This window comes from Haliotis cracherodii, unplaced genomic scaffold, assembly GCF_022045235.1.
Source record: "Haliotis cracherodii isolate W230 unplaced genomic scaffold, xgHalCrac1.p SCAF_2, whole genome shotgun sequence".
Lineage (NCBI taxonomy): Eukaryota > Metazoa > Mollusca > Gastropoda > Lepetellida > Haliotidae > Haliotis > Haliotis cracherodii.
The window spans coordinates 72,079,843-72,334,120 of record NW_027266275.1 but is presented as its reverse complement, the minus strand read 5'-3'; the positions used below and the strand labels follow the sequence as shown (position 1 = coordinate 72,334,120).

The 254,278-nt window shown below is 42.3% G+C and overlaps 7 protein-coding genes and 1 pseudogene across 19 annotated transcripts; 4 read left to right on the top strand and 4 right to left on the bottom strand.

Annotated features, from left to right (window-relative positions):
* Positions 1-3,732: 3,732 nt before the first annotated feature.
* Positions 3,733-5,034, bottom strand: LOC139468480 (uncharacterized; annotated as a pseudogene).
* An 811-nt stretch (positions 5,035-5,845) lies between these two features.
* Positions 5,846-13,999, top strand: LOC139468477 (lysosomal acid lipase/cholesteryl ester hydrolase-like). Its single transcript, XM_071250460.1, has 9 exons — positions 5,846-5,852; positions 8,142-8,398; positions 9,148-9,268; positions 9,493-9,688; positions 9,786-10,029; positions 10,320-10,469; positions 11,137-11,208; positions 11,697-11,768; positions 12,657-13,999. The coding sequence occupies exons 2-9, from the start codon at positions 8,282-8,284 to the stop codon at positions 12,882-12,884; spliced, it is 1,200 nt and encodes a 399-aa protein (XP_071106561.1). The 5' UTR covers positions 5,846-5,852; positions 8,142-8,281; the 3' UTR covers positions 12,885-13,999.
* Positions 14,000-16,254: 2,255 nt separating this feature from the next.
* Positions 16,255-22,497, top strand: LOC139468479 (lysosomal acid lipase/cholesteryl ester hydrolase-like). The gene is made up of 8 exons (XM_071250462.1): positions 16,255-16,443; positions 17,349-17,469; positions 17,691-17,886; positions 17,984-18,227; positions 18,518-18,667; positions 19,022-19,093; positions 20,387-20,458; positions 21,697-22,497. The coding sequence occupies exons 1-8, from the start codon at positions 16,327-16,329 to the stop codon at positions 21,922-21,924; spliced, it is 1,200 nt and encodes a 399-aa protein (XP_071106563.1). The 5' UTR covers positions 16,255-16,326; the 3' UTR covers positions 21,925-22,497.
* Positions 22,498-24,578: 2,081 nt separating this feature from the next.
* On the top strand, positions 24,579-29,828 carry LOC139468476 (lysosomal acid lipase/cholesteryl ester hydrolase-like). The gene is made up of 8 exons (XM_071250458.1): positions 24,579-24,771; positions 25,523-25,643; positions 26,287-26,488; positions 26,638-26,881; positions 27,257-27,403; positions 28,043-28,114; positions 28,940-29,011; positions 29,516-29,828. The coding sequence occupies exons 1-8, from the start codon at positions 24,652-24,654 to the stop codon at positions 29,741-29,743; spliced, it is 1,206 nt and encodes a 401-aa protein (XP_071106559.1). The 5' UTR covers positions 24,579-24,651; the 3' UTR covers positions 29,744-29,828.
* A 90-nt stretch (positions 29,829-29,918) lies between these two features.
* LOC139468478 (lysosomal acid lipase/cholesteryl ester hydrolase-like) lies at positions 29,919-35,233 on the top strand. The gene is made up of 8 exons (XM_071250461.1): positions 29,919-30,669; positions 31,386-31,506; positions 31,862-32,057; positions 32,602-32,845; positions 33,339-33,488; positions 33,898-33,969; positions 34,534-34,605; positions 34,980-35,233. Exons 1-8 carry the CDS (start codon positions 30,556-30,558, stop codon positions 35,205-35,207), a joined length of 1,197 nt encoding a protein of 398 aa, XP_071106562.1. The 5' UTR covers positions 29,919-30,555; the 3' UTR covers positions 35,208-35,233.
* Positions 35,234-42,491: 7,258 nt separating this feature from the next.
* Positions 42,492-49,498, bottom strand: LOC139469595 (histone H2A.V). Its single transcript, XM_071251803.1, has 5 exons — positions 49,391-49,498; positions 49,177-49,254; positions 48,945-49,058; positions 44,491-44,620; positions 42,492-42,779 (listed from the first exon to the last, which is right to left on the bottom strand). Exons 1-5 carry the CDS (start codon positions 49,391-49,393, stop codon positions 42,718-42,720), a joined length of 387 nt encoding a protein of 128 aa, XP_071107904.1. The 5' UTR covers positions 49,394-49,498; the 3' UTR covers positions 42,492-42,717.
* Positions 49,499-65,114: 15,616 nt separating this feature from the next.
* LOC139469593 (DNA damage-inducible transcript 4-like protein) lies at positions 65,115-68,089 on the bottom strand. The gene is made up of 2 exons (XM_071251802.1): positions 67,740-68,089; positions 65,115-67,095 (listed from the first exon to the last, which is right to left on the bottom strand). Exons 1-2 carry the CDS (start codon positions 67,867-67,869, stop codon positions 66,626-66,628), a joined length of 600 nt encoding a protein of 199 aa, XP_071107903.1. The 5' UTR covers positions 67,870-68,089; the 3' UTR covers positions 65,115-66,625.
* Positions 68,090-79,689: 11,600 nt separating this feature from the next.
* LOC139468474 (collagen alpha-1(XXIII) chain-like) lies at positions 79,690-224,098 on the bottom strand. Of its 13 annotated transcripts, XM_071250446.1 has the most exons (28): positions 223,694-224,098; positions 223,396-223,465; positions 158,738-158,772; positions 144,401-144,436; positions 141,110-141,145; positions 138,125-138,160; positions 137,187-137,258; positions 136,153-136,197; positions 135,911-135,940; positions 133,690-133,788; positions 132,539-132,565; positions 130,948-130,983; positions 129,520-129,681; positions 119,496-119,621; positions 118,426-118,497; positions 116,547-116,636; positions 114,272-114,316; positions 113,261-113,293; positions 112,958-112,993; positions 111,589-111,624; positions 108,885-108,929; positions 106,058-106,129; positions 104,460-104,561; positions 102,881-102,916; positions 99,931-99,975; positions 94,654-94,740; positions 94,186-94,334; positions 79,690-83,722 (listed from the first exon to the last, which is right to left on the bottom strand). In XM_071250446.1, the coding sequence occupies exons 1-27, from the start codon at positions 223,946-223,948 to the stop codon at positions 94,191-94,193; spliced, it is 1,908 nt and encodes a 635-aa protein (XP_071106547.1). In that variant the 5' UTR covers positions 223,949-224,098; the 3' UTR covers positions 79,690-83,722; positions 94,186-94,190. The 13 variants fall into 13 exon arrangements, with proteins under 13 accessions (XP_071106547.1, XP_071106546.1, XP_071106558.1 ...); XM_071250445.1 differs by lacking the exons at positions 135,911-135,940; positions 136,153-136,197 and adding an exon at positions 135,217-135,291 and having other exon boundaries at positions 223,694-224,093; XM_071250457.1 differs by lacking the exons at positions 102,881-102,916; positions 135,911-135,940; positions 136,153-136,197; positions 144,401-144,436 and adding exons at positions 122,695-122,766; positions 135,217-135,291; positions 157,098-157,124 and having other exon boundaries at positions 223,694-224,090.
* Positions 224,099-254,278: the final 30,180 nt, after the last annotated feature.

Below are 254,278 nucleotides of genomic sequence, written 5' to 3'. Positions count from 1 at the left end.
GCAGAATACATGAAGAGGGGAGAGAACTCTGCCGTATGTCACTTTTATTTTTTTAAATCACATTTGGTAATATTCAAGCTACATGAGGGCATGCTGTCTGAACCAGATAACATCTCCCACTGTACAATGACAGGCAATCAGCCAAGTCACAGACCACTTGATCCAGGAGGCAAGAAACTGTTGCTGGCCACCAAACCTTCACCCAGACCTCCCATGGATAACAGTGAACACAGCATACCTTGTGGTCTTCCCACCACCTTTGCAGTGCAGAGTTGTCCCCCTTAGCTGTGCCAGGATCCTGAGTTAAGGTTGGAATTCATATTCACCCAACAAAGAAATTATGATGCTTGGTCTATCCCATTGGTTTCACTAAAATGGTGAGAGGTGACTTTGGGCTTTCCTTGCAGTTAAAGCAGGTACACTGAAAACACTGTTCACTGTGGCCTTAAACCCAGTATCCCTAACTGCAGAAAAGACATCTTCGATGGTAGAGCATTGAGATTTCCATGTGTGTCTCTTTGTTGGAAAATAGGCCTCTCATCTACCTACTACATCTGTCGACTTCACAAGGTTGAAAAACATATGTCCTGGGCTTTTACGAAAAACGAGACATGTGAAGATCCGGGTTACGATAGGTCTGCATGAACCCATCTTTGCCGTAAAAGGCGACTATGCTTGTAAGAGCGGAGTTTGGTCGGCCAGACTGACTGGCTTGATTCATGCATGTCATCGTATCCCAATTGGGGGGATCGAATGGTCCAGACTCTTCATATAGCTGTAATATTGCTGAGTAACACGCACGCACGCACGTACGCACGCACACAGAAATTAGAAAATAACATTACAGAAACACAAAAGGGTATGGGGTGATAATGGGTGGACAAGACAACGGAAGGACTATGTGTAAACTGACAATCAAAAGACCATGTTGGGTGTATTGTGAGGGTGCAAACAACCAAGACGGACGACAGGGGTGTGCAGTAAACAATGAACGTTTGAGAAGATTTCATCAGTAGTGGGTCATACCCCGAGGATCAGTCAAACAGTCGTTTATAGCACGTGCAAAGGTTCGAATTAATCTCCCAATAAAAATATGAGGGAGACTTGTCCACTTCTATTGCAGCGCCTGGCCTAGTTCAGCTAACGTAGCGGGTGGCCTTTGACGTCTGCGTACACGTCTCCCGATCATGTCGCAGACGTGCTCTATGCTGGAAAGGTCAGGACTCATGGCTGGCCATTGCATTCTGGTGATGTTTTGCTGCTGCGGTCACGAGGATTATCGACCTAAATGAGGACCAGCATGGCGCGCAAACGACACAACTATTGGCGCCAGTATATTGTCTCGGTAGTACTGTCCAGTGATCCTTTACATGGACTATATGCAGTGACGTTCTGGCGGCCATAGTGACCCCGCCCCACATCTATACAGACCGACGTCCACATCTGTCATGTTACCTCACGTTGACGTTCGTTAGGATGCCTCCAATCACGTCAACGCCTATCCAGAAAGACGAGGGGAAATCTGGAATCCCTTAAAACATTGCACGAGATCATCCACGATTCTCCCAGTTTCTATGCTCTAAACACCATTGGCTAGAATGAGTTGATTTGTTAACCGGGGTACAACACGTGGTCGCCGTGCAAGCGGACGGTTTCTTATCGTCTGTACAGTAACTTAAACTCTTGAGTGGCCTGGCGTGATTTGATTGGCTGTTTGGCTCGATTTCTTGAAAGATCCCGGATTTATGTTGTTGACCTAGGGTACCCTGTGCAAGGACGATCATTAATATTTTGTGTCTGCAGACACCCGTAGCAAAGGCACACTGAAAACACTGGCTACTTCTCGCTGAGTTCTACCAGGTTGAAGCTTTCCATTAGCCGTTCATCACGTTCTGGACACGTGAAGTTCCGGGGTAGAATAGGTCTTCAGCAACCCATGCTTGCCGTAATAGGCGACTATGCTTGTCGTAAAAGGCGACTATGCTTGATTTCTTATCGTCTGTACAGTAACTTAAACTCTTGAGTGGCCTGGCGTGATTTGATTGGCTGTTTGGCTCGATTTCTTGAAAGATCCAGGATTTATGTTGTTTACCTAGGGTGCCCTGTGCAGGGACGATCATTGCATTGCCTGGCCGTGTTCAGCTAACGTAGCGGGTGGCCTTTGACGTCTGCGTACACGTCTCCCGATCATGTCGCAGACGTGCTCTATGCGGGAAAGGTCAGGACTCATGGCTGGCCATTGCATTCTGGTGATGTTTTGCTGCTGCGGTCACGGTGGGCACGAGCGTTGTCGTCTTGAATATTGCAGCAATATCACGGCGTGGGACACCAGAAAAGGGCTTCACACATTGTACCCATGTCGGGAATCGAACCCGGGTCTTCGGCGTGACGAGCTAACGCTTTAACCACAAGGCTAGCCGACCGCCCTCGAGGCGCGGGTAAAGGGAGATAGCCATTTAAGACCGGCCTACTGTAAAACACTCGAACGCTTTCAGGCCATTTTCCCGAAATATTGGGTATACCCTCGCGTAACCTTGATTCGTGGATATAAGGAAAGTTCACCCAAATTCGTGGTTTAAATGTCCGATTTTGTTTAGTATACTCACTGATCATTTAATTCATCTATTAAACTATAAGAAAATGACGATGATTCCACTCGTGACTGAAAAGTTTGTTTACCGAACCCATTTGCATTCATCAGCCATTCATGTGCACACAAAATGTGACGTCACCTTGACTCGTGGATTACGTAGAAGATTATTGTATCGCTATGTACGAAAGCCCAGTACCGTAACTGTGTAATATTTTTTTATGAATTCGAATCTATACCTACCAGCATTTCTGTGTCGGCTCCAAAACGAATCTTGTCAATAAAGTTATGTACACTATTTACAGGTAAGTTTGTGTCAGTCCTACTCTTCCGATGGTTTGCATGGCAGACCATGGCAAGGGCAATAAAACGTGTCATGCGTCCGAAGCACGCGCACTGGACAACAATACTGTAAGTGCACCCAGTGGTTACAGTCATGATACATGCACTGCCCCCATTGTACGAAAAACAGTGATGTGCATTGGGCCAGTTCAGCGGGCTGAAAGTGATGACATTAAAAAACAAATGCCGACACACGCAACATGTTTCGTCATCGGATATTGGCGAATCCTCACTGTCATTGCCGTATAGTAGATTGATCGCACCGGATGGTCCCGCTGCTGGCTCGGTGGTACTTTTATGTTTCTTTTGAGATTGTTTAGCTGATGTATGTGGCTTTGCTGGTCGTTTCTTTGTTGGTACTGGCTGTTTAGAAGTTGAACTTTTAACATAATTTTTAACTTGAATTTCTATCTCTGGTTCAGTTATGGCTTTGCCGCTACCGATCTTGTGGATAGATCTACGTGGTTTTCTTTGCTTCTTCTGAACGACGGGAAGCTGGTCAACAAAGAATTGGGTTTGGTCAAAGTTAGTGACGAGATTTTCTTTCTCAACGTTAGGGTTGGAACGTGGGCTGTGTACGTCGTCAGTAGCTGGTACTTGCTGCGACTTGTCTTCAACGTGTGATGCGTGGATAAAAGCAGCTGGTTGGAATGCAGATTTATCAATCATATCTGGCGAAAAGGGATTGATTCCAGACTTTCTGAATGCCGACTGCAAGTGACCAGGCGTTAAAGCAGCAGAATATGCCCTGCAGGCTACGGAGGCGATGTTATATCTGTTGACTGCGGTACCATCAGACTTCAACAGCTTGTGACATTCGGCATTGTAGATTTTTGTAAACTGACCGAAACATCCCACGTCCATTGGCTGGAAAATATTGAGCCGGGAGGACAAACAACACAATATTGTGATCTTTTGCCCAGTCTATCAGAGACGGAGAAATGTGCGACTTGTGGCCATCGTACAGAAGAAGCAATAAAAGGTCTATTCGGCGTTGCTGGAGATGCATATCGAATGAAATGCCTGTCCAAGTAATCTTGGAATATATAACACCATTTGACCATCCCGATTCAGAAACAGTTCCTTCACTTCCCGCTGTACAGCCTTCGAGCAATTCACTGCGCATTCTAGCACCCGCAAATACAAAGAAAGGTGGAATAAATGTGCCCAGAGCGTTTCCACATCCCAAAAGTGTGACGACAGAAGATCTCTCCGAAGAAATCTCGTAGGCCACGGAATTTCTTGAGCCAACAATTTTCGGTGCGACATGGGACTGGTTGATTCCTTTCTCGTCAACGTTATAATTTGCTTCTGGTCTTGATTGGAAACCGTATTTGTCCATAATCATGGCAAGTTCATCAAAATATTTGTTGATGCATTGCTCTGAACTTGCTTCCGTGAGAGACTTGGCACTTCTAACTTTCAACTCCGGCCATCGCTCCAACAGACCAGATAACCACTTGACAGATAATGGATGGGACAGGTCACGTTTTCCTAACTGACAAGCAAAGTTAGACCCTAATTGGACAACCTCCTTCCTGGTATATCCGTATCCGATGGATGCCATGTATGTCACATGGTCAACAAGTCTAGTTTCCTGCTCCGCATAAAAAATTGGAGTTGCACCTGACTTGACAGTGTCAACATTGATCTTGCCTTTTATCCTGTCTCTCAGTGTTTGCTCGGGTACAGAGGAGTTTAATGCCGCTTTATGAACTGCAACTTTATTGTTTTTGACTTCCAAGTAAGCATGACTTCCAAGTAAGCATTATTCAAAGCTGTAGGCGAATAACTTTTGTATCCCTGTCGCGAAGGCGTCGGTGAACCCTATGAAAATGAAAAAAAAGCTATACGAGATGGCCCGAAAAGGTTTCCATAGATTTATAATTTTAACAGAGGGCAGCATCTCAAGTCACGTGACTTATGTTTATTGACATCTAGACAAGCAGGCGACGTGAGATGAGAAGGATGGTGCTTACGGTATATATTTTATTTGATGTTTTGTAAATATGAAATTTGGTATTAGTGATCTAGGGCTATTTATCTCAGTGTTGGACATTTGGTTTTTCTGTACTTACGTGTAATGCAGCGATTCGGAACATTTTGTCAGCAAGGCGTGGCAGTGTGTACATCAAAAGCACCGCTGTGTGACGTCATACGAGACTTAATTAACGAGATATCACGATAATTACCGCGATCCACGAATCAAGGTTATCCACGAAATTACGTAACGGTACCTATGGGATGAGAATTTCCATTGTATCCCCTTAATCAGAAAAGGTGAATGTTCGAGTGGATATCATGGTGTCTGGCCACTCTGACGTGTGTATGACACGGAAATAGAAGCTCCAAGCGCATGCCGGTTTCAGACACGGACTGTAAAATGCGGAAGATAAGGCGAAATCAACATAAAAGATACTAAAATACTTGTCCTGCAGCATGGATACGTGTGCTCTTTTGTGTCACTGTCGGCCCATTTTTTAAAATGCAAATCCAAAATACACGATAGATCTTCCCATTTTGAATATAGAACAAATATGGCGAATAACAATGAAATGTCTGAGCGAGAGAGATAAAGTAATGTTCGGACCCGGAAATTGAAAACGGAACTGAAAAATAGATATTTGCCCCTTCTATCATCAAACATTCATTACATTTGGAAGTATCGTATTCAGTGTTCAATACTAAGAAGTGATATACGCACGTCGTATAACTATGAAACTATACCGTGGGACATTGATTGTTTTTGTGAAGTTTCTTTTTCAACATTTCACTGATTATTGATGATGTATGTCAGAAGCGACTGTGTTGACAATGGTGGAGGTAGAAGGATGCGAGATCGAGAAATCGACTAGGAAAGCGAGACAATGTAAATTTTTACGTCAGGTTTCAGCTAAGGTGAAATCAAAAGTTCAAGCAGGTGGGTACCTTATTCCATCGGAATAAGATGTGAAAAATCGCCCAAAAATGGCAATTTGTTTGTAAACAAATCATCAGACGTACACACAGGTTAAGAACATCAGGGTGATGGTAGTACTGTCCAGTGATCCTTTACATGGACTATATGCAGTGACGTTCTGGCGGCCATAATGACCCCGCCCCACATCTATACAGACCAACGTCCACATCTGTCATGTTACCTTACGTTGACGTTCGTTAGGATGCCTCCAGACACGTCAAAGCCTATCCAGAAAGACGAGGGGAAATCTGGAATCCCTGAAAACATTGCACGAGACCATCTGCGATTCCCCCAGTTTCTATGCTCTAAGGTCGCCGTGCAAGCGGACGATTTCTTATCGTCTGTTCAGTAACTTAAACTCTTGAGGCCTGGCGTGATTTGATTGGCTGTTTGGCTCGATTTCTTGAAAGATCTCGGATTTATGTTGTTTACCTAGGGTACCCTGTGCAGGGACGATCATTAATATTTTGTCTGCAGACACCCGTAGCAAAGACACACTGAGATCACTGGCTACTTCTCGCTGAGTTCTACCAGTTTAAAGCTTTCCAATAGCCGTTCACCACGTTCTGACGACCCCTTCCCAATCTGATCACAAATACTGCATTAAAGCAAAAATAGAGAGCATACGAGTTGCTGTGGCTACTATAGGAAAAGTTACCCGTGAAGATCCGGGGTAGAATAGGTCCTCGGCAACCCATGCTTGCCGTTAGGCGTTAGGCGACTAACGGGATCGGGTGAACATGCTCGTTGACTTGGGTGATGCATGTCATCGATCTCAATTGTGTGGATCGATGCTCATGATTTCAATCACTGGATTGTCTGATCCAGACTCGATTATTTTACAGACCGTCGTCATATAACTTGAATATTGCTGTGTGCGGAAACAAACAAAAGAAGGAATAAAAGTCAACAAGACTAATGGCTCAGAGCGATTTAACGACCTTTCACTTTAGTGGCAATATCAAGAATGACCCTCTTCCCACGTTCACGGAGGAAATACTTGGTCCACGTGCATGGTTAGCGAAGCGTTCTATCTCGGGCAGTCATATTTCAAACACAATCTTTCTACTGACGACCGATCATAATGTTTCGATTTCAAGAACCCCTGATATTTTGTCTGAAACAAAAGTACTCAAAGACGGCGTTCAAGCACTCTACTCACTCTGTCTGAAAAAGAACAAGAAACACATCTCATTTCGCACAGAGGACAGCCAAAGCATCCATTTCTCACCTGCAGCTAAAGGGATATGAGGATATTCTATCCTAAATAATGAATTATGTATAATTATATAAAGCCAATATTTGGGCCGTAAAGGTAAATTTGGTTACCCGTCAACATATCACGTTAAGTTGTTGTACACCCAATACCACGCTTCCTGTAGAAGTAGGCCATTGGTATAATACACCTTTGACACCCTGGGCGGACGCGACAGTCCATATCGCCCTTGACCAAGGAGCTAACCATACGTAATACTGAGTTGTTAACTCACCGGACCAAAGCGTAAGCACTCAGCGATATTCCAGCTATATGACGGCGGTCTGTTAATAACAGAGTCTGGACCAGACAATCCAGTGGTTGACATTAGCCTACATCATGAGCATTGATGTACGCAATTGGGATACGATGACATGCATTAACCAGTCATTAACCAGAGTTAGAGAGCCTGGCCATCCGATCTCGTTAGTCGCCTCTTACAACAAGCATAGTCCCCTTTTACGGCAAGCATGGGTTGTTAAAGATCTTTTTTAACCTGGATCTTCACGGGTGATTATTACATGTATAGTATAACCATGCATAACCTGTGCCATTCTGTATATTACAGGATTAATATCCATACCATCATTATGTACATCGTACCACTGCACTGTACTGTGTGTGTGTGTGTGTGTGTGTGTGTGTGTGTGTGTGTGTGTGCGCGTGTATGTGTGTGTATGTGTGTGTGTGTGTACTATGTATACATGTACTGTGTACTACTGTTAACAGTTGCCAGAACATCTATAACAAAACGGCAAGGTAGGAGAGTGATCTTGTTTGGCCAACTGGAAATAAACATTTTAAAATTGCGGACAAGTTTGAAATAATCGTATAAATATTGTCAGATATTGACAAATGTTTCTTTACAGTCGCCCCTCAGCAGAAAAAAATATAATTTGATAGAACAATGTGTTTGAGAGTAAATCAATAAACAAAAATAATAATTTAACTCGGATTCCTATAGTATTTTGATTACCTGTTGCCGACCTCGGTAGAGAGCGGCACAGATAGGCGTGAGAAGGAACAACACAACAACCTTCTTCTTTTTGTGGGACAGCGGCCTGTAGTTGGACTGATATCAGGCGACACGTGTCGCCACAACTTGGACCTTACCAGACTCGGGAGGACATCCATCATGTTGCTAAGTCTCGTCACCCTGGCAACTGCCGTCGGGATCGTTTCCCCGCAGGATGTCCCAGTCACTGCACCGCACTTCCGGGTACCCGTCGACCCGGAGGTGTACATGGATGCTGTAAGTAAAAAAAACCAAACCTTTGTCCCAAAAGCTCAATCAGTGAAAGAAACATATATTTCATGGACATTCTATTGCAGTAAGGGAGGAAGGAGGGGAGGAGGAGAGAGACGAGTGGCCCAGTTGTTTGAGGCACCGCGCTTCGTTGTGCAGAGTTATGTCCCTTAGGTACACTATAAAGTTATTATTGTGGGTTTGAATCACAGCTTTGCCTCGACTTTGTTTCACCGCGCCTGTGGATTTGACCAAAATTGTAGACCTGCATCATTTCGGACTTTCCTCACTCATGAAGCTGACACGTCGCGACACAACGCAAATTCTGTTCATATCGTAACACCACCCAACTCACTGTATTACAGTAAGACGAGATACTGTACAGTACATGATGCCGAGTGGTTCTCGTCTGACGGGCTTTCCAGCACTTAAAGGGGAGTCCCTATGCATGCTGAACACTGCCGTCTACCTGAGGAGAGGGCCTTAACTGACTATACCGGACTTTCCTAGTCAGTTAACAGCCTTGCCTCGGGAACATGGAACACTATACATAATGTGAACGTTGTGTACATGACTATTATATAGAAGCAAAATTGAAACAAGAGGGGATGGGGGTTGGGAACAATTCGTCAGATGATACAATATACTTTTTAATGTCTAAAGGAAGCATATTTGTTACGTATACTTACTTACACCCTCTCGGGGACATAAAAACCTTTGTGTCTGTGACTGTTCGACTCCCTCGTTGTCCCCAGACGCAGCTGATCACCAGCAAGGGCTTCCCGTGTGAGAACCACTACGTCACTACAGAAGACGGATTCATCCTCAACATGCAGCGGATCCCTCACGGCAGGGGAGACAACTCGTCGGGGAAAGGTAACAGATGCGTCTTCATGTGCATTATAAAAACAACAATGCCACGGTGAATTTCGTCATTTCGTCGGTCCTTACGTAACAGGTAGATGTCTATAATTCATGCAAGGAATAAGTTGTTATCCTAAATTTATCGTGTGCAAAGGAACATGACCCCAGAACATCACCAGTACGTGACCAGGTGAATTGTCTCAACTTACTCAGGTCTGTTACTTTATTGTTTAAAGCCAAGCGCGCGGTGATGCTGCAACATGGCCTTCTGGGTAGCTCACCTAACTTTCTGGTGAACTTAGCCAACGAGAGCCTCGCTTTCATCCTGGCCGACGCTGGTGCAGACGTGTGGCTGGGCAACGTGCGCGGGAACACTTACTCTCGTGCCCACAAGACGCTGAAACCATCGGACAGGAAGTTCTGGGAATGGAGGTATATATACAGACGTACAAATATTGATAAAGTTAATGATCAAAGTCCACGCGATCCACTCAAGTAAGCTTACAACACACAATACTAATCTCCGCAGTTACGACGAGATGGCGAAGTACGACCTGCCCGCCATGTTTGACTACATCGTACAGACGACCGGGCAGCCCCAGGTCCACTATGTCGGACACTCTCAGGGGACACTCATCGGCTTAGCGGGCTTCAGTCAGAACAAGACTCTGGGTCAGCTGGTCAAGACCTTCATCGCCCTGGCTCCAGTGGCGACCGTCGGACACATCAAGAGTCCACTCAGACTTCTGGCGCCGTTCTCGAAGGAATTTAAGGCAAGCTTTACCCGAATGTGTTGGAAATACGAGTTGGTATTTCTGTGGTGGAAAAATATCTGTTCCCGAAAATGCTGGAAAAAATGTGTCCACAGGTTTTACAAAAATCATAAATAATCCTTTCACAAGAAATGCACAATATGCTGTGGGTCAACACGGAACTGTGTGGCTTATATGTGGCTTGTGTTTATATTTTATATTGTGTGTCTGACTGAAAAAGATATTCTGCCTCAAACGAAATCCCCGCCAAGACGTGATCGATGTTTTATATATTCCTGGTTTTGTTTCAGGAAGCCTTTGCTTTGTTAGGCCACGGCGAGTTGCTGCCGAGTAATAATCTGACCAAATGGCTGGCGAGAACCATGTGTAAAGATGTTCCTGTCCTCTGCGAGAATCTGTACTTTGTCCTGAATGGCTTCGACTACCGGTCATTCAATTCTGTACGTCTTTGTCTCCCTGGCTGTGTACTGATTCTGGGTGTCAAGGGTTACGCCATCCTCGGTATTCCTAGGTGTAATATCTTCATTCTATTGTGATAAATACAAATGACCCATTTGCCAGCAAATCTTCGTCTCGGAAGTGACGTCACCATCGTCATCTCCCAGATCACAACTTTTTGCAAGGAATCTCTCTTGGCAATGAACTTAAATTAACTACCAATCAAAGGGACTCAATGAACGAGAATTTGACATTGGTTACATTTGTGTCCTAGATGATAGATTAGGGTAAATTGGGACTTAAAGTACACTCGGGGGTATATATCATCAGGGTATGAAACTCCCCAAAATTTCAGCCAGACCACAGGACTGGCTAGCTGGCCAGCCATGACCAAAACCTGCCTGCCCACTATAATCATATGTTTCTCAGGATAAGCTAACGGGGTTTCTTTTTGGTTACATTTTATCATTAATCTTTACATGTGAATTAATGCTTATCATCGGGAAATATTTAGAATATTTTCATATATGAAATATAACCCGACCGTCGGGCAGGGGGATTTGAAAAACTGGCAGCCCGAGTTGAAATCAACCCGTCTCGGACGGTCGGGCAGGCAGGTATTTCGAACACTGATATCATGTAAATAATATCCCTGTATCGTGTTTACAGTCTCGAGTTCCCGTGTATATGGCGCACACACCCTCCGGAACCTCCACACAGAACATCTTGCACTTCGGACAGGTGAGCCATGAAGACGTGGACAGTTTAGACATGAAACCATGGTCAGTTGAGACATGAAGAGTGGGGTCGGGTAGCCTAGTGGTTAAAGCGTTCGCTCGTCACGCCGAAGACTCGGGTTCAATTCCCGACATTGGTACAATGTGTGAAGACCATTTCTGGTGTCCCCCGCCGTGATATAGGTGGAAAATTGCTAAACGCGGCGTAAAACCATACTCACTCACCCACTGAGACATGATGAGATGGTCAGGTGAGACATGAAGACGTGGTCAGGTGAGACATGAAGACAAGGTGAGTTGAGACATGGACATGAAGACATGGGCCGATGAGACACACACCTTTACGCCAATGTATAGACATGGACAGGTGAGACACTGGTCCACACCCATATATTGATTGACAGCTGAGACACTGGTCCTTTCATCGTATATAGACAGGTGAGACACTAAAACTGCAATCGTGCTTCAACAATCTCTCACTTTTCTTCACAGGGCGTCAACTCCGACAAGTTCCTGATGTTCGACTTCGGGTCCGCGGCTGCCAATACGGCGCACTACGGACAGGTGAGTGCAACCAATCAGGGCCCTGTCCCACAAAGCAATCTTAGCGCTAAGATGATTGTAACTCCCATACTTTAACATAGGCTTACGATAGTCGTAGCGCTCCGTCCTCAACCCCGCACCACACACGCGCCATCCGTGTCAAATCTCATGCATAGGCGGATCCACGGGGGGGGGGGGATTTACATCTGCTAAAGACTGTTCCATATTGTTATGCTTTGTCAAGTTTATTAAAATCTTAGAGAACAGTGTCTTCTGGGAAGTATATCGCACAATGTTCTCTACAGTCCTTTGTAAATATTATGTCTTCACAAAAGAAGTCATATTGAAAAGATATCTTTATTTGTCCATAAATCTCAAAATGTGAAGCATACTTAAATGTGTCATAAAGTACAACGTGCTTTCCTCTTTGAAAGCAATCGGTTTATAAGGATTAGCAATATCCTATATATGTACCAACATCATCTTTCACTGTTGTTATATTATTCTTGTATATGGCCAACTGGCTTCACGTACAGAAATAAAGAATTGAATACGGTTGTGATGAATAGCACGTGGTTTGATGCCAGTGTGTTACTACTATTATTATTTACTATAGTAAATTACAAATACGATGTGATTCTAGTTGATGAGGTGATTGGTAGGCTGATGGGATGAAATAACCTTGGCCTCAATCCATGTCAAGTTTCTATATGGACCCGTTATATCAGAGGCAGTGGGTTGGCCTAGTGGTTAAAGTGTTCGCTTGTCACACCGATGGCTCGGGTTCGATTCCCCATATTTGTGGTGTCCCCCACCGCGATATAGCTTGAATTGCCACGCCGCCTACAGACACTATCACATGACACAGATGCAGTCAAATACACTACAGGGCAATGACCTCTCTTCCAGGCCACGCCGCCTGCCTACCGCCCGGATGAGATGGACGTGCCCGTGGTGTTGTTTAGCGGAGGAAAAGACTTCCTGGCAGACCCGGATGATGTCACGTGGATCCGGTCTCAGCTGAAGCACATAGTGGGAGATCACGTGATCCCTCACTGGGAACATTTGGACTTCACTTTGGCTATGGACGCCCCGGTTCTCTGTTACGATAAAATTAAACGGATTGTTTTTGGTTGATCAAACCACATCTTAGACTTGGTTATTATGCCAGTTATTTCCCGGTATCTGTACTGTGGAGGTAGTGCCGTGTGGGGCGCAGGTCATAGACGATTGCCACTTCTAAGACCCACGATTTTTGGTTATGGTTCAGATAGATCAACGGTCATAATCAGGGCGGATTTGGGATTCGAACCCACAATACACCGTCCCCTATGCCGCCCTGAGTGACTGCATTCTTCCAGTGCTGTATTCTGTACATGGTGTACGACACTGACCATGCAGTACGGTCACCACTATCGGACAATGATAATGATGACGATACTTTATTTCCCGACAAGGTAATTTTATGTACACGTGACAATGTTAACAGATTAAACAAATGTGACTTCACATGTGACTGTTAATTGGGATAAAAGATCCAAGAGCTCTTTGTTTGTAACCGTGGCAATGAGTGTAGGTTCATGACTTAACAAGTGGTCTGGATCAGATAATTTTTTATGAGTAAGTTTAGAACACGTTTTTGATATGAAATGATCCGATTGTCAGAAGGTACTCTGGCAATACAGCTTGCTGATAAAACAATTTTGTTAAGACGTGATTTGTTATGAGGCTACAGCTCTATCCCAGCACGAAACATAAAATGTTAAAACAATTTCAACAAACCATAATTATTATTTTGACGTCAAAGAAGACAATTAACAAATGAAACACTTCACATTGCTCAAGCTGGTCAATTTGACCAGTAATGTCCTCACATTGGAATCCCTCAGTATCTATACTTGAATATACTCAAGCCCACGCCCGTTGTATTTTTAGTTAAAGAAATATATTTTTTTCACTTCTAACCTATATAATTATGAGTGTTTGGATTTGAACCAGATAAAATGATGTAACCTAGTGACACTCATGGATGAAGCTTTTCATGGGAATATACATGTACCCTGGTGCTTTACCATTAGAACCAGCAGACAGTTTGACGTTTTGTCTGTAACAATATTAGTATCCCTCTTAAAGGGTGTTGTCTGCCAATCTTTTTGAGATAAATTACCAGTAATTATCTGCCATCATTGTACATTATGTGCATAGAAATTGTATGTAGCAAATATCTTTTGTATAAAATATATACAATACTTTTCTGGTGTTGCTTTTTATATACAATACTTTTCTGGTGTTGCTTTTCATATTTCCTTGTAGGTCAATTGGCAGAATATATGAAGAGGGGAGAGAACTGTGGCGTATATCACTTTTGTTTTTTTACATAACATTGGGTAATATACAAGCTACATGAGGGCAGGCTGTCTAAGCCAGATAACATCTCCCACTGTACAATGACAGGCCATCAGCCAAGTCACAGACCACCTGATCCAGGAGGCAAGAAACTGTTGCTGGCCACCAACCCTTCACCCAGACCTCCTGGATAACAGTGAACACAGCATACCTTGTGGTCATCCCACCACCTTTGCAGTGCAGAGTTGTCCCCCTTAGCTGTACCAGAATCCTGAGTTAAGGTTGGAATTCATATTCACCCAACAAAGAAATTATGATGCTTGGTCTATCCCATTGGTTTCACTAAAATAGTGAGAGGTAACTTTGGGCTTTCCTTGCAATTAAAGCAGGTACACTGAAAACACTGTTCACTGTGGCCTCAGTACCCCCAACTCCCTGCAGTCAAGACATCTTCGATGGTAGAGCATTATTGAGGTTCCCATGTGTGTTCTTTGTTGGAAAATAGGCCTCTCATCTACCTACTACATCAGGGGCGGTGGGGTAGCCTAATGGTCAAAGCGTTCGCTCGTCACCCGAAGACCCAGGTTCGATTCCCGACATGGCTGGCTTGATTCATGCATGTCATCGTATCCCTATTGGGTGGATCGAATGGTCCAGACTCTTCATATAGCTGTTATATTGCTGAGTAACACGCACGCACACACAAATTAGAAAATAACATTACAGAAACACAAAAGAGTATGGGGTGATGATAATGGGTGGACAAGACAACGGAAGGACTATGTGTAAACTGACAATCAAAAGACCATGTTGGGTGTATTGTGAGGGTGCAAACAACCAAGACGGACGACAGGGGTGTGCAGTAAACAATGAACGTTTGAGAAGATTTCATCAGTAGTGGGTCATACCCCGAGGATTAGTCAAACAGTCGTTTATAGCACGTGCAATGGTCCGAATTAATCTCCCAATGAAAATATGAGGGAGACTTGTCCACTTCTATTGCAGCGCCTGGCCCAGTTCAGCTAACGTTGCGGGTGGCCTTTGACGTCTGCGTACACGTCTCCCGATCACGTCGCAGACGTGCTCTATGCTGGAAAGGTCAGGACTCATGGCTGGCCATTGCATTCTGGTGATGTTTTTCTGCTGCGGTCACGGTTGGCACGAGCGTTATCATCTTGAAAGACTAAATGTGGACCAGCATGGCGCGCAAACGACACAACTATTGGCGCCAGTATATTGTCTCGGTAGTACTGTCCAGTGAGCCTTTACATGGACATATCCAGTGACGTTCTGGCGGCCATAGTGACCCCGCCCCACATCTATACAGACCGACGTCCACATCTGTCATGTTACCTCACGTTGACGTTCGTTAGGATGCCTCCAATCACGTCAACGAAAGACGAGGGGAAATCTGGAATCCCTGAAAACATAGCACGAGATCATCCCCGATTCTCCCAGTTTCTATGCTCTAAGCACCATTGGCTAGAATGAGTTGATTTGTTAACCGGGGTACAACACGTGGTCGCCGTGCAAGCGGACGATTTCTTATCGTCTGTACAGTAACTTAAACTCTTGAGTGGCCTGGCGTGATTTGATTGGCTGTTTGGCTCGATTTCTTGAAAGAACCCGGATTTATGTTGTTGACCTAGGGTACCCTGTGCAGGGACGATCATTAATAGTTTGTGTCTGCAGACACCCGTAGCAAAGACACACTGAAAACACTGGCTACTTCTCGCTGAGTTCTACCAGGTTGAAGCTTTCCAATAGCCGTTCATCACGTTCTGGACCCGTGAAGGTCCGGGGTAGAATAGGTCTTCAGCAACCCATGCTTGCCGTAAAAGGCGACTAACGGGATCGGGGGTCAGGCTCGCTGACTTGGTTGATGCATGTCATCGATCCCAATTGCGTGGATCGATGTTCATGATGTCAATCACTGGATTGTCTGATCCAGACTCGATTATTTACAGAAGCATGTTTTTTTTTAAATAAATAAATTTATAGAGCAATGTGTTTGAGAGTAAATCAATAAACAAAAATAATAATTTACCTCGGATTCCTATAGTATGTTTATCACCTGTTGACGACCTCGGTAGAGAGCGGCACAGATAGGCGTGAGAAGGAACAACACAACAACCTTCTGCTTTTTGTGGGACAGCGGCCTGTAGTTGGACTGATATCAGGCGACACGTGTCGCCACAACTTGGACCTTACCAGACTCGGAAGGACATCCATCATGTTGCTAAGTCTCGTCACCTTGGCAACTGCCGTCGGGATTGTTTCCCCAAAGGATGTCCTAGTCACCGCATCGCACTTCCGGGTACCCGTCGACCCGGAGGTGTACATGGATGCTGTAAGTAAAAAAACCCCTTTGTCCCTAAAGCTCAATCAGTGAAAGAAACATATATTCATGAATATTCTATTGCAGCAAGGGAGGGAGGAGGGGAGGGGGAGGGAGGAGGAGAGAGACGAGTGGCCCAGTTGTTTGAGGCACCGCGCTTCGTTGTGTAGAGTTATGTCCCTTTGGTACACCATTAAGTAATTTGTGTGGGTTTGAATAACAAATTTGCCTTGAGTTTGTTTCACCGCGCCTGTTGATTTGACCAAAATTGTAAACTCTTAGACCTGCATCATTTCGGACTTTCCTCACTCATGAAGCTAACACGTCGTGACATAACTAAAATTCTGTTCATATCGTAACACCAGCCAACTCACTATATTACAGTAAGACGAGATACTGTACAGTACATGATGCCCTGTGGTTCTCGTCTGACAGGTTTTCCTGCACTTAAAGGGGAGTCCGTATGCATGCTGAACACTACCATCTACCCGGGGAAAGGGCCTTAACTGACTATAGTGGACTTTCCTAGTCAGAACATGGAACACTACATAATGTGAACGTTGTGTATAATTCTATTACAGTAAACTACGGTTATAACGAACTCAAAGGGACCACTTATTTTAGCTCGTTATAACCGTAGTTCGATATAAACATATATATGTATGAATACAACAAATGGCTGAGACTAAAAAATCAGTTCTTTATATCAGTCAGTTCGTTATAACCGTAGTTTACTGTATATAGAAGCAAAATTGAAACAAGAGGGGATGGGGGTTGGGAACAATTCGTCAGATGATACAATATACTTTTTAATGTCTAATGGAAGCATATTTGTTACGTATACTTACTTACACCCTCTCGGGGACATAAAAACCTTCTTTGTGTCTGTGACTGTCCGACTCCCTCGTTGTCCCCAGACGCAGCTGATCACCAGCAAGGGCTTCCCGTGTGAGAACCACTACGTCACTACAGAAGACGGATTCATCCTCAACATGCAGCGGATCCCTCACGGCAGGGGAGACAACTCGTCGGGGACAGGTAATAAATGAGTCTTCATGTGCATTATAAAAACAACAATGCCACGGGGAATATCATTGGGTCGGTCCTTAAGTAACATGAGATGTTTATAATTCATGCAAGGGAATAAGTTGTTATCCTAAATTTATCGTGTGCAAACGAATATGACCCCAGAACCTCACCTGTACGTGACCAGGTGAATTGTCTCAACTTACTCAGGTCTGTTACTTTATTGTTTAAAGCCAAGCGCGTGGTGATGTTGCAACATGGCCTTCTGGGTAGCTCACCTAACTTTCTGGTGAACCTCGCCAACGAGAGCCTCGCTTTCATCCTGGCCGACGCTGGTGCAGACGTGTGGCTGGGCAACGTGCGCGGGAACACTTACTCTCGTGCCCACAAGACGCTGAAACCATCGGACAGGAAGTTCTGGGAATGGAGGTATATATACAGACGTACAAATATTGATAAAGTTAATGATCAAAGTCCACGCGATCCACTCAAGTAAGCTTACAACACACAATACTAATCTCCGCAGTTACGATGAGATGGCGAAGTACGACCTGCCCGCCATGATTGACTACATCGTACAGACGACCGGGCAGCCCCAGGTCCACTATGTCGGACACTCTCAGGGGACACTCATCGGCTTCGCGGGCTTCAGTCAGAACAAGACTCTGGGTCAGCTGGTCAAGACCTTCATCGCCCTGGCTCCAGTGGCGACCGTCGGACACATCAAGAGCCCCATCAGACTTCTGGCGCCGTTCTCGAAGGAACTTAAGGCAAGCTTTACCTCAATGTGTTGGAAATACTAGATGGTATTTCTGTGGAGGAAAAATATCTGTTTCCGAAAATGCTGGAAATAATGTGTCCACAGGTTTTACAAAAATCATAAATAATCCTTTCGCAAGAAATGCACAATATGCTGTGGGTCAACATGGAATTGTGTGGCTTACATGTGGCTTGTGTTTACATTTTATATTGTGTGTCTGACTGAAAAAGATATTCTGCCTCAAACGAAATCCCCGCCAGGACGTGATCGATGTTTTATATATTCCTGGTTTTGTTTCAGGAAGGCTTTGCTTTGTTAGGCCATGGCGAGTTGCTGCCGAGTAAGAATCTGACCAAATGGCTGGCGAGAACCATGTGTAAAGATGCGTCTGTCCTCTGCGAGAATCTGTTCTTTGTCGTGAATGGCTTCGACTACCAGTCTCTCAATTCTGTACGTCTTTGTCTTCCTGGCAGTGTACTGATTCTGGGTGTCAAGGGTTACACCATCCTCGGTATTCCTAGGTGTAATATCTTCATTCTATTGTGATAAATACACTTGACCAATTTCGCCAGAAAATCTTCGTCTCGGAAGTGACGTCACCATCGTCATCTCCCAGATCACAACTTTGCAAGGAATCTCTCTTGGAAATGAGCTTAAATTAACTACCAATCAAAGGGACTCAATGAACGAGAATTTGACATTGGTAACATTTGTGTCCTAGATGATAGATTAGGGAAAATTGGGACTGAAAGTACACTCGGGGGTATATATCATGTAAATAATATCCTGGTATCGTGTTTACAGTCTCGAGTTCCCGTGTATATGGCGCACACACCCGCCGGAACCTCCACACAGAACATCTTGCACTTCGGACAGGTGAGCCATGAAGACGTAGTCAGGTTAGATATGAAACCATGGTCAGTTGAGACATGAAGACGTGGTCAAGCGAGACATGAAGACGTTGTCACGTGAGATATGCAGACGTGGTCACGCGAGACATGAAGACGTTGTCACGTGAGATATGCAGACGTGGTCAGTTGGGACATGAAGACATGGACAAGTGAGACATGATAGGATGGTCAGGTGAGATATGAAGACATGGACAAGTGAGACATGATAGGATGGTGAGGTGAGATATGAAGAGATGGACAAGTGAGACATGATAGGATGGTGAGGTGAGATATGAAGGCATGGATAAGTGAGACATGATAGGATGGTCAGGTGAGATATGAAGGCATGGACAAGTGAGACATGATAGGATGGTCAGGTGAGATATGAAGACATGGACAAGTGAGACATGATAGGATGGTCAGGTGAGATATGAAGACATGGACAAGTGAGACATGATAGGATGGTCAGGTGAGATATGAAGACATGGACAAGTGAGACATGATAGGATGGTCAGGTGAGATATGAAGACATGGACAAGTGAGACATGATAGGATGGTCAGTTGGGACATGAAGACATGGACAAGTGAGACATGATAGGATGGTCAGGTGAGATATGAAGACATGGACAAGTGAGACATGATAGGATGGTCAGTTGGGACATGAAGACATGGACAAGTGAGACATGATAGGATGGTCAGGTGAGATATGAAGACATGGACAAGTGAGACATGATAGGATGGTCAGGTGAGATATGAAGACATGGACAAGTGAGACATGATAGGATGGTCAGGTGAGATATGAAGACATGGACAAGTGAGACATGATAGGATGGTCAGGTGAGATATGAAGACATGGACAAGTGAGACATGATAGGATGGTGAGGTGAGATATGAAGACATGGACAAGTGAGACATGATAGGATGGTCAGGTGAGATATGAAGACATGGACAAGTGAGACAGGATAGGATGGTCAGGTGAGATATGAAGACATAGACAAGTGAGACATGATAGGATGGTCAGGTGAGATATGATGTGATGGCCAGGTGAGACATGAAGACAAGATGAGTTGAGACATGGTCAGGTTAGACATGAAGACATGGGCCGATGAGACACCCATCTTCAAGCCCATATATAGACATGGACAGGCGAGACACTAGCCTCACACCCATATATATATAGACACTGACAGCTTGGACACTGGTACTTTCACCGTATATAGACAGAAAAGAACACTAAAACTGCAATGGTGCTTCAACAATCTCTCACTTTTCTTCCCAGGGCGTCAACTCCGACAAGTTCCTGATGTTCGACTTCGGGTCCGCAGCTACCAATACGGCGCACTACGGACAGGTGAGTGCAGCCAATCAGGACGACTCTGTCCTCAACCCCGCACCACACACGCGCCATCTTGCGGCTGTCGACAGGTGTCTGTATACACCATCTGTCAAATCTCATGCATAGGCGGATCCAGAGAAGGGGGGACGCCCCCCTCTCTCCTTTTGAAAAACAAATGTAGTATGTTGTGGGTAGTAACATTATTAAAGAGGATTTTGATATTTTGGACCCCTTCCTTTTAAAAATGCCTGATCCGCCCCTTTCAATGCTTTTTTTTCTTCATTCAAGATCCAACTGAAACGATTAACGTGCGTGAGGTCACTTCTGTAGTTTTACACATTTGCAGCCGCTCCCAGTACCTGTGACTAGAGGTTTGAACCAGTGTAAGCCATATATGTAAGTGGCATTCACAAGTTGTAGTATCAATGAAAACAGGATTGACTATTGCCTTTATCAAACAAGTGTTCAACCACTTGGTAGAAGACAAGATTACAAACACATGGGTGAAGAGTAGGGGCGTAACATAAACATGTAACAATACGGTAATTAAAAGTCAGCCATTATGTTTCATATGTGATTTACATCTGCTAAAGACTGTTCCATTTTGTTATGATTTGTCAAGAACAGTATCCTCCTGGAAAGTATATCGCACAATGTTCTCTACAGTCCTTTGTAAATATTATGTCTTCACAAAAGAAGTCATATTGAAAAGTTATCTTTATTTGTCCATAAATCTCAAAATGTGAAGCATACTTAAATGTGTCGTAAAATACAACGTGCTTTCCTCTTTGAAAGCAATCGGTATATAAGGATTAGCAATATCCTATATATGTACCAACCTCATCTTTCACTGTTATATTATTCTTGTGTATAGCCTCACGTACAGAAATAAAGAATTGAATACGGTTGTGATGAATAGCACGTGGTTTGATGCCAGTGTGTTACTACTATTATTATTTACTATAGTAAATTACAAATACGATGTGATTCTAGTTGATGAGGTGATTGGTAGGCTGATGGGATGAAACAACCTCAATCCATGTCAAGTTTCTATAGGGGCCCGTTATATCAGAGTCAGTGGGTTGGCCTAGTGGTTAAAGTGTTCGCTTGTCACACCGATGGCTCGGGTTCGATTCCCCACATTTGTGGTGTCCCCCACCGCGATATTGCTTGAATTGCCACGCCGCCTACAGACATGATCACATGACACTGATGCAGTCAAATACACTACAGGGCAATGACCTCTCTTCCAGGCCACGCCACCTGCCTACCGCCCGGATGAGATGGACGTGCCCGTGGTGTTGTTTAGCGGAGGAAAAGACTTCCTGGCAGACCCGGATGATGTCACGTGGATCCGGTCTCAGTTGAAGAACATTGTGGGAGATCACGTGATCCCTCATTGGGAACATTTGGACTTCACTTTGGCTATGGACGCCCCGGTTCTCTGTTACGATGAAATTAAACGGATTGTTTTCAGTTGATCAAACCACATCTTAGACCCAAAGACAAAGAAAAGTCATGGCGAGTGTTGTTTTTTAATTTATTCACAGCCCCGAAGGACTAATAATTATCTGTGGTCAATAAGACATGACATTCTATATTTGTAATGAAGATTGCTGCCATGTCAGTTCAACACTAACAATGAGATATTCTGTTTAACGCCTTCTTGGTTATTATGCCAGTTATTTCCCGGTATCTGTACTGGGGAGGTAGTGCCGTGTGGGGCGCAGGTCATAGACGATTGCCACTTCTAAGACCCACGATTTTTGGTTATGGTTCAGATAGATCAACAGTCATAATCAGGGCGGATTTGGGATTCGAACCCACAATACACCGTCCCCCATGCCGCCCTGAGTGACTGCATTCTTCCAGTGCTGTATTCTGTCCATGGTGTACGGCACTGATCATGCAGTACGGTCACCACGAGGACAATGACGATACTTTATTTCCCGACAAGGGAATTTTATGTACACGTGACAATGTTAACAGATTAAACAAATGTGATTTCACACACACACACACACACACACACACACACACACACACACACACACACACACACAACCTAAAGGAGAGCCTTAAAGGGTAATGAACACAACATGGTTTAACAATTATTTGAAAGACGACTGTTAATTGGGATAAAAGATCTCCGAGCTCTTTGCTTTTAACCGTGGCAATGAGTGTAGGTTCATGACTTAACAAGTGGTCTGGATCAGATAATTTTTTATGAGTAACTTTAGAACACGTTTTTGATATAAAATGATGCGATTGTCTGAAGGCACTCCGGCAATATTGCTTGCTAATAAAACAATTTTGTCAAGACGTGATTTGGTATGAAGCTACATCTCTAACCCAGCACGAAAGGGAAAATGTTAAAACACTTTCAACAAACAACAATTATTATTTTGACGTCAAAGAAGACTATTAACAACTGAAACACTTCACTTTGCACAAGCAATCAATTTGACATGTAATGACCTCACATTGGAATCCCTCAGTATCTATATACTTGAATATACTGAAGCCCATGCCCGTTGTTTTTTTAGTTAAAGAAATATATATTTTTTCACTTATAACCTTTATAATTATGCGTTTTTGGATTTTAACCAGATAAAATGTTTACGAAACAGCTCGAAGAAACACAACCAACCCATATGACGTTGGTATTGCATGTTATAGTTTATTTTGTAAGAAAAAACGAATATTCGCAGAAATTGTTTCAAATGTTCTTTATAAAAGACCAGATATCCAATCCCGTATCCCAGCCGCTCTACGGTGCAGAGTTAGGAAAAACGCCACTTTTGATTGTTTTGATGAGATTTTACCATGCCACGCCTAAGTGAGAATGACAGATGGCGAGCCAATTCCGCGCAAACAGGAACACGATATGACGATGTTATCAATAGAACCTCGTCAGAGACCCGTCAACCAGACGCCCAGACATGGATTCGAACCATGATTGTCAACACAGGTTTCAGAAGTAAAATGTCGCATCCCGTACCATCCCTGGCAACAGAGGCGAATCTGTGGTACCAGTCCGGCGACATCTCGTATCTGTTATGTTCATTGCTTAACAAGTGGTGTGGATCAGATACAGAGTTTAGAACACATTTTTCATATAGAACCATGCGATTGTCAGAAAGTAATATTACTTGCTAATAAAACAATTTTGTTATGACGTGATTTGTCATGAAATTACAGCTCAATACCAACACGAAAGGGAAAACGTTAAAACACTTTCAACAAACCATAATGTGACGATGTTATCAACAGAACAGCCTCGTATGAGACCCGTCAACCAGACGCCAAGACATGGATTCGAACCATTCATCATCAACACAGGTTCCAGAAGTCAACTGGCAGCCCTAACCATGAACAGGGCGGTATCTGTGGAGACAGTCCGGCGACGTCTACGTATCTGTGGAGGCAGTCGTTGCAGGAACTCCGACATATCCTGCCTGAGATACGTGATGTCATTCCCCAGGCCTTTCGTCAACGTTTTGTGGCCTCAATGGGGCGAGGGTGCCAGGTCTGCATCAATGCACAAGGTAGACACTCTCGCTACTGACTGCTCATGACTGTGCCTCCGAACCCCGTCATATTTGCATATGGCAGCAGCGCTCTTCACATGGAATGTTGCTGGTTACCGCACTACACACATTGCTCTGTCAAAGCTATTAAATTCCATCCACGACATTAAATTACTTTGATCGATTGTCTCTGTATTCTGTTTGTCATAATAACGTTGCTTTTGAGTTTGTACATATTGACCCAATGTTAGGCTAGCATCAAAAGTAGATTGGCCCGAACATGGCCAAATCTGATAGTTTTATTGACATCATCACATCTTATCAGTTTACATACAACGCATAGAGGTCAACAACCCGAAAAATTTTAATGATAAAGACTAAATGAAACACAATCATATTTAAAGCCATCATATATCGATTTAATTAGGTAGGTTTTACCTGAGACAAGTGTTTATCTTAATTCATCATAAAGGTTTATTTACCTGCATGGTCAACTGGTTTTCTCTTATATTTTAGGATTTAGGAACTTGTTTTTTTAGCTGTCGACCTCTATGGCTATGCGTGATATAATAGACATGATAACGACAGCCGCAGCTGTTATGTGGACGACTTTATACATGTCAGTAGTTCGGTGCTAGAAGTGACAACATTCGGCGTCTTTTTTAACAAAAAACAGCCATGTCCATAGTGCTGATCGTTATTGTGTATCTGATACCCGTGCTGGGTGGGACAATGTCCACCCGCACCCAAGCGGAGGTACCCGGTCTGACAGCCGACCCTGAGATCTACATGAACACTGTAAGTCTTTTCTCAACTAGATTCGCTCACAAGTGCGCACGCACGAACGCACACATACATGCGGAATAAAAGGTGAGGTTTCTGAATATTTTTGTTTTTTTTGTGTGGGTAAGACTGAACAGTAAATTTCTTAAAAAAATATCCACGAACCCTAACTTGATTTGTTCTGTATAGAACTGCCGTCACGTGCAGGTAGAATAACCCGTGGGGATTTTGCGTTAGTGAGGTGAGGTGAAATTGGGTTTAACGTCGTGTCCAAGATTATTGCACTTATATAGCGACGTGCATGTACGTGTGTGTGTTTGTACTAGTCCGACTGATGCCGATTTATAGTGCTAGCTCACTGAGATACCATGTCGCAGTTTAACATGAATACCCTACTCAGACAGAGTATACTGACTCCGAGCCGACCAGTCCTTGTTTTAGCCCCTTAATGCCGAGCGCCAGACAGGGTAACAACAAGTACCATCTTTTAACGTCTTTTAGTATGACGCGGTCGGGGATCGAACCCCGGACCTTCCGCTCTCCGGGCGGACGCTCTACCACAAGACCACGGAGGCGGTCTTTTGCGTTAGTACTGATGCCCGGGACAGTGTACTCTTAATGGATCTTTAATAAAATGTCAGTTGTCAAGAATTGATAGCAGACTCGGGGAAAGTTTAAAGCGTATTTTATTATTGGTAGAACAAAAAGGTGGCGCCGCCGCCCGAGAAACATTTCCTTTCCTGTACGACTCCCTCGTTGTCCCCAGACGGAGCTGATCACCAGCAAGGGCTTCCCGTGTGAGAACCACTACGTCACTACAGAAGACGGATTCATCCTCAACATGCAGCGGATCCCTCACGGCAGGAGAGAGAACTACACGGGGGCAGGTAACCGATCCCTCTGTGTTGGGGACATGTACCAATGTATGTCTTAATGTACATTGTGTGGGCGAGCTGTGTTGACCGGCACCAAACTGAACAAAAGGCGACCCGTGGCGCCGCCACCCTTGAAGCCCAAAACCTAACAGAGAGCAATAGTTTCGGCTCATTTAGAGGATATTACATGACTATTTCGACCAGGGTTGCAACTGAAGCCATTATTTCACAGTATCCCGTATTGTGATGTGCGATTCAATCTCCGTGTTACCTTGGCCCTTCCTGCATCACCAAGCTGCCGCAGGCCATAGTGATATAATCCTCGTCATGGGTTTGTTTCCCTCCACACGCATTCACTCCTTGCCATTATTTGCCGGGGGTATATTTTCCGGGTGCTTTTTGTTCAATACATTGATGACTAATCAACAACAACAGACTATCGTCGGACTTCATGTCCATCCGAACTATACAATCTTATTGCTCCGTGAATAACGTGTGATTCTAGGTTCGTCAGCATCATACCGTGCACGTGGGTTTCAACAAACTGATAGAACTGAAATAGTTTTCCAAGCGGCGTTAACCCAAGTCTCTGACACACTCATGAATGAAATGAGTCTATAACTTCTGACTGAAAGCTTACTTTATTTCAAATTAGTTTCAGCCAAGCCAACTGTTCTGCTGCAACATGGCCTACTAGGAAGTTCGAACAACTTCGTTCTCAACCCGGCCAACGAGAGCCTCGCTTTCATCCTGGCCGACGCCGGCGCAGACGTGTGGCTGGGGAACGTGCGCGGCAACACTTACTCACGTTCTCACAAGACGCTGAAACCATCGGACAGGAAGTTCTGGGAATGGAGGTATATATATACACCATAGCATGTGGTGAAGCCAAAACTCTCCCCAATAAAGTCTTCACGTGTAGTTTTATGTATAGCTGTCCCAGTTTGGAACGACCATATCAAGAACAATAATCAGGAACATTTATATTTCTCTCCGGGTATTTCAGTTTCGACGAGATGGCGAAGTACGACCTGCCCGCCATGATTGACTACATCGTACAGACGACCGGGCAGCCCCAGGTCCACTATGTCGGACACTCTCAGGGGACACTCATCGGCTTCGCGGGCTTCAGCCAGAACAAGACTCTGGGTCAGCTGGTCAAGACCTTCATCGCCCTGGCCCCCGTGGCGACCGTCGGACACATCAAGAGTCCTCTCAGACTTCTGGCGCCATTTTCTAAAGGATTGAAGGTAATCCTGAATGAACGCATCTACCTATAAGATATTACATTAACGTGCCATTGTTATATTGGCATAGGATTCGGATTTCGGTGCAGATTCGCGTCCCTTGGCAGCCAGGATCCCGGGTTTGACGCGATTATGACCCGTGGTCTGTTAATACCAGACCCTTGCTCGTTTGTTTCACCAAAATTTAAAACGTCCACGGAAAAGCCAGATATATTTTGGGTGTGATATGACCCAAACTATCCACACGGTCCCCGAAATCTAGGGGTATGCATTTGTGTGACGTGTGAGGTTTATAATATGGATTGCCGACGTAAACTTTTCTCCAAGCTCCTGTGTGTTCCCTTATTTGTTTCCGTCAGTATATTCACCATGTTGCAGCTGTTTGATCTGTTCGGCCACGGCGAGTTTGAGCCCAGCACCAACTTGACAAAGTGGCTCGCGAAGGATGTCTGCAAGGGTCTACCCCTCCTCTGTGAGGACTTCTTCTTTGTCATCAGCGGCTTCGACTACGCGACGGTGAACAAGGTACGTCAGCTGGTTTCCAGTAGACACATGCACACAATTATGAAGCCATAATAAGTGGGATAGAACGATTTTACAGTTTTCAGAAGTATTCCAGCAGTATCAATGGTAACCAAGGATTGGCATTTTGTTCCCTTTATGAGAATCGACCCGCTTCTTCGAAGAGTTGGTTGGTTGGTTTGTTGTTTAACGCCGCGCTCAACAATATTCCAGCTATATGACGGCGGTCTGTAAATAATCGAGTCGCGACCAGACAATCCAGTGATTGATATCATGAGCATCGATCCACCCAATTGGGATCAATGACATGCATCAACCAAGTCAGCGAGCCTGACCACCCGATCCCGTTAGTCGCCTTTTACGACAAGCAAAGTCACCTTTTACGGCAAGTATTGGTTGCTGGAGACCGGAATCTTCACGGGTCTTCTTCGAAGTGACAAGCGAAGCACTACCTAACAGGCTACCGTGCAAATGTACCTACATACTGCTACTGGGAGCACTGTTACATCTTCCCGAGGCAAGGGCGTCGACTGACTTTAAAAGTCCAGTGGAAATTTGACGTTTATAGTCAGTTAACACCCTTGCCTCGAGAAGATGGCACTGTTATGCCTGTTTGACTTTCCGGCCTTGGTTGTGTTTCAGACTCGCGTCCCCGTGTACGTGGCCCATACACCCTCGGGCACCTCTGTGCAGAACATGATCCACTTTGGACAGGTAGGTGGCACACTTTGGACAGTTAGGAAGTACACCTTGGACAGGTAGGTGGTACACTTTGGACAGGTAGGAAGTACACCTTGGACAGGTAGGTGGTACACTTTGGACAGGTAGGTGGTACACTTTGACTAGGTAGGTGGTACACCTTGGACAGGTAGGTGGTACACCTTGGACAGGTAGGTGGTACACTTTGACTAGGTAGGTCGTACACCTTGGACAGGTAGGTGGTACACCTTGGACAGGTAGGTGGTACACTAGGGACAGGTAGGTCGTACACCTTGGACAGGTAGGTCGTACACCTTGGACAAGTAGGTGGTACACCTTGGACAGGTAGGTCGTACACCTTGGACAGGTAGGTGGTACACCTTGGACAGGTAGGTGGTACACTAAGGACAGGTAGGTGGTACACTTTGGACAGGTGGGTGGTACACTTTGGACAGGTAGGTGGTACACTTTGGACAGGTAGGTGGTACACTTTGGACAGGTGGGTTGTACACTTTGGACAGGCAGGCGGTACACTTTGTCTTTCCAGAACTATCATTAGTCAAGAATCCTTTTATTACCATGGCTGATGTGTGAAAAAATCTGTGATCGTTCTATCACCTTAAGTAAAGAAGATAAGTACTATCAGTTTCAAATGCATTATTGTTGAATAAAAGGGCAATTAATTTTTAGCAGCATTTAGGAAGAAGCTGCTATAGAAACGATTATTGTTGACGTTCATACATCACTGGTAGCATACAATGTCACAGATGCAATTGTCTAAAAATGTCAATATCGGATTCACAAAGGATCAATGACTAAGTTGCTATGGTTACTCCCCAGGAGGTCAACGGCGACCAGTTCGTGATGTACGACTTCGGCTCGGCCTCTGCTAACATGGCCCACTACGGACAGGTTGGTGTTAAATGAGTGAGTGAGTGAGTTGGGTTTAACGCACCTTGGAACAATATCTCCGTTATAAGGCGTTTCAACTTACTATTTTAGGAAAGCTCAAAGTGATGCAGGTATAGGAATTATAATGCTTTGTTGAATTCCAGAAGCACGTGAATATTATACCGACAAACCTAGAACACAGTCAGAGCAAGTGGGATTCGAACCCAAGATCATATGAATGGGTTGATGGCGTGTGTGTGTGTGTGTGGGGGGGGGGGGGGGGGGGGGGGGAGGAGGAGACATCGTGGTTCAGTGCGTAAAATCGCTTCATGTCATTAGAAATTAACACCTCTCCCCTCGGGGCCTTTCTCTACAAGGCCATTGTTTGGTAACCGTTGCAGTACCATAGCAACCGTTGGACAAGAGGCCGTCTGCGTCCACGTGTAGGATGTCGTCATTGGCTTGCCTTACCCTGCAGACACAGATGCAGTCACATACACTAAAGGGCAATGACCTCTCTTCCAGGCCACGCCACCTGCCTACCGCCCGGATGATATGGACGTGCCCGTGGTGTTGTTTAGCGGAGGAAAAGACTTCCTGGCAGACCCGGATGATGTCACGTGGATCCGGTCTCAGCTGAAGAACATTGTGGGAGATCACGTGATCCCTCACTGGGAACATTTGGACTTCATTTTCGCTCTTGACGCCCCATCTCTGTGTTATAATGAGATTAAAAGACTTGTATTCAGCTGAGACTTGCGCCACGACCACGTACAGCCCAAGTCCAGAGTGTTGTTCTAATCATGGATCAATCCATGCAATAAAATAGTACAGTATTTGTTCGGCTCGTCACAATCTTAAATTGTATCTGCTGGTCTAATGTCACATATCCTAAGCTTTTAACAGTTTGCAAGAAAGGATTACAACATAGAAATAGAATGAGACATTATACGTATTGTAATATACGTAATATACGTACACCTATATACGTCTTGTAAACACTTCCGCCCGTGGTGATTTCGGGTCAACACTGGTCAACACACGTGCATGTTTCAATGTCATGACATCTCTTCAAGGTCCCAATACAATAGTTAGTGGCGTCACGTGTACAACAATAGAAACTCTACTACAAGGGACATACCGTATTTATGTTAGCTTGTTTTTTGTCAGTGTTTGTATTTAAAGGAATATGTACGGAAAGCTGTGAAGATCCGGGGTAGACTAGGTGTTCAGCAACCATTGCTTGCCGTTAAAGGCGATTATGCTTGTCGTGAGAGGAGATTAACGGGATCGGTTGGTCAGGCTCGCTGACTTGTTTAATGCATGTCCTCGTATCCCAATTGCTTAAATTGGGGGCGGCGGGGTGCATTGGACAAGGATAATCACATTTTAAATATGCACCTACAAACTGTTTTTCATTTGTTTTTATTCTGTTAAATAGATCCGTGCCCTATTGTACGTGGGAAACAAACATATTTGCATAAGTTTCCTGATTTGATTTGACCTTGTCCTTGATCTAGGTCACTCCAGTATCGCACAGATTGCCGTGGTAATATACGTCCGTGATGTTGTTTGCTGTGACTCTCTCACTTCTAGTGGTTACGGGCGCCTCCCTCTTTCCCCCGGGGCACTCCCCTTCCCCCCAGCTGGCAGAGGACCCTGAGGTCGACATGAACGCCGTGAGTTTACACTGACTCATTCTCTACATATCCCCTCTTCGAGTAGATATACGCCTTACGGTCTGACCAGATTCGTCATTCTGAACGTATTCGTGATTTAATTAATATAATTGCATGTAAGAAATTTTATATTTGGGATAACACTTTCATGGTAAAGTACAGATTCTAGAAGGTTTTGGGGGTTGAGTCCCATCCGGGATTCTAACCAACACTGCCAGAGTGAGGCAGAGTGAGGAAACTCAGCGATCTAACCCATTCAGCCCCCGGGAATTCTTCAAAATGAAAGTCCGACAACTGGTTGTCTATTTCCCATATTTTGTGCACCCCTCTGACAAGTATAACTTGGCACGGCTCTCATGGCCGAATGGCATTGTGTATTCATGTTTCCATGTGTTTTAAGAAGGACTTTGTAGTTTGTCTGATTAAGCCCTAAGCCCTGGTGCCTGGTTATTTAGTATCCCTGTCTTGTGCCATCTATATATATAGAGCAGTGGCCTTAATAAAATATCTGTGTCGGTCGATCTCATTAAAATCCGATCTTATATTCAGATACTAAACCTCTCTCTGGGTGAAAGATTATTTCAATGACAGTTTGCCCTGATCGTATTAAGTTGCCAAATCCACATGGGAATGAGACCGCGATGGTCATGTGTGTCTATGTAACGAATTCTTCCAAGGTGTCATGAAGACCCAGAACTTTGATCTTTTGTGTCCAGACGGAGCTGATCACCAGCAAGGGCTTCCCGTGTGAGAACCACTACGTCACTACAGAAGACGGATTCATCCTCAACATGCAGCGGATCCCTCACGGCAGGGGAGACAACTCGTCGGGGACAGGTAACAGATGCGTCTTCACGTGCATTATAAAAACATCATGGCCTTGTCCTTAAGATACAGGTAGACATTGATAGTTCATCCTACATTTATCGTGTCAAGCTAAGTTTTTGGGGTGTAGTTTTGGGTGGAGCAGATAGCACAAGTACATCTTGATGTGTATGTGCATTAACTGCGCATTCAATATAGTACTAGTCATCGTAGCCATAGAATCTGGTATAATTGTGTACCTGTTTACCCTTCAAATGTATAACAACAGAGGGTGGGTGTGAGTTTGTTTATCCATGTTATGTTACACTTCCGTCAGAACCAATTTAACTGACATAATGCCCCAGAAGTTGAAATCTTGCTACTTCAGTCAGACCGGCGGTGATGCTACAGCATGGCCTTCTGGGAAGTGCCACCAACTACCTCGACAACCTCGCCAACGAGAGCCTCGCTTTCATCCTGGCCGACGCCGGCGCAGACGTGTGGCTGGGCAACGTCCGCGGGAACACTTACTCTCGTGCTCACAAGACGCTGAAACCATCGGACGAGAAGTTTTGGGCATGGAGGCATGTGTGGCACTTTTTTGTCAAACAAATACTCGCGTGAGCAACTCCAAATAGAGTTCATAGAGACCACCTACCTCGATGAACCCCTGCCGTCTGTGAGTCTTGTTTAACACGCTTAGAAGAGTATTTCAGTTATCACCGGCCTCTCACCTTGATGTGGGAGGAAAGCCCGAAGTGATGCAGGTCTAAGACGTTTACCACTTCGGCGCAACATACGAGCAAGAATGCATGTGGTGCTGACAAACCTAGAAACATTATCAGGGCGGGATTCGAACGCACGATCACATGTTTCTGGGGCACCTAGGGACAGCGATTTGCAGAGTTTAGCTTCCTGTGCCCTATGTCGACAATGAAAAAAACATCAAAACAAAACACATGTAGATTTATCTACATTAAAGTGCGACGTCTGTAGCCTTTTTTAGTAAAAAGTTCACGGTTTATAAGAAATTAATCCATTAGCTTATGGCTTTGAACGACCGTCTCAAGAACTCAGGGATAGTTTTCAACAATCAGGAACATTTGAATTTCTCTCCGGGTATTTCAGTTTCGACGAGATGGCGAAGTACGACCTGCCCGCCATGATTGACTACATCGTACAGACGACCGGGCAGCCCCAGGTCCACTATGTCGGACACTCTCAGGGGACACTCATCGGCTTCGCGGGCTTCAGTCAGAACAAGACTCTGGGTCAGCTGGTCAAGACCTTCATCGCCCTGGCCCCAGTGGCGACCGTCGGGCACATCAAGAGCCCCATCAGACTTCTGGCGCCGTTCTCGAAGGAACTCGGTGTAAGGTTTAAGCTATTTGTTGAAACATTTTGAAAATAATCCATGACATCCTGATTCTTTATCACTACTTGAGCAGGGCTGGAGGGTGGTTAGAAGCTGTTCACATCACTAAATATACCTAAACACACGTGACCCGTGAAGATCCGTGGTAGAATTGGGGTAGAACTCATGTTTGCCGTAAAAGGCGACTATGCTTGTCGTAAGAGGCGACTTACAAGATCGGGTGGTCAGGCTCGCTGACTTGGTTGTGCATCGTATCCCAATTGCGTGGATCGATGCATAAGATGACAATCACTGGATTGTCTGGTCCAGACTCTATTATTTACAGACCACCGTCATATAGCTGGAATAATGCTGAGCGTGAATACATATATAACATTCTCACCACAATACCATAAAACCTGCACGAAGGGACCCGAGTGCACCAAAGCAATAGCCGGAAGCACTCTGTAAATGTCCTATAATCATCACCTCTTCACTCTGGGTTTTGCAGGCTGCTATTGAGCTGTTCGGACATGGCGAGTTTCTACCCAGCATGGAGCTGACCACATGGTTTGCCGATGGCGTGTGTACCGATATCCCCCTCATCTGTGCGAATGTCTTGTTTGTGCTGGGAGGGTACGACTTCAAGGCGCTCAATATGGTACGTTAAGTTTTGAAAATGATATTATTCTTATAAAATATTGTCCCCGTCAAATATCCGTTCCAATATGTTGGCCGCAATTGACTGTTTGCATCAGTGTATCATAAACGTTAACATTAGTTTTTATTCATTGTCGTTGTATTCATTATATGAAATATATTCTACCCAACGTTTGAGATAAGTTGTACAATTTACAATTTTTATTGTGTCATGGTGTATAGAATGGATATATCTTTATCAATATATATTACATTAGTATCACGTTAATACGTGTCGCGTGTATACACGTGGTTAGCCCAGGAAATAGAGTTTTCCCGATCACGTTGAGCATCCTTTATGTCACATACGTTTTGTACACTGCGGGTAGCACCCCACTCACTCACTCACTCCGTGCCCCTTGTGTCTACAGTCCCGGGTCCCAGTCTACATAGCTCACAACCCCGCCGGCACGTCCGTACGGAACGTGATGCATTTCGCCCAGGTGAGCCAGACATATACACACAACTACAGCTACTACTAAACAACTACAACTACTACTAAACAACTACAGCTACTACTACACAACTGTTGACTGGGGTCAGTTTGGTTTCTTAGATATGCATCTTAAAGATAAAGGTATGAGGACTTATTGAGAAAGGTATGAGGACTTATAGAGAAGGCATCAGTAAAGCTTTCAAAACGGTTTGTGGTAGCCATGTAGAGGATATTTCCAAGTTTGACGCATCAGTGACAAGAATGATGTCCGATGTTATTCCCTATTTTGACTTGTACCATATGTTCCCGTGTTTGTTCAGGTGAACAATCACCTTGCCTTTGCATGTGTTTGTGACGGGTGCCACCGGTGGGGCAGGATACGCTCCCCTTCTCGCGAACACCTAGTATCCTCACTATTTGATGGTGATTCCTGAACACCTGCTCATGATATAGTCGGGACCGCACAATCGGCGCTGCTTTTGGCAGAGATTTCTTATGAGTATAGAAATACTTTTGTTGCTTTTATTCTGACAGCGGTCCTGTACATATGTATGTTTGTACTCCACCGCAGGGTGTCAATACGGACAAGTTCATGATGTTTGACTTCGGATCTGCGGCTGCCAACATGGAACATTATGGACAGGTGAATGAGTGAGTGAGTGAGTGAGTGGGAGCTTTATCGCCGCTTATATTAATATTCCCGTAACAAACAAGAAATAGGCTTCACATATTGTACCATAATGGGGAATCGAACCCGGGAATTCGGTGAGATGGGAGAACAAGTCGAAACGTGTCCAGACGGACCTGGTAACCTGGCTTACCTGTGGGTTCTTGAGATCCCCGTGTCTAAGTCGGGGAGTATATGGACAAGGGGGTGTTTAGCTGTGACACACCCAACTATCTTTATTTATCCCGTCGGCTCATGGTAATGAAGAAGTTTTTAGTTTGATGACTACTACGAAAATATCTTTCTTTGTAACTGTTGAATATCCTCTGGGTGACCTGGTCCTGTTTCAGTCGACCCCGCCCCTCTACCACCCAGAGCGGATGGAAGTTCCGGTCGTGTTGTTTAGTGGCGATAGGGACTTCCTGGCTGACCCGACTGACGTCGCGTGGCTCCGATCCCAGCTGAAGACAACTGTGGCAGATCACGTGATACCTCACTGGGAGCACCTGGACTTTATCTGGGCGGAGGACGCACCAACCCTTTGTTATAAGGAAATTCAACGACTCGTGTTCAATTAAAAGCAGAATGAGTTTTTATCAACTGACACGAACGCATGTCATATTTCCCACTGTTTTTGTGTGTGTTTGAGGAGTGAGTGAGTGAGTGAGAGGGAGCAATATTCCAACGATATCACGTCTAAGGAACCTCGATTCGTCATTTGTTTATTTGTTGTTTAACGCCGCTCTTGGAAATGTTCCAGCTATATCACGGTGGCCTGTACCTAATTTTGAGTCTGGACCAGACAATTTAGTGATTCACACAGGCATGGATCTACGCAGTTTGGATACGATGCCATGCATCAACCAAGTCAGTGACCTCAGGCCACAATTATATTCCTTCTTTGCTATCTACTGTAACGTGACCGCCCATCATAATTAATATCGGCCGTAGGCTGTTCTCCTGTCGCATGCTGACCAACCTACCACTTGTCACTTAAACCGCATAGTATCGACCTGGATCCACCATCTATAGATTTCGTGATAACCACTTTCAACAATGGTCACCGGACGTTTTGAGCCGAAACACACACAACGGCCTTGAGCTTGGGGTCAAATCATGGGAAGCTGTGAATAATAAAAATTTGCAACAAAAAAAAATGTCTAATCTTTCACGCTGCCACAAGTCACTCTAAAAACAGTGGCACAGATTGAACAGCCCATGTCAACAGGGCACAAAATTATCAGGTCTCAGGCGAGTTCGTGTTCTAGTCATGACTAGCATGGTTTGGCCCATGCTTGCCGTAAAAGGCGACTAACGGGATCGGTTGGTCAAGCTCGCTGACTTGGTTGATGTATGTCATCGATCTCAATTGCGGGTATCAATACTCATGATAGATTATTTTACAAACCGCCGCCATATAGCTGGAATATTGCGGAGTTAAACAACAAACAAAGAAACAAAGCATGGGTTGCTAAAGACCAATTCTAACCCGGATCTTCACAGGGCGACGCCACACTCTGGCGTGCTACCAGCTTCATTCCTACACGTGTGTGCTAATCACTCAACTCCATGCCAACTACTGGACGACGCATCTTTGATGCTGCTTTCAACCGATGTGAACAATGCATTCACTTTTTCGCCTTTGGGGTGACTAATTCAATTTGTCTGCACCATACAACCCGACACACCTACATAATAATCAGACAGTCCAAAGCAGCTATATTCTCTCTCTCTCTCTCTCTCTGTTTCTCTATATAAACCTCAGTGCTGTATAGTTTATTTCAATTGGCAAACAATAAAAATATTGGGCAAACTGACATAAAACAAATGTCATCATGAACATGTGTTGTTCCAAATGTGTAATGGATTTAAACAATAATGGAATGGATTTAAACAATAATTGATGGTTAGATAATTGATATGGGGGATACATTTTCCCGAATTAACCTGCATCGCTGAATTCTACTCCGTAAAGCCGTCCCAGTAAAACATGAAATTTATTTTCTCTTTATATAGCAAGGTGTGATTAGGTGAGGTGAAACGGGGATTAACGTCGCGTCCCAGATATTGCACTTATATAGCGACGTGCATGCATTTGTGAGTGTGTGTGTGTGTGTGTGTGTCTGCTTGTACTAGTCCGGACTGATGCCAATTTATAGTGCTAGCCCACTGAGATACCATGCCGCAGTTTAACATGAATACCCCACTCAGAGAGTATACTGACTCCGAGCCGACCAGTCCTTGTTTTAGCCCCTTAATGCCGAGCGCACAGGGTAACAAGAAGTACCATCTTTTAACGTCTTTTGCATGGTGTGACGCGGCCGGGGATCGAACCCCGGACCTTCTGTTCTCCGGGCGGAAGCCCTACTACTAGACCACGGAAGCAGTCAAAGGATGATAAATCTAATTCTCACATAAAGAACGTCCATGCCAGAATTCACCGAACTGTATACTTAGCCAGACGTGAACAGCTCTTGCTTATCATCGGAGTGGACTTAATCTATTGAGGATATTTATGGCTAAACTTGTGAAAATATGAACCCGACAAGGTTGGTGTGCAGTGTGAAGGTCATGGGGACAGACTGAGAGTAGTGCCGTCATGTGGGGACAGACTGAGAGTAGTGCCGTCATGTGGGGACAGACTGGGAGTAGTGCCGTCATGTGGGGACAGACTGGGAGTAGTGCCGTCATGTGGGGACAGACTGAGAGTAGTGCCGTCATGTGGGGACAGACTGAGAGTAGTGCCGTCATGTGGTGACAGACTGAGAGTAGTGCCGTCATGTGGCGACAGACTGAGAGTAGTGCCGTCATGTGGTGACAGACTGAGAGTAGTGCCGTCATGTGGGGACAGACTGGGAGTAGTGCCGTCATGTGGGGACAGACTGGGAGTAGTGCCGTCATGTGGGGACAGACTGGGAGTAGTGCCGTCATGTGGGGACAGACTGGGAGTAGTGCCGTCATGTGGGGACAGACTGGGAGTAGTGCCGTCATGTGGGGACAGACTGGGAGTAGTGCCGTCATGAAGTGGCGTTTTACTGGCGTGAAATATCGACTGTACACTTTCAAATACATATATACAACTCAAAAGAACACCCTTGTTTTTTATATGACTGTCATTGGTTGTGGGTATTGCAACGGTGTCGTCCCATCTTCCGGACGACTCATATGATTAGGGATCAATGATACGGTACGCCGATTTGCCGGTTAATGTCTGTATAACAGTGAGTAGTACACAGTTCCAGCCACGCTGCCTTTACTGTGAACTACAGACACACAATCCTTGATAATCACTGAACTCGAATTAGGATAGGTGAAATTGGCGTCTACAATTAAAATAGGTACAGTTGTTCAACTTGAATTCAAACGAATATATTGACTGAATTATTGCAGGATGTCACTTAGCAGCAGCAGATTCTTGAGACTTGTAGACATGCTAGTTAATTGCCAAAGGCAAACCGTGAACGCACTTCGAATTCACGAGAAGGCAGACACTTGGTCCATTCTGGATGTGATGATAGAGGGAAATGTACCAATGGATGGCGAGCGTTAGGTTAGGTTTTATAGCTAACGACGGACGCATTAAACCACATGTACCCCGAGTGCTCCTGCTACAATGAATGTATCCTAGCGACATGTTATAATCTCCCATTGTGAGCGAATTAAAGCAAATTCAAAATTGATAGTAACAGATGTTCGATTGAGCTGAGGTGAACTTGTGCTATGTCACGTGACTTTCATTGACTCGGAAAAGCGTGCGGCTTTTTTCTTCAAAGCTGGAGTTTAAGGATTTATTCTCCCGCTCAGAAATCCACATGCAGCCTGTCTTCTTCGTGGCGAGGTATTGCGATTTATTCTCCCGCTCAGAAATGTCTTTCCCTCCTGGACGGGATACATAGCATTTTATCAAGATCACGTGAGCCAATCAGATCTCATCATTCTGACATGGAAGTACGATAAAGTATTTTATCAAGACCACGTGAACAATCAGATTTCAACATTCTGACATAAAGGCGGTTGTAATCAGTCACGCGGGATTAACCATAACACAGATTAACCTTGTTTCTCCACGGCTTTAGGCGAATTGAGTTGTGGTCATTATGAGAGGGGAATGAACCGAGTGTTTATGCTTACTAGTGATGAAGTGAATCTCTCCCTTAATGGTCTTATAGATAAGTCTGACCTGGCAGTCGTTTTAATGTCACCTCTGAGTGTATCACAGCTCATGCAAATTACATATCCTTGAAATCACACTAATTTGTCGTCGACCAGAAAACCGAGTGATTGATATTGTGAATAACGATCCACGCCGTCGGCGTACGAGGACACGCACGCAGTCAACCCCCCGATCCATTAAGTCGCTGGTACGACCAGATTTCGTGAATCCTATTCTAACCCGGAATCCCACGGGGTCCGTCGTAAAGAATCAGCATCGTGTATGAGTGAGTTTCCCAACTAGCTATGCATTGCTTGTCCACTTGTGAAGATCCGGGTACAATAGGTCTTCAGCAGCCCATGCTTACCATAAAGGCGACTGTGCTTGTCGTAAGAGGCGACTATCGGGATTGGGTGGTCAGGCTAACTGACTTGGTTGATGCATGTCATCGTCTCCCAATACTTGAGTAGGTCTGTGGTGTGGTTAGTAGCTGTTCAAATTACTATATACAACAAACACATGGGAATTGGGGTAGAACTTATGTTTGCCGTAAACGTCGACTATGCTTGTCGTAAGAGGCGACTAACGAGATCGGGTGGTCAGGCTCGCTGACTTGGTTAATGCAAGTCATCGTATCCCAGTTGCGTGGATCGATGCTCATGATATCAATCACTGGATTGTCTGGTCCAGACTCGATTATTTACAGACCGCCGTCATATAGCTGGAATATACCTGAGTGCGGCGTTAAACAAAAAAACAACCAACCAACTTCATAGGATGTGAACCAGTGTCCATCTGGGCGAATAGTGTTCTTGCACCACGTGTTCATGTATGGAGACATTTATCAAAATGAGATCAGTGAATATCAGATCTTGTACTCTAATACGTCAAGCAGAGTGTAAATGATCTGACGTTAATGAGATGTCATTGGAAGTGACTCTGAAATGTGCTGATGAATCGGGTTCCTTTATCAGAAGACTTGACAATATTCATAAGACTAATTCCTCAAGGCGCGGAACTGTATACTTCTTTGTGACGTACTGGTTAGTGGAAATGCGATCAAGACAGAATCGTCACTGAATCAGTGTGTATGTGACCTTAATCTTCAAGATCAGCCAAGCGTACGAACGTCACTGGGGGTGCAGGATATCTATACATACATTTGCATAAAAAGACAAATGGCGTCTCACTCACGCTGAAAGAGAAATATTTTAAATCTACCTATTTAAGAAACAAAACAGAGTGCGATTTTGTCACCCATATTGTCTTTTTCTCACAGGTGCAAATGTCACCTGCGTTGGGGGTGGTCTCAAAATATTGCTGTTATTGTACTTTTTTAGATATGTGTTGACGGGAGTAGCAGTTGTTAGACATGTACTGCCTTATATTCGTTTGGGGAAACGTATGGGATAGTTAAAAGCTATGTAACGGGATTTTTTAATCAAGACGTATTTGTTGTTTTACAGATGATTCCTTTAGCCAACTTCTGACTCAGCCTATGACATATCTGAATCGGTACTATCACCCAAAGGTATAACTGGTGCAACAAGGCCGATCCCGCCGTCACGGTGACGGTACTGACGTTCTACTTCAAGAACATGATCTTCAGCCTTTGGTCATATCTCTGGGATGATTCTAGCAAAGGCTGCGTTGATCAACCCTTTGAGATGTGCGAGTTTCGAATGTTGTGTTATGTCTTGCCACGAACCCTTTACAGTTAAGTAAGCCCAGACAAGCTCAATAGCCGTGAGCTCACAATGTCCGCTTGGCGTACGTAAGACATATGACTGTGTTGTGCCACCAGGAGATACCTGTCTTGTACTTACTGGTCTCTTATTCTGGCGAATTTGCTCCATCAGCTGAACTTACGTTGCAGATGGTATGAAGTCGACATTACAAGATGTCCGCCTTCAGACTACTCATGGTTCTTGACCTTATGATAATTGGTGTTTTCCAAGGCACTGACACTGGAGCTTAGATTGGGCAGCAGTTGATGTTCCAACCAGTCTTTGTACACATCCCCATTCATTTCCTAATGATTACCGTCAGTTTGCTTTTTCGCCTTCAAAACTAGCTCACGGGTTGCGGCGTACAAAACAATGACACGATTACCTTCACCTGATGGTGCCATGGGTGCTTTTCGTCCATCTGACGGTAGCCACATGTAGTCGGTGGATCGATTATTTTTACCCAGGTTTCATCAATGTAAATGATCAGGAAGTCCTGACTGTGATAGTCATGATTGGTGCTGAGATAATGTGACCTCAGACGGAATGGAATATTTTCTCCTGAAAAAAAGCTCCGTCGTCGCCGAAATAATTAATGTAGTCCGAGAAAAAATAATCGTGTCTGTACTTTCCTCCCTAATTCTACTAAAAGTCTATCAGTTGTAGATTTGAGACGACCCCTCCCTTCTTTGCGTTAAAGCCTGGACTTGTTGGTATGAAAGCCCCAGGGCTTGTGCAGTTCGGTAATATACTGCACATATAAATGGTACCCCGCTATCTGTACCCATGTAGGGAATCGAACCCGGGTCTTCGGCGTGACAAGCGAACGCTTTAACCACTAGGCTACCCGACCGCCCTTAAGTGTAAAGAAAAGTAAAGTGTTTTTGTGTGTGGGGATTAGATGTTTTATGACGACTACATTATTATTACTAAAACTGAGTCGCATGCGCATATGTCTGGTCCGTTTAAGACTTCCCTCATTGGACTATTTTTTAGTTCCGAGTTTTTCTCGTGAAAACCTTTCGAGGACTCATTGTGACTGAAATGCTCAAACCACAGGTAGTTTGAATTGTGTGAAATACTCCATCTTGTTACAACGGGCAAAAAGCTTTTTTCTATCGTTTCCAGTTATACTGAATTGTCAACATCTGAAACAGAAAACATTGCAAGTTTCATTTTGTTGCTTTGAAACCTCATTTGTGCATCGTTCTGTATAGATATTGGATACACGATAAGGCCCTGCACACCATATACATGTAGGTGTTTAGTGGAGCAGTCCTTGCTGTACCTCACTTAAGACGTGAGGAAACGGACCTTCTACATAAGCTGTAATCCCGAAAATGCAGGGTTAGAAACTAACAGTTTTTGTCCGCCAGTCCTTTTCACATTTAGCAAACCCCTTAAAATGGGCAAATTTCTAGTCCTTAAAATACCTTTACTATTGGGCAGTTTGGTAAGGACTATAGGACTAGTGCCAATTTCTAACGCCGAAATGCATTACCCCATCTATGTGTTTTAGTCGTATCGGCAATATTTCTGCCATATCGTGAGTTTAGTTCTAACCCTGCTTAATGACCAAGTTCCATGGTCACTTTTTGATATTCCTCCACCATATCACAAATTATTTCATATCGTTCGCGATTCTGGGTTACAATAGATCCCCAACAATTTATGCTGAAAACAAATGGTCGAGTGGTCAGGCTAACTTCGTTGAATTTATGTCACTGTATTTTTCAACAGCGATTTTTCCTGGCCAGATCCTATTATTTACAGGTCAGTCACAGCTGGAATGCTGTGTTAAACCAGTGCGGTTCTGTTTCACATCCGAAATATCCTTAAGACATGGTTATTTGAAAACAAAAGAATGTCTGATCAAAAATTGATAAAAATCATGAAAATGTAGGTCCTGATGCTAATCATCTGATACAACTCCCTGCTAAATGTATGCACTGCAGTCACATTGGGATAACAGAACAAAATAGTTTGACATGTTAAACTTTAATGACGGACAAAACATGGAATACAAAGACATTTCAAACACGAGTAAATAAAAATTTGAATTCTACTATGATGAGATGAACATGATTGCTACAGTGGAGTGAAGGGTGAGATGAGGTGATGGTTATGCTACAGACTGCCGCAGTGACAGTGTTCCACTGCAGCAGTAGCTACACATGGCAATGTACAGGATAGAACACATCCTCCATCTTATGCTGCCTTCTGGGAGCCCTTCTTTCCGATCAGAGACTTGTGGATATGAGGGATGACACCTGCAACACAAACAGTGAAGAGTCAGAAATGTACAAAACTTACTTTCATCCACTAGTTATATAACTTTCAAAACAGATTTGTAGCGAGGCATCAACTCTGCCTGAAACTTGGTTTCCCACAATATTTAACCAACACAGCCATATCGAAAAAGACTGGTTTCAATCCACTTCCTGTATTACATCTTACACCATTGTTTTGAATGATTACCTCCCTTGCATATTGAATTTCATAGTCTTTCCAGAATAAATTAGCACAGTAGCCTATTAAGGCCCAAGCTTGGTCAAGCCGCATTTTGGGAGCCCCATCTCTAATTGTGAATAGAAACACTCCACCTTAACATTCCATAATTCTGAAATTGTGTTTTTCTAAATTGTTTCATACATTGTAATCAACAGACTTCCTTGTTTTAACGTTAGAGTTTAATTCAAGGTCTTGTGTACACCCTGATAAATGAAAACTTTAAAATCAAGCTCTTGCAAATAAATTGATTTTTAGAAACCTGTTTCACACATCCTTCACTAGATGTGAAATAACACTGCAGGGTTCCAGATTATTGTTTAGCCATTGAGCATCTATAGTTTCTTCAATATATTTTCACTCCCTTGGGTATTTTAAAACTAATGAACAACTCTTTTTATAACAAATCTGCCAAAAACTGTTTCAGGGGACTTGCAGTTAGCATATGTCCATGTGATGCCCCAAGTGTGTCCTGAATCAACATTAGCTCACGTGTCTAGCTACTGCAGGAGACATAGCACTTTTTCTCCTATTTATTCAATGCATTCGATCAGTAAAGGCATGTAGGTACCCGAGCTGAAAAGGCTTCAATAGTTAATTATACAGTACTGTTACATAAAGTAATAGTATGCAGTTTTTCACATTAGTAACTTAATAGTGATAGGTATTGCCCCTTGAACCTGTATTGCAATATATTGCGATACAAAGTCGTGTATTGCGATACACACCACAATATATTGCTAAAACCAAATGTTTTCAACTTCTGAGAAAAAAATCAAGAAATTCTTCTGTTTTAAGACTTGTTTTATGATATTTGGGTAAAAACAAACCTTTTTGACTAGAAAAGACAATTTATCATCATGGAGTTTTTCCAGGAGGAAAAAACTAATGGAAGTGTTATTATTTAGCACCAACTCATCTCAAAATCACTTCTCATCTCAAGTCAAAATGATATATTTCTGTGTGACTAGTCAAATGCAAACTGTGTAATAATTGTCTGTGTGTCAATCGACAAACAACAACATTTTCTTTGATTGTTTGATCTATTTTACACTTTTTCAACCCGAAATGCTGCCACACATTGGATTGACAAAGAGTATTTCTCACGACTTCCCAGTCACGATCTGCCATTTTGTTACCACGGATACGGCGAGATCTCGTAGCATATTGCATTGTTATATAGGAAGGGATGTAACTCTAACCGAACGTGACATCAGCTTTATCGATAGCCTTTGAAACAATGAATTAAACACAAATTTCAAATAGGTAATGATTTTTTTAAATGGCTGCAATTTATTGCGATATTGAAACTGTATCGCGATACATATTGGACACGAAGGCACATCGCGGTTAACCAGTATACCGTTTATACTGTGCACCTCTAATAATTAAAGGCGTCATGGTGACTTATTGTATTTTATGGAAATATGTAACCTAACTAGAGCTGACAATGACACCAAATAAAGTACTTACCACCACCAGCAATGGTTGCTTTGATTAATGAATCCAATTCTTCGTCTCCTCTGATGGCTAGCTGCAAATGGCGAGGTGTGATACGTTTTACTTTCAAATCCTTACTGGCATTGCCAGCCAACTCAAGTACCTGGAAGAAACAGAAAAACATTGTCAATTCTGAAGAAACCTGATAATGGGCAACACTGATCCAAGTTGGTCCTTTATTTTAATAGGGAGGTCACAATTCTGCTCAAAAGGTGACTAATAATAATAATCTAAAGCTTGGTGACAAATTATTTCCTTATATAACAATTACTGATCTTGTGATGACAAGCATGTTTCCAAATAAAACTGCACTCAGGGAGCTGTGTGTTTCTCCTGTTAAAGTTAAATACAGTCAAACACAGGGTAACATAAGGACAACAAAAATTGGAGGAAAAAAGATAACTATGTGATTCCATTTTTTTGTCAGATTGTCAATAAATTGCGGTATGGATCTGTCAAATTTGGAAAGTAGTCTAGGCACTGCAACAAATACACTATAAGGCAAATATGATATGTATCACGAATATAGGGTGACAAATACGAATATCTGTTTACAATAGCAAGTCAGCAGTTGACCAAGTTGACAGTGTTAATTGACAAAAGACCACACTACTGTCAATATAAGGGTGTTGTCTTTGAATAAATCTATGCATGTAATAAGTTCCTTAGATATTATTAGGTACCCTGTTGCTAAGATATATTTGGGTCCTAATAATTGATGTGTGTTAACAGACAATCAGCTGCTTAACCGAGGTGGAGTTGCATGGGTAGATGAACAACAACATACATGTTTGGTCTACCAAACATGATCTATGCCGAAGCCACCTCGACTCGCATGTTGCTTATCAGAGTTTGGAAGGATGAATATAGTAGTTGTTTAATATTCTAGTGTAAATTAAATCTATCAAAACAAACATATATTCCAAATAATTAAATTGTATTGTTTCTTGTTTAAGGCTGCACTTAATATTCCAGCTAAATGATGACGGTCTGTAAAAAAAGCAAGTCTGGGCCAGGCAAGCCATTGATATCACAAGCATCGATCACCAAATTTGGGATACGACGACATCGATCAACCAATTCAGCAAATCTGACCACCGGATCCTGTTAGTCGCCTCCTTAGACAAGCATAGTTGCCTTTTACGGTTAAGCATGGGTTGCTTAAATTGGTTTGTTGATTAACGCCTCACTCAGCAATATTCAAGCTATATGACTGGGTTCTGTAAATAATCGAGTCTGGACCAGACAATCCAGTGATTAACATTATGAGTATCAATCGATGCTATTGGGATTCACGAAGTGTATCAACCAAGTCTGACCATTCGATCCTGTTTGTTGCCTCTTACAACAAGCATGGGTTGCTGAAGACCTATTTTATCCCTGTATCTTCACAGGTCAGGGGTTGCTGACCCAAATAATTATAACCATAGTGTGGCACTTTGGACGATTTTTATTTATTGCCATATATTTTATATGTATGGAACAATTTTACTAGTCACTGCTGTGATTTTCCAGCCCTAAATGCATTTTGATTGCGAAACATAATGACATAAGATTTGTTTCAAGGCATCGACAGTGGTAATTTGGTTGCGGTTGCAGTCGGGGGACAATTTCACAAAAATTAATATAAACAATATTTAATGAAATCTTGAATAAAATTAATAAATAAATATATTACTAACTTGAGTCCAGATGCATAATGAACACATTAGTTGATTAATAGGATGAAATTGCATAATTCAGTTTGGATTTTTTGACTGGCACTTCTGGTGTTACATGCTCACGGTAATCAGTTGGTATTATGTCTGCATTTGGGGGGAAAACATTGCGTCAGTGTAAAACTTAAATTTATTAAAAATGTATGTCATGTAATTGCTTAGGTTGAAACATTTCAGTGACACTTTTTGTGAATCTAACAAGCAAAACATCACAACAATGTCGCTTATAGCTTATTGTTTTGATTGACAGTACCATAAGGGACCTTGCCCAACTGACACAAGTTACACTGCTGGTGGGCTTGCATAGATTCCATTTTGCATAGCATGCTTTGATTAGTAACTATTCATTTTTGCTCTCTGGGGCAAAAAAAGTATTTCATTTTTACAGCAAATTAATTATTGTTATCTATGCAAATTTGCTGTAACCGTTTTCACAGTCATTGGATAATTTACATCAGCGTGTACTATAATATGCCACTGAACTTGCCACTAGATCATGTTAGCCGAGACAGGATATGCATATATCTACTTGTTGCTACACCTTTCCTCACAATGGTACACGCCAATGCAGCGTTAGAAATTGGCACTAATCCTGTAGTCCTTGCCCAAACTGCCCAAGAGTTAAGATATAAGGACGAGTAGAAATTGCCATTTTTAAGAGTTTTGCTATATGTTAGCATATTCAGGACTGGTGGACTAAAACTGTCAGTTTCTATCGCTGCAATGGACGGACCTATACATAGTCCTACAGAATTAACTGCCAGGTGGCAACAACTGACATTTTGGCTTTACCGGCATATAGCTGCAATGCTGCCAAGTGTGGCATAAGACAACATAGTTGCTTTCACTACTTGGGCTTGTAAACAGTTCAGTTCTATCTGGAATTACACCCAATCCAATATTTGCTGTAGATCTGGGAAAATATCATCTTGACATGTCTTTTTTGGGTTATATACAGTACCCATATGATACCCCAATCTCAAGCACGTAAGCTGTGGAGAAGTTGTCAGACACCATATCAATCAATCTGATAAGCTAAAGTGGGAGAATGTAGGTGATGTAATCATTGAAGATTATCAGCCAATATGATATAATTTGGTACTGACAGAACAGAGAATGAAGAAGTTGATAATTCTGATAAAAGCAAGCAAGGGATTTAACTAGGATTCCAAACTATCCATGACATGCTAATTGCTAAGTGCAAGAAAGTAAAACTAAATATTTATGCCTCTCCCATTCTAACCGCCCTGTCAATGAATGACCAGGTACTTCTACAAAGCCACCCATAACAGTAGGTCGAGTATAATAACATGAAATGGGAAATTTTTCATTCCAATTAGGGAATCTTTACTCCCATTTGCAAGTTGACTTAGGGTCAACTATACCGAAACAATGCTTTTCACAGTATTAAAGAAGTTGTTATCCATCAAATTGTGTCTACCTCAATTATTGGCCATTGAGAGCAGGTCTAACTAAATCCATCTCCTAGGGTATTTGACATCAGGAAAATCACTGGATGAGGACAGCTATGTATATTCTGAACTATGTGGTAACAATTTGGGCTTTCATCGACATCAGCAGCAATGGTATTGTGTATGATGTTGTAGTACTTCATACACCAATCATAGTGTGGAATTAGCCCTCTCCTCTAATCACATCGCACTGTGATGTTATTCATACAAGAGTTGAATTTCATTCAATAATCATGGTGTATTTCAAACAACTGCAATGACATAATCAAATGTTGAAAATGTATTCCAAAATGAAATATACTGACTGTTCTACTTTACTTTGATATGCCATTATCCCATTATCCTTAAATTCACTGTTGCAATGGTCCTAATATCCTTCAAAGTGATTAAAATTACATACTTTAACAGCAGTCCATGACATAAGCCACTCCAAAAGCCAAGTTTACTAAAACTTCTTTCATTAAAGGAAGCTTTGTAAATAAAAGTCCATACCATGATACATTAGCACTGAGATAGAGAGAAAATAATGTCAAGGGACAAGTAAACTCGAAAGTTCCTGGCATATTGAATGTGAACACACAAAGTCTCTCCCCCCCCCCCCCCCCCAAAATAAAAATAAAAATAAATAATGACTTCTATATCTCATGATATCTAATGGATAATTACAGTCGACAGCGATTGTAAAACTGGTTATCAGATGCTGGACTCTATTCAAAACAATAAAAATCAAGTAAACCGATACTTTGTCACAGGGGGGATTCCGTCGAAAGACCTTAGCCCTAGATAAAGTGGCATCCAAATGCATATATGCATGATTGCCAACATGTTACTGCCTAATTTTAAAACCAATCAGGTCAGATATATGGCTCATTTAACATCGAACAGAAAACCGGAAATAACATTTCTAAACAATGACATACTAAGGCAGGTCACAAATATGGCGTATCCCGCCATTTTGTCACCCGCGAATTTTGATCTGTTGGTAAACGTTATGGGGAAATCACTGAGTTCCCATTAATTTTGTCCATAAACTTGGAAGGAGATGACAAAACATATCAAAATAAACTGAAAGAACATTGGAGATAACTTTTTGCACTATGCAAATGCGATAATTCAAACACAGATCGGGTCGGTTAAGAGAAACTTGCTCATCAGGTGAGCAATGTTTACAAACAAATGCAGGACATGCTAACACTTTCTGCAGAAATGTGCAAATATCCTCTGAGCTCCTACTTACTTCAGCGGTCAAGTATTCCAAAATAGCGGCACTATATACAGCAGCTGTGGCTCCAACACGACCGTGACTTGTCGTTCTGTTTTTCAAGTGTCTGTGAATACGACCGACTGGAAACTAGAAATGGAAAACTTTTGTTAGCAACTATCAGTACAGAACATTTCCTGGTGATCAAGTTCTGCATTTATGAACATATTTTACAAATGCACTGACAAAATCATTCAAATTCTCTTACCTGAAGTCCAGCTCTGGCAGATCGCGAGACGGCCTTAGCTTTCGCTTTACCGGAATCTTTTCCTGCTTTTCCTCCTGCCTGTAAACCGATTCAAAATTAAATTAAAATTGTAAAATATATCCGGATATGAAAATCAACACTCCCAGCAGTAGTATAGACTATACTTTACGCGTGGATGACAAATTTATCGGCCGATGCTACATGGATTACTTACCATTGTCGTTGATCAGTCCCTGATGAAATAACCGGCTGCTCTCTCGATCGTCCGCCAAAACACAGCGTCAGTTCAATGATAGCTGTCACGTGATATTCCCCGCCCAATAAGGTGCCCCCCAGCTTTTGCCCTGCGCCCCCCTACGGAGGCTTCGGGTACAAAGAAACTTCCGCGTCGGCATAAAATTTCAAATCATGGGTGTTTCTATATCATATACTTTGATATAAGTGTATGTTATAGAAGTATTGGAATGCCTTTGCGCAAAGATCTACTAGAGAAAAGGGCGACGCATATAATGGAACTGTTCCAGTGTGATGTAAGGGAAGTAACTCTAGCAGTGACACGCGTACTAACTGGTGTACGTAAGAAAGAAAGACGGAATCCCACATCGTATATTGATGTCTGTACAATATTTTTCGTAATCGTTTACAGACTAGAGATCTGTATGAGGAATGGAAACTATTGTTTTAAAAACATGTGTTCAAAGCTGTTTACAAATAAAAAGAAAAACCCCACAGTTGTTCATATAGCTGCTACGAAATATATTTGATAATATTAATCTTGCTTGTACAAATACAAAGAGTGGATATTGAATGTTAGAATGGTGAATATTTTTCATCGAAGTTGAGCAATTTTGTTCTGGAAGCAGGAGGGAATCGATACTATTTCCTACATAAAACACAAAAGTACTTCAACAATGCTTCATACCAAAAGATGGAATACAATGGCTGGATTTACTGTGGCGTGTTCCATTGAAAAATTGTGCCGGTATTTTATAATTACGATGCAAAAAATTACGGGATTGTGTCTTTAATTGTAGTTAGTGTGGCTATTCCATAGTCTATAGCTTTCTGTTGTTATTTGTTTATAGTTCACTCAGAAGTCTGAAAGACATGATTGACTAAACTGTAGCGCTGATGAACTATGTGAAATCTGACTCGAACCAAGAGACTGTACTTAATACACACAAGTAACGTGTTGTTTGGAAATAAAACTCTATCACATAAAGCAAATAGCAGAGTAACAGAATTTGTTCATGCATACTTAACACTCACAACACGATTTGAAAAGCCTTTAACATTCAGAAATAGGCATTGCGCCTGTTGACCAATCCATTATGAAGAAATAAAATACTGTTTCAACCACTAAATACATATACTGGAGCGAACCAAACTACAGAGAGAGAGAGAGAGAGAGAGAGAGAGAGAGAGAGAGACAGAGAGAGAGAGAGAGAGAGAGAGAGAGAGAGAGAGAGAGAGAGAGAGAGAGAGAGAGAGAGAGAGTTTATTTTGTTCGAAAGGTTGTACAATTATTTCGTAAACTCGTGTTGTGCTGTAGATGTATGTGCGCACGCATGTGTGTGTATGATTTTTTTTGTACAATAGTTCATGAAGTGCCACATGGGTAATCTGAAACGACATAGGCGCCCGTGTCCCTATCACGCTGTGTTCTGTGGTGGGTGGCACCAGATGGGCGTCTCAGTTATGGCCACGGCCCTGTTAGTGTGCCCACCCATCCGTGGTCGGTAATGGTGTTTAAGACAAAAGCAGGGACATACAGACACGTCATGTCTCTTGAAAGTGCACCCCAACCCTCTTCCTTTACGCACCCCCTCCCCCCAGGGAAAATCACACCTGTGTTGTGGACACAGCGAGAGGCCCCTGGAGCGCCATGAACTCGCCTTTGACCGGCTCCTTGTGACGTAATGGGGGGGGATGGAGATATAATTGGAGCCCCTGTGCATCCTGCTGTTCACAAGGAAGACCTTTTGTTCATATTATAAAGATGAAACAAATAATGTGATATTCCATTTATCGCAAATATGGCATTATAATACTTCGTTATATTGTTATCAAAACGACACCTTTCACCAAGAGAGAGGCTCTACCCCTCTACCCAGACAACAATAAATATATATATATATATATATATATATATATATATATATATATATATATATATATATATATATATATATAACCCTTTCGACCACATCACTAAATGGCCTGGCGGGGCCGTGCGCGAAATACGCATAATCTCGGAAAGCGCATATATACAGAAACCCAGCCACCTGAAACTACACACTCCATTTTTATCGACCGGTGTAGACATGAATTTAAAACGTTTAACACTTATACAATGCCTGGTGTCTGGTAGTGCGACATAATATTACCTTGCGACGGGGGATATATTGAATAACATTGGCGGGAGTAATTCGGCTATAAAGCCTTTCAGTTGGGTGCTCTTTGATGTCATCAGTCACGGAGGCTTCACGTTGACGATATACACCATTCGTCGGCTTTGATATAATGAGAGCCTCAATTGTTTGGTAGGCATTACTTGCAAACTGACAGATGACAAAGTAGACACAATTTATGGATAAAAAGTTCTGTATTTCTCTGTCATGGCGAGAGCCGTCTTCATCATATTCACGTCTGACTATTTAGCTGACAATCTAACCGACGCGGTATTACGAGGAGTTATCGGATAACCCGATTAACCAGTGTAGTATCTTTCATGGTGAATAATAGAGATACATGTATTGCACGCTGGGTAGTCGAGGGCATGAGTCAGGATGCACGTACCCGTCGTTACACGTAAAAATACAAAGTTAGTGACAGGCTTAGTGTTTTATAACATGCATTCAGCAGCATACATGAATTCCTTGAATTCAGGGTATGACGCGGTGTGGGTCGTAACGAGCTCCCCTTGCTTGAGCACCGCAGCAGTTAACACACCAACAGTACGGGGCGGATTGACTTACTTATATTTGGAGATTTAACGTGCGTTTTCCGAGATTATGCGTATTTCGCGGACGGCCCCGCCAGGCCATTTAGTGACGTGGTCGAAAGGGGTAGATCCGAAACGAGGGCAACCAGGGTGACTTTTAGGGTTGCTTAATTAATCATTTTCGGTGTAAATTTGGAATTTTGATATATAGCATACCAAAAGGAGAGGAGTTTGTGAGGAGTTCAATTTAGTGTGGCCTGTTTTGCTGTTTGAAGTTTGGTTATTGTCCTATCAATTCCTTTGGTTTGTCTTTGGTTATATTACAACAAATGTTATATTCGGGATAACACTTTCTGAGTAAAGTACAGACGGGACTCACCCCAAAAATGTACGAGAATCTGTACTACTGTACTATACTCAGAAAGTTTTATCCCAAATATAACATTTGTTACATTTGACTAATTTCTAAATGACATTGAGTGTTCACAGATATAATTCAGGTGACATGTTGAAAAGGAGTAATGGATAGAACTCTTATATTTCTTACCATTTTGCAATGGAACGGTCAGAGTCCCGTAGCTCATTGTGATAATCTGAAACAATTTAGTTTAGATAAATCCAAGCTTCCAGGTGTTACCTATGTCCAGGAGACATTCCTGTGGCTTGAGAGTAATTTAAAATATCAAAGGATACGCCAGTTTCCGACAGGATCGAGTCATGATCGATCCCAAAAACCATACAGTAGCGTTTGTCATACTGCTCTTCCTTGTGATCTGGTTGTGCTCAGAAAGAAACGTGACTTGTTTCAACGTGTCCGTTCGTGGGACACAACGCCGTAGTTGGCGTAACTATATTTCATGCATAAATATGTCTACTCCTTTATCTACTATTTGGTCCAGAATAAAAAGTATCAGCGGGACTCTGTATATAGTGGACTCAGCGGGGCGGTATTGTGACCAACTTTCAGAAGGTTAATGCTACAGCTGAACAATCTAGCACAGTTAGTAGCTCTGATAACTTCAAGAGGGATTTCAGAGAAGTCAAATAATCTTATGAAACCGCGTTTTACCTGACATTTCTGCGACTATGTTGGACTTTGATTTAAAAACCCTTTCTCATACTATAAAATTAAGGGTGCCGTATCGAAAACAAAACAATTCCTCTCCTGCATGGGACAGATGATTTACGTTATGAGGTGTTTAAGCACATGCCTGATTCTGCTCTTTTAATTATCCGAGATGTGCGTAATTCATGTTGGAGTTCTGGGACTATTCCTAAAGCCTGGATTCATGCCATCATTGCCTCAGTACCAAAACCAGGGGAGGACCGAACAATGGCTGCTTCATGTAGACCAATTTCACTAACTTCCAATATGTGAAATATCACGGAAAGATTAGTCACAAATCGATTAAGTTATTTCTTGAGAAGAATAGGCTTCTGCCAATAAAAGTCAGGCTTAGAAAGGGACGTTCATGTACAGACCATCATGTACGGCTCAAGACAGAATCACAAGAGCTTTATGCAATCAAGAGTTGTTGTGTCTTCCTTGATATTGAGCAAGCATATGATATGATCTAGAGTCAAGGACAGATTACAGAAGCTGGGAATAAAAGGCAACATGTTGACTCGCTTCTTTCTGAAAGGCCTATTGGAGTTCGCATTGGTCAGGAATGTTATCGAAATGGTACCCCACAAGGTAGTGTTATAAGCCCAGTACTTTTCAATATTATGATAAATGACTTTTTCACAGACTTTCCGTGAACTATAGATGCAACACAGTTTGCTGCTGATGGATCATTGTGGAGACGCTTTGGAATTGTCTTGTTTGTAACGGGGGCACGGGTGGCCCAGTCGTCTAAGGCGCCGCGATTCGCTGTGCAGAGTTGCGTCCCTTAGGCACGCCAGAAACCTATGATTGTGGGTTCGAATCCCGGTTCGCCCCGATTATGTTTCTAGGTTTTGTCAGCACCATACCCGTGCCCGTGGGTTTCACCGAAGTGGTAAACATCTGAGACCTGCATCACTTCGGGCTTTCCTCCCACATTAAGCTGACACGCCGTGATATAACTGGAATACTGTTAAAAGCGGCGTTAAACCAAACTCACTCACTCACTCTTGTTTGTAACCGAATCAATTCAGAAATGCTTACACCTCATTACTGTGTGGTGTTCTAACTGGGGTTGAAGGTTTCTTAGTCCACACCTGTTGCAATGATGACCAGACGTAAAATTCCTTCAAATATAGGGGCGGTCGGGTAGCCTAGTGGTTAAAGCGTTCGCTCGTCAAGCCAAAGACCCTGGTTCGATTCCCAACATGGATACAATATTGCTGGAATATGGCTAAAAGCGGAGTTAAACTATACTCACTCACTCCTTCGAATATAGAGCTAAGTTTTGATGACCACAAAATCGAACTTGTTCGTAAGTTTAATTCCTTGGCGTTTATTATGATCAGAGACTAGCGTGGGGTTCTCATATCTCATGTTGTGAACACATGTAATAAGGTTATAAATCTGCTGAAGTGACTTGCCAAATTGGGCAAATTGGGTGCTGATAAATCCTCAATGTTATTACTTTATAATGCATTAATACTATCAATTGACCGTGGCTGATATCTCTGCCTCCAAATGTCATCTTTCTAAACTTGGTGCATTTACGACTTGCCAAGCTTTGTTATGATCTGAATTCAATCATTAGCAAACGAATAAGTCCAGATATCATAAAAGCCGTATCTCAGGACTATATAACTGTATAACTTCAGGCACATGTTGACAGATGCCTCAAATGGTTTGGCCTTGGTACGTACTGCTGGGGCATACTGGATTTCGGATATCAAGTGTGTTCAGGCTAAATTGCCATCTCTCAGTAGTTGCTGCTTAACTTATGACTATTCTTCAAGCTCTAAGGTGGGTTAATGAATATGATCATGTTATATTTACTGACTCCGTGGTGGGTGTTGAAGCAATTGACATTGTTTATGAAATATTAAAGTTGGATACATTGTTGAACTTAAAGTATATTACGTGTGATATTGTGTGGATTCCAGCTCATGTAGGGCTGGATTGAAATGAGTTAGCAGACCAACTTGCTAAATCCTGTGGTAACCATATCACAATTCAGACCCCAACCAAACGATTTCGACTTCGATTCAGCAAAATACTTCACCACAAGCTCGCAACAGTTGTGGGATGCTGGGACTACTGGCCGACATATGAATTCAGTTTGTCCTTCTGTAAAAAAAAATAGTACAACTCGTCGACGAAAGAAACGTGAGGAAATCATACTTACAAGACGTCGTGGGTAAAACGCTTACCGCAGTGTCATTGACATGTTTTGTTTGTTTGTCTTTTGTTTAACGGCACAATCGACAATATTCCAGCTCTATGGCAGTCTGTAAATAATCGAGGCTAGACCAGACAATCCAGTGATTGATATCATGAGTACCGATCTACACTATTTGCAATGAATACGATGACATGCATCAACCAAGTCAGCGAGCCTGACCACCAGATCCCGATCCCTCTTACGACAAGCATAGGTTGCTGAAGACCTATTCTCTACCCGGATCTTCACGGGTGCCCCTGTATGTAAACACTGTGATGAAAATACTCCCGAGACCTTGAAGCATGATTTAATTGAAAGTCCTGGCCACAATCATGTCAGGATAACTTTCAGAAGTCCAGTGCTTTCAGAGAGACAGCTCATTTTCACGTGTTACACTCACTCACTTCTTGGTGGTTCAATTCAACGGACAATATTAGACGTTGTGATTGCATCAGGAAAATTTAATATATTGTGGAAATACAATGTATACACACATTGTGTAGTGACTTTTAGCCATTATAACAGTTCTCCTTTTATGTCTGATTTTTTTTAATGAGTTCTTACTTTTCAGAAATGAAATAGTTATTACCTGATGTTTTAATATATAAATTAGATCATGAAGCGGATGAGTTCATCATCTCATTTCAGTCACTCACTCTGTCCTTGTTTAAGACATTGGATATGTGTTGGGCTCAAATAGACCTTTAATGGCTCAAGTCGCCCCACAATCCAAATAGACCCCTGAAGCTCCGGGGTAAAATAGGTCTTCGGCAACCCATGCTTGCGACTGTGCTTGTCATAAGAGTCGACTAACGGGATCGGGGTGGTCAGGCTCGCTGACTTGGTTGTTGCATGTCATCGTATCCCAATTGCTTAGATCGATGCTCATGATGTCAATCACTAGATTGTCTGATCCAGACTCGATTATTTATAGACCGCCGTCATATAGCTGGAATATTGCTGAGTGCGTCGTTAAACAACAACAAACAAACAAATCATGAAACCCAAATACCATTCCATACCATTGCCGCGTTCATACAACTGAACATCTCCTGTTATACGACCGGCTACTGGTATATCTACAAAAGCAGAGTGAGTGAGTTGGGTTTAACGCCGCTTTTAACAGTATTCCAGTTATATCGCGGCGTGTCAGCTTAATGTGGGAGGAAAGCCCGAAGTGATGCAGGTCTCAGACGTTTACCACTTCGGTGAAACCCACGGGCACGGGTATGGTGCTGACAAACCTAGAAACATAATCGGGGCGAACCGGGACTCGAACCCACAAACATAGGTTTCTGGCGTGTCCAGGGGACGCAACTCTGCACAGCGAATCGCGGCGCCTTAGACGACTGGGCCACCCGTGCCCCCTAAGCAGAAACCATCTGGACTTTTCTTCATTTTATGGTGATATTAAGTCAAAGATCAAGACAGTGAGTGAGGTTGGTTTAACTCCGCTTTGAACATTATTTCCGTTCTATGAAGCCGTTTCAGCTCACTTGGGGAGGCCAGCCCCAGTTACGCTGTAGGTAGAGAACAGTTGTGGAGCCCAAGATCCCGTGTATGGAGCTCACACCAGGTATGGCGAATCTCCACTTCACAATCCTGCACACTTCGGGGAGGTCGTTCTACACAGCGAATGGACTCTTGGGTCATCCGTGTCCCATCAAAACAAGGGGATGGATATCCATCAAGGCAGACATAGCACCACTTCATTACAGGAACAACGGGAATACCTTAAACTGAACATTCCGACATAGTCATAAGACTTGTTAAAGAACAAAAAAACAAAAACAATCTGACATATTCTTTTTAACCAATAACCGTTCCACCTACTGATCAGCATTTAGTGAAAAAAATCTTAAAAAAGATTTGGTATAAAAACATTGTTGTAATTGATGCACCTAAAACATAAGTATGCACCATGCGGATAATACCGGCTCTGGCTGAGTTTTGTGAAATACCAGTATCGCAGAACAAATATCTATCGCGATGGTCAAGGGGAGATAAATATGCAAGTAATAATAAAAGAAGCGGTCGTAAAATAATACTTTAGCGTTCCCGCCAATACTTACAAACACTGGACAGAAAATCCATCTAAAAATATATTCCATGCGCATTCATTCATTATTCGACCTATGTACGACAAAAAAAGAGGAAGTCCGACAACTGGTAGTTTAGATTAGGTACTTTGTGTACCCATCTGAGTAAACTTGCACGGCTCCCATGGCCGAAAGCTATGAAAACACATGGTCTTTTAGAAAGTGGTAAGAAATGTTATATTTGGGATTACGCTTTCTTTGTAAAGTACAGATTCTAGTACTGTTTCGGTTGAGTCCCATCCGGAATTGAGTGTACATTTTCAGAGACTAAACGTCAATCTACAGGCACAGCCCTCAACACTTATTATTACACGTCCATGGAGCCACACATCTCATTAAAATCAGACCTCAGTTCTCACTACCGCTCTTAGCGAGAACTAAGATCTGATTTTAATGAGATTGGTATTGTATCGGCGTTATGTTTTCGTCAAAATCAAGCTAACTGGGCAAGAGTTGCTTGCTAGCCAACATAATGTGGCAGTTTAAGTTCATTAGCTCAAATCAAAATTTTTACCTGTTGTCTTTATCGGTATTTATTGCAACAGGTACGTTACGCAGATTAGATTATCTGCAACTTTCTTACTACTGACCTTGTCTATTGAGTGAAAAAGTGAATTCGTTCAGAAAATATACATAAATATGAAATTGACAACCAAACCAATGCATCGCTAACGAAATTACTGCAATTTTGAAAATATGCAGCATTTTTGATAATGTACGCGCGATAAGAAACAGATACGTTACCAAAGTTAATTGAAATTTCTGCTGCATGAACCGATTTCCAATTTCCTAAGCATGTTACTTTTTAACTGAACACTATGGAAGTGAGTTTTAGAATCTAAAACTACTCCGTTCATGAAAAACAGTCTTTCTGAAGATTATAACTGACAGATACGTGGAATGGTTATTTCTGCGACGTGAACGTCAAAACCTCATGTGAATGAACGATGCAGAAAAACACCCTATTGGAAGCTGTACGACATTAAAGGCTGACGTGGGGCTGTATTGCTGATGTGGGGCTGTATTGCTGACGTGGGGCTGCATTGCTGATGTGGGGCTGTATTGCTGATGTGGGGCTGTATTGCTGATGTGGGGCTGCATTGCTGACGTGGGGCTGTATTGCTGATGTGGGGCTGTATTGCTGATGTGGGGCTGCATTGCTGACGTGGGGCTGTATTGCTGACGTGGGGCTGTATTGCTGACGTGGGGCTGTATTGCTGATGTGGGGCTGTATTGCTGACGTGGGGCTGTATTGCTGACGTGGGGCTGTATTGCTGATGTGGGGCTGTATTGCTGACGTGGGGCTGTATTGCTGATGTGGGGCTGTATTGCTGATGTGGGGCTGTATAGCTGACGTGGGGCTGTATTGCTGACGTGGGGCTGTATTGCTGATGTGGAGCATTTTCAAAGCACGTGATATGAACATGGCAGGATAGACACACAATGCAATAATATTAATGACTGAAACATAATACATATCTTTACAAGATGTTTATCTACATACATATCTAGCTTAAGGTGACAATTTACTATATGTTTCGGGAATTCTCGTTTTGTAAAGCGGAGAAAAGCATGAAATAACACAAAATACATTTACGCTTGTCAGAGGGGTACACAAAGCACGTGATTCAACATTCGTGACGAACTCGTGTTATTCCGGGACAAGCCGAATATCTTCTTTCAGGTTACGGAAAGGGGCGAATGGTGACGAATGGTGATTCAGGGGTAGATTTTACAACAAATTTCTATGTAGCCAGCAGGGTTTGCTCGGTTTAAAAGTTACTGGCCCTTATCCAAACTAACTGGCCAACAACTCAAATGGTGGAGGCGCGAAGTGTCCGAACCTGAGGTCGCGTAGCCACCACTAGCAGGGCTCTGAAAATTTTAGAACTCCTCACCCCTGAAACGTTTTTTCCTACACTCTGAGAATAAATCTTGGCTTCCATTTGCCTTATTTCATGGTGATTTATGAGCATATAAAGACGTTGTTGTACACAACATTACAAAATGGCGGCCGGTTGTAATTTTACCGAGATAATCCAAATAAAAAAACAAAAAACATACACGGATAAGGGGTGAAATTTTGACTATCCAGATGGGCCATCAAGCCCAGCAGTTAGATCGACCCCTGCCAGTTGTCGGACTTTCATTTTTGTGGAAGCCTCGGTGGCTGAGTGGGTTAGATCGCGGACTTAGAATGCTGACGATTAGGTGCCTCACTCTGGCAATGTGGGTTCGAATCCCGGATGGGACTTAACTCTCTCCCCCCCCCCCCCCCCCCCCCCCCCCCAAAAAAAAAAAAAAAATTTAAAGGAAAGAAAGTGTTATCTAAAATATAACAACAGATCATTTTGTTGACACCGTGATTGTTTGGGTTTATGAACTTGCTGGTGAGATGACGTGTTCGCGACAGCAGTATTGGATCCACGTCATCCCCAACAGAACACATGGTAACGAGACGGAGACAGGATCGATGTACGTTAGATGGAGATGACAGCTGCTCATATTCCATTCCCCTATTGCTGCCTGGGAGGTGTTCAACACTGCGGAGGTGAGTGAAGCGTTATAAAATATCTCGGTTATACCCATGAGTGGGGATGAATATTGGAATAAATTCCATGGAAAGAAAATAGCAATTGAATCCCCACCAAACCAAACCCGTCAAGATTCCGGGGTAGAATAGATCTTCAGCAACCCAAGCTTGCCGTAAAAGGCGACTATGCTTGTCGTAAAAGGCGACTGACGGGATCGGGTGGTCAGGCTCGCTGACTTGGTTGATGCATGTCATCGATCCCAATTGCGTGGATCGATGCTCATGATATTAATCACTGGATTGTCTGGTCCAGACTCGATTATTTACAGACCGACGTCATAAAGCTCGAATATTGCTGAGTGCGGCGTTAAACAACAAATCAACCAACTAAACCCATGATATCGCATCAATGTTTGCCCAATATCAATGTTTGCTTATCAAATAGATTCAATAAAGTGAGCATTTTATTTTAAACAAAATATGTATTCATATGGACTTATATCAAGACAGCAGAAGTGTTCTCCAGGCGTATGAAAACTGACATTTGAGACTGCAGCTATATTAAGTAAAGTCAGTATTCTTCATCTATACGTTGACTCACATCTTTTGTTAAAATCTCAAATTATCATATAACGTTAATTAGAACACAAACATGCACATGATAATTTATGTTCAGATCATATATCGGTTTTATGTAAAGGCACAGAATTGGTCAGTGTTGAATTCACAATGTCATTTAGAAAGTTGTCAAATGTAACGAATGTTATATTTGGGATAACACTTTTTTTTATTAAAGTACAGATTCTCGTATGGGTGGAGTTCCGTCCGGGATTCGAATCCAGAGTGAGGCACCTAATCGCCAGCACACAAAGTAAGCTTTGAACTTAAATTTTCTTCCTTGGGAGTGCTATCATCTTCTGTGTTTGCTTTTTAAAATTTAATTAGATGAAACTAAACTGTATTATTTCAATGAACTATTTGATCGTCTGACCCTGTTCGAAATACCCTGACGTCGATTGATATAGGATAATCCTTTAATTCATGGCAATGTGAATAATCATAAAATACTCTGACATCAATAAACTTTCAAATACATTAAACTCAGGATAATTTGAGGAATATCTTTTGATAATAAAGTTGTTTGCATAAATTAAATAAATACTTCCTATACATGCATCGATGCCACCATTTGTTAATTGCATACAGACTAGTTAATTACAGAGGCGTCATGAAAAGTTAATCAAATAATTTTAATTAACTTGATTACAATATACAAGCAGTTTGAGTTATTGCCTTATCCTAACAATGTATTCAGTTGCATGTATGCTCTACGTGAACAGGAACAGCAACAAGGGAGGCAACTCTATCTGTTAAATACATGTAGCTGCAAAACAAAACGGCGGGTATTAGGATGCGGGTACTACTGTAACATTACGTAAGAAATGTTACTTCATGTATATCGTTAAATGACCATATGGCTTATGGCAATTACCTATTTCAATCCACTTAATACAGATATTCATGTCCACAGAGATCTCTGTTAACAGTAGGCTCTCTTAAAATAATTGCGCTGCCCGCAGGCATATATATATATACGCCTAACTTAGCAAATTTGTGATTATTTATATAGATGAAATTGGAATTTTCTGGATAATAAGTTTAACAAGCAAAAGATGAAAAAATATCCAGCTAATTTTCTTAAAATAAATAAAACACATAAAAGACGAGTAAGGAGTGGTGATGCAATTAACAGGTCTTAGTTTGATAGTTTGTAATGTTTAAGAATATTATTAAATGAAAAATATGTTTTAAGGTTATAGAATTTCATAAGTGATGTAATTAATAAACCCTAGTTTTGATAGTTTGTAATTTTTAAGAATATTCTTAAATAAAATATATATTTTAAGGTTATAGAAGTTCATAAGTGATGTAATTAACAAAACCTAGTTTTGATAGTTTGTAATTTTTAAGAATATTCTTAAATAAAATATATATTTTAAGGTAATAGAAGTTCATAAGTGATGTAATTAACAAAACCTAGTTTTGATAGTTTGTAATTTTTAAGAATATTCTTAAATAAAATATATATTTTAAGGTAATAGAAGTTCATATACAATGTTGGGCAAATATCAGCCTGCCAACTGTGACATGCGAACATTCAAAACCCTAATGGCTCTGCATTATTGTCAGGCCATTCATTGTTATCAGCTGAAGGAATTACTGTAACATGCAGTGCTAGGACTGGTATTGTTGTCCCTATGGCAACAGTTGGTATATACCCTGGTTTATAGATCTGTCAGTCCTTAAGTTGTAGAATAAAACTTGCATTTTAAGAACAGTCTTTTCTTCTCCCAGTCTTTTCTTTAATGAAATTAAAACATCATTCGGTAGAGGTAGAGTTGAATAGTCTACAGTTCTTTTCAAACTAGTGGTTTATATTAGTTATTTTTATTACATAACTAGATCTTCAGTAAAACAAAAAGCCCTTCCTAATGTTATCTTGTGTTGAGACAAGCAGACTCCCAGTAGGAGTGCTACTGACCATGTCATGCACATAAAATCATATCAGGATAAACAATATGCATATGGGCTGTTATACTACGCTCACAAGTGAGTGAGTGAGTATGGTTTTACGCCAGTTTGGGCAATATTTCAGTAATATCATTGCAGGGGACACCAGAAATGGGCTTCACACATTGTACATGGAATAAAACGCAGGTCTTTGGCGTGATTAACCACTATGCTACCCCACTGCTCATTGTTCTGAAAAGATCAAGACTATTATAAACCTGGCCACACCAAACTGAATACTTGTGCCTTTGACACCTGTCTGTTCCTTATGAATGTTCACAAAAGAAATCCTATCAAATCAATGATATTACATCAGTCGATGACATCTCCTAAGTAAAGTGAAGATACATGTATATAAATGGTCAATCTTTGAAAGCAATTTTACTTTTCTTTTTAGAATTTCCTCATTTTGGAAAATACAATCTGCAGAGGAACTAATTGATTTTCTGCATTCTTAATCCAATTTGTTGCTGCTAAACAGGGACTAAGCTTATCATCATTAGGAGCAAACCTGGTGGGTGTTGCACAATTTTATATAGAATCATTCAAATAAATGTAACGACAATATAATATGTCAGGATTCTTTTTATACTTATGTCATGCTGAAGTGAATTTTCATCAGTGATTGTGTCAGACAAATTCACTCTCTGTCAAGTCAAGCAAATGTCTCCTAAAACATGGTATGTGAACTATTTTTTGACAACCTTTCTAAAGCTGTCAATTTTCTAAAACTATACAACACAATCAGTATGGAATTCACTTTGAATAAAAAAGATATATTGTCCTTGTCACATCCACCCTTGTTACCATGTTGCCAACATTGTGACACACCACTCCGGAAGCTGTCACAGGCTTTGGTGCCCAATTCCCCCATTGAGTCCACCCACGCTTATATAGGTCCGTGGTCCACCAGCCTTGACCATTCCCGGCATCATTTTGAGTTGACTGTCTCCTCATTATTAAGGGCCAATATATTGAAAGAAACATGAGGCAGAATTTCATCTCCCCCCCCCCCCCCCCCCCAAACACACACGCCATCCTTGCATGCTTACAAATTTTATTAAATATATTTGATTTCTGAGTAAAAAGGTAAAAAGTAGGTGCCAGTCCCTACTAGCCAAATTCATTTGCTAAGTTTCATGGAGCATGTTGGCAACAGATGAAAATATACCTTAATTGAACTTGTTGCAAAAGATTCCAAAAGTAAAAATTCCAGAACATCACAGGCACCAGTCCTGCACTTATCTGATGTGCATGCCAAAGTTTATAATACATGTAAAGGTTCATCATAAGTTCATCTTTAGAAACCCTACCCTCATTTTAGCAAACTGAATGCACCATTTTCAAAACCCCAAAGAAGGGTCATAACTTTCTTGGTTGGTTTGTTGTTTTAGCGCAGCACTCAGCAATATTCCAGCTATATGACGACGGTCTGTAAATAATCAATCTGGACCAGACAACCCAGTGATTAATATCATGAGCATCTATCCATGCAATTGGGATCGATGACATGCATCAACCAAGTCAGCGAGCCTGACCAGCCGATCCCATTAAACGCCGCTTGTGACAAGCATAGTCGCCTATATTTTTTTAGTTATGGGTTTCAATTTTTTTCAACATATTTATCCATTACTGATGTATGAAAAATAACATCCTTGCATCCATAGCGGTTTCCCAAAGTCTTCCATACCTTGTCCCCATTGTAGACAGATAAAAGAACTGACAGAGCCAAACCTCTTGTTGGGGTCTGTCTTCCTGCAATATTTTAAGCAGCCCATAGGTCCCACAAGGTGAGGTGAGGCAAGATGGGGTTTAACGTCGCGTCCAAGATTATTACACTTGTATAGCGACGTGCATGCACATGTATCTGTGTGTGTGGGTGCTTGCACTTGTCCGGGCTGATGCCGATTTATAGTGCTAGCCCACTGAGATACCATGCGGCAGTTTAACATGAATACCCCACTCAGACACAGTATACTGACTCTGAGCCGAACCAGTCCTTGTTTTAGCCCTTTAATGACCAGCGCCAGACAGGGTAACAACAAGTACCATCTTTAAACGTCTTTTGGTATGATCTGGCCGGGGATCGAATCCTGGATATTCCTCTCCAGGCGGACGCTCTACCACTAGACCAAGGAGGTGGTCAGGTCCCACAAGGCCAGCATATGTTAACACAAATGTGGCTTCTGGCTAGTAAGTGCGCGAAGCAGATATCTGTGTGATGTTTAGTTTGTTGTCATCACACTCGGCAATATTCAAGCTATATGACAACTTTGGTCTTATCAGACAATGCTTTAAGAACAAAGCTTGTGGTTAAAGACACCTCATGCTAATATGATGTACATTGTACTTGTCTTCAGTTAATTCTAAACAAAAATGAAGAACTTAACCAGTGTACTAGTACTAAATGCCTCTCAAAGAAATAGTACTACTACAGTTATATAGAGAAATACAACACAAAACAAATAAAATTGATAACATTTAATGATAATGTAAGAAAATGCAAAAGTATGAAACATTCATCAGATATTGTAGAATTGTAATACCGTTGTAGGCTACTATTGTGTAATGCAAATACAAACACAATGAGGTCAATCTGCATACAGGATTATCACAACCTCGCAATCAATTATTGCACTCATTACATGATGGCAGTAACAGTAAGCTGTAAATGCTGATGTCATAAATTAAGAATAAAGTATTTAGCATAAACAAGAGCAGATCATATTGAAACACCACCCAGAAGTGTAAGCCAATAGGAGCACAGAGTGCCAAAGTAATACTTATAGAATGTCGCCATTTTAAGTAGAATTAATGTCAAATCACAAATCTCAGCCAACATTTATATCATCTTAATTTACAAGCATATTACCATCGACAGCAAAGTAAGTTATAAATGATGTTAAACCATTGAAAGGTATGAATAAAATATATTGTTGATTTTCTAAGTAAAAGGATTTTTTGTTCAAAATGATACCAACAATAAGAAACACATTTCATACAGCCACATATTACTTATGTTTCAGACATTGGATATTTCTTTGATGTCAGAGAATATCCTATTTTTTCTTGCTTGGTAAAATATTGGTAAACATTTCAATAAAATGTTGGAAAAAATTTAGCGCATTTTTTCCCCATTTTTCAGATAAAAGAAGGACAAGTTCTCTTCTACAGCAATACCATTTGAATTTGGACAAAATAGCACAGTAATGCAACTTTTAAAACACGAAAAATGAAACGAAATCTGATCTTTATTTTTTAACATCTATATTATTTAGACAAGAAATTAATGAAATTCTAAAAGTTTAGGATTTTGATTAAAAAGAAAGATTTGTTTAGAGAAAACCTGGATTTCATTTATTCATCTTATTTGATTGTCTGTTAATGACTTGTTTCTGATAGTGAATTAGCACTTATACAATTGTATGACATGTTGTCTTACATTTGGCAGCATAAAAAAATACAAGATTTTATGGATAGAGTATAACATTGTACTAAACAGACAAAGTATTTCTCTGCATGCTAACAAATACAGAAGAGCTTGTATACTATGTACAAGAGCCTCAATCTAAGTGCACTATCATACAGATCACTACAGTCATTCTGTGGTCTATTTGTCCTATTAGAAGAGTACAGGTAATTTGTACAGTTAAAAAAGAGAACTAACAAAATCTACAAAAATCAGTCAATGAATGCCATAGTGCCAACTTCTTCTATCACAGTCTTGGATTCAGTATATGAAAATCCTTTCATGACAGGAGCCCTGAAGATCTGCCCTCCCATCTGTGTGGTCATCTGATGATGGCTTTCAGTTTGAGTGTATCACACAGTCTTTATCACAACATACAGTCCACCTTTCATTCAGCACTCCAGTGTAAACAATGACTGGTACTCATGCACTCAAATGCATACTAAACTAGCTGCACAGTATGCCACATTCTCCACTGCCATGGATAGATCGATGCAAAAATTGCTGAATCTAATTGTTGCTCCGGTACAATTTGGTCTTCTCCAGTTGAAAACCTGAACATAAGATTTTGGGCAAGGACCTCCATCTGGAATTCTTGAAACAACCTTTAATCGTAACATACAGTTTCTGAATCATCACCCAACCTCTATTATCTTCCTTCAAGCTAAGGTGTAGCTCAAATGTAGCAACAGTTCTAGGGTCACAGTCAATCTTGGCTATTCTACGACATGAGTCCTTTCCTTCCAGATTGATGTATAGTAGGCACCCCCGAAGACCATAGGGTTCATCTTGTGACATCCGCACAACATCTTGAGATATCTTCGAGATCAACCCACATGGGAACAAGATCTCACATTGAAGTTTGCTTTCCCTGGCATGCCGCAAAGCATCTTCAATTTCGTTTTTCAACATCAAGCACTGATTATATTCAACATTGTCTTCAAATGTTCCATACTGATTCAGACCAGGGACGTGAGATTCTGAAGAAAAATTAATATTTTCAGATTAGTACATGTATTTCATAGACAAAAGATGCATATATTCAACAAAAATGGAAAATCTAGGTGATGTTAGATTTCTCATCTTGGAACACATTAAATGCTATGGGCTGACTCAATGGTGAATGGTTCATTTTTCATTTTGTTTAATCGCAATATCAGAGTAGCACAAAATTTGATCAGTCAGTATTAGAGTTCTGAAAGTAAGACAGAGCACTTTGGGTTCGTCATTTCCTTTATGAAAGAAATTGGAAATGTAGTTCAATCATTTTCTGAAATTCAGGTATTATTTGATACAGGTTAAATTGTTAATACTGGTTAAATATGACTCACTTTCACATGTGATTGTGACTGTAAGTTTTGTTTAGGATAATGAATAGGCTACAACGGAACATATGATATGATGACTAACATATTAATGAATGTTCAACTGAATGGAAATATTGATAATAAAAAACAAATGTGCTCTGTAAATATCAACATCTACAGGTAGTAAATCCACGGTGCAAGGTGATGTTATACATGATCATAAGGATGCTATTCGTCAACAATGACATGAATGACAAGGAATGTCGTCTGCTTCCGCTTGACAGCGATCAGAAAGTTTTGTCATACCGGCTACTTACCGAGGTGATCTTTATGTTTTTCGTGTTCGAAGTCTGTTTCGATAACCAATGCATAGTCTGAGTGCCTCTCTGTTTTCTCGGAGAGATTCCTGAAGAGGTCTTTGATCTTGTGGGCAACTTGATCGAACATCTTACTTGTATCGTACGAATGTTGAAGTGACACTGACAACTTGCGCAGGCTTGGCACACAAAGAAATCCAAGCGTAACAGCTGATCGGTATACTAACGTGGTTAATATCACATTCCAAAATGTCTTTTCCGGTTAACAACTGTTACAAACCATTTCAGTCTTGTATGCAACAAGCGTCTAACTCATTCCACTGTCCGTTCTCGATGAAGTCAGCGTCAAACTAAACCGGTGACAAATCAGCTGATTATATAGAATGCCCGGATGACTATTAGCATAATCCTCCCTTATTTGGAACGCGGAAAATCCCACACCTCCGCACAGCCACCAATCATAGAGCACGCACTGTTGCGAAGCCGGTTTGGGTCAGAGGTCGCAGGTTGTGATGAAAGGTCATGGACAACAAAACAAAGAAATCAGCTGTTTTTACCACTTAATCGTTCAGACTGATATATAAGTGCAAGACACACATATTTACTCGGTTGCTACATCAGTCATGCTAAGCGTTTAAAAAACTGTCCTTTTGAATTACAAATATCGCTGCAAAAACCAGAGAGGCCTTCTGTAAGCGTGCACTCGGGCAGGGCTTTGTTCGCCGGTTGACCGGAGCCTGTCAGAACAGCACGAAATAAGCATGTTTTGAAATCAGACTATATTACTCAAGTAAACCTTTGTTCTTTCACAAGTTCACCCTCAATTATGTAATGTCATATTATGAACAAGTTTTATATTCAATGTCACTCGACAATCTATTAATGTATTGCTGCTCTCAAACTGTTGATTTAGTACAAATTTACCTTTTTACACTTGATATCACATTTACATGAACTATTTAATTTCTGATGTGATAATTCTTACTGACACGTTTCAATCTATCACCAAGGCAACAAACACACAAGACAAATACTGACATGTCTGTAGGTAGGAGGAAGGAGCGTTCCAAGAAAAGGGAGGTGGGGTGGGAGAGAGCAACCCCATTGTTCAATATGTCATCTTAGGCACTATCGCTCTATGGCTGAAATAATGCCGATGCGACGATACATTTGAACTCACTCACTCTTAGGCACTGATTCAGAATCTTCACGAGAGAGAAGTAAAAAAGAGAAAACTAAAAAGCACAAAAATAAATGTATGTATATAAAAATTATATTTTATATAATATCGGTTTCGCAGCAAATACCTTATGTATAATTCTCCTAATGTGTTGATTAAACAAAAATTCGACGGAATAAGGTGGGCCTGCGTGTTTTTCTTAACAGTACTTCTTTCTAAAAGTTAGTTTTTTTTCTCTATTACTCAGTGACTCGACCTTCTGTTGCCAGATTCGGACAGCGTATATTGTACGGCCCGCGTGAGTACACCGGCGCTGATAATCACAGAAAACAAAACTTTACACAAATTTTATTTGCAATGTAACATCGACGGAAAGACATGTATATCCATCACCGGAGCTGCGTCCTCCCGATGCACCGTGTGGTACATGACATAGCCACCTAGCGGCGGCATCCTTAGTGTCACCACTGCATGCAGTCCCGCACTTAACTACGCATTACATTTATTTAAACAGCCTGGTATCAGCTGTGTACAGTTTTAGCCGATCTTAGCGGTAAACAAGTGTTTCGGGGTCGGGGCGACATAAGGGTGTGTGGACGTGCACGGCCACACAACGGAGACGTGTGGGACGGAGAGACTCGGGGCTAACGCAGTATCACGTACATATGGTCTTATGACGGACGCAAGTGTCAGTCCAGGAAGGATCTTATATTTCTTATCCAACACCGAAATCATGAACGCATGCATACAGCTAGACATTTATTATAATATATGCCTGTATTATACCATACCGTGATGTGTACATATAGACCTGACAAACTGCACGCGTATTATACCACTCCTGGATATATATATATATATATATATATATATATATATATATATATATATATATATATATATATATATATGTGACAGACTGCACGTATATGACACCACACATGGTTATATATAGATCTGACATACTGCACGTGCATTACACCACACCTGCATCTAATAGATCTGCATGCATACAAACTGCACGAATATTATATCCCACCTGCACGTTTATATACAGCTGACGGACATACAAACTACACATGTATTTTATCACACCTGCACGTTTCTGACAGACACACACACTCTTGTTTCAACCCATGTGCAGTGTACAGACTCCCGCATTTCATATCCAATCTGCATGAATATTGATATAGTAGGGATGATAACAATTTGAACGCATTCTACTGAAATATAACAGTTATCGTATCTGGAGAACGCCCGCCGTAGATATACGTGTGTCATGTGACTAGAGATTGAGAGATTTCAGGGTCAAGTGCAAACAACGATCCACGCGGCGACTTTGATCTCGTGTTGTCACATGTGGCGAGGAACTGTCGGTGTGCCACACCGGCCGGCGTTCAGTCGTCTGACCTTGAGTTACGTCACAAACAAGCCGGCATTGTTCACGGCGTGTATTCATGACTACGTAAGCATCGGGTCAGTACAACGACGGCAGGTATGGCGATTACCTCAGTGTGTGTAACGCGCTATTTAAATTACAGGTTGTCAGGATAATTATCTTTTCAATAAATATTTAGTCACAGTTTTGTGAGGGCAATTAGTAAGTATTCGCTAGCCCATGAATATCACATCTACGTTAGTGTAGACGGTCACTTAATTGGTTGATTGCAACGCGTATTTTAACTCACTCACTAATTGACTTCCCAGTCATTATTGAAGCAACGTGTTTCTTGATAACCGTTCTGATGTAGGATTCATATAAACAGCCGGAAAAGAAATGTATAGTCTTGAAAATTTAGATTTAATTAAAATATTACAAACGTTATCAAAACGTTGTTGAAACACTCCAAAAGATCTAAAACACAACTATGAATCCTGTATCAAATACAGCACCATCGAATAACCATTTCTTGTTTGTTTAAATTTTAGCCACCATCAAACCTGGGTGTATACTTTCTGTTCCAGACAGTTTATTATTATACGAACCGTGCACTTTGACACCAGCATAAATTAGCACTAAAAACTGTAATACTTCAATTAACAAATGGGGCGGTCGGGTAGCCAAGTGGTTAAAGCGTTAGCTCGTCACGCCGAAGACCCGGGTTCGATTCCCAACTTGGGTACAATGTGTGAAGCGCATTTCTGGTGTCCCCCGCCGTGATATTGCTGAAATATTGCTAAAAGCGGCGTAAAACCTCACTCACTCACTCACTCACTCAATTAACAAGTTAACTGTTGTGTTTATATATACTGGACAGGGTGCACTGAACACCGTTATACCGTTAAACGTTAAATCCGTTTGAAGATTTTCAAATGATACATGTTAATACAGAATGTTAATTACATCAGGGTCAAGTATGTACTCCAGTTTGCGCCAAAAGATCAGGCGGACCTGTGATATGCCAGGGCACCACGTGCTGGTGTATCACGTGTGACCGGCAGGTATTGGCCGTGAGCTGCATGGTGTCCCAGATTGTGATGGACTGATAGGGACAGGTAAACACGATGTTTGCTTACTTTTTAAAAAACACATAGTGTGATCGACAGGTGTACATTTCCCCGATTCACTGTACAATGTTGAGACAATATTCATGGTTATCGATAGTCGTTGTAATTTTTTTGGCTGAAGTTTGCCGGCCGAAATTTAACACTGATCCAAGCAAGCACACGATGGAATGCATGAAGGTGATTTGTATGTGTACTCACGGTTAATATAATTCGGGGGGTGGTTGGGTAGCCCAATGGTTGAAGCGTTCGCTCGTCACGCCGAAGACCCGGGTTCGATTCCCGACATGTGTACAATGTGTGCAGCAAATTTCTGGTGCCCCCCGCCGTGATACTGCTGGAAAATTGCTAAAGGCGGCGTAAAACCATACTCAGTCACTCACTCACTAAGATATTTCAGGTGAGTTTTGTAGGAACGACCGTACATGTATCATGTAATTTGCGTTGGTATTGTTATCATTGTGCGGTTTGAAAAGCAATAATAATAAGATAATCCCTTGTCCCGAGACCCACAAACTAAAGTTACCAAACTAATATTGGCTAATGTGGGGCTGCTTACTTTGTGGTCAGGACATGCAGCCCCCTGGCGAGCCTTTGGCGAGAATAAGTCATCGATTTGATAGGGTTAGGTTTGTTTGTTTAACGCCGCACTCACCAAAATACCAGCTGTATGACGGCGGTCTGAAAATAATCGAGTCTGGACCAGACAATACAGTGAGAACCAGACAATCCAGTGATTGACATCATGAGCATCGATACACGCAATTGGGATACTATGACATGTATCAACCAATTCAGCGAGCCTGACCACCCGATCCCGTTAGTCGCCTCTTACGACAAGCATAGTCGCCATTTACAGCAAGCCTGGGTTGCTGAAGATACGGAAACAGACGAGTGGAACAATATCTATATCATTTATTAATGTTAGTCGACATTTCTCTTAATGAGGTGAGGTGAAATGGCGTTTAGCGTTTAGCGTTTAGCGTCACGTTCAAGATAATGCTACCATTACACCAAAGTAGTTCTATCCCGTTCTACCCCGTTCTAAACAAAATACTAGAACGGGCTGTGATCACAGTAGAACGCGTAGTTTGTCATAAAATACGATGCTAGTTCATAAGCAGTCAATACGTCTGTCTCGTTCTTAGCCAGTCTGCAGTCCGTTTGTATCCAGTTCAGATCGTGTAAAAGTGCCCGTCCACCTCATCCCGACAACGTTTCGAAGCAGTTCGAGCACGTCCATAGCCGTTCTGAAGCCGTTCTTAACCTGTTCAACCTCGTTCTACCTCGTTCACAATACGTCCAAGCCAGTCCTAACTAATTCTTAACCCGACCAATTCGTTCGCAGTACGTCCTCATCTCGTCCCAAGTGCGTCAGTATTCGCGTCCTGGCCCGACTCCTATGGATACCGAGCGCGTTGTAGCCATTCTTCATTCAAGTTCAGGGCTCCGAGCTGTACACATCATGCCTCCAAAGAGAAATCGACCCGGTCGGTATGCACACGTACTGAAATTTATGTCCGACTGCACAACGTTGTAACACGTTCCTAGTAGGTTCGAAGTACGACAATACCGTTCGAAATATGTCAATTCCGCTCGTAATACGTCTTTCTCGTTTTAAGTACGTTGTAAATCCGACTAATTGCAGAACGGGATGGACGGGATAAAATTCTGAGCAGACTCAAAGTTCTCGAGCAACCTCCCCGTCCGAGCCCGTCCATGACGTTCGTAAACAGACTGTCAATAGTTGCTACTACGTCCACTACGTTCATACACAGTTGGAGCCCGTTCGACATTTTCACGAACGTATTGAGAACTAGTTTGGTGTGATGGGGGTATAAGCGACCTGCATTCATGAGTGTGTGTGTGTGTGTGTGTGTGTGTGTGTGTGTGTGTGTGTGTGCGGGCGCACTACCACTAGACCACGGAGGCGGTCCTCTGTTGATGAAGTAAATTTAGAAACAGTGATTGAGTGAACAGCCCGATGTACCATGTAGTGCCAAATGATATACAGCCACGTTTGTCTAAAGAATTGGTATTTAACTTGAAACAACAGCCTATTAAGCATCGAATCAGTTGATGGAGATTAAAAGTAATTCCTGATATAGGTGACCTCATTTGCATATTTATCGAATCGTGATATCATGTTTATCAGATTGGTTTATGTCGTCGATAACACGATCCTTTGTGTGATAAAGTGTTGTATTATTCTCAGTTAAGTAGTCCCAAATTGTTCTGTAAGTAGTGCAGTTGAATATATCCAAACACATACGCCTAATCACTCTCGATTACACAGTATAATATTGCTATTCCGTTATGAGTGATATATATTTCCACTGTATTATGATAATTATGATAATAATGGCGAAATAATATTCTGAATAATCGATGCCTAAAATTATGTTCATAGGTTGTTTTATGGTGAAACAAATGGCGATGTTGAGACATTTCCTGTACGAAATGAGCGAAACACTGCATGATATTTACAATCACTGACGTATCCAACATACCACGTAATTCTACATCAAGAATATACACACATATACACATGCATACTCATGATGTCAATCACTGGACTATATGACGGCGGTCTGTAAATAGTCGAGTCTGTACCAGAAAATCCTGTGATTGATATGAGCCTCGTTCTGCGCAACTGGGATACAATGACATGCATCATCCAAGTCAGCCAGCCTGACCAGCCGTTAGTCGCCTCACGAAAAGCGACACGCTCACGACATGCGTTGGTTGCTGAAGACCTATTCTACCCCGGATCTTCACGGGTCAGCTGTATTCGTTACAAGTCCACGTAGTACCACACACATTCATACAGCACAACTGATCAATACTTACGAAGTTGTGAGGATGTGTCTGTTTAACGCCGAACTCAGCAATACTCAAGCTAAATGACGAAAGCCTGTAAATAATCGAGTTTGGACCAGACAATCCGGTGGATGATAATGTGAGCAACGACCCACGCCGTGAGGGTACGAGGACGCGCCATGAAACAAGTCACCGATCCTGACCACCCGATCCATTAAGTCGCATCTCAGACCAACTGCTGGGGACCAACTGAAACCCGGAAATCCAACTCGAAGGGTGTCAGTGGGCATGTTATTTTATCACCGTATTATATGCTTCCATGACTAGGTGTCTTAACACATATATACTCACCCGTGGTCCAAAGGTAGAGGGTCTGCCCGGAGAGCGGAAGGTCCGGGGTTCGATCCCCGTCCGCGTCATACCATAAGACGTTAAAAGATGGCACTTGTTGTTACCCTGTCTGGCGCTCGGCATTGAAGGGCTAAAACAAGGACTGGTCGGCTCGGAGTCAGTATACTGTGTCTGAGTGGGGTATTCATGTCAAACTGCCGCATGGTATCTCAGTGGGCTAGCACTATATATCGGCATCAGTCTCATACACACACAGGTCGCTATATAAATGCAATAATCTTGGACGCGACGTTAAACCCAATTTCACCTCACCTCACATATATACTCACCACCAAAAGAAACGCGAACGTTTACGTTATGAAGTGATGTTTCCAATGTGTACCACGTAATAACAAAATTAACAATCCGTCAAGTATTACTACCGTGTCTTTATTCTTATCACGGGGCGGTCCGTGAAGATCCGGGGTTGAATAAGCCTTCAGCAACCCATGCTTGCCATAAAAAGCGACTATGCCTGTCGTATGAGTCGAGTGACGGGATCGGGTGGTCAGGCTCGTTGACTTGGTTGGTGCATGTCATCGATCCCAATTGCGTGGACCGATGCTCATGTTGTCAATCATTGGGTTGTCTGGTCCAGACACGATTATTTACAGACCGCCGTCATATAGCTGGAATATTGCTGAGTGCGGCATTAAGCAACAAACAAACAAACAAAATTATCACGGGGCGGTGGGGTAGCATAGTGGTTAAAGCGTTGGCTCGTCACGCCGAAGACCCGGGCTCGATTCCCGACATGGGTACAATGTGTGAAGCCCCTTTTCCCCCGCCGTGATGTTGCTGTAATATAGCTAAAAGCGGCGTAAAACCTCACTCACTCACTCACTCACTCACTTATTCTTATCACGATATGCTGAACGTGATTTCCAAACTTTACACGCTAAACTTACACGTGCATCTCGAGTCATGGTTGTATGACGTCACATGTGATGCGTTCATGAGCGTCGGTTCACACAACATAACAGTATGTTCGTTTGTGCGTCGAACCAATCTAATATCTCTTGAATATGAGTAATTCTTTATATATTAACCAACATGTATGGTATTCGCGGTCGGTGAGAAAATATGTGTCAGACATTTACAGTGTTATTTCACTTGGAAACTCATTAACGATGGCGGCTAGCTAAGTGGTCGTAAATACCTTAAAAACGTGCGAGTGAGTGAAAGCTGAATTTGACCGGTAAATGAAGGCTATCCATCTATCAGTTCATGAGTACACAGAGACAATGTTGCAGTTTAGCACAAGTCACTTTATGCAATATCTAATAATTTATACTTGTTATGGTCACCATGGATCAAAGTGAGTTTGGCCCGTGAAGATCCGGAGTAGAATAGGTCTTCAGCAACCCATGCTTGCCGTAAAAGGCGACTATGCTTGTCGTAAGAGGCGACTAACGGGATCGGTGGTCAGGCTCGCTGACTTGGTTGATGCAGGTCATCGATGCCAATTGCGTTGATCGATGCTCATGATGTCAATCACTGGATTGTCTGGTCCAGACTCGATTATTTACAGACCGTCGTCATAAAGCTGGAATGTTGCTGAGTTCGGCGTTAAACAACAAACAAACAGACAAACAGTGAATTTGGCTTTACGCGGGCTTTTAGCAATTTTCCCACAATATCCCGTCGGTGGATGAGGTTAGAATATTGGCGCTCAATAAATTTGACTATAATAGATGTTAAATGGTTCTTTGCGTACTACTTCCATGTGCATGTATACTTCATATAGAAGTTTATATGGGCATTATTTTATTAAATGGCTTGCTACAGTGCCCGTGAGTGATGGTGTGTCTGGGACCCCTGAAACAGATTGTCGGATTCCAATGTGCGACTTTCTATATGGTTTAACTAATGTTCGTCGTCTCTGATGTGTATCCGGCGGCAAGGGCATGAGCTCACCTAGCCTTGCTCAAAGGCTGTACTGAAAGAAAAGTCCATGGATGTACAGAAATTCCAGCAAGTCTAGATATGTGGTCAATACAGCCCAGTGGGGTGGAAGCTCTGAAAAATCTAGACATGCTTCATTTAGGGAACGAAAATATTATGGTCAGGGAACTGTTAGACAGACTAACTATACATGGGCCCACATAGCCTTGCTCCAAGGCTTTATTGAATAATAAGTCCATGGATGTGTAGTTTTTCTATCCTTATAATAGGCAAGTCTAGATAAGCGGACAGTACCTTTAAGGACTCCAGTATATTATGGGGACATCTTTTTCTAATTATTTACATAATCTAGAAATTATGATTTCAACTAATAGTTATTGCCTTAGAAATTTGTGCAAGTCTAGAGCTAACCCCGCCGTGACCCGCCTACAGGGAACACACGCCGACATATCAGCCGCCGGTATATATACCTATATATCACTCCTGCAATTAGCGGTGGCCGAACTTGACCTGTGGATGAACTTGCTGCAATGGGTTTTGTAGTAGATACACAAACTTAAAGGTGTTAATGTGATGTATAAGTTAAATAATAGCTTCATTGTTTAAAATGTCAACGACTAAGAAAGATGTGATGTTAAGTTGAAATCGGGGCATGAAATCATGCATATTGTGTCATCGATTGCCCGTTCAACGTTTCCACCAGAGACCACATGGTCAACTTCCACACAACGTGTGGGGTGTGGTGGGGTTTGGTGGGATAGGATGGGTTTGGGTGGGGTTGGGTTTGGTGTGGTGGGGGTTGGGGAGGGGTACATGGCTTCACAAGGCTGTCATGAACCGGACTCACGCGATTGTAGCGTTCGAACTCCCAGTTACCATGGTTAAAACTGCAGAATGTTTTGTTAACCAATCAAGAAACACACTACGAGGTGTATTGCACGATATATACCTAGCCCTCTGTGCTTGAATGTAACCTTACACATGGACATAGTCATACACCGACATTTTAAAGGCTGACATACACTGACAACGTTAGGCTGTCATACACCGACTGAGTTAGTCTGTCATAAACTGACCGAGTTAGTCTGTCGCACACTGACCAAGTTAGTCTCTCATACACTCACCAAGTTAATCTGTCAAACACTGACCAAGTTAGTCTGTCATACAATGACCGAGTTAGTCTGTCATACACTCAGCGAGTTAGTCTGTCATACAATGACCAAGTTAGTCTGTCATACAATGACCGAGTTAGTCTGTCATACACTGACAGAGTTAGTCTGTCATACACTGACCGAGTTAGTCTGTCATACACCGACTGAGTTAGTCTGTCATACACTGGCTGAGTTAGTCTGTCATACACCGACTGAGTTAGTCTGTCATACACTGAGTTAGTCCGTCATACACTGACCAAGTTAGTCTGTCATACATTGACCAGGTTAGTCTGTCATACACTGACTGAGTTTGTCATACACTGACTTAGTCTGTCATACTCCGACCGAGTTAGCCTGTCATACACCGACTGAGTTAGTCTGTCATACACCGACTGAGTTAGTCTGTCATACACTGACTGAGTTAGTCTGTCATTCACTGACTGAGTTTGTCATACACTGATCAGGTTAGTCTGTCATACACTGACTGAGTTAGTCTGTCATACACTGACTGAGTTAGTCTGTCATACACTGACCAGGTTAGTCTGTCATACACTGACTGAGTTAGTCTGTCATACACTGACCAGGTTAGTCTGTCATACAATGACCGAGTTAGTCTGTCATACACTGACCAGGTTAGTCTGTCATACACTGACTGAGTCTGTCATACACTGACTGAGTCTGTCATACACTGACTGAGTCTGTCATACACTGACCAGGTTAGTCTGTCATACACTGACTGAGTCTGTCATACACTGACTGAGTCTGTCATACACTGACTGAGTCTGTCATACACTGACCAGGTTAGTCTGTCATACACTGACTGAGTTAGTCTGTCATACACTGTCTGAGTCTGTCATACACTGACCAGGTTAGTCTGTCATACACTGACTGAGTTAGTCTGTCATACACTGACTGAGTCTGTCATACACTGACCAGGTTAGTCTGTCATACACTCACCGAGTTAGTCTGTCATACTCCGACCGAGTTACTCTGTCATTCAGGCAAGACCCATGCATCTTCCCTGCTTCCTGACCTTCACCTTGGTGTCAGCCATTCTGACACAGCCAGAGTGAAACAATCAAACCTCACATGGCCGCACTTCCGTTTTTAGGGTAATTCGAATATTTCAAATTCTTGTGACATTTCATTTTCTATTGTGATGCTTTTAACACCGCCACTGAATAACATTCATCCCCATAGTAGGTGTTTCATGAAATAATATGCCTCAATCCACCCCTCCCCTCCCTCACCCCAAGGATGTGTTCAGTAAACTGCATCAGCTTCTCATCTGTAAACTGATAATTGTCTGGAATAAATTTTATCGTCTCTGGTGTAGGTTCTAACACCGTGCAAGTGATGCATATAGTATATTGTTGACAAGCACATATACAGGTTTGTTTGTTTGTTTAACGCTGCACTCAGCAATATTCCAGCTATATGATGGCGGTCTGTAAATAATCGATTCGGACCAGACAATCGAGTGATTGATATAATGGGCATCGATCCACGCAATTGGGATACAATGAAATGCATCAACCAAGTCAACAAGCCTGACCACCCGATCCTGTAAGTCGCCTCTTACGATAAGCATAGTCGCCTTTTACGGCAGGTGTGGGTTAATGAAGACCTATTCTACCCCGGATCTTCACGGGTCCATATATACAGGTATGAGGCAGTGTTCATACAGCTGGGTAGATTGGGATGTAAGTAGTTACAATAGCGTGGAGAAGTCTGTCATGTACACTAGATGGGTGATATATGGTTGATAAGGGTGTTAGAACCTACACCGAAATGTCATTCCTAATGGTAATAAAGAAGTTGTTCATCCATATATCTTATCTTTACTTAGGTCTCCAACATCTAAATGCCTCTCAAAGAAGTTATCATAACCTCGTACACATTGCTACGAAATGTTGTCATTGGTTGTGTAACATTAACAGAGTCTCCCCATCAAAAGTTGAGCAGCATGTCTGCCTGTTGAATGAAGACAGAACTCTGGTGTAGGTTGATTGTTTTATTCATTAAATCTTCTGTAAACATACTGAGTTAATACATCAATTAGGCGGTTTACTGCAAGATATTACAACTGTTAAGAACAAAACAAATAAAATAGTCTTAGTTAATTGAGCTAAGTCATAAACATGTTCACGCAGATCTTGGATGGTTAGTCTATCGCTTGTTGGTCAGGATATTTCTCCATGAGAACCTCCAGCTGGACAGAAGGTGCAATGCTAGTGGATCATAAAGATTCAGTGAACATTCTGTCACAATATTGCAATGTTCTGGTTTACAAAAGTCTTTTGAGAAAAGGAGTATCAATGATATTTGCCAAACATGGATGGAAAACCATCCTGGTTACAATGAAACAAGCCGTAGATCTGACTTCATGACTTTCAAGAACAATTCAATAAACAAATAACATTTTCTACACTGTACAAGCAACAAGCCAATATGTACAAGTTCTACCCTACTCCCGGTAAACTGTCCTATTGTCTACCAGGCTCTCCCTCTACACTAGGCGTAGGCCAAAACGATTTCCTTAGATCAGCGAGATCTCAATGAGGGGGCTCTAATATTCAACCAAACAATCTAAATTTGAAGAATTGTTCATTCGACCAACACACCCTGAATAGAGGGTGATGTGAAAGATTATTACAACTAAGGGAGTTTGTGAGCCTAGAGATACTATTTGGGTCAAACTGATGGAATCTCAAGACTAAGGGAGAGTTCTTCCTTGGGACAGAATACTACTGGTTTGGAATCATATTGTTACACAGTTACATTCTAGGATGTCATTTTGCACAGAAACAATATGTTTTCTTGTTTTACAGATGTGCCCTAAATGTGTTAGAGTTTATAGAAATGACATGTTTATTTAAGGTAACTACCATCAAATCAGACCTCACAATAATTTATAATGTGTTGTTTTAAGTTCAAGTCTCCTGTTAACTGACGCAGATAACTGTAAAACAAGAAAACTGGTCTTGCCTTAATGTGTATCATATGTCTTAACCCTTTCAGTGCTGGGGTTAAAATGTTCTATATCTTAGGGCTCTACTGCACAGGCGGATTCAGAAGGGGGGTCCTGGGGGTTCGGAACCCCCCACCCCCTTTTGAAAACCAAATGTGGTATGTTATAGGCAGTAAAATTGACAGCTAGGATTTGATATTTTAGACCCTTCCCTTTTAAATATGCTGAATCCGCCTTTGTACTGTTTGACATCCTGAGCTTGCCCCGGGTTCTCACAGAGCTGGGTGGGTTCTAGCTGTGAGGGGAACAGGACCCTGGTGGGTGGGGGACTGACTCTGGTTATATGCCCTGTAGGTCCTCAAGGGACACTCGAAGCTATCCGATAAACTATAAACAGAGAAACTGCCATACATGACCAACAGTGTCACAGGCGTCGGGACCATCTTGTCCTGGTCTTTCAGGTCAAGATGGCCGACACATCCACCCTCACGGTTACAGGGGAAGAACTGGAATTCCCTCGTTAATTTTGTAATAGAGTAATGAATTAAGTTGCCCATTTAAACAATGAGTGCCGAATACAGGCAGCGGAGTTGTCTTCCCTGAGTTGTAAATGCTTGGTCGGGCAGAGCGAGATGGCAAATACCACTGTAGTCTGTTAAAGAACTCTATATTAATAGGACATACTATCATCCTAAATTCCAAATATTGTGAATAAAAACACAATCTCATACTGATAGCTTTATGATAAAAATGATACAGACTCGAAAAATCAATTTGCTTGAATAGCCTGTTATACAATAATCATTACAAGACATAAGCGTGTAAGCAAGCTCCTTGCCCTGCCTTAGAGCACATGCAGTGCAGGGAGTTCTGACACAGGGCTAACACACGAAGAGCCCCACTCGGAAGTAGACAACCAGTACATGAATATCACATGTCAACAAAACATGACCCTTGTAGAGTGCCCTACAAGACCATGTAGACATTGCTAATACACAAAGAAAAATTAAGCTGAATTACTGTTCATATTTGCTTTTTAACAGACAAAAGATCTATGAATGTCATTTTATACAGTAACGTTCGTAGATCTTAGATTCAGCACTGATTAATATTGTCTCATGGTAGTAGGAAGCTTTTTCATAACATTTTACACTAATATGGGTATCATACATTATTTTGTTACCATGGTTACTGCATGATATGTGTAAGATAACCATGATAACAGATGTGTTAGTACTACTGTGTCTGTGTATGCTGTAGACCTATACTACAAGATTGTTTAGGGTTATCTTCTGACTATAATGTATCAGTACTGACACTTTACAGGGCTAGACACTATTCCTGGGGAGACTTCCAAAACCAAACAAACAGCTTCGCATGTGTTACGACACTGAAAACAAGTCTAGATGAACAATTATAAAAAGATGGCAAAACTTCAACATAATCATGAAAGACCACTCGAAACAATTTCAGGCACGTCATTGATGATCAAAGTACGTCATTATGCTTGGTAAATGAATTTATTCACAAACTTCAAAAAGAGCCTAATGTGTCATCAGACTCACACAGAGCCTGATGAGGATGATGGGGTTTAGAAAAGATGCAACAAAAAGCACTGCCGAGGACAGTTGGCCATCGGTCGGCGTCATGGAGTTCACCTGGACTATTTTCATAAAGGGACAAATACTCAGCAAGAATGGTCACCAGACGCTGCCACTGTGAACAGAGGTTGTTGTACACAAAGTAGGATGGACACTCCATTCCTGATAATGGGATGAACATAAAATGAACACAAGTATATGTACAATCTCTCTGGCTGCAACGAACACAATAGACCCACTCTCGCTCGAACACTCGCACACACACACCCCATCCGCTCGCTGGCTGTAGCCATCTCCATCTATTCCTCGGACCAGTTCCACCATACAATCAAGTTTTACAAATAAATACCAATAAAATTTGCATCATTAATTTTGTTAACAAATAATTGTTACAAAATACATGTAGTAGGCCATCAATTGTTTCTACTAGACAACAAATAATTGAGTATTTCCATCACTCACAACAGCTACCTAATCCCAGTATCTTGTGGCAGACGACATTGTCCATGAGCAGACAACATTGTCCATGAGCAGACGGCAGTGTCCATAAGCAGACGACATTGACCATGAGCAGACGACATTGTCCATGACCAGACGACCTTGTCCATGAGCAGATGACATTGTCCATGACCAGACGACATTGTCCATGAGCAGGCGACATTGTCCATGAGCAGATTACATTTAACATGAACTATAGTAGTCCCAACTGGTTGACAGCAGGCTCAAAACACTCTATGATCCTTCTCACTGCATAATGCCACAAATCCTGTATTCTGAATATATCCAGTTGCTTGATCTTTACTTCTGCTGAATGACATCTGCTTTCTGAATGACGTTGGCTTTATGTCTGCTGTTTGCTTTCACAATGATGCCTGCTTCTTAATGATGACTGTTTTCTGAATGATGTCTGCTTTGTTTAATGACGTCTGCTTTCTGAATAGCATCTGCTTCTATATGCTGTCTGCTTTTGGAATGACGTCTGCTTCTAAACATTGAACACATCTGCTTTCTGAATAATGTCTGCTGGCTAACTGATGTATGTTTCTGATGTCTCAGGCCATTCCTGATGGCTTTCTCCATTGGTTAAAATCTGATTTTAAATGAGGTCTGCTGTTAGGTAAACATCTGTTGTAAGAATGACATCTGTTTGGCAACTATTCGATGCCAGGGTTGCCGTCTGCTGGGAGGATCGTGCCCTATGCTTGTAGATATGATGGAGGGAAGATGTAATGGTGACAGAAATATGAAGTGGCAAAAGATGCATGAATGCAGTAGTGTGTCTGTGTGTCTGAATATCTGTGGTACTGTGTTTAATCTTGGTGACAGTGATGTTGTGATGGCAGACAGGGAATCTTTCCCGCTGTCCGTCTCTGTGTCTCTAGGGGAATTCTGACTGATCATCTGGCTTGTCAAAGTATCCACATCCTGACAGTCATGCCCACCTACCTCGTGCCATGTCACTGAAACAGACAAATGGAACCGTCAGAAGTGGCTATAAAAACAACAAAAATAAGGTGCTAGTTTGATAAGTTTTATGGTTGAATGAATTGATTATTAGGGAACCTAACAATGCTTTAATACCAACTGTTGTACAATAACATCCACAGCTGTCTGCAAAACTCAAAATTATGTATTCAGATTTCCCCAATGATTATTAATATTCAGCCTAAATGTGAAACTAATGTCATGGTCCCTTTTAACAATCTTGTAGACAATCAACTCTCCATTGTGATAAAGATTATCATTTTGACTCAGCCTACTTGTTTATCTATGTGCTTCATCTATCTATATGCTATATGTCTTTATGTCTATGTGCCATATGTCTTTATGTCTATATGCCATATGTCTTTATGTCTATTTGCTATATGTCTTTATGTCTATATGCATATGTACATGTATGTTTTCCACTGTTGACGAGCATTTGGTCGCTGACATAAAAATATTTCAAGTTTTGGTTGACTTGTCTTTTAATACCGTATTTGACGTAATGAGCGCCCAGGGCACTCTCAAAATGAGAAAGAGGGGGTTCTTATTAAAATATTAATTTGGTGAAAAAAAGAGTTGAAAGATAAATTTTCGTGGTTTATGCTGACAGCCTGAAATGTTTATGTACGGCAGATATATTTTTCCAGAATTTAATTGCCCATAATTAATGGTGCATATAACACACGAGTGCGTATTACACGCAAATGAATAAGTCCTGTTTACATTGATCAATCAGAAGGGGTGCTAATTGGGATTGTTCACGTGCAAATATATTAGCAAATATCGCAGTGGGCGCTTATTATGTCGAAAATACGGTATAAAGTGCCGGTCAAAAGATGGGTAAAAGCAGGTCTCATATTTGTGGGAGATGGTCAATTTATTGCAGGATTTTACAATTCCATTGTCATGTGATTTCATGTACACATGATGAGTGAGTGAGTGAGTTATTATTTAACGTCACATAGGCAATATTTCAGCCATATCGTGACGAGGTACACATGATGAGTGAGTGTGTATGGCTTCAGGCCATTGTTTGTGCCCAGCCATGATATTGCTGGAATATTGCTAGAAGCTGAGTAGAACCATACTGCCTCACTCACGAAATACATGATGAAGTACACTATGGTGTATATTTGTTTATTTTAGTTCTCGTAACCTTTCCTCAGGGTCAAAGTTTCTAAGGGGGTAATTATAGATTCAAAATGTAACTTGATGTATAAGAGGCATTTAGAACTATATGAGTGTATGGATCAACTAATGACAATACTATGTATGACCAATACACTAACATAGTCAGAGAACTATTTTATTACACAATTCATTTCTCTTTAATTTCTTTTTAATACTGATTTACAGCTTTCTAGAATATTTTTTTTGATAATCTGGACTGGTTTTGATCAAATTAAATGAAGATATTCCAGTCAAGTTGCTACATGACAGTGGAGCAATTCTAGCCTAACTGTCACTTATCACTGTAAAGCACAACTTTTAATTAGAGGCATTATTCAATCAAAGCATGTTTGAAGTGTCCCCTGGGTCAGCCCAATCCCTATTGTCCCTGGCTTACCCCCAGGGCTTGGGGCTGGGGGAGGGTTACCCCCTAATGAAGTGTTGAGAGGGGATGTAAGGGGTCTGAGAGGGCCAATATTTGCAGAGTGTCTGATAAAGGGATCAGCCCTGCAGGCCAACAGGTGTCTGGTCAGCTCACAGGTCACTTGACCACAGCATGGACCTCACTGTTGGTGGAAAGTTACCATGGCTAGGGGCCATCTCAAACCCTCTCTGTCAATTTGTATCAAAACCAAGCTAGTAGAATAACATCTAGTCTCAGAAATGAACATATCTTATAGTTTTTAAATTATCTTGATAAAAATATAATAAAGAGCTGCCTAGAGATTCTCTTCATTTTCAGATACTGCAGTAATCTAGACTTGCCCACTAGTATAGACTTGCAGAGGCTTAAAGGGAATATATGTATGTCAAGTTCTTTATTATGAGGAACACAACGTTTTGGAGTATATGCTTACTCCTTCATCATGTGAGTGAGTATATACTCCGAAAAGTTGTGTTCCTCATAATAATGAACTTGACATACATATATTCTCTTCCTTACGTGAATCACTTCTAAATGCCTATCAAAGACCTTGCAGGGGCTTTATTGGATAAATTTGTTTCAGGGTCAATATGACAGACTTAGTCTGTCTTACAGACCCTGATACAAATATATATCAAATACAGCCCAGGCAAGTCTATAATGTTTGGCAAGTCTAGATCACTGCAGTATTTGAAAATGAAGAGGGCTCCTTTTTATTATATTTTTATTAAGATAACTGAACAACTGTTTTTTATGTACGATATGTTCATTTCAGTGACTAGATGTTAGTCTATGACAGACTATCAACCTAGCACCACAAGCTTGAGGAGGATGGGTTCACATGGAAGTGATACAGGTATTTGCTGTAAAATATGGTGGTTCTAGGGGATATACCGTATATTGCAGTTGATATCCTGCATGTGATACAGGGTTGCTGGCATTTATATATGGCCAATAAAAATATCCTGACACTTGCTAAAAGTGTATTGTAGCTATAACAGCACACCTTTACTGTTACAAATGCATTTGTGTTCATCTCATCAGTGGTACCCCACCCTACATACAGCTTGTCTATGGGCACGGGTGGCCCAGTCGTCTAAGGTGCCGCAATTCGCTGTGCAGAGTTGCGTCCCTTGGGCACGCCAGAAACCTATGATTGTGGGTTCGAATCCCGGTTCGCCCCGATTATGTTTCTAGGTTTGTCAGCACCATACCGTGCTCGTGGGTTTCACCGAAGTGGTAAACGTCTGAGACCTGCATCACTTCGGGCTTTCCTCCCACATTAAGCTGACACACCGTGATATAACTGGAATACTGTTAAAAGCGGCGTAAAACCCAACTCACTCACTCAATACAGCTTGTCTGTTTCCGATGCCTGCATGTTAAGACATGACTGGTTGGTAAGAGGCAACTAACGGGATTGGGTGGTCTGGCATCAGTTGATGCATGTCATCGTATCCCAATGGCCTAGATCGATGCTCATGGTGTCAATCACTGGATTGTCTGGTCCAGACTTGATTATTTACAGACCGCTGGAATATTGCTGGAATATTGCTGAGTGCAACAACCAACAAACAAAGCAAACTGACTGTATGAGCCCTTTCACCTCCCTCTGACTATTGAGATGGCCCCCCAAACAATGGTCAGTAGTGTATTGTGTTCAGCCAGCTGACCAGTGCCACATGGGTTTACACAGCATTAGGAGATAGAGGGTTTGTGGAGGGGGGGGGGAGGGAAAGAGGAAATAACCGCAGACTCAGCAAATTCATACCAAGCTGGCTGTAGGCCCTCGAGATGTACTCTGATTTCTGTCCACTTTGAATATCTATAAGCATATCTCATTAATAAATTCATTGATTTCATAACTGAGGTGTTGAAAGAAACTTTAAACACAAAATAGAAATTATAATAAATGGAGGGTGGGGTTGTGGGTGTTTGGGAGACAATACTGCAGACTCAGCAGGTTTATTCACTGCTGTCTGTAGGCCCCCTGAGCTCTGATATCAACTTTGAATATCTATAATAAGCAAATCTGATTGATATATTTATTGATGGTGTAACTGAGGTGTTGAAATAATCTTTGGACACCTGATTGAGATTAAAATACCAAATTAATTACCACCCCATCTCGTAAACATGTCAAGCTGGAGACTTCACAACACAACGGCACAAGTTATTCAATATGTAGAAACGAACAGTTTGACAGTTTTCACAACTTGACATTTTGATTTAGTCTCAGGGCAAACAATGTTACACAGTATTTCCTTATAACAAACAACCCAATAGCTTTGCAGAAGCTGTTCATGGCCGCCATCACGACTGACATATGCTGTTTCTGTGATGTGTGACACACAACTGTAGTCCGCTCATTAACAACCTAATTAACACCAAGCCATTAATTACAATCACTGCCCTGACAGGCGGCCCCAGGCAGTGTCAGCGCGGGGGGGACCCAGTCCCATATATTACCTCCCTCGTGTTGAGGAGTTGGCTGTTTGTGTGCACATTGAAAACAGATTAAATGGCAGGCAAACAAACACTACTTAATCATCTCCATTGGGATGAGCCGGACAAATCTAGAACATTAAATAAATGTTAAACTGTAACAATGGACATTGTTAAATGAAGGGGAATTGTGTTGCAATATAATTGTTGAAAAATGTTGATAAATAGGATTCAAAAGCCAGAAATCTTCTTGACTTTCCACTGCTAATGAGTAACTTTTCTCCATAAGAATCATACTACTCAAATGTTAAAGAACACCCGACTGGGTGTTCCTTAACTTCTTTTGAGCGGTATAGGTCCGATTTGATAAACATGTACTCTGAATACAAAAGGATGATAAGATGTATCAAAGCTTTTCAACATCATTTTGTACCCGGACCGTATCTTAGTGTGAACTGAATATGGAAATCTGGAGTCTTGACTCAGATGTGACTCAGAGTGGATATTTTTGTGTCCGTTCTTATTTTTTATGAGTATAGAATGCAAGAAAAAAACTCTGATTAAACCTCTGATAGTCTCCTTTTGTTTATCCTTCCCTTTAATAAACACTGAACATGTTTTCAAAATTATTCTTTCATTCATTGGAAATTATGCCAATGTAATTGAAATATCTGCACAGACATCGTTTCATTGGCAATACTGCCATTCTTGCAGGTCATTAGTCTAGATGATCCAGCTGCTAATATGGAAGAAAGAATACTGACATTTGTAGGCAGGTTACATTTCTTTAGATTCTTTGTTTTTCAAACTGAGCAAGTTGAAACATGACAAAATAACAAAAATTACCTGTTTGTTAATTTAACCTATTAAGGATATCTGATTACATATCACACATTTTTAGCTGTTTAAATAACTATCATGTTAAAGTGTTGTGTTTGTTGAATGGGGACATCTGTTGCATTTGTTGATTATTACCTATCATGACCCTCATCTGAAGGTGCTGGCGGAACGTGGGGCCAGACATGCCGATATCACGCACACCTGGGACCAGGGAGGGGGAGAGTCCCTTGATTGTTCTCTCTGATAGCTGGAACAATGCCGTTGTGTCATGGGACTACCATGTGACACCACCATTGCCTCTCTTCATGCTGGGCCAGGTGAGCCACTGTCACAGCTGGTCGGCCTCGGGCATCACTTACTGCCAGTGTGACCCCGGATTGGATGTGTGATCAGCGTGTCACTTGCCACACATCGCCAACACAGCGATCAGTGTGTGTCACTTGCCACACATCGCCAACACATCGATCAGTGTGTGTCACTTGCCACACATTGCCAACACAGTGATCAGTGTGTGTCACTTGCCACACATCGCCAACACAGCAATCAGTGTGTGTCACTTGCCACACATCGCCAACACAGCGATCAGTGTGTGTCACTTGCCACACATCGCCAACACAGCGATCAGTGTGTGTCACTTGCCACACATCGCCAACACAGCGATCAGTGTGTGTCACTTGCCACACATCGCCAACACAGCGATCAGTGTGTGTCACTTTCCACGCCTCCCCACCACAGCGATCAGTGTGTGTCACTTGCCACACATCGCCAACACAGCAATCAGTGTGTGTCACTTGCCACACATCGCCAACACAGCGATCAGTGTGTGTCACTTGCCACACATCGCCAACACAGCGATCAGTGTGTGTCACTTGCCACACATCGCCAACACAGCGATCAGTGTGTGTCACTTGCCACACATCGCCAACACAGCGATCAGTGTGTGTCACTTTCCACACATCGCCAACACAGCGATCAGTGTGTGTCACTTGCCACACATCGCCAACACAGCGATCAGTGTGTGTCACTTGCCACACATCGCCAACACAGTGATCAGTGTGTGTCACTTTCCACACATCGCCAACACAGCGATCAGTGTGTGTCACTTGCCACACATTGCCAACACAGCGATCAGTGTGTGTCACTTGCCAAACATTGCCAACACAGCGATCAGTGTGTGTCACTTGCCACACATCGCCAACACAGCGATCAGTGTGTGTCACTTGCCAAACATTGCCAACACAGCGATCAGTGTGTGTCACTTGCCACACATCGCCAACACAGCGACCAGTGTGTGTCACTTGCCAAACATCGCCAACATAGCGACCAGTATGTCACTTGCCAAACATCGCCAACAAAGCGACCAATGTGTCACTTGTCAAACATCGCCAACATAGCGACCAGTGTGTCACTTGCCAAACATTGCCAACATAGTGACCAGTATGTCACTTGCCAAACATCGCCAACATAGCGACCAATGTGTGTAACTAGCCACACATCAACAACATAGCGACCAGTGTGTCACTTGCCAAACATCGCCAACATAGTGACCAGTGTGTCACTTGCCGAACATCGCCAACATAGCGACCAGTGTGTCACTTGCCAAAAATCGTCAACATAGGGACCAGTGTGTCACTTGCCAAACATCACCAACTTAGTGACCAGTGTGTCACTTGCCAAACATCGCCAACAGAGCGACCAGTGTGTCACTAGCCACACATCGCTAACATAGCGACCAGTGTGTCACTTGCCAAACATCGCCAACATATTTTGGATTATTTCACTGCAGGCACAATTTCCTTTTATGATAGACTATAATGACACAAGGACAATATGCCATGATATGAGCTCATATGAAGCTTTGGTAGATGTGGACTCATAACACCAGGTGAGATAACACTAGGGCTGATGAGCACTAAGGGAATACTAGAGGAATATATTGTGTAGATGGGCTTCAACTAGCTGGCTGACATTTGAAGGTTAATGGCCGACCATTAATTCTAGAGAGGAGAACCTGTACATACTTCTGATGGCAAAACAAGGGTATTAATCTGTCAGGCTTGTATCTGCTCTCTCCAGAAAGTTGGTGGTCACTGACCATGTGATTAATCTGCCTGACCAGCTGATACAGTGGACATAGGGCAGCTGTATTGTCCAGCTGTAGTCTGGAGTCTCCAGCCGGGAGATAACGGAGATAAACACCGGGAGATATCAGTGATACATGCTTGAAGATACCGGGTACATTCCGTATAGAACAGTTAACATGGTAGTCGAGACATCACAGGGCCACTCGGCTGACGCTGATACTTGTACATTCGAACACCCATGATCACAATGTCACTCTCACCATATATTGGTTGAATTGTAGAAACCACCTAACAATGCTCATTGTGTGATGTCTGGCCAACGTCCATCCCAAGACTCGTGATACAGACGTGTCTATATTGTTTGTAGTCTCCACTGTACACTCAAACTGATGCATAGAGCATCTTCATAGTACTTCTGTAACTGTAACATGAGTGAGTGAGTGAGTTGGGTTTAACGCTGCTTTGAACAATATTCCAGTTATCACCGCGTGTCAGCTTGATGTGGGAGGAGAGCCCAAAGTGATGCAGGTCTAAGAGGTTTACCACTTTGGTTAAACCCAGAGCACGGGTATGGTGCCGACAAACCTTAAAACATAATTGGGGCGAACCCGGGATTCAAACCCACAATCTTAGGTTCCTGGGAGGCCTAAGGGATACAACTCTGCACAGTGAATTGTTGTGCCTAACACGACCAGGCAACTGTAACATGAAAGGGTGGGCTACAGAGTCACTGCTGTGACATCCAGAAAAGGCCTCATCAATGTTACTTCTTGTTGTCAAGTGAGTGAGTGAGTGAGTTCGGTTTAACACCGTTTTTACCAGTATTCAAGTTATATCGCGGCGTAATGCGGGAGGAAAGCCCCAAGTGATGTAGGTCTTAGACGGTTACCACTCTGGTAAAACCCACGAGCACGGGTGCTGACAAACCTAGAAACATAATTGGGGCGAACCGAGAATCGAACCCACAATTTCTGGCGTGCCCAAGGGAAGCAACTCTGCACAGCGAATCGTGGCGCCTTAGACGACTGGGCCATCCCTGCCCCCCTCTTGTTGTCAAGGCCAAAGTGAGTGAGTGACTTGGGTTTTATGTCATTTTTGTCAATATTGAAACAATATCATGTCGGAGAAACCAGAAACACCTTTAAACATTGTACCCATCTGGGAAAAGAGCCCAGACCTTTGGTGGAACAAGTGAAGGCTTTTATCACTAGACTGCTCCACTGTCCCTTAATGCGAAAGATGAATAAGTTCAAGTCACATAGACATTAAAACAAACGGTCAAGACAGTTTGGAGTTGTTTGTTTGTTTGTTTGTTTGTTGTCTAATGCCACACAATATAACAGCTCTATGGCTGCTGCCTATAAATAATCAAATCTGGATCAGACAAACCAGTGGTTGACATTGTGAGCATCGACACTCAATGAGCCTAGTCACTGAGCCTGACCACAGATCTGTCAGATTGTCTCTTATGACCACCACAGTTTACTAGAGCAAACTCTGAGCCCGGTTTGAAATTACTGTTGATTATTTACCTGAAACATTCTCTTGAACTTCTGATGTGTAGTGGTTTGACCGAAGCATACATATTAAACCTTCCTCCTTTTACAACATTCAGGATTGGCACATATATATATATAACAGAAAAAGACTTTGTGGCTCTAGGAGGAATTAATGCTTATTTCTGGTATTATATTGAGGTAATATTTTAAGGTTAACAGAGTAAGAAAACTCTCAGCCATATTCTGAACTCTTGTTGTCACCTCCATCAGCTATCAACAACTTATATTGACAATCAATTCATTACATCACAGCAATAAAAATAATATTTCTGGAAAGATGTAAGAGTCCTTCATGCAATATTTTTTGGATTAGGGTAACATGTTGGTAAGATATTACACCATGATGCAGTTCAGTATGATATAAAGGGAAGTAAGGTTATGTGATAGAGAGATATTTTTAAATTGTTCTCACATACTTGACTGATATATGTCATATTCCACATGCTCATTCCCCGGTGCCCAAGTGCACATGTACCCGTGTGCATCACTTGGTGCCCCAGGGCACATATACCTGTATCCCTGCCTTGATATATGTCATATTCCACATGTGCATCACTTGGTGCCCCAGGGCACATATACCTGTATCCCTGCCTTGATATATGTCATATTTAACATGTGCATCACTTGGTGCCCCAGGGCACATATACCTGTATCCCTGCCTTGATATATGTCATATTTAACATGTGCATCACTTAGTGCCCCAGGGCACATATACCTGATATGCCATGATATATGCATTATACCACATGCTTATCACTCGGTGCCCAAGTGCACATGTCCCATGCAGTGTGGTCAGATTCATACGGTGGCACCACAGATTACTGGCACAGTTAAAACAAAATGCGAAATAGTGCAGTGCCCCCCTCCCATGCAGTGCCTCATTGACAGGAGCAGATTAGAGTATACATGGAAATTCACATTCTAAGATAAAGGACTTCAAATATATATGTGTTAAGGTAGCTGATGCAGTAGATAGGCCTGTCAGTGGTCTTGCTAATGGTGTCTGATATCCTATCATGGTAAAACTGCAGGTATGTACACAGGATTCCGTGAGTTCTGTGTCTGTATTTATCGGGTATCCGAGTTTGCTGGGTCATCCATCTTCCCCAGGCAAGAGAGTTATCTTCCCCAAGCAAGAGAGTTATCTTCCCCAGGCAAGAGAGTTAACTGGCTATAAAAGTCCAGTTTCCACCCTTGCTGAACTTGGCTGGTATTATGGAGTTACATTTTGGCTGGGCTAATGAGTCTATGCATAGTCCAATCAAAATCGCACAATGAAATCCAAATCCGGTTCATTATCTGTTGTGCAGATTTTGATCGATTGCAGGATTTGAAAAGCATGTGCACCGCCAACTTGTTGTCAACAGATATTTTCCAAATCTTTTCATGTTTTTAATCAAGGTGCTCACGTGATTTGATGCTTTTTCGCGATGTAAGACCCGTTTTATCACAATATAGGTCTTGATTATCGATCAGATCATCCTGACTTTGTGCCGCCATTTTGTTTGAAGATTGGTAGATAGGAGACGCTTTGAAGGGACATAACTGGTAATAGCCAATGGTGGTGCTACGATCAAGCCCAGTAATTCCAGCCTAGTTCGGCAAGGGGGGAAACTGGACTTTTAATGTCAGTTAACTCTCTTGCCTCGGGAAGATGTGGTTGACATATCTTCTGAACCATAAGAACAAGCCCAAAATATATCATTTTTCATAAAAACCAATATGATTTTTATCCTCCTTCAATAAGTCTGAGGCAAGTCATATTACAGAGAGAAGGAAGCAGTGATTGACTGTTGAAATGATGTGGTTGGGCATGAATGTTTAACATAACCTGGCCTTACCCTGCATTTCTATAAGACAGCACAGAAGAGTGCACTTTGTAATCAATGCATATCATCCACACTGGAGCCCCATACCTGATCTACGGCCGCAAGATCTTGCGCTGCTTACGTCGGGATTTGTGCAGCGAGCGGGCACTCCTGGCCTCATAACTTGTGTCTCCGCAGCCTGTGATTGGAAGTCCATCTGGGCCTACCGGACACGGGGCATCCAGTCCAGGCAGCCCCTACAATGCATGCATGCATTCAAGGTCATAGTTCAAGGTCATAAGTGGTTAGATGTGTAAAATTACGAACAACATTCACATGCAGACAACAATGATGCCATCACGTCTTGAAGACGCAGGTGGAAGTCTTCATTGTTTTACCATCTGTTTATAGCAACCTTTCAGTGGGTCCACTGCCTGGAAGTCTTCATGCTATAAACAGATCTGATTTGTTCCGTTCGTAATTTAACACTTGGCATGACCATGTCATATATTTCATATCATTCCAGGAGTCTAGGGTGCAAGCATTAGGGCGGCAAGCAAAGAGGTCAAAGGTTACCTGGTTCGGTGGCATCCTCCAACCACACCCGGGCAGAGGGAGCCCGTCGGGACCGATGGGACAGGGAGCGTCTAGCCCGGGGCTGCCCTGCGCAGGGAGGAGAGTTAGTGCGGTTAGTTGCGAGACAGACAACATGGAGGCCACCACCTGGGTTATGTATATCGATATCGGGGCAGCAGCAACCATAGACGGTCAAGGTGGTGTATGTCATCAGGTCAAGGTCATACTGAGGTCATGACCTTGCCTGGCTTGATGGTGGACTGTGTGGGAGTACAAGGTGTAGATGTTCCATTGTGTTTCCGAAGGAGTGTGTGTGTGTGACAATGACAACATATAACAGCAATCAAATGGTGCAAGAAGTACAGTAACTGAAAGTTTAAAAAACTCTTTACCAGTGGAAAGGTTTAGAATTGAATAAAACTGTGTTTAGAAGATAAAGAACTTGTCGAAGGGTGTGCATTATCAAGGTGTTCCAATTGAAGGGTGTGCATCATCAAGGTGTGTCTGTTGAAGGGTGTGCATGATCAAGGTGTGTCTGTTGAAGGGTGTGCATCATCAAGGTGTGTCTGTTGAAGAAGGGTGTGCATTATCAAGGTGTGTGTGTTAAAGAAGGGTGTGCATTATCAAGGTGTGTCTGTTGAAGGGTGTGCATCATCAAGGTGTGTCTGTTGAAGGGTGTGCATCATCAAGGTGTGTCTGTAGAAGAAGGGTGTGCATCATCAAGGTGTGTCTGTTGAAGCAGGGTGTGCATCATCAAGGTGTGTGTGTTAAAGAAGGGTGTGCATTATCAAGGTGTGTCTGTTGAAGAAGGGTGTGCATCATCAAGGTGTGTCTGTTGAAGAAGGGTGTGCATTACCAAGGTGTGTGTGTTAAAGAAGGGTGTGCATTATCAAGGTGTCCATAGAAGAAGGGTGTGCATTATCAAGGTGTGTCTGTTGAAGCAGGGAGTGTTGTGTGTAATGTGTGTTGTATGTTGCATGGTGAGTGTTGTGTGGTGAGGTGTGGTGAGGTGAGGTGAGTGTTGTGTGTTTGCTGTGTGTTGAGTGGTGAGTTGAGTGTTGTGTGTGTGGTGCATGTTGTGTGAGTGGTGCATGTTGTGTGTGTTGAGTGCTGAGTGTTGAGTGTTGTGTTGAGTCTTTAGTGTTGTGTGTTGAGTGTTGTGTCTTTAGTGTTGTGTGTTGAGTGTTGTGTCTTTAGTGTTGTGTGTTGAGTCTTGTGTCTTTAGTGTTGTGTTTTGAGTGTTGTGTCTTTAGTGTTGTGTGTTGAGTCTTGTGTCTTTAGTGTTGTGTTTTGAGTGTTGTGTCTTTAGTGTTGTGTGTTGAGTGTTGTGTGTTGAGTCTTTAGTGTTGTGTGTTGAGTCTTTAGTGTTGTGTGTTGAGTGTTGTGTGTTGATGGTTGAGTGTTGTGCGTTGTGTGTTGAGGGTTGAGTGTTGAGTGTTGAGTGTTGAGTGTTGTGTGTGCTAAGTGTTGTGTGTTGAGTGTTGAGTGTTGAGTGTTGACTGTTTAGAGGTCTGCAGTATGTTGACATCTTGTAGGCAGGGGATGCTGCTTGGAGATGCAAGGAAAGCAAAAGCCGGGAGGTAGCCAGAAGCTCCCAAACAGGAAGACACAGATGCTGAAAGCGTGCTACAGTTCACATCAGATGTGGGTTTGGGTCTATCCCACTATCACAGTAGGAGCTTCCCAAACATCAGGAAAAGCACTGAGGAGGTACAGAGGCATATGGGTATACCTAGATTTCATTGGCTATAATTTCAGATTGAAAAAAAATCAAACAAGAACAAAATCAATAAATGACAATGAACTGATAAGAAAGAGTACAAGATCTGAAACAAAAGCCCTTACTTTCATGCAGGTGATGATAAACAACACTGATGTTGACCAGTAGTAATCTGGTCTGTGCCACACAACTGTCTGAGACAAATGTCATTGCAGACAGCAGCAGCGGGTGGAGGGCGAGATTGGTAGAAGGTCTGGAACTAGTTCCATCTTACAATCATACTGGTATGTAACTAACAACTTCCTTCTTACTTCAGCCACCACAGAGTAAGAGGCACTGGAAACATTGTAGCAAGTCCCCCAAAACAAGTGTGAGGTGACTTAGACGATTTGGCCAAGAGAATGAACACCGTATTCACAGCGTTCAAATAAATTAGTGATTTTCATGATAACATCCTTTTGGGCAAGTAAATGGTTGATTTGGCTTTTACGCTACTTTGAGTGAGTGAGTAAGTTTTGGTTTAACAATAATTTTAACAGTATTGCAGTTAAATCACAGCATGAATTTGGAGGACAGACTGAAGTGATGCTTCTTTGACATTTACTACTTTGATGATTGGAACCCAATATATATGTGGCATCATGCAGAGGGTGAAATGAAGCGGTGGGCAGTCCTGTTACTAACTGTGAATTGGAAGCTGGGGGGGGGGGGGGGGGGGGGGAGGAGAGGGTGTGTGTGTGTGTGTGTGTGTGTGTGTGTGTGTGTGTGTGTTGATTGCAGGAGCTTACATGAGAGGGGGGGGGGAATGGAGGTTGATGGAGGGGATCAGCTATATGGATGTATGCTGATCTGGTCCTCCTTGCATAACTCGGGAACATGAGTGCGAGCTCAGTGATAATCACTTGGAGTGTGAAGTAAAGAGGCTCACTGGGAAACAGGGCTTATCATGGCAACCATAGACACCCTGGTGCAGATGGACACAGTGTGACACATTCCTGTCTCTGCTCTACTAATTTATTACAACGCTCATGATAAGCTTTACAACACCAGTATAGGGCTCAATGCGGTGACCCTGGGCCTTGTTGCCGGGCAGCACCATCCATGGATGCCTACACCTCTCCATGGGATAAATAGGATATTCAATGTCTACACAAGCTCATTCAGGAGGATATGACAGTTATAATACCTCTGGAAGAAAAGGTGCTGACCAATCACATTCTTTTTGTTTGTTTGACGAAATGACTGAAACATATCCGCATGTAATCCCCAGGGGTTCCTCATCCTATTTCAGGGCAAAACAGGTCTCCATAATCATGGCTTGTTCTTTGACACAGGGTGGTTAGAATGCCGGCACAGCAAACGGACAAACCAACTGTGTCGAATCGGCTACCATGGACCCTTCATCAACCTCCGGTTTGTCTGGTCCAGACTAGATTTGGTCATGTGATGTAACTGTAATATTGTGGACTTCGTCAGCATATATTAGCCAGTCATGGCTACTCTTACTGCAGGTGCTTTCTGCACATGACAGAGGGAGTCAGTATAGTTTTTAGACAATTTAGCATAGCAGGGGACATCAGAAATGAACATCACACATTACACCCACATTGGGAAATGAACCCTGGAATTCAGTGTGGCAAGTGAAAGCATTAACCACTAGACTATCCCGTCGCTCCTTATCTATAGAGCCATGTCACAATGATGGCAACATGTTTACTGGATTTGAAGGTTGTCTACTCGTGACGCAATGTGAAACATTTGGAAGGGTCACAAGAATTAGCAAGGTGAAGGTTGGAAATTTTTAAACGTTATCGCCTGTGATCCAAGGGCAGACACTAATGTCAACATGTTGCTTGTCAGTCAGGACATCAGCTGGTACAATTGCTTGTTGATAATGAAAGTGCCAGAAGGTCGTGAGATGAAAGTCCTTTAGCAAGGAGAGAGTCAACATCGTGGGCTAGTTTATCACCTCTTAGTTATCTCCTGAGAGTAGATGATACCACTGTTTGTAATATGTGAGCTATATGGCTGCTGTACACACTCACGTACTCACTCATATACGACATTATCTAGTGCATGTGCAATGCTTTGTCTAGGATTTTCAAGGGTTCTGATGAAATGGGGAGAAGGGAGGAGTGGGGAGGGGAGGGGAGGGGAGGGGAGGGGAGGGGAGGGGAGGAGGGGAATAATAACTATCTGCATTGTGGAAGTCATTTTGGTGGATATTCCTTGATAGAGGTTGGCCACTATTTGAATTTGGCTATGTTTTTCTACTGAAGGGAACAAAGAAAAAAATGTATATATTCATGAACTGCACTTTAGCCACAATTAAACAATAACTACTTCTTCCTAAGTCTATTCTACCTGGTGCCGTGGCTAGTTGTGGCACGTACGGTAGTCTGTTGTTGGCACCGTCAGTGATCGGCACTGTTGATACTGTAAGGAGACTGTGCTACCCGTCACCAGCATATTAGTGGAGTGGGGTTAGTGGAAGAACGAGTTAAATGTCAGGCTTTTGACACCAGAGTCAGTTTGCCTTAAATGTATTATAGCCTAAGTATATTATTACTGATGGTCGGACAGACATGTGTCTGTGTCTTATGGGGCAGACAGACACATGTCTTTGTCTTATGGTCAGACAGACACATGTCTTTGTCTTATGGTCAGACAGACACATGTCTTTGTCTTATTGTCAGACAGACACATGTCTTTGTCTTATGGTCAGACAGACACATGTGTGTCTTATGGTCAGACAGACACATGTCTTTGTCTTATGGTCAGACAGACACATGTCTTTGTCTTATGGTCAGACAGACACATGTCTTTGTCTTATGGTCAGACAGACACATGTCTTTGTCTTATGGTCAGACAGACATGTGTCTGTGTCTCATGGTCAGACAGACACATGTCTTTGTCTTATGGTCAGACAGACACATGTCTGTGTCTTATGGTCAGACAGACACATGTCTGTGTCTTATGGTCAGACAGACACATGTCTTTGTCCTATGGTCAGACAGACACATGTCTTTGTCTTATGGTCAGACAGACACATGTCTTTGTCTTATGGTCAGACAGACACATGTCTTTGTCTTATGGTCAGAGAGACACATGTCTTTGTCTTATGGTCAGACAGACACATGTCTTTGTCTTATGGTTAGACAGACACGTCTTTTTCTTATGGTCAGACAGACACATGTCTTTGTCTTATGGTCGTACAGACACATGTCTTGTTTTATGGTCAGACAGACACATGTGTGTCCTATGGTCAGACAGACACATGTGTGTCCTATGGTCAGACAGACACATGTCTTTGTCTTATGGTCAGACAGACACATGTCTTTGTCTGATGGTCAGACAGACACATGTCTTTGTCTTATGGTCAGACAGACACATGTCCAGACATGTACAGGAGAGGTCCACCCATCTAACCAGTTCCACCAACCTGATCACCCTTCTCTCCCCGTGGTCCACGCTTGCCGCGGCGGCCACGACGGCCCTGAAACATGTAGACGAACACAGCATGCATCAATACCATGCAGAAACACAAACCAACAAACCTGTTCACCCTTCGGACCCCTCTTTCCGCGCCGACCACGTTTGCCCTGAAATACATCATCTCATGTTTGAAATAGTTGAAACATTAAATTTGTCTTGCAATCTTGAAAATTATGTTTGTAAGGTTGCCATCCATCTAAGTAGAATCAGTGACTAACAGCGACTGTAGTCACCCGTCCCACAATCCAGTCACCTGCACAAGCAGGACTAAATCAAGTCACCTTTACAGAAGGAAAGCCCAGTCTCATTAAAAGGTCGTTCTGACGTGACCCGTAATGGGATGTCCTCAGATCTTTGTTTAGCGGTAACGAAAACTAAGACCTGATTTTAATGAGGTTGAGGAAAGCCCAAGGAGATTCTGGCTACAAGAGTAAGGTGCATGATGTAGACAGGTGAATCTGGTGAACCCATGACCTGTGGATACTGGTGCAAGTAAGGGGCACAACTCTGTGCACAGCAGGTTGACCAGCAGTGTTGTGATGTTTTTGCATCATAATGCTTGACTAGTTGAATCGTCAAACGTCCAAGATGATGTCAAATGTTTTAGTGTCCATATCATCTTCCTGCAGCAAGGGAGTTAACTGACTAGAAAAATTAAGTTTCCAACCCTTGCCGAACTAGACTAGAATTTTGGAGTATATTGACTGTCCTACCAACAGACCTACCCTTATCTATGCATAGTCCAATCAAAATCGCATATCGATATCAACACCCAGTTCGTTAACTTACGTGCAGATTACTGACGATTGTAGGATTTACAAAACATTGATAGATATTTTTTTTAAACCTTTTCATACTTAAGTAATCTGATGCACTTCATGAGGTAAGAACCGTTTTATTACAATCAAGATCTTGATTATCAATCAGATTGTCTTGACTGGGTTCGCCATTTTGTGTGAAGAAAATGAAAGTAGTGATAGGTGGAATCTCACTGGTCAATAGGAGGGATGTAGAAAGGATATAATTCATAATAAACACTGGTGGCGCCATGAAATTACAGCCTAGTTCGGCAAGGGTGGACTTTGATAGTCAGTTAATTCCCTTGCCTTGGGAAAATGTGTCCATGAGCATTAAAAACATTCACAGTGAACAACAAGACAAAACATAATGAATGAAAGGGAAATAACAATGAAAGGGACAATTACTATGCAGAGACGTGCAGCACATGCAGGAGTAGAATGTGGAGTGAGTGTTGTTTAAGACCATTTTCAGCAGTACAACAGCTACAGATCATGCTGGCCTACAGTTCAATTCTGGACCACTCAAACCAGTGGCACCTCGCCATGATCCACCAAGCTGGGTGACAATCAACTGTATGGAGTGGCACCATAGCTTGGTCATGGGTAAATGAAGTGGTAGATTTTATGGTGCCTCTCTGATTGAAGTGTAGCACATATCTGCTTGAATACACCAGGAGTGAGTGAGTTGGGTTTAACGCCGCTTTTAACAGTATTCCAGTTATATCACGGCGTGTCAACTTAATGTGGGAGGAAAGCCCGAAGTGATGCAGGTCTAAGACGTTTACCACTTCAGTGAAACCCACGAGCATGGGTACAGTGCTAACCAACCTAGAAACATAATTGGGGCGAACAGGGATTCGAACCCACAATCATAGGTTTCTGGCATGACCAAGGGACGCAACTCTGCACAGCGAATCGCAGGGCCTTAGACAACTGGGCCACCCCAACCCCCGAATACACCAGGAAGGCTTGAAGAATGACAAGACAAATGAGAATAACTATATGCACATATAAACCCTATGGCCATGACTAACGATGTTGTCACCTCTGTTAGAAGTAGCTGCTTGTGAAATGGCTGTTCAGAGAACAACATGGTCAGTTTCAAGACCATGAAATTACGTGTTCCTAAATTATCTCTCTCCTGGTCTTTGGTACTCTTTGTGCCAAAGCTATTCTGTGTTTCACATGCCAGGACTCCACAAACACATGCTTGGAGACAGAATATACACAGGATGCAGTTACAGAGACACATTCTATATCTGATGGTATGAGAACGTGAGTGAGTTTGGCTTTATGCTGCTTTTAGCAATATTCCAGCAATATCACAGAGGGGACTCCAGAAATTGACTTAACACATTGTCCTTATGTCGGGAATCGAACCCGGGTCTTTGGCGTGACAAGCGAACACTAGGCTACTCGACCGCCCACGTTCTAAGGGGTTGCCATTCGAACAGTGTGCAGCATATGACATTCCCTACCCAATGCTAGCTTGCTTATGGGGTCAACAGCCTAGGGCATGTGGTCAAGGCGTTTTTTTAAGGCCACTGCATTGGCATGCAACTAGGGGCTGAGCATGTTCATATCAAACATGAGCAAAATAAGTAACAGCACCCTAATAAGCGTCCCTGAATGTGGCTTCTGTTGACTGGGGAGTATGTAGCAGGACATGGAGTCATCACCACATGACAGTCTTGCTTGATGGGGTATAAGGATCTATACCGAAAAGTCACCCTTACAGTAGAAGTTGTGTCTAATTGTGTCTACTTTGTCATCCGTCAACTTCTAAGTAATGGCTTTCAAACAATTCACCACTTGACATCCCAACCTTGTCAGCTTGTTCACCTCTATGGGCAGGTGGACAAGACGTCCGACCCCATACCAGAAGGTCTGTGGTTTGAATGCCATCATGGTACTCTGGGCATTCTGTATCAGTGTATAACAGTTATAAAGGAGGTGATGCAACATGCAGCATGCAGGGCAGATACTACAGCTCCCTGTCTCGGATCACATTCAGCCTCTGGCTGCAACAAGCAGCATTCAGCATCCAGTGACTGTGGTATCCCCTTGTCTGTCTATTTCTACCCAGATTAATGCATTATGAAGATGAGAGTTGTTGTAGAGCGTTCACAAGAGTGGACTGATTTGATAGGTATGTATCAACCCCAAGAGTGTGGTTGTCTTGAGGTCATGCAGCAGGAGTTATCCCCCTTACCTCTATGCCGGGCGGTCCTGGAAGTCCAGTCATGCCCTACAAGCAGTGTTGCTCACAATGTCAAACTTGAAATAGCCGTTACCATTAGCAACACATAATCATCATTTTATCATTTACTTGTCCGCTTGCTCGGGTTTAAGGATTGACCATCTGTCAATAATTAGTCTTCTAGTTTTACAAGAAATTTTGCACTTGACTTCTTATAATGGCCTAATGTGCTGTACCCTGATGCTGTTCAACACAACCTGTGGCCATCAGTATTTCTCTTTCGCTGTCGTCACCTAGTGGAATCACCTCCCTTAACAATTGAGACAGTTAAGTCTCCAAGCTTTTCACTCCTCAAGTCTCACCTAAACTCTCATCTGTTCCTGATTGCCTTTCAAAATTAACTTTTTTCACTGTTTTGTGTGTTTCAACCACACATGGTGCATGGAGTATTGTGTGAGAGGAGTTTATTATTAATATTATTATTATTATACAGGCGATGCTGCATGACATCAAATTTGATTTGTCTTTCAGGAGTAAAATCCGTGGGTTGTACATGTATGATGATAAACACCATATTTCTATAGACTATTACAATATGGGACACTTCTCCACAGAACGCAACACTCAACACCTATGACAACAGCTAAAGCTTAATGATGCATGTGCATGGCAGGTGCTTGCAGTGTGGAGGGGAAGTGATGGGAGTGGAGGAGCGTGAATGGGAGGGGGAGTACAACAGAGATAACTGGAAACTAAACATGTTTCAAACTAAATACCTGACTTGCACACATGAACTGTCTTTAATACCACTTAAATGTGAGCATGTTTACAGAGCTTTCTTCAAGCACGTAAGGACAGCCCAACACATCGAGGCTCGACTTAAACCTGTCTGTACATCACTCATCCCTGACCTCTTCTTGCAAATCAACAAGCAGGTCAAGTCATGTGACACTGACTATGGACCCCACTCACAGAACAGACCATTGTCCTGCAAGCAACTGTTGGTCGATAATAAGACCAATTTTCAAAATGCATGGTCATGTGACATGACATGAGAACAGTCAGGTCATGTGACATGAGAACAGTCAGGTCATGTGACATGAGAACAGTCAGGTCATGTGACATGAGAACAGTCAGGTCATGTGACATGAGAACAGTCATGTCATGTGACATGAGAACAGTCAGGTCATGTGACATCAAAGACAGTCAGGTCATGTGACAATATGAACAGTCAGGTCATGTGACAACAAGGACATTCAGATCATGTCTGTGAGTGAGTGAGTGAATGAATGAGGTTTAAAACCGCTTTGAACAGTATTATGTGACAACATGAACATTCAGGTCATGTGACAACATGAACATTCAGGTCATGTGACAACATGAACATTCAGGTCATGTGACAACATGAACATTCAGGTTATGTGACAACATGAACATTCAGGTCATGAGACAACATGAACATTCGGGTTATGTGACAATAACCTTGTAACCAGTTCAGTGCCACTGTAAATCCTGTTTATCAAAAATGTCACAAGAAAACAGAACGTCACATATGTGACAAACTGACTGACGATCGTCATGTGACACTCACCGCAATTCCCTTATCTCCCTTGTCTCCCTTCTCACACCGACAAGCTCCGTCTTCTCCCAGCACGATCCCAGACATTCCTGGTCCTGCCGGCCCTGGAGGACCCTATCAGAAACAGCAGACGTCAGCATCTCAAAACACACAGCCAGGAGGCACACATGCAAGCATGTCATTAACATCAACAGAAGCATCAATACTTTATCATTAATCAAGATACGGGTGAAATCAATCAATGTTATGCATAGCCTACTTTACACAAAATTATTAACTTCAATTATTTATAAACTTAAACTACATTACATTTGATGGAACTGAAAGAAATTTAATTTCATTGCAGAGCAGAAAATGGTTGTAAAAATCAGTGTGTGATGAAATCCTGTATCTCCAGTTGGTCCAGCAGCTGTCATCTCTCACAAGGAACCCACCTCCATCTTGACCAGTGTAAGGGAGGCAACTCCATTCATGCACTAGACAACTATCCCAAATCAGTATCATAATCCGTCCCTTCATAACATGCTGTTGGAGGAAACAAATATCTTCCTTGGTGTGAAAAATGCTCTTTCATTGTCAAAGAATACAAAACGAAAATTTCGCCATTCACAGTTTTGTCCTGAATGTGTCTCCCATGATGACTATTGGCTCGGGTTCCCATCATCGACACATACGTATAGAACACTGATATATATTGACGATAACAGAGAATCTAGAAACCAAGCATTAACAGAACAGAAAGAACTAAACAGCAGACTAACATTAAAGACGGGTTTAACCAAATGGAGGCAGCTTGAGCTGATGTGTCTACGCATCTACGCCAGCGCAGTTCACTCACAATGGCTTACACTGCAACAATCTCAAAGGCCGAACCCAGATTGACATCATCGTATAACATGATTAAAGAAGAAATACAAACAAAACAAAATAAGATTGATTTCCGGCTTGACATCAGTAGAATAGGAAGCAAATGCAATGCAGGGGACATAACTCTAAATGAACGCGTGACTGCTGCAAACATATGAAGTCGGCAGCCATGCTTTCATCAAGTGTTTCTCACATGCCAAGACACATCATTTCTTGTAAATGAAAGAGTTTATTATCAAGTCGAAGGTATGGAAACTTCAGCCCCCACAAACTCACAAACAAGGAGGACAATAATGTCATTCATGTCCGATATTCCCACTAATAAATAAATAAAAAGAAAAAAATTCCCTTTTCCATTCTTACTCACGAAGATCGTAAATAATATTCTTATAAAAACACCATGTTATATCAACAACATTGTTTTATTGACACCATGGTATATACACAATATTGTTATTAAGACACCATGGTATATAAACAATACTCTTATAAAGGCACTATGGTATATGAATAATATTGTTTTAAAAACACCAGGGTAAATCAACAATATTGATATAAAGACACCAAGGAATATAAATAACGGTGGTATCTATTTCAGCTGCCTATTGCTATGATGTAATATGGCGAAGGAAGAACTGAAGGATGCTGGGAAGCTGCAGAGGTGTGTGTGAAAGTAAGGCTTGCATGCAGCATGAACCACTAGCTACACATCGACGCATGCGGAAACCACAAGGACGACTCACTTTTGGGCCAGGTTTGCCCACAATGCCTGGTTTCCCTGACTCGCCCGGCGACCCTGCCGGCCCCTCGGCCCCCTGGGATACAAGGTGATTAACACAAGTGCAAGGCGGCAGTACAGAACATCCCAACAATATTCGACACAAACAGGCCTGGGTACGAGACTTACACTGGTCATACAGTTGACCATTGACTCAAACATGGTGACCACCTCACGTGGAATAATCATGCAGTTTTAAAAACAAATATTTTTTTGTCATTTTTGTGTGTAGAAATATTGAACTTCTGAGAAATGGCGGTGACAACGTCTAGCTATCCTGGGATGTAACTGCTACAGTTGGTGCAGTGTGCAGTGCGGTGACAACAACGACGGCTGTGACACAAAATGTAACAAATGTGCAGTGACAACACCGTGCTTTGCACACCACACACTTTACATGAGTTGTCTCCCTTTAATGCAACAATTATGCTGTCTGCCCTGTCACACGTCTGAAGTGGTTTGATCAAACTGTACAACTGGAGTAGACGGATGATATACCTTTGTAATATTGCAACCATTCGGGAAGCAACTGATATAATTACTTTTCACAAAACAAATGTTAAAATATATTATTCCACAGCAAAAGTTTCCAGGACAGTTGTCTGTACAAATAGATGGTTAGATCCAGGGATAATGCATTATTAACATTAACACATGTGGCTATTTTACAGGGGATTGCCCCCAATTGGGCATATTAAGTGTTACGTTATTACAGCACTATCACCATGGATGCTGCATGTAGTGTTTTACCGTTTTGACCGCGTATAAGCCGAATTTTGAGGACCAGAAAAAAGATTCTGTAGAAAGGGGTCGGCTTATCCACGGGATACACTTTCATGATAGTATTTTTCAGATCGTGATCTGTCAGAAACATCACCTGAATGACGGTCCGATAGATTACAACTTCCCGAAAGTTTGGAAGTTGCCACGACTAGAGCCATTATTGTTATAAATTATCAATAAAGTTATTATTATACACCAATGTTGTCATTATTAAAAAAATGTTATGCATGTTACTACTTCCGATAATAAGTTTTCAATTGAATGTTCAAAATTTATCGTTCTTTGTAAACACCACAATCTTTACATGTAACAATATATGTAATTTTCACAGCTATAATATATAATCCCCAGATAAAATCGCCAATAGCTATTACGTACGTATCATTTTCTTTCGTATTTCAAAGGTCAAATTAACACCTCAGCTTATCTACGGGGTCGGCTTATCCGCGGTCATATACGGTTAGCATCTATGCTAGACCTTACTCATTGGTGACATAGTCAACAAATAATATGACTACCACAAAAAATTTGCTATTCATCTAGTCCCCGTATGTTAACTTTGGATAACAAATTGTGATCCTGCTTGAATCTGCCCCAGGATTGTATAGGGTTGCACAAACCTCTCGCTCACTACCATACAAGGGAGATAATAACCATACAAGGGTGCTTACTACATAATGGTTTCAAATCAAACCCTTGTTCATGAAAAATGAGGTAATAACCATTGTTTACCACTGAAGGGAGGCAATAACCATTGTTTACTACATAATGGAAGTAATATCCATTATTTATCCCATAATTGAGATAATATCCATTGTTTAACCAATGATGGGGATAATATCCATTGTTTATCCAATGATGGAGATAATATCCATTGTTTATCCAATGATGGAGATAATATCCATTGTTTATCCAATGATGGAGATAACATCCATTGTTTATCCCATAATTGAGATAATGTCCATTGTTTATCCAATATTGGAGGTAATACACACTGTTTTTCCCACAAGGGGAGGTAACTAACATTTCTGAATAATGTATGAAATATGCATTGTTTATCCAATGATGGAAGCACAAACCAGTGATTATTACATGGGCAGTGACTAACCATTACTTCTGGACCAAAGAAGGTAATAATCATCTTTTAACACAATATAACAACATAACTGTTTATCACATAATGACAGTTTTTAGCTTACAAGGCAGGTACAAAGGATATTTACAATTGTTTTCAGTGATTACACCCCTTCTCATGTGTGACAGAAAGCAACCAGGTCAAAGGGAGATAACTCACTCACAATTTCACACTTGGTCAACTCTCCATGATGTCAGTGACACAAACACAGATAACTTTACACTTGGTACAAGGACAAATTTATGTCATGAAAAGATTGACATTGACTTAGTTTACAGTACCATTTCAAGCCACATATCTGTGTGATTTCTGACCACTTTTTGAATGCACTCTCAGATAATGGCTTGCAGGCTACTGGTCTTTCAACACAAATAAGTAAACGAGTCAGTTTCAAGGGGGAAGTCTTGTAAAATGTAAAATATTTTCTTAAATGTAAGCTCTGCATACCAAACGTCACAGAACCTTAAATTGTGAAAATCTGAAAGGTCATCACAAATTTTTGGTTCCATTACATTTTCTCCATTTCCTCATATCCAGATTTGTATGTGACTAAAAAAAGTTTGTGGTTTTGATAAATTTTGAATCCTAATAGATCACCATTGAAAACACTAGATAAAGGTCAAGGACATGACAGAGAGTTACCATGGTTACATCTCAAACATCCCTGATGAATATGTTCTTGTCACAAACAACACTGATGACTTGAGGACACCCTTGTAACCGAGGGTGTCCTCAGTTGCCATGGTGACAGGTCTGTAAGGACTGGAAGGTGAAGGTTGTCATGAGTTCCTCTGGCGGAACTCTGCTGTGTGCTACAGGTCTCACCACCATGTTACACATGCAGATGGACATGCAGACAGACACCAGTACTTACAGGAAGTCCTATAGAACCTGCATCCCCCTTCTGTCCTTGCTGTCCCTGTGGTGGTCAAATAGGTCAGTTTGAGTCACATGACAATGAGTCACAAGTCACATGACAGGTCACATGTCAGATAACAGGTCATGACATCCCAGATGATGGAAGAGAGTATTAAAATAGCATGCACCATAAACAGTATCTTCCTTTCATTGTCTGTTAATGAGTTGCAATTCAAAATGTACCAAAGATAATATTCTACTCCTTATCAAGAATGAAACAATGATCCATTATATCATCAATAAACAAACACTTGGTTGATCAGACCCATCAGGGCAATCAAGGCCCATCAAATCCACCAAGGCCCATCAGATCTATCAGGTTCATCAGATCCATCAGATTCATCAAGATCTATCAAGGCCCATCAGATCCATCAAGGTCCATCAGATCCATCAAGGTCCAACAGATCCATCAGATCTATCAGCTGAATCAAGGCCCATCAAATCCACCAAGGCCCATCAGATCTATCAGGTTCATCAGATCCATCAGATTCATCAAGATCTATCAAGGCCCATCAGATCCATCAATGTCCATCAGATCCATCAAGGTCCAACAGATCCATCAGATCTATCAAGGTCCATCAGATCTATCAGGTCCATCAGATCTATCAGATCCATCAAGGTCCATCAAAGCCCATCGGGTTGAGCATGCAAGGATGACAGGATGACAGGTAGGAGGAGACTGCTCCAAGGGAGTGACAGGAACAGCAGTAATGCATGACCATGCAGGCTGCTCAGCCATGTCAGGAGAGATGAAGCATGCTGATGGAGACGAGGATGTGGAGGAGGTAGACTACAGCATGGTGTTGGTAGGGGTAGGTTGTATGGAGCTCATCTTACAATGACAGGGTGGACAGGCGAACACCAACTTCAGCTACAGGGAAGTGGATACAGACAGGGTTGAGGAAGGGTGTGGTACTGGTAGCAGGAAGATTTGGGACAAGACTTGTTCCTGCCTGCTGCTGACAACACAGATGACCATGGCAGACAGGTTATCTGGTATTCTGCAGCATGTCTGAGGCTGGTGTTTTAGGTGGAGGAGAAGGTTCACAATGACTATAGACAGACAGGTGATCTGGTATTCTGCAGTGTGTCTAAGGCTGGTGTTTTAGGTGGAGGAGAAGGGTTCACAATGACTATAGACAGACAGGTGATCTGGTATTCTGCAGTGTGTCTAAGGATGGTGTTTTAGGTGGAGGAGAAGGTTCACAATGACTATAGACAGACAGGTGATCTGGTATTCTGCAGTGTGTCTAAGGCTGGTGTTTTAGGTGGAGGAGAAGGGTTCACAATGACTATAGACAGACAGGTGATCTGGTATTCTGCAGCGTGTCTAAGGCTGGTGTTTTAGGTGGAGGAGAAGGTTCACAATAACTATAGACAGACAGGTGATCTGGTATTCTGCAGTGTGTCTAAGGCTGGTGTTTAAGGTGGAGGAGAAGGTTCACAATGACTATAGACAGACAGGTGATCTGGTATTCTGCAGTGTGTCTAAGGCTGGTGTTTTAGGTGGAGGAGAAGGTTCACAATGACTATAGACAGACAGGTGATCTGGTATTCTGCAGTGTGTCTAAGGCTGGTGTTTTAGGTGGAGGAGAAGGGTTCACAATGACTATAGACAGACAGGTGATCTGGTATTCTGCAGTGTGTCTAAGGATGGTGTTTTAGGTGGAGGAGAAGGTTCACAATGACTATAGACAGAGCACTGTCAGCTACAGCGATATTTAGTGGCATATTCATGCTGATGTTAGGAGTAGGATCACTAGGAGTAGGATCACTAGGAGTAGATCGCAGCTAACTTTAGGAGTGGAGCGGGAGGCAGATGAACACTGGGAGAATAGGGGAATATCAACACACAGCGGGGTCGGGTCACAATACACATAGGGAGGGCGGGTCACAATACACACAGGGAGGGCGGGTCACAATACACACAGGGAGGGCGGGGCACAATACACACAGGGAGGGCGGGTCACAATACACACAGGGAGGGCGGGGCACAATACACACAGGGAGGGCGGGTCACAATACACACAGGGAGGGCGGGGCACAATACACACAGGGAGGGCGGGGCACAATACACACAGGGAGGGCGGGTCACAATACACACAGGGAGGGCGGGTCACAATACACACAGCGGGGTCGGGTCACAATACACACAGGGAGGGTGGGTCACAATACACACAGGGAGGGCGTGTCACAATACACACAGGGAGGGCGGGGCACAATACACACAGGGAGGGCGGGGCACAATACACACAGGGAGGGCGGGGCACAATACACACAGGGAGGGCGGGGCACAATACACACAGGGAGGGCGGGGCACAATACACACAGGGAGGGCGGGGCACAATACACACAGGGAGGGCGGGGCACAATACACACAGGGAGGGCGGGGCACAATACACACAGGGAGGGCGGGGCACAATACACACAGGGAGGGCGGGGCACAATACACACAGGGAGGGCGGGGCACAATACACACAGGGAGGGCGGGGCACAATACACACAGGGAGGGCGGGGCACAATACACACAGGGAGGGCGGGTCACAATACACACAGGGAGGGCGGGGCACAATACACACAGGGAGGGCGGGTCACAATACACACAGGGAGGGCGGGTCACAATACACACAGGGAGGGCGGGGCACAATACACACACTTACTGATTCGCCTTTTGGTCCCAGTGGTCCAATATCACCCTGACAATTGTAGAACAAATCAGATTTGATGAATGAGAGACATGTACGATGAGAGAAAGACAGAGAAATTCTAGGTATCATGAAAATGCCAGACACTATTACAGGTGTTGATGCATGCAAATATTGATGTTTACCCATCACAGACAAAACTATCCCAAATGAAGAACAGCATTCAGTTACATTCCCTGTGTCCTGAGACTACATGAGGAGGTATAGTCTTTAAGTACTAGAGGTGAAATGATACAGCAAGGCCATGATACAATATATATCACGATACCTAGGTCACGGTACGATACATATCACGATACCCATAATAATGTGGAAATTTCTTGACTATAAATGTTTCTAAGCAGGTTCCAAAGGAAAAGCTAGCTGGAGACATATGTTCATAGCGGTTATTAGTACTTGTGAACTTGACAACATTTAGAGAAATCTGACTGACAAAACCGCTGGGGTGGCGTCATTAAATGAATAGTAAGTAAATCATGTTAGCAAGTGTATCATCTTGTATCAATACAGAATAACACGTATCATGTATCATATCGTGACATGAAAACTCGAGACACATCAGTGCACAGATATCTTGTTTCACCCCTATTAAGAAACACACTGTAACTTCTACATTGACTTCTTTGGCAACTCTGTGTATCAAAGTCAGGCATTATGCAAAGACAAAGATGGCAGTAGCAGTGTCCCATGTGCATTCACGTATAGGCCGACACTGAGGGAAGAGAGAGATGTATTATCCAGTATGTCATATCACCATAGTTGATGTAACATATACCCCGGACCCATGCACCACCATAGTTTAGTTCGGAATCCAGTTAGACAGACATGCTAAAAATAACTGTCCAATCAAATTAGTGTTCTTCCATGATTGAAGTATTCGATGTTTGTTGTCTATGACTTAGACGTTGTCTCCTACCCTGATTTAATGTGACAGGAACAGCAGTAATGCAGGAAATGTTTTTTCCAGCTGAAGGTCAATTAATAACAGTCCTCTGATTGGATAAATATGTTATTGAAGGCTTGCACTTTATTTAATGTAGATCTATGCCTAACTATTGTCCGTTTTGATTGGTTGTCGATTCAAGTTCATGAACGAGAGACATTTTGTGCTGAGTTATTGATAACATTGTTGGTGATGGGGATGTCACTTCAAAACGAGGCTATGGTCGCGAATGGGTACAGGGTATTTGTCATTCTAGACAGGATGATCTTCACTACTCTAGATGTCTGTATCAAAGCACAGTTGCTGTTCTGTACTGGACCCAAGACGGGCTACTCTAGGTATGGACATGCTTGAGGTGATGGTAGGGGAACCCTAGATTACCTTAATACCTGGCGGCCCCTGCAGTCCCATTGGTCCCTGAAGGCAACAACATCTGTCATTGAACACACCACAATATACAGCAACACAGGCACTGGAAACTTTACACAGTCATAAGGGATTCATCATAAATATTATTTAAACTAAAGGATCAAAATCTATTGTAACAGATAGTGAACATTGGACAATGGTGGAAATAGACCTCCTTACATTGAAGTCATGAATGAACCATGCATTGACTACAGGAGGCAACTGCCCTGGTATGACCAGCTATGTTGACCAGCATGCATCCATGCAGTGTCTTACCATTGGTCCGGGGGGTCCAGGAGGGCCTGGAAGCTGCAACAGGAGGGCAGTGTCATCCAGGGGATTGTGGGCACACAATCTCATGAAAATCAGAGCTTAGTTTTCGCTTCGCTAAACAAAGATCTGAGGACATCCCATTACGGGTCACGTCAGAACCACCTTTCGCGAATTTTGACCGATGAATGAAATGACTGACAAGAAATCGACATTAGCCAATCAGAAGGCAGCTTTCTTGAGCTTTACTAGTTTCAAACTAGCGACTATGCTTCGAAACATATTTTGACGTATTCTCGATTAAAAAAATTAAAACTGATAAGAAGAACATTCTGGAATGGCTTATAAACGGCCTAGATTGTATGGATATAATCATAAAACACGTAACTGTCGTTCGGGATACCCTCTGTTAAATATTTCGTGGTTGCATGATTAGAAAACACATTCCGACTGTCACTTTCATGATTTGGTAAGCGATGCTCTGATTGGTTGGATGAAAGGTCGTTCTGACGTGACCCGTAATGGGATGTCCTCAGATCTTTGTTTAGCGGTAGCGAGAACTAAGATCTGATTTTAATGAGATTGGTGGGCACAGAATCAGGGGATACATTCAATGGACAGGGGACAGCCTCTGGGGACAGACTCGGAGGTAGTGGGTAGAGCAGGCTCAGGGGGCATGTTATAGATTCAAAAGGCATGGCGCAGATTCAAAGGGCAATTCAGAGCATTGCTCAGAAGGGACTTAAATCAGGAAGGAAGGCGGTTCAGGTCAGAGGTGACACAGGTCCATGTATTGAAGTGAATGCACCCACTCTGGCCAGAGCAATACCACAGCAACAGAACATAACAACAGATGTCTGTCAGGGGCCACCATCAGAGGTGGGTAAATGTAACAAGACTATTTCTTCCCCATTGGAAATAAAACATTTACTTGATAGATGGTAGTCTAATGTCACATTAACTCATACAAAGTCAGAGGTCACAGCATCATAAACAACACAAACTGCATGAACTTACCCCTTCACCGCTGCCAACAACGCCTTCAACCATTCCTGGTTCGCCCTAGGCCAGACAATATATCCGTTATAACATGGTGGCAAATATGGGTTATGTCTACTGACAGTTCCTTAACACCAGAATTATACTAACTGTGTCACTAATATATCTTTGTCTGATAGTTCACACTGTATCATCTGTATCCATTGACAAGGAAGGCGTACTTATGGAAACAATGGTAACAAAGTCTCTGACAACCAATACAAACGTGGAAAGCAATTAACTAGTATTATTTCATCCTTCCTCAAAGAGACCCTTTAAGACAGAATTATGTCCTTCCTGACTAGAGTGTTGTATCTACTAGCGGTGTATCTCTCAGTGTATCACCAGGATAATAATCAATATATGTACCAGTGTATCACCAGTATGATAATCAATATATGTACCAGTGTATCACCAGGATAATGATCAATATTTGTACCAGCGTATCACCAGGATAATATTCAAAATATGTACCAGTGTATCACCAGTATGATAATCAATATATGTACCAGTGTATCACCAGGATAATATTCAATATATGTGTGTACCAGTGTATCACCAGTATGATAATCAATATATGTACCAGTGTATCACCAGTATGATAATCAATATATGTACCAGTGTGTCACCAGTATAATATTGATCAATATATCAACTCAAGTGCAAGAATGATACCAATACAATATCAAATATAGCATCTAACATAAGCTACCAGTGTATCACCAGTATAGGACCAATATGCCTATGATTATGACACCAATAACCCACACAACAGAACCACAGAGACACATGCTGCATACTGCCAATACTTGTAGGTTTCCCTCCCCAAGTTCAACCAGTATCTGAGTCAAGTCATGCATGAAATCAATCTTTATGAAGAAGAAAGAAGAACATCCATGCTTGTCATTTTCCCAGCTATTTTCGCCTCTTGCTGATCCCACTACCTGATAATGTCATCATCGATGAAGTGCATAGCAACGGTTGGAGTTATACATGTAAAGAATTAGATTTTAACCTTGGGTCACCAGTACAAACATTGACATGCCTGTTTGTTCTACAGATCCTGAGTATAAGGCTAACTTATCACCATACTGTTAATGATGTCAGTGCATGTGGGCGCCAGTTATTGGTAAAGGGTAAAACTTCCCAAATGTGTCCAGTGTTACTGCCCCCTGCCAAATGACCCTTCCACCACCCCTAACCCCCCACCTCCAGTATATTCACCCTGATACATGTATATTAGTGAAATGGTCCTTCCACCACCCCCAGCCACTCCCCCCCCCTCCCCCGTGTATATTCACCCTGATATATTGGTCAAATGACCCTTCCACTACCTTTAACCCCCCAACTCCAGTATATTCACCCTGATACATGTATATTGGTGAAATGATGCTTCCACCACCCCCAGCCCCTCACCCCCCCCGGTATATTCACCCTGACATATTGGTCAAATGACCCTTCCACCCCCCACCCCCAGTATATTCACCCTGATATATTGGTGAAATGACCCTTGTCCCCCCCAACCCCAGCCACTCACCCCCGGTATATTCACCCTGATATAATTTCTCCAAAGCTGCTGCATTTGTCATTGTGTCACATACTTCCCCGAGATATTAGAATCATGTGCCCATGTAGGCGCAGTAGCTGGGAAAACAACACTGTCCCGGAAGGGAGCTACGATCTTACCCGTGTCCTTGGTGGTGGCATGGCATGTTAAAAACATATTAAATTAAAGTATTTCAAAGCATACACACATGTTTATATATGAGCACTTACTTCTAATGACCCCATGCTTCATGCAGGTTAGTTTTACCCTTACAACTCATCGCCGCACCGAGCAATGTCTCGACTGATTGGCTAGGATTAACAGCAAAACTAGACAGCCTTTTAATTGTCAAAGGCTCTGTGCAGAACAATCGATGGCAAGTACCTTTTCTACCATGTAAGCAACTTTGGTTATGGTTTCAAAAATGAACAGCAAGTGATATCATTAACTCCATGCAATGTAATCATTTTTAATGTTCTCGCACACTTAACTAATTAAATAACTGAATTTACACCCCGCAAATCTGGAATTTTCCTTACATTTTTTTCCTCACTTTGTATCATCTGAATTTACTAAATCCATGCAAATTTATATGTTATGTTTGTTATTGTTTGCCTTTACTATCCCTATGTCCAGTATTCACTGTAAACTTTGCCCCACGTCGGGTGTCATGCAGACAGCCATGCTAGATACAGTGATGTAACTTACAGGTGGGCCAGGCAGGCCAGGTGGTCCGATCATCCCAGGTAAACCGTTAGGTCCCTCCTCACCAGGGTCCCCCTTGAGTCCCGGCTCCCCCTACACCAGTCAGACAAACAGGTCAGTGCCAGCTCAGCGCCATCACGGTACTACACCGTTACAGTGTTACAGGAGATGTTACAGTGTAACACTGTGTCAGTGTGTCATAACAATGTAACACTTGGTTATCTAACACTGTTGCAATCCTCCAGTAAGCAATGTAGGAAAGTAGCAATGTAGCAGCACTGTAGGGGTATGGATTATAGGAGACTCCAGTGATCAAGGGAGATAATCTTCCAGTATTTGCAAGTCACCAGCATTTCTACAATGGTTCACTGTATAGTAAACAATGGAAATTTGGAATAACATTTTTTTCATTTTATGCTGCAAGATGTGACAAGTCTTAATTCGAATAATCTGTTTTTTCAACCATTCATGTCAATCCTCTCAATCATAAACATCCACAAACAAGGAAACCATCTTGTCTTGATTATGAGTCTTCCAAGAAACACAACAAACTATGCCTTAGCGATACAACAAGGAAGTGGTTAATATATCCAGTTATCTCCATCTGCAATGATTATAAGTACAATGTATATGTGTCTGATTACTATTGGTCAAGTATACAGTAAACAGAGTTATGCCCCTTGACATCTGGGTGCATCTCCATCTGTATCCTATTGATCACATGATGTGATGCTGTCCACGCCTTATGGATACGAATGTAACAACTCTAAAAGAAAGCAGACCTTCCAGGAATTGAGATTCAAGACATTATCAGGAGTAAAGACTCAAGGGTTCCAATGGAACCCCCATCTTTGACCTGTTTCCTCAATGTTGACTGAGGATTGAGTAGTTTTAAACTGTTTCAATAGCAATACTCCAGCAATTTCACACTGGGAGCACTGGAAATGGGTGAGATGCAATGTACTCATGTGTGGAATTGAAAACAGGCGTTCAGTTTGAAGAGTGAATACTTTAACCACTGAGCTACCTCACTATTTGCCAAGGAAGACATTGAGGATCTGCTTGACTGAATGTGAAAGAGTTGTGTCCCTTTGATAACTGGATCTGCTGGTCCTGTGTTTGATTCCAAAGATTCAGCTGATTAAGATCCTTGACCCCACAGCATTACATCAGTGATGTCTCCAACCTGCATCACTCAGGTGTTTCCTTCCACATCCCTCTGACACACCATGATATAACGGAAATACTGTCCAAATGGTGTTCTACCAAACTCACTCAGTTCTTAGTAGGTGCAGTGGGGTTTGGGGAAAATGTTATGAGGAAGTGAGAGTCTTACAATCTAATCATTCACAGTGACACACTGAGGGGTGGTATACTCTTTATAATAACCACTTACAACACACCTGTGACACACTGTGTGGTATAATCTCATATAACCACTTGCAACACTGTGACATAGCTAGGTATGACAGACAGAAGGGCTACAAGCTGCATCTATACTACGCTACACAAGTACTGTGGATGCATGCACATCAGCTTCTTCATACATGGCCGTATCTGAGACCTGACACTACAGTAGAATCACACGACTCATGGCATGACGTCATGTTCCTATGCCAATCACATGACAATAAACATTATATTTTGGGCAACAACCTAAAACCTAAAGATGAAGTAAAAGAAAAAATAATATATTGAGGTTTAAAGGTTTGATACAGAAAAAGATATTAATTGAATGTCTTGTTTGTATCAATTAACTTCTTTTTCAAAACTTAATTCATATACACACAGTATTGGACTTTTGGCCTCCTGCAGTACAAACAAATATCCATGGACACTGACGTGACAGGTTACAAGATTCAACATGACCGGGACAACTCACAGGTGGGCCAACGATTCCCTTTCCGCCATCGATTCCGTTCCGCCCCGGCATCCCAGCATCTCCTTTTACTCCCTGTTCCATGGACAATCAATGTTACTGCTCTGGTACATGAACAATCAACGTTACTGCTCAGAAGTGTTCAGGGACAATAAAAGCCACCAGGTTATTACTGGCTGAGGTCAGACCTCTTCATGGAGGTCACACTAGCCATGTTAATGGTTGATAAGATGAGAAGTGTTCATCATGGCCAGGAGCTGACTGAGACAATCTAGGATTCAACTAGAGACTGATGGACATTGAGAGAGGAGGAGCTTCATGCTGAAGGACTTCAGTTAAAGCAGTGCTTATTTCCAGTCATTCATGCTATCATTTTCACAAAAGTCACTATTCAGAATTAGGGCCTTTATAAAATTGGTTTCCTCATATTTAGTGCAAATCATCAATGGTGCCCGAAATGAAATATAAGAAACATTGGTTTTAGTCACTGAAAAATGAAAGAAAGATAAATCATTTCACATTTGGGAATTTTTGGTAATCCAAATACTTAAAGACTAATTACCAATCTTATTTAAAGACATTGCACAATCTTTCTGAAAGTGTCTTGATAATATTTTCGTGTTTTTTTCACATTGCAGGAACAGTTCCTACACATAAGATAGCTCCATTGTCCCTCTCTAACCTCCAGTAATCTACCACCAGCAGGCTACAGAACAAGAACCTGTCGTATATAGGACATGCTTCACTGGTTACTTACACACTTCATCAATATCTTCATGTACCTGGTACATCGTAGTCTACAAACTACTTGATCAGAGGTGAAGGAATTCATAGAAGACACAAGAATTGACACAAGTTGAACCGACAGAGAGCATGCAGAGGACATCAATGTGGTCGCCATGACAACATAGTTTGACACTGATTAGTGCAGTGCCTAAAACAGAGGAACAAGTAACCTAGGGGTTCTTGGTCTGACCCAATGGCAACTAAACAAAACAGTTGATACAGCAGAGTGGCGGATGGAGGAGAGGAGGTTGGACCAGCATCATGCAACACAATGTAACAATACCTACCTGTTGCCCTGGGAGACCGAATGAGCCCTTCTCACCCTGGGGGCCAAGGTCACCCGGTGGCCCCTGGGGGCCGGGGAAGCCAAACCTTCCCAGCATGCCCTTCTCCCCTCGATGTCCCCTCCTGCCCTGGAGGAGCAACACACACACAACACATCAACAATGAGGTGACCACCATAGCAGGGCGACAGTGCATAGTCGGAAGATAGGGAAAAAAAGCTTGTTGGCAGCAAGTGTTATTCATTTTACACTGTTATCATTATCGTACATGATTGCTATTGTTATCTTTCTATTCTGTTCTCAGATCAACTTCAGTTACTTTATAGTTCCAGTACAATAAGTTTTTGACTGATAAAATGGAATGTTTGTAAAACTTGCGTGAATCAATACGGTTCTACCATGCAAGAACACCAACATTCTCTAAATTAGCCTTGTCTTCAGTGAGTATTTACATGGACTATCAGTGCTATATGAGTTACTACTTCACCATCCTGCAGACACCAGTCATGCTGATTCATGTCCCCATGCTGTTATATAATTTATACAACATGTCTGCTGTGGTATACATACTCAGCACTGTTAGTACTTGCACCAACGGCCTAGATGTACTGGCACCAATGGTCTAATATAAAAACCACCAACTGTCTAGATGTCCTGGCACCAATGGCCTGGATGTACGCTACCAATGGTCTAAATGTCCTGGCACCAATGGTCTAGATGTCCTGGCACCAATGGCCTGAATGAATGACACCAATGGTCTAAATGTACTGGCACCAATGGCCTAATTGTATTGGCACCAATGGTCTGGATGTACGCCACCAATGGTCTAAATGTCCTGGCACCAATGGCCTGGATGTACGCCACCAATGGTCTAAATGTACTGGCACCAATGGCCTGGATGAATGACACCAATGGTCTAAATGTACTGGCACCAATGATCTAGATGTCCTGGCACCAATGGTCTAGTTGTAAAAGCACCAATGGTCTAGTATGTACTGGCACCAATGGTCTAGTATGTACTGGCACCAATGGTTTAGTATGTACTGGCATCAATGATCTAGATGTACTGGCACTAATGGTCTAGATATACTGGCACCAATGGTCTAGTATGTACTAGCTACAATTGTCTAGATATATCGGCACTAGCAGCCTAGGCAAACTGGCACCAATGATCTAGTTGTAATGGCACCAATGATCTAGTTGTAATGGCACCAATGATCTAGATGTCAGGGCACCAATGGCCTACATGTCCTGGAACCAATGGTCTAAATGTACTGGCACCTATGGTCTAGCTGTAATGGCACCAATGATCTAGATGTCCTGGCACCAATGGTTTAAATGTACTGGCACCAATGGTCTATTTGTAATAGCACCAATGATCTAGATGTCCTGGCTCCAATGGTCTCAATGTACTGGAACCAATGGTCTAGTTGTAATGGCACCAATGGTAATGTGATGATGCATTTACTATCAGCTGCAGGAGCTAGCCTAGAATATAATGATCCACATCACACGTCTAACAGCCTATCTATCAACATCATCAACTTCATTCCTTGTTAGTAACAAGACATTGTACCTGGTAAGTTACCCAGATCATGCTGATTAAAGACAGACATATCGTACAACCCATATACCAGGGTAGGTGCATAGCCCACTGTATGACCTAACAGTGATTAATGTGTTTATGTCACAAAGAATGCAGATGAAGATACGAGGCGTATACACCAGCAGGGATGGAGATGGAGAATAAGATTACAGTTGAGGAAGGGAACTCTCATAAAACAGAGATCTAAAAGTAGCTGGGTAAAGATCCTTCTCAAATAGACTTATATATATTTGTTTATTATTTGGTAAATACTATCAATACTGCTAGTCAATAATTAATTTTCTACAATCTATATTGTAATCTGCCTCAATACATCCATGATGGTGGCTATTATGGAGTGTTTTATCCCAGCTCCCATCAGTGACCATCAGCATCAATGGAATACTGGACCAGTGCATCACAACAAACAGTTTTAAGCAGGAGTCTGCTCAATGAATAGCTGCACTGACATCACTATTCTCAATAATGATTTAAGAAGTGACTGGATTAGGACTCCTTTCTATCAATATCGATACTCTGTAACCATAGATACTTCATGGCAATGTTTATACTTTCTTATTACATGGCTATCAGCAGAAGGGATATTCTACAGCAGTATGAATGATGTATAGAGATATAGATGCTTTTTTGGCAATCTGTTTACTTTCTAGCAATCTCTTAAGTGGAGTGTATTGTTTATAGCCACGGCTACTTTAGAGCTGTGACAAACAGTGTTTTATATATACATAAAAGTGATCTGTTTACATAATAGCAATATGAATATTTAATAAAGATCTGGAACTTTGATGTTATATGGATATTAACCTACAGAGACATAGATACTTTATGGAGATATGGGTACACAATAACAATATTGCTTATATCTGATAGTGATATGGATACTTTATGGAGATATGGGTACACAATAACAATATTGCTTATATCTGATAGTGATATGGATACTTCATGGAGATATGGGTACACACTAACAATATTGCTTATATCTAATAGTGATATGGATACTTCATGGAGATATGGGTACACACTAACAATATTGCTTATATCTAATAGTGATATGGATACTTCATGGAGATATGGGTACACACTAACAATATTGCTTATATCTAATAGTGATATGGATACTTCATGGAGATACGGGTACACACTAACAATATTGCTTATATCTAATAGTGATATGGATACTTCATGGAGATATGGATACACACTAACAATATTGCTTATATCTAATAGTGATATGGATACTTCACAGAGATATGGGTACACACCAGCAATATTGCTTACATCTGATAGTGATACGGTAGATGTAACGTTATATGGATATTAACAGTCTACATCAATATCAATACTTATAGAGATATGAAGCTTAATAGCAATATGACTAATATGTGATATTGATACTTTGAAGTGGGATAACCTACAGCGATACTTTGAGCCTGGAGCAGTATGTGAGCTACCGTGTTGCATCATGCTGACACTACGAAGACACACACAGTTTGTAGACGAAGAGGCGCACCTCCGAGATGGATGACATGCAACTGAAGAGAGAAGTGAGGCATGCACACCTACACGACACGTGCAGACAGAGGTGGTATTTACCCGTTTCCCCCGCTTTCCCCTATCCCCTTTTGCCCCAAGGGGGCCTGGGGCGCCTGGAAGACCGATCTGACCCTATGGAGAGAACACACATCATCAACCACTTCACTTTAACACAAACTACTGTCAACACCTCAGTGGTAAACTTGTCTCAAACATGCAGGCAGTCCTCCTGGTAGTATTCACTAAAAGGGCAATATCGATGATACAATGAGGAACTGCTGAGTTGGTTCGTCATAAAGACCCTGCAATAGGGAGGATGATGAGACATAGCGTCTCCTTACAGAGCATGTCTATGTAGCTGGTGGTGGCATCCATGGAGATGATGACGTTGCTGCACCTGTCTGAAAGATACAGAACCATGCACGGCCATACAACATTAGTACACAAATACACAGGCAAACCTTAGGCAAATTTAGAGCTGAACTTTAACAACCATTATCTGCATTCTGTTATGAGAAAAAGTAGGCTTAAAATAATTAAATTTACATAAATAATTACATAAACATTTTTACATTGTGAATGATATACTGGACATGTTACCATGGTTACGTAAGAATACATAAGTTATCAGATTACAGTGTGTATAGTAATTAAGGTACAGACATTCTGGTCGTGGTAATAATTTGTTAATTATGAAAGTACAATCTGGTAGCAGGAATTAGAGTATGTACATTTGTTGGAACATGTCGTAATGGATGACTCGTACAGATGAGCAGAGAGAAGGGAATTATTTCATGGCATCACAGCTGAGACGAGGGACTCGCAAATCATCATCATCATCATCATCATCATCATCATCAGCAGCAACAGTGCAGCAGCAACAACTTCATCCCCATACTTAGTGTGATGCACAGCAAGGACACTTAATACAATATCAGCATCCATGAGTACAGTAAAAGATCTCGCCATGTAAAGGCAGAATACATCCCCAAGACCACAAAGTGACAGAGTGGACAGCTAAAACAGCTTCACCAACAAATGAGTGATGTTATGACATCATTTGTGATGTAATGTCTATAGAATGTATACCTGTCCTGTGAGTCTGTGAAATAATTCCCCTCTCTGTTATATCAGCTTCTACAGTGTTAAATCTTCCACCATAGCGATGTTCCAGCTGCATGTCTGAGCGGACATGGCAGCTAACGTTTAGCCAGTACATGGAGGCAGGGTGTGAGGACGCTAGTCGGTAGCACCTGAAATAAACTGTGACACTGCCTTGGTCTCTACAAAGAAGGTGTTAGGTTATGGAGAAGTGGCAAGCTGGCAAGCTAATGGCCACACTTTTTAAATGTTGGGTTTATAGCTTTGACCAAAATGATGCAAACAAAATATCTTTGATGGATTAGAAAAATACATTGATACAACTAACTTTAAACGTTTAATACAATAACAATTTTGAAAAAAATATTTTTTTAAAGTTTAATTTTTAAGATATTTATGAAATACATTGAGTGCAGTCTCTGACCATACAAAGCTTTCTCAGGAGTAAACATGGTAAAACCAGTTTTCAGATAAAGTGACCCAAACAGCTTCATGCTCTATATATAAATTAAACATAAAATAAATATACTGAAATACACAAATTAATTTTTTTTTTTACCACAGTTAATTGGTGAGCTAAAGTATGTAAACCATCAAATACAAAAGGTGTGTCCCTAGTCACTGCTAAAAATTAACGCCTGCCTGTAGGCCCGAGGCAGGTTGATCTTGTGTTGGGCCTGTACTCTCAGATTGGTATTGTCCTCATGGCCTGCTGTAAATTTATGAGTTGATTTATTTGTCACAATCAAGACTGGGCCCAGGGTACCATTGCAGAAATGATCCAAGTCCTACAACTCCCACGCTCTGACACTCTTACAACATTTGTATCACTAATGTAGCTTTTGTTTATTTTGGTCAACACAACACAGTGCACATGTCATTCAACACAGCACAGTGCACATGTCATTCAACACAACACAGTCATGTTTCATTCAACACAACACAGTCATGTGTCATTCAACACAACACAGTGCATGTGTCATTCAACACAACACAGACATGTCATTCAACACAACAGTCATGTGTCATTCAACACAACACAGTGCATGTGTCATTCAACACAACAGTCATGTGTCATTCAACACAACACAGTGCATGTGTCATTCAACACAACACAGACATGTGTCATTCAACACAACAGTCATGTTTCATTCAACACAACACAGACATGTGTCATTCAACACAACACAGTGCATGTGTCATTCAACACAACAGTCATGTGTCATTCAACACAACACAGTGCATGTGTCATTCAACACAACAGTCATGTGTCATTCAACACAACAGTCATGTGTCATTCAACACAACAGTCATGTGTCATTCAACACAACACAGTGCATGTGTCATTTAACACAACAGTCATGTGTCATTCAACACAACAGTCATGTGTCATTCAACACAACAGTCATGTGTCATTCAACACAACACAGACATATGTCATTCAACACAACACCAATCTCATCAAAATCAGACCTCAGTTCTCGCTACCGCTAAACAAATATCTGAGGACATCCCATTAGTTGTGACGTCAGAACGACCTTTCATCCAACCAATCAGAGCATCGCCTACCAGATTATGAAAGTGACAATCGGAATGTGATTTCTAATCATTCAACCTCGAAAACTTTAACTCCGAACAATAGTTACGGGTTTAACAACTGAGTTCATACAATCTAGACCATCTTTTAGCCATCCCAGAATGTTCTTTTGTTCAGGTATTAAATTTGTAATCGAGAATTTGTCAAAATATGTTTCGAAGCATTGTCACCAATTTGAAATTAGTTCCATAAAGCACGAGAAAGCTGCCTTCTGATTGGTCATTCCATTGGTCAGTCAAAGTTTGCGCAAGGTCAGTCTGACGTGGCCCGTAATGGGATGTCCTCAGATCTTTGTTTAGCTGTAGCGAGAACTAAGATCTGATTTTAATGAGATTGACACAACACAGTCATGTGTCATTCAACACCAGACAGTTACACCATGATGAACCTAAATTCAGGATTTAGGAAATATTTCAAAAACCATTCTGCAATCGACTCGGCTGATGCACGGGCATTCTCCCACTGTATCACAGAGCCAATCATGAGAACCTAGTAAATAAGTGCTTCGTCAACTTCATGAATCCTTTAGTACAGATGCACGAGTCACTGCTTATTTTGGGGTAAGCAATGTTAGCTCATGGTTTATCTTTTCACATAAAATGGAGTATATGAAAACATGAGTTTGGCCGTCAACCAATTGATAAACTTGCGCAGTGTACACGAAACAACGCTCACATCACATCAAGAAGCTGACGTCCAAGGCCTTGTTACTGTAGGTACAAGAGCAGAGAACCTTGGAAGCGATTATTTGGCCATATATGGAGGCCTAGGATGACAGTGTTACCGATCCCTCACCCGTAACTGCAGCAAATGTTAGGTTACATAACTCTACTCAGCTAATCTACATGAGGGTACCTCTTTGTCGGCTAAGTGGCGGGGTTTGCGATTACGTTTGCTTTTCTTTTTTTCTTTCAATGGAGATAACTTCGAGCTGCCATTCTTGCCCGCTTTGTGAGTTTTTGACAATCGCTCTCTGCGGTTGCGTCCACTTTTTTTCTTCACCTCCATGCGGCATGTTCGTCCTCTCTTGATGATTGAGGAGCAACCATTAGTAAACGTTCTCCCAACAACATGTCAGCCTCCATGCTGTCCCGATACAGTTCTTATTTACACTACATCTTTACTCAAACATCACCCCCCCCCATGTTTTCAAAAACAAACAAATGAACTTCAAGCTGACAACATGTAGGCCTGACAAATCAATCATATTTCCTGTCTAACAGCGAAGGCGGTCAGGCATGGCTCCAACCAGCTCTCTATGTGTGTGGAATCATGGGAACTGATGAAGCAAGGGGAGATAACTCACAGGATCAAGATTAGTTTCATACTAGTTTCTGCATGTTTCCGTGGTAACCACAACTAAGATCTGGAGCTGCATGACCTAGCCCTTGCTGACCTACATTTGCTGCAGTCATTACCCATGATCCCCCTTGCTGCAGTCAGCAGTGACCGAAAACAGTCGCGTAGTGACCGAAGGAGGTCACAACTTGGGGAGAGAGAGCCAAGGATGGGATATTTTGAAACAGTATTAACAAATATTATAATTTACTTTTTTGGAACAATATATTTGGTTTCTGTTGATGGTTTGTGACTGCAGCAAAGTAGCATGTGGACGTGACAGACTGATCCTTATGTTTGTAAAGTTCAGTTTGTCATATATTTCATAAAGGTGTTACAACAAAAGCAGTGTTCACAATGAATGAGTGGCTTGTGAACCAGTGAAGACGGCGACTCTGGGCCTGGAAGAGATTCTGGAGGATCTCCAGGTTTCATCAAAGGAGTCCATGACATTGTGGAGGATGTCATGACATGGGAAAGGTCAAGGACATTGTGCAGATTACATGGGCTGGTTATGAGGAGAAAACAATGATGAAATAAAAAAGGGCCATGAAGCAAACATAAAACAGAACAACGATTATGCATGCATGCAAGAGCTGGTGAGAGCTGCATTCACGGTGCCGGTCAGTAGCCAAGATTAAACTACAGCAGCGCTGGGGAGTGGGTTGCTGGGCAACATGGCGCTCACCGTCTGGCCCGGGGGTCCAGGGGGACCGGGGGGGCCAAGGATGAAGCCAGCGGGAAAGCTTCCGTCTGGATCATACCCACCCCCACGTTCACCCTTATGTCCTCGCTTCCCCTGCAACACAACATGTTAGTAACATCGTCAACGCAACATCGTCAACGCATGCAGTCAAGTTTGACCTGCTAAGGACTTCAGGTAGTGAAGACATTAGTGTCAGTATAGGAAATGACAGAAAATGTTACACGTATGGATAGCAGCAGGATTAGTTGTTCCAGCATCAGTTGCAGCCCTGTCAGCTATCAGCAGGCATTTCCTGGTATTACTTGGTTTACAGAGTTCCCTAACAACTGTCCATGGTGGTTGAACATTATACTGAATATTGTCTTTCCAGAAACCAGAAAATTTAAGTTTGGGGATCAGTAAACCAGGTAATAAAATGAATAAAGGCAAAGTGGGTTAGTTGAAGGATAAAAAAGAAAGTGTTAAATGGAGGAATGGAGGAGTTTCTCACTCACTCATTCACAGTAATACACAATCTGGGATGTGTTTGATAAAGGTCATGAATGATGCAAACATGAACCTATAAACCTATAGTTTCTAAATATTCACATTGTAGAATTTAAATAAGGAAAAAACAGTCAATATTGTATAGATGACAACTTCTTACAGTGTAGCAATGTTACAGGCAATATTGTATGGATGACAACTTCTTACAGTGTTGCAATGATACAGGCAATATTGTATAGATGACAACTTCTAAAAAGTGTTGCAATGTTACAGGCAATATTGTATGGATGACAACTTCTTACAGTGTTGCAATGTTACAGGCAATATTTTATGGATGACAACTTCTTACAGTGTTGCAATGTTACAGTCAATATTGTATGGATGACAACTTCTTACAGTGTTGCAATGTTGCAGGCAATAATGTATGGATGACAACTTCTTACAGTGTTGCAATGTTACAGGCAATATTGTATGGATGACAACTTCTTACAATGTTGCAATGTTACAGGCAATATTGTATGGATGACAACTTCTTACAGTGTTGCAATGTTACAGGCAATATTGTATGGATGACAACTTCTTACAGTGTTGCAATGTTACAACCAATATTGTATGGATGACAACTTCTTACAGTGTTGCAATGTTACAGTCAATATTGTATGGATGACAACTTCTTACAGTGTTGCAATATTTGTTGTGCAGACAGTATGATAAAGGTGCAAGTATCTGCATGTTGTCATCCGTACAATTGCTTGTTTGTGAGGTGAGGTGTAGCACCTTGTGTCACCTCCTAGTGTACTGTGCTACACACATAAATCAGGTGACAGTGAGGCTTTCAGTGACAAGTATGTGAACATTCCAAAGAAGAAGTGAATGTGTCCAAGACTCGCAGTGAATGTGTCTACCTAAGCTGTTGTGTATGATACTGTGAGACAGGATTGGGGGATGGTGTTAATTAGAGAAGAGAAAGATGACCTTGGTCGTCAACGTTGCTGGCACATGCATGTTAACAGAGATAAGACGAGTTAACCGAGATAAGACGAGTTAACCGAGATAAGATGAGTTAACCGAGATAAGTTGGGGGAAGTGGGAGAAGTGGGAGCTACGCAGCCACACAAGGCTGAAGGGCACCGGGGAGATGGTTTGAGATTGAAAAACACGAATGACTAATTGTTCACTGTTGACTCTCACTCTCATATCTAACAAGAAACCTGGAGGCAAAATGTTGGTGAGAACCAATTAATATTAAAGTTATATGGCAGACCGATTTCATTACACATTTCACAGATTTATTCCAGAGATTATTTAAAGACAATTGATGAAAGTGATGTCTCAAAGATAATTTCTAAAATCTCTTGAAATTCTTGAAGAAGAAACCCCCCCAAAAAACAAACGAAAACTATATCAATAAGCAAACAGCACTTTCTCAGGTTCTTTCCTAATATTAAATTCTGAACAAATTCTACAGTAAAACAAGTTTTATTCAACCGTGATGACACTTGTCCGTTACTTTTCGGTATTTCCAGTGAAAGAATCTGCCCTTCTACATGCACCTGTTTATATCCCCTGTGTTATACAGCAACAGTCCCATGCAGTATGGACACTCTCATGCTATACGGCAGCAGGTCACAGTGCAGCGACACATGCAACCACTCACTTGGGGTCCTGCCGGACCTAAGTCTCCCTTGGGCCCCTGTATCCCCTGGGGACCCGGCTGTCCATTGAACTTGGTCAGTCCTGGCTTGCCCAACTCTCCCTTCGCGCCTTTGGACCCTAAGCGTCCGGGCATCCCCGGGAGGCCTATCTCCCCTTTCTCACCCTGTATTAGTACATGACAAGAGACAGTGCCAAGCAGGGTGGAATACAATGTGTATCAAATAGCAGCGGTGCTCATAATAGGGAGAATGCAGCTTGTGTTCACGACTAGTTTGGTCCTAGGCCACAGAACCATATGTTGTGTTTCTCATAACCTCCCTGATCTTACATTTGCTGGATCTGACAATTGTTTTGATCTTCAAACTTTTCATAAAATACAGACCCAGAAAATTTAGATTTTATTCCCCAGATTTAATGGAGAACACAAATTTCAACCCCATGACCATGCCATCTGGTTAAAATTGTTCTCCAGTTCATGTTTCTTTCAAATTTTTGGAAAATATTACACAATTATCTGACAAATTATGACTGTTATAAAGTCGTGTGCACAAGCATGGCCAACCTCAGTGCAGTCAGAATGTCATCCCAACTTCTTGATTACATTACAACTGATAGTTGTCAGGACAGTAGTACAAGAGTGAATATAGTCTTCGGGTAAGTTGTACAAGATGGAGGATAGTTTCTGACTGCAGTGAGAGATTCCAATAAGCAGGGTACAGACATTGCGGATACAGAAATAATCAATATAATTTGTTTACAGGGTATGTCCTCCATAACAAACAAGGGCATGATGGGAAACCTTTGACCCACAGCATGCCGCTTGGGCACTGATTGGTTGCACTGGGCTGATCAATGACATACCGCGTGAGAACAACAGAAGTTGCTCTGGGCAGCGCACAAGCAAACATAGCCATCAACAATTGGACAAGACACACACAAAAGCTTACAAGATATATTGAACATGAAAATTATCCTACATTTTGCCAACTGATTGAATTCTGATATTGAGCTATCTCACGGTTTTATCAAGGAGGGGCTATAAAGTAAAACTTAAGATAGTCAGATGTCCTTTCCCCTTATAAGACATGCGAGGATCAACTCACATGAAAGAGGCAGAAAACTTGGGGTTTTGTCACTAAATGGTCAGTTGGAAATCTACCTTTGCAATATTTTTCCGCAGACCGAGACAGGCCTGAGCATGAGGGTGAGCTATCCCCCGGTTGTACAGTCTACAGCCGAGGTCCATAGTAACCTACACAGTTCCTTACTCACTATAATAATCAAGTGTTCAGAAAATGACAGTAAGTTGTCTCTAGCCAAACCAAACTAAGTGAGAGAACAGTAGTTTCTGGTTTGTTCTCAGGGTGTATTGGAGTATCGGTTGTTTGACAGGCTGCCAAGCGCCAACAGAAATATGGATAATACTTACCGGTTCTCCTGGCATGCCATCTTTTCCTGCTAAGCCCTGAAGAAAACATGCAAGTATGGACATGAAGTGCCAGCTGCAGACTCTGTGACAAGGGCATGCAGCTCACATCAGACTCCTCACAACACGGGAACCCAACCCACACTTACAAGCCCACTTGATAGTTGCTACACAGGCAACTGTGGCTGGGCAGAGATGTGTCTACCCTGGGTGTGTATCTTGGTAGATGAAGCCTCTACCCAGGGTGTGTATCTTGGTAGATGAAGAGTCTACCCTGGGTGTGTATCTTGGTAGATGAAGCCTCTACCCAGGGTGCGTATCTTTGTAGATGAAGCATCTACCCTGGGTGTGTATCTTGGTAGATGAAGAGTCTACCCAGGGTGTGTATCTTGGTAGATGAAGCCTCTACCCAGGGTGTGTATCTTGGTAGATGAAGCCTCTACCCAGGGTGTGTATCTTGGTAGATGAAGCCTCTACCCAGGGTGTGTATCTTGGTAGATGAAGCCTCTACCCAGGGTGTGTATCTTGGTAGATGAAGAGTCTACCCAGGGTGTGTATCTTGGTAGATGAAGCCTCTACCCAGGGTGTTATCTTGGTAGATGAAGCCTCTACCCAGGGTGTGTATCTTGGTAGATGAAGCCTCTACCCAGGGTGTGTATCTTGGTAGATGAAGCATCTACCCTGGGTGTGTATCTTGGTAGATGAAGAGTCTACCCTGGGTGTGTATCTTGGTAGATGAAGCCTCTACCCAGGGTGTGTATCTTGGTAGATGAAGAGTCTACCCAGGGTGTGTTTCTTGGTAGATGAAGAGTCTACCCTGGGTGTGTATCTTGGTAGATGAAGCCTCTACCCAGGGTGTGTATCTTTGTAGATGAAGAGTCTACCCAGGGTGTGTATCTTGGTAGATGAAGAGTCTACCCTGGGTGTGTATCTTGGTAGATGAAGAGCCTACCCAGGGTGTGTATCTTGGTAGATGAAGCCTCTACCCAGGGTGTGTATCTTTGTAGATGAAGCCTCTACCCAGGGTGTGTATCTTGGTAGATGAAGAGTCTACCCAGGGTGTGTATCTTGGTAGATGAAGAGTCTACCTAGGGTGTGTATCTTGGTAGATGAAGCATCTACCCTGGGTGGGTATCTTGGTAGATGAAGAGTCTACCCTGGGTGTGTATCTTGGTAGAAGCGTCTACCCCGGGAATGTATGGACAACCACAGCAATACATGGCTACACATAGCTAGCAACATATAGAAGCACAGGTAGCGACACAATGACTGCACACGAAGCTGATTGTTTGGACTGCCGGGTCATACACTCCCAACAACTAAATACAGAAATACTTGATATCTAGACCTCTCATGCTCACATTGTCTTGTTGAGAATATGATGAATTTGGGGCTTGTGGCATTTTCATATATCTCCGAGCTATGTAACACACTTTAAGTACTATTGTCATGAATAGTACACAGAATCAAACTTGGACTATCTGCATGATAGGCCAGCACACCAACATGTGGGCTACCCAGCCATCTCTTTAAAGTGTTGATGTTTGATAGGGTATGTGGGGTGTCCGTGAGAACGGGAGGAAGATATACTCACTGGTGGTCCTACTGGTCCTGGCGGGCCCTGAAACACACATTGTCAGGTCAACTCACACATTGTCAGGTCAACTCACACAGTCAGGTCAACTCACACACAGTCAGGTCAACTCACACACAATCAGGTCAACACACAGTCAGGTCAACCTACACACAATCAGGTGAGCACAATCAGGAGAAGACAGGTGAACACACCAACACACAATCGGCTCAACACACAGTCAGGTCAACACACAATCAGCTCAACACACAGTCAGGTCAACACACAATCAGCTCAAAACACAGTCAGGTCAACACACAATCAGCTCAACACACAGTCAGGTCAACACACAATCAGCTCAACACACAGTCAGGTCAACACACAGCCAGATCAACACACAATCAGCTCAACACACAGTCAGGTCAACACACAATCAGCTCAACACACAGTCAGGTCAACACACAATCAGCTCAACACACAGCCAGATCAACACACAATCAGCTCAACACACAGTCAGGTCAACACACAAAGAGCAGTACAGATCAGTCTGGTGATGCGTCACTGCTTCAGTGAAACTTCCCATAATGCAATACAGGATGTCCATAACTAACTTGTACTGTTGTTTCATTTGGAATGACTATAATGAATATAAACAGGCTGCAGTAGAAGAAATTACATTGTAGTATAAAAAATATTATCATTGTTGTTGATAGCAATTATTTCGTGATGAAACATCTTTAACATCACCAGTGGAACTTGAACAACCTGGAAAACAACATATGAGATCTTCAACCCCCTGTATACTACAATCCCTTTATTACACTGTCGGTGTTGGATACTTGAAACTCTATGTGGTGACATATGGGAGGTTTGGTAAAAATGATGACAAATTTGTCATGGTTAAACATCCCACATCCTGGACCCCTTTGCACAAAGCTTTTGTTTTGTTTGTTTTTTGTTGTTTAACGCCAAACTCAGCAATATTCCAGCTATTCTACCCTGGATCTTCACTGGTTATTTTAGCGCTAAGGTTATCATAACTCCCATACCATAGGCTTACGGCAGTCGTAGCACTAAGATTGCTTTGTGCACAGGACCCTGATCACTTGTGTTACAAGACATTTACTTTCAGATGAGTTTCAGGACAGAGGAGGGTCCATTAAGCCACTCACCGCTGGTCCTGGGGGTCCAACAATCCCGTCGTATCCTGGTAGTCCCGGCGGTCCGGCATCACCTGGAGGTCCTGGAGGACCCCGCTCGCCTGGTTCTCCCTGGGGAATTACAGATATATATAGACCAGGATATATCTAGAGATACACACTGTGATGGTCATGTGGCAAGACATGGGTAATAGTGACTTCACCCTGGAGAATTACAGAGATATATATACCAGGATATAGGTAGTGATATGCACCAGTAGGGTCATGTCACAAGAGTAATAGTGACTTCACCCTGGGGAATTACAGAGATATATATACCAGGATATAGGTAGTGATATACACCAGGAGGGTCATGTCACAAGAGTAATAGTGACTTCACCCTGGGGAATTACAGAGATATATATATACCAGGATATAAGTAGTGATATACACCAGGAGGGTCATGTCACAAGAGTAATAGTGACTTCACCCTGGGGAATTACTGAGATATATATACCAGGATATAAGTAGTGATATACACCAGGAGGGTCATGTCACAAAAGTATTAGTGACATGTTTTGTAGCACAGTGTACTTCAGTAAAAACCGAAAGATATTTGTCTCTATATTGTGGGACAATAGAGTTTAGGTATAATTAAATTTAACCAGATAATTACAATTGTATGACTATCAAATTGACGTTACCTACATTGGATTTAACATTCATTCTTAAGACAATATAATTACTGTTGCAGCCATTCGTATCTAGCCCATCTACCAGCTGTTATCATCACTCAAGTTAACACTGTCAATGTAAGCATGAGGGGTTTTTGAGGGTTTTTAATGTGAGCTGAAGTAAAGATAATGTCTTTAATGAAAAAGTCTATATTTACTGTATTGACCACTACAAAACAAACATCACAAACATGCACAAACATTTATAAAAGTCACTTTTCTTCTGAGATGCACCCTGCTCATTACACATCAGCTAAACAGCTTGTGAAGTGTGCTTGTGCCTCCCCCTGCTCCAGCCAGCTCCACCGACCTACCTTACTCCAGACACCAGCACCGACCTACCCTTGCTCCAGCCAGCTCCACCAACCTTCCTTTATTCCAAACACCAACAACGACGTACCCTTGCTCCAGCCCTTGCTCCAGCCAGCTCCACCGACCTACCTCTATTCCAGACACCAGCACCGACCTACCTCTATTCCAGACACCAGCACCGACCTACCCCTGCTCCAGCCAGCTCCACCAACCTACCCTTGCTTCAGCCAGCTCCAGCCAGCTCCACCGACCTCACTTATTCCAGACACCAGCACCAACCTACCCTTGCTCCAGCCAGCTCCACCGACCTACCTTTATTCCAGACATAGCACCGACCTAACCTTGCTCCAGCCAGCTCCACTGACCTACCCTTGATCCAAATACTACCACCGACCTACCCTTGTTCCACATACATGCACTGACCTACCCTTGTTCCAAATACCAACACTGACCTACCCTTGTTCCATATACCACCACCGCAACAGTGCAGGATCTGTTTAAGTCACAGACCTACCTTCAGTTCAATGATTCTCTGGCCATATTCATCCACCTCCAGTCCAGCAGGAAGACCTGGTGGTCCGCGGTCGCCCTACACAACATGCACATGCTTTACATGACAACACAGGGAGGAGGCCGAGGACAGAAAGTGTAGGGATGAAGAGTATCAAGAGGCAACAAGATGACAGAGTAGACTTTGGTTCATTTAAGGGCCAACCATTTCACATTCTGGGGGGGAAGGTGGGATTTTAAAAAACACATAAAAAATTGGTCTGAATTAGCTTGCAAAAAATATTTAGTCCTCAGGTTTACCTCCAAAAATAAATTGTACTGTGTACGTTTTGAATCTCTGACCAAAGAAATATTTAATCTCAGTTCCCCATGAAAATATTAAATGAGAGGGCCCTTATCTAGTCAAAGCTGGCAATCTTGACACAGTTCTGAAGTGCAACAATAGCTGATGAAGGACATGCTTGTAGATATTGAGACAATTTGCTTCCATCATGCAATAACTGAAAAACCAAACACAACTGGGCAGTGAAAGTACATCAGCAGAAATGGGGAAGAAAAAACGAATCAGAATGAGACTGTGCAAAATGTCGGTGAATTAAAAAACACAACCTACAAAAAACATGAAAAGACAAAAAGCATCTACATGCATCTACACATGTCGGCATGCACGTTCTGTGTGAGTAAGTTCATCAACCAACCTTTATTGTAACTACTTCATAATCTGATCCCTGGAAGGAAGGAAGAGAAGAGAATGTTAGAGGGAAGAATACTTCACATACTGGAACTGCTGCTTCAACCTCTTACATTCACAATTAGTATTTCCAGATAATTAATAACGACTGAAAAATAAGTCTTAAAATTTATCCTGAAATTAGCTTTCCTCTCATAAAAAAACATAAAAAATTCAGTGATAGATCTTCTTCTTGCACTGCAGAAATACCTTTAATGATATAATTTTTCCTTCTCGTATAGATCTTTTTACACCCTGTAAGAGACAAAAAACAAATATTAACACCTCATTCAGCATATACAGTGACATATGACAGTAAACATGTTCTAGGCTACAATTCATTGATGCAAAGATTGTGTATTGATGTAGGTGATAAGTACCAATTTGCCATCCATGTATGTGTGATAACATGTCCTGCACGGAGTTACCCCCCTTCCATCAGCCAATCATCTCATCACCTCATGTTAAGTGTTTCTATTTCAAAGCTACAGTTTGGCTGATCATGTCTGCCGTACACTGATAGCAAGGTTAAGACTGATGCTAATAGTTTTTTCATCCTGTGAGAAAAAACGCACAAGATAAAGTGCAACAGTGTTTATTTCTTTTTCTTGGATGTGAAGATACATATCTTCAGCATAGGGACACATACACACTTAGGTATCTTCAGCATAGGGACACATACACACTCAGGTATTTTCAGCATAGGGACACATACACACTCAGGTATCTTCAGCATAGGGACACATACACACTCAGGTATCTTCAGCATAGGGACACATACACACTCAGGTATCTTCAGCATAGGGACACATACACACTCAGGTATCTTCAGCATAGGGACACATACAAACCTTGGTATCTTCAGCATAGGGACACATACACACTCAGGTATCTTCAGCATAGGGACACATACACACTCAGGTTTCTTCAGTATAGGGACACATACAAACCTTGGTATCTTCAGCATAGGGACACATACACACTCAGGTATCTTCAGCATAGGGACACATACACACTCAGTTTGCCCTGATGGTGTTTCTAGGTTTGTTCACACCATACCATGCTCATGGGTGTCACCAAAGTGGTAAATATTTAAGACCAGCATCACTTTAGGCTTTCCTCCCACTTTAAGCTGCTGTGAAAGACGGAAATACCGTTCAAGTCGTCATTAACCCAAACTCACTCACTCACTAACATGGTTCCTACATGTGACATGCTACCTACATGAGACCTCCATGTCTTACCTTAGCTCCAGGCAGGCCGTCATACCCGGCCAGGCCAGGCTCGCCCTTCATGCCCACCTCCCCACCATCTCCCTGAAACATGATTGGTGGGCATGTATACATACACAAGTATTTAAAGTACAAGAAGTTAGTTGTTATTGTCTTTTTTGTCTTTGTGTTAAACTCCTTATCTTGGCCCCTCCATCCATGCTTTCATGTCCCACCCTGCTTACCTTGTCCCCCCTGCTTACCTTGTCCCCCTGCTTACCGTGTCCTCCCTGCTTACCTTATCCCCCTGCTTACCTTGTCCCCACCCTGCTCACCTTGTCCCCACCCTGCTTACTGTGTCCCCACCCTGCTTACCTTGCCCCCTACCTGCTTACCTTATCCCCATCCTGCTTCCCTTGTCCCCTGCTTACCTTTTCCCCTCCCTGCTTACCTTGTCCCCACCCTGCTTACCTTGTCTCTCCTGCTTATCTTGTCCCCATCCTGCTTACCTTGTCCCCACCCTGCTTACCTTGTCCCCACCCTGCTTACCTGCCTCCCCCTGCTTACCTTGTCCCCAGCCCTGCTTACCTTGCCTCCCCTGCTTACCTTGTCTCCCCTGCTTACCTTGTCCCCTGCTTACCTTGTCCCCAGCTCTGCTTACCTTATCCCCACCCAGCTTACCATGTCCCCCCCAGCTTACCTTTCCCCCTCCTGCTTTGCTTGCCCCCCAGCCCTGCTTACCTTGCCCCCCCCCTGCTTACCTTGTCCCCTCCCCCTGCTTACCCTGTCCCTATCCTGCATACCTTGTCCCCACCCTGCTTACCATGTCCCCCAACCCTGATTTCTTTGCCCCTCACCACTGCTTTCTTTGTCCCCAAATCTGCTTACCTTTCCCCCTCCTGCTTTCCTTGCCCCCCCACCCCTGCTTACCTTTACCCCTCCTGCTTTCCTTGCCAACCACCCATGCTTACCTTGCCTCCCTTGTCTCCCTTTGGTCCTTGGTTTCCCTGCAACACATAGAAGCTCTCATAAAATCTCTGATACTGAATGGCCAACCACATGTGGAACATCATGAAATAAATACTCTTGTCACAAGTTTTTGTTCCTATGTAGTGTGATATTCTGGTACAGTAACGTTCCGGGACAGTGACGTTCTGTACAGTCACATTCTGGTACAGTGACGTTTTGTTACAGTTACATTCTGGTACAGTGACTTTCTGGTACAGTCACATTCTGGTACAGTGACGTTTTGGTACAGTCACATTCTGGTACAGTGACTTTCTGGTATTGTGACAATCTGGTACAGAGACATTCTGGTACAGTGACCTTCTGGTACAGTGACGTTCTGGTACAGTGACGTTTTGGAACAGTCACATTCTGGTACAGTGACGTTCTGGTACAGTGATGTTCTGGTACAGAGATGTTCTGGTACAGTGACGTTTTGGAACAGTCACATTCTGGTACAGTGACGTTGTGGTACAGTGACGTTCTGGTACAGTGACGTTTTGGATCAGTCACATTCTGGTACAGTGACGTTCTGGTACAGAGATGTTCTGGTACAGTGATGTTCTGGTACAGAGATGTTCTGGTACAGTGACGTTCTGGTACAGAGACGTTGTGGTACAGTGACGTTCTGGTACAGTCACATTCTGGTACAGTGATGTTTTGGTACAGTCACATTCTGGTACAGTGACTTTCTGGTATAGTGACAATCTGGTACAGAGACGTTCTGGTACAGTGACGTTCTGGTACAGTGACGTTCTGGTACAGTGATGGTTTGGAACAGTCACATTCTGGTACAGAGATGTTCTGGTACAGTGACGTTCTGGTACAGAGATGTTCTGGTACAGTGACGTTCTGGTACAGAGACGTTCTGGTACAGAGATGTTCTGGTAGAGTGACGTTTTGGAACAGTCACATTCTGGTACAGTGGTACAGTGACGTTCTGGTACAGAGATGTTCTGGTACAGTGACGTTCTGGTACAGTGACGTTTTGGAACAGTCACATTCTGGTACAGTAACGTTTTGGAACAGTCACATTCTGGTACAGTAACGTTTTGGAACAGTCACATTCTGGTACAGTGGTACACTGACGTTCTGGTACAGAGATGTTCTGGTACAGTGATGTTCTGGTACAGAAACGTTCTGGTACAGTGACATTTTGGAACAGTCACATTCTGGTACAGTGACATTTTGGAACAGTCACATTCTGGTACAGTAACGTTTTGGAACAGTCACATTCTGGTACAGTGGTACACTGACGTTCTGGTACAGAGATGTTCTGGTACAGTGATGTTCTGGTACAGAGATGTTCTGGTACAGTGACGTTTTGGAACAGTCACATTCTGGTACAGTGACGTTCTGGTACAGAGATGTTCTGGTACAGTGATGTTTTGGTACAGTGACATTCTGTTACAGTGACATTCTGGTACAGTGACATTCTGGTACAGTGACGTTTTGGAACAGTCGCATTCTGGTAGTGACGTTCTGGTACAGTCACATTCTGGTACAGTGACGTTTTGGTACAGTGACATTCTGTTACAGTGACATTCTGGTACAGTGACGTTCTGTTACAGTGACATTCTGGTACAGTGACGTTTTGGAACAGTCACATTCTGGTAGTGACGTTCTGGTACAGAGATGTTCTGGTACATTGATGTTTTGGTACAGTCACATTCTGGTACAGAGATGTTCTGGTACAGAGACGTTCTGGTACAGAGATGTTCTGGTACAATGACGTTCTGGTACAGTGACGTTATGGTACAGTGACATTCTGGTACAGTGACGTTTTGGATCAGTCACATTCTGGTACAGTGACGTTCTGGTACAGAGACGTTCTGGTACAGTGACGTTCTGGTACAGTCACATTCTGGTACAGTGACGTTTTGGTACAGTCACATTCTGATACAGTGACTTTCTGGTATAGTGACATTCTGGTACAGTGACGTTCTGGAACAGTGACATTCTGGTACAGTGACGTTTTGGTACAGTGACATTCTGTTACAGTGACATTCTGGTACAGTGACATTCTGGTACAGTGACGTTTTGGAACAGTCGCATTCTGGTAGTGACGTTCTGGTACAGAGATGTTCTGGTACAGTGACGTTTTGGTACAGTGACATTCTGTTACAGTGACATTCTGGTACAGTGACGTTTTGGAACAGTCGCATTCTGGTAGTGACGTTCTGGTACAGAGATGTTCTGGTACAGTGACGTTTTGGTACAGTGACATTCTGTTACAGTGACATTCTGGTACAGTCACATTCTGTTACAGTGACATTCTGGTACAGTGACGTTTTGGAACAGTCACATTCCGGTACAGTGACGTTTTGGAAAAGTCACATTCTGGTACAGAGATGTTCTGGTACAGAGATGTTCTGGTACATTGACGTTTTGGTACAGTCACATTCTGGTACAGAGATGTTCTGGTACAGTGACGTTCTGGTACAATGACGTTCTGGTACAGTGACATTCTGGTACAGTGACGTTCTGGTACAGTGACATTCTGGTACAGTGATGTTCTGGTACAGTGACATTCTGGTACAGTGACGTTCTGGTACAATGACGTTCTGGTACAGTCACATTCTGGTACAGTGATGTTCTGGTACAGTGACGTTCTGGTACAATAACGTTCTGGTACAGTGACGTTCTGGTACAAAGACGTTCTGGTACAGTGATGTTCTGGTACAATGACGTTCTGGTACAGTTACGTTCTGGTACAATGACGTTCTGGTACAGTGATGTTCTGGTAGAAAGACGTTCTGGTACAGTGATGTTCTAGTACAATGACGTTCCGGTACAGTGATGTTTTGGTACAGTAAAGTTCTGGTACAGTGATGTTCTGGTACAGTGATGTTAACCCTTCTGTTACATTATTATCTATGATCTTTAATGCAGATTAACTCTTGTGAACATAGTTGTGCACAACTACAATGTATGATCAAGTGCTCACGTACCGATTCCCCACTCTTCCCGGGTGGGCCGATGGGACCCTACAACAAACACAACACACTTCATCACTGGAATCCTCTGAGACATGCGCCCTGTGTAACACTGGATAGTCTGCAGATACATAAACATATACTTATATCTGAGCTTGGGTACTTTCTGTATCATGCTTGGCAACAGTATCACACAATTAAAAGTAGAATATGCTAACAATGTCATTAAGGCATGCTCAACAATGTTATTCTTATAGCAATTTGGGGAAATCTCAATTCTATGATTCCTTACAAGATATTTATTATATTGCATGATCAAACAGATAGGACGAGTTTCAAGATGACGAGCATCCTCTGTGACTCTGTCACCGTAGCACGCCCCATACATCACGGTTGTTGACAGCTGGTGTGTGCCTCCACAACACCGAGCGAGAGGGAGGGGCACCTGTTCAAGATGGCCGCCGTGTAAGGCAGGTGTGTGGGGAGGTGATGGAGATGCCAGATTTACTCTGGTTCCAGCATGTCACGCTCCAGTCACCGCGCACCCTTTGCCCCCTGCCCTCACTCGCACCACCGGCGGTGCCGCACTCAACATCACCAGCCTCTACACCAGGGACATGATGTTCGTTCCTCACCCCCCACCACATTAAAACAACAGTGTTTCTAATTTCACCTTGGTAGATTGATAAAAATTATAATTAATTTGAAATATATGACATGCATAATTGCTGACAACAGAACAAGTTTATGATTAAGACAACATATATAAGCAATGGTCAGCAAACTTCTATAACATCAACCAAATGATGGTCAGAGTTGACGCTGGTTAATCAATACACAGCATGTTAATCTTTTTAATACTTAGAACCATTATGTACAGTATACATACTGGATGTGCACCAGATTAACACAGTGAAGCTCCAAGGCTCTGTCTTTAAGGGGTCCAAAGGCTCTCTCAAACAGGGACAATTTGAGGGGGTCTGTCCAAAAGTTCAAGTTGCCTTCATAAACTGATATCAATAGTGAACCCAAGGTTTGAAATTTAATACATTTGAGAGAATTGACAGAATTATAGAATTCACAAAACATGTCATCACCAGGAACAGAACTTCAGATTTATATTTTCAATGGGCTCGGTATATTTTCAATGGGGTCAGTATATATTAAATGAGGTCAGTAAATTTTCAATGAGGTCAGTATATATTCATTGGGGTCAGTATATTTTCAATGAGGTCAGTATATTTTCAATGGAGTCAGTATATATTCAATGGGGTCAGTATATATTCAATGGAGTCAGTATATTTTCAATGGGGTCAGTATATTTTCAATGGGATCAGTATATTTTCAATGAGGTCAGTATATTTTCAATGGAGTCAGTATATATTCAGTGGGGTCAGTATATATTCAATGGGGTCAGTATATTTTCAATGGGGTCAGTATTGCTGGAAACCTGGGTGCTTCACTGATGTAAGATTCTGTGTGTTTGTGAGATCTTCACGTATCAAAAAACTGTCACTCTAGCATCACAATAACATCATTGTGTAACAACTGCTGGATGAGGGGATGAGAAGCCAACCCTGAGTTGACGGATGATGAAGGATGTTTGTGGTATTGTGGAGCCTGAATAAACATGAAGCCCTTAAAGGATAAATGAATGTTCACATATACATGATTAGAAGTGAAAATCTTGAACATGCAATAGTAAAGTGACAACATTGTTAACAGAAGTAACTATGGTCAATCATGGTTACCAGGACAATACGTCTACTGTCACCGTGGTGATTCAAAGAACAGTCACCATGGTAACATGTATTGTCCTAATGGTAACTTATTGTCACTGTGTGAAACATATTCAGCCACCAAGACTGCACACAGAGATATAGATATAGGTGATATAGCAACATGCACATGCATATTCTGTAGAGGTACCATGCACACCGGTGCCGAGAGTACAGCGCCTCCTGATGCCGATAAGGAGAAATATGCAGGAATGTAATCAAAGAAATGATGTAACATTCAGACATCTTACAATGTGTAACAGATACTCAGCTGAAATGTAATAAACAACTGTTACACATTCATTGAGAAGATAAACACAGAAATTAAGATGAAAGACGGTGCCCCATGAAGACGGGTGTGAGGTGAGAGGAGCAAGTGTTCAACCACACTACAATCAGGAAGCTGTGTGATGTGGGACATAACTGTCTAGTTGTGGCGGTGACGGAGATTGGGTTCCCGGACTTGAACCCTCATACATCCCATACCATGCTGTGAGTGGTTATATTCGCATACAACTACTGTTGGTTCTAGAGCTGCCAGACTGGGACGTCTTGTGTTGGTGGAGTATATATAGACGTGGATTACCTTCTGTGCCAGTGTTAGGCTACCAAGAACATGTATGTTGACTTGAATCATGCAGAGATAATGCTCCCCAATCTAGCCATACAGGATTATTAATTATAATTGTAGAGTTAAGGACTAGATATCTTTACGGACTAGTCAACAACAATAATAAAACACTGAACTTTGCATATGCATTGGCTTGCTTAGACTACATGAATTGACCTTGAGTTTGTATTTTAGGAGTAAAGAAATTGTTAATCAAATATGTAATACATTTTCATCAATAATTGAAGATGAACCCCATTTTGTACTTTGATTGTATAGCATCCTGAACTATAATGGAAAATACATGGTTTAACAAATAAATGACTGGTTTCTAATGATATGTCTGTTCTTGTACACTGTGCTGCATGTATGCTAAGAAAGTTAAAGGTAAACCTACAGAATTATGTGCTGGTAGTTACGACCTTCTACATGTCCTTGACCTTCCTACTGAAGTCAGTACAATTTTGGATATGGACTTACGGCCTATACACTCATATAAAACATATACAGTTAAACCTTGTTAACCTGGACAAGCATACCTACTGAAGTCCCAAAGAAAGTTTACAACAATTGAGAGTGCCACACCCTCCCAGAAATGGTCCAGAAGGTGGTGTTTCCAGATTAACAGGGCCCGGACTAGCGAGGTTTCACTGTATTTGGAATTGACGGGACTTAGTTGGAATATTTCCTTTGAGAGGTGGCTGCAGTAGGCAGATTTATTCTACGTTCTCCCCACATTTGACGGAGTTATCCCTAACGGGGGACCAAGTGTGGACAGCAGGACAGAAAGTGGACGTGGCTATGGGCAAGAAATCTTCATGATGCACAGAGATAGTGAGAGAAAAATCCTTCAGAGAAACAGAAACAATTGTCTAGGAATTACATGGGAAAACATTCCCAGATGAACTGATCACACACCGGAAAACCTGAGTATCCGCGCTGGCCTTTCTCTCCCTGAAACAAACCAAACAGCTGCTTGAACAGGCACCTGTATCATGGCGTAGTCTCTAAACACTCACTCCAACAGGGTGTGCACAGTGTCGGGGAAACACTGTACGTGATAGGTAATAGTTGCCTGGGAGAGGAGGCAATGGTGGTGTGCAGGTTGTACATGTTGTGTAAGTGGATGCAGACTGTATGATGACTGTAACAATGATGACTGGGATGCTATGTTGCCTTGCTGCTGATGTGGAAGTTTAAGCCACCTGTTGCACGGGATGATGGCAGAATGTATTGTAACTCGCACCTGTTATTGAAGAAAAGTCAGCCATCTTAGAACAATGTTGTCCTAAATGGTTGCATGTCTGACTTTGTTATAACAATGTTGAACCTGATATAATGTCTAACTATTGTTATGACACTGTCTCACATGATGATATAACACCTAACTATCATTATAACAATGTTGCACCTGATGATATAATGTCTGACTATTGTCATAACAATATTGCACATGATCATACAATGTCTGACTATTGTTATGACACTGTCTCACATGATGATATAACACCTAACTATTGTTATAACACTGTTGCACCTGATGATATAATGTCTGACTATTGTTATAACACTGTTGTACATAATGATACAATGTCTGACTATTGTTCTAACACCATTGCACATAATGATACAATGTCTGACTATTGTTATTACACTGTTGCACATGATGTCTGACTATTGTTCTAACACCGTTGCAAATGATACAATGTCTGACTATTGTTATAACACTGTTGCACAATGGTTTGTACAAGGTGCAAGTGATGACATGATGTTTAGATCATTACAATACTGCCTAGTGGAACAACGTCTAACTATGATTGTAACTATAACAATCTGGTCAGCTACAAATGATGAACTTGAAAACATTTAAAACAGTTTCTAAAGATGATGGCAGTCCAACACATTATATACAAACAGTTTCTGATGATGATGGCAATCCAATTAGTTATATATATATATGTACAGTTTCTGATGATGACGGCAGTCCAACTAGTTGTATGTATATACAGTTTCTGATGATGATGGCAATCTAACTAGTTATACATATATACATGCAGTTTCTGATGATGGCAATCCAACTAGTTTTTTTACATATATATATATACAGTTTCTGATGATGAGTTTCAAGTGATGCTGATAGTGAGTCTAGATAGGGAAAGTTATGGTTTCTGGTGATGCTGTCCAACTTATTACATAACTCAACAAATTCCCTGTAGCTGTGGGATACGCAAGTAGACGTCTGGCTGTTTGCTGGCCAGGGTTGGAAGTGTTAAGTGAAGCTTCATGTGTTTGGCAATCTCGGCCAGTTATGAATAATACGCAGCATGTGGAATGTCATCTGCTGTAGTAAACTATTTAGAATGGATGCTTTTTTAGGAAGCAATTACAAATATTTATTCATAAAAAAGAATCACTCTTCCAGGTATGGTTTGCAGATGTGGAGGTAAAGTTTGGCAGTAATGAAATGAAAAACTATTCCAGCTCCATTGAGTCATTACAGTGATTTGCTTTCTGTTAGATGAGGATTAGCTAAAGCACATGTGGGGTATAACACGATATCGACTGCCTGGCAGGAATCTACTGCACACAGCAGCACCTCGTTCCTGCCTGATTTACAGTTTAATCACAAATGAAAACATGACAAGTTCTTACCAAAAAATGTGAGGAACGACTTAACTGATGCTGGAGAAACTGGTGAAGCTCAGAGACCTGGCAAAGGGCAATGGCTTCAGCGCCATGTTCGGTACATCTGGTGCCTAATGGCAGCGACATGGAGCGCTACTGGAATTCCTCATTAATACACAGCCTTATTTAGCCTACATTAAAGAAACTCTTTAACAGCTACTCATCGTTTTACTGACATAAACTATTTTACTGTCCCATTAACCAACGTTTTGTATCGTTAAAGCAAATTCATGGTGCTTTTCTAACTTGAATCGGCTTGTAGTTATAGTAAAAAGTATTTCATCCCGCTAATTGCTGGCCTACTGTGGTGTGGCATGTACACATTTATTGAAGTTGACGATATACAGTATACATACCCTTGACTTTAACACATGTTATCAAACCAACTGGCAAGATCCACGCAAGTCTACACTTTCTACCCTCCGTGTTTATTGGCCTCTACACCGTTCTACAGCAGTGAATGTTTGTTTGTTGTTTAATGCCACGCTCAGCAATATTCTAGCTATATGACAGCTGCCCTAAATAATCGAATCTAAACCAGACAATCCAGTGATTGATATTGTGATGGCATGCAATGAACCAAGTCACTGAGCCTGACCAACTGATACATTAATTCGCTTGTGAACAGCATGTTGCAAGAACACTTCTAACCCATAATCCTCTAATGCTGAGTCTGTTCTACACTGTATCAATGAGTCTGTTCTACACTGTATCAATTAGTCTGTTCTACACTGTCTCAGTGAGATTGTTCTATGCTGTATCAGTGAGATTGTTCTATGCTGTATCAATGAGATTGTTCTATGCTGTATCAGTGTGTCGGTTCTACACTGTATCAATGAGTCTGTTCTACACTATATCAGTGAGATTGTTCTATGCTATATCAGTGAGTCTGTTCTACACTGTATCAGTGAGTCTGTTCTACACTGTATCAGTGAGTCTGTTCTACACTGTATCAATGAGTCTGTTCTACACTGTATCAATGAGTCTGTTGAGTCCTGTATATCACTCTGTAACACCCTCCAGTGGTCTGGCTAAGTATGCCTGTACACAGGACTGAAATTGACACTACAATTTCAACATATGGCAGCCATCTTGGAATTCATCCAATAAAATTATTTTGATAATTTTATTTTAGAAATTCCTGCTGGAAACCATATGGCCTTTATCACAACATGTCAAAGTTTTTCACTACAATTTTATGAGCCTGAAATAATTCCCAATCACCGACATCATTCATAACACGCTCCAGCCACTGGGTGCTGAGGCAAAGCCTAACCATGTTGATGTCAGAATCTGGTCTGCATCTTCCTCAGTATGTGTTAAGCAGTGTATTTGAGAACAGCATCTTACTTTGTATTAAAAAAAACTGAAAATTGGATATAAAATAAGGATTCCTCTGTTATAAAACTTATAACTTAAATAGAATAAATTCAATGAGTGTTACTCTAAAATGCTGTATTGTGAACAGCAAGATACAGACTATACCAGGATATCAATATGGTTGCTCTGTTACAAACTATACCAGCAATAGACATGATTGCCCTAATAAAGACAATACCAGCTATAGACATTGTTGCCCTGTTACAGACAATACCAGCTATAGATAGGGTTGCCCTAATACAAACTATACCAGCTATAGACATGGCTACCCTAATGCAGACAATACCAGCTATAGACATGGTTGCCCTAATTCAGACAATACCTGCAATAGATATGGTTGCCCTTTGACAGAAAATCCCAGCTATAGATATGGTTGCTCTAATACAGACAATACCAACTTTAGATAGGGTTGCCCTAATACAAACTATACCAGCTATAGATATGGTTGCCCTGATACAGACAATACCAGCAATAGATATGGTTGCCCTTTGACAGACAATACCAGCTTTAGATATGGTTGCCCTAATACAGACAATACCAGCTATAGATATGGTTGCCCTTTGACAGACAATACCAGCTATAGATATGGTTGCCCTAATACAGACAATACCAACTTTAGATAGGGTTGCCCTAATACAAATTATACCAGCTATAGATATGGTTGCCCTAATACAGACAATACCAACTTTAAATATGGCTGCCCTAATACAAATTATACCAGCTATAGATATTGTTGCCCTAATACAGACAATACCAACTTTAGATATGGCTGCCCTAATACAGACAATACCAGCTTTAGATATGGTTGCCCTTATACAGAAAATATAGATATGGTTGCCCTAATACTGACAATATAGATATGGTTGCCCTAATAAGACAATATCAGCAATAGATATTGTTGCCCTTTGACAGACAATACCAGCTATAGATATGGTTGCCCTAATACAGACAATACCAGCTATAGATATGGTTGCCCTAATACAGACAATACCAGCTATAGATATGGTTGCCCTAATATAGACAATATAGATATGGAATCCCCTGTAGACTTTTCCCTCTGATTTCAAGAAATCATCATCATCCAGAGTAGCCAACATTCCGTTTCAGCGGCTCCCATGGCTCCTTGACTGTAGTATCAGTTGCTCTCTAAACATATTGATATCAAGGGCAGCAATTCTGTGGCTAATCATTGGAACTAAATATTTTGAGAGGATATTGCCTGTAGCAGCTGTTGTTTATTTGTTGGTTGTAACTAGATACAGGTTGTTTACCTGGGCTGTGGGAGGCTGGGAGGGGGAGGAGTGGGGGAAGCTGGGAGGGGGATGGGCATAATGAGAGGATAGGCTTCACAGATCTTCCCCAAACTTGTGGCATAAGCATTACTTTACTGAAATGAGGAACATTTGATTAATATTTCTTAGCTTAGTCAGTAACTAGAAAGGGCATATGGCCGACTGGCAGATGTTATTATGCCTGACCATCAGAACACTGGAGGACATGGAAGGCAATCTCACACTGTTGGAACTTCTAAACACCAACATCTACCAAGGTAAAAACAAATTCACTTATTATTTCTGTTCCATATGCCAAGATGCATGAGGTCAAAATACAAATCTATTCTATAAAGAAAACAATCAACTTGCCTGAACTGAAGATTGTGCACAGATCCATACCTTTTCGAGAGAAATATCTTGTAATTTTTATACTTAGATTCAAGAGCTGGAGTCCCCAAACAGGGACAGGGTTGAGGTCAGACAAGAGACAGGGTTGAGGTCAGACAGAAAGTACTGGAGTCCCTTAGAGCAACAAGGGACAGGGTTGAGGTCAGACAGAAAGTACTGGAGTCCCTTAGAGCAACAAGGGACAGGGTTGAGGTCAGACAAGAGACAGGGTTGAGGTCAGACAGAAAGTACTGGAGTACCTTTAGGTCAGACAGAAAGTACTGGAGTCCCCTACAGCAACAAGGGACAGAGTTAAGGTCAGACAGAAAGTACTGGAGTCCTCTACAGCAACAAGGGACACAGTTAAGGTCAGACAGAAAGTACTGGAGTCCCCTACAGCAACAAGGGACAGAGTTAAGGTCAGACAGAAAGTACTGGAGTCCTCTACAGCAACAAGGGACAGAGTTAAGGTCAGACAGAAAGTACTGGAGTCCTCTACAGCAACAAGGGACAGAGTTAAGGTCAGACAGAAAGTACTGGAGTCCTCTACAGCAACAAGGGACAGAGTTAAGGTCAGACAGAATGTACTGGAGTCCTCTACAGCAACAAGGGACAGAGTTAAGGTCAGACAGAAAGTACTGGAGTCCTCTACAGCAACAAGGGACAGAGTTAAGGTCAGACAGAAAGTACTGGAGTCCTCTACAGCAACAAGGGACAGAGTTAAGGTCAGACAGAAAGTACTGGAGTCCTCTACAGCAACCAGGGACAGGGTTGGGGTCAGACAAGGTACAGGATTGAGGTCAAACAGAAAGTACTGGAGTCCCCTACAGCAACAAGGGACAGAGTTGAGGTCAGACAGAAAGTACTGGAGTCCCCTACAGCAACAAGGGACAGAGTTAAGGTCAGACAGAAAGTACTGGAGTCCCCTACAGCAACAAGGGACAGAGTTAAGGTCAGACAGAAAGTACTGGAGTCCTCTACAGCAACAAGGGACAGAGTTAAGGTCAGACAGAAAGTACTGGAGTCCTCTACAGCAACAAGGGACAGAGTTAAGGTCAGACAGAAAGTACTGGAGTCCTCTACAGCAACAAGGGACAGAGTTAAGGTCAGACAGAAAGTACTGGAGTCCCCTACAGCAACAAGGGACAGAGTTGAGGTCAGACAGAAAGTACCGGAGTCCCCTACAGCAACAAGAGACAGGGTTAAGGTCAGACAGAAAGTACTGGAGTCCTCTACAGCAACAAGGGACAGAGTTAAGGTCAGACAGAAAGTACTGGAGTCCCCTACAGCAACAAGGGACAGAGTTAAGGTCAGACAGAAAGTACTGGAGTCCCCTACAGCAACAAGGGACAGAGTTAAGGTCAGACAGAAAGTACTGGAGTCCCCTACAGCAACAAGGGACAGAGTTAAGGTCAGACAGAAAGTACTGGAGTCCCCTACAGCAACAAGGGACAGAGTTAAGGTCAGACAGAAAGTACTGGAGTCCTCTACAGCAACAAGGGACAGGGTTGGGGTCAGACAAGGTACAGGATTGAGGTCAAACAGAAAGTACTGGAGTCCCCTACAGCAACAAGGGACAGAGTTGAGGTCAGACAGAAAGTACTGGAGTCCCCTACAGCAACAAGGGACAGAGTTAAGGTCAGACAGAAAGTACTGGAGTCCTCTACAGCAACAAGGGACAGAGTTAAGGTCAGACAGAAAGTACTGGAGTCCTCTACAGCAACAAGGGACAGAGTTAAGGTCAGACAGAAAGTACTGGAGTCCTCTACAGCAACCAGGGACAGGGTTGGGGTCAGACAAGGTACAGGATTGAGGTCAAACAGAAAGTACTGGAGTCCCCTACAGCAACAAGGGACAGAGTTGAGGTCAGACAGAAAGTACTGGAGTCCCCTACAGCAACAAGGGACAGAGTTAAGGTCAGACAGAAAGTACTGGAGTCCCCTACAGCAACAAGGGACAGAGTTAAGGTCAGACAGAAAGTACTGGAGTCCTCTACTGCAACAAGGGACAGAGTTAAGGTCAGACAGAAAGTACTGGAGTCCTCTACAGCAACAAGGGACAGAGTTAAGGTCAGACAGAAAGTACTGGAGTCCTCTACAGCAACAAGGGACAGAGTTAAGGTCAGACAGAAAGTACTGGAGTCCCCTACAGCAACAAGGGACAGAGTTGAGGTCAGACAGAAAGTACCGGAGTCCCCTACAGCAACAAGAGACAGGGTTAAGGTCAGACAGAAAGTACTGGAGTCCTCTACAGCAACAAGGGACAGAGTTAAGGTCAGACAGAAAGTACTGGAGTCCCCTACAGCAACAAGGGACAGAGTTAAGGTCAGACAGAAAGTACTGGAGTCCCCTACAGCAACAAGGGACAGAGTTAAGGTCAGACAGAAAGTACTGGAGTCCCCTACAGCAACAAGGGACAGAGTTAAGGTCAGACAGAAAGTACTGGAGTCCCCTACAGCAACAAGGGACAGAGTTAAGGTCAGACAGAAAGTACTGGAGTCCTCTACAGCAACAAGGGACAGGGTTGGGGTCAGACAAGGTACAGGATTGAGGTCAAACAGAAAGTACTGGAGTCCCCTACAGCAACAAGGGACAGAGTTGAGGTCAGACAGAAAGTACTGGAGTCCCCTACAGCAACAAGGGACAGAGTTAAGGTCAGACAGAAAGTACTGGAGTCCCCTACAGCAACAAGGGACAGAGTTAAGGTCAGACAGAAAGTACTGGAGTCCTCTACAGCAACAAGGGACAGAGTTAAGGTCAGACAGAAAGTACTGGAGTCCTCTACAGCAACAAGGGACAGAGTTAAGGTCAGACAGAAAGTACTGGAGTCCTCTACAGCAACAAGGGACAGAGTTAAGGTCAGACAGAAAGTACTGGAGTCCCCTACAGCAACAAGGGACAGAGTTGAGGTCAGACAGAAAGTACCGGAGTCCCCTACAGCAACAAGAGACAGGGTTGGTGTCAGACAAGGGACCGGATTGAGGTCAGACAGAAAGTACTGGAGTTCCTTACAGCAACAAGGGACAGGGTTGAGGTCAAACAGAAAGTACTGGAGTCCCTCTACAGCAACATGAGACAGGGTTGGGGTCAGACAAGGGACAGGATTGAGGTCAGACAGAAAGTACTGGAGTTCCTTACAGCAACAAGGGACAGGGTTGAGGTCAAACAGAAAGTACTGGAGTCCCTCTACAGCAACATGAGACAGGGTTGGGGTCAGACAAGGGACAGGGTTGAGGTCAGACAGAAAGTACTGGAGTTCCTTACAGCAACAAGAGACAGGGTTGGTGTCAGACAAGGGACAGGATTGAGGTCAGACAGAAAGTACTGGAGTTCCTTACAGCAACAAGGGACAGGGTTGGGGTCAGACAGAAAGTACTGGAGTCCCTCTACAGCAACATGAGACAGGGCTGGGATCAGACAAGGGACAGGGTTGAGGTCAGACAGAAAGTACTGGAGTTCCTTACAGCAACAAGAGACAGGGTTGGGGTCAGACAAGGGACAGGATTGAGGTCAGACAGAAAGTACTGGAGTTCCTTACAGCAACAAGAGACAGGGTCGGGGTCAGACAAGGGACAGGATTGAGGTCAGACAGAAAGTACTGGAGTTCCTTACAGCAACAAGGGACAGGGTTGGGGTCAGACAGAAAGTACTGGAGTCCCTCTACAGCAACATGAGACAGGGCTGGGGTCAGACAAGGGACAGGGTTGAGGTCAGACAGAAAGTACTGGAGTTCCTTAAAGCAACAAGGGACAGGGTTGGGGTCAGACAGAAAGTACTGGAGTCCCTCTACAGCAACATGAGACAGGGCTGGGGTCAGACAAGGGACAGGGTTGAGGTCAGACAGAAAGTACTGGAGTTCCTTACAGCAACAAGAGACAGGGCTGGGGTCAGACAAGGGACAGGGTTGAGGTCAGACAGAAAGTACTGGAGTTCCTTAAAGCAACAAGAGACAGGGTTGGGGTCAGACAAGGGACAGGATTGAGGTCAGACAGAAAGTACTGGAGCTCCTTACAGCAACAAGGGACAGGGTTGGGGTCAGACAGAAAGTACTGGAGTCCCTCTACAGCAACATGAGACAGGGCTGGGGTCAGACAAGGGACAGGATTGAGGTCAGACAGAAAGTACTGGAGTTCCTTACAGCAACAAGGGACAGGGTTGGGGTCAGACAGAAAGTACTGGAGTCCCTCTACAGCAACATGAGACAGGGCTGGGGTCAGACAAGGGACAGGGTTGAGGTCAGACAGAAAGTACTGGAGTTCCTTACAGCAACATGAGACAGGGCTGGGGTCAGACAAGGGACAGGGTTGAGGTCAGACAGAAAGTACTGGAGTTCCTTAAAGCAACAAGAGACAGGGTTGGGGTCAGACAAGGGACAGGATTGAGGTCAGACAGAAAGTACTGGAGTTCCTTACAGCAACAAGGGACAGGGTTGGGGTCAGACAGAAAGTACTGGAGTCCCTCTACAGCAACATGAGACAGGGCTGGGGTCAGACAAGGGACAGGGTTGAGGTCAGACAGAAAGTACTGGAGTTCCTTACAGCAACAAGAGACAGGGTTGGGGTCAGACAAGGGACAGGGTTGAGGTCAGACAGAAAGTACTGGAGTTCCTTACAGCAACAAGGGACAGGGTTGAGGTCAGACAGAAAGTACTGGAGTCCCCCTACAGCAACAAGGGACATCATTTACACCACTGTCATCATCTACACTAGGGGCGGTCGGGTAGCCTAGTGGTTAAAGCGTTCGCTCGTCACGCCGAAGACCCGGGTTCGATTCCCGACATGGGTACAATGTGTGGAGCCCATTTCTGGTGTCCCCCGCCGTGATATTGCTGGAATATTGCTAAAAGCAGCGTAAAACCATACTCACTCACTCACTCACTCATCTACACTAATGTTATCGTTCACCCTAGTGTTATCGTTTATCCGGAGATCATTGTCTATCCTCAGTCTGTCATGGTTATAAGAAACAGCAAGGCATCAATACAGACATGGTTACTGTGTTTATCAATGTGTGGAGGGGAATAATCAGGGCAATGGTATGGAAACAAAGCTGGAGTGATACATTGTGTCATGTAAACTCCATTTCATACAAGACTTACCCTTGGTCCAGAACATCCTGGCACTCCCCTGGAGCCCTGAAGATGTCCAATCACAAGAAACACATACAACAGACATGGCGTACACCCATACCACTCCCAACACTCGGATTTTAATTTAACTTTAGTATTAGACTTAGTTACTGAACAAGCCATCGATTACAGCAGAAGTTAAGACAAAAGATCAGCGTTTTACACAACAATGACTATTTAAGATGATAACACCGACTCATGTGCCTTGTTCACTTAAAGCTGTCTTAGGAAGCAAGTGATAGTGATGGTCTTGGCTTTATGTTTAGGTCTGTATACATTGGTATGCCTGCAGAATGCATAGACCAAATATTACATGCAGAAGAAATAGGGGACATGATGGGTGTGGCTGTTGAACCCAGAGACAGAGGCTATTGGCTGGGGATTATAGAGACCATATAAGGACAAGTATCAGATACTCAGTTGTATGCAATGTCAGAAACACTGTTGTACACAAAGTGATCATGTTTAAGACAGATACACTGTTGTACACAATGTTGTCATGTTTAAGTCGGATACACTGTTGTACACAATGTTGTCATGTTTAAGTCGGATACACTGTTGTACACAATGTTGTCATGTTTAAGTCGGATACACTGTTGTACACAATGTTGTCATGTTTAAGTCGGATACACTGTTGTACACAAAGTGATCATGTTTAAGACAGATACACTGTTGTACACAATGTTGTCATGTTTAAGACAGATACACTGTTGTACACAATGTTGTCATGTTTAAGTCGGATACACTGTTGTACACAATGTTGTCATGTTTGAGTCGGATACACTGTTGTACACAATGTTGTCATGTTTAAGTCGGATACACTGTTCTACACAATGTTGTCATGTTTAAGACAGATACTCTGTTGTACACAATGTTGTCATGTTTAAGTCGGATACACTGTTCTACACAATGTTGTCATGTTTAAGACAGATACTCTGTTGTACACAATGTTGTCATGTTTAAGTGGGATACACTGTTGTACACAAAGTTATCATGTTTAAGACAGATACACTGTTGTACACAATGTTGTCATGTTTAAGTCAGATACACTGTTGTACACAATGTTGTCATGTTTAAGTCGGATGCACTGTTGTACACAATGTTGTGGTGATTGAGTGTTGTATATTGTGTTACAGTATGACTGTGTTGTATATTGTGTTACAGTATGACTGTGTGGTATATTGTATTAATGTGTGACTGAGTTGTATATTGTGTTACAGTAGGAATGTGTTGTATTGTATATTGTGTTAGTGTATGGTTGTGTTACACTTTGGCTGTGTTGTTTATTGTGTTAGTGTATGAATGTGTTGTATATTGTGTTACTCTATGGCTGTGTTGAATATTGTATTACTGTATGAATGTGTTGTATATTGAGTTACTCTATGGCTGTGTTGTATATTGTATCACTGTATGAATGTGTTGTATATTGAGTTACTCTATGACTGTGTTGAATATTGTATTACTGTATGAATGTGTTGTATATTGTGTTACTCTATGGCTGTGTTGAATATTGTATTACTGTATGAATGTGTTGTATATTGAGTTACTCTATGGCTGTGTTGAATATTGTATTACTGTATGAATGTGTTGTATATTGAGTTACTCTATGGCTGTGTTGAATATTGTATTACTGTATGAATGTGTTGTATATTGAGTTACTCTATGGCTGTGTTGTATATTGTATTACTGTATGACTGTGTTGTATATTGTGTTACTCTATGACTGTGTTGTATATTGTGTTACTCTATGGCTGTGTTGTATATTGTATTACTGTATGACTGTGTTGTATATTGTGTTACTCTATGGCTGTGTTGAATATTGTGTTACTCTATGAATGTGTTGTATATTGAGTTACTCTATGGCTGTGTTGTATATTGTATTACTGTATGACTGTGTTGTATATTGTGTTACTCTATGACTGTGTTGTATATTGTGTTACTCTATGGCTGTGTTGTATATTGTATCACTGTATGACTGTGATGTATATTGTATTACTGTATGACTGTGTTGTATATTGTGTTACTCTATGGCTGTGTAGTATATTGTGTTAGCGTATGGTTGTGTTACAGTATGACTGTGTTGTATATTGTGTTACTCTATGGCTGTGTTGTATATTGTATTACAGTATGACTGTGTTGTATATTGTATTACTGTATGACTGTGTTGTATATTGTATTACTGTATGACTGTGTTGTATATTGTGTTACTCTATGGCTGTGTTGTATATTGTATCACTGTATGACTGTGATGTATATTGTGTTACTCTATGACTGTGTTGTATATTGTATTACTGTATGACTGTGTTTTATATTGTGTTACTCTATAGCTGTGTTGTATATTGTATCACTGTATGACTGTGATGTATATTGTGTTACTCTATGGCTGTGTTGTATATTGTATTACTGTATGACTGTGTTGTATATTGTGTTACTCTATGGCTGTGTTGTATATTGTGTCACTGTATGACTGTGATGTATATTGTGTTACTCTATGGCTGTGTAGTATATTGTGTTAGTGTATCCGTGAGTTGTATATTGTGTTACATAGTTCTATACAGGGCAGAAATGGCCACTGTTTTGTTCCACAATGTTAGTAATTAAGTGTTATCCCATCCACCTCATATTAAAACAGGTCAAAATGTTATATACCCATCCACTGCTGTGTTGTAGAATATACACAGACATATATAGGCCTTGTTTATAAGTTTAGTGCAGAAAGACAGAATCTCAGATAGAGATAAATGTTTATAGCAGAAATAATACCGGAAAACCATTTTCTCCTTTGGAACCCTGAAACGTAAATCATAAACATGTGTAGAGTATCAAGACAGCCTCTATAAATATATTTAATCTTTCTGTATGAAAGATGTCTGACAGTGACTTCTGTCATCTGTATGTCTGTGGGCTTTCAGTGTGAGGAGACGACGTCAGCATCCCGCCATGGCCATCTCCTCATCCCGAGCAGATACAGGATGTGCAGAGATGCTATGGCAGCTGAACAAGTCAGACAAAAACACTTCTTTGCTGTAAAGTATATTTTTTTATATAAATACCGTATTGGATGTATTTAGTGTGCTGCCCCTACACAGGCATCACCAGGATGTCAATAGTTACATAGCCAATTAGCTCTTCCGGTACAGTGGAGGTGGGTCTGTCGCATCTGTCTCAGACAGATTCATCAGCGGAGCTTGAACACTGTACTTTACGGGCATATTGAGTAGGTCAGTCTAAATGTGGCTTCGATCGGATATTAATCTTTGTTATTGCCCTATCACAGGTACGGTGTGAAAAATAAACAAAGGATTGGAAGCCTCCACTTTCAGATGCTGCTGCCAAGGGAGACAACTCTACACAGCTGGCAGCAATGGAAGAACTGGTTTATATAAGTCTTTACCGAGGGGATGAAAGGGTAACGTGATGATACACTTTTATCCAAACTTTCACCTTTATATCTTGTGGAAGTATTTTCTCCAATCAGTTTCATAACATTAAAATACATCACAAACAGTTAGCACCAATTGGTCAAGGCTCTGCACACCTGAACACTTGCAGCCCATCATAACAATGGCCCGTGGGTGTCTGTTATGATCTTACTTCCGGCATAAACATTATGCCGCGGCGAGTTTGTTGTCATCTTCTCACAACATAAACAACACAACACAGGCCCACGGGAGCCTGTTGTGATCTTCTGACAGTGATAGCCCAAACCACAGACAACACAAACCACAACGTGAGCTCTCTCTGTCAGCCTCCCACTGCCACTAGCATCTACAGGAGTGGCCACATTCTCAAGGACACATGCTTCTTAGGCCAGAATAAAGTCATTATTGAATTATTCATTTTTTCCTCGAAAAGTAGGCATTTGGTTCTATTTTTATATTTCTTTCAATAAAATAAAATTGGTAAAATTGGTCATTTTGGACTCATTGAATAAAACCTGAATCTGACGTACTAACTCTAAAATAACATGATGTAACTGCAGGTTCAGGAGGAAGATGGGCGGTGATGATAATCTGGTTATTACATTGTATTTAGTTTGGCCTTACCAGCAAGGAGGGAGTTTAGGACAATCACAGCAGATTATTACTTCTTAAAACTGGCCTACATCTATGAAGCTTGCTATATGAAAGTAACCTGGGTGTAGCACCTGGATGAAAGTTCCTGATACTGGTAAGTCTGACAGAGAGAGACGCACACAACACTTAAGGCAGATGCAGCCGAACACAGACAATCACACACACACACAGCAGCCATTCCAAAACTCTCCTCTAGTCAAATCACAAGTTTAATTTCAGAATTTTTTTCTGAATTTTAAATATTTGTTATTTTAGTAGTGCTTGTCTGTAGACTGGAGAGTCGTGGCCTGTCCACAGTTTGATAAGATGACTACATTGATGTCTTACCACTGGTCCCAGGTCTCCTTTGTCACCCTTGGCTCCTGCAACAAACAGAATTTGATTTAAAAAAGACATACAAATTTCATGGACTAAAAAATAACTAAAACATCTTGCTTGTAGAAAGATTGATTTTTTATGATGAAAAAAAGAATGCAAGTTTGCCTCAAGACCACTTTTCATTTCCGAAAAAAATATTTATTTTCCTTAAAAGGTTGTTAACTTGTATACACAATATTTACAAACATATCGAAGAAAAATATTTACTATTTTGGTCCCGCCATTAACAGTGACAGGCTGATAGACATCTAGATATGCCAAGCAGGGTTATAAAAAATGATCCCATTGATGCTTTGACTGGCTACAAATAACAGCAACAATGTTTGAGAAAGGAGCACTTTGTATCTCAACATTGAACAATGGATAACATCATTTAGTGGCCGAAGAAGCATCTTTGTAGCACAAATTACAAGAGCATTAATGAAGCATGATGTTACTGAAGACATCAATTCCTGGTTTGTGTACAGAACGGAGAGCCAACTGATGATGGCTGTACATTAGTGAGTGTAACAGTGTCTTATTTTGTAAATAATCGTCTCTAATGGAAAAGCAGTTGTGAGGAAGATGTTGTCAGATTCCTTGCATCAGCGGGGAGTAGCGTAGCCCCAAGGTAAACAGTACGTGGGGAGGTACGACCACGGACACACCTGGAGCCTTGGGTGGGAGACATTTAAGATAACCACCTTTTCAACACATAATAAATTTTGCGCAATATTTTCAGAAACACCTGTAAAAACTTGGGTGATTCAGCCTGAGAAAATGGCCACAATGTATGCAATTTTAACCTAGTCAAAGATATATGTTGTCTGCTATGTCGACATGCAGACAGACAACAAACAGACTAGAAATAGATACACAGACTTACATCTGACCTACACACGGATTGATAGATTAGGTTCAACACAACATTACTATTCTAGTTCATCCTATGCGGACTGTTTTGCTTGACATCTTTCTGGGGTGGAATATTACTCTATGTAGTATCATTTTCCTCAAACCAATCTCACCATCTTCTCACCCTCTCCCTGCAAATCTCACCATCTTCACACCAATCTTACCATCTTTCCCACCAATCTAGAATATTTCACCCCCTCCCTGCAAATCTCACCATCTTCACACCAATCTTACCATCTTTCCCACCAATCTAGAATATTTCACCCCCTCCCTGCAAATCTCACCATCTTCACACCAATCTTACCATCTTTCCCACCAATCTAGAATATTTCACCCCCTCCCTGCAAATCTCACCATCTTCACACCAATCATACCATATTCTCCACAAATTTCCCTCTCTTAATTCCCTTATTCTCATCCCCTAAACCTAAACTCGCACAATCTCTATCTCACCCCGCTTACACAAATCCTCTAAACACCCACCACAATCTCCTCCCCTAAACTCCAACAATCTCATCTCCTAAACTCCTTAACTCCCATAATCTCAATCACATCCCCTAAACATTCACAATCTCAATCTCTTCCCCAAAACTCCCACCACAATCTCATCCCCTAAACTCCCACCACAATCTTATCCCCTAAACTCCCACCACAATCTCATCCCCAAAACTCCCACCACAATCTCACACCCTAAACACCCACCACAATCTCATCCCCTAAACTCCAACCACAATCTCATCCCTTAAACTCCAACCACAATTTCATCCCCTAAACTCCCACCACAATCTTATCCCCTAAACTCCAACTACAATCTCATCCCCTACACCCCAACCACAATCTCATCCCCTAAACACCCACCACAATCTCATCCCCTAAACTCCCACCACAATCTCATCCCCTAAACTCCCACCACAATCTCATCCCCTAAACTCCCACCACAATCTCATCCCCTAAACTCCCACCACAATCTCATCCCCTAAACACCCACCACAATCTCACCCCTAAACTCCAACCACAATCTCATCCCCTAAACTCCCACCACAATCTCATCCCCTAAACTCCCACCACAATCTCATCCCCTAAACTCCCACCACAATCTTATCCCCTAAACTCCAACCACAATCTCACCCCCTACACTCCCACCACAATCTCATCACCTAAACTCCCACCACAATCTCATCCCTTAAACTCCCACAATCTCTCCCTCTTCCCACTTATCACCAGCCCTCCCCTCCCATCTCCAATCACCATCCTATATATCTCCCTACCCAGTAGATAACCATTCATCACTTTCTCTCCCAGATTATCCACAGAAGTCGGCCATCTCTCTATTTCCCCCCGCATGCAGCTAACCTATATCTACAAGCGCCTGTTACCAAATGGCTTAAATCAATTTTTCAGATCTTTATATATATCAAGTGGCTCATAACTGCATGTGAAGTATTGACAAGCCGACCACACCGCAGGTTGTTCCACGTCCCCAGTGTCCTGCCGCTTATCCCTCCCATACTTATCAGGGTATACAAGTGTCTGCTGGGGAGATAAGCTCTCTGCCTCATTACTCTGTAACTACTATTAGCCCAGCTCCTCCAATTACACTTAACTCAAATATCTCTATTGCTTTTTCACATTTGTGCGGAATGTGAGATTGCTTGCAGTGTGTGCATCAGAGAATTGGAGGAGTTGATGTTGAAATTGTAGAACACTGTTTCCTCCTCAATCCAGTGACTCCTGATCCAGATAACTCTCCTCCTATTGTACCTGCCTGTCCCCCCCATTGCGAACTCCCGACCCCCCATTGTGAGGAATCAGGGACTCGATATACAACACCCAAGGGATTCAATATCTCCTACTAATTCTAAAGCAGAAATGACATTTTTCCCAATCACTCTGGTGAATTAATCATTTAATTCTTTTGAAGGCATTTTTTTAACAATGCACATTAATTCCATTAATGTACCTCATAAATTAGTGATGCTGTCACAGGCATTGAGTGCAATCACTGACGAGACAACACACCTTGAGGCCAGGTAGTCGCCTGGAAGTCAGTCGCCAGGTAACACAGGGGGACTGGATGGCATCGGTGTGCACAGGTTAACGATCAACTATGCAGTACCACAATCATTCTTAGAACCTCCTCAGGTAAACAAATCTTGCATTCAAAATACTACAAAATGAAGGCTGCCTTGACTAACCTACTTGATTATCTATCATTAGGATATTTCCTGGACAAGGTGCGTTCAAGCTGTAAACATCTTCATTAACCAAAGATGAATCTACCAGTGTCCCTGATTTTACACATGACTAAGTTCCTACAGACCAATAAGGAACAGGAATGGCACATTATTGTCCTGTATGACATCATGGAGACTGCTCCCACATATCCAGCCTTGTTCTCCAACACAGATTCCAGTCCAAGAATCCCATGTTTGTCTCCCCATGGTAATTCCTGTATCACAAACCTTCCCTCCGTTCACCGACCAACTGCCATAGCTCCATCCCACTATTCATCCAACCATCACTGCCACAGAGATCCAATTATTCATCCAGCCATCACTGTCACAGAGATCAAACTATTCATCCAACCACTGCCACAGAGGTCCAACTATTCATCCAACCATCACTGCCACAGAGATCCCACTATTCATCCAACCATCACTGCCACAGAGATCCAACTATTCATCCAACCATCACTGCCACAGAGATCCCACTATTCATCCAACCATCACTGCCACAGAGATCCAACTATTCATCCAACAATCACTGCCACAGAGATCCAACTATTCTTCTAACCATCACTGCCACAGAGATCCAACTATTCATCCAACCATCACTGCCACAGAGATCCCACTATTCTTCTAACCATCACTGCCACAGAGATCCCACTATTCATCCAACCATCACTTCCACAGAGATCCAACTATTCATCCAATCATCACTGCCACAGTGATCCAACTATTCATCCAACCATCACTGCTATAGGGATCCCACTATTCACCCAAATATCACTGCCACAGAGATCTCACTATTCACCCAAATATCACTGCCACAGAGATCTCACTATTCATCCAAACATCACTGCCACAGAGATCCAACTATTCATCCAACCACTGCCACAGAGATCCAACTATTCATCCAACCATCACTGCCACAGAGATCCAACTATTCATCCAACCATTACTGCCACAGAGATCCCACTATTCATCCAACCATCACTGCCACAGAGATCCAACTATTCATCCAACAATCACTGCCACAGAGATCCAACTATTCTTCTAACCATCACTGCCACAGAGATCCAACTATTCATCCAACCATCACTTCCACAGAGATCCAACTATTCATCCAACCATCACTGCTATAGGGATCCCACTATTCACCCAAATATCACTGCCACAGAGATCTCACTATTCATCCAACCATCACTGCCACAGAGATCCAACTATTCATCCAATCATCACTGCCACAGAGATCCAACTATTCATCCAACCATCACTGCTATAGGGATCCCACTATTCACCCAAATATCACTGCCACAGAGATCTCACTATTCATCCAAACATCACTGCCACAGAGATCCAACTATTCATCCAACCATCACTGCCACAGAGATCCACTATTCCTCCATGGAGCTGCTATCCCCAAGCCACCCTGCTGTGCCTGGCATCTCTGGTTCCGTGTGATGGGCAAAGGGAATTTAAGAGTGATGAAACAAAGCATTAGCAAGCTCTGCCAAAATAAATACAATTAGAACATGTTTTTGCTGTTTTTATCACCGACTTGTGATCCTGACATAAGTGGTAAGGAGAAAACTACAGAGCATTATGGGCTAAAGAAGTGATAAGCCATCACCTCCTGTGTGAAGTGGAGCTGCCAGATGTGTGACTAGCACAGTAAGCCTTGGAGACAGGCGAGGCTCCAGACAGCTGGTGCTAGCTGCAGGATGCTCACAGACAGGTGGCAGGGTCTCATCTCACTCTCACCACTCACAGCCTACAACATTTAACTGTGTAAATTCTGTACCAAACTCAAACGTCTGGGAACTGGATTATACGGGTCCAGATCAAAGGTTTATGTCCCCAGTTCCCTTCAGCGGAGGAAATTGGTTCTCTAGACAGAGCCATGATTGTGTCAACAAACAGGTTGATTCTTGATATTATCAGCATCTTTGTAGACTTGCAAGATGAATAGATACAACACATTTGATGGATTGCAACTTCTTCATCGGGGAAAAGATTGATACTTCACTCTATCTGTGGTGCAACTGGCATTGTTTAACACTTCTGCAGGCAGCCTTGTTCCAGCTCCATCAACACAGTCAGTATGGGATTGTCTGGACCCAACAAACCAGTGGTCGATATCATGAGCATCTCACATGCATATGTTACTACCAACTTACAAACTGTAGAAAAACACTTCTGCAGTATGAAAATTGGTAGTATATGACATTATTGAAGTATAAAACAGTAACAGTGTTGCAATATCAATGTTACAGGGACATTGCTGTGTCACAATTTCAAAAACAAAGTTGCAGCATCCCCATTTCAGTTACAACGTTTTAGCATCACCATTTCAGTAACAATGTTTCAGTAACAGTGTGGAAGGATCACCATTTCAGTAACAACATTTCAGTAACAGTGTGGAAGGATCACCATTTCAGTAACAACATTTCAGTAGCAGTGTGGAAAGATCACCATTTCAGAAACAACATTTCAGTAGCAGTGTGGAAGGATCACCATTTCAGTAACAACATTTCAGTAGGAGAGTGGAAGGATCACAATTTCAGTAACAACATTGAGCAACACGATTTCAGTAACAACATTTCTGTAGCAGTGTGGAAGGATCACCATTTCAGTAACAACATTTCTGTAGCAGTGTGGAAGGATCACCATTTCAGAAACAACATTTGAGCATCACCATTTCAGTAACAACATTTGAGCATCACCATTTCAGTAACAACATGTCAGTAACAACGTTGATAGACATCCTATTTCACAATGCATGACATCGGAACACCTCAAGCTGTGAAATCTAAATAGATAACTGTCAATATCATGAGGTTTCGAAATTCCAAACCTTTGACCCTGTTTGCCAAGAAGTTTCTTTTATATCATCTTCTCCTAATGTTCACATTACAATATATATGAATTTATTCTTATATCATTATAGGCTGTTTAGTCCTGCGCCATGACTGTTGAATTTATATTTTTTAGGTATTTTTTTTTACTAAAAAAGCCTAGGCAAGTCTAGATCAAACTAACCAAGTCTAGTTTGCTTGAATCCACAGCAGAAGAAGAAAGGTTCTTTTGAAGAAAACAATTATAATTATTTTAAAGAAATGTTTTCATTGACAAAGCTTCTCTATAGGCTGTTATGACAAAAGCTAAAAAAGATTTTAAATTTATCAAAAGAAAAGGTGTTTTAAAATACATCAGTTCCAGTGTGTTACTTGACTAAAGGAGCTTCAGTACATGGTCTGGTGCACAGGGAGATGTAGAATTTCCTGTCTGTATCCCAGCATGCAGTAGACAGCACGAGGGCGGGTTGTGCCTCTATTTTTACCTTGATTAACGAGGCAGCATCATGTACAGGTATGACGAGGAGGCACAGCTGCCACTGACTGCGACCATTACACAAACATGCAAAACTAACAAATCGATTATGACTTAATTTCTTGCTGCTGATAGTTTTAACTAGAGGGGATGCTTTGAGCCGTGGCATCTTTAATATAATGCTTCCCCCAGGTGGATACAACCTACTTGAAATGCTTCCAAGAATTTGCCTCGATTCATTCATCGCACATCTATAATGGATGACATTCATGGTCGATTTTTTGTTCCATCTTGCAGACTGAGATGAACACGTTCAATGGGGGTATCATACTGTGATGAAACCGCTGTGAAGACACTACCAGACAGCCAGGCTGTTTGACCCATCATCGACTGACTCTATAACCGTACCACAGAACTAGCCAATCTAATGATCAAAACAGGGAGCTACCACTTGTGCTAGGAGTACTGAAGAGCAAATGTATTAGCCGTCATGTATTTAAAATGTCCAATGGTTCTGAATTTGATGAGAAAATATTAAGACCTTCAAAGCTTATTTTGAAATAAATTTACGCTTCCCTTCGGAGAAAGAACAACATGGATGACTTGTTTGAGTGGATGACTAAGTGTTCATGCTGCTTCAGGAAATAATTTCACAGCTTTGGATAACAGGAATAGGTTGATAAAAGGAGTCAAAGCCAGGTATTCAGTCTGACAAGCAAGAGCTTTAACATATACCCCCTTGATCTGTGACTCAGTAGCTACTGAGGGGACGTGTGGTGGCCGAGTGGTCAAAGCGTGGGCTTGTCACACTGATGACCAGGGTTAAATTCTCCATATTAGTACACTGGGTGAATATCATAATAGCTATCATCATAGCTATCTTAAGGTAGTACATAGTCAGCATGCACATGCTGCAATCATTCCCAGCCACCACATACACCCCATAACAGATCCAGAAAGGGCACACCACATACACGCCATAACAGATCCACCACATACACCCCATAACAGATCCAGAAAGGGCACACCACATACACGCCATAACAGATCCACCACATACACCCCATAACAGATCCAGAAAGGGTACACCACATACACCCCACAACAGATTGAGAGGAGGTACATTGCACCACATACACCCTTTGACACATCCAAAAGGGGAATGTTGTACTAAATAGACCTCATAACAGATCCAAAAGGGGAATGTTGTACTAAATAGACCTCATAACAGATCCAAAAGGGGTATGTTGTACTAAATAGACCTCATAACAGATCCAAAAGGGGTATGTTGTACTAAATAGACCTCATAACAGATCCAAAAGGGGTATGTTGTACCAAATAGACCTAATAACAGATCCAAAAGGGGTACGTTGTACTAAATAGACCTCATAACAGATCCAGAAAGGGGTACGTTGTACCAAATACACACTAATACAGTTCCAGAACGGCCACACCCCATACACCTCATAACAGTTCCAGAAAAGGATAAACCACATTCCACTATAACAGATCCAGAAAGGGGTATGTTGTACCAAATACACACTATTACAGTTCCAGAACGGTTACACCCCATACACCATAACGGTTCCAGAAGGGAGGGCAGTCGCAGAAACCCCTCCTTATTTTACCAGACTGAAATGTTTATGCATTTGAAAGTTTCTTAGAGAATGAATCACATAGTGTAAACATATTACAACATTATCACCAACTTTTTGGTCTTTCAACAAAAATAAAATGCCTACCATATGCAAGTATGCTAATTTATGATTACAAAGTGCACCCTTCCTTTTCCCTGTAATGATGATTGACTTCCTTGTATGCATCCCAGCTGAACGTAAGGAGTGACTTGTGGTCTACATGTACCTACACACCTACACCCATCAGCCACGTTCTCAGTGAACATAGTCACTCACATGTTCTGTTTGTTTGTTGTAATATTACAGCTATATGAAGGCTGTCTGTACATAATCCAATCTGGACCAGACAATCCAGTGACTGACTTCATGAACATTGATCTACACCAGGGGTCCGGAAAATTTAAAATCCCAATCGGACATTTACATTTATGCCACGCCCCCTTCAAACAGCGTGTTTTAGTACAACTTTTTACACACAAATTACAAGTTGTTACGTATTCATAATATGATGAATTATGAATTGTTTCAATTTAAATTGTTTAATTCACCGGACAATTACAACAAATAATATCATTTTAGATATATATGGAAAACATACGTTTGTTTCTGTTATAATAACGATCTGTCAACGTAGTGAATGGTCTAATTAATATTCATGAGTCTGCTCAAGTGTACGCGTTGTAACATTTGGATCGAGACTATTATCCCATATTTGGTTATCACGTGACCTCACGGGAAAAGTTTGTTTTTTTAAGCTAAAGATTATTTAAAAACAAGACAGATAATATGATCATAAATCCTAAACTATCGTTGATAGCAATAGTTATTTGAATACTTTTTCATCTGTACTTTTTCATCTGTAGATTCTACACAATTAGGATATGATGACATGCATCAACCAAGCCAGCGAGCCTGACCACCCGATCCCGTTAGTCGCCTCTTACGACAAGCAGGGTCACCTTTTACGGCAAGTTTGGGTTGCTGAAGACCTATTCTAACCCGGATCAGCACAGGTACTGTCACGTGTACCCTTCAGACAAGTTCTCAGTGAACACAATCAGAAATCTGTCCCATCACTCAACTTGTAAACTATCATCAGTCTCCCTTATGCATCATGTAGCCCTGATTATAATAATAGTCCTTCAATTTTTTCTCAAGAACAAACATTTCTTGTTATCCTGATCGCTAAAATGTTTATTTTTCAAAAAATATTCCTGACCACACACATCAAAGATTCTCACAAATCATCACGAAATAATATTTTCATGTGTTAGAGTTTCTTGATGATCCATTCATTGACTGTCTTCCCTGCCAGAAATCAGTGATGAAAGTAATACACAGAGATTCTCCAAATACGAGGCCACATTAGAGTCGGAGATTGTTCGACAAAGAACCAACATGGCTGTTCAGAGTAAATAAAAGACGGGTCCTATGTCTGCATCTGCATCAAGAAATAGAAAGTAATCTAAGGCCAAGACAACATGGTCGACATGTTCTCCCATGTAGGCAGACAACACGGACTGAGGAAAGTCATTACGAAACATCACTCTTACACAATAGCAGTTAATTACCCACGGAGTCCCCTCGCCAGATTGTTTGTATTAGACGCGAGTCATCAGCCGCTTCTCCGCTACTTCCATGGGGCTTCCTATTCCACAATTAAACAGTCTTGTGCAAGTTTATCTTCTCCTAATACAAGCTACTTTATACACAGAGCACCCAGATGCCATTGTTGATCTGCACTGCCTTTATCAAGATGGCAACTTGTGTTAGCTTTGTGTGTTTAGATAGATCGTAACATGCCTGTGATGGTCACAGATAAGTCTTAATTAACAACATCAAGTGTTTATACAAGGCAATTATCTACTTATGTAAGAATAAACACAGGCATACAGTGAAGGCTGGCCGGGCTGGTGGATCAGTCTCGTGGACCATTTAACATGATAACACACCAGCAATCAATGACATCTTTCTGTGCACATAAATAACGTGATATTCAACAGACGTATCGACCTATGATCATATATCCAACTCATATCAGACTGCTGTTCTATGGGTGGTATACAGATTGTCAGTGTAACCTCAGTCGACTTCAAAGACTGATGTAGTGAGATATATCATTGTCATGATATAGTGAACGTTCATTAAAACATCAGAAACTATCAATGACAGATTGGGAGAGCGATGAAGTATTATGGGACTCTGCATTTTTCCGAGGCAAGGTTAACCGACTGTAAAAGTCCAATTTCCACCCTTGCAGAACCAATCTCATTAAAATCAGATACATATTTTGACATATACTCGATTTAAAAAATTAAAAACTGAACAAAAGAACATTCTGGAATGGCTAATAGATGGTCTAGATTGTATGAATACAGTCATAAAGCCTATAAATGTCATTCGGAATACCAGGTATGGCTTTTTTTCGAGGCTGCACGATAAAAAATCACACACCGACTGTCACTTTCATGATCTGATAAGCGATGCTCTGATTGGTCAGATGAAAAGTCGTTCTGACATGACCCGTAATGGAATGTCCTCAGATCTTTGTTTAGCGGTAGCACCAACTAAGATCTGATTTTAATGAGATTGTTGCCGAATTGGATTGGAATTTCTGGGCTCAATCGTAGCGCCACCAGTGGCTATTATGAGTTATGTCCCTTCCATTTCCCTCCTATTGACCAATCAGATTCCACCTCTCATATCACTTGCATTTGCTTCAAATTAAATGACGTCGCCCAGTGAAAACAATCTGGTCGATGATCAAGATCTATATTGTAATAAAACAGGTTTTACTTCGTGAAGTGCATCAAATAACGTGAGCACCTTGATTAAAAACATGAACAGATTTGGAAAATATCTGTTGAGGCTAAGTATTCGGTATACATGTTTTGCAAATCCTGCAATTGACCGAAAACTGCACGACAGTTTACAAACCAGATGCCAAACAAAATGGCGGCGCTCAATCAAGAGGATATGATTGATAATCAAGATCTATATTGTAATAAAATGGGTCTTACTTTGCAAAGTGCATCAAATCACACGAGCACCTTGATTAAAAACATGAAAAGATTGGTAAAATATCTGTTGATGCTAAGTTGGCAGTACACATGCTTTGCAAATCCTGCAGTCAACCGAAATCTGCAGGGCAGTTGACGAACCTGATGTCATTTCGCTGCATGATTTGGATTGGTTTATGCATCAACTCGTTAGTCCAGCCAAAATATAACTCCATAATACCAGCCTGGCTTGGCAAGGGTTGAAACTGGACTTTTAAAGTCAGTTAACTCCCTTGCCTCAGGAAGATGGGGACTGTGATGGGAGAGGGATGCTTGGCCGTTAGCTCTCTGGTTTAGCAGCCGATCAGCCACACATGTGAGGACCACCACAATTTATTTATCACTTGTCAAACAAATTTAATCAAAATTCTTGCCAATTTTCTTGCGATGTTATGGTTAAGTTAGGACGCTGCATGAGGCTAATGTTTACATTGGCTGTGAGCTTAGTGTTGATTATATAACTCAACACAGAGCCTCCAATCAAAGGCTCAGCCAGTGTCAGATAGATACACATCTGTATACAAGGATGTAGGTCACTGAGTGCATATGTGCACACAGATATATAGCTGGTATATATAGGGATATAGGTCACTGAGTGCATGTGTGTACACAGATAGTTGGTTTATATGGGGATATAGGTCACTGAGTGCATGTGTGTACACAGATAGTTGGTGTATATGGGGATATAGGTCACTGAGTGCATGTGTGTACACAGATAGTTGGTGTATATGGAGATATAGGTCACTGAGTGCATGTGTGTACACAGATAGTTGGTTTATACAGAGATATAGGTCACTGAGTGCATGTGTGTACATGGATAGTTGGTGTATACAGGGATATAGGTCACTGAGTGCATGTGTATACACAGATAGTTGGTGTATACGGAGATATAGGTCACTAAGTGCATGTGTGTACACAGATTGCTGGTGTATATGGAGATATAGGTCACTGGGTGCACCACGCACATGTATACATATAGCAGTTGGTGCATACAGAGATATAGGTCACTGAGTGCATGTGTGTACACAGATAGTTTGTGTATTTGGGGATTTAGGTCACTGAGTGCATGTGTATACACAGATACTTGGTGTATACAGAGATTTAGGTCACTGAGTGCATGTGTGTACACAGATAGTTGGTGTATATGGGGACATGGGTCACTGAGTGCATGTGTATACAGAGATATAGGTCACTGAGTGCATGTGTGTACACAGATAGTTGGTGTATATGGGGACATGGGTCACTGAGTACATGTGTGTATACAGAGATATAGGTCACTGAGTGCATGTGTGTACACAGATAGTTGGTGTATATGGGGATATAGGTCACTGAGTGCATGTGTATACACAGATACTTGGTGTATACAGATATTTAGGTCACTGAGTGCATGTGTGTACACAGATAGTTGGTGTATATGGGGACATGGGTCACTGAGTGCATGTGTGTATACAGAGATATAGGTCACTGAGTGCATGTGTGTACACAGATAGTTGGTGTATATGGGGATATAGGTCACTGAGTGCATGTGTATGCACAGATAGTTGGTGTATATGGGGACATGGGTCACTGAGTGCATGTGTGTATACAGAGATATAGGTCACTGAGTGCATGTGTGTACACAGATAGTTGGTGTATATAAGGACATGGGTCACTGAGTGCATGTGTGTATACAGAGATATAGGTCACTGAGTGCATGTGTGTACAAAGATAGTTGGTGCTGCCATGTTGTGCAGTGGAAGCAGGTAGCGCCACCATCTGGCTGTGAGGAACCAGCAGCTAGACTGACATCCAGTCTCAGAAAAGAAACAGTTGTTAAATTATAGTTATAAAGAGCCTGGAGACTTTCTTCATATTCCAGATACTGCAGTTATCTAGACTTGCCAAACATTCTAGACTTGCATGGGCTGTATTGGGAATATTTGTTTCCGGATCTGTATGACAGACTAAACCTGCAGCCTTCTTACTTCTCACATCCCAACAGTCTTCTCCAGTCTATTCTCACTCAAAGTCTGTCCTTAAAGCAACCGCCTGACCCAATCTACCTCACATACTCTCTATTCTGTACCCCACCCTCCATCTGAATATCCCTATGACAACCCCCCCCCCCACCGGACACCCTCCCCCAACTTGTCCTCCCCCCTCCCCCTCCTGTCAGGGTATATGAGATAAGATGCTATGTACCTAGCTGACTTTTAGCAGACATCGTAAGTCACAGCAGGACACAGTGGTCATGGCAGCAACTGACTCTGACATCTATAAATCCATCCCCACAATCTCACACTTAACATGGGTTTAACATTTAGTCTCTGAAAAAATATATTTGCTAGAAGCAAACAACTTCATTTAGATTGAAAAGGAGACCCATAGTCAATTATCACACAGACTCTGAAACAAATATATCCAATACAGCCCATGCAAGTGTATGCTACATGTATTTGCCAAGTCCAGATTTCTGCAGTATCTGAAACTGAAGAGAGTCTCTGAGCTCCTTTTTAATTATATTTTTATAACAATAATTTAACAACTGTTTTTATCTGTAAAATATGTTCATTTCAGAGACTAGATGTTGTCTAGGAGCCCCAGTCTGGAAGCTCTGAAAAATCTAGACTTGCTTCATTTAGGGCTATTGGTGAGTGACTTGGTGAGTTGGGTTTATCACCGCTTTTAACAGTATTCCAGTTATATCGCAGCATGTCAGCTTAATGTGGGAGGAAAGCCCTAAGTGATGCAGGTCTCAGAAGTTTATCACTTCGGTGAAACCCATGAGCACGGGTATGGTGCTGACAAACCTAGAAATATAATCGGAGCCAACCAGGATTCGAGAGAGTGAGTAAGTGAGTGAGGGTGCGTGCGTGCGTGCATGAGTGAGTGAGTGAGTGAGTGAGTGAGTGAGTGAGTGAGTGAGTGAGTGAGTGAGTGAGTGAGTGAGTGAGGTTCAATGTCACTTCCAACTATATATCAAGTTATGTAAGCTTGATGTGGGCGGAAGGCCAAAGTGATGAAGGTTGTGGAAACTCGAGCCTCGGTATGGTGCTGTGGAACATCCTATCCATGTTATTGTGAATCTAGTAAATAACACATGACTCATTCCCTACAGTTATTAACTATATCCTCTATCATGAAGCAATCCTTAAGGTTATACACTCTATCCTCTATCATGAAGCAATCCCTGCAGTTATACACCATATCTCCTATCATGAAGCAGTCCCTGCAGTTATATACTATATCCTCTATCATGAAGCAATCCCTGCAGTTATACACTATATCTTCTATCATGAAGCAATCCCTGCAGTTATGCACTATATTCTCTATCATGAAGTAGTCCCTACAGTTATACACCATATCTCCTATCATGAAGAAATCCCTGCAGTTATATACTATATCCCTATCACTAAGCAATCCCTGCAGTTATACACTATATCCTCTATCATGAAGCAATCCCTGCAGTTATACACCATATCTTCTATCATGAAGCAGTCCCTGCAGTTATACACTATATCCTCTATCATGAAGCAATCCCTGCAGTTATACACTATATTCTCTATCATGAAGCAGTCCCTGCAGTTATACACCATATCCTCTATCATGAAGCAATCCCTGCAGTTATACACTATATCCTCTATCATGAAGCAGTCCCTGCAGTTATACACTATATCCTCTATCATGAAGCAATCCCTGCAGTTATACACCATATTCTCTATCATGAAGCAATCCCTGCAGATATATACCATATCCATATCACTAAGCAATCCCTGCTTTCATGTGTAACCTTTTTTCATAACACACTTTTTATTTGCATTTTTAGAGGCAAATTATTTTATTTTATGTCATTATGAGGAATGTTATTATGAAATATATGTATGAGAGGAGCTTGTATGCCAATATGATAAGATAATATAGATATAGAAAATAAGAAGAGATTTCTTTCAAAACACACATTCTTCACATTCATTAATATTTTTCACGGATTTATTGTCACATGTGCATGTGTTGTCATAGTGACATAATTCTGGTTGTTGTCCACACACAGCTGGAAGATTAACATGTCTCTGAGAGATGAGATCTCATAATTAAGGGCTACATTCCACACAGAGTCTCAGCCAGGCTGCCTACATCATGACAGTCTAAAGTGACTTCTTATGTAGCTCTCTCAGATTAAATTTCCAAAGTATCCAAGTAATCATAAATGATGAGGCTCATGTAAAGATGTTCATCATTAACCATAAAATTTGAATTATTTCTTGAAAGTTTAGTTAATTTCTCTATATGAACGCCACATGTGGCTGATGATGTGGTCCCTCCTGGGATATTTGATGTTACAGGGCCAATTAGACTTGCACAAGTCTCTTAGGTAATAATTATTAGTTTGAATCATAATTTCTAGATTATGTAAACAATAAAAACCAGTAGTCCTTATAAGATACTGGAGTCCTTACTGTCCACATATCTAGACTTGCCTATTAGGAGGATAAAATTACTACACATCCATGGACTTTTCATTCAGTACAGCCTTGGAGGAAGGCTAAGGTCTAGTGTGGTGAGGTGAGGTGAAATGGGGTTTAACGTCGCGTCCAAGATTATTGCACTTATATAGCGATGTGCATGCATGTGTATGTGTGTGTGTGGCTGCTTGTACTAGTCCTGACTGATGCCGATTTATAGTGCTAGCACACTGAGATACCATGCCACAGTTTAACATGAATACCCCACTCAGACAACAGTATACTGACTCCGAGCCGACCAGTCCTTGTTTTAGCCCCTTAATGCCAAGCGCCAGACAGGGTAACAACAAGTACCATCTTTTAACGTCTTTTGGTATGACGCGGCTGGGGATTGAACCCTGGACCTTTCGCTCTCTGAGCGAACGCTCTACCATTAGACCACGGAGGCAGTTTCCAGTGTGAGTTTTGTGGTGGGAGGAGTGAAGGAGGGGGAGGGGGCATGTAAAATGTAAAACATATTCTTTTAGAGGATATAAATCTTTTCGAAGTGAAAAGTTCCAATAATTGTATGTCCAATGCTTTGAAAACAAAAATGTTTTTACTACATCAATGCATGCATAAACTTTGTAAAACTATATTTTTCCCCATTATCTACAAAAGATGGAATGCATCTAATTTGAAATGGAATGCCAACTTACTTCCCAAATGCTATTCAAAAGGAAAACATCACTGCCAAAAACAGTGATATGCTTAAGCGTTTTATCAGACGTGGCTGTTTTGCTTGTAAATCAAACAAGTTATTGTTTTATCTGTAAAGTGTTATTGAGTAGGATGTCATCCAATTCTTACTCATATTTCATTTCCATAATTGTTCTCCTTTCCCTGGTGGGAGAAGGTTTCTTGGCACAGATGGGAAAGATGAAATGATGGATTTGGTAAGAAAAGGGAAAATAATTCAGACAATGAAAAACACAGGAAAACTCTTTTCCTGAAATAATTGATTCAGGTTTGTATCAGGAATGTTATGAGGTCACACAGAGGTCACAGGTCATTGGGCTGACCCTCATTACAGTATAGTGGCTCCCCCTAGTGGAGAGTTGTGGTATTTGTCTGCACTTGCAACTAATTGATAACAGTACCACATGAATGTCTATAGACACAACATGGACAGCCATTGCAGCCTGGCAGTCCTGTAGATACAACATAGATATGATTGCAGTCGGGCTGCCCTGTAGACACAACATAGATATCATTGCAGTCAGGCTGCCCTGTAGAAACAACATAGATATCATTGAAGTCAGGCTGTCGTATACAACATAGGTATCATTGAAGTCAGGCTGCCCTGTAGACACAACATAGATATCATTGAAGTCAGGCTGCCCCGTAGTATCACTGAAATCAGGCTGCCCTGTACATTCAACATAGATATCACTGAAGCCTGACTACCCTGTACATACAACATAGATATCACTGAAGCCTGACTACCCTGTACATACAACATAGATATCACTGAAGCCTGACTACCCTGTACATACAACATAGATATCACTGAAGCCTGACTACCCTGTACATACAACATAGATATCACTGAAGCCTGACTACCCTGTACATACAACATAGATATCACTGAAGCCTGACTACCCTGTACATACAACATAGATATCACTGAAGCCTGACTACCCTGTACATACAACATAGATATCACTAACGCCTGACTACCCTGTACATACAACATAGATATCACTGAAGCCTGACTACCCTGTACATACAAAATAGATGTCACTGAAGCCTGACTACCCTGTACATACAACATAGATATCACTGAAGCCTGACTACCCTGTACATACAACATAGATATCACTGAAGCCTGACTACCCTGTACATACAACATAGATATCACCGAAGCCTGACTACCCTGTACATACAAAATAGATATCACTGAAGCCTGACTACCCTGTACATACAACATAGATATCACCGAAGCCTGACTACCCTGTACATACAACATAGATATCACTGAAGCCTGACTACCCTGTACATACAACATAGATATCACTGAAGCCTGACTACCCTGTACATACAACATAGATATCACTGAAGCCTGACTACCCTGTACATACAACATAGATATCACTGAAGCCTGACTACCCTGTACATACAACATAGATATCACTGAAGCCTGACTACCCTGTACATACAAAATAGATATCACTGAAGCCTGACTACCCTGTACATACAACATAGATATCGCCGAAGCCTGACTACCCTGTACATACAAAATAGATATCACTGAAGCCTGACTACCCTGTACATACAACATAGATATCACCGAAGCCTGACTACCCTGTACATACAACATAGATATCACTGAAGCCTGACTACCCTGTACATACAACATAGATATCACTGAAGCCTGACTACCCTGTACATACAACATAGATATCACTGAAGCCTGACTACCCTGTACATACAACATAGATATCACTGAAGCCTGACTACCCTGTACATACAACATAGATATCACTGAAGCCTGACTACCCTGTACATACAACATAGATATCACTAACGCCTGACTACCCTGTACATACAACATAGATATCACTGAAGCCTGACTACCCTGTACATACAACATAGATATCACTGAAGCCTGACTACCCTGTACATACAACATAGATGTCACTGAAGCCTGACTACCCTGTACATACAACATAGATATCACTGAAGCCTGACTACCCTGTACATACAACATAGATATCACTAACGCCTGACTACCCTGTACATACAACATAGATATCACTGAAGCCTGACTACCCTGTACATACAACATAGATATCACTGAAGCCTGACTACCCTGTACATACAACATAGATATCACTGAAGCCTGACTACCCTGTACATACAACATAGATATCACCGAAGCCTGACTACACTGTACATACAACATAGACAGACAATATAACCTGGCTATAGTCCTATACACAAGGTGCTTACTTGCTGTTAGCCTTGCTCCAAGGCTGTACTGAAAGAAATGTCCATGGAAAAGTAGTAATTCTATCCTCCTAAAAGGCAAGTCTAGATATGTGGACAGTAACTGTAACTTGTTTTTTTATTATTTACATAATCTAGAAATTACGATTGAAACTAATATTTATTGCCTAAGAGACTTGTACAAATCTAACTCGCTGTGTGCCACCACAAGACACATCAGAAAAACACTGCCCCTTTAACACTGATACTGATCAACCTGAAAAGCTGTTATTATTCAAAACAAAACATATTTGTACTTAAAAGCCCATCAAAGCGTTATTAGCTTTAAATGGCGTAGTGATGGAGAGGTAATGTGAGACAGAGGTGTGTTCCACACAGGCAGATGTCTAATTGTCCCTTGCATATTGTATACACCATCCATCCTCGTCCCACAATGCTGCAGTACATGTCCATTTTCACGCAATCATCCCAATGAGGCTGACCGCTGTGGTGAAAATGTGTTAATTACACACATGTTTTTGATGCTGGAGGTGGCAGAGCTAATTGATTGCTGAACGGAGGTAATTGTGATATCATTACAGTCACAGTCATGGTTAACAAATTTACACAGAGAGTCTTGACATACAAACTACTACTATAGAGATAGGGTTTTTCCTCTGTCGTTGTGCAACAGGAGTCTTAGCCTTGCTCCAAGGCTGTACTGAAAGAAAAGTCCATGGATGTGTAGTAATTCTATCTTCCTAATAGGCAAGTCTAGATATGTGGACAGTAAGGACTCCAGTCTCTTACATGGACAACTTGTTCTTATTATTTACATAATCTAGAACTTATGATTTAAAATAATAATTATTACCTAAGAGACTTGTGCAAGTTTAACTGGCCCTGTAACATCAAATATCCCAGGAGGGACCACATCATCAGCCACATGTGGTGTTCATGTAGAGAAATTAACTAAACTTTCAATTCAAATTTTATGGTTAATGATGAACACTAATAATTATTACCTTAGAGACTTGTGCAAGCCTACAGGAGTCTGATTGACAGGGGATACAACATTATTTGACTTTTCAGCGAAAAATCATTTACACATTTATTACATTGATGATTGGTAATTCTCTGTTTCTGCTTATGGGTTAATAAATGCCTCTTCTCCATTACAGTAGTGTATTACGCCCGGTCCTCCTCGAGAATGTTCTGAGGCTGTTACTGATATCAAGTGTCTCCAGACATGGGATTGTGTGGCCACATAAATAATATTCTACTCATTTGTCACAGTATTTATGTGATGGTGGTAGTCCTGACTTATCAAAACCATGTGAAGACAACCTGGCTGGAATCTCCCCCAGATTTAATGGGGGTCTTCCTTATCCCGCAAGTTGTCAACATAAATAACACTCCCGCTCCGCACAGCCGGCTCATCTACACACCACAAATACCTCAATAATGGCCAAAAAACACACTGCCATTCATCTCCGTCCTCATCGGCATATTTCATTTTATCATCCAGCATCCAAATGTCAGGAATGAATGTATATCAAAATTAGGGCTGTTTATCACTGAGTTTATCCCCGAGATGTATTTACACGGACCTTTAAGGTAGAGGATATGTAAACAAGTTGTGTGGGTCATCCCTGGATGTAAGTGGTTTCTGATGCTGGCTGTGTTTGCAGACCGTCTGTGCAGAGGAACCAAGGGAAATGTGCATTCTGCCGTGAACCATGACCATGGGATTATAACTGTCTGTCCCCTTTACCCCCACAGTGATTATTCCCCCCCACACTCTTCACCCCTTCACTCTAAAACCGTAACAGCCTCTGTCATCGTGTGTGATATTTATTGTCTCGTGGAACGATTAACATGGAATTCAAATTACAAATAAATTGCCATGTGAATGTTATTTAAGAAGATTATTTCATTGGTTTCTAAACTATAAGTAGAAGATGACTAAACAATATGAACAGGTTTTCCTCTCAACTTTAATATTAATATAAGTCTGTGATTGCTTGGATTACGGTCACTAGATGGACACAGATAGCACTTCAGATAAACTGTGTGGCGGAAACCAAATGCGTGCTTTACATCTCTCCACTACACTCTTGCCTCAGTAACAGCCAGTGGGGCAGTGGATTGTGCCCTTGCTTGTCTCACATAAGCATTAGTTTGATTCCCTTAACATGGCTACAATATGTCAGGCCTGTTCTGGAGCCCCCAGTGATGACAGTTGGATGGTAGTGCCTTCGATAGTCTCCCTCCTTCCCCCCTCACTCACTCAGCCTTCCATCCACCAACCACAAACCACAGCCTCCCCTTGATCACTTTATGAGATAAACATGGTTTCGGCCATAATAGTGAGTGAGTGAGTGAGTGAGTGAGTGAGTGAGTTTTATCAATATTCCAGCAATATCACGACGGGGAACACCAGAAATGGGCTTCACACATTGTACCCATGACGGCAATCGAACCCGGGTCTTTTTTCGGTATGACGAGCGAACGCTCTAACCAATAGGCTACCCGACAGCCCCTTTGGCCATAATAAAGTTGTCAAGTTAATAAGTTATTTGTATCAACATTATCTCAAACCTAATCCTTGTTGCTCACAGAGACACATGTTGTCATCAATTGATCACCTTGCATTGATCATACATTGCATTGTTTGATCATGACATTGCATTGTTTGATGATGTCATTGTATTGTTTGATAATGTCATTGCATTGTTTTATGTCATTGCATAGTTTGATGTCATTGCATTGTTATATGATGTCACTGCATTGTTTGATGATATCATTGCATTGTTGATGGTGTCATTGCATTGTTTGATGCCATTGCATTGTTTGATAATGTCATCGCATTGTTTGATGATGTCATTGCATTGTGTGATGATGTCAATGCATTGTTTGATGCTACTGCATTGTTTGACAACGCCATTGCATTGTTTGATAATTCCATTGCATTGTTTGATGATGTCATTGCATCGTTTGATTGTTACTGCAGAGAGACAATATCAGTTTCAAACTCAGCAATGATATGATATTTATCTCCCTGACACATGATGCTATCTCCTGATAGGTGTATACTAAATAAAACCATGATGACACCCTCTCCTCCTGCAGCCATCCCATCTCAGGTATTCCAGGGCAAAGTTCATCCTGAGAGTTTGCATTTGTCAAGAGTTTGTACATGGGAGATGCTTTGTTTCTGCAGGTGACTGCCGGCCAGGAATGTGTCTGTTTCCCTCATCATCCAGCCATGACCGGACCTCCAACCATCATCTCCGGGTCCTCCCCAGCAACAGCCTCCACTGCCTCTGAAGCTCACAGCCTCATGAAACGGGGATGTACATACACCTGTGAAGGCAGTGGGGCGAGACTGACCGCAACATTCCGGGATGTAGGAATGTACAGACAGGGACCAACCAAGGTCTTTTATTCAGGGTGGAAATTATATCTCACTGAAAATATTTCTCTTGACTGCAGTTGTGCTTAACTTTTGTTGTTGAGTATACATGAATATTTTCATGCATGCTCTTACAGATGATGATTAAGTGAACAAGCTGCTCTGTTTGATGATACTGCTGAATATATATAGCTATACAATCATAATCACTTTACTTGGCAAACTCGGCCAAGTGACAGCTAAAATACTTTGCCATTGGTGCCTTAGATATGTAATAAATGTTGATATGTAAGCAAAGGTTCCAGGTCTATTACATTGATTGATTAAGATTCAGTGATTCATGGAGATGAAGAAGTAGAACAATCTCAGTCAAGGGTTTGAGCCATGCAGACACACTCGTTCCATCATGGATGATCAGGCTGTATATGTTCCACTCATCTAATCATGTGAGTGAGTGAGTGAGTGAGTGAGTGAGTGAGTGAGTGAGTGAGTGAGTGAGTGTGTGTGTGAGTGAGTGGCTGGGTGGGTGAGTGAGTGAGAGTATATTCTTATGCCGCCTTTAGCAATATTCCAGCAATATAATGCCAGGGACAACAGAAATGGGCTTCACACATTGTACCCAGGTGGGGAAGCGAACCCGGGTCTACGGCGTGATAAGCAATAGCTTTAACCACTGGGCTACCCCGTCTGCTCAGGGTAGGTATGATTGGTTGGTTGGTTTGTTGTTTAATGCCACACTCAGCAATATTCAAGCTTTATGATGGCGGTCTGTAAATAATCGAGTCTGGACCAGACAATCCAGTGATTAATATCATGAGCATCGATCCACGCAATTGGGATCATGACATGTATCAACCAAGTCAACGAGCCTGACCACCCGATCCCATTAGTCGCCACTTACGAAAAGCATAGTCACCTTTTACGGCAAGCATGGGTTGCTGAAGATCTATTCTATCCCGGATCTTCACAGTTCTGGGGTAGGTATGAAGGAGAAGCATCAGTATTAAGTATTCATGAACTAGATACTTCATGAAAATGGCAGCCAGGAAGGAGCTGATCCAGAACTGATGAAGCACATGCTGCCAGGCAAACGGTGCAGGCCAACGCTTTACACGTGTCATAAACACCGAAACAATCCTCCTCCGAGCTTGTAGCAGTTGTTCTTGCAGTTTGTAGAACATGTCTCAAAGATTTGCTTTATGTTCTGATGCAGATGACTTGGGGAGGTGATCCAGTGCCTCCGACATCAGTCAAGCAGCCACAGCCTCTTGTCAATTACTCATCATACATGTGCACTCATTTTTCCAGAGTAACAGCCTCACAGGCATAAGCTTCCATAGTGACCACAGGAGGCCCCAGTGAGAACTGGAGGGTGGCAGCAGTAGTAGTTTATCACCTGTTAGGTTTGTTTGTTTGTTGTTTAACGCCGCACTCAGCAATATTCAAGCAGTCTGAAAATAATCGAGTCTGGACCAGACAATCCAGTGATTGACATCATGAGCATTGATCTACTCAATTGGGATACGATGATATGCATCAACCATGTCAGCAAGCCTGACCACCCGATTCTGTCAGTTGCCTCTTACGACAAGTGCTGTCGCCATGTGCAGCAAGCATGGGTTGCTGAAGACCTATTCTACCCCGGATCTTCACAGGTCTCAGTATTGTCATCATATCAATCATCAGTCGTCATATACAGTATCACACACATACAGTTGCTAAACAAATTAACACCCCTGAATAGGTAAACAATGTTGTTGATGTTGACATCTCAAATAACAAACAGATTCTAAGGGTCCCTTTGATTGAATGAGTGAGTGAATGACTTTTACATCACTTTCAGCAATATTTCAGCACTATCATGGCAGGGGACATCAGCAATAAAGGCTTCACACATCGTATACCCTTTGATTGAAAAATACTGGCAGTACTACAGCCCTGCCAAGTGTCTGATATACATCATGAACATGGTAAACATGATGAACGCTATGAACATTGTCGACGTCGTGCACTGGGACGTCCTACCTGCACATGTCTGTGATGCTACTAAATGTCTTCATGGCTTATGTGTTTCCCCTCAAGATCTAGGAGGTCACAGGTCAGCAAAGCACCATGTTCAAGTGGCCATGTTGATTCTTTCATCTGCTTTAACGGATGCACATAAACTCCAGTCAGAGTCCAACAAGTTTGTGTGGAGTCATCGCTGCCTCCTAAACCTCTATGATGGTTAATAGACAGCCATTATGCCACTCATGCACTCTTGTTCATCAAAGCATAGTTCCTAGTCTCTACCTGATTAGTCAAACTTGAAATTCCCACAACAAAGAAATTGTTGAAGCTGATAATTCAAACATATTTCTGGAATCAATTATTTTTCTGTGATAGACTTTCACTTCCGATTTACTTCATGATCATTTTGTTCATATGTGCACTTGACTCTTGACATTAGCTGTGTATGGGGCTGCATGTAATGGGGGAGGGGGACTAGTGGAGGGGGAAGGGGGAGGGGATCACCACCCATCGGAGGAGCAGTCTCACCCTGGATACACAGCTACAGTAATATTAGTTTAGGTGGAAGTGCAGCATGCCGCACATGGCAGCATGTTTGAGTTGGTACCTCACACTGTCTACACAGCTTGGTGGGGCAGTTGTACACACATGCAGTGGTGTGTCAAGGAGTAGGGCTGGAACACTGAGGAGACACACCAAGGCGGGTGGTAGGATCCGATGGTGTGGTGGGATCCGATGAGGTGAGTGGGGTGAGATGGGGTGGATCGGGTAGATGGGGTGAGGTGGTGTGGATAGGGTGAGGTGGTGTGGGTAGGGTGAGATGTTGTGGGTGGGGTGAGATGGGGTGGATCGGGTAGATGGGGTGAGGTGGTGTGGGTGGGGTGAGATGGTGTGGGTGGGGTGAGATGGTGTGGGTAGGGTGAGATGGTGTGGGTGGGGTGAGATGGTGTGGGTGGGTTGAGATGGTGTGGGGAGGGTGAGATGGTGTGGGTGGGGTGAGGTGGTGTGGGTGGGGTCAGATGGTGTGGGTAGGGTGAGATGGTGTGGGTGGGGTGAGGTGGTGTGGGTGGGGTGAGATGGTGTGGGTAGGGTGAGATGTGGGTGGGTGGGGTGAGATGGTGTGGGTGGGGTGAGATGGTGTGGGTGGGGTGAGATGGTGTGGGTGGGGTGAGATGGTGTGGGTAGGGTGAGATGGTGTGGGTAGGGTGAGATGGTGTGGGTGGGGTGAGATGGTGTGGGTGGGGTGAGATGGTGTGGGTAGGGTGAGATGGTGTGGGTAGGGTGAGATGTGGGTGGGTGGGGTGAGATGGTGTGGGTGGGGTCAGGCAGGGACACATTCAGAATACACACTCCAATGCATCAACCGGGACTATCTATCAACCAATGTTTAAGATGGCCGCAATGTTCATGGAGCCCCGATTTGATGGCAGTGTGGGACATTTATAACACGACTGCGGCCATCATGATCTGCCTCCATCATGTCTAACAAGCACACTTCCTACCCATGGAGGAGACTTGGCAGCAGTAAGACAGTGTGTTGACCTGGTCTAGGTAGGCAGTAACTGCCGCTGTGTTAGAGCAGGTGGAGTGGAAGCTGGACTGACGTGGCAAGTGGTGCCCACGTTGGTCCTGCCACAAGGGAGATACCACGCTCAATGGCGTGTATCATTGTACTGATATGTCCCAGTAATACAATCAAATCAACAATCTTGATAACTTGGGCCACATTGTTGTGAGTTTCAACAGGGCACAGACAGAAGTTTCAACACCTGGTAAATTGTTCCGATACAGTGCTATATATGCTTTGAACTGTCCCTGAACCGCTTCATCATTTAAGCATCTTGTTACAATCAAGAATCTTCAGACAAACATCAACACAGAACCCTGAAGAACTATGAAGCCTGTCATAGTGAGGGGGCAGACATTTGATATTCTGGGGTGTGTGGGGTGTAGGGTGTGTGGGTAGTGTTGGGTGTACGGTGTGTGAGGTGTAGGGTGTGTGGTGTGTGGTGTGTGGTATGTGGTGTGTGGGGTGTGGGGTGTGTGGGTAGTGTTGGGTGTACGGTGTGTGAGGTGTAGGGTGTGTGGTGTGTGGTATGTGGTGTGTGGGGTGTAGGGTGTGTGGGTAGTGTTGGGTGTACGGTGTGTGAGGTGTAGGGTGTGTGGTGTGTGGTATGTGGTGTGTGGGGTGTAGGGTGTGTGGGTAGTGTTGGGTGTACGGTGTGTGAGGTGTAGGGCGTGTGGTGTGTGGTGTGTGGGGTGTATGGTGTGTGGTGTGGGGTGTGGGGTGTGTGGGTAGTGTCGGGTGTGTGGGGTGTGGGGTGTGGGGTGTGTGGGGTGTGTGGGGTGTAGGTTGCGTGGGTAGTGTCGGGTGTAGGTTGTGTGAGGTGTAGGGTGTGTGGTGTGTGGTGTGTGGGGTGTATGGTGTGTGGTGTGGGGTGTGGGGTGTGTGGTGTGTGGGTAGTGTCGGGTGTGTGGGGTGTGGGGTGTGTGGGGTGTGTGGGGTGTAGGTTGCGTGGGTAGTGTCGGGTGTAGGGTGTGTGAGGTGTAGGGTGTGTGGTGTGTGGGGTGTGGGGTGTGTGGGGTGTGTGGGGTGTGGGGTGTGTGGGTAGTGTTGGGTGTGTGAGGTGTAGGGTTTGTGAGGTGTAGGGTGTGTGAGGTGTAGGGTTTGTGAGGTGTAGGGTGTGTGAGGTGTAGGGTGTGTGAGGTGTAGGGTGTGTGAGGTGTAGGGTTTGTGAGGTGTAGGGTGTGTGAGGTGTAGGGTTTGTGAGGTGTAGGGTGTGTGAGGTGTAGGGTTTGTGAGGTGTAGGGTGTGTGAGGTGTAGGGTGTGTGAGGTGTAGGGTTTGTGAGGTGTAGGGTTTGTGAGGTGTAGGGTGTGTGAGGTGTAGGGTGTGTGAGGTGTAGGGTGTGTGAGGTGTAGGGTGTGTGAGGTGTAGGGTGTGTGAGGTGTAGGGTGTGTGAGGTGTAGGGTGCGTGAGGTGTAGGGTGTGTGAGGTGTAGGGTGTGTGAGGTGTAGGGTTTGTGAGGTGTAGGGTGTGTGAGGTGTAGGGTTTGTGAGGTGTAGGGTGTGTGAGGTGTAGGGTTTGTGAGGTGTAGGGTGTGTGAGGTGTAGGGTGTGTGAGGTGTAGGGTGTGTGAGGTGTAGGGTTTGTGAGGTGTAGGGTGTGTGAGGTGTGGGGTGTGTGAGGTGTGGGTTGTAGGGTGTGTGGGGAGCGTCGGGTGTAGGGTGTGTGGGATGTAGGGTGTGTGGGGTGTAGGGTGTGTCGGGGTAGTGTGTGTCTGGTGTAGGATGTGTGGGGAGTGTTGGGCGTAGGGTGTGTGGGGAGAGTCGGGTGTAGGGTATGTGGGGAGTGTCGGGTGTAGGGTGTGTGGGGTGTAGGGGGTGTAGGGGTTGTGGGGAGTGTCAGGTGTAAGGTATACACTGCTTCCAGACCTACAGTTTTATTCATCTGACGACCTTAGTTTAATTCTCCAAGTAGGTACAATTTCTGGTGTCCCCCGCTGTGATATTGCAGGAATATTGCTGAAAGTTATGTAAAACCTCACTCTCTCACTCAATCACTGTCCATCAGTGTAATATTGCGGCACCCCTAGCACACATTTTAAACAACAAGCAAAGTGTTTCAGTTTACACTTGAAGTGTTTAGTAGCACTGACGGATTGCTGATATCTCCACACATTACCTCACAAAATTTCCCAATCAGATTCAGTACCTGCCAAACTGATATATGGAAGTATTTTTAATTACCGTATTCAACGTAATAAGCGCCCAGGGCGCACTCAAAATTAGAAATAGGGGGCTCTTATTAGAATATTATTTTGGTGGAAGAAAAACAGAGTTGAAAGATAAATTTCGTGGTTTATGCTGACAGCCTGAAGTGTTTATGTACGACAGATATATTTTTCCAGAATTTAATGGCTCATAATCAAGGGTGCATATAACACATGAGTGCGTATTATACGCGAATAAATAAGTCTTGTGCACATTGATCAATCGGAAGGGGTGCTAATTGGGATTGTTCACCAGCCAATATATTAGCAAATGTCGCCGTGGGCGCTTATTAGAGCGGGGCGCTTATTATGTCGAATACGGTACTCTTCATTCCATCAGGATGTGCTGGAATAGAAGATTCCGGTAAACGATATGAATGTGAAACATGATACCCCAGCAGTTGGTACAATTACTCAGAAAGAAAAAGGTAGAGATTTAGCACATTATCCGTAATTGCTGATCCATGAGATATGCATCCTATTTAGCCATGCTGAGTAGCCAGAGCATAGAAGAACCAGGTGAGTAGCAAGAGCATGGAAGAACCAGGTGAGTAGCCAGAGCATAGAAGAACCAGGTGAGTAGCAAGAGCATAGAAGAACCAGGTGAGTAGCCAGAGCATAGAAGAACCAGGTGAGTAGCCAGAGCATGGAAGAACCAGGTGAGTAGCCAGAGCATAGAAGAACCAGGTGAGTAGCAAGAGCATAGAAGAACCAGGTGAGTAGCCAGAGCATGGAAGAACCAGGTGAGTAGCCAGAGCATAGAAGAACCAGGTGAGTAGCCAGAGCACAATGCCAGAACACAGTCTAACGATTCAGGTTGACGAGAGTAGTGATGGTGGTTGTGGTAGTGATGGTGGGAGGGGAGTAGTAGTGGTGGTTGGGGTTGTAATGGTGGGAGAGGAGTAGTGATGGTGGTTGGGGTAGTGATGGTGGGAGGGGAGTAGTGGTGGTGGTTGGGGTTGTGATGGTGGGAGGGGAGTAGTGGTGGTGGTTGGGGTAGTGATGGTGGGAGGGGAGTAGTGGTGGTGGTTGGGGTAGTGATGGTGGGAGGGGAGTAGTGGTGGTGGTTGGGGTAGTGATGTTGGGAGGGGAGTAGTGGATATGGTTGGGGTTGTGATGGTGGGAGGGGAGTAGTGATGGTGGTTGGGGTTGTGATGGTGGGAGGGGAGTAGTGGTGGTGGTTGGGGTTGTGATGGTGGGAGGGGAGTAGTGGTGGTGGTTGAGGCAGTGATGATGGGAGTAAGGGAAGCAGTGGTGGCCGTGTGCAGTGGGCTAGCAGCGATGGGTGCTGGAAGATTTGATTGCTAATCTATATTTGTGCAATGAGTGTTTGACGAGGAAAGCTAATGACAAGCACCTCACGCTGACTGCCAACTTATTAGAATCTCTTCTCCACAACCACAACATACACTCCGACTGCACCAGAAGCTCATTCATAAAGAATAAAGTGGAAATGTTCTATGCAGTGCAAAACATTTAACTCATAATAAAAATTCCCCCAAAACGAAATGAAATGACAACAGATATCTTTGATCTTCCTGACTCGGGTTAGTATGAGAATGAATTGCCGACAGCAATCGTGGAACACTAATTAATGCATTGCAAGAAAATGACAAATTGCACCACAGATTTCAACTTCTGGAGCAGCTAATAAGCACTTAAACCCCCATAAATTCATTCTAATGTGCCATGTTACTAGAACTCCACTGAATTCAGGATTACAGTGAGGGCGTGGAGACCCTGTATTATTTCTAATTATCCTCATTACATCTTTTATTTCACTTTATTGAAGGCTGCAGCGAAGTTGTCCTGCAGTTGGAGAAGATCAGCCAGTTCCCCTGGTGCTGTGCAGCACTCTAATTAAGGGAGACGATTGTATCAGGGTCTCAGGCAAGGCTGACATGGGGTGCGAGCTTCACAGTTAATGAAATCTGGTGTAGACAACACTGCTCTGCTCGTACCGTTCACATTAAAGTATTCTAATTGACTGTTGATAATGTTTGTCTGAAGACAACTGTTCCCGTCTGTCTTCATTTACCCTCATCAGAGCCCATCAGGAGGGGGCACAGTCTCATTTAGCTGGCGGAGAATACCTTAACCTGCAAACACTTCTTCTTTGTCTCGTGGAGTTCTTGGCCAGATTAGGTACTCAGTACCTACGTTGGTCCTCCGTACCTATGTAGGTCCTTAGTAAAAAAGTTTGTCCTATGTCCTCTGGTCCTCTGTTTTGGTACCTATGTTGGTCCTCTGTCCTCACTACCTATGTTGGTCCCATGTCCTCAGTACTTATGTTGGTCCTCTGTTCTCAGTACCTATGTTGGTCCTCTGTTTTAGTATCTATGATGGTCCTGCGTCCTCAGTACTTTTGTTAGTCATCAGTCCTCTGTACCTATGCACATCTTATGCCGGTCATCACTGCCTATACTTGTCATCACTTTGCCAGTTATCACCACCTTTGTTGGTCATCACTGCCTATGCTTGTCTTCACTACCTATGCTTGTCATCACAGCCTATGCTTGTCTTCACTACCTATGCTGGGCATCACTGCCTATGTCGGTCATCATTGCCAATGATTGTCATCACTGCCTATGCTGGTCATCACTGCCTATGCTTGTCATCACTGCCTATGATTGTCATCACTGCTTATGCTTGTCATCACTGCCTATGCTTGTCATCCCTTCCTATGATTGTCATCACTGCCTATGCTCGTCATCACTGCCTATGCTCGTCATCACTGCCTATGCTTGTCATCACTGCCTATGCTCGTCATCACTGCCTATGCTTGTCAGCAATGCCAATACTGGCCATCACACATGATTATTCAATTGGATCACGTCTTGTACTCTGTAGAGGAAAAATTTCTCTTGTGAGCAGTGAGTACCGAGAGCCTCCATCAACCAACACCGTGGCGTTCTCCTCTGTAGGCAGATGTCGGAGGGTTTGGCAGCCAGCTGCTGCCACTGTTTGACCAACAACTGTTGATATCCTATGCCAAAAACCTTTCTCCAGGAATGCCGATTGGGAGATCCATGCTTCCCTCATGCTGCCTGCTGTTGTTTTTGTATTTGTCAGGGGAGGGAGATGGCAGCTGAATCTCACCATGCTTGTACTCTACTAGGGAACACCCAGTCTACCCTTACATACCCTCACTAGAACACCCAGTCTACGCTTGCACACCTTCACTAGAACACCCAGTCTACCCTTACACTCCTTCACTAGAACACCCAGTCTACCCTTATATACCCTCACTAGGACACCCAGTCTACCCTTATATACCCTCACTAGGACACCCAGTCTACCCTCACATACCCTCACTAGGACACCCAGTCTACCCTTATATACCCTCACTAGGACACCCAGTCTACCCTTGCACACCTTCACTAGAACACCCAGTCTACCCTCACATACCCTGGCTAGGACACCCAGTCTACCCTCACATACCCTCACTAGGACACCCAGTCTACCCTCACATACCCTCACTAGGACACCCAGTCTACTCTCACATACCCTTGCTAGGACACCCAGTCTACCCTCACATACCTTCACTAGGACACCCAGTCTACCCTCACATACCTTCACTAGAACACCCAGTCTACCCTCACATACCCTCACTAGGACACCCAGTCTACCCTCACATACCCTCACTAGGACACCCAGTCTACCCTCACATACCTTCACTAGGACACCCAGTCTACCCTTACACTCCTTCACTAGAACACCCAGTCTACTCTCACATACCTTCACTAGAACACCCAGTCTACCCTTACATACCTTCACTAGAACACCCAGTCTACCCTCACAAACCCTCGCTAGAACATCCTGAATACTCCATGATGACAACATAGCCGAAACTAGAACACCGGTGTACATAGAGCTTATATAACACCAAGTATATCTCTATTATACTATCAGTCTAAACCAGAGTGCTGGTGAATCCATCTATTAAAACAACCATTAGTACAGGACTATTATACAACAGTCCAAACCAGAGTGCTGGTGAATCCATCTATTAAAACAACCATTAGTACATCGAAACAACCTCTGTGATGGAAACAGAGTTCAAACCAGAGAGCTGGTGAAGAGAGCTTATAAAACACATCTACAACACAAACTTTGCTCAGTTTCATAGTAGAACTTGCAAGAAGAGGGGTATAATTGGCCATAACCCAGTGTTTGATTTCAATACAAACACAGGTTCCATGTCCTCGAGGCATTTGAATCTGCCTTCTGGTGTTGATAATTTGAGAGGAAAATAACGCTAATAACCCAGAGAAAACAGTCTGAGTTTTGGAAGCTGTAAACAGTAGTCTATGTAAGCGGTTGGGTAAATAAATACACTGTCAATAACTCCAGCAGCAGAGGCTGAGGCAGGTCTATATCTCCGCATGCTCACAAATTCTCTGATAATCTCTTCTCTTTAAAGCTGGGGCATGGAATCCCATTACTTATTTTATCATCAGAAAAACTAGAAAAAAATGTTACATATGTTTGCAAGGCAGCATATGCAGAAGATCGTCATCTGATTGTTGGGTGCTTAGCATCACGAGAAAATGGTTAGGTAACGGCACTTTGATTACTGGAACCTTCATGCAGCAATGTTTACTGTGCCATTGTGAACTTACAAATTCAAAGCCAACATTGAATGTAAATGAAATTAAACTAATACAAACAAAAGTTGAAAACATGCTGTAAAACATTGAAAAAAATAATTGAGAAATATGTTAAAGTGTGATCACAGGGATATACACTGACAAAAACCCAGAAACTAAGTGTTCTTCAACAGGGTCATACTTCCATATTATCAAGCAATGATTTCAGTGAAGACACAACATCATTACTGCAGAGGATATGGAACTGTACACCGTTCCTCTAATGCTTCCTGGAGCCAACCACAGAATAAGCTGAAGGAACCACAACCGGAGTTGTGTTTGGGGAGTATGTTCACACAACAGTAGTACATAGTGTTTTCTGGAGACTTAACATTCAGTCTATGAAATCTTATATAACACAATACTCTTTTCTAAAATTAAACAAATAATTTTCCTGATGCTAGAGCTGGCTAGACTTGATTTTGTATACGTATCTAGATTCTTTTTTTTCATAAACTAAATATTTTCCAGTCATGGTGCAGGACTATGTTTTCTGCAGCATTGTTAAACTGTAGCAGTACTATACTGTTACATTGTTATCAATAGTACTACTTAGTCATACATAATGCCACATTACTATCAATAATACTGCATGTTTATCAATAGTACTGCATTTTTATCAGCAATATTACCTTGTTATCAACAGTATGTAATTACTATCAACAATACTACATTGATATCAACGGTACAAGATAACTACCAACAATATTACATTGATATCAACAGTATAAGATAACTACCAACAATACTACATTGATATCAACAGTACAAGATAACTACCAACAATATTACATTGATATCAACGGTACTAGCTAACTATCAACAATATTACATGTTTATCAATAGTACTGCATGTTTGTCACTGATACTACCAATACTACTTTGTTATCAGCAGCTGTACATTGTGACATGTATATACAGTATTATACACCACCACTATTAAATCAGCTGCCCTCCCTTCCCACACAGACAGAAGCATGGACAGACTTGCAGACTCCTGCGGCCAGCACGTGAATAAATCTGTGTCAGTCTATGTCATTACAAACATATAACTAGCATCAAGACCTTAAATAAATATGCTCATTCTGCAAATTGATGTGTGCAGCAGTGAGCAAATCTGCTCTGGTGTAGTATAAATCTTTATATCTGTCCAGTTGTCCAATTACCCATGACTGACATTCCTCTTGGGGGAAGGTAGGGGGGAGGAGGTGGTGGTGTTGGAGGTGGTGGGGGGATGGTGGGGGGTGGTGGTAGGGGTCCTTGGCTGGGTACCACTTACAGACATTACACTGTCAACACTTTATTAATATGAGTAGCAAGGAACAAAATAACTTTGTATGAAACTGACTCTAGTTAGGGGACCATTACTCTGTGGAGGACATAGTTAGGGGACCATTACTCTGTGGAGGACATAGTTAGTGGACCATTACTCTGTGGAGGACATAGTTAGGGGGCCATTTCTTCTGGGTATGTATCACAGGTCTAATAAGAGGACCCTGTATGTATAGGATCTAATTTGGGCTGTCAGCCTGTATAGGATCTAGTTAATGCTGTTGGCATGTACAGGATCTAGTTAAGGCTTTTGTCATGTACAGGATCTAGTTAATGCTGTTGTCATGTACAGGATCTAGTTAATGCTGTTGGCCTGTATAGGATCTAGTTAATGCTGTTGGCCTGTATAGGATCTAGTTAATGCTGTTGGCCTGTATAGGATCCAGTTAATGCTGTTGTCATGTACAGGATCTAGTTAAGGCTTTTGTCATGTACAGGATCTAGTTAATGCTGTTGGCCTGTATAGGATCTAGTTAATGCTGTTGGCCTGTATAGGATCTAGTTAATGCTGTTGGCCTGTATAGGATCTTGTTAATGCCATTGGCCTGTATAGGATCTAGTTAATGCTGTAGGCATGTACAGGATCTAGTTAATGCCGTTGGCCTGTATAGGGTCTAGTTGAATCCATTGGCATGTACAGGATCAAGTTAGAAGACCAAGGTGTACTTTTATCTGGTCTAGTTAGGACCAATGGCCTGCAATATAGGATCTAGTTAGGTTCTAATTAGGATGAGCAAGGACCTGTACAGTAAGAACTTTGAAATGATTACCACTGAGCTCAGAAATAATATTTTCAGTACGCATAACAACCCTTCATATGAAGAGAAACATAAATATAAGGCTGCCCTCCTCCAGACAGCATGCCAACTCCCACTCCATGTTACTGGTAAGCAAAGGTGGATCCAGCACCATCTTGAACATGTGTTTCTGTCAAGTTTTACTACCACTGTCATCAGCTCCTTACATAAACCAGCCACTATGACAAGGTGTACAAGTGTGTGTAAGTGTAGTTTATGAGGCCTCTGGTCAGTCAGCCTCACCAGATATCCCTTCCTCCACCGGCCATAAACACTCACACAGACAACCTCCACCATGAGTCTTACACCTTCCCCCATGAAGTGCTGTTTCTTCATGAAACAGTGCTGACTGGCTAAGATCTTCATGAAACAGTACTGACTGGCTTAGATCTTCATGAAACAGTACTGACTGGCTTAGATCTTCATGAAACAGTACTGACTGGCTTAGACCTTCATGAAACAGTACTGACTGGCTTAGATCTTCATGAAACAGTACTGACTGGCTTAGACCTTCATGAAACAGTGCTGACTGGCTTAGACCTTCATGAAACAGTGCTGACTGGCTAAGATCTTCATGAAACGGTGCTGACTGGCTTAGACCTTCATGAAACAGTGCTGACTGGCTTAGACCTTCATGAAACAGTGCTGACTGGCTTAGACCTTCATGAACCAGTGCTGACTGGCTAAGATCTTCATGAAACAGTGCTGACTGGCTTAGACCTTCATGAAGCAGTGCTGACTGGCTCAGACCTTCATGAAACAGTTCTGACTGGCTTAGACCTTCATGAAACAGTGCTGACTGGCTTAGACCTTCATGAAACAGTGCTGACTGGCTTAGACCTTCATGAAACAGTGCTGACTGGCTAAGATCTTCATGAAACAGTGCTGACTGGCTCAGACCTTCATGAAACAATGCTGACTGGCTTAGACCTTCATGAAACAGTGCTGACTGGCTTAGACCTTCATGAAACAGTGCTGACTGGCTAAGATCTTCATAAAACATTCTGACTGGCTAAGATCTTCATGACACAGTGCTGACTGGCTTAGACCTTCATCAAACAGTACTGACTGGCTAAGATCTTCATAAAACATTCTGACTGGCTCAGACCTTCATAAAACAGTGCTTATTAGCTGACACATGTTACAGTGTTTAATGGGTGGTGTACAAATGTCAGTGACTGTATCAAGAAGCAGCATCTTTGTACAAATGTCTGTGACTTAAATTTCACAACCCCAAAACATAACTTCAAGTCTTGAGGTAGACTTACAATTAGTTCCAGAAATAAAGTTTTCTTATTTAGAAATATATATTGGTATCTAAAAAATATAAAGTAAAATCCAAATGGAGCGCAGAACAATGCTTAATTCCTAAAGTTGAGGCAACCTAGACTTGCCAAATCATTGTTGGATTTAATTTTGATTTATTCTCTAGGGTTTGGGGGACAGACTAGCCTGGAGAACTCTCATCATTGGTGAATGCACAGGAGCAAATATGTGTACAGAACCCATAAACAGGTCAATGATGAATTCCATAGTTGGATAATAATGATAATAACAGGATAATAATGAGGTGGGGTCAGTGGTAACCGTTGACAACCTGACATGGAGCGCCACCTGTCAGTGTGAAGGGAGGTAATAAGAGTGTGGTGTACGTTCCCCATGAGCGGACACATCATGAGAGTCTGCCCCAACACACTGGCTAGTTGGGGGACTAATGCCATATTTGTCTCAGCGGGTTGTTCCTGTCGCAAGTCATCAACACACAGTTGTAATAGGCCAAGAGTCACAGCACACAAATCACCCATTGTAAGCTGCGGCAGACGTATTATTCAATCTAACGGCTGCCACCTTTGTGCTCGGCTACTTATGCCAACAAGCAGACGTGTTTAATCAAGACGTCAAGGAAAGAAGTGCACACCTACGGAAAAGAAACAGTGCTATTATTTTAACCTGTTATAACTTGGAGGCAAAAAAGAGTTTTGTTGTAAACATATTTTTTGTGTGCAAAATTGTTGAAAGTTACCAAAGCTGGTCAAGTATGGTAAAAATAACATTCCAGATGTGAGTCTGTGTGATGAAGAAGCTGAGGGCGCTGTTGGGTACATCTATCAGAGGCTGAGAATGACCAGCTTTCAATTCAAAGCCATATTTTTTTGGTCCTTTTTTTCTCAAACACTTTTTCGATACAAACAAAAGCCACAATTCCAGTATGATATAAACTAGAAAAATAAATTAAATGAAATCATATCTAATTAATGTTTATCCATAAAACCTAAGCTAAAGGGAGGGAAAAAATACTTTTATTCTGATCGACCAACTATTGTTTTTGAACGTTGACTGTACGTTGACTGTTTTACAGCGTTGACTGTACTGAGCTGGTTTACAATGATGGCATTCGTGACCAACTCGTGTTATTCCGGGACAAGCCGAATAGTGATCTTCTTGCAGGTTACGGAAAGAGGCGAGTGGTGACTAATGACAATGATGGTTCTCAGGCCATGTTGGTTCAAGTTGCCCTGTTTAACCTCTTTCTATCACTCTCATACTTTGGACACTTTACGCAACAAAATTGATTTACATCATTCCATGATTATCTGTAACTACGTTTAGATTTTTCCATGTATTTCCTGTTGAGTCTTAGAGGAGACCTATTTTGTTATTTTGGGGCACTCCAGCCATTATTGGCAAGGTACTTGGCTATTCAGGTACCTAAATACTTCACCTGATCATTATCTGATGATCAACAAAGCAATAAAAAATAACATCAAAATAAATGAGGGCATTTCAAAGATCAGATGACTAGTTTCCTGTTACCCAGGTACTTCTAAAGTGGAGTCTTCCAAAAAAAATAACATGCACAACACAATGATGAAAAAAACACAAACTGCGTAACATTGTCAAGATACACATGCTTTTCATCCACTGAGCATTGTCAGAAACTGTGCCGTTCTGATGTAGCACCGTCCTTCCCCACTGTGTATGGTGACATGGTAAGAAGCATGAAATCCCTTAATGGAAAGGGGATAGATTGTCCCTGTAGATAACACAGTCAAGTTTTCAAATCTTATGTAAATTGAGTGAAAGGCTGTGTGTTGATGGAGATGCAAGCCTGGTCAGACACAACATGTCCCCTGACGCTCGCTGTGAACACTCACACACACGCTATCATACATCACATCACAAACAACAAACACCACCCCCATCAGTGGAACCAAAACATGCAGAAAAAGACAGATTTAGTTTTTACAAAGGGGTAACATTCTTCCTGTACTGTGATCACAGAGTCTCATCCATTGCTGTCGGGTCGCAGGGGCTTGGTGCTTATTTACGCAGGTCTCTGATGTGTTGTGCTTAATGTGTGAGACCTGATCACGATTAGGAGATTGATTGTGATGCAGGTGAGATCACAGGTAAGATTACAGGTGAGAACACAGGTGAAGGGACAGTCGGGGCTGAAAGCGTGCAGTGATTGATGAGGTTTGAAAATTCACTCTGATAGCTTGTCACACATTCACTTGATGCCAAAACAGCTCTGATCAAAACATTTTGTGATCTGGTCACACCTACCAGTCAGAGGCCTGTGCCAGAGCTGATGGTCGGACTGTGTGGTCAGCGAAACGAAACGTTCTTCAAGGGGAGATAATCAGATGAATATCACTGGCAACAGCACGATAACGGGGTAGATGAAAAAAATAATTCGGCTTTTTTAAGAGAAAATGGACGGTTGTTATTGGATAAAATATTATTAATCTTTGTAGAACTTTTGCATCTATGGGGAAGGTCATGAAAAAGCTGGGTCAGGTACGGGATTTTAACACTCGTTAAGAAAGATCTGATTCTTCCTCACCTTATGATAAATGACAGGTACTTTAAAGAAACTTTAAAAGAGCATAACTTGCTGCGTATGGAGAGCCTCTATCAGGTTATGTATGGGGAGATTATGGACCGACCATTTGATTTGGGATTGGGATAATATCGAAAAAAATATTTTGGCTCATCGTTTTTAGAAAAAGAAACATAACTGGTTTTGTAACTGCAAATATGTTTAATTTAACCTTCCTCCCAACCACCCATCTACCTTTCCACCCATCCATCCATCCATCCATCCATCCATCAGTCTGTCTCCCTGTTCCTCCATCCAACCATCCATTCTTCAAACCATCCACCCTCCATCAATCCATCGCCAGTCTGTCTCCGTCTAGTGTCCTGGCTGCTACTCTGATCCAGGCTGCTCTAGACTTGCACAAGTCTCTAAGGCAATAATTATTAGTTTAAATCATAATTTCTAGATTATGTGAATAATAAGAACAAGTTGTCCCTATAAGATACTGGAGTCCTTACTGTCCACATATCTAGACTTGCCTATTAAGAGGATAGAATTACAACACATGCATGGCCTTTTCTTTCAGTACAGCCTTGGAACAAGGCTAAGGCTGCACCTACTTCTCTCCTACTTGACTAACAGTCTTCAGTCCTCCTTACCCGGTACCTGGAGGCAACACAGAGGCACAAGGCTGCAATACCTTGGTCTCCTGGAGGCACTCTCCCACCGTTAACGCGCAGGTAAATGTCGCCCCTCTAGCAGACAGACCGACACCTGGTCCCCCCAAACCTTTGAAGCATGAGCATGTTCAATCCCCACCCAGATTCATCATCATTAGGTCAATGTCATCTGACAAATGGAGATTTTATGATAATTAGTGTTGCTCAAGCTGTTGTGATCACGACTTCGTTTTCAGGATCATTTTTGCTTTGAGTTCCGTCGAGGGCAGATTAAGACTCTCTGTTGTCAGCTGCTCCTGACATATTCCAGTTCCTCAGTACACAAGGTTGGCCTCGGAGTCTAAATGTTGTGGGGATGTGAGACGTTCGGTGCCGAGCGACTGTCGATGAAGTAACAGACTTGAAGGGCATTTCAACTGCACCGAACATGATTCAAGCAGAAAGTTTTTCTAAGTCTTTTTTTCACAATAAAGGGTATTATTGATAACTGAAGGCACTACTGTAGAGGTTGGGTGCCCCTGGGGGCTGCCGTGCCCCAGATGGGGCCTCTGATGCGTGGGGTTAGACCCGCCATGTGTAAACTGTTTGTTATGGTGTAGAGTTGAGCAGAGCACTCGGGGAAAGGAACAAACAGATATTACCGAGTTGCCAGGCAATGAACTCAATAACCACTACCCCTCCCTCGCACAAACGACATTTAACATCATCTGAAATATCATGACATTATATGATTGTAAGTCAGGGGGTGGTATACCTCATGTACACACACCACTGGGGGAGAAGAAGTCTGGAGGGGGGTGGGGGTGGGGTGGGGTGGTATACCACGTATACTCACACAACTGGGGGAGGAGAAGTCTAGAGAGAGTGTTATACCACTTATACTCACACAACTGGGGGAGGAGAAGTCTAGAGAGAGTGTTATACCACATATACTAACACCACGGGGGGAGGAGAAGTCTAGATAGAGTCTTATACCATATATACTCACACCACTGGGGGAGGAGAAATCTTGGTCGGGGTACCGCATATACTCACACAACTGGGGGAGGAGATGTCGAGAGGGGGAGGAGAAATCTTGAGTGGGGTGTGTGTGATATACCTCATATACTCACACCACTGGGGGAGGAATTGTCGGAGTTGGGGGGGGGGGGATACCTCATATACTCATATATCTATCACAACACTGAGGGAGGCGGTGATATCTGTAGAGGTGGGGCGTGGTGGATGGGGGGCACATGTTGTGTACTCAAAGCACTGAGGGAGAGGGGGAGGTAGCCACTGCCTCACAGGAACCTTGTTGGGGTTTTGGGGGGGGGGGGGGGGGAGGTTGGATGTTGAGGATGGAGACTGCCCGTGAGAAGGCATATATCGCATATGATCATCGAGCAGTCTAAAGAAAGAGCTTCCCGAGAAACCAAAACATTCCCTTCAGGCACAATAAACTTTCGCAACTGCTGTTTTCTTTTGATGTATATATGTCAGAAACAATCAAATATCCTTGTCCTCTGGTGGCTAGGGGGATATACCTCGGTATGGTTATACGCAGACTAACAAACTTGTTTCCATTCAGTGCTAATATTTTTCCATCATGAAACAATATTTTTTCAGGAACTAATATTCGAAAATGGATTATGAATCGAATATAAAAGTCATTTATAAGAACTTTTTTAAGCTATGGAGTTACACACAAATATCAAATGACTTTTACATATGAACCCAATACTTTTCATATGCTACATTCATTTACTGATACAGCTATCACTGTGGCTGGTCTGATAACTGATACAGCTTTCATGATGGCTGGTCTGAAAGAGAAATTCATGTTTCTAATGACATTTTTGTGGAGTCATCTGTATCATTTATATGAGTATTATCAGAGTGGATGTCATACTCACATTTATTTAGATATCAGAATGAATATATAACTGAGTACAGTGTGCTGCAAGTCAATCAACTCACTACATTACGGCTGCGATGGTAAACATATTCCTTACAAAGAAATGAGCACACACTCCATAACAGATCTTATTCCTATACCATAACATATAACCCCAGTCCTCATATCACCGTAGTTTCTGCCTAATTCTCCACACACTCCCACATATCTTCGCATAACTCCTAGTTTCTCCCTATTTCTCCACACACTCCCACATATCTTCGCATAACTCCTAGTTTCTCCCTATTTCTCCACACACTCCCACATATCTTCGTATAACTCCTAGTTTCTCCCTATTTCTCCACACACTCCCACATATCTTCGTTTAACTCCTAGTTTCTCCCTATTTCTCCACACACTCCCACATATCTTCGTATAACTCCTAGTTTCTCCCTATTTCTCCACACACTCCCACATATCTTCGTATAACTCCTAGTTTCTCCCTATTTCCCCCCCCCACTCCCACGTATCTTCGTAAAACCCCAGTTTCTCCCTATTTCCCCACACACTCCCACGTATCTTCGTAAAACCCTAGTTTCTCCCTATTTCCCCACACACTCCCAAGTATCTTCGTAAAACCCCAGTTTCCCCCTATTTCCCCACACACTCCCACGTATCTTCCTAAAACCCCAGTATTTCTCTGTTTCTCCAAACACTCCCACATACGTTCACATAACCGAAGTTTCTCCATATTTCTTCATAAACTCACATATCATAATATTTCTCCCTATTTCCTGCACGTCTCCCCAAAACACGTACCTCACCACGCACCTCTGTCAATCAAATACCTAAAAAATATAATTTCGTTAAAAATAAAGACGACTTATTCTTGTTGCTGTCTATGGTGGCACAAACACCGCCTCCACACTCTACAAGTATCCGCGGTGCTTAGTCTCTGCGACAGAAGCATGGACACGTGCATGTGTACGACTGCCTCCCTGTACGTTGAAGCTCCCAACTACAGCACGTCTTTGATCACTTCGCCCCTCAACTCAGGGGGGAGTCCCCTTCTTCATAAACACACGTTTCAAGCAGGCTAAAGTTTCACATTTACTCTAAGCTTCATATAGGCTTCTACATGGTATGATTTTGAAGTGTATTTAAAGATAAAAGACCTTTTCTATGAACATAAACACTTCCTGCATCTGGGAAAGTTGACTTACTCTATTGACATACCAGACCTCTTAGGTAAGTGTTTCACTCACCCCTCACTGGCTGACATAGCCGGGTTCTATTTGAAATAAAATGGTTTAACTCCGTTCAGAGCACCGACAACTCTTTAAACAATAACGTCCCGTGCTGCACAGATGTGCACAAGGTGGCGCGCAGAGTGTAGCAATATCCCGCCGCCACAAGCGACACAACGACCTCAACAGCATGCGCAGGCTTACGCAACATCTTCAACAAAACTGCTGATGACGGCTTCTTCGTGTTTTTTGGCTCTATGCAGTTTTTTTTCAAAATGAGGTGCTCTAGCTTAACACGCCACTAAAGAAATAGTATTATACTGACAGTACACATGGCTCATCATTAAATGTGTTTTACTGTAGACATTTCCAGTAGCTTGGGAGGCTGTATACATAGTGGGACAAGAGCGTGTATTTATGACATCGGAACCAGCTTTCATGTGAGGGTCGCTCATCATCCCTGAATCCCTGCCTAGCCTATCTCGGAAGCTTGACCACTGTCGCCGCTGGGTGAATATATATTATTATCACCGCACTCTTGTATTTGCTAGTGACCACTGCCATCATATTATATACTGTTACTGAATATTGTACAACCGCCCTATTGTTAAAATATTGTTTCAATTTGGGAATCAACGCGTAACAAGCGGTCATTGGGTACGGGGTTTGGAACATGATGGTATTCCCTGAATGACAATATCTGCCATGTTATTCATAGCCCCATCACCCCTTATGTCCGGTAACTTGCGAACGTAAATTCATGTATCCTCAAGAGTTACTATGATACTGCTACCATGCAGGCACTTTCAACGGATAACGTTTTTAACATGATGCTTCCTGTCTAGAACTTTGGTTGGCTACAGACGCTGAGGGTAACACATATATTAGGTCTCTTATTTCTTCATAATTTCAAATTTTACAGGAGTGGGCATAAAATAGTTAAGTTTCAAATAATCCACATGTTACTCGAATTGTTCGTATAAAATACCTCATTTGTCACGGGAATAGTCACGATAAGATTCTTTACTTTTTACTGCAATAATCAAGATAAAATTCTTCCCTTTTCACTGGAATAGTGAGAACAAAATACCTCACTTGTCAGTGGAAGGGACTAATATAGTCTCTGAAAAGTGAAAAATCTTTGTACACTATTGTTCTATCTAAGAGAATCAATCTATAGTTTCATTGGTTGGTTCTGAGCAATTAGAGCCAGGTTCTGACACTGCTAATTACAGCCACCTCACCATCTTGGTGGAACGAGGTGACCATGCTGATGTCTAAAACTGCTAAATACGGATATTTTACCATTTGCTGGGTCTATTTGACTGTAGTGCCGGTTTCTTACTCTTCTAAAACACAGGTAAAGAAGTGTTCCCCTACAGGTTCTGCGGTTATTGCTCTGATCAAGAACACAATATGTCTAAACTATAGAGCCAAGATGTATTATTGGGTGCAGTGATGTCAGTGAGCGAACACACTTGATGGTAAATCCATGAGTGGCAAGTGGTGGGCGAGTCGCGAGTGGAGCTGGGTATCCCATCAGAGGAAAGTACCAGGTATTGTATAGCTCATAGCTCTACCTGTGATGTGCATAGGATGGGGTAACAAGCCCTGTCTGCATGTAGCAGTTAGCAGCGTGTGATTTACTACTGTGTGCAGCAGCACCATCAACATCTGGATGCAGTACACAACGTTGCTGCAACTTCCATCACGGAGACTCCAGTTACTGGCGAAAGCTCTGTAACAGCTCGTTACAATGGTGATGCTTTCCCTATTACAAGTCATCATCGGGAGTATGTGAGGAGCCTTTGTTGCGGGAACGTTATCTGACGAGATCGGGAAGGGAAACTACGGCATCGCATGCTATCACTGATTGTACCTTAAGTGGTGTCAGCGGTGCACTGAGCAGACGTGTGGGGCAGACGAGAAATGCGAAGTTGCAAGCAGACTCCTTTCTATGCAAATTATTCTTTTGTAATCTTTTTACTCGGAGGAAGAAAATTACAACATATTCATCAATATGTATTGAATTATTTCAACGTTTTTATAAGAGCCATGCTAATTACGGGAAAACAAACTTTTCAAATGATATTCAAATTTTTCTATTTATTCATAACATTTTCGAAAAGAAATAATAACTTTCTACAAAAGGAAGCTTTTATCAAACTGATCGTGATATATGCTTGCATCATCAGTCATTTTAATTTTTCTGCTACATCAAGTTCGCTGAAGCCAGTTCTGTATATGTGACCTTTATAATGATCTGGATTAAGACGCTGCCAGTTTTCCCTTCAAAATCCATTGTGCCAGTATCCAAGTCTCCAAACTACTCACTCAAAGTTAATCACACACTGTGCATGCAATATTTTTTCCTGTCAAAAATTAGAAATTCCTCTTAAGCAATCGATTGGCCACGATGACAAGCTGTCAATGCATAGTGCAGCTAATTCCGGGGAACAATCCCTGCCTTCAAACACCGCTTTTTCTCTGACTGAGCTGGCGACAATTGGCCAGTGGTTAGTGTAGCTTTATCCAGATCGCCACTCCCCTCCCCCTTGCTTCTCCAACCCCGTACTTGCCCCCAGGAAGGAGCTGGTCAATATACTAATGGCTGGATATACACAGGCAATGAAACAATATCTGCTGGCGCAGAACATAGCTACAGTACCGGTCAGGTGATTGGCAGGCTGGCTTCAGATTTCACGATTCCGTTACATCAAACATTCACTTTAAAGCCACATTTCATCAGAGCTGGAGGAACATGAATAGCGGCCGTACATCACAGTGTAGTGAATACACTGGTGAAATCAATAGCATACATCGGACCCGCAATCACAAGACATACACCAGTTCGCAGCACATTTTGTTTGAAACCATTTGTGATTGAAAAAATAAGACAATGTCGACAACAGGCCACAACGATTGATTTATTTAAGAATATTTGTGTGAATGGTTAAAGATAGCAGCCATTAATTAATTTTATTTTTTAAACAATAAATGCCATGTTTGACGATAGTCTCTTGGTTGATGCCAGCTGCTTATACTTGTTCCCTAGTATCTAACACAGCACAACCCAAGAGAAGACATGCTTTCAGCAGTTTCATTTGTACATGTACTCAGTAGTTTGGTAGGAAGGTCGTGTGTAACTATGCATGTCAACGAGCGCTTAATCACAATATACCACACTACAAGGAAGGCAGCAATTCTGACGAAATATTTTTTAAATTTGTAGTGTCCTAACTTTGACTTGAAAACATAGATGCACCAAACTGCGTTGTGTGTGGCTTTGTCTTTTTTCCAGATACCGCTACCTCAGAGGATAATGCTATATGTTTATGCGCGGAAGGCCCCAAGCTTTAATAGATAGCTCACACATTCCAGCAGTGATATACCTGGAGAGGACTTCACTTGACATGGGATCTGCCTTTCAAAGAAACATTAAAGAAATCATGATACGCATTAGTTGTGACATTTAAAGTTAGCATCAGTAGTGCAAATAGCTCCGGTGATTTACTTGGGAGATATAGGTGTGTGTTTTCCTCTGATCTGTGAAAGGGAAACAAGAGATACATGAGATATCATTGAAAACCATGTAACTTTAGCACTATCATTGTTCTGTTTCTACTATATAAACATATACTATACCAAATAGTTTACTCTTCGTTGCGGTCAAGACGTCGATAAATCAGACCAGATAAATTAAAGCGACAAAACCCTTTCCATATTCAATAGAAATCTCTGCTAAAAGCAGGCTATATTGTACGAACCCGACTGTATTATGAGCATGTGTTTATGAATCACTAAGTGATGATACCAGATGTTCGCGAAAATTCGAGGGCATCCGTCCCCACCAGTGGTACCCATCACAAACACATGCAAGGTCAAGTCAATTATTCACCTGAAAAACACGGGAACACTAAAACAAAATATCAATGTTGTAAGAATGTTTTTGAAATTAAATCGAATAATGGAGACAATGTACTATTTATATAAATGTTCAAGTTAGACATGAATGTAAGTTGATGTCCTCGTTGAAAAATCAGCGCTTAAAAAGTTATCATTAATCACGTTTATCTATTAAATATAGAAAAAAGGGTATGTTCTTCCTAACATCCTTGATGTTAAACAGAGATTGTTAGCCAGTTGGTAATGTAGACACGGGATATTATAAATCTCTGCATTCTCTTAAACCATTCCACCCCAATTAAGAAGTTAGATGAATACTGATAACTCGCGGCACCAGCATCACAGTCGGAACCAACTTGGTGACCTTCACGTCGGGTGATGATGAAAAGGTCATACATATTTACAAATAATATGACCTTTATATCACCCAGTTCACACACTCGTAAACATTACACATACAATCACCAGCAGGAAAAAACTGCAGATTTGTTAGAGGTTGATAAGGCTGCCATGTTGTGATAGTTCGCCACCACCACCGGCACTCCCATACAGTTGGAGAGGCAGGACAGCAGCGAGGCTTTGAGGGCGAGCTGGGGTATTCCATACGTGGAAATTCCCGCAGGAGAATGTGGGACATATACATGTATTCTTGTAGAATGAGGTGGGCTTAATAACTGAATTCCTGTAGAAGAGGAGATTGATAACTGTATTCCTCTGGAAGAGGATATTGATAACTGAATTCCAGTAGAAGAGGAGATTGATAACTGTATTCCTCTGGAAGAGGATATTGATAACTGAATTCCTGTAGAAGAGGAGATTGATAACTGATTCACTGTAGAAGTGGAGATTAATAACTGAATTCATGTAGAAGATGAGATCGATAACTGTATTCTTGTAGAAGAGGAAATTGATAACTGAATTCCTGTAGAAGAGGAGATTGATAACTTAATTCCTGTAGAAGAGGAGATTGGTAACTGATTTATAGTAGAAGAAGAGATTGATAACTGATTCACTGTAGAAGAGGAGATTAATAACTGAATTCCTGTAGAAGAAGTGATGAATATCTGAATTCCTGTAGAAGAGGAGATTAATAACTGTATTCCTGTAGAAGAGGATACTGATAACTGATTTACTGTAGAAGAGGAGATTAATAACTGAATTCTTGGAGGAGAAGAGATTAATAACTGAATTCCTGTAGAAGAGGAGATTAATAACTGAATTCCTGTAGAAGAGAAGATTGACAACTTAATTCCTGTAGAAGAGGAGATTAATAACTGAATTCCTGTAGAAGAGGAGATTAATTACTGAATTCCTGTCGAAGAAGAGGATATAAATGCCTGTATTCCCTCCAAAGAAGAAGAGATAGATTACTGTATTTCTGTCTTAAGAAGAGGGATAAATGACTATATTCCTGTCTAAGAAGAGGGGCTTCATAACCGTATTCTAGGTGCACGTCAGTACCCAGGTACAAGCGTGGGTATTCTTGAGTCACGTCAATACCCAGGTACAATCGTGGGTATTCTAGGTGCACGTCAGTACCCAGGTACAAGTGTGGGTATTCTTGAGTCACGTCAATACTCAGGTACAAGCGTGGGTATTCTAGGTGCACGTCAGTACCCAGGTACAAGTGTGGGTATTCTAGAGGCACGTCAGTACCCAGGTACAAGCGTGGGTATTCTAGAGGCACGTCAGTACCCAGGTACAGGCTTTATCAGCTTCATCCAGGATGTGGATTTCTGATGCATCTCACATTTCAGTCACAACACGCAACCCGCGGCAGTCTGCCACCGGGGAGGTGGTGTCCCGGCGATGCAGTTATGTTAGCAATTAGCGACAAAACCTGGCTGTGATCATACAACACAAACAGGTCATGTGACCTCGACCAAACAATGACAGAACCATTCCGATCATGGCGGCAAGCTGCTACCAATATCCCCTACACACACACGCCGTGCAGATAGATACATACGTACACGTTGGATTAACGTTGTGAATACGTACACGCTAGTTTATCGTTGTGAATATAGATACATACGTACACGTTGGTTTAACGTTGTAAATACGTACACGCTGGTTTAGGTTGTGAATACGTACACGCTGGTTTAACGATGTGAATATAGATACATACGTACACGTTGGTTTTGGACTAACGCTTAGTCTTTGAAAATATGTAATTTTAACTAAACAAACAACTACATTTAAATTGAAAAGGGGCGCCAACCGAGATAGAGACCCCAGTGGGGACCTGTGAAAAATCTAGACTTGCTTCTCCTAGGGCTACAGCATTACAGTGAGGGCTGGGGGGAAGGGACAATAATGAGGTTCGAGTACTGGATAACGAACTCGAGGCTGGTTAGGTTTTAGTTTTTACAAAAATGATGGATAACTAAACAGATGCTAGACTAACTTATATTTTACATGTGTTAAACCAAAACTGAATAGCGAACTCACTTGTGGTTAATTTTGAGTTATTGAAAAGTACTGAATAATCAAACGTTGAGGGAAGAAAGACAACAGTTTATTTGTAACACACAGTTATGGGGGCACATCTCTCTCCTCTCAATCAGCTGCACACACGCACACTCACATCACCCTTCTGATCCTCCAGTACAACCTCCGTTCTTTGAACGCCTCCATCGCTTCCTTTCACCGCCGCCTCTTAAAACTCATCTTGATCCCTATCTTTCTCCAGATCATCCAACATCCATGGGAGGGAAAATATTTGAATTCCAACTTCAAACGGCGAAACATCAAAAAGCACTTAATTCAGGTTGCAGCGAGCTGCATCAAGACGCCATTTCCTGGTGCACTGAGTAAGATTATCCCCCCACCCCCTCCCTTTCACACACACACACACGCACGCGCACACACACACATACAAACGCACACACGCGCACACACACTCACATACTTCCTCTTTCAAGAATTAGGATCAGTGATTGGGATGTGAGATTTACAGGTTCTCGAAGCCACTATGTTCATTTGTTTATTTCTTGTTTAACGCCGCACTTTAGGTGGTTTAAGTATATTCATGAATGTGATCGTAAACATTTTGTGGTAAAAGCTTGTTGGACGTTAGTCTTGTGTATTTATAAACACGTATATCTATAAAGAGCGAGTGAGTGTGTTTGTCGTTTAACGCCGAACTCAGCAAAAATCGAATTTGGACCAGACATTCCAGTGATTGACAGCATGAGCATCGATCCACGCAATTGGGATACGATGACATGCATCAACCAAGTCAGCGAGTCTGACCACCCGATCCCGTTAGTCGCCGCTTACGACAAGCATAGTCACTTTTACGGCAAGCATGGGTACTGAAGACCTATTCTACCCCGGATCTTCACGGGTCAGCCACTGTGTTCAGACCCAAACCGCAGAAAACAACAACGTAACAAGGTAGCACCAGAATTCATAATTATTTGGAATATTCACACTGCTGATCGTTTTTTCTATTTACCTGAAGACAACTATTTAATGAAAGTTGAACACGTAAAAAGTGGGTTTAAAATAAACAACATTTTGAACCAAGTAAGGATAAGATATATGGATGAACAACTTCTTTATTACAATTAGAAGCGATGTTATCAAGCAAGTGCTGAACAGAGTATGGTTGACAAGTATATATACAGGTAGGAGGCACCGTTTATGCACTACCTGCCTCTTATCTACTTGTAATAAGTAGTTGTTCATCCATATATCTTATCGTTACTTAGTACTCCAACTTCTAAATGCCTCTCAAAGAAGTAATTTTTTGAACCGCAAATACGGGAAATATCATGAGCTGTTGCTGTTTGTTGTTTAACGCCGTACTGAGCAATATTCCAGTTATATGGCGGGGGTCTGTAAATAATCGTGTCCGCACCAGACAATCCAGTGATTGGCATTATGAGCATCGATCCACGCAATTGGGACACGGTAAGATGCGGTTAACCAAGTCCCTGAGTCTGACCACCCGATCCCGTTAGTCGACTTTTACGACACGCTGAGGTTGGTGGGGGTCCATGTTCTGACCCGGAATCCCCCGAGACGATGATGAGCTGGGCAGAGGCTGCAGTGCTGGAGGATGTAGCGGGCTCTACACACTCCAAGCTAACTGAGTGATGACGGCTTAATGAGCTTGCTAGGCATAATTCTACTTACATGGTAATGCGATCTATACACTAGAGCCATTCCAGTGCTCCTCCATGTAATATACTACATGGTTATCTTCTAATAGTGTAGTCTTGAAATGGAATCTGATCCTTGCAACCAACCCGATACCGGTATGTATCTCTACAACTGTCAGCTCACAATGAAGACCCGAGAATTAAACAGCGCAGAAATAAACGTTCATTTCTGGTTATCTTCCTCGTATAACCAAGAACCATCCATGGCGGTAAACCAAAACAAAAACTAGTAGTTATAATAATTCATTATAATGCTCGACGCTATGATATGACGTATACATCTGAAAGATTAAAGATTTATGTTAGAGTTAATGAGTGAGCGAATGAGTTGGGTTTAGCGCCGCTTTTAACAGTATTCCAGTTCTATCGCGGCATTTCAGCTTAATGTGGGAGAGAAGCCTGAAGTGATGCAGGTCTCAAGACGTTTACCACTTCGGTGAAACCCACGAGCACGGGTATGGTGCTGACAAACCTAGAAACATAACCAGGGCGACCCGGGATTCGAACCCACAATCATAGGTTTCTGGCGTGCCCAAGGGACGCAACTCTGCACAGCGCGGCGCCTTAGACGACTGGGCCACCCGTGCCACAAACCTGCCTCTGACAACAGAGTGCGTGAGTTTGGTTTAACGCCGCTGTGAACAGTTATCCAGTTTAATCACGTAGCAAAAGAGAAGACCGACAGTCAGATTTAGCCTGACATACCCGACAGTCAGATATTATAAGTTGAAGCAGGGTCTCGAGGGGTACATGGGGTTTTACGCGTCCCGCGTTAGGTTTTATACCGCTCGCCAGAACCCAATGTACCCCGATTGATCAAGCTTCAACGACTTTATCTTACCGACATGTTTTAATGTGTCATTGTAAAAGAATGAAAACAAATTCAAAATTGATAGAAAACAACTGTTCGATTGAGTTGAGATGAACTTGTGCTATGTCAAGTGACTTCCACTGACTTAGAAAAAGCGTGCGGCAGTGTATAAGGGATTTTAATGCAGTCTGACTTGCTCGTGGTGGGGTATACTTGAGATTTATTCCCCAGCTCAGAAATGTATTACCCTCCAAGGCGGGTTACACGGTATTTTATCAAGATCACGTTGACCAATCAGATCTCATCATTCTGACATGGAAGTATGACGTTGCCTGATCAGGCTATATCTGACTGATATGCCCGACAGTCAGATATAGCCTGATATACCCGACAGTCAGATATAGCCTGATATACCCTACAGTCAGATATAGCCTGATATACCCGACAGTCAGATATAGCCTGATATACCCTACAGTCAGATATACCCTGTTTTGCCCTACAGTCAGATATAGCCTGATATACCCTACAGTCAGATATAGCCTGATATACCCTACAGTCAGATATTGCCTGATATACCCTACAGTCAGATATAGCCTGATATACCCTACAGTCAGATATACCCTGATATACATTAGTCAGATATTGCCTGACATACCGCACAGTCAGATAATGCCTGATATACCCTACAGTCAGATATTGGCTGATACAGTCGGCGGTCCACTTTGCTCATCGATATACCCGACATCTTACATTCGTGAGAGAAACGCTACACGTGTGGCCAGTGAAATGTTGAACAAAGTGGAGATTTCTCATATCAGAAGAAATTAAGTAGAATTCATTCCAAGGCTACATTTCTCACGATATCGGTGTCCCTCTCTCCAGATGAACAAAACCATTAACTGCCTGATAAGAAGTAGGCGACTGATGTAACGGGGGCTGGCTTGTCACGTGCCAGTGTTGTCGGGGGACACATGGCCCGTGCTGCCGCCCCGGGCCTGCCAAGGCATCATAAAGCTCGCGACACGTCACCGGCAGCGTGAAACACAACGACCCTGCCTGACAGGCAGCAATGTGCTACAAACAGATTTCTCACTGATTTGTTTTATCCCTGACACAAACGCCAGAATTAAGTATTTCTAGATATATGATGCCTCCAAAAGTGAAATAATGGTTTAATCTAAATAAGCCACTTTCGCTGCGTCCAACTGTTTAGAAGGATGCAACGCATTCCAGAGAGGCCATTGTCCCAGTCACAGAGAGCCATATGAACCATTCCAGTCATATCGATGCCGTCCTGGAGAGTTGGTGAGTGAGTATGGTTTTACACAGCCTGTGGTAATAATCCAGCAATATCACTGCGGGGGACACCAGAAATGGGCTTCACACGTTGTACCCATGTGGGGAATCGAACCCGGGTTTTCGGCGTGACGAGAGAACGCTTTAACCACTAGGCTATCCCACCGCCCCTCCGTCCTGGAGAACATCACGCCAGTCACCCTTATGCAGCTCCACAACACAGCGATCTTGTGTCATCTATTAAAGTCGTCCTTTGACTTTCCAAGTTGTTTAAACTGAGAACTTGGGGACCTAATTATGCACACGATCGTGTGCGGCTGAGCAATGTGCGAATCACTAGCGGCAATACCTGAATACTGCCTGTTCCCGGCGTGAAGATCCGGGATAGAATAGGTCTTCAGCAATCAATGGTTGCGGTAAAAGGCGATTATGCTTGTAAGCGGCGACTAACGGGATCGGGTGGTCAGGCTCGCTGACTTGGTTGATGCATGTCATCGATCCCAATTGCGTGGATCGATGATCATGATATCAATCATTGGATTGTCTAGTCCAGACTCGATTATTTACAGACCGCCGTCATATAGCTGGAATATTGCTTAGTGCGGCGTTAGACAACAAACAAACCAAACCAAACCGACGTGGACAGTTCTACCCGCGGTCAAACAACCATGACCAGAGCCAGTGAGGGAGGGAGGTGGGTTCACCGCAACTTTGAACATTGTTTCAGTAATATCACGGCGTGTCAGCTTGACGTTGGAGGAAAACCTAAGTGGAACCACTGAGCTAGAAACGTCAGTGACGTTGCTGGGGGAAGAGGAGGGAGGTCGTGTGTGTGTATGAAGACACGGATATGCGGGGTAGAAGATGTCTTTAACCCATTCTTGCCGTAAAAGGCAATTATGGCTAGCAAGCTCATTAAGCCGTCATCACTCAGTTAGCTTGGAGTGTGTAGAGCCCGCTACATCCTCCAGCACTGCAGCCTCTGCCCAGCTCATCATCGTCTCGGGGGATTCCGGGTCAGAACATGGACCCCCACCAACCTCAGCGTGTCGTAAAAGTCGACTAACGGGATCGGGTGGTCAGTCTTGGGGACTTGTTGATGCATGTCATCGTGTCCCAATTGCGAGGTGCTCATAATGCCAATCACTGGATTGTCTTGTCCAGACATGATTATTAACAAACCGTTGTCATATAGCATGAATATTGCTGAGTGCCGCGTTAAACAACAAACAAACAAACAATCAGACAGAAGACCATAGTAAAAAAACACCAACGCTGAAAAAATGTCTGTCTACAACGAAATGGTAACAAAGTTTATAGATACTAGTAAGCACAAAGACTCACATATGGTATCTGAAAAAACATGTCCCCCTCAGACAGAACGTTGCCATGGACAGTGGTTGTCCACGTCACTCCCACTGACAGCCACGTTACACAAACAGCAGCATATTTTGTCATTTTAAAGTGCATAACTGAAATAATTGCAGAAACACGAGGAGATGCGTGAACTGATAAGTCCTCAGCCCTGTCTGAACACCCCACTCCAGAAGAGAGATCATCCATCACGGCAGAGGGGCAGGAACCCTAATGGTAATGGCAGGGACCGCAAGCCCCATTACGTGAACAGCTTCTCCCCATACACTTCGCCATCAACATCACTCTTGTTCTCCACAGCTACCCATCCAGTTGGCGGGATCCAGCATGTATACTAAGTGTGTATATTGGTGCCCACGAAGCGATCGCAACAGTCGTAAGTATATGTTAAAGTATGGGAGTAGACTTGCACAGGTCTCTAAGGCAATAATTATTAGCTTAAGTAATAATTTCTATATTATGTAAATAATAAGAACAAGTTGTCCCTATTAGAGACTGGAGTCCTTACTGTCCAAAAAATCTGAAGCCTATTTGGGAGATAAAATTACTACACATCCATGGACTTTTCTTTCAGTACAGCCTTGGAGCAAGGCTAGTATGGGAGCAACGATCACCTAAGCGCTACTACAGCTTTGTGGAACGGGCCCCTTGTCTAGTTCTGGATGAGCGGCCAATACAGGCGGCGGGGCATGTATTAGACTAACATGGTCCGTGAAAGGAAGCTATGTAGACGGTCGAATAAACATAATTCTTCCAGTGTTAAAGAACGGTCCAGTCGCTTAATTTCAGCAGAAGATGAGTTTGAGGAGTTTGAACTCGTAGAGCTGAGAGGGGGATATGGATGATTGTTTTACTTAACATAATGCTCTAGCGTCTGTATCTATGCACATGTAGTGGGCTAATTGTGCATCCTACAGGTGATAGTGTATCTGTTTTCAAACTCGGATTTCTTGGTAGACATGACAACAAATAAGGTTACATCACCTCAGAAAGTAGAACCCATTAAAGCTTCAAGAACTTAGAACAAAGTAGAGCAACCGAAAATAAACCGAATCCCTCGTAGTTGTTTCACCAAGGTAGTTTAAACGTAGAGGTTTGAAAGAACTGTGGCAGATGTCTTCGATCACTTGATAAAACTTTTGAAACAAACGTCGCCAATCATTGATACTAAAACAGTCGAGCAGCCGACACAGCGAAGAGCAGACGGCAGTAACAGGAGAAGTCAAGTCAGTGTAGGGGGGAACAGTTACATTTATTGGAAAAAACGCTTGCAACACCCATTACTGTCAAGATGGGATTTGTTACATCAGGTCCGGTAGCGTGCACGCTTCAGTGTTTGTATAAAAACCTCCCCCTACACAATATATATTTAGAGTTTTAACACGAAGCAAACAAATTACGCCAATCAAACGAACATGGCTGACACTTCAAAAATGTGCGAGCAAGCAAATTCTGGTTCTCCTCGGGCAATAAAAACTGGAATCCTCAGCGGTTTTTATGACCCTGCTGTCTATGAAGGAGAACCTTCCCCCTCTGACGACTATAAGTGGGCTGAGTGAGAATCTGACGGCTCTAGTCACAAATAATTGTCCCGTACTTGATTCACAATCAAAACTAACACAGTCATTTCAGATTACAGCCGATAAACATTATTAGACGACTGCGCGTCCCAAGCGAGAAGCGGTAATGGATGTGATGTAATTCTGAACCAGAGCGTCTGACGTTGGATGATCGTACAACAGTTGTACAGGGTGGCTACTTACTGGTTATATTACACATTCATACATCACACTGGATAAACGACGCTCGGAGATAACCACAACAGACACTGTAACTAGTACGGAAGCTTAAAGTCGTGTTCTCGTCAGGGCGGAGTAACGTCTGCGCGAGTCACGGCACTCAACGTGCGGGTCTCAGCGCCAATACCTTTCACCTACAGCTACTTCTCGCCATCCGCCAGACAACCGACCCTACCCTTCTACAAAACTAATTTATGAAACCACATATCATTTTTTTTCACCATTAGAAAGCTATGAATGGCTTACAATCTCCTTGGTGATAATGAAGACACGCTTCATTGAAAACTAACACGCACGTCTGCCCAAGCTATTCCTCATCTGTTGAAAGAGCTCTGCTGAAAGCCTGCCTGGGACACGACTTGCAGTGAAGAGCTGGCTTCACCAACACTGGAAAATTGAATTATTTCTAACCTCACTTACCCCCTCAGCGAGTACTACAGAAAACCAGCACACCAGCTAAGTCGCACTTTCATCTCAAAACATTCAATTGGAACTTAATGTTCTAGAATAAGTGTAAACACCTCTCTGTAGTCTTCTGACTTATGGAGTAGTTGCGATAATTGTCTGGAAGCGACGGGCGTGTTATTTGTCGCGATGTTACAAATTAACAGTAATATATCAAGAATGGAAATGCTCTATCGGCTTTATATGCTCTAAGTACCCATTTGTAATCAGTCATGGTTGTTCGTATACCTGGTTCCATTGCGGTGCCAAAGGGACGAATATGCCTGGCATATATATGCAAATATCAGACATTCGTATATGGAGTTGAGCACCTAACCTATCAGCCCTTGTCAGCATCCCCCCTCCCGACACACACACACACACACACACACACACACACACACACACACACACACACACACACACACACACACACACACACACACACACACACACACACACACACACACATACCAAAACACTTAAACACTAAAACACAGATGTAATCACAGCAGATACGCGTCTGTTGTCCAGTAAAAGTATAAAGCCGGACAGTTCGGAGAGTGAGAAAACCCAACCCATAGAGTGCCGCACAGTGGGCCCAACCACAGCTGACGTTTACAAACAGAGACTCGACCCCCCTCAACGTCACCCCCGAGTCCTGACCCCTCCTACGGTGCACCCAGTCGGACGCCGGTCCCCCTTCCGGGGAGATCTTGACCTTATCAATGAGTGCTGCCAACACAGCCACTCTCTGCACCTGAAAGACTCACGCCTGATCAGAGACACGTCATGTCAACCATAATTAACACAATTAGATAATTAATCTTCCAATTAGAATCCTGCTGCCGTGGCTCTTTGGACCGACCGGGAACACTTCACCAGACTTGCCTCTAATCAGAAACAGAGGAAGGGAGAAAATATTAAATAATCCCAAATTTCCACTTCCTGTGGGCCGAGTATGTTTTTTGTTGCTTCAGAGAGCTAACCGACAGCAACTGTGAAAACTTGCTATTCTGGAATCCCCTCGGAATGTTTGTACAGGCTTACGGGAGGCGTTCAAAATTCATCTCCAAAAGCAGGCCTAGGAGTTGGTAGCTGGACCTATAGGCTCGGTTAGCTAAGAAAACTGCAATTACCCATCTCGGAAACACAACGCTCATCATGTCATTATCAGAAGATATTTGCAATATAAACCCGATGTGAGGATATGTAGCGACCTATACCGACTGCCGAGGTTAGATCGCAGATTCCCGTCCCACTACTACCCTGGTGCCACACACGCCACACTGTGATACAGACTGCTGCTACAGCCAGCGGGAGGGGCGTGGAGGTGCGCACCCTCCCATATCACCCACCCCCCCCTTTTTTAGACGCTTTGACATTTCGGATATATAATACACAACAACAACTGGGGTATAACGAACCTTGTTTGCATGCCCGAGCATATTTTTATTGACTGTATCGTTAATGCAAGTAGAGCAATAGTATCGATTTTGTTTGAGCCATCAGGTTTGCTACTCCAGGAATGAGTTTTTTATGTTATTGTTTCCGTACTAGGCTGTCATGGACATTACGTATCATTAAAATCTGCACGTCAGTCGCCTATTTAAACTCACGCATCGCGTGAAAACGCTCTTGTTTTGAGTTGTATGAGAAAGGATAAATCTCTCTCTCACTCTCTCTCTCTCTCTCTCACATACACATACTTGTTTTGCCTTGTATGGGAAACGATAAATCTCTCTCTCTCTCTCTCTCTCTCTCTCTCTCTCTCTCTCTCTCTCTCTCTCTCTCTCTCTCTCTCTCTCTCTCTCTCTCCCTCTCTCACATACACATACTTGTTTTGCCTTGTATGGGAAACGATAAATCTCGCTCTCTCTCTCTCTCTCACACATACACATACACATACACATACTTTTTTTAAGTTGAATGAGAAAGGATAAATCTCTCTCTCTCTCTCTCTCTCTCTCTCTCTCTCTCTCTCTCTCACACACACACATACACATACTTGTTTTGAGTTGTAGGAGAAAGGATAATCTTTCTCTCTCTCTCTCTCTCTCTCTCTCTCTCTCTCACACATACACATACACATACTTTTTTTAAGTTGTATGAGAAAGGATAAATCTCTCTCTCTCTCTCTCTCTCACACACACATACACATACTTGTTTTGAGTTGTAGGAGAAAGGATAAATCTCTCTCTCTCTCTCTCTCTCTCTCTCTCTCACACACACACATACACATACTTGTTTTGAGTTGTAGGAGAAAGGATAATCTTTCTCTCTCTCTCTCACTCTCTCACACACACACACACATACTTGTTTTGAGTTGTAGGAGAAAGGATAATCTTTCTCTCTCTCTCACTCTCTCTCACACACACATTCACATACTTGTTTTGAGTTGTAGGAGAAAGGATAATCTTTCTCTCTCTCTCTCACTCTCTCTCTCACACACACATACACATACTTGTTTTGAGTTGTAGAAGAAAGGATAATCTTTCTCTCTCTCTCTCTCACACACATACACATACTTTTTTAAAGTTGTATGAGAAAGGATAAATCTCTCTCTCTCTCTCTCTCTCTCTCTCTCTCTCTCACACACACACATACACACACACGCACACATGTTGAATGTGTTTATAAGTTTATAAGTGTCGCCCTACAAGCATGAACTGTCAACCAAATCCTGTCTTACTGGCTACCTGATTACGTGCTCTCTGTGCATCACATTGTTACAGTACTATCCTTCTGTTGTTACTATTTAACCTACTTTGTTAATCTATCTCATATATGCAATTGTTGTTACTATTAATCCCCGACCTACCATATATATTCTGTACCATGTTCATAATTCAGCCTTGCTTGACAACGGTATACGGATCTTTACCGAAACGTCGCAAATACAGTACAATAAAGAAGTTGTCATCCATAAACTGTGTCTACTTTGTCATCCGTCAGCTTCTAAGTAATGCCTACATAATGTCAGCCAATTGTAGATGCCTAACCTGGTAGGGAAAGGTCAATGTGCCATCTTCAATCAACATTCAACGTTGCCTATTGGATCACGACAACCTCCACGCCATAACCAAGGATAACTTACATAAACATTCAAATAGGCTACATGCAAGTTGTCTATGAGCTTAGAAACTGCTCTATATCGCCAGTGTGAGCTGTGTGTCCCGTGTTAACGCAGACACTCATGACACACGTGCTCTGAGCTCCATGACAGAAGAACGTTATCATGGCGGATGTCTCGTGCGCTGCACGCTCATCTGCTAACCCCCCTCCCCCCATCATAAAAGTTTATGTGCCATTGATTATTCTGCCCAGACTGTCTACTTAGGATCAACCGTCTGTGTGCTGTGTCCGTATCTACCCCGTCATAAACCACTACAGATTGCAGAGCCTGGGGCCTGATAACCCTCCCGTCACACACACTCGCCGTCCAATACAGGCATCTGCTAGTCAAGACAATTGTGTTTCCTGTAATATCGAAATCACAGAAACAATTTCCTTTGACGGAAGATGGTAAACACTTAATGATAGGGACTTACGTACTTAAGCGTTATTCCCGATTTACAATTCAATATCGTAGCAGAATCTGATGCATATATGGAGCAAGATCTCACGCAGCATTGAATTGAGCATCCCACCTATTGCAGAAACAAGGCCACAAACGCCGCCGTGCTCTTAATGACAACATGAACAAAACCAATACAATGTCCCGAGACATCCACTCTCTTTCAAACAGATTGGTGTTATATATTCTAATATTGTGCATATTCACAGATCAGATAAACCATTGTTGTAGCGCGTCTGTCTATAGGCCTCTAGTACCTCTGTGGCATTCGTCATCACTCGCCTCTTTCCGTAACCTGCAAGAAGACTCGTCCCCCTATCGATGAATGTTATGTGCGGAAATAAGACAAACCAATCAGAATGCGCGCATGATTTCAGGTTCTTCGTCAAAGAATCCCTCAGAAATAATTTTTGATTTTACATATGTCTTGCATCTAAAAATATACCTTTGACACAGTTAAATGTGTTCAATCATACTGTATAATTCCGCATGTGAAGATGTGCTTTAAATTGCATCTGAAATATATATAATATATGGGGAAATATATGTGAACCATTACGTAATTATTTTTGGTATGCCCGTTTGCGTTAAGACGGAACCCGGTCGCAAAAATGGCCACGAGAGGGGCACGAGTCGCTATTCGGCTTGTCCCGGAATAACACGAGTTGGTCACGAATGCCTCTGTGGGTGGCCAAAGGTTTCGCTCGTCACGTCGGAAGCCCGGTTCGATTCCCGCGTGTGAACAATTGCTGTTGTTCTCTGTCGTGATATTGCTGGAATAATGCTAAAAACCACTCAGTCACTCACTCGTATACCAACTTACAGGATAAATCTTTACAAATACTTCCAAACATGATACTCAGAAGAATAAGTGATTAAAGGTTCAATCACGAAGTTCTGCACCAGCCTAAGTATCCCGTCTACAGAACCAGGCCGGCGCACCCAATGCGGATCAGTGGTCACATGTGCAGCGCTATACCACAGGTGTCATCACTGCACATTTCGTTAGTCATAAGTCACGTGAGACGTAGCCTTCATTATGATGTAGCGGTAATTGCCACGTGAATGTCAGACTGCAGCATCATCTGGGTTAACACCCTCTCCCCCCTCAGTCCTGACACACGGGTCGGCGTTGTCGTCTACCCACATAGATGGGGGTGAGCCCTTCATCCTAGAGCCAGCGTACAGGACCGGGGTTCTAAACCAGTCACTAAAACAGCCACCATAGCGTCAGCACATACGTGTCTGTTCCCGTTCGTGTCTGTCTATCCAGCTGTCCGTCCGGTAAGATTGACATCGGTTTACTTAGTATTTGACTTCTACAAATGGCCATGATACTGGGAGCACCTGCCCCATATTAGCCACTTTACCGGGTTGAAAGTCCCTCTGAGAACACGGGCAAATGACAGGAAGGAATGGCTTAGGTTACACATTTGGTGACACAGGACCACGCAGTAGATTCCTTTACTACCGACAAGGTTCATACAAAAAGGTTAGTGTTGTTACCGGGTTCAACAGGCAATGGGGGTTGGTCAACCTGTCACCGTCGTAGTGGGGGTGACGATGGTGGGGTTGTAAGGCATAACCGAAAAGTTTGCAAGACACCATCGAGAATAGGGGTGCTGTATGGCACCATCGACCTTTACCAAAGATGATGTTATTGAGTGCGCTTTGAGTAGAGCGTCCTGTGGTTCCCTGTCTTGGAATCACGATAATGTCTACTGTTTGGTTCCAGCTGATTCCGAATGTTGATTTTGTGAACGATAATGTCTGTATTTTGGTTACAGCTGATTCCCGAGGCTGATGTGAAAGAGTGGAGAGTATCGGTACTGTACCGGGGTCATGGACGAACGCAGATGGTGCTGTTGAAACTGTTTCACAGAAAGACGTGGTGTGTGTGGAAATCTAGGCTTAAGGAGGAGTGTGTAAGATCATATATGGTGTATTTCTTATAGAATGGGACATGGTTCTCAGATCAAAGGTTACGCGAGGGACATGCCTGTAAAACCTTCTGGGCTCATAGAAGGGACATGTTTGTAAAACCATCTGGGCTCATAGAAGGGACATGTTTGTAAAACCTTCTGGGCTCATAGAAGGGACATGTTTGTAAAACCTTCTGGGCTCATAGAAGGGACATGTTTGTAAAACATTCTGGGCTCATAGAAGGGACGTGTTTGTAAAACCTTCTGGGCTCATAGAAGGGACATGTTTGTAAAACCTTCTGGGCTCATAGAAGGGACGTGTTTGTAAAACCTTCTGGGCTCATAGAAGGGACGTGTTTGTAAAAACCGTCTGGGCTCACAGAAGTGACATGTTTGTAAAACTTTCTGGGCACACAGAAGGGACATGTTTGTAAAACCTCTGGGATCATAGAAGGGACATGTTTGTAAAACCTTCTGGGCTAATAGAAGGTACATGTTTGTAAAACCTTCTGGGCTCATAGGAGGGACATGTTTGTAAAACCTTCTGGGCTCATAGAAGGGACATGTTTGTAATACCTTCTGGGCTCATAGAAGGGACATGTTTGTAAAACCTTCTGGGCTAATAGAAGGGACATGTTTGTAAAACTCTTTTCGGCTAACAGAAGGGACATGTTTGTAAAACCTTCTGAGCTAATAGAAGGGACATGTTTGTCAGAATGTAATGGAAGGGTCAGGTTTGTAATACCGAGTCCTGAAAGATTGACGTGTAGAAAGTTACACTCCTAGAAGCATCATATTTATAAGACCATAGCCTACAAGCGGGGCATGTTTATAAGACCATGGTATACAAATGGAGTATATTTATAAGACAATTGACTACAAGCTGGGCATGTTTATAAGACCATGGTACACAAATGGAGTATGTTTATAAGACCATGGTATACAAATGGAGTATGTTTATAAGACCATGGTATACAAATGGAGTATGTTTATAAGACCATGGCCTACAAGCGGGGCATGTTTATAAGACCATGGTATACAAATGGAGTATATTTATAAGACAATTGACTACAAGCTGGGCATGTTTATAAGACCATGGTACACATATGGAGTATGTTTATAAGACCATGGTATACAAATGGAGTATGTTTATAAGACCATGGTATACAAATGGAGTATGTTTATAAGACCATGGTATACAAATGGAGTATGTTTATAAGACCATGGCCTACAAGCGGGGCATGTTTATAAGACCATGGTATACAAATGGAGTATATCTATAAGACAATTGACTACAAGCTGGGCATGTTTATAAGACCATGGTACACAAATGGAGTATGTTTATAAGACCATGACCTACAAGCGGGGCATGTTTATAAGACCATGGTATACAAATGGAGTATGTTTATAAGACCATGACCTACAAACGGAGCATTTTTATAAGACCATGGTATACAAATGGAGTATGTTTATAAGACCATGGTCTACAAGCGGGGCATGTTTATAAGACCATGGAATACAAATGGAGTATGTTTATAAGACCATGGTCCCCAAGTGGGGCATGTTTATATGACCATGGTCTCCAAGTGGGACATGTTTATAAGACCATGGTCTCCAAGTGGGGCATGTTTATCAGACCATGGTCTCCAACTGGGGCATGGTTGAAAGATTTAAGTCTGCACGAGGGACATCTTGGTACGATTTTAAGCTCATAGAAAGGACATCATCGTAGCTCCAAACCTTGGAGATTCTTGTTTCGATCTACACACAATATGTCAAATGCTTGTCACAAACAGAAAGCCAGACTCCCAGCGACAGTGACATGTGCGAGTGACGAGAGCAGGACATCCATGTAACACGAACCTCTAGTATCTTGTCTACGTCTACCCGTCCCTGGAGGGTGGGGCACCCGAGCGTGCAGGATGTTGCTGCACTAACCGGGTATATGAGCCACCAGGGCCTGGATTAGCCAGCTATATGAGGGGAGCTCTGTTTAAAAGGGCGAATATACAGCACACATGTCCAGGCACGGGTAGGCGACATATCGGGGTTGAAACACGATCAGTTTGTTGACGTCATGGTGTAGTGAAGAAGATGCAGTAGGTAGCAGGGTAGGGTTTGTGACCGTGCTTCACATCCTGCATGTGACAGCGTAATACCCCTCAGCCCTCACCCTCTCACCTAGACGCTTCCATCATTACCTCTATACAGCACATGAAATACCACCGAACCTTATACCATCAGTCTACGTTACCCCACTATCGCCTCTATCCTGTCATTTATATCAGAGCCGCCTACCTGCTAGAAACTGTATTGGGCAGTGGAACGATAAGCAGTGTACCGTGCACTGGAGTTGTGACACTGCTAGTCACAGATACATATCATACAACATGGTGTAAGATGTCTTATAGAGTCAGGTAGTCATCACAGCCCCTGATGATGTGCAGCTCACACGCTGACAAGGACGTCAAGATCGTTACAGCTTTATATCACGTTGACTATTAAGTTGTATCAATATTTATCCACAAAGTCTACATGGTCGTTCATATATAATTCCAACCAACCAATTGTTTATAAGAAGTCAAACTTATATAACAAAATGAGACTTTCTAAGTAGTATCTTTTGAAAGGGCAATTGTTCTAATGTCAAATCGATTTGTATTATTTTCTGAAACCAAATCACTTTATTACCTGCATGGTCATTAAGACATATATAAGGGTTTCTAGCCAACGTAGCAGGTATTCGACTCGAAAGAGCAAGGACCCTTAAAATGGCCTTCCGCACCCTCTACACATTCTAACGCCGCCATAGAATTAGTTGGAATCAAGCACTTCTGAACAAACTACCAGCTACAGTGGGAGCTGTCTGTACGAGTGCACAATGCATATCGTGCTTAAATTGATTTCTAGCTCTACTTATAAAGCCGCTGTCGGTAACGACTCTTCCACACAAGCAGGTATCCTGGTCGCATCTCTCGCATCATGACATCAGTCAACAAGGTCAACAAGGTCGCCTGACGCCACGTGACGGCGTGGGACGTCCCGTCAACATTTCAAAACTAACTTGGACCGAGCAGCGATCTCGGGAACTCCGGGTTTACGTGTGTGGGTAAACAGTGAGATGTATGTAATTAAAGCTACAATGTTTGACGACCTACCTGGTGGACAGAGGCAGCTTCCTACGGCCCTCTTGACGACGTCAGATTTGTGCGTACGTTCCTCCAGGTGCTGCAACAGAGATGCGATTAGTCTCCATCGTACCCGGCCTCACCATGCTTATCTCGTGTTTGTGAGAGCATGTTATCATTTAATCCACGTTGGAAACTGAGAAAGCAGCAAATCCAAACGGTCTTCACTTGGCGACATGGATACGGCGACTTGTGGCGCCTCCAGATGGGATGACGTTAACCAAAAGATGAAAGCACTTAGCCAGAATGATGGGATAAAAGTACTTACCTCCTGTATGAGCTTCTGCACTCGCGTGTCAACATATTTATTGATATTATTTTTATACTCTGAGCATTCTTTCTCCAATTTTCCAACTCTGTTTTGGAGAGAAACCAACGAATCGTGGTAGGACAAAATCGTCCAAGCGACAAAGGCGATTAGAAGACTGAGCAAAGTAATTCCAAGACATGCGAAAATCCACAAAATGAAACGCGCACACGGGCTATATGTCCTGCCCGAACCACCAGTCCGGTTCTTCTCCATTTTGGAGATTCCTGGAAAACTTTTCCTAAGTTCCGAAAAGTTTTCTGTCCGTCATGAACACAGTGTTGTAATCCGAGTGAGCCGGCTTGCTATACCCTATTCCTGCAGCCGCCGTCACTGAGCGAGGGATGACCCACTCGGACGCAGGGGGTGGAGCGGAACAGTCCACTGCAAGGGGGCGTGGTCCACAGATGGGGCTACATATCATCTCATTGACGGGGCAGTAAGAGCGCAGTAACAAATCATCGCTGAGATATGCTGGTGCCCCTTCAGCTCTGTTTGTCTGTCTCCGCCTCTCAATCGCTCGTTCATCCCGCCGCCCGACATGAATGGACGGCTTCTACTACTGTTAGAAATCAGCGTATTGCGTCGTCTCACGCGAGCGTTCTGCTCAAATACCAGCGTTTCCAATACAGAAAAAGTGAACGGTATTTTGCACATCTGAGAAGCAGACCTTGCAGGAAGTGCGCGTCAGTGGAGTGAAGTATACAAGCAGAAGTGTTCGTCTTACGCTTGTCGTGGTAGATTTGTCTGCTTATATCCCATCTCTAGAACACGTGTATAATACTGCCGCCCTCCCCCACTCCAGCACGTGCACTATACTGTTATATCGCCTCTCGTGATGACGTGTATAATACTGCTAAATCGCATTTTAAACACACGTGCATTATACTGCTTTCTGTCCTCTCTAACACACATGTATAATACTGCTATATCCCATCACTGCATTATACTGCTATATGCCCTTTCTAACACACGTGTATTATATTATTATATGCCATCTCTCACACACGTTCATTATACTGTTATATTCCCTCTTATGATCACGTGTATAATACTGTTATATCGAATCCTAAACACACATGTTTAGTATGTTTGGTATTTCTGCAATATGTCCTCTCTAACACACGTGCATTATACTGATATATGCCTGCTCTCACACTGGTGCATTATACTGTTATATTCCCATTCGTGTTCACGTGTATAATACTGATATCGCATCCCAAACACACGTGCATTATAACACACGTTCATTATACTGTTATATGCCATCTCTCACACACGTGCATTATACTGTTATATTCCCTCTCGTGTTCACGTGTATAATACTGCTATATCGCATCCCAAACACACGTGCATTATAACACACGTGCATTATAACACACGTGCATTATACTACTATATGCCATCTCTCACACACGTGCGTTATACTTTTATATTCCCTCTCGTGATCACGTGTATAATACTTATGCCTAACACGCGTGTATTAAAATGCCATATGCCCCCTCTAACACACGTGTAATATTGCTATATGCCATCTCTAACACACGTGTATTATACTGCTATATGCCCTCTCTAACACAGGTGTAGTATACTGCTATATGCCCAGTCTAACACACGTGTATAATACTGCTATATGCCCTCTCTAACACACGTGTATAATACTGCTATATGGCATCTCTAACATATATGTATTATACTGCTATATGCCCTCTATAACACACGTGTATAATACTGTTATATGCCCTCTCAAACACACATGTATTATACTGCTATATGCCATCTCTAACACACACTATTATACTGCTATATGCCCTCTCTAACACAGGTGTATAATACTGCTATATGGCATCTCTAACACATATGTATTATACTGCTATATGCCCTCTCTAACACAAGTGTATAATACTGCTATATGGCATCTCTAACACATATGTATTATACTGCTATATGCCCTCTCAAACACAGGTGTATAACACTTCTATATGCCCTCTCTAACACAGGTGTATAATACTGCTATATGGCATCTCTAACACATATGTATTATACTGCTATATGCCCTCTCAAACACAGGTGTATAACACTGCTATATGCCCTCTCTAACACAGGTGTATAATACTGCTATATGGCATCTCTAACATATATGTATTATACTGCTATATGCCCTCTCAAACACAGGTGTATAACACTGCTATATGCCCTCTCTAACACAGGTGTATTATACTGCTATATGGCATCTCTAACATATATGTATTATACTGCTATATGCCCTCTCTAACACAGGTGTATAACACTGCTATATGCTATCTCTAACACACGTGTATCAGACTGATACATCCCCTCTCAGACGTGTTTGTGCCGTACGCTGGTATGACTGTCCAAGACCCAGCACGGTAATGCAGTCGCGATGTTGTCATGCCACTAGAACGGTATTTGGGCAATCTTCCTTTGAAGGGATGTCTCAATTACTGACGAAGGAAAGCGGAGCTAATTGACACAATATGAGTAATGGGAATTCATTATCACACACATAATGAACGTTCGATGTTTGCATAATGTCACAACACATTACCATTGCACACAGGCGGCAGAGTACAGCGTTCACGAAAGATCATGAAATCCACTGAAATCCGTCTTCGTCAAACGTCTCAATATAGCGGCACTGGCAAATATTGATCAGAGATATTCCGTAATTCCGATTTTCGAATATGTTATTCTATATATTGCTCATTGACATTAAGGAAAAGTGAGGAAATGAATGAAATGTCAATCCTATAGAGAAACTTCTCAGAAGTCGGCCTATTGTTCAAATGACGCCATGTAATTCATTTGTGACGTTATGAATAATTGATGACGTCATGTCGTATTTTTTCTCTACAATGAATCACTATGACGCCATGTGGCTTCAACTGACCAATCATCATTGAAATTCGTTAAAATGCACATGTGCAAATATCGGAAAGTTATCACACATGAACATTTTACCCGTATGGTTAATACCATGTTGTTTGTTTCTTGCACTGAACACCATGACGTGTCAGAGAAATTATTGACATTTCTCTGTTAGATCGAAATATAAAGAAGGTCGCATTGAATCATTCCACACTGAAGGTCAGGTACCTGTGTTGTGAAGGGCGGTACCAGTGCGTCTATAGGGAAACAATAAAGGGGTTTTTATTTTTCGGATGGGTGGACTTGAAAGACTCTGTTGATAGTCATCAAATTATATAACAGGTTTAGGCAGAGCATCTTGAAAACCACTTAGAAGGGTTAGTGTAGTTCAGATAATATTATATAAGTAATTTTCATGATAAGAAATCGCGTTTCATCCTTCGGATACTTATGAAATACAGAAAATATATTTGCCAGGGTATCACTCTTGTAGCCTTCAATGGTAAGACCTGTCAATGATAAATAAAAGACCGTACACAATTTAGTCTTTACTTGTTTATCACTCTTGTAGCCTTCAATGGTAAGACCTGTCAATGATAAATAAAAGACCGTACACAATTTAGTCTTTACTTGTTTATCAGTCTTGTAGCCTTCAATGGTAAGACCTGTCAATGATAAATAAAAGACCATACACAATTTAGTCTTTACTTGTTCCTATCATACTGTGAATTATGAGTCAAGGTTTGACAGGTCACGGGGACATATTCAGAGTAGAGACAAGACCGTCAGTATAGATCAGTGGTCATCCTGTAACTCAAGGTAATGGTGACAGCTACATTATATAAATTATCATGTAGAGCTGTCCTGTTTCGAATTCTAAAAGTCATACAACGCACACTCCTGGTGTGTTATACAGCATTGTAATGTTGTATCCAGAACTGAGAGAAGAAAACAGTATGTAATAAGGATTGGATCCTGAAGTAAACTATCTGAGGATTGTACAAAGTGTAATACTTTTGCTGATGATTATTATCACCATGTCATCGTAAACTGTGAATGTCTACTTTCAGAGAGAGATGTATTCGTTTCCACTCTAATTGATATTCCTGATGTTGAAATGTATGTTAAAATAGAGATGATGGAAGACCATGATATGTTAGCATTCTTCTTGGTGCAAACAATATCCTCAACACCTTGTTGTAAAATTACCAGTATTTCCTACTGTTTATAGCCTGTGTATATGCGGGACAGTGTGCCCACCTTTGTGATATATATGTTTGATTATTTTGTTGTTTAATTATTTAATGACATAATATTGATGTGTTTTCAGAATCTTCGGATTTATCTGGAGGAAAAAAAGACATTCATTCATTCTTGAAAACTGTACTTTGAGGGAGGGTTATTGTAGTTCGGGTAATATTATATAAGTAATTTTCACGATAAGCGTTGCGTCCTTGGGATACTTGTGTACAGAAAATATATTTTGCCTGGGTAATCAGTCTTTTAAGATGTTAAATGATGAGACCTGTCCATGATAAATGAAAGTACGTACACAACTTAGTCTGTTATTGTTCTTTGTGGGACGTTTCAGAGCTACTTCTTGCTCCTCACCAAGTGAAGAAGTAGCTCTGAAACGTCGTACAAAGAGTTATAGAAGTTGCTATCCTTAAAGTGTCATGTTTTCAATGAATGAAAGTCTGTACAGAACTTAGTCTGTAATTGCTCCCATCATACTGTGAGTTATGAGTCAAAGCTGGACAGTACACGGGGAAATATTCAGAATATAAACAAGACCGTCAAGGTAGAGCAGTGGTCATCCTGTAACTCTGGGTAATGGAGAGTCAAGGTAGAGCAGTGGTCATCCTGTATCTCTGGGTAATGGAGAGTCAAGGTAGAGCAGTGGTCATCCTGTAACTCTGGGTAATGGAGAGTCAAGGTAGAGCAGTGGTCACCCTGTAACTCTGGGTAATGGAGAGTCAAGGTAGAGCAGTGGTCATCCTGTAACTCTGGGTAATGGAGAGTCAAGGTAGAGCAGTGGTCATCCTGTAACCCTGGGTAATGGAGAGTCAAGGTAGAGCAGTGGTCATCCTGTAACTCTGGGTAATGGAGACAGCTACTTGCGACACAGGATTATATCTGTGTAAACTGTAACTGCCTTAAGCCCCCTCTGAAGGTTCCGCCTAATTAAGTGGCAGGTAAGATGTCCCGGGGCTATGCGACTCTATCACATAGATTCTCCAGTAAGCGTGTATGCAACATGTAGGTCTTAAGCCTTGCCTCGGGATACTTGTGTACTGGTGATTTCATTTAGCAAATCACTTTAAACATCACTTTGTACGTGTATACATATATATATGATGTGTACATGCATATACACACTGACACGAGGCCGTGGGTGTGCGATGTTGGGTTGGTTAACTTGCCTTTTAGTGAGTGTTAATGTGTTCCTGGGCATGGGTGCATGTCATGGAATTTGGCCAACGACACGATTAATTTTTAAAGCCGAACATTTATATCACATACACAACATAAAAACAACCACATACTCAACCATATAGACAACATATACACAACCACATACACAACAGATACACAACCACATAAACAACATATACTCAACCACAAACACAACATATACACAACCACATACACAACCACATACACAACAGATACACAACCACATAAACAACATATACTCAACCACGAACACAACATATACACAACCACATACACAAACATGCGCACAACATACACAACATATACACAACAGATATACAACAACATACACAACCATATACACAACATGTACACAACCATATACAGAAAGATATACACAACCATATATACAAACAGATACACAACCATATATACAACCATATACACAACCATATACAGAAAGAGATACACAACCCTGTATATAAACATATACACAACCATATATACAAACAGATACACAACCATATATACAAACATATAGGCAACCATATATACAAACATATACACAACCATATACAGAAACATATACACAACCATATACACAACCCATATACACAATCATATACACAACCATGTACAGAAACAAATACACAAACATATACACAACCATATTCACAACCATATACACAACCATATACACAGCCATATACACAACCATATACACAACCATATACAGAAACAGATGCTCAAACATATACACAACCATATACACAACCATATACAGAAAAAGGTGCACAGCCATATACACAGCCATATACACAACCATATACACAACCATATACACAACCATATACAGAAACAGATACACAAACAGATACACAAACATATACACAACCATATACAGAAACATATACACAACCATATACAGAAACAGGTGCACAACCATATACAGAAACAGACACACAACCATATACACAAACATATGTACACAACCATATACACAACCATATACTGAAACAGACACACAACCATATACACAAACATATATACAAACATATACACAACCATATACACAACCATATACACAACCATATACAGAAACAGATACACAAACAGATACACAAACATATACACAACCATATACAGAAACATATACACAACCATATACAGAAACAGGTGCACAACCATATACAGAAACAGACACACAACCATATACACAAACATATGTACACAACCATATACACAACCATATACTGAAACAGACACACAACCATATACACAAACATATATACAAACATATACACAACCATATACACAGCCATATGCAGAAACAGACACACAACCATATACACAAACATATATACAAACATATACACAAACATATACACAACCATATACACAACCATATGCAGAACCATATACACAACCAAATACAGAACCAAATATACAAACATATACACAAACATATACAGAACCATACACAGGAACAGGTGCACAACCATATACAAAACCATGTACAGAAACAGATACACAACCATATACACAAACAAATATACAAACATATACACAAACATATATACAAACATTTACAAAACCATATGTACAAACATATACACAGCCATATATAGAAACAGATACACAACCCTACATACAAACATATACACAACCATATATACAAACATATACACAACCATATATACAAACATATACACAACCATATATACAAACATATACACAAACATATATACAAACATGTACACAACCATATACACAACCACATATACAAACATATACACAAACATATACACAACCATATACAAAAACAGATGCACAACCATATATACAATCATATACACAAACATGTATGCAAACATATACACAACCATTTACAGAAACAGATACACGACTATATATACAAACATATACACAAACAAATATACAAACAGATACACAAACATATATACAAACATATACACAACGATATACACAAACATATAAACAAACATATACACAACGATATACACAAACATATATACAAACATATACACAACGATATACACAAACAAATATACAAACATATACACAACTATATACAGAATCATATACAGAAACTGACACACAACCATATACACAACCATATACACAACCATATTCACAACCATATACAAAACCATATACAAACATATACACAACCATATACACAACCATATACACAACCATATACAAACATATTCACAACCATATACACAACCATATACACAACCATATACACAACCATATACAAACATATTCACAACCATATACACAACCATATACACAACCATATACACAAGGATATACACAACCATATACACAACCATATACAAACATATACACAACCATATACACAACCATATACAAACATATTCACAACCATATACACAACCATATACACAACCATATACAAACATATTCACAAACATATACACAACCATATACACAACCATATACAAACATATTCACAACCATATACACAGCCATATACACAACCATATACACAACCATATACACAACCATATACACAACCATATACAAACATATACACAACCATATACACAACCATATACAAACATATACACAACCATATACAAACATATACACAACCATATACACAACCATATACAAACATATACACAACCATATACACAACCATATACAAACATATTCACAACCATATACACAACCATATACACAACCATATACAAACATATTCACAAACATATACACAACCATATACACAACCATATACAAACATATTCACAACCATATACACAACCATATACACAACCATATACACAACCATGTACACAACCATATACAAACATATACAGAACCAAATACACAACCATATACACAACCAAATATACAAACATATGCACAAACATATATACAAACATATACACAACGATATACACAAACATATAAACAAACATATACACAACGATATACACAAACATATATACAAACATATACACAACGATATACACAAACATATATACAAACATATACACAACGATATACAGAATCATATACAGAAACTGACACACAACCATATACACAACCATATACACAACCATATACAAACATAAACACAACCATATACACAACCATGTACACAACAATATACACAACCATATACACAACCATGTACACAACAATATACACAACCATATACACAACCATATACAAACATATACAGAACCAAATACACAACCATATACACAACCAAATATACAAACATATGCACAAACATATATACAAACAGATGCACAACCATATATACAATCATATACACAAACATATATGCAAACATATACACAACCATTTACAGAAACAGATACACGACTATATATACAAACATATACACAAACAAATATACAAACAGATACACAAACATATATACAAACATATACACAACGATATACACAACCATATACAAACATATACACAACCATATACACAACCATATACAAACATATACACAACCATATACACAACCATATACAAACATATTCACAACCATATACACAACCATATACACAACCATATACAAACATATTCACAAACATATACACAACCATATACACAACCATATACAAACATATTCACAACCATATACACAACCATATACACAACCATATACACAACCATGTACACAACCATATACAAACATATACAGAACCAAATACACAACCATATACACAACCAAATATACAAACATATGCACAAACACATATAGAAACATATACACAACGATATACACAAACATATAAACAAACATATACACAACGATATACACAAACATATATACAAACATATACACAACGATATACACAAACATATATACAAACATATACACAACGATATACAGAATCATATACAGAAACTGACACACAACCATATACACAACCATATACACAACCATATACAAACATAAACACAACCATATACACAACCATGTACACAACAATATACACAACCATATACACAACCATGTACACAACAATATACACAACCATATACACAACCATATACAAACATATACAGAACCAAATACACAACCATATACACAACCAAATATACAAACATATGCACAAACATATATACAAACAGATGCACAACCATATATACAATCATATACACAAACATATATGCAAACATATACACAACCATTTACAGAAACAGATACACGACTATATATACAAACATATACACAAACAAATATACAAACAGATACACAAACATATATACAAACATATACACAACGATATACACAAACATATAAACAAACATATACACAATGATATACACAAACATATATACAAACATATACACAACGATATACACAAACATATATACAAACATATACACAACTATATACAGAATCATATACAGAAACTGACACACAACCATATACACAAACATATACACAACCATATACAAACATATACACAACCATATTCACAACCATATACAGAAACAGACACACAACCATATACAGAAACAGACACACAACCATATACACAACCACATACAGAAACAGACACACAACCATATATACAAACATATACACAACCATATACACAACCATATATACAAACATATATACAAACATATACACAACCATATATACAACCATATATACAAACATATATACAAACATATACACAACCATATACACAACCATATATACAAACATATATACAAACATATACACAACCATATACAGAAACAGACGTACAAACATATACACAACCATATATAGAAACAGACACACAGCCATATACAGAAACAGACACACAAACATATACACAGCCATATACAGAAACAGACACACAACCATATACACAACCATATACACAACCAAATATACAAACATATACACAACCATATACAGAAAGAGATACACAACCATAAACACAACCATATACACAACAGATACACAACAGATATACAAACATATACACAACCATATACAGAAAGAGATACACAACCATTTACACAACAGATACACAACAGATATACAAACATATACACGACCATATACAGAAACAGATACACAACCATATACACAACCATATACACAACCATATACAGAAACATATATACAAACATATATACAAACATATACACAACCATATACAGAAACAGACACACAAACATATACACAACCATATACAGAAACAGACACACAGCCATATACAGAAACAGACACACAACCATATACACAACCATCTACACAAACATATACAGAAACAGATGCTCAAACATATACACAATCATATACAGAAACAGATACACAACCATATACAGAAACAGATGCTCAAACAGATGCACAACCATATACAGAAAGAGATACACAACCATATACACAACCATTTACACAACAGATACACAACAGATATACAAACATATACACAACCATATACAGAAACAGACAGATGTTCAATCCGTAAGTTCGTTATCAACGTAGTTTACTGAACACAACCATTTACAAAGGCATGTACAGAGCCACGTCAAGAACATCACGACTGCATAAGTGTCCCAGAAGGCCGCCTGCAGTCTCGTGCCGTGACGTTCTGGAGGCAGCAGTCAGTATGTGTTGTACGTTGTAAGTCTGCTCACTCTCAGCATGTATAGCCGCTTGAATGAAGTTAATGTTATTTTCATTACGGGTTCAAATCCCGCGATGTTGTGGTAATTACTAATCATTATCATTAGGTTGATTACTTATCCATGAATAATGTTCCTCGCTTTGGGCGCCGTGCGTTACCTTCAGATATCTGTAAAACACGACGTCAAGGTTTGCCCGACTGAGCCCAGCCACGGGGAACTGGAATATGCAAATGGCGGTTAAACATGTGTGGAATTAGTCTTTCATCATCGACTCCGATGTTTGGTGTGTATAATATGTAGCTAAACACAAACAATGTTTCATAAATATAATACGGAAAGATAAGCGAAAGACATAACACTACTCACTAACTGAACAATGTTTGCAGTATTAAGCCCCCTCGAAATTAAATACTTCTTTGAATGTTTAAATGTTGTTTAACGCCGCGCTCAGCAATATTCTTAGTTTATGACGGCGGAATATATACTACTCAACTGTTGATAGGGAACATCAGATATGAGATAAAAATTATCCCTATCAAAAGCGGAGCAGTATATTTATCCAGTACACTATGTAATGCGCTTTACTGATTTTCCATGACGAGTGAGAATATATGCTCTCCAATGATTTCCGGATGAAGGTGAAGGTCATGATATTCTTCTACTACTTTCCTGTGATGTTCCTTTAAACACTCACGTGTATATTCTGTCCCCACAATCTGTTCCCAGAGTGCGGAAGGTCCGGGGTTCGATCCCCGGCCTCGTCGTACCAAATGACACACCTGCAAAAAGGTTACACATTGCTCACAATAAATGTATTCCGTATTACTGTTCTGACTAACACATATTTTTGGTTTCAAGGTAACTTACTCACATGGACACCTGAAACCGACATCGATTACCTGACCAAGCAGACCATCAGGTAATCGATGTAGGTTGAGTGAGTGAGTGAGAGTATGGTTTTACGCCGCTTTTAGCAATATCACGGCGAGGGACACCAGAAATGGGCTTCACGTGATGTCGGTTGAGTATAGTTATCTACCAACCATCGCCCTCCGTTCTGGGCTGCCTCCGTGGTCTAGTGGTAGAGGGTCCAACCGGAGAGCGGAAGGTCCGGGGTTCGATCCTCTGCCGCCTCATGCCGAAAGACGTTAAAAGATGGTACTTGTTGTTACCCTGTCTGGCGCTTGGCATTAAGGGACTAAAACAAGGACTGGTCGGCTCGGAGGCAGTATGCTGCGTCTGAGTGGGTGTATTGATGTTGAATTGCGACATGGTATCTCAGTTGGCTAGCACTATAAAATCGGCATTAGTCTGGACTAGTACAAGCAGCCATACACACACACACACGCGCACACGCGCACGCACGCACGCACGCACGCACGCACGCACGCACGCACGCACGCACGCGTCGCTATATAAGTGCAACAATCTTGGACGCGACTTTAAACCCCATTTCACCTGACCTCACCTCCACAATCTGTCAGGAACACTAACGCTCTCACCAAAATATTTCCCTTGTGACAAATATGCACGTTTTTACGTACAAATACGTTTGTAAGATTTGTAAGAGTAATGCTCATTGTTTCAGACATGGAGTGACGTAATTAATGCACGGCGCTAACTACCCCAGGCTGTGTCTTCTACTCGTGGAACAGATATGTCGCTTTCCAGGGTTGTTTATTTCGGAATCGACCACATGGAAGGATGGCACTGTCCCACCAGGGCCCACTTGCACAAAGCGATCTTAGCGCTAAGATGATCGTAACTCCCATACTTTAACATAGGCTTACAATAGTCGTAGTGCTAAGATCGCTTTGTGCAAGTGGGCCCTGGTCTGTTCATTTAACATATCAAACATGTACTTTGTACCAAGATTGTCTTGTCTGATGCAGGTTAGAGTTATCTTCTAATACATCTACATGTCATTTCCCTTACACTGTTACACAACGCTCGACCCGTGAAGATCCGGGACAGAATAGGTCTTCAGCAACCCATGCTTGTCATAAGACGCGACTAACGGGATCGGGTGGTCAGGCTCGCTGACTTGGTTGATGTGTGTCATCGTATCTCATATGCGTGGATCGATGCTCATGATATCAACCACTGGATTGTCTGGTCCAGACTCAATTATTTACAGACAGCCGTCATATAGCTGGAATATTGCTGAGTGCGGCGTTAAAGAACAACCAAACAATACACAACACACATGTAGCAGTTTCCAGTCTTGTTATCTTATTACTATTATTGTCCTCACATGTACATATATATGTTCTCTGCTTCCGAGCATTCATTCACCTGATGAAGGAGTAAGAATATACTCCGAAACGTTGTGTTCCTCATATGAAGAAGCTGACATCCATGAATCATCCATCTTCCTTAAATCTCTTATACATCAGTGATTTCCTGTTTTATACATTTGACTGGCCGTCCAAATAATAGTGCCATTTCGCCTACAAAAAACATTACATGTTTTAGTTGATGAAAATGGTATATTTTTAAAGCACTTTGATCAGATTCATATTATTATGCCAATGCATATGCAGAGTGGTTCAACAACACTTCAGTTAATTGATTCTAGCCTATTTTTATACTTAGGCTGGCATTTCATAGGTGAATTGACCTGTAGCTAGGACATACACGGTTGAGGTATGGAAAGAGGTGGAATTAGACTAATCCTTGCATCGACTGCGGTATAATAATATATTCTCAGGTACCACTGACACAATAGTTTCTCGATCAGATATCAGGATACAAAGAGATATACAACATCCACGCGGAACGCCCGTAGCGCGAGACGTATGTCACGTTACGTCACGATGACTGATATGGCTGTGCACACACAAACAGCCTCGTTTGTAGCGTGACCGTCACGTCGCAGGTACGCGACATTCATCACGGCGGATTTATGGGGGATCTTCTGAATGATTGCAGTGAGCCTGGGAGGTGTAGGGTTCATTTGTCACATGTCCCCGCCTACGTCACACAGTACACATGTATATACATGTGTAGGTAGGTACGTCACATAATACACTTATTATACAAGTATATGTAGGTACGTCACACAGTACACTTGTATATACATGTGTAGGAAGGTACGTCACATAATACACTTGCATATACATGCATATGCAGGTACGTCATATAATACACTTGTAAATGTACGTCACATAATACACTTGTATTTACATGTATATATGTATGTCACATATTACACTTGTATATATATGTAGGTACCTCAAATAATACACTTGTATTTACATGTATATATATATGCCACATATTACACTTGTATATATATGTAGGTACCTCAAATAATACACTTGTATTTACATGAATATACGTAGGTCACATAACACACTTGTATTTACGTGTATAAATGTACGTCACATAGTACACTTGTATATGTATGTATTTGTAGGTATCTCACATAATACACTTGTATATACATGTATATGTAGGTACGTTACATAATACACTTGTATATACATGTATATGCATGTCACACACCACACTTGTATATACATATGTATGTATGTACGTCACACAAAACACTTGTATATACACGTAGATGTAGGTACGTCACACACTAAATTTGTATATATACGAATATGTAGGTACGTCACACAATACACTTGTATATACACGTATATGTAGGTACGTCACACAATACACTTGTGAATACATGTGTAGGTACGTCACACAATACACTTGTATATACACGTATATGTAGGTACGTCACACAACACACCTGTACATACACGTATATGTAGGAACGTCACACAATACACCTGTACATACACGTATATGTAGGTACGTCACACAATACACTTGTATATACACGTATATGTAGGTACGTCACACAATACACTTGTATATATACGAATATGTAGGTACGTCACACAATACACTTGTATATACACGTATTTGTAGGTACGTCACACAATACACTTGTATATGTACACGTATTCGTAGATACGTCACACAATACACTTGTATATATGCGAATATGTAGGTACGTCACACAATACACTTGTTTATACACGTATATGTAGGTACGTCACACAATACACTTGTAAATACATGTGTAGGAACGTCACACAATACACTTGATATACACGTATATGTAGGTACGTCACACAATACACTTGAATATACACGTATATGTAGGTACGTCACACAATACACTTGTATATACACGTATATGTAGGCACGTCACAAAATGCACTTGTATATACATGTATATGTAGGAACGTCACACAATACACTTGTATATACACGTATATGTAGGTACGTCACACAATACACGTGTACATGCACGTATATGTAGGTACGTCACACAATACACTTGTATATACACGTATATGCTACAATAAATAAGTCAATGTGGTGTGAATGAATGTTGTTTTACAGAAACAAGAGAATGCCAGAGAACTTTCAAGGCTCGCTTTCAACAACTATGGGCCTATAATCGCTGTTGTCTGTTATAAGATATAGATAAATATACCCTGGCCCAGCCCCCTCTTTGGATCCGTGTCTGACTTGCATTACACGATAATATGGCGATATTACACGATAACTGGGCTATAGTACACGATAACTGGGCGATATTACATGATAACGGGGCGACGTTACATTTATACGTATGACTGCCTTGTCTGTGTACAGACTAATCGGCTTATACCACACGTTGAATAGGCGACCACTGACCAGAGGCCTGGCTGTATTTGTGTACTATCGCCACGGGTTTAGCTTGTCCTAACTGTTCCCCTCACAGCTGAGACTCCGTGCTTGGAGTTGATGGAAGCCCTTTCACTCGTTCACTCAGCGAAGACTATCCTTTCTCACACAGGATACGAAAAAAAATGTTACGATCCATCTCGCATCAACTTTTTTCTGTACTTGTTTAAATGTTTTCCATTTCTAACTCGCTGCTCGCGCCTCATGAACGTTGCCTGCAAGCTTAGACAATTGTATCCGGGTTGGGGAAGCTACTGCTCCGTTCAGATAACGACCCGCCCTATTACTGCTTTATAACCCTCAGTCCCATTCATTCAAATTACCGCGGTAAACATACAAGACAAGACACTGGCACCACGATAGGAGAAGCGCTGGGATGCTAGTCTACCCCTGTCCCGTACCCTCGCGGCCTCGCAGCGCACCTGCTACCGGTTACCGCCTTCGAGTGCTGCGTCATGCGCATCTGCGCAACCTGCTGATGATGATTGCACGGAAGTTGAGACAGGTGTCTACGTCATTTCATATGTATTTTCATAATCCCGAGTTCCTTTACCCTATCCTGACGACTATTAGCTGTGATTTTGTTTACCTGACAAATCTGACACGATTCGGGTGATACCTGTCATAGCATGCATCTGTGGCCACGGCAGTGACCGTACTTTTCAAAATGTTAACCATCAGAGATTCTATAACTCCTATGAACGTTGAAAATCAGAAACAGACGAAACGAACTTCGCATGTCCCAGACTACAGGGGTGTACAACAAACAGATGCCCCTCCTCCACAGAACAAGATGCACGTGCTCATGACACAAGAACAGATGCACGTGCTCATGACACAAGAACCGATACACGTGCTCATGTCACAAGAAAAAAATGCGGGTTCTCATGTCACAAGAACAAGATGCACGTGCTCATGTCACATGAACAAGATGCACGTGCTCATGTCACAAGAACACGATGCACGTGCTCCTGTCACAAGAACAGATACACTTGCTCATGACACAAGAACTGATGCACGTGCTCCTGTCACAAGAACCGATACACGTGCTCATGTCACAAGAACAAAATGCACGTACTCATGTCGCAAGAAACGATGCACGTGCATATGTCCATAGAACAAGATGCACGTGCTCATGACACAAAAACAAGATGCATGTGCACATGACACAAGAAAAGATGCACGTGCTCATGTCACAAGAAAAGATGCACGTGCTCATGTCGTAAGAAACGATGCACGTGCTCATGCTTCAAGAACAAGATGCACGTGTACATCCCATATCAGTCTAGCACATCGTACTGAATATGTGTCTAGTTCCGCCTCTGTGGTCTAGTGGTAGAGCGTCCGCCCGGAGAGCGCGTCATACCAAAAGACATTAAAATATGGCACTTGTTGTTACCCTGTCTGGCGCTCGGCATCAAGGGGCTAAAACAAGGACTGGTCGGCTCAGAGTCAGAAATCTTTGTCTTAATGGAGTATTGATGTTAAACTGCGGCATGGTATTTCAGTGGGCTACCACTATAAACACGGCATACGTCACCAACACACGCCTACACCCACCCACCCACCCACACACACACCTACACCCACACACACACACACCTACACACACACACATCCACACACACACCTACACCTACACACCCACCCACCCACACACCCACACACCCACACACACGCACACACGCACACACACACGCACGCACGCACACACACACACACACACACACACACACACACACACACACACACACACACACACACACACACACACACACACACACACACACTATTTCACCTCTCCTTCACATTATACAGTGAGTCTAGCACAGCGTGTACAGTCTAACACACTGTAAGTCTGTTTACAGACGAGCTATGCACTAGTTCGAGTTCTTGTCTGGCTGTACTTATCTTAGAGGTAGTAGATCAGTTTCGTACATCAACACCGCATGAATGCGCTATGCCCTTACATTCATTACAGCAGATCCCGGTACACGTGTCCTCGACAGGGTGTTTTCATCTGTACTGTTACGTGTAACCCCTGTAAAAAGACGCACCTAAATTAATCCCAACGGCACTGGAATGTGTGGGTGCAAAGATTAATCCTGTAGAAAGTTCCATAAAACGTTCCATAACCTGACGAACACAAGATACCCTTGTGTCTGTGTATGCGCCATCCTGCCAGAGGATACCAACCACGCCCTCCCTGAATCCTGAATACCCTCTCATTGCTCTCCTAGAATGTTGAATAATACTTACAAAGAATTTTATAAAGCATTGAGAAAAGGGTGTGATTTGAAGTTACATTACTGAAACAATATTCCACTACTGACTCCCTGTCCTCGGTATAGCGGGTACATGGTCACCGTGTTCCCCGACCCCCTCGAAACACGGCCTTCACCCCCATCAGTTAAAGTAACCTTCATGTGGGCTATGTAGGTACACGACGGCATTGAGCAATCACTGCAGCCTTGTTTTGCTTCTTGTATCGGCTCAAGACACTTGATGCCGTACGTCAATAAACCTCTTGTGTCTGTCTCGTCAGTAAATACAACGGCGGGCACACGCGCTGCCCGAGACCCAGTCTATCTTGCCTCTCCTTTGTTCTACGAGACAATATCATATAAACAAATACACCGCTGCATAACATATTTGATATCTAAAACGATTATAGAAAGTTCGCAACACTGCCTGAAGCCAAGCAGTCCAGATTGAACGTACCTCATTCATTTAACTTGAAGGCATTAGTTTTAACAACTTCCGTTGACGTCAAGAACATATTTGTTTGGCGAGGGAGGTTTCCAGGAACAGGTGGCGTGAACCGATAATGTAAGCAATGATCAAGGTGAGTGAGTGAGTATTGCGAGGATTTTAGCAGTCTTCCTGCAATATCACGGCGTTGGACACCAGAAATGGGTTCACATATTGTACAAACTGTACTATTTCCGGCTTAGTTTACGAGGAAATACAAACGGTAATCTTAATCTCTGCATATAAAACAATGCCCTTGAGAGCAGGAAATACATTTTAAATGGTAAAATCATCATGTCTAGTGATGTTTTATATCAAATTTCATACTTTTATTGACCAAGTTTGTTATGCCTGTTTATTCACCTGAAGTCGTTAAAGGGATACGATAACGCTCATCAATGTATTTTGACCCCGAAGGTAGCGTTGTTTGTTTTTGAAGATGTCCGGACAGCAAAATTTAAATGTCCGATAAGCAATATTTTAAATCGGACATTTGAGATTCCCAATCGGACATTTCCGGCGCATATGACTGTTTCCGGACACCTGGTACAAACCCAGGCCTCTCGCGGCATAAGCGAACCCTTTACTAAATAACCACAAGGACACCACACTACTCCTGAAAAATAGGAAGACCGTTTGATTTTAGTAACAATACATTGTAACTTTGTATACTTTATTCTTTGCATACCTAACCTTGACTTAGATCCCCTATGCGGTGGAGTAGCCTAGTGGTTAAAGCGTTTGCTTGTCACGATGAAGACCCGGGTTCGATTCCCTCCATAGGTTCTGTTCTCCCTCGCCGTGATATTGCTGGAATATCGCTATAAGCAGCGTAAAATAACAACCAATACTCATTGATTCCCTTCCATCATGACTTAGGGCTAACGGTTTCAGTTTTAAATTTCCAGTTCAGTTCGAGTTAACAAGTGTGGAATGAATTAACGCTCAGCTAAACCCTGAATGTAGTATAGTCGTTGCAGTATCAATATGTAGGCCAATAATGTGGTACCACAGTTTGGACACATTGGACACGACTGCAAATCAGCAAATAGATGACCCCCGATTCATTTACCTGTGCGTGTGTGCGCGTGTGTGTATGTGAATGTGTGCGTGCGTGCGTGCGTGCGTGCGTGCGTGCGTGCGTGCGTGTGTTAGATGACCATATGAAAATGGTATTCATTATTCCAGATATATCACGGCGCCCTGTAGTCAGCAATATTCCGAATATATCACGGCGGCCTGTAGTCAGCAATATTCCGAATATATCACGGCGGCCTGTAGTCAGCAATATTCCAGCTATATCGAAGCAGTCTGTAGTCAGCAATATTCAAGATATATCACGGCGGCCTGTAGTCAGCAATATTCCAGCTATATCGAGGCAGTCTGTAGTCAGCAATATTCCAGCTATATCGAGGCAGTCTGTAGTCAGCAATATTCCAGCTATATAGAGGCAGTCTGTAGTCAGCAATATTCCAGCTATATCGAGGCAGTCTGTAGTCAGCAATATTCGAGATATATCACGGCGGCCTGTAGTCAGCAATAATCCAGCTATATTGAGGCAGCCTGCAGCCAGAAATATTCTAGCTACATCGAAGCGACCTGTAGTCATCAATATTCCAGCTATATCGAGGTAGCCTGTAGTCAGCAATATTCCAGCTATATCGTGGTAGCCTGTAGTCAGCTATATTCCGGATATATCACGGCGGCCTGTAGTCAGCAATATTCCAGCTATATCGAGGCAGTTTGTAGTCAGCAATATTCCAGCTATATCACGGCGGCCTGTAGTCAGCAATATTCCAGCTATATCGAGGTAGCCTGTAGTCAGCTATATTCCGGATATATCGAGGCAGTTTGTAGACAGCAATATTCCAGCTATATCGAGGCAGTTTGTAGTCAGCAATATTCCAGCTATATCACGGCGGCCTGTAGTCAGCAATATTCCAGCTACATCGAGGCAGCCTGTAGTCATCAATATTCCAGCTATATCGAGGCAGCATGTAAATACTTAAATCTGGACCAGACAAACCAGTGATTGATCTAACTAACGTCCCACGTGGTCGGGATACAATGAGTCATTAAGCCTGACCACCGATCAATTTTAGTTGCCTCTGAAAGCTGTCTTTTTTCACTTAGGATCAATTCTGTCCTCATCCGAGAGGGGGTTATTTTGAGACATACCGTGTGAATGTTAAGACATTATTGAAACAGAGTACCTTGTTTTAATGCTACCATTTCGCTCGTTCACTATGACACTGACATGATACGGCAGAATGTACACCCAGTGATATATGGGATGTTATCACAAACGTGCCGATACCATCAGCTACAGATGTAATATGACTCTATAACAGCCGGGAGGTATGCTAATATCAACCAGTGACAGGTATCCATTGCCTGTGACATCCCCCTCGGATGTTGTGGGACGGTGCCACATCGCTGGGTATAGTGCTGCAATATAGACGTGTTGCAGTCTCGTGTTTCTTCTGTTTCCGATAACGAAAGTATGTAACGAAACACTGACACAAATATACCGTAATTTTACCGTTATACCGTAATTACCGTTATATCAAGCAGTAATTAGGCGAGGGCAGCATCAGTTATAATTACTGTGTAGAATAACAGACTGACACTCAACACGTGCCACTTTGTAGAACAATTCATATCTGACGTAACGACATCGGAATGGTGGTCAGAAGATTGACGTACGTTTAATTTAGAAGAAAGGAGCCTTCTTCAAACGGTTATAGACAAAGTTCCACTCGCTATAATAGATTTGACATTTGAGTTTTCTGTACTCTTCAAATAGATAAACAGATAATCAGTTTTCATCTTTTGAAACAAAACCCGTAATAATTTCCCCGTAAAATTCATAATAATGTCGCTGCCTGCTGCGCAGAGTTGAGTCCCTTATTCCTGCCAGAACGAGGTGCTCGTGGCCCTGATCATGGTTCTTGTTATGCCATAACCGCACAGGGACTGTGGGGTAGCCTAGTGGTTAAAGCGTTCGCTCGTCACACCGAAGACCCTGGTTCGATTCCCCACATCGATACATTGCGTGAAGCCCATTTCTGGCGTCCGCCGTGATACTTCTGGAACATTTCTTAAAGCGGCGTAAAACCATCCTCACCCATCCCCCACTCCCAACTCTGATTTTACTCTAGATGTTTTGTACCTTTATCTTGAATTTAGTATTTGCCAGTTTATCAGTCTTGAGAAGCGCAAATAAGCATTTTTTAAAGCACTTGCAACATCGTGTAACTTAGTTTCGTCAACAGAAGCCATGGTCCCGATCTTAGCGCCACGATTGTCGTAAGATTATGTTAAGTATAGGAGTCTCAGATTTGTCTGGTTGTCCATGTTATGTCGAATGTCCGGATATCTTGAAGCTACAACACGGTCCCGCTTGGTTCAAGATACCGGGGTCCGACTGTAGTTTTTTCCCCAGATTTATTGAAGTGATGACAAAACTAATAAAATTACCATTTCAATATGCAGCATTGGTAGCTATATCAAAAAAATGAATACGACATTTTTGGGCACCTATGTTTGACACCGTGTTTGATATAAACATACATCACTTCAACGCCAGCAGGACTAGATGGGTTGTTAAAAATGTTGATAAGTTAAAAGGGCATAACGGGATCAAATATCAAAACACATTGTTGAACATTCCTCATACATTATGCATTCTCAATCCCACATCAATACATGTGCAAATGTCTCATTCAACTGCTAAATGTCATTTTCAATATGGCTGTCCGGGGAGCCATATTTACAACCGGCTTCAAATAAGTAAGTACTTTCAGAGACAGAAGTTTTGGGATAACCCATGCCGTTCATTCCTCAGCCTGTAACGTCAATCTAGTGACGTTCTCTGTAACGTCCATCACGCCACGGCGTGGTTCACCTATGTAGCGAGTCAGGCAGTACGATGTTTTAACGACCGAGTTTAATCCTCTGTAGAGACAGAAATCTGGGCCTACCACCACTAACGCGTGTACGAGGACAAAGAACCGCCACGATATCCGATGTTTTCAATTTCCCACTTTTAGGTTAACGATGTCGGTGATTTGTCGCGTGCATTTCCAACCTTTGATTGTGATCGGCCAGCATTTGTCACCGTCATGAGTTGAGTTGTTTTCCCCGGTTGCCATAGTTACGTCAATTAGTGGGGCTATAGATCTGTATAATGCCCGTCTCACCTGGCCACCACACACACACCACTGGTGGAACCAGCGGGCAGTATCTGAAATGCGCACGGCAGAGGATGGGGCTGTAGGGGAGTTTGGGATCTCTCACTCCTGGCCGGGTGCTGGGAAGATGTACGTTACAAGGCCACCAGCTCCAGAGTTGTCATGGCATGTTGTCAAGGGAGAAGCAGGTGTACTAAATCTGGCATCATTAAAAAAATATACAACAATTGTTAAGTGTAGCAGGGCCAGGGCCCACTTGCACAAAGCGATCTTAGCGCTACAACTATTGTAAGCCTATGTTGAAGTATGGGAGTTACGGTCATCTTAGCGCTAAGATCGCTTAGTGCACGTGGGCCTTGGAGTCATAACATCGATGACATCCGAATCTTGTCAGCTTGCTGACGGGGTTAACCTCTTTGGTCATGCGGACAATTCGTCCGACCTCAGATCAGAAGGTCCGTGGTTCGAATCCCATCAAGCTACTCGGAAACTTTATTGCCGCTACACAAGGAATGAGTTAGCAACGTTTTACGCCGATTTTACCAATATTCCTGACATATCACTCACAGGTAACACGACGAATCGACATTAATTAAGTATATTTTCAGAATACTGTGCATCTGTTTATCATAAAAAACATTGGCCAAACACATATTAAGTGATTGGTAACAGATACCTTACATTCTGAACAAACAAAAGAATTACAGTAAACTACGGTTATAATAAACTCAAGGGGGCCACTATTTTCAGTCCGTTATGATCGTAGTTCGTTATAGGCATATATACAGCAAACTGCCGGGACCAAAAGACCAGTTCGTTATATCTGTCAGTTCGTTATTAAGTGTGTTCGTTATAAACGTAGTTTACTGTATTGGCCTTTAAAAAAGACACGTAATAGAAGCCATAACTGTTTGAGATGGTGTGCGGATCTAAGCGTAAAACAAAACGCAGAATTACTTGACGAAGGCATTCCACGCATTGACATAATACACTGCAACGCTTCCGCAATGCTGGATCCCCAGCGGTCGTCCCCGTGATGTTGCTACTGATGTGGAGATGCACGTTGCTATCGACACATATAAGCCACCGTAGCGTCTGCCTATCCATCAAAGCCCTAACACACGTGTTCCTAATACCCTGTGTTCCTGTAGCACCTTCGATACTGTTATTCCACATAATATAATTTATTTATCGACATCTGGTAATATGAAAATAGAGAGGGTCTCAAATAAACATTGTCCTCATGTTTACAGTCGGAACAACAGGCACAGGAAAATCATCATAGCCCCAACTTCCGGGACTTAGCACCCGCCACCTAGCGGCGTGAAGTTGCTGGGTTAGGGTTATGCCCCTTTAGCACGTGCAACATCTGAAAGCATGCGTTGTTTGGAGAGCTCGTGGCTAAACGGCAACCTTGAGTCTTTCTATCTCATGGTGACATTTACACAACTTCCCTTGACAGTTCGGCAATGCCGTAGGACATACCACCCGTCTCCTTCTCTCGTCCTGTCGTCTGTTACATGCAGAGTGGCGGGAAGCCCCCGCCGCGGTGCCGCTCGCTACGTGACGCCATATTGGTCTGGTTGATCCCCGGAGATCCTCGTCTGAAATGCAGCATTCAATGAGATCGCAGCTCACGGTTTTAGGAGATAGGAGAAATCGTTTTCAGAGCACATCCTCCGGGTGGGGCCTTGTTTGCCGCCATTTTGCGGCTGATATGAAGATGCAGTTATTGCATGAGACAGACGGCGAAGGTTGGGGCCTGGGGCAAATGTCAGATAGCAAGACCGATTTGCTAATGTGGTTTAAAAGCATACTTGCCTCAGCCTTTTGAGCAAAATGAATACGAAATCTGCGAGATAAGGCTAGAAAAATTGGCTGCTAATCATCTAGAATCTTCCCAGGGGGCGCTGCGGAGGTGCTATGTTGCACATTCGGCTATCTCCGATATTTACCGCGGCCTCACAGTTTGAGAGATTCTCGTAAATTTCCTGTTACGTGTAGACTACAACTTAACCCGAGTTTTATGTCCGAGTGAAATTTTATGTCATTCTATTTCAGAAACATCCAGAATGAAAGGAGTACACGCGGATTTAAATCATCTCTCCCTGTCGTTGAATCACCGTGGTATTATCGTATTTACCCCGCGACAAGACATCGCGAGAACTGGAACGGGACGTGGGGTGGGCAATAGGAAAATCCCCGTGATTCTAGCTTCCTTGTCCTGCGTACTGAATCCCCCAGACAAACGGTTAAGGATAATCAAATCGGCTGTCATGTTCACAGTGAAGACTATCATCAGTAGTGCGATTCAATGACTGTTTGTTATTGAGAGCAGGGTTTAAGTACACGACAGTCGGAGGCCCCACTTGAAAGTTACATACCTATAATTAAGCTTAGGAATTCAGAAGTTATGTTTCTAGTCCTGAGTGGCCACTTCAAAGAGCCGCAGTCCTTTCTTCCCCGCCATACGTTGTCCGAGCCCATCACGGCAACTGCCATCGTGTTTTATACCCCGGAACACGATGGGCCATCGGCCGAGAGGAATCCTTCACTCTCCACTTCAAAGTCTTTACCTCACGCGCTCTCGACACCTCCGCGTGCTTGTCAGACGCCATATCTCGGACCATCATGCGCGATCTAGCACGCGCGAAATATGTTGCATGTTGTGCACGGCCGATACGAGAAATGAATATACACCGGCGTTCGAATGAGCGCCCATCTAGGCTGATAGAAAGGTGCGCGGTCAAATGGATGGCCTGGTTACCCCACTGTAGGTCATAGGACAAAGTGGTTTACATGGATGTGGGTTCGGGTTAACGCCGTTTTAAACAAAACCCACGAGCACGGGAATGGGGAAGGTCTTGGATTCGAACCTTAGAATCAAGAATCAAGATTTTTTATTATACAGAACACCCTCGTAGGGAAGGGTACAAACTATCTAGATATGGAATAAATATAACAATCAACATGAAAGGTAGCTATACATAATGTATATTATATATTATATAAATATTGCATATCATTTTCATTCATAGTGTATAAATATATTATATATTTATATCATGAGGTGGCTGGCTGGCAGCGTGTGCTTTAATTATGCGGATACTGTATTGATAAGCCATAATAATCATAAGGTCATATCTAGATGTTGTCTATAAGAAATGTTCTTTTAATAAACATGTCGAAGATAATTTGTGAAACATATTTTGCTTTTTCGGGACAGGGGTTTAGGATATTTCCAAAGATTTTATTATCATTTTGGCAGTTTTGTAAGTCTGGTGTTCGAAGAAGTATCTGCCTTTCATTCTGATACTTTGGACATTACACAAGGAAGTGTTTTTCATCTTCTATCTTATTTAGGTTACATAATTTACATATTCTCTGGTCGACAGGCGTGTTAGCGTACGTATCTGCCTCTGTTGAGAACACCTTTCAGGATGTGTGAAACATAAATCAGGATTTGAGAGCGTCATGTACATGATATACAGGTTTACTGATTACTGATTAATTAACGAAGTAATTTTGAGACCGTAATTAGGTCCCATCTTTGAGTGAGTGAGTGAGTGTGGTTTTACGCCGCTTTAAGCAATATTCCAATATTTCATCACGGCGGGGGACACCAGAAATGGGCTTCACACATTGTACCCATGTGGGGATCGAACCCGGGTCTTCCGCGTGACGAGTGAACACTTTAACCACAAGGTTACCTCACCGCGCGTTCAACCATTGACAGAGATCCGGATTAGTCTTAGTCGTCTTGACCGATTCCAGTGTATGGGGCAAAGGGTTAAGTGCCACCTGAGAAAAATACTTATTTGAATAAAAAACTATTAGTGTAATGTGTTACACATTTAATTAAGATGCCTGAACGTCGTACTATTTGAAGCTACTGCGAGAAGAAGAATGTTTTGTCTGTGAAGGAATGTTAATTGTGTGGACATGTAATGAACTGTTATGCAGAATTTAACAGAGTGTGAATATGTTGCTGATGGCTATAAACCGATGAAGTTGATGTCAGGGGTGTCGGTGATGTTGACGGCGGGGATGTCTGTGATGTTGACGTTGATGGTGCCGGTGATGTTGACGGCGGGGGTGTCGGTAATGTTGACGGCGGGGGTGTCGGTGATGTTGACGGCGGGGTTGTCGGTGTGAGATTCGATGTAAGGGGCGCTGAAAGGATTTGTTAGCGTCCTGAGAAAGGAGATGATCACGGAGACGGGCAGTGCTGACAGAATTCTGTCTCATTGAAATACCAGCCATTGTCGGTAGCCAGCGCCAGGAGCGTGGCGAAACCCTGCCAGCAGCCTCCAATGGATGGAGGTTGGAGTCCATCAACCGTCCAATAATTCTTACACGGTCGTGCGCAGCTGTCACCGTGTTTACAAAAGGGAGCCCAAACTCTGCTCTTGACCCGAACTAAGATTCCTAAGCCTAACCAGATCACTGCAAGTGTGAGTAGTGTCGGGGCTGTCTATAGCCATGACAGTAACACTTATTCGTACACACCACCAGGTGGTAATACTAGGGGTCCCGACTTCCACTAGGCTGGCCAAATGGTTTGTAGACACGCATGCAGGAGATATAAATGCATATCAGGTCACTTTGAATAGGCTTGACGGTTTATCATAAAGGATGCATAAATCACGTTTCTCTTCATATGAAATTAGCCCTATATACTTAATTGAGGTAATGTGGAAACTTGACCCTGGTAAATTTGGGAAAGACAGTTTGTCTGGACGGGCTGCAATGGCGCCTCGGAGGTGACCATTCCGCCAGGCCTGTGTTTGCAACACGCTTGTGTTACACTGGGAACTGATCTGTGTGTGGCGTAATTGCACATAATAGGGTAAAGAGGTTGTGCTACTCGCGGCGCCGTTGTGGGGGACCCTCGTGATTCCTGCAGCAACTGTCGGCAAGAGGACATGGTGTCAGGTCTGCTCACTGTTCTCAAGTGGGAGACTGTTTAGGTGTTTTAAGTTTATTCATGAATGTGATCGTGAAAATTTTGTGGTAGAAGCTTGTTGGACGTTAGTCTTGTGTATTTATAAACACGTATATCTATAAAGAGCGAGTGAGTTTGTTTGTTGTTTAACGTCGAACTCAGCAATATTCAAGCTGAGTAAATAATCGAGTATGAGCAGACAATCCTGTGATTGACATCATGAACATCGATCCACGCAAATGGGATACGATGACCTGCATCAACAAAGTCAGCAAGCCTGACCACCCGATCCCGTTAGTCGCCTCTTACGACAAGTATGGATTGCTGAAGATCAGTTCTAACCCGAATCTTCACGGGTAGAGTGAGCGAGTGAGTGAGTGAGTGAGTGAGTGAGTGAGTGAGTGAGTTAGAGCAGAATACAGACCCTGCATTAGCACATGAATAACAGTCAGTGGGCAGCCAATTTGCGACAATCAATAAACTGTCGGGCAAAAGAAAGCATATACCCATTAAATGGTTACTTAACTATGATGTATTACGGGTATAATTTTATTTGGCCAAAAGTTTGCTGTTTCGGTGACTGTATTTAGCTGAGTAACGTTTTCATAACGTTTGTAAGTTTTTGGTCAAATCCAATTTTCATGTGTATACTTTCTTTTGCTCGACAGTGTAGTTGTTAGCCCGACTTCGAGCCCTACAGTCGTGGACAGAGCTTGTTTCCCCTCCGCCGGTGGTTGATAGCCCGGAATTATACACGTAAATATGGCCCCGACTTACTAACACATCACACTGACGTCTCCGGCAGTAACGGCGTGCACTCCATACTGTGAAGACATTTACAGTGCGTATATTCTTTTTAACCGCTCGCCATCTCCGGCCTCCACCAAACGCTCATCAAACACATATCTGAGTAATACATCACAGGTTATCGGACTCGACAAATCGCCATAACTCCCATCTTCTCCGCTCGAGTAAAGTGGTCATTTGGTTCCAGACACGGTGGCCACGTAGCCGCCTGCTGCCAGATGCTATCATACGTCAGCCCTTTTCTAACAGAAATATTGCTCTAGTATTGCACGCACGTGCCAGAGGAATTTCCTGCACGCGAGGTCGCGAGAGTGAGCGCTGGGTCTGGTGTGAAAACGCTGATATCTTCCGTCTTGATAACACCTTTCTTTCTCCTCCCTACAGTGTCAGCAGCGCTTCCTACGCGGATGTTATTTATTCGCGGTGGTTCAATACACCCTGTTGTGGATTGTTAATTGTTATATAAATTAATATTGCACGGCTAGTAAATATATCCCATGACGTCATGGCGTAACCATTTGGATATAATTTGATTTCTCTGATATCTGCACATTTGACTTACGTGATTGTATTGAACATGTCTGCACATTCGACATACATGCTACACATATTTATTCGGTTTGCTGCTGTGAATGATGTGTACACATTCGACACACTTGTTTCTAATTATGACATAGTAGCTTGTACAGTTGCCGAGGAATGTGACGTTGCTGTCGATTGTCAGTGAAGATAACATGAGATGCTGTCAGGGACGGCGCTTCTAAACTGCTTGACGACTACATCATTTCCCTTGACTCCAGCGGGCGGTGTTGATGAAGCCAGGTGCGGGTACAGTTGCCTTGGATTGCGTTACACACCGGCTTATATACCGCCATATAATACCCAGCGTGCAACGCTGCCGGACGTCCGGCCAAAAACAGTTGACGGCAGATCAGGTGAACAGTCAGGTCACGAGTAACTTTACAGTAAACAAATAAACAAATCCACTGAAAGGTATGTAACAGAAATCTGCAACAGAACTATAGATACAATTCTGTGACAGATTTCTGTCGTGAAGTTCATATATTTAATTCTGATTCTGTGATAGATTTCTTTTGTTAGGTTCTTGTATATAATTTTGTGACAGATTTCTGTTGTAAAGGACATAATGTACATAATTCGATGACAGCTATTTATTTATATTTTGGCTTCAAATCCTGGCATCTTTTGTGATGTTTTAAAGCCATTTTAATCTTATAAATAATATTATCATAAAATGGACAGATCTTTCAGTCAATTTGTAAAATGACTGAAACATTTAGGCAGTTCATATGATACATTTTACAAATTAACTGTAACATCCATGGAACTTCACTCCCCTTATCTACAGAATTCCCGACACCTTCCCCCACACTCAACATTGGTCTTTGTCATTCCCCTCTTTTAATCGCAAGTAATTATCAACTGGCTTGTTGCCGATTAACTATTTTAAATGCGAAGTCGACTGTAAGATAAAAACATTTGAGACCATATCCCTTGAGTCGACCTATGCGAACTTAATAACGTTAATTCACGCACAAGGGAAAACTTGGAAAAACTAACATCTGTTTGGGGAACCATGAACCCAACGTTTAACGAGAGAAATATGACTGCCTAAAAACTAATTAAGGCTTCGGAGCGAGACTGCGACATAAATGACGTCACGGCACGTGCTGCACGCTTCATTACGTGGCGGCCACCTGACACAAATTGTCGTTAGTGACGTGGAATGGCCACAACTTCCGGCCTAGATTCCCAACACGCCTGCGCCGGAATGTCTGTTAGTCTGGTCATCTGCTGCTGATCAGACTCATTCACGCATGCGCAAATGGGTGAAGGCAGATGGTATTTGAGGGATATTAGCTCAGTCTACCAGATTGTGTGATCATCTCCAGGCGCCAGGGACCATGACCGCCTGACTTGACTCAGTCCACACATACTTCAGATAATCAAGCTGTGATGGGCTGTGTTCGCAGTGAGGGTGAACTAAACTGTGTCACCTTTTCGGTGGAATTTATTTTTCTCCAAAAATACAAACTGAGGAAAAATATTTTGAAATTAGTACTAAAGTCTAAGTTAATTACTCTCTTAAACACAATACTTTTAGACATAACT

Coding starts and splice junctions, on each gene's coding strand:
- LOC139468479 (XM_071250462.1), top strand. CDS start 16,327: ATGTTGCTAAGTCTCGTCACCTTGGCAACTGCCGTCGGGATTGTTTCC. Junction 17,470..17,690: donor AGACAACTCGTCGGGGACAG/GTAATAAATGAG, acceptor TATTGTTTAAAG/CCAAGCGCGTGGTGATGTTG. Junction 20,459..21,696: donor ATACGGCGCACTACGGACAG/GTGAGTGCAGCC, acceptor CCTCTCTTCCAG/GCCACGCCACCTGCCTACCG.
- LOC139468477 (XM_071250460.1), top strand. CDS start 8,282: ATGTTGCTAAGTCTCGTCACCCTGGCAACTGCCGTCGGGATCGTTTCC. Junction 10,470..11,136: donor ACTACCGGTCATTCAATTCT/GTACGTCTTTGT, acceptor TCGTGTTTACAG/TCTCGAGTTCCCGTGTATAT. Junction 11,209..11,696: donor ACATCTTGCACTTCGGACAG/GTGAGCCATGAA, acceptor TTTTCTTCACAG/GGCGTCAACTCCGACAAGTT.
- LOC139469595 (XM_071251803.1), bottom strand. Junction 49,059..49,176: donor CTGCCAGAGCTGGACTTCAG/GTAAGAGAATTT, acceptor TTCCATTTCTAG/TTTCCAGTCGGTCGTATTCA. Junction 42,780..44,490: donor AGCAACCATTGCTGGTGGTG/GTAAGTACTTTA, acceptor TTTGTGTTGCAG/GTGTCATCCCTCATATCCAC.
- LOC139468474 (XM_071250457.1), bottom strand. CDS start 223,948: ATGGAGAAGAACCGGACTGGTGGTTCGGGCAGGACATATAGCCCGTGT. Junction 223,466..223,693: donor TGCAGAAGCTCATACAGGAG/GTAAGTACTTTT, acceptor TCTCTGTTGCAG/CACCTGGAGGAACGTACGCA. Junction 111,625..112,957: donor AGGGGCCGCCAGGTATTAAG/GTAATCTAGGGT, acceptor TACAATTGTCAG/GGTGATATTGGACCACTGGG.
- LOC139468476 (XM_071250458.1), top strand. CDS start 24,652: ATGTCCATAGTGCTGATCGTTATTGTGTATCTGATACCCGTGCTGGGT. Junction 25,644..26,286: donor AGAGAACTACACGGGGGCAG/GTAACCGATCCC, acceptor ATTTCAAATTAG/TTTCAGCCAAGCCAACTGTT. Junction 29,012..29,515: donor ACATGGCCCACTACGGACAG/GTTGGTGTTAAA, acceptor CCTCTCTTCCAG/GCCACGCCACCTGCCTACCG.
- LOC139468478 (XM_071250461.1), top strand. CDS start 30,556: ATGTTGTTTGCTGTGACTCTCTCACTTCTAGTGGTTACGGGCGCCTCC. Junction 31,507..31,861: donor AGACAACTCGTCGGGGACAG/GTAACAGATGCG, acceptor TTGCTACTTCAG/TCAGACCGGCGGTGATGCTA. Junction 33,970..34,533: donor ACGTGATGCATTTCGCCCAG/GTGAGCCAGACA, acceptor ACTCCACCGCAG/GGTGTCAATACGGACAAGTT.
- LOC139469593 (XM_071251802.1), bottom strand. CDS start 67,869: ATGTTCGATCAAGTTGCCCACAAGATCAAAGACCTCTTCAGGAATCTC. Junction 67,096..67,739: donor AAAACATAAAGATCACCTCG/GTAAGTAGCCGG, acceptor ATTTTTCTTCAG/AATCTCACGTCCCTGGTCTG.